General features: G+C 38.0%; 3 protein-coding genes and 2 long non-coding RNA genes across 10 annotated transcripts in view; 2 read left to right on the plus strand and 3 right to left on the minus strand.

Moving 5' to 3' along the window:
* Positions 1-22794: 22794 nt before the first annotated feature.
* Positions 22795-26053, minus strand: LOC148655538 (uncharacterized). Its single transcript, XR_015941070.1, has 3 exons — positions 25970-26053; positions 24172-24234; positions 22795-23064 (listed from the first exon to the last, which is right to left on the minus strand). It is a non-coding gene; the product is annotated as an uncharacterized LOC148655538 (long non-coding RNA).
* Positions 26054-40843: 14790 nt separating this feature from the next.
* Positions 40844-43310, minus strand: LOC148655539 (uncharacterized). Its single transcript, XR_015940711.1, has 4 exons — positions 43281-43310; positions 42273-42337; positions 41940-42113; positions 40844-41035 (listed from the first exon to the last, which is right to left on the minus strand). It is a non-coding gene; the product is annotated as an uncharacterized LOC148655539 (long non-coding RNA).
* On the plus strand, positions 43146-185063 carry l3mbtl4 (L3MBTL histone methyl-lysine binding protein 4). 3 transcript variants are annotated; one of them, XM_088642114.1, is made up of 20 exons: positions 43146-43412; positions 64767-64882; positions 68154-68248; positions 70207-70261; positions 70781-70869; positions 71983-72081; positions 72205-72340; positions 73252-73343; positions 74562-74713; positions 78870-78946; positions 89401-89486; positions 89771-89881; positions 92519-92633; positions 101713-101815; positions 125558-125731; positions 131921-132079; positions 133562-133635; positions 176113-176282; positions 181701-181763; positions 183131-185063. In XM_088642114.1, exons 3-20 carry the CDS (start codon positions 68174-68176, stop codon positions 183284-183286), a joined length of 1986 nt encoding a protein of 661 aa, XP_088498240.1. In that variant the 5' UTR covers positions 43146-43412; positions 64767-64882; positions 68154-68173; the 3' UTR covers positions 183287-185063. The 3 variants fall into 3 exon arrangements, with proteins under 3 accessions (XP_088498240.1, XP_088498239.1, XP_088498241.1); XM_088642113.1 differs by having other exon boundaries at positions 43147-43412; positions 71977-72081; XM_088642115.1 differs by lacking the exon at positions 176113-176282 and having other exon boundaries at positions 43147-43412; positions 71977-72081; positions 183131-183268.
* A 5836-nt stretch (positions 185064-190899) lies between these two features.
* On the plus strand, positions 190900-205736 carry tmem200ca (transmembrane protein 200C, genome duplicate a). Of its 4 annotated transcripts, none has more exons than XM_088642117.1 (3): positions 190900-191928; positions 192920-193079; positions 202591-205736. In XM_088642117.1, exon 3 carries the CDS (start codon positions 202624-202626, stop codon positions 204259-204261), a length of 1638 nt encoding a protein of 545 aa, XP_088498243.1. In that variant the 5' UTR covers positions 190900-191928; positions 192920-193079; positions 202591-202623; the 3' UTR covers positions 204262-205736. The 4 variants fall into 4 exon arrangements, with proteins under 4 accessions (XP_088498243.1, XP_088498244.1, XP_088498242.1 ...); XM_088642118.1 differs by having other exon boundaries at positions 192976-193079; XM_088642116.1 differs by lacking the exon at positions 192920-193079.
* A 13303-nt stretch (positions 205737-219039) lies between these two features.
* LOC148655542 (A-kinase anchor protein 7-like) overlaps positions 219040-220924 on the minus strand; it is a 14419-nt gene continuing 12534 nt past the window's right edge. Inside the window, exon 7 of the mRNA XM_088642120.1 lies at positions 219040-219824. Coding sequence (XP_088498246.1) covers positions 219435-219824 — 390 coding nt within the window. The 3' untranslated portion in view covers positions 219040-219434. The remainder of the gene's footprint in view (positions 219825-220924) is intronic.

The raw sequence follows: 220924 nt of genomic DNA on the forward strand, positions 1-220924 counted from the left end.
CCCAGCTTCACTCTCAGTAGCGTGGTAACTTAAGGTCTCAGGCAGTAACCGCCACTCACCCCCTCGTTCCTCATTTGCACCGCCCTAGCATTGAAGGTGAGGATGTGAGTCGCATCCTAGCTAGCTCCTTTCGAATTTATCATCCACTGCATACCAGACTGCCGTACCCTTGCTGTCACTCTCAAATCCCACAATCCAAAGTCTTTCTTAAAGTTGAACTCTCAGCGAGTTTGTATTAGCCTTCTTTATTTTCAGAGACATGCGGGGCTCTATCAGCCCTCTCAGGCATCAGGATTTGAATCGCTCCATGTACTACATAGCAAAGAAACATTGTAGATTCAGAGACAGATGCAAATGGAAGTCGTTTCATCTGTTCGTTAATTGTGGGCCCATAGTCTTCGTGGAACATTATCCCCCCCCGTTTCCACTGCTGTATCATCACCTCATCTGGATCTGAGAATCCAAATTCCACATCCCAATGTCTTCCACAGCTCCCTCCACTGTTCAAGCCTCCGAATTACTATCATCTCTTATTCTGAAAAGCATCGGATATTCAAGGTACATTCTGCCTCTCTAACCTGTTAAGTCAGCAGCATCTGCACCATCTGTGCACTTTTTTGTTCCGCTCTGACAGAATACCTTACCTATTTCCTGTTACAGCATCTTCCTGTTACAGCATACTTTACCTACCTCCTGTTACCTACTTCCTGGCCAGTGCTGATTAATCAGAAGCCAAGCACAAGAGAACAGAGAGTGCCAGAACACCTGAAGACACCCGGATGGTTTGGGCTCAAGCGCTCCGGGATGGAGGGAAGGTGGAATGAAAGGAGGTGATAATAGACTAATGAATTTCTGTCCGGCGGGGCTTAATCTGTCCAGGCCGGTCAGAAATGAAATAGAGAAAGGAATAATTCTATAATAAAGAACTGGCCGGCTGAGCAAGCATTGCTCCAGTCGGTCAGGAAAGAAAAGGACAGGTGAGGCGCAGCAGTCCAGTGAGAGTCTGGCTCACTGTATCCCTGGTGAAAAAAACGAATAAAAGGGAAAGGCTGGCATGGCACAGTACCAGCCCTGTACAAACAGCTCAACATAGTCTGTCGTTCAGAATCAGGGAGCCTCGGCTGGGGAACGGAACCGACTGGCAAGCTCCCCAAATAAAAAGAGACTGCAAGGGTCTTGGGGGTGTAGCCCACTCGAGTAGCCCGGCGTGCAGGTCGACAAGCTTGCACAGAGCAAGAACCACCAGGGATCATAGCTGTACTTCTCCCCGAAGGGTTCTCTGTACTGAGGTCAGGTAGGAAACCCCCTCTCGGTGATCCAGTCGGAGGGCCCAGGAGCCAGTGATTCAAGGCACGTACCCTAACGGGGGTCTCCTCCGAGGCCAGGCCAGGCGTGCGCTTTCAGCTCTGTCTCCCAGGTTCCTCACTCCGACAGAAGCGCCCAGGTGCGAACGGAATCGGATACACAGGCTCCATTTCGGATCAACCGGGGGAGACATCTGCTAGGAACGGCTGACTAAGAAACTCGTCCTTAGTCTCTTTTCCACACCTGAAGCCCTGAGTCAGCACGGCTGCAGGGAACACTCCCAGTCAAAGCCCAGAGCTGAAGCTGCTTCACAGGCAGAGTGTAGGGAACTTTAGAAGCACAGGCAGCTTGTCTTCATGGGTGTTGGACAAAAGAGTTGGGCCTGGAGGGGGGGTAGTGAGGCTCTCACTGCGTGAGCCAGGGGTGGCCCTAGGCCACACTATCCTTAGCCCCGCCTGCATTTTCCAACTTATTTGAGATACTCACAAATTCTCCATCTCTCTCAGTCCCTTTGGGGGCCCAGCTCCCAGTCATGAGGCAGTAACTTTTGAATCGACTCTTTCTGAATCAGGGGATTCCTTCTGCTAACCTCTGAATTCTCCCCTTTCCAGCTCCTGGCAGCACTCTGATCATTGAGTCCCCAGGTAACCTGAACCTGATGCCGGTAGGAGTATCTCACTGCCCTGGACTTTTCTTCCATTTTCAGCCCGTGAGGGAACAGCTGTTGAAGTGACTCATCAGGTCAGGAGGATTGATCTCTTCAGCCCTTAGAGGATGTCGAACAAGTGGACCCACAAGGAACACAATCACGCTATTCACACATGGGGTTCCCAGCGAAGTCCTATACCCAACAAGCCCAAGCCTCTTCCAGTGAAATATTAATGTGCATAGTTTAATATGAATCACCACTATAATTTGATTAACAAAACCTTTCTAAAAAGTTTTCTATATTTGACAATATTAACAACCTATGATAAAGTAACAAGAAGAGGGTAGATTAATACTAATAACTAGAAAGAAAAAATCCAGTGGCTGAGTAGCTTATTCCACACTCCCACAACACTTTGTGTAAAACGTTGCCTTCTATTCTTAGTTTAAATAAACTTCTCCTTACATTCCATTTCTGTCGACTGGTTCATGTTTCACTGGTGAATCTGTAGATGTCCATTGAGTTGACTATATCAGTGCCTTTGAGGACTATTTTGAATGCTTGACTCAGACTCCCATGAGGATCCCTCACAGCCTTCTCTTCTCAAAAATGCTATAGAAATATTCTGCTCTTTACATCCATGAGTGTAGGACATTCCTTAAAACCCAAGAAGATAGCTGGTCACTCCTTTTAATTCCAAAGTAGTCTTATCTTTCTTGTAACATGTTCACCAATATTGCTGCAATATTCTAACCGAGATCTGATCTAGTGTATATGCTTAACATACTGTAGCTTTCTCTGATTTAAACTTTACACTGAATTATTTTAGTTTTTTTGTGGAATTTCACTGGCACACCAGGGTTAACACCCCCGCCCTGCCTACAATCCATATTGAATGTACTCCCAAAACATAATGGTTGTACTGTATGTTTATACTGCACAAATCATTTGTAAGTCAAAGCAGATGTCAGATAAGATATACAGTAAGTATCTTTCGGAGCAGCTTAACTCTGTCAAATGAAAATAAAAACCAACATACTTCTCATTGTATGATTAAAATGTGTCTTATTGTGTCAACAAAAGAAAGAAACTTTGCTTAAACATGGTTAGAGAAACTAATTAAAACTGTCAAACCTGAAGTCCTAACAGTTTGATTTTCTTGCACTTTGAAAGGGTTAAAATAAGGGGAAATTAACTTTCTCAATCCAGTGCAAAACATACTGTACTGTATGTAAAAATGCCCAAAGGAAAATGTGAAAGTTTCTACCAAATGTTGTAATAACTGATAACGTTGTTTGAAGAACACATGTTTTTTGCCGTCTTAATAAATCAATATTAAACCATCATTTTGCAAAATGACGTGAAAAGATGTTTTTGTGGGTTTTTTTGGGGTGGAGGAGGTGATCGAGAGGGCCAAGGACAGATACAGGCAGTACTGCAGCCTGAACCTGTTTCCATCTGGTATCCATTTTTTAACAGCCTGGTTACGATTGTAATATTTCAGACTGTTCAGATTGAAATTGCTCTACAGGGCATGCTGATTAGATGGCTTTTATATTGAGGCTTTTAACAAAGGTAATCTTTGATCGGAAAAAAGATCTAACAGCTGTGTGGTTCACATTCCCTGATGGAGGTTCATGTTTTTCATGACAGAGTGAACCTAAAAAAACAACAACAACAAGAATAAGAATAAGAATAAGAATAAGAATAAGAATAAGAATAAGAATAAGAATAAGAATAAGAATAAGAATAAGAATAAGAATAAGAATAAGAATAAGAATAAGAATAAGAATAAGAATAAGAATAAGAATAAGAATAAGACCCGGGTAGTCTTTTTCAAGAGAAAGAGTATATATATTTTTATTTACTGGTGAATTCCATAAAATAGGATGTGGCTGCTGAATTAATTATTATGTCAAACAAACGTGTGTGTGAGCTCTACACAACAGTTTGTAGAATTATTAGTTAATCAAAAGGAAGTTATTCCTTATCCTGAACAATATTAAAAATAATCCTATGTGTGATTCACTGTGAAGGAAATAAAGGAACAGTTGTTTTCACTTCAGGCAAATTGCACAAATTGGTGTTAAAGTAAGGTCACACCCTGAACAACCCACCCCACAGTGTGTCAAAATCATCATCCTTTTTAATCATATACTTTAAGGGAACTGAGAACAAATTCTCACAAACAGTGGGACCTGCCGAGTGTCCATTAATCCAGCAGTCTGGGGTATACTGGTTAAATGGATACTCACCAGGTTTTAAGATTTTAAGAGCAGTGGTCCAACTGGGATTTGATCCCACAACTTTAGAGTTACAAGTCCCATGTGAGGCAGTTAATACAGTTTTGAAGCACCCCATTCTCCTTGTGAACCTTTTACGATAATCTATTGGTCACGTACTAGAGAGGAAGAGCAGGGAGTAGTGTGGCCAACATCGATAGCTTTTCATAAGCTTTTCCCTAAGAGGTAAAAAAATATCATTTTCATTCTGGGGAGGTGCGGGTATTTTTTTTTCTAGTTACCAGTTTGACCATATGAAGATACAAAACACTGTAGAGTATATACTGTACATAAATAATAATGTAAAAGAAAGGTGTTATAACATCATACAGATCTAGAAATATTGCCTTTCATATTTTGTCATGACCGATGACTGTTTTTAGTGTTTGGTCTTACAGCCTTGTCTGCCCCAGTGCTTGGAGAGCAATGCAAGATAATTTGGGCTATGAACATAAAACATTTAAGGCCGTGCTGATTGTACTCCTTTGTCCTTAAGGAAAAGCAGCACACTGAAAATGTAATGAAGCACAGCCATCTTTCCAAACACTGAGACAAGAATCACTTGTGGCAGTTTATAGATTAATTTTGCATGTGGAGTTTGTTTTTGATTTACACAACGCAGTGCATCAAAATGAATATTGTTGTATGTTGTACAAATGATCTCTCAGCTCTACCAAGATAGCCTTTACTAAGCCAGTTTGTGAAAGACAAATGCATTTTTGGTGCATTTATTGTTTGTTTTATGAGTAGAAGAACAACAAAAAAGTGTTTCATTTAAATTCAGTTTATAGCAACATTCATTAAACATTACATCAGAAAAGGATATAATTATAACAGCCTCAGTCAGGCTACAAGGCTACAAGCTACAAGAGAAATAACAGGTTACACTAAGTAGTTAATAATAGTTGGAACAGCAACAAATGCCAGGGTGTGAAAAAAGAATGTTCATTGTACAGTGTCTCAGGTAAATGAACTATTTAATAAATATTGCACTTTGACATTTAATCTAGAAAAAAATAACCGCTTGGTGAAATGATCCAAACACACAACAATACAATGCTAATATTTTAAACTGAAGTTTGTGGCATTATGTTGGGATCTCAAAGACTGACTGCCAGTATGAAAGATTAAGAAGTTTCTTCTTGCGCAGTCTATTGCTCTGGTGCAAATGGCAGATTGCATGACATAATGTAGAGCAAGTCACGTGACCCAGACACAGCTGTCCGAGCAACTGGCCATCTCGTACTCAATCCCCAAATGCTCATACCAAGTGACAGCTTGTTTCCTACTGATGTTTCATGAAGTACAGTACAAGATTAAAATAAAGTAAGCATAGCCTCTTAAATTGTTGCATGTTACTCTGAATAAAACCTTGCTTTCTTTACATTTAGAATTTAATTCTTCTGTGCCTATCTTTTTTAGGTTATGTAGTGAAATGGTGCTGTCACCAATGTAGAAATGACACTGATTGGAGGCATACAGTCTTATCAACTTTTGCCCTGTTTCACAGGAATGTAATGAAATATTGCCATTAGTTTCTCTTTGAAATGGCTGGTTAGTGATTGTCCCTGCTGGATGAGAAAGATCTACTTTCATCTAATTCAAGAAGTAGAATGTGGAGCATTAACATTATTTTGAATGCAACAAGAAGACATAAAATTGGCTGACTTTTTTTCTCAGTGTAATAAACTCTGCATCTAAGTCTGCTTTGTCTTTATATACAAATACTTCCCTTTGAAACCAGCAATTTTCCTGTAAATTCCCTTATAATTGGAAGGGATATAACTATATAACAGGAACATTTTGACAGTTGCTTTAACTACCTGTCAACAGCAGATTTCAAGAAGTCAGAATTAGAAAACATGTACTACAGAAGGCAGGCTTTAAAAGCTGGCCCACATAGCAGTCTGTTTTTTCAAAAAAATCATAAGGAAATACTTGCCTAAGCAACCACACCCTTTGAAATGTCCTATTATTTTCCAGTAGGATATGTCATCATTGCCCATCACTTTTCATGGATGAGTTTTTGCATTTGTGCTAACAGGTCAAATTGACATTGATCAGATTGCTGCTCTTTGCATAATCAATTAGCAGTGTGACTTGTTGAAGCCAGAAAGTGCAGACTGCCCATAACCTTGCAGCTGAGACAGTGAGGTCAATGTTCTTGGGGAGATTAAAAATGTGTTTCCACTACATTGATTCAGTCTTGGTTTTAGGGTCCCATTGACCCAACAGTGCGGTATGTCCCATGTCAGTAACTAGATGAGAAAGAAGCATTACTGGATCACTGTGAGTGGCAAAACATTTTTTACAGGTGCATAGTTAGACCACAAATAAGAACAGTGATTGCATGAAAAATCTCTTCAAGAAAAACCTTTTGAGTTCACTGCCATGCAACCACTTGTAACCACTGTCACAGCTCATATTCTTTCTTCTAGTCCGAGTAATATTTTTGTTTCCTTTTATGGCAGGCATTAGGTTAATTATTTATTTCCTGACCATCCTAAAGAAGTGGAACACTTAAAGTCAACTTCATAACAAGAATAGACTTCGTTGTTTAAATATGTTTGGAATTTTTCTCTGTAGATGAAAAACACGTAGAGTGTTTTATTATTATAATAACTTATTTTGCTCAGTCAGTATTTTTAATGATATGCTGTAATAACAAACAAAAATTATGCATTTTGGTCTCACAATCCTCATAAAAGCAGCAGCATTTCTTCATTTCTTATTGGCTGCACGTATTTGAGATCAGTCTCTGGAGCATTCATCACCAGTACCCAGAAGATTTTGATAAGGGCATTTTAAGACTGCTGAATCAGAAAGTAATGGCTGACATCCATGAATGCTACAATGAAGAAATGAAACTAGGTCACAGAATGTGCAAAAAATAATAATTGAATCATTATAAAAACATACTGCTGCTATGTGTTATCTGTCAGGATGAGGCGCACAGAAATGAAAAGTCACTAAAGTGAAAGAAGCAGCAATAAGCCTTTTCATAGCCACAGAGCCCACACTAGATCAGGGCAGTGCATTATAGTTCAAATTATGTTTCACTTCACACTCTTATTCTGATTTTGTTTGTTATAGACTGTCTTGTAGTTTACAAAAATGCGACATTGAAATAACTGGAAAACGAAGTTGTTTTGTTTATTTGCAGTGCAAGAGAAACACAACATATCTTCAAAACATCTCTTTTGCTACCACAAAGGAAAAAACTATATTATTACTACCTATCCAATGTGTGGCCTTTTTACCTTATTATTTACTTTCTCTAAGAGCCATAATGAAATATCATTTTCTTTAGCCTACAGCATGTGGAATGCAGACTTTGGCTCCCAAGTAAAACAATCTGAAAGATAAGATTGATCTTCTGCACTGTGTGGCCAGTGGCATTCCTTTCTCTTTTAGGGAAACCATTAGAGGAAACTCCTGTAATTTTGAAATGCACTTGATCTTAACATGTGGCCATTGATGGGGAAAGCTACTTGTGTGAGGGATTAAATTTAAAAAATAATAAGAAGTGGGCAATTTTGTAAGAGGAAATGTATTGCTATATACAATATCTATACACACTGTATAGATCACTATAACTGGCTTTTTAAAATTATTTTCACTTACAGTACATTTTGTTACAATTTACAAAAACTATTGTTTATACGGGTTATTGAAATGGATTACTTTTAAAAGTGACTTTCCCTTACACTGAGTAAAACTACCATTTTGTTTCTCATCAGGCAAAGTATTTTAATTCTACGACTCCAGTTTTTCTAATGCTTTCTTTGAAATCCTGTCTCAGCTTCACAGTGAAAAACTTATTTTCTACCAACTCATCATCTCATTGAAAGACATCTACTCCCTCAAATAAATGGAGCTCCTCCAAGTTGTATAAACAAGCAAGTTGTACACAGGGGACGTCCCTACAGACTGTACTCATAGTAGAAAGAGGTTAGCTGAAATCAAGCATTGATTGAAATTCCTTGAAGATGATGCAATTTTCAAACAATCTGTTTGTCAGCAAGCGTGACATTACCTCTTTTCACTGCTATTGGCAAAAATTTCATTGAATCAAAGGGAAAAACGATTCACCAACGTACAAAACTACTGTAGTAAAAGCGATTTCTGACCAGGGGAAAACAAAGGGGGAAATGATGTGAATCAGGAATGGATGGGAAATGGGAAATATGAAAATTAAGTGGTTGTGTCAGTGTTGAAATGGTTTTATATTTCTCAGAAAACTATTCCTTCATATGTATTTATAGTCTATAATACACAATGGAATGTTTTATACATTGCTTTTCAATATCCTACTAGTACCCAGTGAATGTCAATAAACATTACTTTGAGTGCCTATGAAACAAAGAAGTGACTGTATTACACAAGCAGATGTGAGAGGTTTCTTGAGCAAAATACTAGGTACTAACAAGGACAGGATATTATCGCATATGGCAGAAGAAAAAAAGTTTCCTGGGTTTGACTCAGGGGAGCTAAGCGAAGAAAGAACCAGCATACGGAGACAATTATACTGTCAACCAATAAAACTGATATCTATCAAAATTAAGATGACCATTTACTTTCCCCTGATTAGTTACAGAAGTGATTTTAAAAAAGAGGGACGTTCTCTGAACAAAATGTACAGTAGATAGAACTTCAGTCAGACATACATGGATGAAGACATAAACATTAGCACTGGTAAAGCTTTCTTTGTTGTGCTGTAAGTCACTCTTTATAGTCTTCCTACCATAGTTCTTCAAATTAACCATATTTTGTTACTTTGCTTTCCATGTACTGTATGCATTTTCACACCATGACACCATTACAATAAGTGTAATGGGAAAAGAGTAAGGATGTATAGAATCATTTTACAGAGTGCATTGCTTTGCTTCAATAAAAGATTGCACAAGCACAACGGTGCACACCCCATTTCCCTCTTCCAGTGTTCCTTCTTAATTATTGGCAATTAATGGAGATTGTAACAGAGTTCAGGAGGAAAGTTGGATCCTTGGATAGACTGCCGTTCTCTCAGCTAGGAAGTCACACTGTATACACATTTCATCTCTCTATCGCATTCACTACTATCTTTCCAAAATACTGAATATCCAATAATTGCTATACATCTCCGTATGTTGCTGTTTTTGACACTACAAATAATAAAATATCAGCGGAACCTATGTTTAAACCTACAATCTGTATATCTGCCCAGATGTATTTTATTTAATGAGGTGTGAAACACATTTCCTCACATTAATGTGTTAATCCCGTCGTATCCGAAAACAGAAGCACTACAGTAGGAAGCTACCGAGTCTTTTTCCTACAAAAAGGTGGTTGTTTCATAGTTTTCCTCAAGCGTTCATTTAGTCTGCTCTCAACAATAATATTGACGCATTCCCGATCTGTTTAGAGGGTGCACAGACACATACGTTTTGATTGTCTGACATCTGCTTGCCTTCAAGCCTCCTTGGAGGATTGTAAGGTTGTCCTTCTCTCTGACCCGTCCTACTGCTTTACGTTTGGGTAATTGTTGTCTGACCTTGTGGTCTCTCACTTCATCACACACAGTACTGTCTTTGTTCAACTTCTTGTCCGGTCACGGGGTCCTAGACTAAGTTCAACAATCTTCTTTATATATGTATACAGCAAAGGACCTCTGCATTTCCACTGAATTTTAAAGAAAAGGAATATCTTTTTTCCCAATTCCTGTCAGTTTTCCTTTTCTCCCTGTGAAGATATATAAGTTTCTTCATAGCTAGTCTAGTTGTAACCTTCTTCACACCCAAAGAAACCAGGCTTCACTCTGGCCCAATCAGTCTCTGTGATTTGGATAAGGAAACTTCCCACCTGTACAACATGAAATGCCACCAGTGGGTGAATACATTCCACTTTCTAACTGCTTATTTCAATTCAGGATCATGAGGGAGCAGGAGCCTATCCTGGCAGGCGACAGGCGCAAGGCAGAGTACACCCTGGGCAGGACTCCGGTCAATCGCAGGGCACACACAGACACAAACATGAGGAAAGGAGAGAGCAGAAGCTGGTGTATAGTCATGAATGGAACAGGTCAGGATCTACACAGAGAGAGGCTGCCAGTGTGCGAAGTCAGAGAGGGAAGCAAAAGGGAACTGCAGTCCTAATTTCTTCAGACCGGTTATTAAATCTCGCAAAAAAATAAGTTCATTAACGGAAACGGAAAATTTTCCAAATTTTGAATTGGGATAATCGGGAACTTTGTGAAAGTACGGTACAGTACGGTTGCCAGATGAGAAACCGCTGGTCTCACCATGAGTTGTGTATCGTGATGTAAAAGAAGCCCTTCCTGCTCACTAGTCGCTGTCTGAGTAAGTCTGAGAAACTCTGCCAAACGAAATAATGACACAAACAAAAGAGATGATTTGTCAGTGATGCGTCGTGATTGTAAAGAAACATGACTTTCTCTTTCCACCGAGTTATCAGTTTTTTCAAATAATTTTCAACTCCATCTTTATCAGATGGTTTATCAGCCCGGCTTTTGCAGCTTCGCCCTGATTTTTTTTACTGTACATGACAGGCCAGTGTGAGGTGATGTGCTGGAAGCTGCAGTATGTTCAGTATGTTCTCCAGTGGTGGAGCGGATGTCTACACTAGCCTTGGCCAGTTCACATGCATTCAGATCAGCGATGCGGCTCTTGCGGTGTGTGATGGTGCTGTCCCTTCCTGCTCACCACTGGTCTTGTATGCTTTAGGAATAAGGACCAAGGGCCATTTCTCACTCCAAAGTAAGGAACAAGGCTTAAGACCCAGCACCCACCCAGTGAACTTAGATTTAAGGTGTCCTTTGCAGCTGCCCTGTACAGTTACAGCATGTGTCAGTTTTCGTCAGCTAAGTGGCAGCAATGTAATCACCTGCAGAGCAGCACTCCACTCACCACAGGGGGCATGAAATCTTTTGTTGACATGCTTGCCAACAACCAAAACATCTCGTGCCAGAGAGTGGGTGTGGGACGACAGATATCAGGAACCACACCGATCTTAAGTTTGCACTGAATGGCCAGTCTCTCCCTAAGAGCTGATACATTTCTCACTCCGAGCTTCCCCCCATTGATCAAAGGCTCTCCTAGCACAGACACCTGGCGACTGGCACTCAGTTCAGAGGTGACATGCGGGACTGCGAGACAGTAACGGCGCCTCAGACTGAGAGGGCGGCTCTAGAACACAGTGAAAATACACAGTGCATTATTTCACCTGACCATCTACAGTACGTGCAGCCAGTCGATCAAGGAGCCCTGAGCGGTTAGCTCTACCCACAGTGAAGACATCACAAGGCCATCACCACCTCCCACCCCCAGTAATGGGTCCTGAGCTCTGGCTAGATAAAACCGTCATAGCCCCAGTCGTGGGGGGCAAAACACAGAGATTGCAGTGTTGCACCCCGGAGAGGACTTGGGCTCTGCAGAGAGCAGAAGTGGTATCTTCTAGCTTCGTCTCTTCCACCCTCTACCGAAAAACTGAACCTGGAGACAAACAGGTGGAGGCGGGGGGAAAGGACGTGTTGTTCGGGACCACCAGGACTGAGGAGGAAGCCTACGATTACTCAGTTTCTTCTCTGTTTGGAAGCAGGCAGGGCAGTTTATCATCAGTTCACTCTTTTGTGACATTTGGTCCAAGGGTTTCTTCATTTGGTCTGTGGGTGTGTGTGTCTTGTAGATAGGTGCTCCATGTGTTGGGTGGGCAGTGACAGAAACGATTGTGTTATGAGGACACATTCGTGTGTTGCTCAGTCTGTGGGTGCACTGGTGGTTTTAGGTGATGAAAAGTACCTGTGGCAGAGGGAAAGGCCCCAGCAGCCTTAGAATTCCTAGGTGGTATAATGGGCAAATGCAGTTCTTGCATTTAGGCAAGTGGTGGCAATATCTGTGGACCCAGAACGCAGGTAAGTTTAATGTTGAAGGGCTGTTGTATTCCCATGGGACTGACCCATGTAGGGCTGAATAGAATAACCAATGTGAGTCTTGAAGATTACTCTTGACAAGAAAGAAAACGTTTCATGAAGGACCTTGCTCTCGTTTGCCACGATAACTGCTTCAAGGATTTTAAAACATTTTGTGGAGTACAGGGAAAGAACAGTTACTAAATTATTTTATAAAGACTCCAGCTCTGTTTTTCATTTCTTCCCAGTGATCAGTGATTGGATTGTTATCTTTGTAACATACAGTAGTGAACAACTCGGACTGACCTGTCAGAGACCTTTTGTATCTTCAAAATAAAGGCATGTTCCTGCTTTTCCAGTATGCCTGTCAGTTTCTACAACATAGTTCACTTTTGTGTAGGTTAATAAAAAGATACCTGAATTCCTTCTATAATATGCAACACACAGCAATCAACATAGTAGTTGCATGTAATGATACTGTAAATAAACTAGAAAAATAAAAGATCTTTCCTTTTACAAACAGTTTTTATTGTAGATAAAAATACTAGATCTCAGCAGTGGAAAGAGACAACCTTTCTCTTCTTCTCTCTGAGTCAGAAAAGGAGACTTAGCTCCTTTAGATACAGACATCACAGAATTACCATTCCACTGAAAATTATTCAAGGGTTTAACTGGGTGCCTCTGCCAATTTAGAACCATAGCCAAGGCCTGTCCTATTTGACAATCTGTTGCTTTCATTCAGCCACACAAAACCCTCTAGACTGATCATCAAGCATTAAATATCGAAGATAAATGCAAATCATGAGAACAGCAAGAGACATGAGTCAGGCATCAGCACAAGAACCATTTGCTGACAGTCAGGGATACCACATGGAATAGGATAATGCATAGCAATGTTGTCATCAGCCTTGTATATCGAATGCTCATGATGACTTTGTTTTACTCAAATATTGAAACTTGTACCTATTCTATTTACTCTTGGGCTGGGCCACAGCAGACCAATGCAAAGCAATACTTGACCCTAGATATTGTAAGACATTGGAACAAGTCTTACAATATCTAGGAAGAAGGCTCCACAGCCGAAATGTTGTGTTTCTTTCCATTCAGCATGGAATAAACCTTTACTTGTTCCTTTGCAGCCTACGCATGCTGACTCAGCTGCCTACTTGAACTGTTGTAAGACATTGTAATGTTCTTGTTAAATGTCAGAAATAGCCAAGTGATTTAAAAATATTAAACACGTGGCAACAAAAGCTCTTAATCAGCCTACTGTAAATGTTTTTTCACACAGTTGGAAAATGCACCATGTGTAGCAACGAAACCTCAGTTTGGCAACAAACATGTCAGCACCTGTTGCTCTCCAAGACACAAATAAACAATGACTACAACCTCACTTAATGTGTAAACCTATAGCTGAAATATGACACCACCATTGTTTAATAACTTTTGTATGAAATTTCACTACGTGTTTTACACCCCTGAGCAAAACATTCTCTGACTAATAATGCAAATTCATTAGAGCCTGTACACAAAACTATTTTTCACCAAGCACCAATTTAGAGTTGTACTCATTTAATGCACAAATATAAAAAAAATTTTATGTAGTATTACTATTGTGCTGACTGTTGAAACACCAGAACAACATACAGTACAATGCCTTAAAAACGTATTCAGACTCTTTGCGCAGTCGTCGCTGGGTTGCTTTAAAGCTTGCAGTTTGGAGTAGCAATTAATTTTCTTAATTAAGCCTACAGCACACATTCAAAGCAAAAAATGTGAATGGACAATTAACATGAAGTTATGATTCCACAACAGCACAGAATAACACAGCACCTAAGCCATACTATACAAACATGTTTTTTTGGTCAGAAAAGAAAACAAACTTTGGTCTAAATGCACATTGTTACAAACCCACCCCCCAAAAAAAAAACACGCAGTCAACACCTTCTATACTGTCAAGCACAGTGGTGGCAGCTTTATGTTATAGTACTGCTTCTCATCATCAGGAACTGGGAAGCTTGTCAAGACCTCAAATTAGGAAAAAAATTCACCTTTCAACAGAAGAATGATCCCATGCACGACACCAGAGCTACAGTGGAGTGGTTAAAGGATACGAAAGTGACCCTGTGGAAAGAACGGAAAAGATCCCCAAGCAACTTGAGAAAGCATATGCAAATCTGCCCAAAAAGGGTAAAGATTGCAGTAAGGTGATATGGAAAGTTGGACTCAGAAGCACCTGCAATTATAATTGCTGTCAAAAATGCCTAATGTTAAGTCCACGGATCTTAATATTTATACAATCAACATATTTCAGTTTTTTTCTCTTTTCTTTTTAGTTTTTGACATTTACTTCTCATACCCTAAAAAGAGTTTTCAGTTTGAACATTCAGGTTGTGAATAAAATATTAATGTTAAAAAAATGTGTATGCATCTGTCTGTAATTTAATAAAATGGGACACGATAGGAGGGGGTTTAATATTTCTGCAGGACATTTTATACCGTTTATGTAAAAATAATGCACATTTGTTCCCCAACAGTTTGTGTAAACCCTTTCGTCTGAAACCAGTTTGTCAGTCACATTTGTTACTGTGTTTTCAATATTTTAGACAGTTAAGATAACAAATGCTTTTCCCTCTTCTAAAGGAAGCTGTGCAAACAGAAAGACAAATGTAAGAAATGTAAGAAATTAAATAAAAAAGGAAAAATTAACATTACTTCTTTGGTAAGGCTTTAAAAAGTTTTTTAAAAAACAAGTAGGGCTTTCTCAACTTTGCTTCTACTTTATCTTCACTCCTACCCTTTTAAACTGTTTCTGAAAATGCTTCCACTTCCGTAGACGATCATGTTTAGTGTACTTGTGTAGTAAATTAAGTTTCATTTAAAATTACTGTCCACCATGTCTCTCTAGCATGTAGGCTTTCTTTATTATGATTCTGTATATTTCATATCTGTTTCATTCTTAATTCTTGTTCTAATACCTTAATGGTTGATATTTTGTTTTCAGGCATTGTGCTTATCTTATGCTTGACAGTTCTATAAAAACCTACCTGCAATAGCTTCATGACTTCACAAACAATACACTGTTGTAATTTCACTCCGACCTTTTTAGTGTGGTTGAAACGTGATACTGTTTATGCTCAGGAATGTTAGAGTCAGAAGTTTCCTTTCTGTGTCAGTGTCCTCCTTTTGAGGTAGGCCTGAGCACATTCATGATACTGAATTGAAACCACAACATCCTCATTTCCACATTTCAAATCCCCAACAGTCAAAACACCGCTCGCCCGACTCCGTGTTAGGGTTAAAATGCAGATTTCCTCTTTGGCACTATTCCGGATGTTGGCTACAGGCAGGTTGCCATATTGACCTTATCATTCCACATGGAAAAATCTCATATGCAGTCCAGAACTGAAGATATTATGCCACTGGAGAGATATAGAGAGCATTTTGACAGCAAGTGTTATAAACAAACTTTGCTTGCTTGCCTCAGCCTCATCTAGATTTCCCTTTGTGCTGTGACTCCATGTCTACACACTTTTCTGTGCCCCTGACTGCAGCTCAGGTCTGTTTTCTGCCTGTTTGCTAAGCCTGCCTGCTGCTTGCCTCTTGCCTGCTCTGCCCAGCACTTGGGTTCCACATCAAGCAGCGTTATTGCAATTTTAAGATAGGAAAATGCATTCCCATGTTTTGACTAAGGCATGTAACTCAAATGTTGTGTATTCTTAATATTGTTATCGCAAGCCAGCAGCCACATCACCCTCATAACTCACAACTGGCAGCCCACTGAAGCTACCTACAGTAAATGGGCGATCTCCTAGGAAAAACTAAGGTTGCTGCTGAAAGAAATGTTAGAGGGGCCAGTAGGGTAGACCCTGTGGTCTGTGTAGGTCTTACTGCCCCAGTATAGAGATGGGGACACTATACTGTAAAATGCCATTCAAAATCATTCAAAATCCCAGGGCGTTTCTCTAAAAGAGTAGGGGTGTTACCATGGCTTCCTGGCCAAATTTCCCATTGGCCTTTAGGAGTCATGGCCTCCTAATAATCTCCATCTCTGAACTGGCTCCATCACTCTGCTCTTCTCCCCACTGAGAGCTGGTGTGTGGTGAGTGTACTGGGAATCATCCATGTGACGTGGCACACTGGTGGTGGTGGAGGGGATCCCCATGACCTGTAAAGCACTTTGAGAGAAGTGTCCAGGAATGCCCTATATAAGTGAAAGGAATTATTATTACAAGACAAACAAATCCTAAAATGAGCTGTACTGGCCTTAATCACATATTTCCTAGGTTTACATTAAGGTGTTTTTCTTTTGCAGTTTTCATGTTCATGTTTTCTGCACATAAGATTTTTATGATATTTGCATTTACCTGAAAATACTGCAGCGTATGGTGAAGATGATCACTCAGCACCATTAAGTGGAGAGCAGTATGGACCTTGCCTTCTAAAAGGTTGTGCCTAGGCATATTGTTCCACTTACAATTAAGTGTCACCAAACCTTTCTAATAATTCCTTTCTTTCTTTCCTTCTTCTTTCTTTCTTCATCAAACCAGGCCTCTCTCCTAATGACTACTTGACACCCCACTACCTTCTCAGATGCACACACTCTTAATTACGCTCCATTCCTCTTCGATACTAGAGTTTTATATCTTTCTTTCTTTTCCGTCTTTCTTTCTCTCTTTCTGTCTGTCTTTCTTTCTTTCTGTTGCCCTGACAAACCAACTAGAGTCTCTGTGTAAAAGCAGAGGAATGCAGCTGAAAGGGGCCCACTTGATAACAAACATCTTTAAGGTCTGGAACACATTATTCACTCTTCTCTTTGTAATCCCTGATTGAACAACTGATCTTCGTAGCGAAGCAGATCAAGTCACACATACATTCTGGTACTCTTGTTGGTATGTTCTGTATGTTTTGGTGTTGTGCAATAAATTGTACAGTATATTGTAAGTCTAAAATCTGTGTGTAATACTGCGTGTGATACATAAATTATTATATTTTAATTGATTCCTTAACAGTCATCAAAGCACTTTTCCAATTTGTTGTTCAAATTTGTAATCATGATAGTAAATTTAAGACCCTCACCCTCACTACAGGAGTGACCTTGTACTTCCACACCATGCCAAGAAAATTTGCCCCACAACAGATCCACCAGATCCCCCAGAATCCATTGGTGCTGGAATCAAGCATTCAAGGCTCTATACAGTAGTTCCTTAGGTTGGCACCACATGTGAGCTTGTCCATTTGCCATTGTCGAGATCATGATGAAAGGATGTTACCTGAATGCATGAATGCAACCTGACTAAGGTATTCCGCTCCGAGAAGTTTTTGATTGCACTGGCTGCCCAGGCTCCAATTTGAAATCTACAGCCAATTGTAGACTGTTTTGCCTTGCACTTCGAAGTTGTGTGTGGACATGGCAATCCTGGAGTATGCTCTTCTGCCCTCTGTTTCCCCTGGCTGATGATGTCTATTCCTCAGATTTCCTGTTGGCATCACCTTAGACACCGTTGCTTGTGAAACGTCAGCTGGATGAGCTGTCTTGGCCATTGCAGCTCCTGCAAAACACCCCCCAAAAGTCACCCCTCTTGCACAGTCACACAGGTCTCCTCTTGCATCCCTTTTAGACTTACAATATGTCCTGACAGAAACGGGCCCACATATGCGCAATCCTGGAAGAAAAACACGTGTTTGCACTTTAAAATGGGATGTGGGGAAGCCCTAATGATTCACCTGACATAAAACACACTTCTGCTGCAATGACACTGCACTTCAGTGAAAGAGAGGCAATGCACGAGGGCACTCAGAGTTCACCATTCCAACCATCTCTACCAGGCAGTGCTATCAGCTAATAGGATTCACTCATAATTGATCCAGACTCCATCAATCATGTGCAGTAGACCAACAACAGGATGTGCTGATTAAGAAGGATCACCCAAGGGTTTCATTCTAACTATCACTTAGGACTGCTAACATAATCTAGCATTTCGGAAGATCCATAAACCTTATTATAGTGGTCCCAAGCCCTGAGCTCCATCATACTAACATCATTAGTGCAACACAGTAATGTTCATCTCAGCATGTCAAGGGTCACTGCATATTTCCTGATTAAATCTGGGGGGGAAAAAAATGCTGTATTAACCGATCTTAACCTAGTCAAGCACTTGTGGGATAGATTTGGTAAGTGAGTACTCCAGCATCAGCGACCAACAAATATCGGTGCTGATCAAGCATTGCCTTCCAGGGCGAATGAAAGAAAGTCCCTGTGGTCCTTGTGAAAGGTCTCTGCTAACCTGTGCCATGTCATTTGCATGCTTGCGGTCAAGCTAACATTTGACATACAAGGTCACACTTGTCACACTTGATAAAGTAGCTTAAGCAGTAATTGGTATTTGACTTAAATACATTATGTGGCCATGATTGTTCAGTATTTGATGTGATAAACAGCTACTAAAACAAACAACTGTTTTAACCATTTTTAAAACTTTTCAGAATGACACAGAAATCACTGATATGCACTGATTCTTGCATATGGCTCTTCCAATCTGTAAACTCAGGTACTGATACATTATATTCATGACACACACCTCCAGAGTTTCTGAACAGTGAGTCTCAAGACAATAAATTAGTGGATCTACAACCCCTTCCATATTCATTAAAGAAAACTGCAGGTTGCCAGACTTAAGCGCGCAATTATGACCTTTAAAATATGGAAAGGCCCAAAAATGAACTGTGGAAAATGCTTAAGGTTCACAGTACAACCAGTACTATTAACTGTTTCAGCACTGAGGACAAATATGGTTTATACCAGATTGCTTGACAGCCAGTCAAGCCTTTCCTTTTAACGTGTTGGCTGAAAAGCTCATGGAGTTCAATCGAAATAGTATTCTGTACAAGTGTGTGACGAAGAAAGAATTCCCTAGGTGATGGGATGGCTGTGGAAGATGCACTCAGAAAATATGATTGATTGCAAATGCCTTCTGTGCTCGGTGGAGCAACAAACCCAAAAGACACCACCCAAGAGGCCAAGATGACTGATTATAATGGCATGCCTTGATGAGACATTTGACTTAGAGCCACCAACCCTGAAATATTGATCCTGAAAGTGAATATTTAGTGCCCGCCATCACATGTAGGGGAAATTATTCTTTCACTCTTACTCTTACTCTTATTAGGTGATTGAAGGAGCTGTGTCTTAAAGGAACAAGTGGAGTTTACTGCCACTATCATAGTACTTTTCAGTGTGGCCTGAATCTGAAAATTACTTTTCCGTGTGGAACCTCTATTTCTCCTTTATTTTTCTTATTCTGTTAAAGGTTGAATTTTTTTAAAAGATGGATAACATCTGGGAGCTGCTCTGATACCTTTAGCAATTCCAGGGTTCTGAGTGCATGTCTTTGATTAAAAGATGCAAACAAATGTTACTGTCTAATCATAACCAACAGGCACATTTTGAGGAGGGAACGTCAGTAATAGGACACAGACAGCAGGTTTTACAGTGAAAGATTGTCTGTTTCCCTTCATCGGCTAGAAAAACAGCTATATACAGTAGCAAGAAAACCTATCATAAACAACTGACGTAGACACAGTTCTATTGTACAGTGTTTTCAGTTTCTTGAAAAGTACTCATGAATAAAATTGTATTAATATTATCACGCTAGTAATTTTGATGTGCAATAAGGGGATATAAAGTTTTGTGATGAAAGGCTGCAGTTACCCCTGTAACCTCTAACACTGGAATATATGCCATAACTGAAAGAGGTTTAAAGCATCTTCAGTTCCTGCCTATAGTGTACAGTATGTGTAGCTACCCATTATTACGGCATTTTGAACTGCCAATCAATACCAGAATTTACTACTTAAAGGTCAATGGGTCACACTTTGTTCCCTAAAGGGGTGAAAAGAAGACTTAGCTGCTATAAATCAAAGCTTTAACAATGTCAGATCTGCTTCCCTCAAAAAACAAACCTTAGAAGAACCTTAGTCCCTGAGTGAGCTTTCCTTCTAGTATCCAGTAGGCACCTGCAGAATGAAAAGGGATTTAGAAGCAAAAATGAAAGGCATTTACTTGAGAGTGCTTGAATTAATGATACATTCATTTGTTGTGCTTCAGCTAACAATTTCTAATAGTTGTGATGGAAGGTTTTTTATTAATTTTTTCACATGCTCCAAGTATTTTGCTCAAATCATACAGACTTTAAAAAGAGAGCTGGAAGCATAGCATTATATCATAAGCATTTTTTTTGTGCAATTTTATCAGAGAATGTCTCACAAGCTAATGCAGTTTTAATAAGATTAGATTATCGTGTCTCAGATCATTTAAAACTGATAAATAGAACATCCAGCACAAAAATGTATGTGTTGTGTGATTCACCAAACAAAAAGAAACACACAGAAAGAGGATTTCTTGTCCCTGTCTTTAATTTTTTACACAATTGTATTGTTGTTGTTTTTTGTACTGGTTACCATCTGAGAGCAAGCTAAATAGCATTTTGTTTCTATTTCATATTGCGTTCATATACAGTACCATATACCTGTGTATGAGTATAATGACAATAAACTTGAACTTGTTGACGTGTTGTTGACTCTATTACAATAGAGTAATAGGCACTTTAAAGATTGAGAAACTCTGTGTGGTAAAGGTACAAAGGTATTGTACAATGCATTTGCTGTAGTTCATGTTTATTTTCTCCTTTGGAAAATGCTGTATGTGTGATGCCTCAGTGCTGTTAAGTTCTTATACACTGGAATAATGTTGTTATGTCCGATCACCCACAAAATAAGCAAAATGGATTTAGAATTGTCATCTGTTCCTTACTTCAATAAAGATTGAAAGCAGAATATTCTTTCTTGGTCAATTTTTCATGGAAATAATCTATTAAATTTACTTCCACCCCTTTCCAGAAGCTCTCAAGAGGCTCTGCAAGCTGCTTTCTATCCCTCAAAACCAATTTGGTGTTCCTGCAGGAAATTGTGTGATGGGATCCCTGCTTATTGGAAAATAGACAAATGCCGATGGAACGTAAATCAAGCAAGATGATTAGGTTCTGTTTTTATTATGATCCAAACATTAACAGAGTCACACACTGCAACAATCTTGACATAACAGAATGAGAATGGAAAACCAATTAAATTATAGCAAAAAACAGCTCTCAGCTATGCGTCAGGTCTATTTTCAGAGCTACTGTACAGGTTTAAAAGAATAATTACAATGTATAATATTAATACAGTAAAAAAGAAGCTTCCAGTTCTGTATGTCAATACTGTATGCAAAACACACTGTAGCTGTTAAATAGACAATGCATTGAGAATAAAGGTGAAAGGTTTCTAATATAGTCATTCTCTGGCCTTAAACTGTAGTGAATTATTTGCAAAAATGTCTCTTGTACAGCTGGAATCACAAGTTCTATATCATGAACGCTGAACACTGAGAATTAGTGTTATGATTTATACTTGTAGGATCAGACATTTCCAAAAAACAGATCACTGACACTCAGGGTAAGTATTCTATACCACTTCCAACAGGGCCAGGAGTACCTGCAAAGAGATAATTGCCTTTTAGGTTCATCTTTGGAATTATAATCGAGTGCATGCATGCGGTAATATACTAGGTACTGCTTTCTTAGGAGCTCACCACATAACATGCACACTACACTGTTTTAATACAGCACTATTAATAACACTGCATTGTGTAACAAAGCAGCGATATGAAATACTGTTTGCTTGGACTTCACAAGACGCAATGTGGTACATAGCTCTTAACTGAAGCTTTAATTTTATTTCTAAAGGGGAAACACAAATGCTTGAATTTGGTTCAGTCATTTCCTCTGCGCAGGAGGAGCTCAAACTACAGTATGCATCATTCAAATGACTATGATCTTCTTTCGTAACACAAATGACTAACTTGCAGCTGGAAAAACCTGATGCCAACAATACCCAGTCAAAAGCAACAAACATCATGCTGTGGCCTTTTCTCAGGAAATTTCCCATCTCAGGAAATCCCTGCTCAGCACAAAACAGAGTTTCAAGTAGGTACTACTGGTCTACCAGCTACTAGTTTCACTTCTGAGGTTTCTGTGTCTTCTCCATAACTGTAATGGACAACTATACTGTTGCATTTGTTGCTATTATTATTAGACAATATAGGGAAAAAGAACAAGAATAATAATAATATTGTTTTCCAATGTCTGAATTTGTGCTTCACAAAAAATTATATTATTATTAATTTTGCTAGCTGATATGATTAATCTTGTAAAGTGTTTTAAAAATGCTTCACCAAAACATATTGTTTTTAAGAAAACGTACTTCTACTGGAATTCTTCAAGCTGTTTTCTTTCATCCTAGCGTAGATGTGGTGTTAGAAGTCAACTTTAATCAGGAGTAAAATATATAATAACAGTCTATTGCAAATACTTGATTTCACTAATTGACCGTACACTTTATCTAAAAAAATACTACTTTGCTGAAGACACACAGTTTCATTAATCACATGAATCATGTATACCCTTGTTACCAAGGAACATACACAAAGAATGAACAGAGAAATGACTTACTATACATTTGTATTAAATGGGTGCTGTTTATTACGAAAACTGAGCTAGTCACAGATGTTCAGGTGTTTGTGGAAACATAGAGGCTCAGGCAAAGTAGTACTTTCCCTCTAAGCATCTGACAGTTAAATTAAAATAGCACTGTTTATTCTTATTGTTAGTTTAAAAAAGCATCTTCCAGGGACTCAGGCAAAAAGAGTTTTGTGTACCAAAATCTCTTAACACTTCCCAAAAATTGTAATAGGATTCTGGATTTCCACAGGTGACGGGTGTCCCATTGAAATTCTAGATTGCCGATTCCGGATTTCCACAGGTGACTGGTGAACCCCACCTTGCGCCTGTTGCTTGCCAAGATAGGTTCAGGGTCCCCCGGCGACCCTGAATTGGATGAAAGTGATTAGAAAATGGATGGATAGATATCCACAGGTGCATAGACAGGGCTATGATAGAAGTCAAGTATCACAATATTACAATATCACAATAGTTATATACTAGTTTCTATGCAAGTCAGGAAAAACGAGAACTCATTGCAGAGTGTAATGGCAGGTTTCTAATTCACGTTAAGCCTGTGACAGCTATACTGATACCATATACAGTAGCTGCGTATTGAAAACAAAAGTGAATGCTGGGTTTCAAGGCACTTTTCTGGGCTAGCAATTTCCAAGCACTTTTCAAATGTTAATGGAATACAAGTGTTGTTTTTGGCAAGCCAACACAGCAACTGGTTTTCATAGGAGAACGAAAGACAAACGTTATTTGAATCTTCAGGTTGCTGTAGAATTAAAAGATTCATCTGCCTTTAAAAGGTCAAGACAACGTGGAAGTTTTAACACTGGCTATAAAGCATAAAAAGCAGAAGATGTTGCTAGAGAGATCATCATACAGTAAGTGCATAATAATGTAGGATTTAAATCACTGACTATTAATGTGATATCCAATAATATATTAGGTTGGATATGAAGGGGTTTAAGGTGCTTATAGATATAGACTATATAGGATATAAAAGCCTTATTGATACCAGTGTTTTTCTTTTGCAAATTCCTGTCCAAGGTTTCATGGTAAAACCCAGCTAAATCAATGTACAGTATTAATCTGGTGAAGTTGATCAAGAGTTTTGGAAATACATTCACATCACAAGCATTTTTAAAACTGAAAATAAGTATTTGTAACTTAAATAATTCTGTCTCGCACCAATATAATAAAAGATCAGCATCAGGACATCATATCAGTACTGGCTTTAGATGCACATGTAGAGATTTACATATTGTTGGATAATATGCAGTTTCTTTGCCATAGTCCAAGTAGGTATTGTACTGTAGCTGTGTCAGCATGCATAGGCTGCAAAGTGTCTTTGAATGGTCAGCTTTTTCTGCCAATGTGCTACAGTACATGCCTGACTGAGAGACTTGCATGTGTTACAAAACAGATCGAGGATGGCTCTATTTCCTTGCTACAGTATATGGTTGCTGGCTCCTCTGTTCTTACCAAGAGGTTTTAATGTGCTGTTTCCTCTGGCAGTTGGCATGTGCACTTTCAGAATCTGCTAGACTGCAAAACAAATACAAAATACACAGTGATAATGTCAGTGAGCTTGTCAGTGTTCACAAGAGTAATTCAGTGCTTAAGAGCATCATGCATTAGAGCTAGAGGTAAGGACAAACATTCCTATCTGCTGTGAGAAATCAAGCATTCAACAACATGTCATTTGGATTACTAAAAAAGTAGGTGGAGTCCTAATTACCATAATACAAGGGCATTTGTTTTCTTAATCACGGCCCTGAGATTGCACTGAGAGCAGGCTGATAGTCTCACAGTTCTTGTGTCTTCAGGTTGAATTGCATCTCTAAATCGCCCACTGTGATAGATGTGTGCCCTGTGGAAGACTGGTATCCTGTCCAGGCTGAATTCTGCCTTGTGTTGGCTGTCTGCTGGGTTAGGTTTCAACTTGACTCTATTGGACTTAGCCATTATTAAAAATGGACGGATCGACATTGCACCTGTTGTTCAACATAATCTCCCTGTACAGAAATACACTTGTCCATCTCACTAAGAGTTTCCACATTTCTGTGGTAAAGAATTCCTTTAGGTTGATGTCATGGTCACAACTGTTCAGGTACCCTTGCTGCTTCATTACTACAAAAGCGCTTACCTTGTAATGTCTCTTGAAGTTACTCAAATATGAACACTAGTACCACCAGTAAGGTGGAACAAATACATTTCTGTACTTTTATGTTGAAACAGTTTTTTGTGACAGTGAAGTAAAATGTAATATAATAGCTTTGCAGGCTTTCTGTCCTTATTGATTGGACATCCTAACACATTAGCTGTTGTGCACTTGCAGTACCATAAGTTATGAGACAATATAATAGATTTCCACAATGTTATTTAAGTTTTTATTTAGAAGTCTTAGATCATGACTTAAGATTTCAGGTTGGTAAATACAGTACTACATATTAAGTTCAAGTTGTTTGCAACAGGAGGTCTTACCTGTGTAAGAGTGAGAAAGTGCAGATTGTGTATGAGCAAATATGGGAAAAAGAGCATTTACAGTACACTAGCACCAACAAGATTCTTTAAGGGTGGATAGTATTATCATCCCTGATTTAATCTTTTTTTGCACACAGTATGTGGGTAATAGCTGTTTATGATTTTAGCGTACTTGTTCAGACATGCCTTTTTTCTTATAGAAAAAATCTGGACCCTTTTAGACATCCATTTTGTGATTTCCAATAGGAAGGCCTTTGATAATGATCTCACTCTTGGGTACGAACGTGTAAAAGCAGATTAGTTAAACACAAAGGTGTTATATGTGATTTTCATCTTCCCAGCTCCCCACTCCAATATTCTCTAGGTACTCAAGAGAAAACAGCTTTAGTGATGCATATTCTTCGGAAACAATCAATGCATAAATTGAACAATTTGCACGAATCAAGATGTTCATATAAAAATCTTTTCACTATTTGTAATTAAAAAAATAGAATCGGAAGCGAGCAAATACTATTGCAAGGTATTATAGAAATCAAGCAGTTTTTCTTCTGAAATTACCCATATTTTATCAATTCTTCTTATCTTACTGAACGTACAGTAGTGATACATCTGAACCGATTCTGCCAGAGCTTATAAAAAGACCTTTTGGCCATCTGCTGTGCTTGACACCAGTCTTAGAAACGAAATTTTAAGGACGAATATCGACACATCAGCCCCAAGCCGGATTCGTGTGTTGTGAGGCGATTACCATGCAGACTGGGACGCCGTTCATTTTAACCTCATGTTTCATACTAACCTGATGACTGAGAAACATATTTTTTTTTCCAGGACATTTTCACTTCGGGAATTATCTGTAATTTCAACAAACTGTATTGAAAATAGTTTTGGAACAGTAAAGGGATTTTTGTCTTTGCAGCGCCACCTACTGGTTTAGCTTTTAAAATCTATTACCTTTTTTAAAATCTGTTAAAAGCTTTCTTGTCCTGTAACCAACTACAGTATAATGAACTAATGTTTTTTTAGTATTCTGAGGTTTGAGTTATTTTTCTGTTTTACATGGTTTGTGTGGTTTTTCATGGGTGAGTAAATCCATGACTGAGACTTCGATATTTTTATCCTGACTGTGGTTTACTTTCGCTATGCGTGACTGAAAAGGAAATGTGCTTTATGTATAGGTGCAGTACATGTTTTCTAAGTAATGGTATTGGTCACTTGCTAGTTTCAAATCAGGACACAAATGAGGCTTTTAATTAATAGCTACAATAAGGCAACATTTCAGTAATCACACTGAGTGCTGTTTCATTGTATAATTCTATAATATTGACATTAAAAGCAGATTAGGTTTAATGAGCTGTTGAAATACATGACTTAACATAATAACTTGGGATTGCACTAGAATTATTCAGTACATATGCTGTATATATTTTTTATCACTGCATTTATAATTTTACTACTGCCATCTACTGGAATTGTTTGCCAGATTTTGCTTTAATCCACAAACATCAAAATCATCAGACAAAAAGTCCTCGTTCTGCACACAGTCGTGACAGTTCACATGTATATTTACACATCCTTGTTCAAAATGTGCTGTGTAGCTATGCTTTTAATACTGGTGTGATAGGTCTTGTATTTACTTACACTTATTTATTTACTTCATTTCAGTATTACACAGTGCAATTTATATGATAACATTCAATAGTTTATAGAGCTATAATCATATATGTATACTTATATAAGTATATATGAATGGGAATAGAATATCTAAATATAAATATAAAACAGGATATACTGTACAATCCACAAAACGATAACCTATAGACTGTGAATGGCATCTGGTTATAAACGGTGTACTCCATTTGTTTTCTTATACTGTTACGCATGATATAAAGATTGGATTTTTTGTTTTTCCCAACGATATAAGCTTTGTGAAATGTATTGTCTCTGAAAATGACAGTCTGTCTAAATACAATGTTGTTTTGGATCTGTTTCAGAGAGCAACAGGATTAAAGCTCTTGGGACAGAAAGGCTCCCGGTACTAACTGGTTCACAAAATAAATGTGTATTGACAGTAATATGAGTTTCCCTGTCAGGTTAGGAAAGCAACTGACATAGTATTAACTGTTCAGCTAATGTACTGTTTTCCATTATCAGATCTTCAAAGAATCATCACTGATTCATGTGTGCTGTGCTGTTACTTACATGTTTAGATCAAACACAAATCTTCTCCAAGATAATGAAATAGGGATCTCCTGTAGCTTTGGATAAAGGTGTCAGGCACCTAAAAACACCTTTGATAAACTCCACAACCACATAGGCAGATAAACGTCAGTGCAAATCTGAGGGAAGTGGGGAAGATACAGTATAATCTCACAATGGTTTCAGCACTGTACAGTTTATACATTTTCTATATGTATTTATTTCCTCCTGATCACAAAGGGCACTGAAATGAATGCTTTAACACATACCTTGGGGATGAATAGAGGTGCGTTTTTCAGAATTGAAGGGGTCTTTATTCAGAATCTCACATCACATGTCTGCTGACTTTTGAGCTGTAATCCTTTTTAACATTTTGTGTTAATCAGAAATGCACATGCAAATGACAACAAGAAGAGGAATTACTGAATGTTTGTAAACATTGCTAAATTCTTAGCAATAGCATTACTGTCCTTTTCCTCTGCAGTAAAGCATATCCATGTGGGAGGTGTAGTTTTTTTTATCAAACAGCAGGAACAAGGCTGGGAAGATCCAAGTTAAAGTAGGAATCTCCTGCAAAATGCACAGGTTATGTTGATTTTGGCTTTAAACTGTAACATAATCTGCTACATTACTTGAATTCTGGGGTACATCTAGTGTTTAGTTTCTCTCAAGTGTTCTAAAGCTGTATACAGTATATTTTCTTTATTCTACACATTATTCACTTCATGGACTGTTTAATTTAAGAGTTAAATACAGTAGTACAAATGGTATACAGTATGTGTACTATGGACAATCAATAGCCACAAAGGTATTATTTCATTATAGTAAACTGTGAAATCAATTGCCTAAAGCCCAACTGTAAGAGTTATGTTTGCAAACAGCTGAACAGTATATTTACGTTTAACCTATTAGGTTATATGAACACTAAACATAGTTTTTAGAAAGTAATGGTATTCTACATTTAATTTCAGTTTATTTCAAATTGCACAGCATATGCTTTCCTGCACCCAATAAACCTAATGCAAAAATCCAGCACACTGTAGTGTAATATACTGTACCCATTAGGAGGTATATTATATAGAATAATGTTGTTTTATATGGCATTAGTTTTTTTTAAATCCTATTTCTTTTTAAAAGCCTAATGCAAACTAGGCTAATTGTGTCATGAAATATCATACAGTTTTACATTATCATGTGTAATAATTTTTATGATTCTTTAGAAATACAAGGATTTTTGCCCAGAGTAGGATATAGCACCTTTGTGTTTAACTAATCAGTTTTTACATGTTCATACCCAAGAGTGAGATCATTATTAAAGGCCTTCCTATTGGAAATCTAAAAGGGTCCAGATTTTTTCTATAAGGAAAAAGGCATGTCTGAACAAGTACGCTAAAATAATAAACAGCTATTACCCACATACTGTGTGCAAATGAAATTTAAACAGCAGTGATTTGAATTACTGACATATTCCATCTCTTGTCCCCAGGAAGTTATAGTTTACCCAGTGGCCTCCAATACTGTAACCATTCAATGAAGTCTCCATTTTAAGATTGTATATTTAATCTGAATTTGTTTTCTAACAGACAAATGAAATCAGTATGTCCCACACAGATAATAAACTGACCCACGTCACACCAGTGCTTGGTTGCAAGGGCAGGTGTTTGATCTGCTAATTAACTGCAGAATTCTCTTCTGCAATACTGCTAAATTGTTTTTAGCTCCTGTATGTCATGAAATGAAGTCAGTGATGAAAGGCATGTAATTATTCTATGGCAACGAAGGGTCTGAACCAGCTGCAGCAATGTGAGGCCATACAAGACAGGATGTTGCATTGCTGATGGATTTCCACAAAAAAAACATTGCTAATGGGGCACAATGACCGAATTATAGAGTATGCAGGAGAGAGAACAACATCATTCACATTTCTTCATTTTTATCCATGTAATCACTAATCACTGGCAGTGTTGAATACATGAACAAACCATGTCTACTCCTTTATAATTTACTAAACAGGCTGCTCATTATGTTCTCCTTTTATTAGGAAATCTACTATCTATATACAGTAGATATTTATTTAGTTACAGTTGCAGGCTCCATCCTAAATGAAAACTCCTTAAAAGCAAGGGGTTGAATGTTTAAATTTGTCAGTAGTGCCTGTAATGAAGTATGTGTCCTCACTGAGGTTCAGTTTAAGTGGACGTGCCGTGCATCAGAATCTTCTCTTTTCTATGAAATAATGATTTTACAGTGCATCTGCCGCCCTGTGTGTTCTGTTCAAAAATAAGAAACGTCTCAGAAGAAACGACAAGCGCACCAGAAAGGCCACAGAATCATTCTGTCCTGCTACAGATAACGTACTGTAGCAGGAATCGAAGAATGAACGCTAAATTTTCTAACAACAAAACATATCCAGACATACTAACAGGTCATTTTGGTTGGCAAAACAGTGGAGTCTCAGGACAGTGCGGCTTGCTTTATGGTACAGTACGTATAGAACAAAAGCAAAACATACAGTATATGGGAAAAATTTACCTTCTGTTACTGCAGGTCTTAGTCCTACAGGAGTTAGAAACCAAGAGACAGGTTATACTGCTGTGTGTCCCTCTCAAAAGATCTAATAAAATAAATTGTTCCTGGTACAATGTGTTGCACAGAATTCTTTCTTTCAGCTTGATGTAAAGTCATCAACCTGAGTTCAATAAAATTGTGTCCTTCAGTAAGTGGTTATTAGTCATTTATTCAAATAAGATACAACTTATTAGTACTGTTTTAGCAGTAATTTTTAAATAATGAAATCGGACAAATTTGCATCTGGCATGTCTTAAAATTTTCAGGTCTTTTATTGTCCCTTGACTGAATTTTTGTCACGATCCTCATCCCTCCTTTTAAGTGCGCTCTGACCCCTTCGTATTTTAGTTGATTAGGTGCACCTGCCCTGTGTTTGTCCGTCATTTAAGCCTGCACTCCCGCTATTCCTGGCTCAGCACTGGGAGATGGACGCCCTGAAGCCCGCCTACCAGCGGGTCCAGGAGAGACCTGACGGCACAGGCTTCCTCACGGCCTCCTGACCATCTGAGTCCAGGGCTCGGAGCGCCTGGCCTTGTTACCCTGGTTTTATTTCCTGTCCCTGTTCTGGATAAAATTCCAGATTTTGACCTTGTTTGTCTTGTCTTGTTTGATCCCCTGGTTCCTGGACTCTAGACTGCACCCCGGATTCACCCCTTGGACTGTTTGGACTTGTTTGCCTGCGCCATGCCCCCTGAGCACCGGATCACCGCCGTCATGCCCCCTTGTCTGTCCACATGTCCTGATCCTCTATGTCTCTTCCCTGTTGTCCTTCTCCACTTACTTCTGGATTATACCGTCTGCATAGGGTCCTGAACTACGCTTCCTTATTAGATTTTGTTATGAGCTGTATTCCAGAAATCTAAAATGCAGCAAGCAATAGAAAACCAGCTGTAACATAAGTTAAACCTTAAAATTTAGACAGGAGCAACCAATGAATGAGTTACAGTATATCGTACATTCATTTAAACTGATGGACACTGGCATCATGGCAAGACACTGATATCTGACACAACCTGAAAATAGGAAAATATATCACTACTCCACAAATGTCAGCATAGGACAGAACATATGAATAATTGATATCAGGGCATGTTAGAATAAAAGTGTACTATTAAAACCTTATATACAGTATTTAATATTGTGTAGAATTTTAGTCACCATGATATTGCTGATCTGTAATCGGTCCAGAGAAGAGCAAACAGATACTGCACATCCCGGAGCTTAAGGGACTGTCCTGCACTGCCTATCACAGTAGGTCTTGACCAGAGAAGACAATAAGAAAGGATACAGTTTTTCAAAATACTCACAGGTGTAGGCCAAATCAATCCAGCACATTTCTTCAAAATGAACAATGAAACCTGAACACACAGGACACAAGTGCAAATTATTTTAAAGTGCTTTTAAAAATGACAACAGGAAGCACTTCTTTACCCACAGGGATTTTCATGAAAGGGCTGGATTAGATCCTTGGACCTACTGATACCAAATGGCCTCCTCTCGTCTGTAACTGTTCTTATCTTTCTTAACAAGTCAAGTCACTGGGGTCCCATGTCTTTAGGTGTTTACACTTTGAATGTAAATAAACTGTTCCATGCTGAAAAGAAAAGAGACTCGGCGTTTCGGCTGTGGAGCTCAAATGTTATCTCTTCTCTTTTCAGCATGGAATAAACCTTTACCTGTTCCTTTGCAGCCTATGCATGCTGATGCAGTTGTCTACTTGTAAATAATAAATTCCAAATTGATCCGCATCATTTTTACCAAGCTGTTAGCACATTTTTTACTGGTAACTATGTTGATCTGCGATGGACTGGCGTCCCATCCAGGGCGTACCCTGCCTTGAGCCCATTGCTCGCTGGGAAAGGCGGTTAGAAAATAGACATTCGGATGGAACAGTATTAATGTTTGAAGAGTTAAAGAATTAAATGTGAACTATCAATGTTTACACAAGTTGTTGCTTTAAATCTTGTAGTCATGACACTTTGAGGTAGCATACATTTTGTCACGCCTTTTAGCTGGACAGTGATCCAAAGCACAATGTCAAAGCTACACTGGACACAGTGAAGAAAACAAAAGTGGATGTCCTTCAGTGACACAGGTCTGGAATTATTTTGAGAATCTGTGTAAATCAGTGCAACTCACCTGGCCTGTCTCAATCATTGTAAGACCCTCTATCGTAGCTCACACGTATTTAAGAAAAATTAACACATTCAATTTTTAAAATTTGTTAAAGCACTACATTTATGAAATTGAAGTACTGTACGCACTGGTGCACACAAACAGGCAAAGCTTTAATTGGCATCATAAAAGTGATGAACTGGTAGAAAATTTAACTTTTTATGCATTTAATTAGGGTTAAAGCCTTGCTCCCAAAAGTCAAAGGCATTAGTGAGCTGCATAACATGATTATACTTACAGTTTGCATTGAAAGAGAAATTATCTTGGGGTCTATGCTGAACTAAAATATTCATGAAACTGAAGTAAGATGACAATTAAATTGTTATCAGAAAAAAGTGCCAGTGAGTTAGCTTCCACACAAAAGAAAATCTAGATAAAGCACTCAGAGTGCTTACTCGACTGGAATAGTCTTTTTCAGAGGTTATAAAACAGTGTAATGAGCTAAGCGGGAATACATTTTGAATACGGGAAGCTCTTAAGCCATTATCATTAGCTATTTTTGTCTCTTTCTCAGTTAGATGCTGCATGTTTGTGATGAATAAAGTGATCCCCTTCCACAGTATATGTAAAGCTCTTTGGGCTCCTTTGGAAGTAAAAGCATTATATATAAATCAAAATAATTATCTCATGTGAAGAACCTTTAGAGAGGTAACATCTCATCTCAAGATCATTTCAGTACAATAAGCATATACAGCATGCTGCATGATTAATATCATTTATACAATGTACATTTTGTGAGTCTACTACATTTTTATTTAAAGTAGAAAGTAAATTGAGTTCTTTTATATAAGCAAAAACGTAAATTGGTGTGGTATTCTCAATGAAAACAATGTTTCTTAACCAAAGTGGCTTCTTGTTGGATACAGTAGTCTCCCGTATGTTCATGAAGGAGGGTATTTGAGATTATTTTGGATAATATTTCCACTGATAAAGAGCACAGGGGTAAGCAATATCGTAACTTGTTGGAATACTGGCCTCATTCACACATTGGATTCATTCATGAAGAAGGGAGGCACATTCTAAACTATTTGCCTTTTATCCATGTGTTTATAGGCTGGTCAAAACCCAATAGTCTGGCTGATGTACAAGGTGCCTCACTCACCAGTGCCTCTCTTAGATTACTCCTGGCATTTCCGCAGACAGAACTTCAATCCCAGAAGAGCTGGTAATGATCTGTAACACTGATATGCATCTCTATGTACATCTCTGTTCAGGGAAATATAAAATTACATTCAGATACTGAAAGGCACTGTTTTTAATCCAACAGTAATTATTTCGTGGACACTGGGACAACATACAGTACTCTCCTATTCAATATGATAACAATGAACAGTGTTTTTAATCAATTCCTGATGACCCCTCCCACCCAGGTTACCACCTGTTTCATCGATTCCCTCAAGACGATTACTGCGCTCTTAAAACCGGAAACACCCAGTTTTTGAACAGTTTCTTTCCTAGGGCTGTCTTTTTGTTTATCCAGAATTCCTAGTTACAATATACTGTTTGTCTTAAAGATGTCCATTAGTTTTGCTTGTGTGTGTTACAGTATATGTAGAATGCTTATGCAGCACCAAGAACACCAGTTTAAATTCCTTGTGCATGAGGAAATTTAAACTACTTGGTGAATAAAGGTGATTCTGATTCTGATATACACTTTCATCTTCACACATCAGAAAATTAAAGGGATAAAATGAAAGGAAGACAAACAGGTTTACCTCTGTTTGTTGCTGGTAGTTAACTGGTTGATTTGAGGATACCATACTGCTATTTCTTGAAGGTACAGTATCAGCTTCAAGAAACTCAGAAGGTTGTTTCAGGTCTCCAGAACTCTCTATGTAAAAAACACCTGCTGTTCTCAGTTTTAAATGTACTGTACTTCCCCAGCAGTTTCAACCTCTGTCTTCTGGTTCATTTTTATATACAGTAGGTTCTGAAGAAGTCCACGGGGGTGTCCTTGTCAATGTCTTTGTTTTTATTGTGTGAATGAGCTCCCCTCATTAGTCTCCCCTGTTCAGGACTAAAACATTCAGTTCCTTTTGTGCCCTGGAATGCGTCTGGCTATTCCTCTCAGGACTAATTTAAGAACAGCAATATCTTTTTGGTGGTAACTAAAGCTGAACACAATAACCTCAATGAGACTTTACTAATGCATTGTAAAGGTTTACCATATCATTTCTTAACTTAAATTTTACACTCCCCATCTATTTACTGTATTTTCTTTAAAAATTAGGTGTAAAACCCATGGATGTGTGGAGAGGGAGCTTGGGCTCTGGGCAGGAGTAAGCAGTTAGAGGAATCTGACACACCTGGAAAACACCTTTCTCAGCTAATTTAAGGGAAGGAGACATACCAGATTTCTTTGTTGGAACAACTAGGGAGGGAAAGCAGAGGACAGAAACTCACACAGGATGAGAGACAGAGAGAGAAAAAAAAATAATGTTCAGGAGGGAAGTAACATTTTGGAGGTGGAACTTGAAATGTTTTTTTTTTAATTGGACTGTCAGAGGAACACAATCTGATAGAAGTACAAAATTCAAAAGGACTGGACAATTGGCACAGGGATTCCCCATATGTTCGCATAAGTTGTGGTTTTCTCCTACAGTAAAAACCTGCTATGGAAGGCACAAACAAACATACCCAGGTACCCAGTTTGTTACATATGGAGGAGGTGGGTAATGCAATTTCAGGAACAATTCACCTTTGAGATGAGTACGGTGGACATCCTGGTACAACAACTTGTCAAAGCGGAGCTATAGCAATAATCAACTAATCGCCTGCTATTACAAAATTCACAGACAGCAGGAGAATCACTGCGAGGTCTGATCCAAATGGCTATCATAATGAGGCAAACCAGAGCAAGATTCAAACAAAAATGCAGAGAGTCTTAGAATGTGTGCCCAGGAACAAGTCAGGATATACAGTACAACTGTCCTGCTCAACCCAGGGATTTTTATCAGAGAGACTGCGTTCTGATATTAGTCCATAAGTTGGAAAGGACATTTTTGGCTACTTGGAGGGGACAATATGATAAGATAAGATTTTTATCATTCCCTGAGGGATTTTTTTAAGGACACACATCACTCCTGTACATTTAAATAGAATGCAAGAAAAAAAAGAAAAGAAAAACATTGCACATTATTCTGTTACAAAAAAAGAAGAAAAACATTGCACGTCACTCTATTGCACACGTACAGTATAACACATAACAACACGTAACATTTATAACACATCACAAAACATGTTGCACTCTAGTGGGTTGTAAGAGTCAAAACTGTGTAATAGATGTAATAGAGAAGATCATCATCATCACTGTCCCTGGGCACATTGCCCATGGGTGATTGCTGTGCTTGACGAGGTTTTTTTGTGTTTGTCTAGTGTCAGCTGGCCAAGGCTATGTACTGTAGATCCCTCTGACATCAGCCTTGTATATCTTCCACACTGTCTTCATGCCTCAACCCTGTCATGATTATCAACACTATTCTCTGCCCTTGTTCATTATGTGGAAGTGTCCAGACACAGTACATTCAATTCTCTTTCTGTTACAGACCTGCTGTAATGTCCTTTCCCCTCTCCTTTCTCACGGCTTCATTCCTTGCTTGGTTTTGCCATCTTATATTTCACACTCTCCTTCTAACCCTTCATTTACAAAGTTTCTTAACACCTCCACGATATCCTTCTTGTAAGCCGGAGATAGACGTTCTTATTATCTTCAAGTGGGTTAAAATGGTAATTTCCTCACTTTTCCAGATTTTGTTAAACCCAGTCATCCCTGCATTGGGTCTGTTAATCCTTGAAAGTTTGTTTATGAACATGCTCAGCTCTTTGTTATTAAATTTACTTACTGTATAATGGCTGCTGAATCCTCAAATGTGAAAGGAGAATGATGAAAAGGATAGCTCTGGCTATTTGTTTTTTCTTTCTGTTGTAAGTAAAAGAAGCACGTGATTGTGAGTGCTATCCTTGTCGTCACTTTCAGTAGTGCTTGCCCATACTTTTCATCACCTCATACAATCTACAATTGTTCCATAGGAGGAGACCTCAATATCTGAATTCCTGTAATTTATCCACTGCAGCATTGTCTACTGTGATCTGCTGTGGAATCATGTAGCTCCCAAATTCCATATTTGTTGTTGTTAAATTCAGGTTGAGTCTACATGGCTGCTTATGTTATTCAGCCTTCATACTGTAGATTAATTTGCTCTTCAGTTCTCTTGGCTCCCACTACATCTACTGTATGTTGTTACTGGTCTTTATCCGATGCATTAATATTCCATGATCATCGTCTTTAGGCTAATCCATTATCCTTTCCACGGTAGATCAAAAACGTTGTAGTTGATACAGGATCTTCTTGTCATGTGCATGATGTCTGATGAAACCATTCTCCTAGCTCCTGGTAGCTTGGGAAAAATACTAAAATGTCTATAGTTTTAGTACATGACACGTTGGTCTTCAATTGAAATCTGTGATACTCATTTGCCTCCCTATTTCACTTCCTTATCAGCATTTTACTGTGGGTATCTGCACAGAATATTTCTATTAATCATTAGCAGGTATTAAGATTAACAATAATAAATAACAATTGTAAATACTGTGACATAAAGGACTATACCACAGGTAAGAAATGATTTAATTCATTTAAATGATTTAAATGATACTGGATGCATAGTTTCTTGTGTTCTTATGCATAGCATTGTTACATTATTTCTGTTATTAAAATTATCAAAAAGATTTATAAAAAATATACTTCTATATTTAATATAAATATACAAATATAATTATGTTCCCTATCCCTCCTACCCAAAGTGGATTATTAAAAATATTTTTTGGATTTTAAAGGAAACTTTATAGGCGTTTGAAATTAAATGTTGCTGCTCTGTAGCTCTTTAAATTATCCGAGGATTAGAAATAAATTGTGCTCATGTTGTACTGCAACAAGCATTAATTACAGACTTTTTGTGTGCACAGATCATTTCAGATGCTCTCATCCGTTCTCTTACCACATAGACAGTCAAGCAGGAAAAAAAGAGCGATTGAAATCATATGTTCTAAACATAAAAAGAATTCCACACAGCAAGATTTACATTTTTTTTTATTTTTGGGACAGCGTCTTAAAATATGTATCATTTGTAAATACTTTTAAAACCGTGTCTTGAACATTTCACATTTCAGCTGTATGAAAAAGACATGCATTTTAAAAATAGTCCTAGTCTGACATGTAGAGACATAATTCTTAAATGTCATATTACTTTACAGTATGGGATATTCATTGTTTCAAGAGAGAATGTCTAAGAATCTAAGCCAAAGTCTGGAAATGGGGGGATGATTCATCACACTGCCTAATAGTTCCGAGAACACAGCTGAGTTTATGGCAACACTGGAATGATAAGGTACAGTAGCTGAGAAAGAGGCTCTTGGATGTCAACATCCAACCCCATTATAAAAGCAACGATGAATTGAACTGTTGTGCAACAATACAATATTGTTTTCTAATGGGCTTAGAATTTGGGAGCTCCTTAAAAATATCTGCACTTCTTGCAGGAATGTTTTTCTAGTACAATAACCAATAAATATGGACACATTTAATTACAGTATTTAATATCACGTTAATTTAATATCAGACTACACAAATCAAGAAATTACAAAATTAAAAATTATGATAAGGCTAAGAAACCTTTAGTATATTCAACAGAATTATTGTATTTTTATGTCCTTTTTATTGTTAGATAAAAGTTTTCTTAAATTTAATGTACAGGACATCATTTGGCAAAAAATAATTAATTAATTCAAGAGAATTTAACCTTAAGTGTTTTATGCAACATACCATACCACAGGTTCTCAAATTCTTATTTAAGAATATGTTGCTTCTACTCCCAGTTTCTTTTTGTGAACAGTGAAGTGACTAAAATTGAAAACTGCTGTAGAAATCTTAAATTGCAAGGGATAATTCCACTTTGCCTTTTAAATAATAGGATAACATTCCATTCCCTGCAGGGGACACATTAATCAGTTATATAACTGTGAAGAAAAAAAATGGAGCCTTATCTGAGAAAGGGTACATTGTCTTTTTATTATGTTCACTTAATTCAACCACAGTGCCAAGGAAAAGATCATGAATCCCCAATATAATTATAGAACTTACAATTTCCTACCATTATACCCTTGTTTAAACTGAAACCAACTGAAAAGGGTTTCTATTTACCATTTCAAAGTTTTGTGAGAAACAAGGGTGTATGAAGCAAACAAATGCTTAATTAAAAATTGGTGTACAGTATGTGAAATTATAAACTAACCCCTAATTTACGTATCACAACTGTGGGGGAAAGTAGAACTAGGTGGTTAAATAATTGGGCAACGAGTACCGTCCACATGTGTCACATATCTGAAACCTAAAATGTTATTAGATCTACAGAAAGTCCTAATAATAGATAAAGTCGATAAAGTCATCTGAATCAAATGACACAAAACACGATACTCTTTCAACATTAATTTATTCTCAAATGCTGCAACATTCAATATCCATCTGTGACAAAGGATATGAATGTTTAGGTTCCGTAACTGGTGCCAGACCCTTGACCAGTAATTCCTGCAGCTACACGTCTCTAACCATTGATCGGTCTCTCATACCGGTTTTGAGGAATTCTGGCCGATTCCTCCTCGCAGAACTCCTTCAGCTCTGTGACGTTTGAGGTCTGCCTTGCATGGACAGCTTGCTTCAGGTCCTGCCACAACATCCCGATGGCGTTTAGGTCCAGGCTTTGGCGAGACCATTGTAAAACGTGGAATTGCTTCTTCTGCAGCCATTCTTTTGTCGATCTGCTTGTAACACAGCCTTTTCTGCAAGACCCCCTTTCTATTAAGCTTGAGGTCAGGGACAGATGGCCTGACATTCTCCTCTAGAACCTCCTGACGCAATGCAGGATGGATGGTTGTGACAATGTCGACACTGTCCCTGTCTTGAGACTGTAAAGCTGCCCCAAACAATCACACTCCCAACACAATGCTTGTGAGGTGGGACGAGGGTCAGCAGTTCAAGAACAGTGTTGGGTTTTTTGCCAAGCATAACATTTCTCATCGAAGCCAAAGAGGCCTGCCTTTGACTCATCTGTCCTGAAGTCTTGTCTAGGAAGATCAACACCGTTCTCGTTCAGTAGTTTTCTGATAGTTGAGTCATGAACAGTCACATCGGCTGCAGAGGGAGAGGTCTGCAGTTCCTTGGATGTTACCCTTGGGTCTTTTGTAACTTCCTTGATGATTTTCCATTTTGTTTTTTGGAGAGATTTTGGTAGGATGGCCGCTCCTGGGCAGTGACTGTGGTCTTGAACTTTCTCCATGTGTCGAATTTCTGTCTGACAGTGGATTGACTGTTTATGGCCTGATGAGCATTAATACCTCCGTTCCTGACGTCTTTGAAAATTTCCTTCGATTGTGGCATGACTTGTTTTCAATCACCTGTCTGGGAAAGACACACTAATAATGTTTCTGATCTTTATTGGGTGAAGTATTCCAAAGTCAGCTGCCAGGCTCTACGGAATTATTTGAACATCTGATTCCAATGACGTAACTGAACCAATTAAACTAGGGGCTTGCTTACTTTTTCAGTTCCCCTGCAAAACTATGAGTATTTAGTCATTGTTTGTTAAATCCATACATCTTTGACTTTGTGAGTTGATTGTTCACCGTTCAGGTTAATGGTAACATGTCATAACACGATCCAGATTTCAGAGGACAATGTGTTTTGTGTATATTGTGTTGTCGTGTTATTTCTGCATGTTAATGTTACTTTACTATCAATAATTAAACAATAAAAAGCTCTATAAAATACAATAAAATAATAAAATATTTTGATACTTATCAGTCTTGAGATGCTTACAAAACAATTCCTAAAATCTGGTGCTCCATTCTGCATTGTCCACTCCACTCCACTGTCAGACACATACGGTAATATAGACCATAATAAATCTACCCAAGACCAGTTATCTTGCTAAGTTATCCCCAAAAACAACTCAGAAAATTATCCAAAAAGTCACAAAGAATCTCAGAGTAACATCTAAGAATCTGCAGGTCTCTCCTGTTGTAGTTAATGTAAGTGTTTAAGCCTCAATAATCAGGAAAGGATTGAATGGAGTATGGTCTTCATTGACAGAGCCATCCACTTGTCAGGTGAAGCTGATCTGAAAATGGGTCATTCAGACAGACAATGATCCTGGACATGCAAGCGGAGCTACAGCAAAATGACTAAAGAAATAGAAGATATTTTGGACTTTGGACTGGCCAAGTCAAAGTCCGGATCTCAATCATGTTATGGCAGAACAAGGAGTGGACTGCTCATGCACGGAAACCTTCATATGTCACCAACCTGAAGCAGTTATGTAAGGACAAATGGGACAAAATTCCTAAAATGTAATGTGAGTGATTGGTAAATTATTACAGGAAATGTCTAGTTTAAGTCATTGTTGTTCAAAGGGGTGCCACCAGTTACTCAATTTTTGACGTTTACTCCGATGAGTATTTATTTTTAAATTATTTTGTTAAATAAATGATCCAAATATACTGTATGTCTTAATGTTCTACATTTAATCATGTTATCATAATATTTTATTAAGACTTACATGAGGAATCCAATTACATATTTAATTCTAAAATACACAAGACTATGGAGTAAACTAGGAGGATCACAAATGTTTCCTCAGCACTGTATTGAATATGAGCTCAACTTACAGTAGATCAGAAATATACTGTAGCACTCTTGGGTGAGTATGCGCCCTCGCCACTGGGGACTCGAACCCAGGCCTCCGGCATCACTCAACAGGCACTCAGCCAGTTAAGCTAAAGGGAAATCTCCCATCAGCCCGGCGGCTGAGGTCCCTGCTATTCACAGGGAAGGGCGGTGACGTCACTGCACTGGTAAGCCAGCTCGAGCAACCTGCAATGTCGGTTGTATGCGTTACAATACATTTCTTTAAAAAAGAAAACAAGTTGGTATAATACATACAATATAAAACAAAGGTTAGTGAAACAAATATTTTACTCTGTTTTTTTTTCACTTAAATGTGGTTTACTTAATTTAACAAACTATGGGCACAACTGATTTTAAGTATTGTTGAAGCATTAAATATGTAATATAAAATATAGGGCAGTCACTTGGATAAAAGCTAAACAGATTGGATATATTAATAGAATAATATTATAAAGGTTTGTGTGGTGGTTAAGTAAAGCTTACACAGTGTAATCCAATTAACATGACATGAATACAGATATTAACATAGTAATATCTATAACTTTGTGGGTACAGTAAAGTTTGCAAGTGAAATCTTTAAATTAAACATAAGATTTGATATCAGTTCTAGTAAATTATATCATTGTTGTCATTCTACAGCTATCACAATCAATACAATAAAGATGAAGAATTTTCTTAATTACATATGGATAAGGGTATCATTGAAATGCAACTACTGTAGGTACATTTTCAGTCATGGAGTGTTCTATAAAATAGAGCTTATAAAAGTCTATTTTGAATGATATATTCTTTTGAAACACATGGTGTTAAATGTAACTATATAACTTTTACTGTATATACTGTAATCGCTCACATACAGTACTTCTCAAGTAAAAGATAATACAAAGTTTGATGAAGAAACTACTAAACAAGAACTATACATTCTTTAACAGTTGATTTGTGTTGAAGCGCTTGACATTATATAGTGTCATTGACATTTCAAAATAATTTATAAGTCGGTTAAACTAAATATTAAACCCAGATGCATTTCAGCTACAGTCATAGGGATTACAACATCAGTGGGAATAAATCATAATATAACAAACATTACCTTTCTGAAGGTACTGTAAATCATCCACTGGGAAATGATCATTTGTCATCAGAGTTCAGAACAAAAGGAAACTTCCCAACTTCCCAGTCACCTTTCATCAGTTACAAACCCAGTACTGTACACGACAGCACAGGACAAATCGGGACTGCAAATAAAAACCAGCCATCACATAGCCTATAAAACATATGAAATAAAAATGAAAGCAAACCATCTGAGCGCTGAAATAGTGTTTATTTAATATTCAAAAACTCTCTTCCCTTTGGCTTTTATTTCTGAATAAAAAGCACTTATCAGAGCAGAATAGAGGATTCATATCTTACTTCCCTTACTTACAATTATCAGGCTGAAGAAGCAATTAAGTAGTCTCATGTCCAAAACAGCAGAGAATGGATGGATGCCTACATCCAGAAAAAAATAATTAATCCGGGCAGTTTTGATAAGCTTAATTATATCCCTTTCTTTCACCTGATGAGTTATGGAAAAGTGTTGACCTGTCAGATCACATTTGGGAAAAGCTCTGCTGAAATCAAGCAAAACAGTAGATGAAAATGCCAAAATACCACTGACAAGTTGTTATAGTTAATAATTCAGAAGGCTCTGTTAAGAATGTTCTACATACAGTACAGTACTGTTCCAGCAGGACCACTGTTATCCTAATGTAGTGGATCAGTGGCATTAAACTCAATTCCTGGAAGCCCTAGTGTCTTCTTAACAAATTATTTTCTTAGCCATATTTATTTTGCTCAGGGTTTTATTACAGTTGATGAGGCAAAAACATTCAATCCATTAAAGGTACCATTACACATGATCAGCTAAGAACCTGGTTAGAAGTATTACGATTATGCAGTTAACTAAACAACTAGACCAGCTCATGGAGACAACCCAGAAGACATTAGCTCCCTCCAGGAGCTTAGTTTGAGACTTCTGCTACAGTATAAAGAAGTATGATTAGAGTAATGTGCACAAAAATTCAACACTCTTCGTGCGGGTCAATATCTTTTTAAAAAAACTACTGTAAGTCATTTTTTTTTGTCGTGAAAACAATTCGAAACGAAAAAGGAAAAGCAACGATGTCGTTTTAAAGATTTTATTTTAAAAAACCCCCATTGAAAACACCCCCATGATGGCTCCTCTTTTAAAAAAAAAAACCCTGAAGAAAGGCAAAGGTCGGATTCCAGCGAAAGACTTCATATGGAACAAGCGCAAAAACAAACAACAAAAAACAACAGACCTATTGTTTGGTGATGCCCTTGATTAAAAACGACAGGGGTACAGTATGTAAATCACGGGTACTTTGCTTAAATGTTACCGCTGCGCTGGTAAATTGCGTGCTGTTCACACCTGTTCAGCGGAGAGCTGCGCCGATCTTTGCTTCCGACAGAGGGCTGTGTAAGACTGAGCATGCGCACAATCTATTATGACACCCTGGCTTCTGCTGTCACAACGTTGAGGGGCACACTGACTGCTGTGTGGGTAAGAAATTAATAACATTACATACAACAGCAGGGATAGTGCATTATATTTGTAAGGGGGAGAAAGTAAACACTTGAACAAAGCGGCTATATTCACGGGAGGCGAATCCGACATAGCTCAGAGGAGATCTAAAAGAGTGTTTTCCTACGGCGTTGAAATCCGTTTTGAGATAATCTATGTTTCTTGTTAGCCCAACATATTATAAGGTGCTTTTTTCTCCTCCTGGTGCTTCTTCACTTATCAAAAGCCATGAATAATTTTCATTTTTTTTATAGCACTCAATGGGTTTACAGATCTTTCAACGTAAATTGTAACCAGGAGTCTAAAGTGAAACTATTATTTTTTTTTGCTCTCGGAAATGTTTCCTTTCTATTTTGTCATTCTGAAAAATTTTGATAGAGTGCAACTCTTCCTGAAAGTCTGTCATTGCTCTCCCCTGGGTGACAGCTTTTTAACACCAAAATGTGTGAAATTGTGTTTTATATTGTTGTATCTTGTATAATGACTTGACCTCGGCAGTTCATCCAGCATTTTTGGTGCTTGTTCACCCACTTGGTGGGTCAGTTTCCTCTTGCAGTTTTATTATAATTTGTTTCTTGTTTGCTTTAAATACCTCCGCCATTTTGATTGTAAATGTTGTTTTTTCATTTTCTTTTGGCGTTTAAAAACACTGCTTTCGAAATGTACCGAAAAGCAGTTTTCCGTCTCTACGCATTTGATGTGAAATTACTTATTCCTAGTGAAGTTTTTTTCCCCTTAGCCATGATCAAATTGCTACCCGCATCTTTTTTGTTGTTGTCCTGTGCAATGATGCTAAATTGCAGTCAGTTTATTTCTGCAAGTTGTAGTTTAGTGTAAATAATTGTGACGAAACTGGGATTTGCTAGGAAGTCACCATTAAATTCTTTTAAAAAAGAAATCATTGTAGTTTTTCTTGCTGACACAAAAAGCGATATAATAATTTCGAAATTTGACGGCTCGTATGCATTTTGTTGATCTTACAAGTGTGTTTGCAAAACATTCGCTTTAATAATATTGGGGGCAAAGTGTCATTATTGTCTACTTTTGTGAAACTATGGAACACAGGTAATATCAACATACTATACTCCATAATTCCCTGAAACAAATATACATTTAGAACAATTTCCATTTTACTTTTAGTTATGAGGTGAAAAATTCAACTCTGAAGTCCCCATAAAAGTACTTGTGCTCATGACGCGTGTTAGCAACAAAACAGAACTTTTCTTTTTATTTGTACTTGAGATCCCAGACTGATTAGCACTTAAAGCTGTTGTAGCCTAATTCTGTGTAAAACTGGAGACCCTTTCTTTTAGCAGTGTGTGTATTCAAAGCATAACGAAAGGTGTTCCTCTATATTAAGAGCACAGTAAAAAGAATAGACACCTTCAACATGAGGGTAAGTCAAATTGGAATGCCATAATGGTGTGCTTTTTTATTTTGTGTTTTGATCCCAGAATTAATGAGCTAAAATGATTTTACCTAAAACTATGACTCATGCTGTCATGAGTGGACATCAAAATTCCACTCTATATGTTCACAAAAGTTTTACATTCTGTTTCAAAACATCTGATTCATTTTTAGCGAGTTAGCAGTTAGATTATAAGTGATACGCAGAGGTTGCCATAGTATTTTTTGGCACTTAATAATACATTTTTTTTGCTAGACTTGTTCTAAATTTATTGCAGATTAAAGCTTACTTTTGTGGACAAGCAAAGCATGTGGCACTCGATTTTCTTTTCCATCAAAATTCAATTGCACTAGATTATAACTTTTGACAGGAAATGTCTGTTTTTGCAAACTTAGTAGGAATATGCATCTGTTAGAGCTTACCATTGAGCTTTGTGACAAGTTGCTACAGCTTCTTGTTAATCGTATAAAAGCAAGGATCATTGTAATTCTTTTTTTTTACATACAGTCTACTTTTCTTGGTCTTTATTGCAAATAAGAACCTCAAAGTAAAGTTCTTGAGAAACGTTTGCCTAAATATTTAAGTGTACCCTGGATCAGTTTACGCAGATATTGACGTTAGCCTGTTTTCATATCAGATTACACTCTCTGCAACTCTAAATGATGGGGTTCTTACCAAATCCATCCTATCAGAATCAACATCAATACATTATTCTTGGAACAAAAGTTAGATTCTGGTTTCAAGGTGTTACTTCCTCCATATTGACAGAGAATGTGGCACACACTTGTGGACTAAAGTTGACCTTAATGTAAACTTTCATATCAGTCTGCCTTCGTTACAAACTGAACTGCAGGTCATTTACGAGATACAATAGGCTGCTTTTGTTTTAATGATGCTTGGTTTGTCTGGCATTTCCTTGTATATGTACTTCAGAATGAGAGATGTACTGTATGTTAGTATTCAAGACATCAAGAAATCATCAAGAAATTTTAAGATACAGTAAATTTTTTTTAAACAGGAAATTGTCACAGATGTTTTATCATTTGCGTTGTAAAGGCTTTCAGAGAGTTTCATGTTGTGAAGGTTTTCTAATCATTGTCCTTTTTTTCCACAATTTCTTGTCGATGTGTCTAAGACAAGATAAATGAAGAGTTAAAAGAAAAAGCTTTGTTGCTTAAAAGTTTATGCTGATACGTGCTACCCTTGTACTAATTAAAAATGTCCTGGTTATTTCGGCATCAAAGTGGGAAGCTTTTGATTGTGCTGTTACTGCACAATGTCCGAATGACATAAGCTCTGTATACAGTATAGGCCTAATTCACGAATCTGGAAGTACCCTAACAGAGGACAAAAAGAACAAAAGCAGGAATACAGGGTACACTGGAGTTAGTGCATGAGTACAAGAACACTCTTTTCATTTCTCAGTTGATATAGTGGGGAGTTCCATATCACCTAGAGAAATATCACAGTAGTCCTACATCTGACTAACTTTATTTTTTTTTGATAAAATGCAAAAGGTAGTTATTTGTAAATGATATACTGTACAGTACACAGACTAAGTTTCGGATGACTGTGTGAGTGATGTTTGTGGAATTGTAAGCCTTCAAAAACTCTAAGGCTGTTCTTTAAATGTGTTTGCTGAAATGATTTTAAAAAAACTCCAATTCAGTGTTAAGGTTTGATGTCTTTGATTTTTCCCACATACTGAAGCTTGGTTTCAGGTGATTGTATAAAGTGTGCCTCAGTCAAGATCACTGTGGCCTTGTGTGTGACTCTGTCATCTAGTGTGTCAGTTTGTATAGTAAGGATGCAGTATGCTGTTCTAGTCTTAGTTTTCTGTATTCGATGTTATGTTTTTGCCTTCCTCGAACTGCATGATTTTTAAAGTAATATTATATGGTAGAGAATTGAAATACAGAGTAAAAGATTCAAAAGTGATCGAGTAACAATTTCTTTCACTTGATTTCACTTTATGTCTGGATAGAACTGTGCATGATAATTAAGATTACACACTTAGCCTGAGGAATTCCATAAGACATCCAAAGCCAACGGCTGATTATTATTATTGTTATAGTGAAGGCAGCTTTGTATTGACAAAAAAACATTCTAGCCAGCCATGTACAGTATCTGGTTTTCTCACAGCCTTCTAAGTTTATGGTTCAAAAGATTCAGTTGCGTAAGTCTATTCCAGAGCCGCAATATCTCTTTTTGCAGTTTGTCCACCAAATCTGTGAACAATATTCTCAGTGAGGTCTTACTTGTGCATTGTGTAATTTTAAAATAACATGAGATATATACAGTACTTACAGGTGCTGAATTCCTGACATTTTTTGTTTTGCTTTTTTATTTCTTCCTCACCACCTTTAGAAAATAAAGGTTTTCTTCTTCATTTACCATTTCTTACCACAGTCTTGGATTTTTCTTAATTTTTTCAGTCTTTTATTCATATTCTGCAGTGTTTATAGACCTCTTAAACAAGATCACATATTATAGCAGAATAATTTAATAAGCATACCAGAATCAAGTTAATTTCTGTAAGTTAAGAAGAGCAGTACTACACTAAACACATCCTCTCCAATCTGAGCATTCCCCCCTTATCTGTATTCTTTTTTTCTATCCATTAACCAGTTCTCAGGAGAATTAAGAAAGTCTCATTATAGCTTGTTAAATTTATATCCACTATTGCTGTTGCTTGTTCAATTCTCACATGTTAGTTAAGCATGACCTGTGCTTTCTAAATCCATGTTGATTATCCTCTATTAATTTAATATTAATAAAATTGCAATAGAGATTACATGGCAGCATAGCTTGTTCCATATTCTGAGAGCCCTTTCTGTAAAGAAGATATCTTATTCTCAGTTTGAAATCAGTGTCCACATAATTTTGGCTTGTGTTTTCTGTCTCATGTTTCATTCCTTATTCTGAAGTCTGTGGGGTTAAACTTAGCGTGTTTTAAGATGATAAATTTGTGAATCTGGTCCCCTTGAAGTCTTCTCTTCTCAAGACTTATAAGGTTTATAGCACTGACTTAGTCTACAGTAGCTTCCAATATACACTGGAAAAGAAGAATCTCTGAATAAGCAGGGAATGTTAGTTCCTTTCTGTGTTTTTCTGTCTTGATTTTCACAAGGTTTAATATTGTCTCATCACCAGTACCCATGAGCTCTCTTAATAACAAGGTGAATTAGTGTGATGCTTAAAGTCAGTCCTTCAAATTGATGCTACATACAGTGTATCTAGCAGTGATGCATGATCTGAAGTGTACTGTATGTTAAAGATGTTCAAGTAGGTAGCTGCGTCAGCATGTGTGGGCTACAAAGGAACAAGTAAAGGCTTATTCCACGCTGTAAGGAAAAGAGACACAATGTTTCGGCTCTGGAGCCTTCTTCAGGTGTGGTGTGTTTGACGCCTGAAGAAGGCTCCACAGCTGAAACATTGTGTCTCTTTTCCTTACGGCATGGAATAAACCTTTACCTTTTCCTGTGAAGTGTATCTTTATCATAATGCATTTTTAAAATATGAATTTGGAACTAAAGTTCTCATTTTGATTATATAAACAGAATTTAGTGGCCAGAAAAAAGCTGAAGCTTCTGGATCTCTTTTTTGTTTAGCGATGAATGAAAGGCACCAAGCAATCGCTATTCTTTTGTCAGTTATTTTTGAAATGTTCAGCTCTGTTCATTGGATTCAATGGATTCCTAGATTCTCAAGTTGGTGGCAGTCAGTTTCGAAGAAAGACTGGAGCAGCACATCTGTCATTCTATAACCTACACAGAACTTTTGCCCAAGGCCTAAATTCAGTCAAAACATAAACCTAGCAACTAAATAAAGCCTGTACTCGGTGACGTCTTCCAGTTTGTCAAAGGTTTCTTGCTTCTGTCTCATGGAAACCTGTTATCATGCAATGAATTGATCATTTGTGATTGGCAGACAGATCGGAGTTTTGATTTAACTGGGGTTTAAAATATTTCATAAGATATTTGCCACACAGTTTATCAACGCCAAAACAAAGCGCATTTTTTGGCAGTGTGGGCATACATGTGTGCACACCATTTAAATTGCATTGCCACAAAAATGATGTTTACCAACGTTGGAGCTAAGTGGGGAAACAGATGAAGTTTGTTTGGAAACTTACATCTAAGAGACAAATGGCAGTCAGTCAGCCATCCACTTAGATTGCCTCACTTGGGGATGAATGAAGGATTTTGAATTGAATTGAACTGAATTCAATTCTGGTATACACATGAATTCTGTTTTGCGGATTGCCATCTCTGCAGTGATATCTGCCAAATTTGAAGTTAATTGGTCCAGCAGAAGAGCAGTCAATGGTATGGGCCATACTGTATGTTGCTAAGCAGTTTGACAACTGGTTTTGGCATAAAAAGCATTGCTGAAACCTGTGAGATGTGAGTCAACAGTATTTCGAAATTTGGAAACAAAATTGCAATAAGAAAGTCATGGTTTAAGCAGGAACCGTAATTCGCCATGTGATAATTACAATGTGATGGGAATAATGATGAGGAAGCTTGAAAGAAGTTGGCTTTTCACTTTGTGTTTGTGTTATGGGATGCATGTCAACAAGAGAACAGTTTGTCAGCCATCCCAATTTATAAAATTGCATTGTCTTTAGAATCATTTCAAACAAATTTGGAGATGGCATAAAATCGTTTCATAAATTCCTTTTAAAACAGTTTTTGAAGATGAACGTACAGTATATCAGCCATTTTGATTAGACAGCAACTCCATATCACCATATGTTAACTACATTATATTATCACTGCAATTAAACCTACCAAGTTTGAAGTTAATTGGTCTAGCAGGCTTTTATCAGGAGCAGTTTGACTTGTTTTACCAAGCGTATATGACCCTTTGTGGGTTGGTAAATTATTGCAGCAGCTTGTGCGGTTCATGTCTCCATTCAGTCAGTGCAAATGTTCTCAAGATAGAGGCAGTATGGCTTGTGAGAGCAAAAAGTCCAAACTGTTTTTGAGCAGGAGAAATTAGTTTGATCAGTCACATTTTTCAAAACAGCTTATGACCCATTGTTCCTGTTGAACCTTTCGTGCTCACACTTGGAAAAAGTGAAGTTGTTGATGAAATCTGGCAAGTTTCATTTCAGTCTGTGTAGTGGCGCAAAAGAATATTTTGAATGGGGTTTTTGACAATATGGGGCAGGCTGCCATCCCAGAAATACAGGGCATCAAATTGAATAGCCTCCCAATCCTGGTATACCCTTTCAGTCTAAGGTTCCTGGTCTTCAAATGAAAATGAGAAGAAAAAATACTTTCTGTCAGCATCCTCTCCGTTCTCCTACAACTAAACTGTAGCTTAGGGGAATTTATACTTTCTGTCGGTTTTAAGTGTTTTCCACATTCCAGTTTTTCTCCAGCTCTTTAAATACTGTCTATGTTTATTAAAACATTTTAAATTGATGGGTTTTAGGTTATACTGTTGGTCAAGACAAAAGAGCAGGCAAGATGTTTTGAATGTCTTTTTCCAGTATTTTTGGTTGATGCTTTTGTGACTTTGCGTGCTGTGGACATTATGCTCATAAATGAATCAAAGCAAAAAGTGATCGAAACCTTTCCCAAGTACACATGCAGCCAGTTAGAAACAGGGGTCATCGAAGTGAACATGTGGCATCAGTCAAAACCTCTAGTTAGAGAAAAAGATGTCAGTTCCATAAATACTTTTACGTTTATGGACTTGCATTAAATACTTGTGAATTCATGTTATAAACGGTTATTTTGACTCTGAAAATTAATGTTTAATCTGTAGTTATAAAAAAAAAATCACAAAGTAAATTACATTTTTTATGTGATATTAGGTTAAACATTGTTTTGATCATCCTCAGTCATGACATTCGGGCACAGTTGTGGAAATCAAGTCCATTTGATAGAGAGGGCAGCTGTTGTGGCTTCATTTCATATGAAACCTGTATGCCCTACATTATACAAATAGACTAATGAAGTTTTAAATGAGGATGTGATGCATTCACATTTTTAGCTTCTATAATAAGCTCCTTATAACAGTGATGATCTACTATGAATATATTTGCAATACACTAATTGTGATGAAATACATTGTTTGTTTGTGGTTATCTTATGTACTTTATTTGTACATAAGTGAAGAATGAATGATATTTTTTTGCTATGTGCTGACAAATGAGTAATAGTGTTTTCAGTTACCATTTAGTTGTTAATTAGGCATATTATTAGTTGGTGTATTGTGATTAATTTAAACATTGATTTGAATGTGTGTATTTAGTGCTTTGTTGAAGATCTCTGACTGACATGCTGCCATTGGTGTCCCACAATAAAATGAGAGTTTAGCATATTTTAGTGTGCGGGAGTGTGACCCAATTAACCAATTCTTCGCTCTACAGAAGGTTGGAGTATAGATGTTTTAATTTTTGTTTAGCCACCAAAAAAGTAAAAATTTCAATGTATTAGAAAGCAAATATTTTCCCTTTGAAAAAACATTGGGAAAGAATAGTCTGCTTTATATAAATATGTAAAGGAGAAACAACTGTCACAATTGTTACTGTTCATTTTGATGACATTTTATACATGTGATCCAACATAAATTAAATGTTTATGGAATCTGCTTCATACACTACTGAAAAAATATTGCTTTAAATTTTGATACGTGTTGTTAATTGCTGTAATTGGAGATTCGTGTCTCTCTAATAGAAGTTTGATGCCCTCAAACACCCTCTCATGTACAGTACATGAATGTAAAGAGAGGAAATCATCGACACTAATGTGTTTTAAACAGTTCAGGTAATGACGTGTATAAAAAGTTAAATGTGATCTAGCCAAGTCAAGTTGGTAATCCTTGCATGTTTTAAAAGAATAAGTCTGATATTACTGTTTTTCTCATCTAGTGTTCATTACATTTTGAGTTTTAAATGACCCTTTTGTACAGAGATGACTAAATATGAAAAAAAAAACATTTTTTATTTTATAACAGGGTTTATTTACTGCTTAAATAGTTTAGGAAATAAGCTTTAAGACTGGGTGTTTTATAGTTGTGTATACAGAATGGATTTATCTTTGGAGCTGTAGCTCTGGGTTGGGTGTGTACTGTGTACATTAAGTCTAATAGTGTGATATGAGGATCCACAAAACGAAAGCAGTATTTATTTCATTTCTGTCACGTTTGTCACATTTGTAATCATTGTTTTGCTCGCATAGATTTGTAAGTGTGGAACAGCTCCTCTGTCACCACCCCCTGCACAGAAGCCCATCCCACTAAATTATAGACATGCAGAACAATAAAAGCATAAATACAAAAGTAAGGAGATAAGGCTGAACTGCTCAGAACAGGAGCTCTCGCTGACGCCTGCGCCGAGAGAAAATCCCTTGTGTATCTTGTACTTGGCGAATAAAAAGTTCTTGATTCTGATTCTTACTACCTCTCACCAGCGCTAACTCATACTGAGCACTTTGGTCTCCATTTCAGTTCAGCTTGACGTGAGTTGTTATAGTTGGGCTTTATTCTTCTGTTGGAGGGGGATTTGTCCCGTGGGCCTGGGTTTTCTCCCATGGGGGGTTTTGTCTAAGGGAGGTGCTGTCCAGTGGGGGTTTCATCCACCATTCCAGATTCGTCGTCTCGGAAAGGTCATGTGAGGAAGTGATGTCGCCGAAACTTTTCTAGGACATGCAGAAAGTCCAAGATTCCCCACTGTAGCAATAATGCCTAATTGAGAAAGGTGTTTGTTTCTTCTAATGGCACTTCTTCCTTTCATTAGCAAATGCTTGATAATGAATCCAAATATCCTACTCTGTTTTTGGACTGTGGGAGGAAACCGGAGCCACCGGTTAGAGAAAATACTACCGTGTATTCAGTATTGCAGATACTGTAGCACCCCGGGTCTCGAATTGAACCCACAACCACTGTGCCACCATGCTGCCTCTCACCCAAACAATAAAAACGAAATGACAAAAAATATTGATCTGTGCACGCACTAGTTATGTGCCATTATATGCAGTGAATGTTGCTGAATGTAAGGTATAGTACATTACACATTATTAAGACTGAAAAATCCACTTATAAACTAAAAATAGTAAAAATCACTAATAGTAAACATCGATAATTTGTTAGTGTGTAATTTTTTCCTTATTTAAAACTTTTGTTTGAAGGCATGAAGGCATACAGTAGCTCTTTGTCCATGTCTGTGAAGTAAGATATCTCTATTGTATAGCAATAGAATAAAAGGAAACATTGCTTGGCTTCCTCAGTAAGGCTGTTTGCCAGAAACAGAGGTATCAGAACAAAACTGGCTTGGAAATTGGTTTTTATTACTTTGATGCATGATATTATAATTGAAACTGAAACTGTTTTACACTATTACATTCACTCGCATGAATTGCAGGATGGTAAGAGGTTTGGGCAGCTTGTGTGTGGGGGGGTGTCATCTGGCGGTTAAGAGGAATTTTCCCGTTTAAAAAGGAATTTAGGCAGTTAGGTGTCGCCTCTCGTGATTAATCAGAAAACCGTCTGCGGACAGACTTTCTGAATTCCAGAAAGTGTATCTGGCCCATTTACTGTAAATGCACAGAGCTAGAATTCCATTCCGGTCTGCGTCAAATGAGCAGTTCAGCCTCAGACACCATCACTGTCCTTGCAGCCTCAGCTGCTAGAGCAGCAGCCCCCAGATGTGTAAGAAATGTTCAGAAATAAGCCCTGCCCTGCTCAAGCTCCTGCTGCTCACTGCCACTGAGCGTAGTAGAGTTTGTAGCCTAAACATCTCGTGGGTTTTATTGGCTCGTATCTTTTTCGAATCGATTCTTCTCCAGTAGTTGGATGATCCCGCGGTATGCCGTTGTGTTTAGATGGTGACTTGTTCCCATGCGGCAGCCTCTTAATGCATGGAGTCGGGCTGTATACTGATAGCTGTAACGACCTGCTCTCCGAATGGGGTGTTTCAGGATTTCCCGGTTAATCTGTTCATACTCCGTTTACATGCATAGTGAGTGTTACTGTCCACATGTATATGTACATGCGCCTTGCCTTGCAGAAGTGTTAGAGAATGGTGTGATAGGGGTGACATATCCTGGGTAAAGTGGTGGGTAGGGTCCAGCATGTGATATAGCTGCCCTGTAGGTTAGGAAGCTGATGCATGTGCCCCGATTGTGGATGCACATTTGTTTGGTGGTTTGCTGAAGGCAGCAGCAGACCTGTTTAATGTGTCGATCCAGACACGTGGTTACAGGTGGCTATTGGCAGATCATGTGTGGTGTTCCTGAACGTTGCATTACTACCCTCATACCGTGATCATTTTATTTTAGGTTTAGAATATTAGTTTAATGTTGCGCTTAAATCTTATTAGGATTCTAGCATCTGAGGTTTGAACACGAAGCCTGTTGAGAGTGCTGTAAGACATGCAAGGAAGGGGACGTTTACAGTACAGCAGTTCAGTCTAGCGAAAATAAAGGTTTTGACCCGTTTCTCAGCACCTGCTTAGCCAGATATAGTTTTTGTGACTTGAGTCACAAGATGATATACTAATAAAATGTAAAATGATAAACTGAGAACATGAAAAACACCATCACTTTGCACCTGGGGTATCTGAATCAACATCCAAACCATCGACTACCATACCAAAAACATCCATCCATTTTCTAACCACTGTATCGAATCCGGAGTTGCAGGGGAGCCAGAGCCTAACACAGCAAGCAGAACGCTCTCTGGATAGGACACTAGTCCGTCACAGGGACCACACACAGACACAAACGTGCACACACTCACACCGGGGTCCAACTTCCCTGAAGCCAGTTAACCTCAGAGTACTGTAGGAGGAAACTCACGCAAACAAGATGGGAGCATACAAGTTCCATGCGGATACTGTAGCACCTCAGGAATTGAACCCAGTGCCTCACCGCTCCAAGGCAGCAATGTTAACCATTGGGGCGGAGCGGTGGCTCTGTGACTGAGGATCTGCGCCTGTGGCTGGAAGGTTGCCAGTTCAAATCCTGTGGCCGGCAGAGGAATCCTCCTCCGTTGGGCCCCTGAGCAAAGCCCTTCACCCCAGCTGCTCCAGGGGCGCTGTACAATGGCTGACCCTGTGCTCTGACCCCCAGCTTCTCTCCCTGTCTGTGTGTCTCATGGAGAGCAAGCTGGGGTATGCGAAAAGACAAATTCCTAATGCAAGATATGGTATATGGCCAATAAAGTGATAAAGTAAAAGTAACCACTGTACTACCATGCCAACCACTAAATGTGGTGGCCACAGGAGGTCATTTCTACTATTGGTGCTTTTATTACCATGTGCTTTTCTGAGCTAACTTCATGCATGTCTGTTTTTACAACTTTACACTTTGGTGGTCTTTTAAATGGCTTTTTGTCACTCTTTAGTAAACCCCTGGTACATGTTATGGGAATTGTTTTGAATGTAGAAAAATTAACATAAAATATTTAAACTTTTACCTCCTGATAAGTCACTTTTAAAAGGCCAATTGTCTATTTATAGTGTACTTAAATTATAAAAGTGATGTTATTAAGACAGGGTTTCACAACTGTCTATGTCAGTATGCTCTACTCTGGGTAGCAATTTTGTAGGATAACCTGCTGAGGAGTCACAGATTATAAATATCCTATTGGTTTCTTAGCAGATGCCCTTATCCAAGGCAATTTGAAGTACATACAGTACTGTATATGCAGTATGAAAACAAGTATCTATTCGGTACATACATGGACAGTATGAATTTAGAAATATTCAAGGTATACTATTCTATGTTGTATAAAAAGTCCTTTTAGTCCTTAAATTATTTGTGTTTATACATTTTATGCATTTTATAGGAATACAACATTTCCTATGGGAAATTATAAAATAAAAAAAATGCTGTCAATTCTTTAATGTCCTGAAAAACATAAATACTGACTTTTGTGTTGGAAATTTACTGTGCATGGTGAATACAATTACAATTGCACCAACAAAGGTAGAAAACTATTTACATTAATCAATATTTTTCTAAGTTCCTTTTGTAATTTAATCAAATGTAATATGTATCATGTTTAAGTAAATTGTGAAATGAACACAGCCTCTTGAAAAATTGGATTCGGGTTCAGCCATGAAACCTAGAAAACTGAAACTATGTCCCTTGGTTGGGAGGGTGTAGTTATTTATTTATTGCTGTCTTTAATCTTCTTAATATTATACATATTTTTGTGATAAAACTACATAAAATGTTCCCATGATTGGTGATTTATTACTGCTATTGCAGCATTGAGCTTTAAATCTGATAGAAACAACACATGTATACTTGTCCGTCTTGCAGAGGAAGATTTTTAATTTTGTGGACTGTAGTCCCTGAATATTTCTTAAAACTACATCTGGCCCATGAAGTTATCATGAGCTTTGGAAAATTAATATAGAATGAAAGTGGGGGGTTTAAGAATAAAAAAACAGTTCTTTGGCGAAAGGATTGAATAATGAGAAGTAGACGCATGCTGTGTCCACAGGGAGTCTTATTTAATATACAGTGTAATAGTTTTCTGAAGTGGTGCCTTTCGGTAAAAACATTTGCTGTATGATCATGAAATGTACTGTACTTTGCTGAGTCGATAGCCCTCAGTGATGAAATGTAAGCTTGCTGGCTTTTTTTATTACAGTGGGGCGAAACCTCAAAGAATGTACCTTAAAGTTGTGTTTACATTGTTAATATCCGCATGAAACCCCTTCTGCATGTGTAACAGCTGAGATCGCTGTCTGATGTGGAAAATGAATTGCCGGGATGGAGATCCAACCCCCTTTCCTTAGCCGTTTGATTAATCTCTGGCTTTACTGTTATGCCCAAGTGGGCCGGATTCTTTCAGGGTTTGTGTGAGATCAGGTGCATTTAATTAAACTACTTGAAAAGAAGGTGATTGGTGTGAACTGCAGAGGGATGGTAGTGTTTGTTTTTTCCTGTTATGGAATTAAATTGAATGCATTTTTTTAGATAAAGTCTGTTCTTTAGGATTTTTTAACAGCTGTGTACTTTGTTGTATTATTATTAGCTGAATTTACATGTGTATGTAATTACTCACTGATGCATCAGTATCTGGTATTTGCATGCTTCTAGTGCTGTCAATTAGTGTATGCCATGAAAAACATACTGTAAATTCTGTTTATATATTATTACATACTGTAAGAATGGACATGGAATAGGTGGTTGGCACCTGTCTTTATAAATGTTGACACCCTTTGATCCTGGCAAGGACTAAAATTTTTAACAGTTAAAGCATACTGTAAGGGTAATGGAACAAGTAATAGGTTTATTCCATGCTGAAACACAGAAGAAAGAAAACACAACGTTTCGGCCGTGTAGCCTTCTTTAGGTGCATTGTGTTTTCTTTCTTTTCTTTTCAGCCTGAAATAAACCTATTACTTGTTCCTTTGCAGCCTACGCATGCTGACGCGGCTACCCACCTGAACTAATACAGTAAGCGTAGTTTTCATTGGTAGAACCTTAACATTATAAAACATTTATCATACTTTTAGAGTCTGAAAATTTTACGGTGATTCAAAACCATACATTTATACCCTCGTGTAACTGAAATGTACAGTAGGCATGACTTTTTTTCTAGATTCTCAAATTATGTTTGCATCTTTATTGTTTCTCATGCCATAAGTGTGGAACAGGCTCACTGTGAGTTTTGTCCTCACCTCATTAACTTCATGGAAAACATTTTGTGCAGTATTGCTAGCACAATGCCCTAGTTTCTCGTTGGTGTTACAGTAGGTTCGAAAACTGCCTCACCCGTCACTTTTTTTTCTTCAGGCAGTTCCTCTGGTGAGTCTTTATACAGCATCAGTGGCTGTGAAAGTCCTTTGTTTTTCAGGTTTTAGTAGTTCTTTTGAGATAATTCCCTGCAGAATAGCCCGTGTGTCATTCATCTTTAAAAGCCTGCAGGGGTAAATTGTTCTGTTACCCATAGCTTTGATGTCATCAGGCTGTTTCCATATCATTTTGGATATATGCTGAAATGTAAAATAGTCTGACACGGAGACAGGGTTGCATGCACTGTACTCATGGAAACCTTGAGTTTTCCAAGCTAGTTTGGTTAAATGCTTTTGTCAGACACTGCGTCATTTGTAGGGACAACAAAAAAAGATCTGTGTAAACAGTGTGGTAGATGTCCTTTACTTACCACTATTACAGCATATGTCTTAATCTTTCTTTTTCGTTTTTATCCTGGCACTGGTGTAGTAAAGAATGTTTTCTTTGTAAACAAAAGGAATGGGAAGAGATACACTGGACTAAAAACAAAAACACCTCTAAGTGCAGTGAAGTATGTTATTGCCTAATTACTGTGTTACATTTAAATAACAGTAGCAGAGTCTATACCTTGTCCCTGGACAAGACAGAACTTATTTTCTGAGCATAGGAAATGCATTGTTATGGTGGAGTTACTGTATATTATTGCCCTTATCTGATTTTAAGAACAGCTGTTTATACCATGAGGGATACAGAGAGGGCTGCTGTACTTACTGTACTTCCTTTATTTTTCCAGATGGGAAATTTGCATGGCAGGCAGGTACAGTACAAGACATACTGTAGCACAATATACACTACATTTAACACATGAACCTGTTTACAGAAAAGAAATCACAGGCATAAGATGAGGAAAATAAGTTAACAACTTAAGTGATGGGTCATCAGTGTGTGAGACACGTACAAGATGAAAAGAATAAGTTAAATAACACGTAAAATATACAGTACAGTCAGTTGTCCAAATGAAGCAGGTTAATAGCTGTGGGAATAAAGCATAGCTTATTTGTATTGCACTTAAAGTATATATTGATAATTCAGTTGTCGTTCAGTTCAATAGTAGTTGTCCTTAACATGAATATGCTTTTCGTTCCACATGAATGTAACCAATCGGTAATTGGTCATTTGTTTAACTTTATCAAATTAGTTTTCTCCCCCTCCTATTCATTTGTTCCGAAATTTGCCTGGGTCCTAGGTTCGAGTCCAGCCTAGGACACCTTCTGTGTGTTTTTTTTATGCTCTGCTTGTGCTCGCAGATTCGTTGAAATTTGCCCCATGTTCTCAAGGGTAGGTCCTGTGTTGGCTGGATCCTTGGGCTGGGACAGGTGGCTTTCTGATAGTGAGTGGGTGGTAATCTGTAAACATATACAGTATAAATACACAGGACTGTATAAACACACATTTGTCTCAGTATTAACTGTTAAGAGGTTCAGATCATTTTTGCATTGTGTTTCAATGTTTTTTATACGTTTAAGCGATGAAAAACTATTGACCCTGTCTTTTAAGTCACTCAGTCCAAATTGTGTCTCAGTTTCCTATTGCTAAAAGAGAAGCAAAGTTCATAATTACTGTGGAGGCGATATTCAAAAGCATATAAGCCCCAGGAATGATGCTCTTAACGAATCCGGTTTGTTAAGCAACAGATTTATTTTTGTTAAGTGCATTTGTTGTCTTAACTTGTTGGATGGATCATTATTATTTGGACTTTTTCTAAATTGTTACCAGCTGCTAGATGGGTCTTTTCAAATTTCTCCTAAATCCTTTTGTTTGCCCAATTTCCTTAATTATATGATGTAAACATGGCTGACAGCTATTTGAGACTGTTAGGGCTCAAGAGTCAGGAGTTTCGATAACTAAGATACAGAATTCTTCGTTCATAATTAGAGCGAGCCAGCATTGCTTAGATGAAAACTGCTGGATTGTCTGTGCTTGAAGGGATCTTTGCTTAAGACCAGGGTATCTAATGAATATAATGTAATGTATCTAACGGTTAGCTATAGTACGTCACTATGCGGTTTCATTATACTGTTCTTCCATTCATCCTTTTTCTAGCCGCTTCTTTCCAATTCAGAGTCACTGGGGGGACACAAGACAAGACACGAGACGGGGTACCCCCTGGACAGGCACAAACACAGACACGCAGTTTTACTGTGGCGAATAGTAGAGGCAGCAGTGTGGAGTGGTGGTTGGGGTCGTGGGTTCGAATCCCAGGTGAAGCACTGGTGTTCTACCCTCAGACAAGGTACTTGGCTCAGATTGCTTCAGCTGATGCCCTGGGGCATACAGGGATCTCTTGGCCGTCACTGTGAGTGAGTTTGTTCTCAACTGAATTATCTGGCCGACTGGAAAAGAAATGAACAGGTTCTCTGATTTTGTCCGGCTGATAATCAGATGTTTATCTTATAGAAGAGCTGATACGCTTCTATTGTATAGAACATGGATGATGGCAGCTTTCAGTTCTGAAGGTAATTTGAGGTAAATTCTGTAGTTTTATTCCTACAGGTACTGATGTTTTTTTTTTTGGAAAAAGTAAAAAAAGATTCATATACTTAAAACTTTTCTTTGTGGAACTGCTGTAGGGCTTTAAAGTGAATATATTTGGGCCTTTTTTGTCAGGTATCTTAACGAATGGGAGATAACTAAATAGTAATACAGATGTACACAGCATTATCCTAATGAATGATTTCTCACATTTATGGTGACTATCCAGATGTGCCTGTCATTCAGACACAAGATCGTCGGTTTGCCCAAGTCACACCATCGTTCTCTTGACACTGCATTATTTTGATGACATGCTCACTGGTTATGTGATAAGATGCCTTTAACAGAATGATGTGTTAATTCCAAAAGGAATCCAAACAAAAAGGCAGTGGAACTTGTTTTGACAGTCTGTCGGGAAGGACTCCTATGACACATGTCACTTTTCTGGTTTGTAAAATATCAATACATTTCCAGAAAAAAGGTTCTGTCATAATGAAAGGTGCTGGTTGCTTTCTGTACAGCATTAGCCTGTCCTTTATTCTGTTACACTTGTGGAGCCGTAGCAAAGCTCAGTAAGGGCAGTCTTACAGGCTCGCTGTCAGATTCCTCGGCGTTCGAGATGGCCGGATATGAAGTGGCAGAGGATAAGATCAGAGAGAAGGGCGACAGAGATGCTGCCGACAGGCGTTTTACTGAGCGGCTCCAGGAGCTGCTCCCCTCCGTGTTTTGGACAAATCTGAAACTGGGTGCCAGAGTAAATTATGGAGAGCGTAACAGAAGGTCCGGCAGCGTGCTACACAAAGTGGGGAAAATACGGAGGTTAGGTTTTACATTTTGACATCAGTTCTCCTTTATATTTTATATATATATATTTATTGTAGTATCTTTTCTTAGCATCCCATTCCCCGCGTCTTCCAATACAGGGTTGCGGGGGAGCCAGAGCCTACCCCAGAAAGCAACAGGTGCAAGGCAGGGTACACCTGGGACGGGACACCAGTCCATCACAGGGCACACACACAGACACACACTCGCACGAGAGCCAGCTTTCCCAGAAGCCAGTTCACCTACCAGTATGTTTTTGGGCTGTGGAAGGAAACCAGAGCACCCGGAGGAAACCCCCTGGAACACAGGGGGGACACGCAAACTCCACACAGACAGCACCCCAGGGTGAACACGGTGTCCCAGCGCTGCGAGGCAGCAGTGCTGAGCTCCGTGCCCTCTTTGATAGCAGTTGAGCATAATGTACTACGAAAGAACAAGACGTTGCAGGGTGAGAAGAGGATGACTGTCAGTGGTTGCAGACTAATCAATAACACATAGACTTATGATCATTCTTAATCACTAATAAAAATGTGTATATTCTGATCCTCACTGATGGGTAGGACCTTGAGATGCCACCACATACAGCAAGTCAGTTTGTTAATCTAATTGAGTCTAATTGAGCTTTTCATGAAAACATCATTTCAGATTTACTACATAGTGAAATTTACTATGTGTTGGGATGAGAGAATGCAAAGGCATGGTACTCATAGGAGAAATATGTTCTATATGTATCGTATAATACAAAAAATGTATTATGTAATATGTACAATTTTGCATATTTGTACATACTGTATACACAAATATGTAGGACATAATTTTGTTGTAAGTACGATGATAAAGTACTGTAGTGATGCTGGGGATAAAAAAAATTCTGAGGGGTTCTTAAAAAACAAAGGAAAAAAATAAACATATTTTTACACTCACATTAAATGAGTTTTAGAAGAAATAATAAATCAAGACGTATCACTTCAGGTTCTCCCTAGGTCTTTTTTTAATGGTTTGGATGAGTTTAAGATAATATTTTTTGTCATCTTTTAAAGAATGTAGGGAAATCTGTAGAGTTTATTTTACTTCCAAAGTGCAGTATTTACTCTATAATTGTTAAAACATTTCACATATCAACTGTTTGCTTCTATTCAAAGTAACTGATTGATTGGACTCTTTGCAAATAGGATCCCAAGCAATTGCTTTGATACAATATACTGTAATATCTTTTTTGCCATTGATTTGAATGTAGTTGTCATGGTGACACATCTCTGGTAAGAGTGTGGGTTAGGTTTGGCAGTTAGACGTTTGAACAACTTTCATTACCATTTTGTTGTGAGAGGTGTGTTTAAAATTTGCTGAATATTTCATGACATGGGCAATTTTTTACACTTGCTCGTTTCTTAACTGTTAAGGATGGAGGGCATAGGTTTGTTTTTGACTATTTCAGCCTTCGGATGAGTTTTTTTTTAGGTTTTTAAGCTTCCAGATCATGTAGTTTTTGTATCTGTGTCTCTGTGTGCCTGTATAGACATTAAGAACAACATTTAACCTCTCGACAATATCTTTTTTTCACCGGAGGATCAATTTAGACTTCACATAGTCATATGTGTGCTTAATGGTTATGCTTTAGAGAACCACCTTAGCCTTTACCATATACAGGAGTTTATTCCTTAGACTTGATCTTTTAAAAAAACAGCACAAAACAAGATAAAATATATTTGATATATTTTTAATATATTTTACAAGCTGTCTTTCATTTGCCCTGATGTGCCCTCTCATCAAGACATTAGCAGCCACCTTTGAGATGTCACATTTATCTTAAGCTGGCATGTTTAGAGGTTACGGACAATTAGAGAGACTGGGCAAGATAATTGCGGGGCATCTCTAAGTACATCGTGTTGATTCTAAAAATACATTTTAGTTATTTCCAAACAGATTTTACATCCACCCTTCTTCCACGAGCGCTTAGTGCAATACAGCGTTGTATAGGACTGTGGAACCTGACCCATCACACATGGGACACAGGACGCGATGCACTCTGGGTGTGTCTTCTTACCATGAAAACCCACATGGGCGGATTTAGAGGCACCAGCCAAGCTAGATCTAGTCTGTTAACTGAGAGGAAACCAGAATATTACTGTACTGTACATGTCATTTTTATGTCGCATTAAGTAATAGACGTACTGTAGACTGTGGTGTTTGTCAAATATCATGCAGTGCATCATATAGTATATTTACGTTTGTTGTTTTAAAAACAGTAACCCTCACTAGGAAGGATTTTTTTAAATGATATCACTGTCCAGTCACATACAGTACGGATTATTTTTTCTCACTGTGAACTGATTAAGATTCATGTAGAAATTTACACATACTATAGGTTAAAGCTGTGTAAATAGTTACTAAAACAATTGCTTTGCCTTACTGAAACAGGAAAAATAATTCAAATATCACAAGCATGATGTTGATACCTTTCACATTTAATTTTTTTTTAGATTTTTAGCATGTCATGACAATAAAGTGACTGATCGGTATTTAAATTTTAGCTTCTGATGTTTTTGATTTTGTTCAGTGTTGGATTGCAAATCCTCAACAGATTTGTACACAAACATTTAATATTGTTTAATGCATATCAGATCAAATCAAATCATTTACATTTTTATTTTTTATTTAAATCCAAGATCTTGCATCTTACAATATTTCTGTATGTTACTTTATATTAAAATGTGCATCTTTCCCCTTAAATACAAGCAGAAAAAAATGTGAATGCTTGTGTCATTTGATTTTTTTATGCTGTACGTCATTAGCAAACAGCTCCACAGTGTGAATTCTTACTGAAAAGTTCCAGGTCTGAGCTTTTTAGCTGGGAGATAGCATACTTAAATATTCAGTGAGCTGTGAAGGTCGAAGATTATGGATTTGTTTTAAGATGAAGTTTGACAGCAGTGTGGTTATTGCCTTTGGAAAGATGATTCACATCTTTCTTGGGTTTTATTAGTATGAAATTGCACATTTATTGTTTTATTATATTTTATTGTTTTATTTTATAAAGGATGGATATTTGTATGTTGTAGATGAACCAGTTTATTTTAACAGAAAAATAATTCAACATGCTATTGGCTAACTGAACCAAAGGTGTTTTACCAAATTTTTAAAACTGCAAATTACATGGTCATAGCTCCGTTTTTAGCTGATATACAGAAGGGTCATTTTTTTACTGAACAAATGGTTTTTCAAATCTGATAGAGTTCTTCTCTTTAGGTGAAAATGAAGATGTGTATAAAATCAGAATGTATGGGGAACTATCATACAAGATCTAGTTTTGCTGTCCTGATTAATTTACATGTAAAAATGTTTCAGATTTCCTTTGAGATTGTTTAAATGTCTGTGTGAATAAAATCCAGTTCTGGGTCATAGGTGGAGAGAGCAGGTTATTCTTTTTTTTTATCTGTACTGTCCTGGACTTTGGGTGTACAGTACGGTATGTGTTGAGCTCAAAAAGTCAAATTAAGAAGAACATACATTTTTTACAGTTAGGCCAATACCAGTATACAATTTGATTGAAGTGCAAATAGGATATCATGTGATATTTAGTCCTGAAATTCTTCTCCTAAGAAATTATAATAAATAACAACAGGTGCATAAAGTTAATGAGATCAGAAGAATAACTCATAAAGGCATTATGAACTAACCTGAAAATAATGTGGTTATAAAGCTGGAGTTGTACTGTATATACTTGTGTAGGATAGTAAACAGAGGACTGACGTATTCTCCTAATGCAAATGGTGCTTTTAATGACTTAATTTTCCCTCTGTTTTCCCAAGAAAAAAGTTAACAAAAGCATCGAAATTTGGACAAGACTGTGTTTTTGTTTTGTAGACAATGACTCCAGGGCCGTAGAGACTGGTCTGTCTGGAAGAGAAAAATGAGAATGCCATGGAAAACCAGCTAATGAGGTCCCACTATAACTGACTGAGGAGCTGCAGAAACCCTAGGTGAGACAGAAGGGTCCCGTCGTCCATTCTCCACTGCACTCGGGCTTTTCTCAGAGATGAATTAAAATTAGACCTGGGGAATTAGAGAAATAAACGAGTGCCGCACACTGACTCCACAATTGAAGCTAAGCAGGTGTGAGCCTGGTCAGTACCTGGATGGGAGACCTCCTGGGAAAAACTAAGGTTGCTGCTGGAAGAGGTGTTAGTGGGGCCAGCAGGGGGCGCTCACCCTGCAGTCCATGTGGGTCCTAATGCCCCAGTATAGTGACGGGGACACTATACTGTAAACAGGCGCCGTCCTTCGGATGAGACGTAAAACTGAGATCCTGACTCTCCAAATTCTGGCCAAATTTCCTGTTAGCCTTTATTAATCATGGCCTCCTTATAATCCCCATCTTTGAACTGGCTTCATTACTCTGCTCTCCTCCCCACTGAGAGCTGATGTGTGGTGAGCGTTCTGGCGCACTATGGCTACATCATCCAGGTGGGGCTGCACACTGGTGATGGTGGAGGGGATCCCCATTACCTGTAAAGCGCTTTGAGTGCAGTGTCCAGAAAAGCACTATATAACTGCATGGAATTATTATTATTATTTCTAAAACAGAAAACAACTTTTTCATTTTTCTCTCTGCGTTCTCTAAGTACTACTAATCAGCGAAGGACTTTATCCATCCATTTTCTAACGGCTACTTCAAATTCAGACTGAGCAGGAGCCAAAGTCTATCCTGGCAGGCAATGGGTATAAGGCAGGGCGAAGGACTTTATACCCTTGTCAAATCCACAAAGCTGTCCCACAGGCAGCATGAACTCCTGTGATATAAAATAGAAGCATGAACCCACATTGCAAATATAACAGAGATCACAGGATACACACTTGACACAAGCTCTCTTCTGAGTGATGCACTGGTGAATTTCATGTTTAACAACATTCTGTTTGAAATCTGATCTTTTTTTTAAAGACCCCGGTTGATATGCAATGCACAATTTATCCCGCTTTATAATACAAAACACCTCATGTCAATTTGCCATGTCAGAGAAAAACAGCAATGCTCATTTCCTTTCTTTCTTCAAAGGATTAATTGTGCTTTTGCTGCACAGACACAAGAGGAGATCAGGCAGATACAAGTTCCCTTAAGTACCTCATTGGCATGCGACTACAAATACCACACAAACCTTAAAATAAACTTGTATTTGTTTTACGTAAGTCAAGAATTAATCATAAACATACCTTTTGTATTTTTGTGTGTATTCTGCTCATTTATTCTTTTTAAGCCACTGGTATGTCTGCCTAAACATATATAAGATGTTTGAAAAGTCTGATTAAATATGTATATGAAATGCTTCAAGCAAATATATGTTTAAAAGAGATATACTGTAACTACAAAACAATACAGGTACGCTGTATTTAAAGGAAAACTGCTGCATATCTTGGAACATTTTTACTTTTCGTTAAACAATTTTTAAATTTACAGTATGTAGGATTTTTAAATATTCCGATGCACACACAAAGAAGTAAATATTTACTTACTGAGTGGCATTTCCAAAGGATGACCAGTCCTGGCACACCACCCAACAGGATGAATATCTGTAGAGTCAGAATCTGCCCAGAAATCAAATTTGTGATGCCAGCCATCGAAATGCACCTGTATGGGCAAGAGACATGTACCCCAAGTACGATTACAGACCAGTTTTCAGTTACAGTTACGAGATTTTCCTGCTACATCTGAATGGTGTCAAAGTCATAATACAATCCAAAGTCACATTGGTGTAAGCAAAGTTACTCAGCATTAAACATTAATTCTGCAGAAAGAAAAACAGATATACATTATTCTTTATTACTACAATAACATTATTAATTATTGTTATTAATTAATATTAATAACATTATTAAAAATCCCAGGGCGCTTCTCGAAAAGAGTAGGGGTGTAACCCCGGTGTCCTGGCCAAATTTCCAATTGGCCCTTACTAATCATGGCCTCCTAATAATCCCCCTCTATGAATTGGCTACATTACTCTGCTCTCCTCCCCACTGATAGCTGATGTGTGGTGAGCGTTCTGGCGCACTATGGCTGCCGTCGCATCATCCAGGTGGATGCTGCACATTGGTGGTGGTGGAGGGGAGTCCCCATTACCTGTAAAGCGCTTTGAGTGGAGTGTCCAGAAAAGCGCTATATAAGTGTAAGCAATTATTATTATTATTATTAATTCTCGTGTTCTAGTAAACATAATTAAACAGAAAAGGTATGAGGTAAAACTGACTTCTTACAAAATATCTTATATTTAGCAAGGGTTCCAAATTATCACTGGGGAAAAGGTCCCCCGTCCCCCCAAAGCGATTTAAATCCAATATACATTTTATAAGTTTTTTTTTTGATCAGAGGTCAGCAACAAATCATGTAACTACTGTGTTCCTAGCTCAAGAGACACAACAAAGAAAAGAAAGCAGTAAAAAAGACTTATTCTTCATGTTTCCTGTAGCACTTTTGTCTAAAGCCTTTGTGCATGTGGTGATTTATCTTGTTACCGAGGCGTTCAAGAAAGTGTTCTAGTAGCATCCTGTCTGTTGAACAAATAAATCACATGAAATGCTGTCACAGAATGTATCTGTCTGATACTGTGGAATTTGTGAGGCCTTCTCTAAATGTATGAAAATCCCTGTTGTCAGCGTTACAATGAGGTCTGCTTTCTAATCTAGCATGTCTAAGTATAATAGAAAACAAGAGTACTATACAAATGGCAATTAAGTTACGGGGCCTTCCTAATTTAATATTGACTGCATATACATTTTCTTTGCTTAATACAGGAGGTGAATTTATAATGTGGGGAGTGCTTTTGAAAGAGTAAAATTATCCGAATACTTGTAGCGGAGAGGGTGCAGTGCAGTCTCAGTATTCACTTAATAGAATGGATAGGCAAAAGCAATGAAAGGTTTGGGGCATGAGACGGCAGTAACAAACACAAGCAGTTATGGTGAAATTCAGTGCTACTGTATTTTATCACAGCTCTTCATTTACTTAGTATTGCAAGCAGCCCTCTCCAAAAAAAACAACAGTTTTTTTGTTCATTGTAATTCATTTCAAGTTCAAGTTCAAGTTTATTGTCATTATACTCATTATACAGGTATATGGTATAACGAAAATCTATTTAGCTAGCTCTCGAACATAAGTAGTACAAAGAAACAAAAACAAAAAACATTTCGTTTCAACATGTTGCAGAGATTTCACTATGTGTGTAGAAATGCCTCTGTATCTGCTGTGGTGGTGTTTTCTAGGTACCATTCAGCTTGTCATCATGCAGTGTGAGGAAAAGAAAAGAAGAAAAATAAGTCTGAGTTCCAGAGGGTCATCAGATGAATATTGCCTCAGAGTAAGTAGTGTATGTCATATTATAATACTGTATTGGAAACCGATTTTCTAGTTATCCAGTAGAAAAAGCTTTATAAAATTTTTCATACCAGCAAAATACAAACGTTATGATTTTTAACTTAAAAATTTAGAAAACAATTCTGTGTATTAGATGACAAGATATTTTTGGACTGCATTGTGCATAAACTGAATATAATGAAAACACGTATTGCAGTCCTACTCCAATCGCTGTGTTTTACAGCTGAATGTTACTAGTTCCTTCTTATGTATGCAGAATGTTGTACGAGAGGGTACAGTGATAGGTACTTTAAAAAACTACCAATCTACCTTAAATGCCAAGAAATGCCAGACCAATTCCAAACACAGAATTTGCAGGCCATTCCATGATAAATCAACCAAGAGGACCCTCACAGTTAGCTGAAAATCACCAAAGAAAATTCTTCAAGTCATTGACATTAGCAGTTAAAAAAAATTAAGTATATTTTGCCAAGGAGTCAAATGCAGGTTTCACTTTGTAGAAATGTAACCAACCTCTGATAAACAGTATACTGCTGAATTTGACTTGAAATGGCTGTACTATATGTGGCGAGCTGTAAGGATGACAAAACGCAACAAAAACTGGGCATAAAGCATCCCTGTCTGGTAAACAAGTACCGTGTAAGAAGGAAAAAGCAATTTAATCTGCTGCCAGTTTTCATTCCCTGACCCAGTTTTACAACGTCAGGCCTTCTGAACTTAATGACTTGTCAAGAAAAGAGCAGACAAATTCCTAGGCTCTGCTAAAAGTGGCAGCTACCAGTTATAGGGTTAGCTATAAAACTTTCTTTTTTACAGTTGAATATTCACAGTATATAAAGACATAATAAATTGCCTGCAAAAAGTGAGACTGACACTGTATTCAGAAACATTCCAAATGTAAGAGTTTTTATTAAAATGCTTATTTCTTCTACTTGAAGTGTATTTGAAGGGTCAATTTTTAGACAATTTTTTATCACTAATTGGCCTCCATTTTAAGTAACATACAGTATGTGGATATTTTAGTCAGTCAGCAGATGTGAGGAATACTAATGCTGTGTTATGATAAAGTAAGCCATTCTCAGTGGGGAGGCTTAGGAAGTCCTTTCAGGATTTGCCAACCAGAGTTAAAAGACAAACTAAAGAGCCCCAGTGGTGTGCTCCATGTCTGCTTCTGCAGCCCTGCCACTCCCTTGTGCACACTTGCAATTTTAAGAGCATGCAATTGTAAGAAAGCTACATTCATAGCTTGGTGTGTAATCGATCCGAGGATCACACCCTGCCGTTCCTCGAAAAACGCCAGCTCTGATAATACGACTCAGAGGGAACGGGGACTGTTCCCATCACCCACAACCCTTTGTGTAAAAAAGTGCCCCTGTGCACAGTCTTAAATTCATATTTCTCAGATTTCAACAAATCGTGCCAACGCCTTTTGTGGATTGAAATCTCTTGCAAACAGGTGTTTTTAGCATTATGTCAAATTATCACTTTTCCAGTGTGAAGCAATTCAGTCATTGGTATTTGACTTGTCAGCAACAACTATTAATGCTCACCTCTAGAACAAAGACATTTTTTATAAAGAGACAGCATTTTATGTATTTTTCATATTTTTCTTTGTCAGCACCACTGGTTTAACTAAAGATTGATAAGATTTATTTACTCGGGTTGAGCTCTAGTTATGACATAATATGAAGCTCTTTCAAATTAGAGCTGTTTTGCTGATTTACAGCCTTATACCGTCTACAGTCTTTACTGTCTTGCTACAGCATTGAATAATGCTAATTACAATGCTAATAATCTTTATTAGAAAACAGGCAATAATCCTTTCATCTACTAATAAACAAGTTCTTTGTTAAACTAATATACTTGTTCTTTATTGTTAAATCTTAATTAGAAAACCCTGTCACCTCCTAATCGACTAATAATAAACTTGTTGTGTTACAGGAGCGGCCGAGAGATGAGGAGACAAAAATGAAGAATAAAATGTCTTGTACACTTGGTAAGCTTTTTTAGTATTTGTACATTTTTCTCCATTTAGGCTCTAGGAGAGTGCCGAATTAGATTTCACATATTCTGCAGACTGGTGAAAATCTTCAGGGATTTTTTTTTTAAAGCCATTATTATAAGTTGTGGCTGAAGTCCATGCAGGCATCCGCCTATTTCAGGGTTTCCTAATGTGTAGTTTTTTGGTTGGGAAGAATTGATAAGGAAGACATTGCAGTGCAATACTTTTTACTTGTGTTTTTTAAAGTTTTGTCAGCAGAGAAACCCAGCTTATCATTCAGGCAGTTTTAGAAATGGCGTGATTACAGCATTTTCCTGTAACGTACGGCATGCTGATAAAAAGATAAGACCTGCTGGTGAGGGAAAAAGTGGGCACCTCTGCTTCACCTTCTGGGAGGAATATACGGTACAGTAAAACGTGGCCATTCCCACCAGACGGCAAGAACAAAACTGCTATTCTAGTTTATTTTAAATGTCTCGTTAATTCGGCCCGAATTTTCTGCATTTATTTAAGGGATGGATGGGAAAAAGAAAATGTGGAGCTGGGATCAGTATTTGGAGGAACAGAAGGCCATAGCAGCACCAGTGAAACTGTTTACAGAGGTACAGTAGGCGTCAGCCTCCCAGAATAGAACCGGCTAATTGTAGTCATATAATGTTATTAAATGCCGAACTATTCATTGCATTCCTAAAAATGATTAGACTAGAATTATCAGGCCTTGATCATTTAGATTCTTGCTTTGTTTTGTGCTGCAAAGTACGAACAGACAATATTTTGTCCATGTATATTCACTTGTGAACTAAGAGAGATTAGGGTGTTTAATCAAAACAGGAACAGAAAATAGTTCTGCAAATATTTTTTCCTGATAATACAACTTGGAAGTGTTTGTTTGTTGCGATGCAACAAAGAAATTGCTGATGGCCAGTATGCAGTATTCACTTGACAGACTGAATATGTCTGAAATCCCAGTTGATCTACTGTAGACTGGTTTACTAATAAAACAGTACAGTGTCATCATATGAAGGAGTTGATATGGGAGGATGGAGGAGTTATTGACCACTGTTATTGTAATTAATAATCTAATTGAAATGGAAAAATGCATTCATTTATTTTACCCTAGTGAGTGGTCAGTAATGCACTATTTGCAATATAACCCTCAGTATAATGAAGGATGTTTCATATTTATTTTAATAGTTTTTGTTTTTGAATGCACTCCAAAGAAAGTGTCTTACAAGAAGTATCCTCTATAAAACATACAGTAAGAAGATGGAAAACATTGTAGGTTTAAACCTACAAGAAAATACATGCTGAATGTTTTTATTTTTTATTACCAACCAAGACCTACCGAAATGTTTTATTTCAGGGTTTAGAGTTATCTGATAGACCATGCAAGGGTTTTCATATTTTCCACTTCAATTCAGACCTCATTACTGAATGATTAATGCTTGAATAAATTCTGCTTTCTATGCAGTGTGTGGATGGGCTTTTCTACGACAGGACTTAATAAGATATCAATTATTTTAGAAGCATAAACAGTGGTTTCTACAGCAACCAAGCAACAGAGGCATCACCCCAGTGTAAACAAGCACAAAAGTGGCCTTAAATTGCACAAAATTACTTTATTTATATTCTTGAATACACACTTTAAAGTTTTCTGCATAGTCTAAATAGTCCGGTCTCCTATTCAAATGTTTTGTTTTTTGTTGCAGCAACAGTCTTTTCCACAGTGCAGAAATGGCTTTAAAGTCGGAATGAGATTAGAAGGCATTGACCCACTTCACCCATCTATGTTTTGTGTCCTATCGGTCGCAGAAGTAAGTCAAAGAAAAGGTTATCAAACCTCAATGATGTGTGACAAGCTTAGTCTTCTGGTATTTTTTTTATTACATTTAATATTTTGCAGTCTGTAAGCAACATCTTCCCGATATCCTTCTCAGGTGATTGGCTATCGCTTTCGCCTGCACTTTGATGGGTTTTCCGATTGCTATGACTTCTGGGTGAATGCCGATTCTCCTGATATCCGGCCTGCAGGGTGGTGTGAAACAACAGGGCGCAGACTTCACCCCCCGAAAGGTATCCGTCTACAGGCACAGCACCAGCTCTCATTAAAGCAAACTATTTTGCTGATTTGGGGATTTTAAGGAGATTGTAAGCAACACAGGAAAAAAAAAGAGACAAATACTAAAATATGCAGTGATAGCATTTATCAAGCGCATGATTTCTTTATACTTAAGGTTTTTGCAGTTATCTGGGATTTTATGAACTACGTAGCTGCATTGCATTAAGGGAATTGCTTTCATTTTTTGTAGAATGTTTTCTCTGCACACTGTACATTTAATGTAGTGCTGTATTAAGATAAATTAATTTGCCTTTAAAAGTTGTCTTTCTTTTCCAGACCAAATTGAAACCTTTAATTGTTTTGTGGTTCTTTCTGATGAAAAACATGAGTTTGGGATTTGACTTATTTGTGGATGGCTATGTTGGCTAAATCAGTTTTATTGAACAGAATACCTTTTTACAAATCATTACAAAATCGTACCAAAACAAGCACTTAAAATCAAAATGATCTGAGATATAAGGGCTTTTGTTAACAAAAAGCCGAATGTGTTTTGAATTAAAGAAACTCAGACAAAACTCTCAGTTCAACTTGATTTCCTTTTCTTAATTTTTACAAAGATTGAATCATTTTCAAAAAGCCTATATTTCTAGGCAAGGTGATGCTAGCTATAAAAATAAGTATCTGAAAATCGTCGTAGTGCGGTACAACCAATAATCGTTCTCGGGTTTATATTATAACAGATATTGCAGTGGCAATAGTAAAGGACATAGCAAAGGAAACAGATTTTTTTGAAAGCCAAAGACCAGTTAGACAGAGACAAACAAAATCAACACCAAAATGTACCATTCTTATTCTTATTTTTGATATACTGTATGTGCATTATAGTAAAATAAATAACAGTAATTCCGTGTCTGCATCATTTCAGGTTGCAAGGAGGATGACTTTAACTGGTCAAAGTATCTAGAGGCTTGTAATGCTCAGGCTGCACCAAAGAACCTGTTTAAGAACCAAAATACTGTGAGTGTTCTGTTCTGCTTGCTAAAAGTGAAAATCATCACAGCTGTTAGTAGCCATTTGAGCATTAATTAAGTAATATGGAGCCCTGTGGTTTTGTAAATCCATCCGTTCATCCATTTTCTAAGCAGTGCAGGGTTGCATGGGAACCAGAGGCTATCAGTGCGTGCAATACGCAGTGGTATAAGAGGGGACACACCCTGGACGGGACACCAGCCCATCACAGGGCACACAGACACACACACACACTCAAACCAGGGCCAGTTTTTCCAGAAGCCAGTTATTCTACTAGCGTGTCTTTAGACTGTGGGGTGGAACTGGACCACCTGGAGAAAACCCACACAACCCCAAGGAGAACATGCAAACTCCAGTACATGCAGCGAGCACCCAGGAACTGAGCCCAGTGCTGTAGAGGAGGGATTAGAACATGCAGTCCTGGAAGCATTTGTGCTAGCCTGTGGAACTACCTTGGCAACTTTGTCAAAACCAGTGTAAAAAAAAAAAATCAGTTTGAATTATGTGCATAAAATGCAGATGTTCCAGCTTGTTGATAATGATATTCATATTGTTAGGAAAACTCATTTTCCTCATAATTTTTAAAATGTCCACACCACAGATTACAATTAAACAATACAGAAAAATGTTTAAACAAGAAAACATTATTCACTCTGAATACAGAGTGAGATTTACAGTACGCAAGATTCATAGGGCAATTTGGTATATTACAGTTTCCGTCACTGATACTACTTTGACAAATATTAGATAAACTAAATGTACTAAGGTCTCTGTAGATGTGTATACTGTATACAGTATGTTATAATTGTGTGTTTTTAATATTGTTTTTAGGTCTGAGTGATTTTTAAAATTGTGTGCATAGTTAACACGTATGCTAATGAATATGTAATACATCTACTACTTATAATACATAACGTGAAATACACATTTTGAAAAATAAAAGATCATTTGGCTGGGCTTTTTGTATAAACTAGACGCTGAATACAGTGTAGTCTAGTGTCTTATGCAGATTTAGAGAAATCATGAATTAGATTTATGATCAGACGACTCTCTACTTACCGTAAGAAATATCAAGTCACAGAAAAGAGACTGTACCGTATACAGTATATGCATCATGACACACAGAGTAGACACATACTAGACGTGTTTAAGCACCAGCCTTAACAATGCTGTCTCTTAATTCTTCTCAAATCATTTCCTCCGCAGGCTGTGACACCATCACAGTTTGAAGCTGGTATGAAGCTGGAAGCTGTCGACAGGAAGAACCCTTGCTTGGTCTGTGTCGCGACTGTAGCAGATGTGGTGGACCGTCGCTTTCTCGTTCACTTTGATAACTGGGATGATACGTATGATTACTGGTGAGACATCTCTTATTAATTATTAATCACTATTGTACCACAGATAGTGATTTTCTTTCCATGAGAACATTTCCTATGTGTGAACACTTGGGTACCCTACTCCTTGGATGCAGTAAAAGGCAAATATGGCAGTAGTAAAATTAAACATTTGATCTGTTAATGAGAATAAGTGGAACATGTAGGTAACATTTACAGCTGTCGCAAAGAATGGTCTTCAGGTTTGGATTACCGTAGAATGTAAAAGCAGAGAAACTGAAAATTTATTTATTTCCTGTTGGACATCCTACAGAAATCGTATGTTTTTTTTCTAAACCCTTCATACAGTACATTGTGTTGTATGAAACAAACAAAAAACAACTTTCACTTCAGACTAACTGTTAGTTCTTCACTGTAACTATAGAAAGTAAATATAGCATCTGCATTCAGGCTGAAACGATATATTTCAAAATTGATATTGATTGATTGATAACACATGGATTATTAAACTTTCGCAACATATTTAATATGTGTTTGCTGTTACTGAATATCTGTATTTTACAGTATGTATGCATCTCACACCGTATTGTAATATGACATAGATATATTGGAAAGGTTTTAAAGATGACTGTGGTACAGTACATGTTTCTTCTCAGGTTGCTTATTTAGTAAATTGATCCTAAAATCTAATTTATTAATTTCTTGACTGGTAATATGCACCTTATCTGTGCAAACTAAGATTCAGTATCTGACAATACCATACTTTTCATTTTTTTCTTGTGAACCATATTCTTTTAAATTAAATACTGTCTGAAGCTTTGTTACTGTATACTGTTAAATAAAATACCCTTTAGCTCTATGGATTTGTAACAGGGAACATATAATGTTAATGACAAGTTGTTCAAGACAATAAGTCAAGATTTAATTTGCTAACTGATGCATTAGCTGCTACAACATATCATATTCCCTTGGTACTTTTACATCATTTGTAGAAGTCAAATTTAATTTCCTGAGCAATGTGAAATGCAAAATTCTCAATGACAAGGTTGGTTTCTTCTAAACTAAGTTTCATTAATAAAATCTAAAATTGTAGAAAGCGGTAGTTGAGGCCTTGAAAGTAAAAAATGTATGCTTACATACAGTATGTTGTACTCTTGCTCGTGTCTAAGGTGAATAAGACTTTTTCATAGCAGTGTACTGTATGTAATATCATCTTGTTCCTATAATAACTGATAATAGATGTGCAGGGGAAGTATACTACTAATACTTTACCTGTTGCAAAGTTCAAATACTGAGCTGCAGGAACATGTAAAGGTTTATTCCGTGCTGTTGTGAAGGCTCCACAGCCGAAACATTGTGTCTCTTTTCTTTTCAGTATGGGATAAAAAAGCAAAGTTATAACATTATGCTCAACTGGCTGATTGATGGTTGTGTTCTGTTTGCGGAGCAAAGCCGAATGTTCCCCTCTTGTTTGCAGCTGTACTTGAACTGTATCTACAGTAGTAAACCTCATCAATCACAGTGACAATTTAGGTGTTTTTGTGATTGTCAACGTTATCAAATTTTAACAGCTTTTAGCTTTTTATCTGTGAAGAGCACGTTACCATACTTAATTTGCTGATTTATAACTATTGAACTTGTAGAATTTAGTTGGATTTCTCAAATACCCTGAAGATTTTTTCCTAACCCCTCATCGTTAAGATTAATAGTGAAGTGGAAGATAAATGTTGTTAACAATGAGAGGTAACCATTAAGCCCCCTGCAGTTTTAGGACTGGAAGTGAGGGATTCTGGATTGTGGGCTTCTGATGAAAATACAATAAATCAAGGACAGTTTATTCCATTATAATTCTTGTGGTGGTAGAAGGGTGTTCGCACTCCATGTATTTACTTAGCGATGGTCCTTGAGATTGTCACAGGATGAGCAATAGAACCATGCCTGAAATACACCTCAGACCAGATGAAGCAGCTGGTGCTTCTTGGAAGCTCTGTGAAAAATGCCAGTTTAAATCCAGATCTAAAATCACAGTTTGTAAGTGCTGGAGAGACAATGCAACAACAGATGCGCATAACAAGATGCTCCCTTAGCCAATTTAATAGCATACATGTACTGTACAGTAGCACCATGGCCAGTCCCAAGGAATACAAAAGGAAAAACAAATTAGTAGTGTTTATAATGTCTCATTTTGAACTTTTCAAATCCCAAGATAAAAACCTAGAGTCCGTAAAAAGTGTTTGAGCATCCCAAAATAAAATCCTATATGTTTCTGTATGAGACAAATGTATACTTCTAATTTCTGTGCATTAGTGTAGATATCCCTGCCCACAGTCACTGTAGCACAGGTACTTAATTGCTTAATTACAAAATAAAAAAGTGATATGTATAACTGGAATGTGATATTTATTTTAAAGAAATTAAACTTGTATAGAACAGAGATAATCAGTGTTGAATGTGTACATGTCATTTTTAATCTAAACTGAATAAATGCCATAGAACTGTTGCTTGTGGCCGTCAAGCACTGCTCTGGAAAAGTGGATAACTGTAAAGACAAATATACATAAGGAGACCCCCTTAAACACAAAAGCACAGTACCTGTGAATGCTGAGAAATACCTCATTTTTATTTATATGTAGGGTGTAAATGTTGCATAACTTTATATGGGAGTACTTCACACATTTTTACCAATGTTTATAAGAAATAAATTAATACTGTACATTTAAGTGCCAAGGTTGACATGCTAACATCCTGCTACTAAGGAAATGGGATTTAAAAAAATGACTTCATGCAGATCCTAATTTGAACATGTTCTTGAGCAGAACATGCCTTGGAATAGAGCAGGTGGATGTGAAAAATGAACCCCAGAGAAGAATACCTGCCCCCAGTAATAGCCTTTGAATAGAACAAACTCTTCTCTTTGGTACATGATCTAAATCCTGAAATCTTCCCCAAATCATTTAAAATTTAAAAGATGCATGTAAGACATGTTCTTGACTTAGATTTTGACAGGAACATGAGATTATGTAATCACGTATGATCCACTAAAATTGACAATTAATAAACATGATGCGTATCATGGTATAATAATTTTAGACTATGCATAGACATGATAAAAGTTGAAACATTTAAAATTATTTTTCTGCAGGCTCCTAATGAAATTACCTATCATCTGGTTTCTGAAGCCATGCTGTGATAAAATGATGTTGATCACATGGTGGTCTTGAGCAGCCCACAAGTCATAACGAATACTGACTACATTGTTTAGGATCAAACTTTAATATACTGGGCATTCTCTACCATCCAGCCTGCATTTGTTCACTAATATTCATTGAAGTGAAACCGCTTATTATTGTATAACCTATTAAGTATAACCTCTTGCTGCACAGGCAATTCATATGAGAGTTAAAGCTCTTTGGATGAAAAGTCCTTCTTGGTCGTTAAAGACCACACAGAATATTGGTGTTAGCTGTGGTGTCCTGTGGCTGAGTTGATCTCGGGCTCGCATCTTTGGTTTTAATTGGTAGTAATTCGTTACTTTTCTGTCTGAGCTGTTGCGTAGTGAGGCTGTTGGCACGTGATCTCTGCCAGGCATTGTCCAGGCGGGTACTGCTTCCCAATGGTGGACAGAACAGGCCCCCTAATATTTTAAAGTGCCTTGGGGTGATACTGTATAGACGTGAAAAGTGTAGTTATTGTTGTTGTTCTGGTTTAAAACTTAAAATTAGGCATGGAGAATGAAGCACACTGAAATGTATCGTGCATAAAAGAAATAAAGTCACCATATGCCTTAGTGTTTTAATGCCTTCCTCGATGTGTGTACAGCATTTTCCCTACATTTCCAAACTGATAAAACTCAGTAGATTTCAATATAATAATCAAGTGGCTGTATTTTCAGATGGACAGCGTTTCCAAGTTATAGTAGGTTCCTACATCAGTTTGAGAGAAACAAATATAGAGCTTAAAAGTGTAGTAAAAAAGGGTTTAATTTAATCGTTTCACAGACCACTGAAAATCAAACTGCCTCTGTTCTTTTTTCATGTTTTTTCTTGGGTTCTTTTGTTGTTGCTCCCATTCTCTCTCATTATACTTGGTGCTGTAGAATATGTTGTTCTAGGAATATGGATGCAGTAATACTTTTTTATGCGAGTTGCACATCTGGTAATGATTTGATTTTCTTTTATAGGTGCGATTCCAGTAGTCCTCACATTCATCCCGTAGGGTGGTGTCAAGACAGTGGACGACCCCTTACTGCTCCTCAGGGTAAGCGAAGCACTCCTCTTACAGCCAGATGGCCTTCTCTCATTTAGAGCCTTTTTATGCTATTATATTGCTACTCATTATCCAAACACCAGATCTGAATTTGACATTTGCCGTGACTGTTATTGAAGTGCTCAGAAATGTCATGCCATTGTTGAAAGAATTTAACAAATACAGTGTTTGCTTTGATAGGCTGTTTAATAGAGGTTGTCTGAGATTGATGGTTATTAACAATATTTTATTGGTTCAATATTTACAGTTTGTTTTCCACAATTCTGTAGTACCAAGAAAACACAAGTGATGATGTGCAACACATTTAGCAGATTTAAGTAGTAAATGGTACTGTTTCGAGCCAGCAGCTATGTCACCCTGCAGCTCTCAACTGGCAGCTCACTGGAGCTCAGCAGGGTCCGGTCAGTACCTGGAGGGAGACCCCCTGGGAGAGCTATGGTTGCTGCTGGAAGAGGTGTTAGTGGGACCAGTGGGAGGTCCCCACCTCGCGGTCTGTGTGGGTCCTGATGCCCCAGTGTAGTGGCGTTGACACTGTACTGTAGTGGGCGCCGTCTTTCGGATGAGACGTTAAACCGAGGTCCTGACTCTCAGCAGTCATTAAAGATCCCCGGGCATTTCTCAAGAAGAGTAGGGAGTTATCCTGGTGTCCGGGCCAAATTTCCCCCCTCGGCCTTTAGCTTGGCCTCCAGATTGTCCCCTGTACCCGGCCTTGTGGTCGCTGCGGCTTCACCGCGACCCTCACCAGGAAAAGCAAAAGTGAAAATGGATGGATGGTACTGTTTCTACTTTTAATTACCTGTATTAAGCAGTCATCTATCAAAACTTAAGGACAAAATGCATACAGAATTAAGTGATTTATTAATTCTGTATTTTAGTGGTCAGTATTAGTATTGTCAGCAGTCTTATTTACCTACTGTATGCTTGCTTGTATTTATTTTGTTGTAAAACAAAAATAATTTTCAAATATGCTTCATTTATTTTTAAGTTCACCTTTACTCTTTTTGCTTGGAGTTTTGCTGTCTCAATCTCTCCCCCCGTCGTACTGGTTTAAGATCTGAATACTTGGCTTGCCATTTTAATATCCCAATCTGGATCTTTTCATTCATTTGGTCTTTAAAATATAGTTTCCCAACACCCAATGTAGCTATATGACCCTGTTATAAAAGATCATCACCTCTAAATTCGGCGGCCGAGATGTGATTCCAAAAACAGCCTGATGTTTGTCACCTGAAGAAGAACGCAAATTGTGTTTCAGGTTCAGGTAAAATTGTGGCAAGTCTGTTTTGGCCTTTATTTTTGGAAGCTTTGCTGTGCTCCTGTTTTTCAGTGCATAGAGGGACAGCAGCATGGCAGCTAGAACTGTTATCCTGTAGCTCCAGGATCCTGGGTTCGAGTGTGGCCTTGGACTGCTGTCTGTGTAGAGTCTGCATTTTCTCTCTGTGCTTTCAAGGGTTTCCTTCCAGCTGCCAGTATTACACCGTTTAGGTTTTATTGAGGTTTTAAATTGGCCGTTTCTCAATGGCCCAGTGATGGAATGGTATCCCTTCCAGGGAGAGAGCGATTGGGAACTCTCATTCCTGGAAAGACGCCAGTTCGCTATGACCCTCAAAAGATTAAGAGGCTTGCTTGTAATGGATGGATCAATGGCTTATTGAAATGCTTAACCTAGAAAATAATGTCTCAATTATACAGACTTTAAAAAGGTTTTATGAAATGTACACACCATACGGCATAAATGATAAAGTTCACTAACAGTTGCTTCAACAATGAAGTATATTCCCTTAACAAAGTACTGCAAATAATCTGCAAGAGATGACACAGTGACTGAGAGGCGTGGGTCTGAAATACTGCTGTGCTTGCATTTTACTTCTTGCCTAAAAGGAATGTTCATTGTGAAGGAAGGGTGCACTTGTAATAATAAAAAAGAAATTCAAAACATTCATCAGAGTTACAATATAAGCACATTTTCAGGCAGCTGGCTAAACTGGGATCCAAATACAGTATGTTATATAAATTGTATGTGATTAGAAAGCTTATTTCAAGAATTTATAGATTGAAAAAAAGGGAAAAACATTTTTATTATGAATCTTAAAACTAGATCCTGTTTGTGTAAAATCACTTAAATACATTTATCACGTTGTGGTTTGCAATACTATTTCATGGTGTTCTTTAAAACAGACAGTTGGGTTTGGGGGGAGATCAGTTTCCTAATCCCATCACTTTCGCCCTCCTGTGTGTAAATATCCAGCCTTCTCCGCAGATACAGAGCTTACTTTTCATTCTCTACAACCTTGCCAGAGCTGGTTTGACCCCTAAGAAGAATTAAATTTCTTTTTTGTGTAATAAAACTCTGTAAAAAATATTTTATATACTTGGAAGATGAAAAGGCCTCTCAGACTTGTCCTTGAAAATTTGGGTCCCATCTTCTTACTACTTGGACCAGTGATCCCTTCTTCCCTCAATAATATGAGTTTATACTGTACATATTCATATAAACTCACACAAATCACAAATGAGGCACAGTACATGAGGTGAGGGAAGCACATGGTGTTGCTAATCGGCTTGTCCCGCAAATATTTTAATATAGCAAATGTTCTCAAAGAGTAGAGTATGTTGACAACCATGGTTTTACATATTGTAATGCTGTTCCAAATTTGAACCTGCACAGGTTAGACAAACCTTATTGCAATAGTTCGGTCTAGGCCATAAAGAAGACTTTGTAACACAAGGCGAAATATGGTGTTGCTAAATTGTGATGGTGTTTAAAAGTATACATCTCATTTAAAGTAGACATTTCCCTAATTCTAGCTAAATGCTAAATCAATACATATGACGATATCTGGTCATTAGGCAATTAGAATTGCTTCATGAATGTGGCTGGTATTCGCGTGTCTCTGATGTGTTCTTGTGTGATACGTCAGTATATTTGTAGTGTGAGATGATGCATTGTTTCAAAGCTGTTATCATGCTTTCCCCAGGAGTTGCCTGGAAAAGAGAGCCTTGGTCTAGTTTTGTTTGCAAATATTTTCAAATTGCAAATGTGATCATGAATGCTAACTCTTACTTATAGTTACATAACTAAAGGTCACTTACTTACTGTACCAATTTAAATATGTCATCCAAGCAAGTAATACAAATTAAGACTCATGACGGAGAAATTCAAACTTGCTTTGGAAGTATGTCTCTTATTTGATTCCAGATCTCAGATCTAAATAAACATTACATTAAATGAGTATTTTCTCATTGATAACACATATTATATTTAATAAGGAGAAATCATTCACTACATTCTACATTGAGACACAAGCCATTCCTTTTCTTTTAGCACCTACAGTATATATGTACTGTATATGTAATAATAATAATAATAATAACATAACTTTATTAACCTTTTACAATTTCTTGCATTAGGAATGATCTTTTCACATACCCCAGCTTGCTCTCCATGAGACACACAGACAGGGAGAGAGCCTGGGGTCAGAGCGCAGGGTCAGCCATTGTACGGCGCCCCTAGAGCAGTTGGGGTGAAGGGCCTTGCGCAGGAGCCCAGCAGAGTAGGATTCCTCTGCCAGCTGCAGGATTTGAACCGGCAACCTTCCAGCCACAGGCGCAGATCCTGAGCCACAGAGCCACCGCTCCGCCCTAATTATATCTTATATATCAATAAATAATAATGTGTATTTCATTTTGCAATGCCAGCATAAATCAATGAAACAAATTGACAAGAACAGAAAAACTAAGGTAAAAATAAGAGCTCCACAGCATTTGCTGAATGACACATTGTTGGTCTTATTTGTGAACCATTTAATTCATGCCTATTTAAAGCATTTGCTTAGAAAATTATTCATTACTGGTAGATTCCTATGGCGTTTATTCCACATGACTTAACATGGTTGTGAAAAGGAGACTGATCAGTCCAGGTGCTCTGCTGTTCAAACACACAGCATGGATCCTTATTTTATGCCATGTAACAAGGGCAAGTTTAATTATTTGTGTAGACTGCTAGGCTTGAGGCAATTTACAAAGAACAGATGACATCTAAATCCCAGAGCAGTACAGAGAACTCTTGTAGAGATCTTAAAAACCAGAATTGACCTGCCTTCTCCAGGCCCTGTTGTTTAGACACTCAATTGCCCTGTCATAATCATCACTGAATCACATCCATGGTAATCTTACAGAGGTTAACTTGAGCACACGCTGCTTGCTGTTCTACTGTAGTTGTCAGTCTATGGTAAGGACAACGAACTTTACACCATCCTAACCACACTAAGGAAAAAAGCTCCTAAAACCATAAACCAAATGATAAACATCTACACTACTGGAATACTTCTTCCAGTTGTATAATTGAGTCACTTTGCAGCTCCATCATGTCCTTTTACTGTATGGAAGCAGGATACATTTAGAAAGGTGTTGAAGGTTGTCTGTACTGTACATGGACCCTCGTTTGTATCCAATGGTGCATTCTTGCTCAGCAGTCCAGTAACCTTGGCCAGATTGTTCGATTTGGTAACTCAAAACACTACAAATTTCAGTAAATCCATGAAGCATTATTTACACTCTATCATGAAGTTCACACTACCCTCATTCAGTCTACTCAGCTGTGTGTTGGGTACTTAAGTGCTCATTCCTGTGTTCAAAAGTGCTCCTGCTATCAATTTGCTTTTCAGCATCAGTAAGCTACAAAATTTATTTTGAAGTATAATCATTAGATTTAATCGTTTGTTGCAGAAAATGTCACATTGTAATCAGTAATTTGAAATTGCTTTAATGTGGCACTGTGATATGAAATGTGTGCTGAGCATGTAATTAATGCTCTGCTGTAATAGAGACCTTGAAGGTCAGTGTAACAAAAATTAGGTGGCTCTCGAGCACAGATGAAAATCTGGTGATCTTAAAAAGAAACCTTTACAGTGGAAATACCATCTGTACGCTGAAGTGTGAAGGGAAAAAATAAACTGCTTTTTCAGGTTTGATTAAAAAAGATCAAATGCTTTTTTAACTTCTAAATGAATAGAATGTGTTAGATACAAATTGTACAGGATCTGTAAGTCTTACGGTATCTGTTTTTTCTGCAGAATTTAATAAATGATCCTAATATTTTATGGGTAATCTGATGCAAGAAGACACGGTCTTGTAAATCTTTGAAAATACTTTGTGGAACAATAAGCATGATTTTAATAAAATAACGTTTAATAAAATGAGAAATAAGGATTTGTTTAATTGGTGATGGAGGCAGTGCGTGCTCTTCACACTTGCGTTGCTGGAGTACTGTTTTGTCAGCAAACATAACGGCTGATATACTGTCTTGTTTTTACAATATGACCCTCAATGACCTTTGCTCCAGTGTGCAAGCTCATGTTTATTCATCAACTCATGTTGCAAAATTGGACCGGTTTAGTGTGTCTTTGCTTCATGCAGTTGATGTCCGATTACTGTTACATTTACCGTCTAACACAGTATTTTATTATAAATCATAAAGATGTGAACTTTCAGGCGTTGGTGCCTTTATGACATTTAAAGAATTGTGTGCATACCTCACATTGTACTTTCTTTGGATCTTCTGGGCTTTTTACACAAAAGAAATCCCCCACACGGCAGAGAATTTGCAAGTAATTTCCTCTCAGCTGCAGCTAAACTTCTGTCTAATCAGTTTGCTATTCCACTGGGGAGCCGCGAGAAGAAATTAAAGTCCTGCCTCGGGAGAACAGAAGCTGGTGGGGAATGCAGAGTGCGAAAGAGCTGCTGTCACTGGTGCTTTTAAATTGGGATATGAAATGAATTTGAATATATCAGCACATACCCCACAGTACTCTCATACTGCCGTGCATGCAGTATGTACTGTACTGTACTTTACTGCAGTGATGTTGCCTTTGTCGAAGCTCCTGTGCAGCGATCTGCTGGCTCTTGATGATAATGACACCCAGCGCCATACAGTATATAGAGAGATGTGATGATTTGGACGTGGGTTTTTGGTCTATGTTTTTTGCTTGACATTTGTCATGCTGATCATAGGGAAGATTAGTATTTTAATAGTGCCCACATTTCCGGGCTTATTTAAGGTATCAAGTCAAATTTTCCTTTCATATGTAAATGATGGGTTTCAAAAGACTTTTGAGGTCTTTTGGTTGAGGCTGAAGCTCTTAGTCAGGCTGTCTTGTACTGCAGGGATAACTTTGCCAGGCTGCTAAAAACATTTAATGACTCCATTGTAACTAATAACTAACTAATGACTGTTGTAATTAATAATGCTACATACAGTCTGGGAATCGAGTGAGCTAGGAATTAGCCAATTTTTATTTTAACATATGGTCACTTCATATTCAAGCCTCCTCCTTTCATTCCAATGGCAACAAAAGTTATTTTGTTGGTAGGAATATCTTTTTTCCTTCCAAAATATAGTGCTGGTTTAATTCCTATTGCAAGTGGGGAAAAGTCTTAGCAGAATTGTACAAATAAACCAGAATGTTTTTTTCTATTTGTGTAAAAATTATTTAGTTTGAAAACACTTAGAAATGGTTAGATTAGGGAGCAGCATCAGCAAAGGAACACTGTCCATTCTAGAAACCATTGGAAATAAATTAAAATATTTGATTTTGAAAGGAGCAAGCTGCACAGGAGCACTTTGCAGTCTAGAAACAAGTAGTAATTAAAATATTTTAATTAAATGAATGAAGTGCAAAGGAAGACTCTCCAGTCTAGAAACAAGTACTGTAGCAATTAATTAAAATAACTGAATTAAAAGGAAGAAGCTGTAAAATGACACTCTCCAGTCTAGGAACAAGAGAAATTAATTCAAATATCTTAACTGAATGAGTGAAGTTCAAAGTACCATTCTCCAGTCTGGGGACATTTACTGTATAGGCTACAGTATTTCAAATATTTTAAGATTTATTTACTTTGCCAAATATTATTCTGGTTGATTTGTCTTATGGTCTGGCTTAGGTAAGCCTTGATTATGCTATTTGTGTCTTATCTTTGTGTTTTTGTGCTGGTTTTCATCTTCATTGTTGTTCTTTGGGACTACTGTATTGTGTCTGTGCACATTCCTGCCATTTCATTATTAACCGATTTAACGTGCTGATATAAGAGCTTCAATGTTAAAATCTGTTGTGGAAGCCAGGTCAGGACAACTTGTGTGCTCTGGAGAAGAAATGAAGGAATACCTTAAAGAGACTAATGGGGACATCCAAAGAAAGGACATTTTAGGAAGGAACTCGAGGATTAATAGAGTAAAAGCACCAACAAAGGAGCTAAACGTCGGTGAACCATCCCGGTAAGAAGTCCAAGGTGAAGCAAACAAGATCAGGGTCCACCCAGACCCAAGTTAACACACGTGTCAAACTCATGGCCCGCGGGCCACATTCGGCCCCCAAGCCGTTTTAATCCAGCCCTTGCAAGACTTTTCCTGGTCTGTTGTATGAGTCCCACGATAGCAGGAACTCCAGTTCCCATGAGCCCTTGGCTCCAGTCCCATCACGCAACAACTGAGTATTAACGTCCTCCCCTTCCCTCTGTGGTATAAAACGAATCAGATTGGCTACGTTTACACAGATATCACTGTGAATCTAGTAGTAGAAATAGCTCTATTATCTTACTAGAAACACATAACTGTGGTGAAGGCAAGTTTTATCGTGGCTGAAGAAATAGCTAAATCAGGGAGACCATTCTGTCACGTCGATTTTCTAAAGCGGTGCCTGTTAAAAGTCAGTGAAGTAGTGTGTTTCAGTCTCACTAGAAATACGATTTTTTTTTTTGCTTTATTAAGAGGGCCTGCTAAAAGAACAACATGTTTATTGTTTAGAGTATAAAATTAAGACCGCAGATGTAACATAAATAATAAACAGAGTCAATGTAAAGTTGATATTTTTTTAGAAAATAAAGTTAATCCCTGAAACTTTAATAAAGATCACTTCTCTCTCTTCCATTAAACAATGAAAGATCTGTTTAAGGATCTGCATTGACCTATTCAAAAGTCACGATCGATCCAATACGCACTGCAAAATGTTCCAAATGCAAAACGGACTGCAGTAGTGCCTTTTTTCTACTCTTCAAATAAAGAAACTGTCCGTGACAAATAGAGTGAATTTATAAACTTGGAGTCCAGTTAATTATTAGGATTCACACACTATGTACTGTACTGCAATTGTGCCCATCTTTTCATCAAAACTGGGCAAAGTAATAGTGCTCAAGTCTTGACGCGTCATAGATTCTTTCAGTTCCATGTACACGTACTCAATTTATCCAATAAAACTAGATGATGTTTAAGAAGATATGTTGTGCAATCCATAAATATTCAACAAAAAAGTCACTTTTTCATGCACAATTATCTGAAGAATAGTGTAATCAAGAGTTAGTGTTCAAGCTGCAATGTGCCAGTGACATTCTGCAAAATGCTACTGATGTCAGAGCAACCTCATTACTGCACGTTTGTACATAATCGCAGGGCACGTTCAGGACATCCATGTTTAACAAAGCTGGCTCAAGAGAGATTAAATATCTTCAGAATGCCAAACCACTACTTATTATCAATATTATTCCAGTACAAAGCTTCTTTTTAGGGGAAGTTGTTTGCAGGAATTCAATTAACAGTTCCAAAATTAATTTTGCATGATTCCCATGCTTGTTTTATACATGTGATTTAAGTCTTATTTTTTATGGTCAAATCGTGGCGATCTCTCTTTTATTCTAGACTCCCTCAGCAACTGATAAAACTGTACAAGGGGGTCATCTGCTATTTTCAAATTCAAATGTTTATTACTGTTAAGCACTCATGGCTGAGCCAGTGAACAGCACCACAACTAACAATTGCCTGTGAATTTGCACACAATCAAGCCTTAATCAGAGCAAAAAATAATCTGGAACACTAGCATCTGTGTGCAATCAGTAATAAACATACTGTAGCTGTTGATGTTTATATAAGGCATTCTTTATTCAGTTCATTCATTGACTTGGCTTATGTTGTGTTATTCTTAGTGATTTGTATTTATTCACTCTGAATACAGGCTTTTGTAGAATGATTGTTATGAATCTTTGAGCGAGGTTCTTAGATTTTAGTCATTGTTTTTTTTAATTGCATTAAATGATAGGCTTTCACAAAACTGACCTTAGAGCGTGATTATATCTGTTTTCTGGTAAGTGATGCATTTCTAGTTTATTTTCAGCTTGTCTTCTCATTTAAAAAAAAACAATATTGAAAGTATTAATTATGCAAATCTTTACTGTTACAGTACCTTGTGTCAAAACAAAAATTCATTTTGAACTGCTCAGAGTTCAATTAGTATGTGCATTTTTAATTGACAAGTAATCTGTACTTTGAACTTAGATTTCCATAACGAAAAACTGAGCAATATCTCATGCATCATTGTTGTATCCCATATAAATGTCTCACATTAATGTCTCTAAGGAAACAGGATAGGATAAATGTTCATCAAAAGTGGTGGTGGTTGAGTCAGTATCGCCTCATGGCAACCCTATAGACAGTTCCACCATCACTATCCATAGAGTTCTCATGGCAGGATACGGACGTAGATTGGACTATTTAAAAGTAGCGAATGATAAAATATTAAATAGCTCTGAGTATTCATACTGTACGTTTAACCCATCCAATTAGATTTTTGGAATACTTGGACAGTTCCCTTATCAGATAAAAAAAAATTCAATGCATTCACTAGGCACCATAATAACAGTGATAGTGTACAGTATACAGTATTCGTTTAAACGATTTGCAACCGTATTCTGTGTGCACTCTTTGTAAGCAAACTTGTTATCCAGTTATTTTACTGAAATAGTTATATACTGTCTTTTGAATTTACTTAGAGATAAACTCATGTGAGTGTGGCTGCCGTTTGCATCTGGAGATCTTTTAAGTATTCTCAATGCAGCAGGATAAGTCCTTAACTTTTGTATCTGTTCTTTACGTTTGTACTGTACATCCTTGCGTGGTGGTGAAGATGACAACGCCCTATTAATATTTCAATGCCATGTGGCTATATATCTGAGTTCTTTCACTTTATATACATTTTAGTGATGATGCTTCTCTGTGCATCTTTTCTCATGGTTTATTTTCTCTCCGAAATTACCTGCACTTAAGATATTTTTCTTATAGACATCTGTGGAGTCAACATAACATTTGGTGGTCTGTCCGAACTTGTCATTGAATCATTCTTGAATATTCACTGCTCCTTGAATCAGTGTTAAATCAACTTGGAAAACATTAATAAAACTATGTCATTTAATAAACAATATTAAAGTAAAGAAAATTGGTGTATAACATTGTTTCAGATAGAAAATCTACATTAAATGACCGTTCTTAATGAAGGTATGTGTGGTTTTAAAGGGGTTTATACAGTGCTCTCAAAAATATTGGGACATAACCATTTCTTCTGTTGGGCCATAAAGTAGAATATTTTTATTACATTTCTTTATTATTGATATTATTGTTTCAGGATATCCCAATCCGGAAAAATTCAAATGGGAAGAATATTTGGAAGATACTGGCTCTTCTGCTGTTCCTAGCAAGGCTTTTAATGTGGTAAGTATTACCAGTTTGGACAACATTTCAAAGCTTCACTTCTCTCATCTTTGCACAGAATGTAGAGCTATCGTTAGCTTTTTATGGCTAAAAAAAATTGCTTTCAAATGCCAAGGAGGATGATTAAAGCACCCCTGTTTGACTTTATAGTTTTAGAAATTATACATGGTATTCTGTAGATATTATATTGTAATAATTTAAGGTTAGTAAAAATCATTGAGGTCATAAGCCACATGATGGCAGAATTCAAAAGATCCCCAAATCTTGACCTATTCTTGTTTCAGAAACCACCTCATAAGTTTAGAGTGAATATGAAGTTGGAAGCTGTGGATAAGAGAAATCCTATGTTGATAAGGGTTGCTACTATAATAGACACTGAAGACTACAAGATAAAGGTAAGTGAATTCAATAAACAAAATACAAAGACCAGTTAAGAACTTATTTTCCTTCTGAGTAAACATGTTGAATTGTATTAGACTGCAACCAATCTTGTGTCGATAGATGTTTTTTTTTATATAAACTAATGATGAGCTAATGATACTTTGATGAGCTCATTTCTGGACCAATTGTATGTTCTATGGGAACTGCAGTCAGAAAGCAAAACTTCAAATCCATTCCACTGAAAGCCTTTAATACAGTCAGCGTTTTAATCCAATAACTGAATCATCAATCAGATAAGTTAAAAGCTACAGTAGATAGGAGAAAAAACACATCCAAGCTGTAGAGGCTCCATACCTGTAGGCGAAACATGTTTTTTCCTCTTTCTTTTTGCTTTTCAAAGTGAAATTAACATCTATTTGCAAGCTGCAAAGAAACTCTCTGATGCAGGTCCCCACCCAAACATAATTAATAAAACTGGCTGTACAGAGCTCCTGTACTGCAATGGATTGGATGTCTTGTAGCCTGATCTCATTAGGTCTTATAAGCTATGCGGGGCTAGGGAGACATCCTTAGGGATCGGGAGACATTTAACAACCATTCTGCTGCTGGAAATGGTGTCAGTGGACGAGTAGATGGTGCTTTTTCATTTGATCCACAATTTCCAGCCCATGACACTTTTCTTTTGAGATCCTTCAAATGAGAGAACAAACAGAGGTCCTCACTTTCCTTCCTTAATTAAAAATTCCCCACGATCAGCTATGTAACAGAACCGCGGGCGCAAAACGGGGTTGCCTCATGTCACAAATATGTTAGAAAAAAATATTTGTATCATGAAATGTAACATAATGTTGTATTATGTTGGTAAGACTGAAACTCAGTTGTACACAAATTGGACTCCATTACCCACGCTCATCTAAAGCAACGTGTGTTTGATTTTTTACAGGCTTGTACTCCTTTATGCTTGTGTGAGTGTACAGTATTTGTACAAGCTGTGTTTTATTTCTTACCAATTATCCTGCATATCGATGCTTTTGATTATCAGAATGGAAATTGGCATATTTTAGTTCTTTACTTTACTATTCCTTTTATTACCCCGCAAGAAAGAGTGGGAGTGAGCATTGTTGTTCTTATCCGACATGGGAAATTGACATTAGGTGTTTTGGGTTGTAAAGCACAATAAAATGTACATTGCATATCAGCTGGGATCTTCTCAGAAAAAGGTCAGATTTCAAAGAGAACACTGTTTAACTTAAAATTCAAAATGCATCTCTCAGTAACGGAAGAGAACTTGTATCAGGTATGCAAACACTGATCTGTGTTATATTTGCAATGTGGGTTCATGCTCCTATTTTATATCACAGGAGTTCATGCTGCCTGCTGGGCAGCTTTGTGGATTTGACAAAAGTATAAAGTCCTTCACTAATTATTTTGATCTTGTGCGTTAGTCTTTGGGAGACTGATTTGTTTTCAGAGTGATGTCTGTAGCTTTCATCCTGCTTTTCTATTCTTTATTTAGGGTGAAACAAGTTTCCTCTGAGGATTACTTAAAGAAGGGTTAAGTGACTGGATTGATTTTATTGACTAAGCGTTACAAAGGAAACTGTCCAAAACCGATCAATCTGTGTCTTTGGAAACAGTGCAATCCAGTGTTATTAATTGATTTTGTGCTGGAGGAAATAATGACATACAGTATATCATATAGAAACAATTATCTCTGGCAATAACAGGTTTTTCTGTGTAGCCAGTTCTGGAGGCTTGGAAAGCTTTTGAATTTGAAGTGGAACTGTTCATTTATCCCAGCATCATGATGATGATGATGATGACGATGATGATGATTATTATTACCACCTAGTACTACCACCATAAACCTGATTTAAGTCTCAGAAGCTCAGCAAGAGTTAGTTGGTCAGTACTGGGATGTCGAACTTCAGGTGATAACTTTGTTGCTTTTGGAAGTGACTTTGGTGGACCAGAATTCAGTGAAATTAACTTATCTCCAACATTTTACAAAGCAGTGCCCCAGCAGCATGGTGACTTCAGACACAGTGCTGTAGTGTCCTGACTTAATTACACTTTGGTCTTGCATTATCTGCCCTACACCAGTTTCCTGCTTAATTCAGTAGTTGAAGCAATTTCTCACTTCTTCATCTTATCTGCTGTATAGGATTGCTGGTACGTTATGGCGTCTTGCCCAGAGAGATGCTGTGCTTAAATAGCTTCTCTCCTACTGTACAGTATATGTAAAGCATTTAAGGGTGAAAAGTGCTACATGATTACAATTCATTATTATTAGTTACTGCATTGCATATGGGATCTTTATGCATTGGGCATTTGATCTTACATAACAATGAAAATATACTGTGAATTCTCAATGGAAACTTTATGTCTATAAAACCTTGTTTAATTCTCCAAGCACTTCATGTTTCTTTCTTCCATAATTAATAATGTTATTGTAGTAATAAAGAATAATGTATATCTGTTTTTCTTTCTGCAGAATTAATGTTTAATGCTGAGTAACTTTGCTTACACCAATGTGACTTTGGATTGTATTATGACTTTGACACCATTCAGATGTAGCAGGAAAATCTCGTAACTGTAACTGAAAACTGGTCTGTAATCGTACTTGGGGTACATGTCTCTTGCCCATACAGGTGCATTTCGATGGCTGGCATCACAAATTTGATTTCTGGGCAGATTCTGACTCTACAGATATTCATCCTGTTGGGTGGTGTGCCAGGACTGGTCATCCTTTGGAAATGCCACTCAGTAAGTAAATATTTACTTCTTTGTGTGTGCATCGGAATATTTAAAAATCCTACATACTGTAAATTTAAAAATTGTTTAACGAAAAGTAAAAATGTTCCAAGATATTCAGCAGTTTTCCTTTAAATACAGCGTACCTGTATTGTTTTGTAGTTACAGTATATCTCTTTTAAACATATATTTGCTTGAAGCATTTCATATACATATTTAATCAGACTTTTCAAACATCTTATATATGTTTAGGCAGACATACCAGTGGCTTAAAAAGAATAAATGAGCAGAATACACACAAAAATACAAAAGGTATGTTTATGATTAATTCTTGACTTACGTAAAACAAATGCAAGTTTATTTTAAGGTTTGTGTGGTATTTGTAGTCGCATGCCAATGAGGTACTTAAGGGAACTTGTATCTGCCTGATCTCCTCTTGTGTCTGTGCAGCAAAAGCACAATTAATCCTTTGAAGAAAGAAAGGAAATGAGCATTGCTGTTTTTCTCTGACATGGCAAATTGACATGAGGTGTTTTGTATTATAAAGCGGGATAAATTGTGCATTGCATATCAACCGGGGTCTTTAAAAAAAAGATCAGATTTCAAACAGAATGTTGTTAAACATGAAATTCACCAGTGCATCACTCAGAAGAGAGCTTGTGTCAAGTGTGTATCCTGTGATCTCTGTTATATTTGCAATGTGGGTTCATGCTTCTATTTTATATCACAGGAGTTCATGCTGCCTGTGGGACAGCTTTGTGGATTTGACAAGGGTATAAAGTCCTTCGCCCTGCCTTATACCCATTGCCTGCCAGGATAGACTTTGGCTCCTGCTCAGTCTGAATTTGAAGTAGCCGTTAGAAAATGGATGGATAAAGTCCTTCGCTGATTAGTAGTACTTAGAGAACGCAGAGAGAAAAATGAAAAAGTTGTTTTCTGTTTTAGAAATAATAATAATAATTCCATGCAGTTATATAGTGCTTTTCTGGACACTGCACTCAAAGCGCTTTACAGGTAATGGGGATCCCCTCCACCACCACCAGCTCTCAGTGGGGAGGAGAGCAGAGTGATGAAGCCAGTTCAGAGATGGGGATTATAAGGAGGCCATGATTAATAAAGGCTAACAGGAAATTTGGCCAGAATTTGGAGAGTCAGGATCTCAGTTTTACGTCTCATTTGAAGGACGGCACCTTTTTACAGTATAGTGTCCCCGTCACTATCCTGTGGCGTTAGGACCCACATGGACCGCAGGGTGAGCACCCCCTTCTGGTCCCACTAGCACCGCTTCCAACAGCAACCTTAGCTTTCCCAGAAGGTCTCCCATGAAGGTATTGACCAGGCTCACACCTGCTTAGCTTGAGTTGACACAAGTTGACACTTGTGAGTTGCAGGGTGATATGGCTGCTGGCCATTGCTGGCTTACTACTATGGCATAGTTACGCTATCCTTAAAAGGAGTGCTCTCACCAGCCAGCAAGAAGGAAGATGAAAAAAACATAGTCTCCACCTGTTGTTTATGGCCAGGTTATTTATTTTTTAAGGAGAGTGAAACAGTGGTTTGTCACTGTCACTATTGTTCTTAAAAAGCCTCTGCAACAAAAAATAATGTACTGTAACTAAAAGGGAAAGATAATTGCACAAAAATTAGAAATGACCAATATTAACTGAACTCCAGTGTTTGCATACAATAACACGAGTGTCTTACTGCATCACTGCTGGTGACCAAACAAAATCCATTAATCGTATTTATACATGAAAGGAATTCTCATGGGATAATCTTTCCATTATAAAGCAGCAAGAAGCTTTGGTGACCAGCTGATTGTGTAAAATTATTTGTCTTAAGCGAAACATGCAGGCTGGATTCTCATTGATCTCACCCTACTGTATGCTGAAGTAACTAGTACTGTACTGTACATGATACTGGAAGGAACAAGCCGTTTCTTCCTAATGCTTTCCTTAAGTGTCTCCCACATGTATCCACATTGCATACTGTGCCGTTCATCACCATGGAGGGAGCTGTGGGGACTAGAACAGGGACCAGTGCAATCAACATGTTTTCATTTTTTGTTGAACACTTCCACAGCAAGTAGATGAGCTGATAGGAATTATTCTGCTGCCAGCATCCCTTCCCAAAAAAATATCATTCTTACTACAAAAACGATCATTGTTTATAGCAGACTACATTCTCATCATCTACAATAGTTCATCAACAGGTTGTGTGTACAGCCCAATCTTTCTGTTCAGGATAAGGGTAAAGGGAGGAGACAGGCACCATTACATACATAGTCTGTGAGTCAAATAAGAGGGTGCCAAGGATGGTTTGCGCTTGGACTAAAATTCCTTTGCTTTGGACCAGAGCTTTACATGGAAGAAAATATTGATCACATCAAGATGAACATGCGTTTGGAAAGCCGTTATTTCTATTCGCATCAAACAATACGCATTTAACCTGACACTGTTGAACTTCATGTATACAAAAGACAGAACACGTGCTGCAATGCAATATACTGTATTAATATACTGTAGCAGGCAACAGTGTTCACAAATTAACTATTCTGTTTAAACTGAATCATTTTCTGGTATACACAAGATACTTTTCTCGTATAAAAGAGGTAGTTTTTATTGTATAAATGAGTTTTTTTTTCCTCCTTGGCGCTTATAAGCTTCCGTACAATACGTTGTCTGAAAGAATCGATGTATTGACTAAGCCTTGATATTGTTCACCTGATGAACTACAGTATAACATTTGAAACAGAGGCGGATTGTGTATGTATTTGTTCTTGCTATTACCAAATGAGGAAGTCGAGTTCCAAGGAAGTGGTGTTGAATTATGGTTGTGTGCATCAGTTTATCATTTTGCATTGCTCATGCATCTTCCTTTCATATTATTGTAATGACTCACTTAATTATGCAGGACGTTTGCTGTGTGCATCCAATTGATTTAACTGTGTATGACATTATCTCAATATACTGTTAACACGAGTAAGAATAAGTATATTGCAAAGAGAATTTGTGTTTTCATGCTTGTGCTGCCTTTTGCTCCTTCAGATAATTTACATTTTATTTCTGCCGAGATCAAGACATTTTGAACAGATATGTAGTGAAGTAGAAGAAAAGCATAAACCTTTCATTACAGGCCATGCTGTCAGCTACTTTTTTTCTTACATAATAGTGTTACACTATTTTACATAATTATATTACTAAGTGCATTGTGGTTTTTCTTTGCTATCAATATCAATGCCTTTACCACAATTCAAAGGCTAATAATCCTGTGCCTAAATTGTGCTGGTATGGGAAATCTGTTTTTTTTTTGTAAACATTTTATTTTCCCAAACACACCAAAATAAGGATGGGAAACCTCAAAGTAAAAAGGGGTTGCTGCTGGGAGTGGTGTTGGCGGACTAGTTGGTGGGACCAGTAAGTGCCACAGACAGGGATCAGAACCCTTATGAGGGAGGCAGTGCTGTCCTTCTGGTGAGACGGCACTGGTCATTAAGACAGTCAAGGCCCTGTTCATAAGCATAAATGTGTCAAACCCAGTGTCGAAGCTAAATTCCACCCTGGACATGCACAATCAAACTTGCCTGTTGCAGAAGATTTGCATTTTCCTTTGCAGTAACAGGCTGAGAAGAAAAAGACTTGTCAATATCCTGGATATATGTTTGTTAGCTGCAGTTGCTGTACATTCGGTGGCAAAACCACATCTGGAGCCAGGTTAGAGGATGAAGACTGGGAACTAGTCACTGGACTGGTGAGGACTAAAGGAGCTGATCTGCCCATCCATTTAATATACAAGTGTCTATTCACATATAAATGATAATACTCGCATGAATAATTATTTTAAGGAAATATACACATTAGTTTGGGAGGAACAGCTGTCCTTGTTTTATTAGAATGTACTGTATGTAAAGGAGCAGCGTGCCTTTAAGAGGCCTGTGGGTATTAACAAGGGATGAGGAGATTCCAAAATAAGAAACAGACTCCTAACCCTGCTGGATCAGTTTTTCTGCAGGACTCCAGAGATGGTCCTGCATGAGTGTTGTTAAAGCCAGAGACAAACTGGTATCCCGGGACACCAGGGTAGCAGTTTCAAGTCCGTGAAGAGTCTTTGTTCTGCTTCGCCCGGAAACCCCTTTTTGGTTGTATTGATATTTTCTGCTAGTTGTTCTATTAAAAAAAAAAGCTGCAACTCATTGTATAGTGTGGCTTTTATAATGCACTGTGCTCGGGCAACTGCTCGAAACAAGGGGAGGTCTCTGACAAGCTTTTCATTTCAGTGACAACAGCTGAATTAAGATGTTGACGACTGGGCATTTTTTGCTTCATTTTTTTTCCCTCGGCAGTTTTTACCTTCGTCTCCAATTTGATTATTGGCCACAATTTTGTGAATTTTTTCAAGAAAATAATGTGTTCTTTTCAACCAGAGTGCAGTACAAATTGCACGAATCGTGTCATAGCCCTATGTTTAGTAGTTATGAAATAATAGTCATTAGATCTGTGAAAATAGTCTGTTCATTAATATATAATGATTGATCTCATAAATCGCGCGGGTGCTGACTTTGTACTCCCTGTGCAATTATTGTTTCTATTTCTCTTCCTATCTCAGTGCTAGATCATATTTATCTTTGTACTGATAGAACAATTTCCTGTTCCCTTTTCTGCACTCCATGACGTGCACCTTTCTTTTTTTCCATCTAATGCATTTAGTTTTTGAGATAAGAAATTGCTTTCTGTGGAAATAAAACCCCTTGGCAGTACGTTAATTGGGGCAGAGTTGTGCAATGTGCTGCTGTATCGGCATTTTATAAACTGTTCTGAAGCAGAACTGGATTATGCAATGGCTTTTGTTCAGTTTTATTATGCTAACATGCTTTTGTTTCGTTATGCTAACATACATTTAGAATTTTTCCATAATTTGTAAAATGTGTGAGTTTGTGATTTTATTATCTTTGAAAGAGAAGAAATGTTCCGATCATAGCAGGGCTCTAACTTTGTGTAATCCTTCAGTACTTACAAAACTTAAAACTTTATTTCTTAAACATTGCTTTTTATTGTTCGTGTCAAACAGTGGTTGATTACCCATGAAGAAAATGGTTCCAGTTTTGCATTTTGCGGCTGATTTTTCATTCCCCATGATTCTTGAGCTAAATTTCGAATTTGCCAGGTCGGAATTTTGCTCAAAATGTTTTTTTTTTGTAACAAAAATCTGTATGCGTCATTGCCTTTGTTATCACTGAAGCTTTGTGCCACCTCCAGGGACTGGATGACATTAGAATTAAAATGTTTAAACATTAGAATTAACATGTTTATACAGTTTAAGTATACTTTTATTAGAGCTGAAGTGTGACCATCCACAAATACAGAAATGAAGCACTGCAAATCGATAGGGATTCAGTTAGGAAAGAAGCAGTTAAATTAAATTTGACTTGCCTGTTTAACTTTTGCTGTAAATGTGATCGTTTCTTGGCTGTGTGTATACTAGTTGCCTTTTAAGATGCTTGATATTTCTGATGTCTTGTAGTAGTTTATAAAGCAATGGGATGATTTGGCAAACATAAGTTCACAGTATTATTACAGAAGCAGTTCCATTTATGGAGTACTTTCGTTTAGGTTATTCAAATATTATTGTAATTTATAAAGAGTGGCCGGCTTAAGATAAGCAAATTAATTTTAAAATAGATGAAGAATATTAGAACGCTTACCATAACAGAAGTCAAAAACAAGATGAGGCCGTTTGACCAGTCTCAATCATTTAGTTGCCAGGAGACAGTTAATACAGACATTCCATCTTGCCATTCTTGAAAGACGCTAGGGTATTATCTTCATCAGCAACCTTTTGTATAATAAACAGCCCTTGTTCTCAGTTTTGAATATTCTTTCTTGAGTTTTCCACTTGTGTACCTGATCTGTGTTTACTTTTGATTCCGAAGAGGTCACTTTTAGCTACTTAAATCACATTCCCATTGTAGTCTTTTTCATTTCAATTCTGTCCATTCAGTGACAGTGATTCTATCATTCTCTTTGCCTTTTTTTTGTTATGTTTCCGCACTGTATATGGGAGGAAAAATGTAAACATAAAATTTCGGTACTTTTTATTGGTCACTTCTATGAACTCATTGTTTTCCATTTTCCATTTAAAATTTGTTTCTGCTTCCTGCAAGCAACATCCCACACTTGTCTTCATGAAATGCTACTAGGTGTTCTCCCAGTCAGATTTAATCGAAATCTTTATGAATTTCTTTTGCTGGTTCTCCAGTGTTTTTTATCTTCCTGTTTCAGTGTCTCCTGTGAACTTGTCTTGTTTACGGAATATCTCACAAACTATGTCGATAATATAAATTAAGAAGAACAGTGGCTCTAATACAGGTCCAGATTGTGCTCTGCTAATTACATCTCCCCAAGCTGACCACTCACCTTCTATCTCTACTCTGTTTTCTATTCAGTATCCAGTTTTCAATCCGAACCCTTTGGATGCTTACTACTGTATCTTCAATTGTGCTGTCTGCATAGGGTCCTGAACGCTTCGTGACAGTTGTCAATTGTTCCCAGAACTATAAATTAGCTAAATTAAATTGACCTCTTCGAAAATCCATCTTGGCTATCCCCTGGAATCTCCCCTGGAAGTATTTAGCAATTCTGTTGCAAATAAGTCTTACCCCTTTGGTTAATGTTGAAGTATTGCCTTAAGTCCTTTTGATGACATTTAAATATCATCCCTCATTTCTTCTAGTAAACTTGGTAACTTCTCCATCAGTCCCTGAAGATTTGTTCATCTTAAGTGCTTCTAATACTTGTAACATACAGTACAGTATATGCCTGCTCTAATGGTATTTAATATGGAAATCATTCCTCAGTCCGGGAAATGTTGTAGATTTATTCTTAAAACACCACTCTAAAAATTTAAAATGCTACATTTCATTCTCTGCTGGTTCCTTATCTGTCATCATCTACCCTCTTCCGCAATGCAGCGCACACTTGGCCAATGTGTAACAACTGTTGTGTGTCAGCAGCCTTACTGCACAACAAATCAGATGGTGAAATGAGTAATTACTTCACCCGTTGAATTAAGGTTAATTAAAGAATTATTGAAAACCAAGAGTTGAATTTTGGCTTGGACACCAGGGTTAACAAAACTGCTTACAAAGTAGTCCAGGGGATCTTTCGTGTCTGAGTCGTCAGGACTTTGGATTGAAGTCTCATCTGAAGGATGGCACCTCCTGCAGTGCGGTGTGCTGTAACACTGGTTTGTATATTATAGTCCACAGGGAGGATTGTCACCTGCTGGTTCACCAAAACCCCTTGCACAATAACCTGATTTTCTCTAGAGGTTTCCTACCAAACTGCTGACCAGTCTTAGCCTTGCTAAGCTTCCGAGATTCAGTGCAATCATGCTAGAACATATTGCGTGCTACTGCCATTCCCATTCAGTTTCTTATAACGCCTGCCTTTTCCTTTCACAGTCGGCTTTCCTAAAATTGTAATTTTTTGCCTGGCTTTATCTGTACAAGCTTCCAAATGTATTTCAAAGCCTACCAGAACATGATCATAGTTTTCTGATTGTTCTCTCGCCTCCATTTTCATTGTTGTATCTGGGTTGTCTGAAAACACCAGTTCAGCACAGGCCTTTCCTCTAGTCCGTTCCCTTTTTTTCCCTTTCACTTTTAGCCTCTCATATGCATATTGTCTCTTATTCATGTTCCAATCTGTGTGAGGAATATTAAGATCTCACATCACAGACGCTTCTCATGCTGTGCATACATTCTTCTGTGTGCAATATGTACATTCAGTACTGAACTGTAACTGATCTGGTCTGTAAATGTGGTCATCTGAAATATACTGCACTCCTAACAGGGGGTTTTTGAATATTTTTGTTCAGTCTTGACCCATATGGAATCTGAAACCTGTGCCTGAACCCTCTTTATGATGTTGATTTATGGTTTATGATTCTAACGCAATAACTTCTATAACTTGCATTTTTTTTCCTGATTGCTAGCATTTAGGTGCAAGCTCTTAATTACCAAGTCCTTGACATTTTGTTTTTCCCTTAGGTTCTCTTAAAATCTGCTCCTTTTGAGTCTTCCATTCTGCGCTATCCCATTTGATTAGTACTTAAATCATGTTTGAAGAAATAATTCTTATGGATTCAAGTTGGGCAAGAGAAGAGAACATAATATTATTTAAGGTCCCAGAGAAGAAAGTCTTAAAAATACACTCTATGCTGATGTCCCATGTTCTCTTTAAGAAACTTACTGAAGTTTGATTTTTGGCCTTGTTTTTAGGATGATTAAAAGTTTGGACTGTGAGACTGATTTTTTTTGGCAGGCCTCCCTGTCTTGTAAACAAAAAAGAGGCTCTGTGTTTTCCCAAAATATAATCTTTACAAAATGAATAATGTATAGCCACTAAATATAACTATCTTCACATGTTTACAAAGAGGTCAGAAAAAAACTCCAGATTCCAAACTTAAGTCAATTAAATGGGTATACTGTATTTAATCAGAAGTCACTGATTTAATCACTAGACATTGTTTGCTTTTCTTAGTGCTCCAGGGAAAACCCTTTAGTTTAAGGTGGGGAATGACAGTCGTGTCAGGAGGAATGGTTTAGGGTTGGAGTTGGTAAAGAGATGGCTTTTGAAGTCACTATAGTTATAAAGATTTTAAAAGTATTAGGTTATTTTTTTGGCCCAGTGTTTTTAGTGTGGGGTTGGACTGGATTTGCATTATGATAAGCGCTGGAGGTTATGGTTTTACACTATGATAATGTTTTATCTGATTTCTCAGAAATTAGTCTAGCATCAAAGCAGCTAATGTATGTTTTACACACACAGGAAGAAAAAATATAAACATTATGTTACAGTAGATTGTATGTAGTAAACATCACATTACTAGTAAACATTAGATAACGATACATTTTAAATGTTAGGATTAAAGCTAAGAAGAGAGCTTGGAGAAGGTTGTTTTACAGTACTTCTATTATTAGTGTTGTCTTAATTATTTACCATAACTATTCTGAATCCTGAATGTCATTTACTTTTTTAATTTTTTTTTCATTCATATTTTGCTTTAGAGAAGTTGTTTTGGTTTGTTTCAGGACCAGCAGACCTCAAGATCTCAACAACACAGGGAGTTTGCCCTACACCCGGGTGTCGAGGGGTTGGCCACATCAAAGGGGCACGATACACTGGACACCATAGGTGAGTGCTTGAATGACTCCTTTAAAGGGGAACTGCAACGCTGTTTTTATATTTCAGGGTTTGAGAGAATCGGCCTTGATGAGTGCGTTTCAAACCACAATAAAAGTAAAATGTACACACTAACTTGTAAAACCTCCAATTTACATCACAAAATAGATCAGATTTTGTTGTCTGGGCAGCTCCATATTCTGTGATTTAGAATGAGGCAACAAAACGTCCGGTGATGTGTTGCGGCCCTGTGACATTGTAAAAAAGCCAGGATTGTGCATACATCTCTTTTACTTGAATAAGACGGTTTTGCCAGCAAATACTGCTTACTTGTTATTTCTGCATGCAGATCACGTTGGAACATTTCTGAGGTGAAATGTGTGCTGCACAACCTGTACTCATCCGCTCGTACATAGCATTATATGAGTCATCACAGGGACTAGTGAGCAGGAAGGGCCACTTCATGTCGTAATTCGGAGGAGCTCTCCCCTGGCGAGACCAGGGGTTTGCGACAACATGGCGACTTCCAGTACTTTCACGGAGCTCACGATGTTGTGCTAAATTTGAAAATTGTGATTTTTTTTTTCGATAACATCAATGAATTTATTTTGTTATGGAGATTTAATAACCAGTCTGAGAAATTGGTACTGCAGTTCCCCTTTAAAATGAGTCACAGTCAAGTGAGTCTTCCCCATAGGGACCTGGTGTCTCCAAAAGAAATACATGCTACTACAGCAAGTAGTTCTATTAGATGTACTAAGTGCTACTGATATTCAAATGAAAAACCCAGTCCAGACATGTTTAGGTATGCTGCTGAAGCCAAGCTTTTATAGACAGAATGCACTTGTGCCAGTGTGTGGCTCCAGTTCTGAATGTTGAAGTGATATTCTTTGACGAAAAACCAAGCACAAACAGCCAACATAAGACATGCAAGGCACTAAGGCACTGAATGTACACCACATGTACACCACTCTTCATAAAACAGGAAAATAATACAGTGGATATAAAAAGTCTACACATCCTTATTGAAATTGCAGGTTTTCGTGATGTAAAGCCAGATATCAAGATAAATCATGTCAGACATTTTTCCATCTTTAATGTGACCTTTAATGTGAACAAATAAATAATTATTAAGAAAAATAATTGAAATTAAAAAACCTAAAGCACCCTGGTGTGCACCCCTCCCCAAAAAAAGCTATACTTTGTGGAAGCACCTTTTGCATTTATTACAGCAGTAAGTCTTTGTGAATAAGTCTCTATCAACTTTGCACACCTGGACAGCTGGAAAACAGAGCTTTGTTGTTTAAAGGGAGAAGGACAAAGAACAATGCAATGAGTAATTATTGTGCAACTAAATGTGTTACTGTGTACCTCAGATTCATATTTTTTCAATAAACTACAGCAGCCTAACTACTTGCTTAATTAATTACTACACTTATTTAGCCAGCAGCAATATGACCCTGCGACTCGCAACTGGCAGCCCACTGAAGCTCAGCAGCTGTGAGCCTGGTCAGTACCTGGATGGGAGACCTCCTGGGAAAAACTAAGGTTGCTGCTGGAAGAGGCGTTAGTGGGGCCAGCAGGGGGCGCTCACTCTGTGGCCTATGTAGGTCCTAATGCCCCAGTATAGTGACGGGGACACTATACTGTAAACAGGCGCCGTCCTTCGGAGGAAATGTTAAACCGAGGTCCTGACTCTTTGTGGTCATTAAAAATCCCAGGGCATTTCTTGGAAAGAGTAGGGGTGTTACCCCGGTGTCCTGGCCAAATTTCCCAATGGCCCTTACCAATCATGGCCTCCTGATAATCCCCATCTCTGAACTGGCTTCATCCCTCTGCTCTCCTCCCCACTGAGAGCTGGTGTGTGGGGAGCGGACTGGCGCACTATGGCAGCCGTCACATCATCCAGATGGGGCTGCACATTGGTGATGGTGGAAGGGAGTCCCCATTACCAGCATATATAATTGTAAACAATTCTATATGCTGCTATCTTCCGTAACCTCTGGGCATTATCAAAATGCTCAGTGTTGTGCCAGTCTGACGTACTTTGCCAACAGTAAAGGACATTATAGTTACTATACTCTGCAGATGTTGTTAATTTTGCAGTAACAAAATTAACAACAGGGGGGGTGTATAAATTAATTTGGAAAAATAAGTGCTTGAAAAGCTGAGAAGGCAAAGGGATGCCACTTATCATGAAATATTGAGCATGATCTTGTGGCTTCTTTTTGTCTCAGTTTTATCTCAGGTTCCAAAGTAAATCACAGTTGGAAACCTAAAACGTACAGTATTTGCAAAACTAACAAACTAAGCACAAAGCACACAGATTGTTACATACAAGTAGTTACAGTACGTGTGACTGGGCCCAGCTTTTTACAGAATCAAAAACTCGACAAGAAAAATAGTCACGTATGAGACCTTCTGTGACATTTGCTAGTAGCAGCATGTTTGTTTATATGTGGGGCAAGAGGTGCAGCATAATGGTCCTCCTGAGCTTGTGATTTATCCTCTGAAGTGCTGATGTAACATTTACAGGATAAGGCAATATTGTGCAATCTTCTAACATTACCCACCTTCAGAGAATGATAGTTTAGTGCACCTGAGTTATCAACACATCTCCTGGAAGAAGAGCAGTGCTTTGATCTTTGTTCCATGGGCTTCCTTTTTACTTGCTATACTCACAGGGCGGTCTGCTAGTGCCTGAGATCTTTCAGGTTCATGACGTGTTTGGGTGCCACATGTTCTCTGCAGCAGCCTGTAAGGTGGTCAGGCCCCTTCCTTTTCTCGAACCCAGGTCACCCGACCCACACTTACTGTACCTCTTTATTCAAATCTTTTGGCATTTCACCTTTCACATTTTAATCACCATGACCCCTTTGTCTGTTTTGGGACCCTTTCCTCTGTGAGCTCCCCTCACTGCATGGAGCTCTTTCACGCCACCAGTCCATCTTTTTCTGTGCTTCTTCACTGCACTCTGTGGTTCCTCTCACCACATGAGAAACCAGGCTGCTCCCTCTCTTACCGGTGGCCTGGCCAGGCCAATGAACTGCCCTTTCATTTACTCTGTTGCACCTGGGGTCCCTTTCCTGTCTCTTCTCCCATCTTGAACCACCCCTCAGCCCATAGGTGACCCCAGGCCAGTTAGCCTCTCTCCGGCTCTCCCAGGGATTGCAGTCCCCAATCCTGGATCTCCACTTTGCACTGAGAGAGACCCTGCTTTCAACAGCAGGCCTGCGCCGTCTCCATTTTCCTATAACTGGATTTGGAAAGCAAGTCACCCTTTCCACCCCCATGTTGCCCCTTAATATGGCATCCCACACCATAGTGTGGCACGAGTGATTGAGCTCGACACTGTGATGTTGAGAGAGTACAGAAAGGGCTGTTCTCCAGCCGGACTGGTAATAGAAACTAATGAAAAGGAGCACAGTAGAGTCTTTTTAGCTGCCAGTTCTGGTACATACACACACAATGTTCTCTAAGTTTGTCTTCAGTGTCCCTTTGTCACCTTGAAAACCTCATGTTTTCCCATAAAAAATAATGGCCCTATCCTCATTGTGTCTCCCTGTCAAAGGTCGGGTCAAGATATCTTGGAGAGCACAGTCCCATGGGACTATTAGAGCAATACATGCATTGAATTCCACTGTTATGGTACTGTATCATAAGAGCCTCCTGTTTCTCTGAGATTGATTAAAATTCTGTGTGGTCCCAGTCAGGACCACTGGTGCTTCTTCAGTTGTACCGTCGCAATACTTTCTGCATCTGTACGTGATTTTTTCTGTTCTCCAATGCAAAATTAATTCCTGTCAAGGAAGTAAGATGTTATGTGGATGCAATAGATGATAAAAAGCTTTTATTTTTTGTTTCTGGTTCACAGCTCTGCCTGGAAGGAACTGTCCATTCCTGTAGCAAAAGTGTCTGCCATGAATTTAAATCAATTCAGACATGCTCAGTTACTGTATCTAGATTTTCATGACATCTGCTGTTAAGAAGTTACACGCAGAGAAAATTGTAGAAATCACATTTACCAAATATAAAAAAAATTGTTATATGAAATGTGTTTATGTCAAGGACTAATTTTCCGATTAATCAGGCTGGGAGCACCAAATCATTTTCAATGGTGAAATGAGTCTTGTTAGACTATTGAATTACACACAGCTCAGTCTGTGAACCTCTACAGTACCTCCCAGTAATATTGGAATCTGTGTGTTTTGGTTCTTCACAAGTAAAATATAGCCTAAGAACTCTTTTCTTCATTTGAGTAAAGCTTGTTATAAATTCCCTAAGGATTTATACAGTTATCCAGCATAGCATTTTAACATTATTGAAAAAACTCAATAGTTTATAGTACATTGACTATTGTCACAGTTGTTACTCTAAAACCACAAGTAACATAAATGTTTTAAGGAAGAACAGGGTTCTGATGAGTCAAATTCTGATGTCTTTACTGCAATTAAGAAAATGTAATTTAATCTAAATTTACTGCAATTAAGAAGGTTTAATTAAGGTTAACCTTGTCTCTCACTCGCTTTTTGAAACAGAACAGCGAGCTTTTAGTGTTGAAGATGAACACAATTGCCATGCAAAAACATATATTTTTATTATTAGTCAGTAATAGTTTGTTGCCTTATAAAGTGTAAAAAAGGTCAGAGAGTAAGGCAGTTAGCTCAGCAATAAACCAAGACTGCTGTTCCCTTCATGTCGATAAATCTGAGCATAGGATACATGAATTACATCTCCTTTCGAGACACCTTGGCTGGTCAGGAATGTGAAGAACAATAAAACAATTCTTAAAGACTTCGTTGTTAACTCATAACAAGGCAAAGGTTCCTTCAGCTGAAACTACTGGGATTCATCATTCAAAATTTTAATTTTAAAAATGGAATATTTACAGTAGCTCTTGAAGAAAGATATAAGATGTGAAAAAAGGGGTTAACTGATTTCTTTCTGCACAAAGACTTCTTGTGACACAAGACATTCCATGCCTAAGCACCTTTGAGTTATTGCAGGGATGGGAGTTAATTTATATGAAATTCTAAGTGCAAGATAGAGACACCCCCTAACTAAGGAAAGATAAAACCGTCCATTAAAAGTGTTCAAGGTCTTGAACCATGGTAACAATTTGCGTCAGAAGTGGCTGAAATTTGCTATATAAACTGGAAGTTTTGTACCTATATTTTGAACAATACTTTGGTCTTATTGTTCCTGGCATGCAATAAACTCAGTTGTTTAAACTTAATCTCGGGTTCCAGAACTTATTTGTCTATTACTACACTCTCTTGCATGCATTGAACTTGGAGTTTATCCTCTTATAAATCTAGGATATGTATTTATTGTTCTAAATTGGGATGAATTGCCTCTGTCATCAACAAAGTCAATAATCAAAACTGTAGTGAGTTAGTTACCTGTTTTCTTGGAAAGGATCCTCATTCCTTGTTTTGTGCTGTTGTAATTGTTATTGTTGTGTAAATTGCATGCAATGCAAGACATGCAATTTCATCCAAAAATGCATGTGTATTCTGGAAAGCATATAAAATGTTACTGGTCATTAGTTTGACATACTTGCTCTTGCTGAGACAGGGAGTATATACAGGTACCTTTAAATCTTAAATGTAATGTAATATTAAAAGAAGGTTAACATTTTCTTCCAGTGTTTCCATTCAGAGATCAGTTGCTAGAGGTGACCTTTTGTCGTCGTAACCACTGCAGATATTTGTTTCCATATTGTACTGTAGCACATTTTTCGTCTTGTGTGAAAATCAATACCACATGATCAATGGCCCTTGACAAGGAGGATGGTTCTGATACTCCCTTAACCTTTATGTCAGTGGATTGAATGAGTCTCGTCTCTCTGCAGAAGCTGGAAACAAGAAGAGGCTGTTTGGTCAGTCCATTTATTCAGGAAAGCATCTGGCTGAAATGAACCTTTGCTTTCAGTGAAATATTGTTAAGTCTTTGATTTAAAAAAAAAAACATTTATTGTGTGAAGTGAACATTCATCTAGATTTCCAGGGTACATAAAGCTCTTGCCAGTAATGCAATAGTTGGATTTTGTATTTATCCTTTATTTTTTCTCAAATTAATAACATTAATAGAAATTGCGTTCATGATATGCAAATTTTAATTTAGGTTGTGTTTTCAGCAGCTCAGTCTCTCATTGTACAAGGTAAATAATAGGGATTACGATTTAGGTATAAAATCTGCATTTGTAAATAGACTTGTTTTATTAATGCACAGTAAATGAGGATTTGGGATATTTATGTAGGCAAAGTTTATTTACATTGACAGACCATTGTAAACCAAAACAGTGAAAAATGTGAAAACTAAAATAATTTACATGGTATAAAGAATTGTTCATGCTCTATAATAACAGTAAATGAAAGTGATTCTTGCATCTTATTGAAAGTGGCTGTTCTTGCCTTCAATTTAAGTTCATGTGGTGTTTTGTCATTAGGCCTCAATATCATTGCAAAAAGGTGTGGGTTTGTCAGCAAAAGAATTAAAAAGAAAAATATTACATCAAAATAGCTTGAGTATGAGTTATCAATAACATAGAGAATTATCACATATAGGGGACGCCAAGTGAGCTCATGTACCCTCTTTAATCAATTTGGTGGTGGAGAAATAAAAATCCAATTGCACACAGTAGGAGGGGGTTCTAACACATCACCATCTTCAATCCAATCCTCTCTCCCACTCTGATGTTTGATTCCTAACTCTGAGTACCCCCACTACACTCAGAAGCGGAACAGGATACTGCTTTCATTAAGCCTAATCCTCCATTCTCATCTGATGGCAGGCTCTATCTTGCCTAAACCTAAGCAGTTCCACAAGCATTCAAATGTGGCTCATTTTCCTCCATTTAGTCTGAACCCCTCCAGTGCTCAGTACCTTTTTAGATTTTGGTTCATGGATGAGGAATTTGGTGGCGCTGAGTGACTGTATTCTGTAGCTCCCTCTCTCCTGTCTTGACAACTGCCTCAGCCACCTGCTAATGTCTCTTTGCCATGCCACCTTGCTGTCTGTTTGTCTGTCTGCTGTACACCCCTTGGTCACATTAACTGCTGGTCATTTTCTGGAATCTTCCATTCTAGCGAGTGGCCCACTCATCTGGCCTCTTCTCAAAACTGTAAACTAGATACAGGCTGTGTCCTCTAATTGTCTCCCCAGTGTCGGGTTTTTTGTTTATCTTGGTTGATTTTTTAGGGGACAGTTTAACTATTCTTCAAATATGTATCTATTATTCATTAACAGCACTTGTTTCGTTAGGGTTTCTGTCTTGTGGACTACAGGGAGTGCACATTATTCGTTGTCCTGCTTTTTCTTGTTTCTCAGGTCCAACCCTCCTTTGTTTAGGAAGAACCGTCTAGATACAGTACATCGGTCTGTTTTAAACGGGCAGGGTTTTTTTTTTTCTTTGAAAAAAGGTACAGGGTGGGGATCAACAAAAACCGTGTCTGCTCACGTTGTTTTGGTGGGGGTGATGTTACAAGACATGTTGTCGGGAAAACGGCCATAAAAACATTTAAAAGCTTTGTGTGTTTTCTGTGTATGTATACAGTATATGCATATTTAGACTTTAGGCATGTCAAGTGGTATTGTATGATGATGACTCATGCAGCTTTTTTCCAGTGATTCCTATGAGATAAAAATCCGTGATAGTTGTCACAAAGGCAGCAGAGAATCTTTCTTGTGAGATAAGAATGTGGAAGTTAAGTTGCAGATGCCCTGCTTGCCAGATCTGAACCCCATTGAATGTGCGACATCTAGAGCTCACAGACACATGGTTGTCCAGACTTTATGACCAGACTCGGTTTTAAATGTAAAACTAATTCAGGAAGATCTGTAGAATTTTGTTCTCACTTTGAAATTACAGTGCGTTTTGTGCCTTTCATTTTCCTTATGATATTATTGTTAATATGGTGCACGTATGAGAGATACAATTCTTTTGATCCTTAGGATACATATTTTTACAGATAATCTAATTCGAGCAAATGCAGAATTTTGATTTTTTTTTCCTGGGTTTTCCTTAAGTGAGAGGTCTAATCACTATTAAATTGATGTCGTTTCCTACAAAGGAAAGCAATAAATCATTCTGAAGCGTGTCCTATTATAGTACCTGTAAGTATATATGCCATATTATTCATATGATGCTGCAGTGATTTGTGAGCTCTTAAGAAATAGGACATCCTGAAATTGTCAAATAATTTACATTCTATTTGCATAATTTACATTAGATTTGCATGTTATTAGCTTTGAGCAAAAGCTTTTTTTATGTGAAAGTAAATTTTTACAACAGCCTTGAGAAAAACAGCAATGTCATTGTATGCCCTTTAAATGGTGAGTTGTTTTCACTTATAAGAAGAATCTATAGTTAATTCAGATTATCTTGTAATATAGAGCATGGGTGCTTTAATGGGCCATGTCTAATTATCTGATGGCTAAAGGGCCCTTCTGTAGATAAACCTGCCACAGATAACGATGAAGCAGAAGATATCCACTCACAGCAGTATTTAGATGTGAATTAGGCTAATTATAATTTAGGCAATTAGTATCTTCCGTTGCCATTAGTGCAATTCAAAGACGAAATACATCTACAAGTTTGTGCCCTTTGTCTGAAGCATGTGTTTATGCCCTGTTGCTGGTAATTGTAGCTTTAAGAGTTGTAATGCTTTATCATCATTTGGCCTTGTATATGATTGATACAAATTAGTGTTCAATTACAATATTACAATATACAACAGTGTTCTAATTTACAAAGTTTTCTTTTCTTGAGTTAAAGTAATATGTATTATTCTCTGTAATCATAATCAAGCATTTGATTTTATATTTACTTTGATTAATTTTACTATATTTGAAAATATAAAATCTAAAAGAATATTGCAGATGCAATAGCAGTACTAAAACCACTGAAACGGATGATCACAGGTGTCTTCAATAAATCATATGCTTATAAATATCACAAAAGCATTAATCCATGATTCACCAAACAAAGGGGAAGTCCAAATGTTTTCTTTTATTAACTTGTTTAGCCAATACTCAATTTTACTCAATACTTGCATGCATTCAATTTGACTTCTTTAAAAGCTATCCATGGATCAGTAAAACTGAACAATAAAACAAGGCATTCAGCTAATGAAATGTTATTCTCTACTGTACATAGCATGTCCTTCCAAGCCTGAAGATATGGGCATGTACATGTAGCTTGGAGATGTTTACTTCTGAAATATTTGTCTTTGATATGTGGAAGGTTGCTACTTGGTTGCTACAGAGATGCTACTTAACCGCTCCTCATTACTGACAGTAGTATGTACATTTATTAAGTAAGGAATAGGATTAATTGGAGAGCTTTCTTGTCAATCTTCCATAGTAATCTGAAGGAAACATTGTATATGGCATTACTTAACAAAAGTAATCAACTTTGCATGTGGTATTAATCATCACTTCATCTGTTTATTTCTGTTCATCTGTTATATTTTTAGAATGTACTTCTAAAATAAGTAACAGATAATATTCTTTGAATACCAGCGTCAGATCAAAACCTACAACACTCTAAAAAGTATGCAGTTTTTATATAAACCCACCTGGAGCAGCATGCTTCATCATCGTTATATTGCGTAGGTGTAAAAATGATATGTGGATTTAGGTCCCTTGAATTAATAACTGAAGTTGATTAATAACTTACCAACTCTCATTAGACAAAGACTTTATAATAAATGGGTGGTAAAAGCAAACTTAATGTGTCTACCCTATGATGGAATTTTATTGATTATGGTACAATAATATTTTACCAAAAAACATGTAAGGGAGATGCTTTTTATAATTTACAATTGCCAGTTATTATTATTACACCCAGCTGAACTGGAATAGCTTATAGTGTTTGTCACAACACTGAGCCCTACAGTCTTCTACGGGGGTGAAATTTTAAGCATAGGCAAACTCCTCAACCCTACCTATCTTCATGAGCTATGATCGGTCAGATAAAATATCGTTTGACTGACTAATGAAAAGGACAGACGATTGTAAGAGTCCATACCTCAATCATCTTGCTGGCATGGTTTAGCTATTAATGTACTAGACATATTTGTGGCAGTTGATTACTGATGCAAGGGTGCAATGCAAGCCCTGTCTAGCAGCAGAAAGTTACTTCATTCGTCATGGATGGGTTTGCAAACTACAGTGATGGGAGTCACAAAAGGTTGTTCACATTGCAGGTTCCCTACATGTTATTTAATATTATATTTCTGATGTTGCAGAGTGAGGTGTTGAATAATCATGATAGTATCGCCTTATTATGAGTTTGATAGTAGCATTTCAGCAATCAACATGCAGAATAGCTTCTCCTCATAATCTGTCATTAAGGCTGATTTAGCCTGCCTACTTTCCATTAATTTGAAAACCAGATGATGTGGTTTGCATGAATCCGAGAAACAACTAATATACCTCCGTTCTTTGTATCACACTTTAAATGGGTTGATTTAAGAATAGTGAAGAGTAGAAAAAAGCCACAGAATCATTTGTACATATATTGTGTAAAAAAAACCTACTGTATACAAATAATACTTTACACTTAATGTCCAGATGTATTGGTACCCGATACAATAACAGAATGCAGATTTTCATGTGTACTTCTACGGACGTAGGGTCCGGGTCTTGCTAGAAGGGACACTTTCCCTGTGTTCCTTTGTTTAGGTGACTGAATGAATGCCACACTACTCCTCCGGCAACCAGTTTATAGTTCACAAGAAAAGGCATCTGTAGGCTGTTCCTGCTTCCCTATTCCACTCTCGCCTCCGTGTGCTCCTCTAAGTGGAGATCACAATTCTCTGTCCAGGAACTGTTTTTGTCAGGGCTGTATATTGCACTGTATCAGGTCACCGTTGTCCAGTTAGTTCTAGCTATCATGGTGCCCTTCTCAGAAGCCAGCACATCTTGTTCAAACCATGACATAACCACGCCATCATTCACATTGGGCAATCTGTAGAGTGCCCTAGATATTGAAGCATTTTGTGGGCTGTTACCACACCCAGACACTTTCATCAGAGGTGGGAAAATGGACTTTCCCAGTCGCATTCCCAATATAGTACTCTCCATCGTTAGTGGTCTCAGGACCTCATCGTGCTCTCTTGTGGATTGTGGATGGTGATGTCCTGCCATAATAAACTTTAGAACACAAGGGTGTGCTGGGAACCACTCTCACTTAGTTTCCTGCAAATCGTCTTAAATGCTTGACAAAATATGAAAATCCATTTTCTGAATTAAACAATAGCTGTCAGAGAAAATGACTTTTTTTGTGATATGTGAAAAAATGAAATAGCAGAGTCTAGTACTTTCATAACCTTTATTTCAGTAGACAGACAGTACTGTACATGCAGCATTTCAATCTGCACGTTTCAACACGTCACTGTCAGTAGGAATTATGCAGCCACCTGGAAAGATGACTAAAATCCTCTTAACAAAGAAAACCTGTAATTACAGGCAAATCCAAATGTTTATCCATTTCAAATGAAAATATAATTCAGGACATATATTATGTCTGTGTGTATATATATATTTCAGTTCTATTTTTTAGATGTTTCATGCACTTTTGAAGGGTGTGCTAATTTCCACTGGTGGGCAACTGTATGATCAGTCAATGAGAACATCGAGAATGTTGAATTATTCACATTTCTCAGCTTTTCACCAAGTTTAATAACCCAACCCAGGCTGTCACCACATACAGTACACAGCTGGCACACAAGGCCATGCCATCATTAAAAGCGATGTGTTTAAGCTGCTGTTCATCAACGTTCTGGTTCACCTACAGTAGGTTCCACAGAGAGCCAATTTCTGGAAGAGAGCTCTTCATCATGACAATGACCCTAAGGTACCATCCAGAACAAATTTCACTACCATCCAGTGAAATTCCTTAAATCAGAAGAATTTGTGAAGCTTTTGGAATTGGAACATTTGTGTTAATCCTGTATAAAATGAAGCAATCATATACATACATATTTATTTTATCCCTGTCTCAACACTTGCGTTCAGCAAATTAGATGCATGATTAAAGGTTTACTCTCTGCATTTCACTGCTAGTATTCTTATGTTTGTATGTACAGTTGCAAGAAAAAGTTTGTGAACCCTTTGGAATGATCTGCATTTCTGCATTAATTACTCATACTGTAAAAATGTGGTCTGATCTTCAACTAAGTCACAATAATAGACAAACACAATCTGTTTAAACTAATAACACACAAATAATTGTACATTTTCTTGCCAGTACACACAAACTCTCAAACTCATCAGTACGTCTCCAGAAACCCACTGATTTCTGCCTTTCTTTATCCACTCTTTCATCTTTTATTTTTAATATATTTCCATTCAGACATTTAGCGTTTGTACATTTATAATCTGTTGTAATTTATATATTTATATTTATTTATATGAGAACCAAATCATATCGTAATATATCATATAACATATCGTAACAGCGTTACTGCTGTTTTCTAAATTGGAAATTTGGAAATTGTGAACCCCAGCAGGTGAGACACACGATGACCTTTGGATCCTGGTAAATGTCATGTGTCTTTCATTGATATCTTCTGGAACAGTTCCGTTGTTTGGCTGACCTCTACCGCAAAGTGGTCCGGATGTTTGCACAGAAGCCATCTGCAGTCATTTAGTTTCAGAGTAAACAATTCCTGTTTCACAACAAATTTTTGCTCATAGAGAAATAGACTCTCTGGGGGTGTAAGGAGAATAAATAGCCATTCAGTTCACTTTGCTGTATTGGTAATGTAGCTACTAATTACCTATTAATATTTTGGCATCATAAATTTCAACAACTATGGTTACCTTTCTGTGGATGCATATAGACATATACAGTCTAAATGTTGTTGTTTTTTTTACTGAGAAGCGATACATTTTACAGTACGAAGCGATTTTGATTAATCTTTGGACACTTCAGATCGCTATTGAAACGATGGCTTTATTAAATATCAACTGAGAAATATATCTGAAAAAATATATGTTGACAGCGTAATAAAAATTATAATTATATCTTGTATATCAAGGGATGTTTTAATATGTAAAGTATGTATAGCTGGTTGAGCATTAACATGCAGTGAAGCAGTAATGTGTCAATAATTATAATTTTGTAAGTAAAAGCCTGTCCTTTTTGAAAGAGGACAACAAGGAGGACTCATCTGAATCAGATGAATGACAATTCCCCTGCCCTTTTACAACATAAGAAAAAGAGGATGCACCTGGTCTGTTTGATGGTTTGTAACTCATCTTAGGAGCACATGCAGCCCTTTCTTGAAAAAAGCCAGAGTGTTTGGAAGCATGGCAGGTTCGTTTATTCTGTGCACTTACAGTTTTGTAGAATCCTAGGAGATAGAGATCTGATTTTTATGCTGAGAGGTACACCTTTTTGTTTTAAATACAGTACACACACCTTGCATGTATTTTGCACAATTGCTGAAATTTGGCTTCACACGTACTGTATATCTATATTACACTTGCAAGGAGGAAAGCATGGAGGCTCACAAATAATACTGTACTACAGTATATGTAAGCAATCCAAACAGCTCTGAGAACTGAGCTGTATGAGGGACTTTGAAAAGAATGCTGCCACAATAATGCAAAACTCTAGTAACGCAAAACACTCCACTCCAAAACACATCCAGGTTTTCAGAAATAAAAGAAGTGTTGCAGTGAATTACTGTATATACAGTATAGTGATAAGGAAATTGGTCCAAACTTGTTCACAGATATCCATGTGAAAGATGATGTTGCAGGTGTGCTTAATGTCCCAGATAATACACAACCAGAATTAAAGAACTTTGAAGCAGGAGAACTGAAACGTACTGTACAGTATAGGCCCTTTCATATTGTATGCCTAGAATTGTTTAGAAAGTGTTTTACAGGGTTCTCTGTGAACGCTTCAATCTCAAACTCGTAGCTGTGATGTAGATGGTGTACAGTACATGGTGATCTACAAACTGTAGATGATTCAAAAACTGTCTTCTATGACAGAATTTGAACTCGCATTGAAGGAATCTAATCTTTTATGCATCAGAAAAGGATAACTTAAAAGAAGGTTTTCAAAATTCTTAAAGGGACTTGACCCCAGCAGTTAATTCATATAACATTTACTGAATACAATATAAGGATTATAGTGAAAACCTTTTGAAAGCTAATTTGGCACCACTGCTAGAAAACAGGGTTAAGCCTTATTTGAATAGGACTAAAAAACACTGCCTTAACTCCTTTGTTAGCTCAACACAGTAAAACAACACGCTTAAAAACCACATAGCTAAATAAAATTTCATATAAACACAGCTGGACCATTTGTTACTGAACTGCATCTGCAGAAAGTCCTTGTCAGCTCTCAAGTCTTCCATCATTTCCTCCTGGTTTCTCTGTACCTGGAGTCCTGCTGTTTCTTGCCTGAAATCTGGAAGGGCTGATCTGTATGCATAGAACTATTTGTCTTTGTTGTAACAACCCCCCCCCACACACACACACACGCACACCTTAGACATGTTTTGCACTATTGCTGCAATGTGGCTTCATAAATCCAGAAGATATGTCTCATTATGAACCATTAGGTATAATTGCTTGCCTGTAATGTTATTTTCTCAAAAGGATTATGCACGTTGTGTGGTGTTTGTTAGCCCCATTTAATTAAAACATTGAAAACACTTTTTTACACAGAGAAGCTCCAATGCTTAGAACAGTGGAAAGTACCAAGTGTAGAAGATGATAGGTCTTGTTGTTTCACAAATGGGGACCTTAGCACATAAAACTGCCTTGTGGGCACTCAACAACCTCAATCAGGGTCACAATCTTTTTTTCTGGCCCATTTTCGTGAAACCCCTACCCTGCCACGCTGTTTCTTTCTTTTCTTTATCTGGCGTTTAGGGTGCACCTTTGTCTCTGTGTTGCATTGTGGGATTCTGCCTCTTTAAACCAAGAGCCTCCTTTTAGTTTGCGACACAGGTGTTGCAGTAAGTTTCTCCCTTCCTGTTTCTTTTCTTATGTGGTCCAGGTTGTTGTCTGGACTTTTCTCTGCGAAGCACAAAACCAAGCACTGCTATCCATGTGAGCCTTTCCATAGCCACCTGTGCAAAATATAAGACATCCACGTGCATCATGAATTCTCCTTTGGCAGTCAGTAATGAGTTCTTACAGAGCCTGACAAGGACTCCAGCATCTCCAGTGCATTGCCTGAGCTCCCAATGGCACTTTTCCATATTATTTTCAGTGCTTTACACATGAATGTATACAATAAGAATTACTTTAAAAAATGCAGGAACGATTATACTTTAATAAAAGTGACAAGTGCCACTTGGCGCTTAAAAAAATTATTTCATGCATAAATTTAAAATTTCCTTTATTTATTGTATTTTATAGTCTATGTTCAGCACTGGATATCATGAATCCTGACAGTCACGCAGACAGTATCAATTATTTTTGTGTGGTAATCTTTAACACTTACTTCAGATGTGGATATGTTGAGAAAAGCTTTTATCTTGAATGTACAGTAGAGTTACTGTAGAAACACCCACAACAAAGAGCGATTACAGTAGCAGAGTAATTTATTGGCCTGTATTTCATGGTATAATGAAAATAGCTATGAGCACTCCAAGGCACCAGAAACTACACAAAGGAAAATACCAGAGTATATTAATCCCAGCATATACAGTACTGTATGTAAACTACAATAACAAGTAAACGAGCCTTAGGTACTGTATGTATTTGTTCTTCATTTGTCATGTATCATCCTCACTCGACTCTTGCTGAAAGGATGGCCATTACAAGATTAGTGCATTCACAGCTCGTTCTTTTCACAGTGTGACATGCTTCCAAATCGCATTTCACCAGTCTTTTTTAGAATGTATGTCCGAAGGTGCTTTAAATATTTATGAATCTATGCTGCGAGTATTATACTAAACCAACGAATCCCTCAGGAATTACCAATTAGTATCATGGACCACAGTATTTGTTGAGGTTGCCACAGTTTATGTCTAAGAGGGCTTGAAATTGCAAGGTTAATTAGTTCAGTAATTGGAGAAAAAAGATTTTAAGGCTTGTCTGTTCGGATTCCTAGAAGACTGTAATTGATATTTGACATTTTCTGATTGTAGCTTCAAGTAGCTTCCTTTATAGTCAAGCTCTGTGACCTGCCCTTCACCCTCCCACGTACAGTATCTGTCAGCCATAATCATTGTGTATTGTTTTTGCATAATGTGAAGCACAGACATTTTTTTTTTTACTTGTCATGTGTTATTCAGGTCTGTGTCATCCAGATTCACACTCCTTTAAGGAAGGGCAGCTCTTTATCCCTGATAGCCCACATGAAAAAATAATGTTTCATACTTTACAAGATCTAATAGGTAATGTACTGTACAGTGTTCCGAGCCATAACTTACAGATTTTCACAGACAAAAAAATATTCTACATCACTGTGGCACAAAATCTTGTATCTCACGCCAAAAAAAAACAACTTTGTGTGCAACTGTGTAAATGCACAATTTTTGTGAGATGCTATACTCTTATTCGTGAGACCCAAACTGTTATTTCTTGTAGCTCCTCCTCCAGGGTTGGATTTAAAAATGAACCTTGCATTCTTTTATTAATTGTGAATTTAAAATATTTTTTTCCAATGGAGAAATCGATAAACATTCCCATATATCTCTCTGTGAAACGTTTCTTTTTTAAATATACTGTACCTAAAATACTGTGCACTACCACTTTATATACTACTTTGGTCATGTTCACGTTCATGTTTGGTGATATGTTCAGTCTACATATCAATTCATATACATTTATAATAGTATATAAATAAAGATCTGCGTTTGACTGGCATCCCATCCAGGTTGTTACCTGCCTGGCACCCAGTGCCTGCTGGAATAGACTCTGGCTCTCCAGTGACACTGAATCAGATGAAGTGGTTAGAAAATGGATGGCTGGATAAATAACATAAATGTACATTATTTTAACAATACATTTCATTTTACATCATTAATTAGACTGTCACAGAGCATATAAGCACTTTTCATTCGCAGAATTACTGGAATAACTGTGCAGTTTGTATCCTGAAAACTTCAGAGTTCACCCCTGACCCTTTAAATAAGGCAAAATGTTCAAAATGTTGCTGTGAGAAGCCACCTGCGCATAGTCATTTTGTGACTATAGGTTTTGCTCTTATACAATCGAAGGTGCAGTGGGCATGTAAGATACAATATGTTATGGATAAACAAGCCCCCAAATTGCTTTAGTTGTAGTTGTTCACAGGAAAATAAATATTTAAATAAATTAGAGTATATGGTTTCATTGTTCCTTTGAAATTTCAGATCTGTTTCCTTGCTTCAGCTCTAATATTTATTTTGTGTGCATGAAATAGAAATTGAAGTCTTGTCAGCATTTTATCATTTTCGAAACCATATAGGACAGATTACATTTTTATCGTATTCATGCGATCTTTAAATCTCTATACAGGAATATGTTCTTTGCCAAATATAATTCAATTCATATTAATATAATATAACAGAATATAAGTAATTAATTAGGTTAAATCCCTTTGCAATTTGCCTTGGATCCCTTCTACTTCCAACATTAATTTCTGGTCTAAGTGATGTGTCGCGCAGAAACAAGCTGATAAAATTATCCTACAGTATGTGTAATTGTTGTAACCTGTTCAAGTGTTGTGAATTTAAATGAGACACAGTGTCAAGCCCATCCTTGCGTGAACGCTTCAGCATAGGTTAATTCTCCTGCAGTTGCCGGCCACCTGTCAATCAGGCCGGTTGCCATAGGAACAGAATCAGCCAGGAAGCTTGCTGTACCTGTGGATTTCACCAGCCACGCCTCCCCACCTGTCAATCAGGCTGGTTGCCATAGACGCAGAATCAGACAGGAACCTTGCTGTACCTGAGGATGTCACCAGCCACGCCTCTCCCACCTGTCAATCAGGCCGGTTGCCATAGACACAGAATCGGACAGGAAGCTTGCTGTACCTGAGGATTTCACCACCACCCCTGTCTTTCCAAGAGTGCCCTGTAAAACCAAATAGGACTCTGCGCTTTTACTTTCCGAGGCTCCTTGTTTCCCCAGTTCCCACCTTGCTCTGTGTTTGGTTTCTCACCCCTGCTTTGCTTTTGACTCTTTTCTCTTTCCTTCAATTTCTTGCACTGTGTGGGCCCTGGCTAGCTCTGTTGGTAGAGCATGAGACTCATAGTCTCGGGGTAGCGGGTTTGTGTCCCACGTTGGGCTTCAGGTCCTCGATGTTGGAGGTTGGGCACAAGGCTAACAACCCTGTCCCATAAAAAAAAAACTAATGTTACGGAAGGCATAACGGGCAAACATCCACTTGCACTGTGTATCACCTGTGCTACGGACTTTTCTGCTTTGTCCCGACCTCGGCTTGTTGATTTGCCATCTGCTCTTTCAGCTTTGGACCGCTGCCTGTTTTGGGCACGATCCTGGACTGTGTGGGCCTGCCTGTGTCCGCGTTCACCTCGCTGCCTGCTGTTTTCCTGTGTTGCCTGTCTGGTCTCACACCGGGGTTCATTTACAAGCCTGGGACTGCGGTTTGGTTTTGCACCACCTTAAACAGCAGTACCTTGCTGATAGACTGCACAGGAATCTGTACGCCAGTATGTTGGTGGTATAGTGGTGAGCATAGCTGCTTTCCAAGTAGTTGAACCGAGTTTGATTCCCGGGCAACGCATCATTAACACTTGCCAGCAGGCATGTCACCCTGCAGCTCACCGCTGGCTGCCCAGTGAAGCTCAGCAGGTATGAGCCTGGTCAGTACCTAGATGGGAGACTCCTGAGAAAAACTAAGGCTGCTGCTGGAAGGTGTTAGAGGGGCCGTTAGGGGGTGCTCACCTTGCGGTCCATGTGGGTCCTAATGCCCCAGTATAGTGACGGGGACAGCCGCTGTCCTTCAGATGAGACGTAAAACCGAGGTCCTGACTCTCTGTGGTCATTAAAAATCCCAGGGCGTTTCTCGAAAAGAGTAGGGGTGTTACTCCCAAATTTTCCATTTCCAATCATGTCCTCCTAATAATCCCCCTCTGTGAACTGGCTTCATGACTCTGTTCTCCTCCCCACTGAGAGCTGGTGTGTGGTGAGCGTTCTGGCGCACTATGGCTGCCGTCGCATCATCCAGGTGGGGCTGCACACTGGTGGGGGTGGAGGGGATCCCCATTACCTATAAAGTGCTTTGAGTGGAGTGTCCAGAAAAGAGCTATATAAGTGTAAGCAATTATTACTATTAATTGACGTTTGGATTTGAATACTGTATGTTGCTACACTTATATACCCACATACATCAGCTGGAAAACAGCTGAGTGAAAATGACGTTTTGGAAGCACGCTGTACAAAATAATCTCGATCTCTGATTTTGATCTCCAAAAACATTTGAAGGCTCTAACATAAATAACTTTTTGAGCTTCTGAAGTCAGGGGAAAATGCAAAGGGCACATGGCCTTGTACTGTAAGTGCCTCATGTCCCCCTTTGAAGTGGGTCAACACTGTGGGAGTCCTGTACATGCCGCGCGTTACAGGAGACACGTGGTGCTGGGATCTCCGGCCACTGTCACGTGCAGTGCCTCCAGTGCCTGAGCACTCTGTGCGTATGTTTGCGCTGCTGTGTCAGCAAATAATGTTAAGAACATCAAAATAATGTTAAGACCTGTCTAAAAATACACCTTTAGGAAACTTCTAGCTGTTTGTGGATATCTGGATAGAATAGATGGTTAAATGTACTTAACACGGGACGGCGTGATGGTCAGCATGGCTGCCTTGTAGCAGCTCGGGGGTCCTGGGTTCAGTTCCTGGGGTGCTGTCTGCGTGGAGTTCGTATGTTCTCCCTGCGTTCACTCCCGGTACTCCGGTTTCCCCCTGTAAAACTCAGCCCTGGTCTGAGTGTGTGTGTCTTTGTGCTTGTGTGTGTGTGCACCCTGCGATTGACTGGGGTCCTGCCCGGGGTGTACCCCGCCTTGCACCCTTTGCTTGCCAAGGTAAGGCTCTGGCTCCACCCACAACTCTGTACTGGTTAAACTGGAATAGGAAATGGGTGGATGGATATATTATCCTTCATGGTGCACTATACTTCATGGTGTACTTTCTGAAAAAAACAGGCTATGAAAAGAGTGTTTTTTGCTGTGACATAACGTATACCCTAATTATAAATAACAGATTTCAAAATACTGAGACACCTGATGACCTTTTTCAGTAAAGAAAACTCCCAGTATCCAATAGGAAAGTGACGGAGCTGCAAGCACTAGAAGATTAAACTAAATCTTCAGTGTTTATAAATTTATGTATTTTCTTTCATGAGCTTGAAAAATCCAGATTGTCAAAACTAAACTTTTACATTTTCCCAAAGCAGACAGATTCACAGGACTTGCTGTTATGATTAACCCAATGTTTGGCAGACAGCATCCATGAAATTGGACATTGCATTTCACAAACCTCCCTGTGAATCCCTATAAAATATTTTAAAGCAGTGGAATAAAGCACTGGAAGCAGTGGTATTTTAAAAATGTGCTTCTACATTTTAATCATTGTTACACGATGTGATTAATATGCTCCCACAATACTCAGGATCATTGTTGGTATGTTCTCTGTGAAAACCACTAATAGTAGGAATGTTGAAGGATCACATAGTCATGGTTGTGCAGAGATATAACAGATTTATTTTTTTCACAAAATTTGTAGCAATGTAAAAAAAAAAAAATGTAATGAAAACACACAAAATGACCTCAGTAGTAATGAAATGTCTGCTATGTGTGCATATATTTATAAAAATTTTAAAACACATTTCAGAAAAACCCTTTTACATCAATATTTTAAAGTGACCATAAAATATTAATGTGAACTGTGATTCTTAAATTATTACTTGTATGTGTACCAGAGAAAGTTTAATATATATATACTGTAGATTTTGGTAGCTGTGATTTAGAAAAAAAAATAACTATATACTGTAGCATAATTACTGAAAGACAAGTTAATTTTCTTTTTAAATGAATAATGTTGGACTTAATTTATCTGTCGCTATTTTTCCCTCAGCAGACAATAAGAATATGTCATGATTAATTACCATTTGGTGTGTTTCTTTGAGATTTTATTTTCACATTTAAATTGAAAAAGCAGAAGTCAGTGTCAGTATGTTATTTCAGGGACAACTTTAATTAAACATTACATATTTGAATTGTATAATGCTTTGGTTGGACTAAGCATGGAATTTTATCAGAAGCAGTTCTTCATACTGTACATTTATTTCAGACTAACCCCATCATAAGAGGTTTTAAAAGTGAAAAAGCAAAAGCAGTTTTAAGTAGTAATTGTAGTATTTTAGATTATTCAGTAGAGAGATGAGGGCCAAATAGCACAGGTGAATTCTAAAGACGAGTCTTCCTTCACCACAAACTCGACAAATGGAGTACACATGTGTCACCAGCCTAAAGAACTCTACAATCCTGAGTGCTTGCTTCCAACATTGAGGGGTTCTGGTGCCTCTGTAATGTGGTCGGGCAAATTTTCCTGGCATGGTTTGGGTGCACTTGGAAGTCGAGGTCACTGCCAGTCGCGAGTGAATCATCTTCACCCCATGTTGCAGGCTTTCTTTCCTGCTGGGAAGGCTGTCTTCCAGAATGACAGGGCCCCTATCCACAGAGTACACGTGGTCACCCCAGGGTTTGACAGTGATGTCTTCCACATGTCATGGCCTTCTCAGTCACCAGATACCCAGTTAAGCATTTAGAGGATATTTCTGGAATGATGTTGGAAACAGTGTTTTCCATTGACTTTCTCATGGAAGAATAATACAGCATCCTGTGTAATTCGAGACTCTGGTAGGCTCTACCTCAGTGCATACAGGCCATGCTGGCCCAACATGGTGGCCCAATGCCCTATTAAGTGACTTTACATTGGTCTTTCCATTTTGTGTCCACAACATGTAGATATACAATACTGTAGCACTGTATAGAACTTGCTGTTTACCAAAACCCTCAGGGCAATATTTACCTACTGCTTTGTGTTATCAATACTGTATTTTTAGGTTTATGTCATCAAGAACTGTCTGTAGTGTCTGTGGTTTGACATCTCCTTGTACGATTGTTCTATAAAGAGGTATAAATAAATGTCATTTTTATTGACCCCTAGAAATGAAGAGAATTGTTTGGATTGCTGCGTGGGTTATGTGGTATATCATCTTCATTCCTTCACTGTGTAAAAAAACAATCTTCCTTACTCCTTCTGCCTTTCACTTGTGAAACAGCTAAGGATTATTTGAAATCCTGAAAAGTGATGTAATGGAATCCGGGCTGTTGCTAACATTTGTAATCCGCTGTTGCCTTTTTTAATACACATTGAACACATTTTTTCCTTAAAAAAGAAGGTCTGTCTTGATAGAAGTAAGAACGTTGATGACCTAGCAGTGGAATCTGAGAAAGGAAATACCGTATATTATATTGAGCCTTTCCAAGTTGTCCTTACCTCCCCTAATTCCATTAAGTTCTTAATGCTTCCATAAAAATGAAATCTTTATCACAAGATCACAAATCAGCTGTTGTGAAAATGTTTGATAGTAAGCAAAAAACATTTTAGTATTTTCTGTAAGTGCTTCATCTGCTTTATAAGATAAGATCACTTTATTTTGAATTTGTCTTTTCACATACTGTACCCCAGCTTGCTCTCAATGAGACACATAGACAGGGAGAGAAGCTTGGGGTCAGAGCGCAGGGTCCGCCCCTGGAGCAGCTGGGGTTAGGGGCCTTTCTCAGGGGCCCAATGGAGTAGGAATACCAACCAGCAACCTTCCAGCCACAGGCGCAGATCCTTAGCCCCAGAGCCACTACACTGAAAAAAATAACTGAAGTCCTCCGTTGATTAACTATTTGCTAATTACATGCCCTCCAATGTTCTTTTCCACAAAAATTTTGCAGTGTGTACCATATAGAGCATGAACATAGAGGACAGAGGAGAAAGAAATTGAAAAGCTGTGATGAGGCAGGAATAATCTCTGATCCCATCCGATCTGTGCCAGGCTGGGTTCACTTATAAATGTGTGAATATTATATAGCTTTTTGTTCTTCTGTAAAATGTACCACATTTCCTTTTGAAACTGTTAAAATCATTCCCCAGTACCATTACAGACACAGATTTTAGCAAAGATTGAGCATGTAGGTAACTAGTACTGTTAAGAATGAGCTCTGTGTAGAGCTCATTACGTAGAAAGCTATCTTCCCTGTATTCAGAGTCCTGTTGTGATTGTCCACATTTTTCACACTTAGGTTGACAGCATCTCTTTCCTCTGTTTAAGGGAAGTGAGAGGCTGAATAACCAGCCCAGGTTTGAATATCTTATTGAAAGTGTTTATCAAATCAGAGGGCTGAGAAAGATAAAAATGAGCTCAAACTATACATTAATTGTAGGATCAAAAGTGGTTTATTTTGCCACAAAATATGTTTTATGTAAAGAGGAGAAATTATTTAAAGTAAACACATTGTCTGGAAGTGTTAGGATTCTATTTTAAAATAAAATAGAGTGTTTATATTAAAATTTAAATTAGCTATGAACAGAGTACATCCAATGTTTTATTTGTGTGCTTTAGGTCATATATTCGGCTTTCTGAACTTTAGACTCTGATGTGCATACAGTACACTTCTCTTTCTTTTGTACAAATCCAAGTTCCATCTTCAAGACATGTTCAAGACGCTCTGCTGCTTACTACATAATGATTTCTCTCGTCTTGTTACACAGTGCCTTCGGCTGTCCTTACTCGGAGATCAACATGAAAAAGGAGGTGACACTTCAGGACCGTCTCGGGGGAGAGAAACAAATCACCTTTGTCCCTGTACGTTTCGTTGCAAAAGCGAAGAGTCTGTACACTGCGGATGAACACGAACAGACAGATGAATGTAGTATGGAATCTAGGTAAGAATGGGAGCTCAATCAGTATTTAAACAGGGTACTGTGTCATTCAAGTCAGCATTTTTTCCAATAGATATACACATTCTGTATATGAACTCTGTTCTTCCAGGTCTTGGAAAACAAGTAATAACAAAGAGCTTATACAGTATGTGAAATGAGTTTATTCATGCTGATTAAGAGCATTGCACTTTATTCTAGGAGAATTAGAAATGTCTAATTAATATTTAAAGGTTCCACAGTTTCAAAACAGCATTTACGATAAAACCTTCAGAAACTACTGCATGCTTTCTAAAAGTCCTTTTGATCTATCTTCAATACAGATAAAACTCTGGATTGCAGATCTAAGATTTCAACAGTATGTTACAGATATTACAAGCAAGCCCCTTTAAGGATGTTTTTTAATTGTATATGTGTTGCAATTTAAAATGTTTCCGGTATCTCTTTATTTTTTTTGGTGTCGTCATCATTTAGAACATGAGCTGTTTTGCTCTCTCAGATTTTATGATGTTTTATGCATTTATAAACTAAATCACAGTCTGGGCCCCATAAGCTTAAAATAAGACAGACAGTTTGAAACTTTTAACTTTGGCTATCATGTGTCTGAGGGCCCCCTGCTAACTCAAGAAAGCACAGGTAAGGAATCATACAGACAAAAGTGCTCGACTTATACAGATTAAAGGTCTGAACGAAAATGTGAAGGAGTGGATCATTATTATGAACTCTAATCATTGATCATACTGTTTTGTTCATACTGTGGGATTGTAATTATAACTCTAATAATCATTTCTCATGAAAAAAAATCTTTACTGATAGGTTCTAAGTATTTTTTTTTATTAAGTCAATCTCGATTCTACTTTCTTGTGTCAGTTACCCAATAGAGCCTCTTAGTTCTAAAGGAGCAAGATTATTAGGACGGTTGACTGCAAGGTATCTCTAGTCAATTCTGTGTTTATTGTTAGGTACTGAAGTTAGGCTCTCTTAAAATAGTAGTGAAACCTGTCAATGTGTGCCACTTCAACTACTGTATTTGGAGTGTATCTTAAAATTCAAAATGAAAAGCAATGTATTTCGTGCTCAAGAAACACAGACACCTTTAAAGCTGAAAGAAAAAATGAAACAGACGCATACCAAAAATCAACATCTGCAAAATTCTTAAGAAGAAAGAAACCACAGGTATACCCCAAGAATAGACAAGAACTCATGGTGGCTACAGCAGAGTCTTGCTAAAGCAGCTCAGTTGATTATAAAAAGAGTTTGATAAGCTCTGTGGGTTGCAGACTTCATGTTGTTGCTGTTTCAAAGGAATATACACCAAATGCCGACTTTTACACCCTGAAATGTATTTAAAGTGAATGTGTCCCAATACACACAGTCATTTGAAAACACTGGGTTGAACAAAAAATATTCTTAAGTCATCACTAATAAGTATTTTACTCCAAAAATGAGTAAATGCGTGTATGGCAAAGAATAAAACATTACTGTAAAGCGAAAATTCTGATTTGTTATCTCAAGACTTTTTGTGGGCACTGTACATAGGCATCTCTAAACAAATCATACTTTATACCAAAATGGAGCAATGATTAGAATTTTTTTACAGCAGCTGAATAGCAACAGGTCAGGGTGTTCTCATATTTCTCTCATAAATTTACAGAACTGGCATAACAAAATCTTAAGTTCCATAAAACCTTTTGTTTACCAGTATACAAAAAAATAACTATAAAATATGATACCTCTTGTTAGTACTACTTTTTTCTATCAGTCAAGGGTATATCACTGGTGTACATTGACATGGAAAATTATATAGTGCAATCATTTTTGTAGGGGGTGTAACACATGTTTTCTTTGTGTGGTTAAACATCACCACAAAGTGCTCTATAGTAAAATAAAACAAGAAATTCACAAATGAACACAACAGAATTAAAAGACGGGGTATTGACATGAGTATTTGACAGAACTTGAAAGTACGGATATGGGCTGGGAGATTATTCCATAGCCTTGCAGCAGAAACACGGAAATCGTGGCCTCCTGGTGTTCGTAGCCTCCTTTTAGGAACTGAACTAAATAGTCCAAAGAGCATAAATGACGTGTACAGTAGGTGTATAGAGAATTAATAGTTCACTGTTACAGTCAAGAGCCAGATTGTTCAAGCTCTTAAAGTTAAGTACAGTAGCAGTATTTTGAATTCTATTCTGAAAACCACCCACAGCCAGTACAAGGGAACTAAGGAGGAGATAAGTGATCATGCATTCTACTTTTAGTTAAGATCTGGATAATGAGTTCAAAATATATTGCAGCATGTGAAGCACATTTGGATAGTGCACTACAGTAATGATGCCTAGAAAAGACAAAAGCATACTGATCATTCTAACAGTAATCACAATTAGTAACTGAAGACACAACTGAAGACTTGTGTCCTCCTGTCTCATTTTCTCTTACTTTTGGATTACATTGATTCTTTTGAATTCTTTTAAACACTGTACAGTATGTTGTACCTAACATCCTCCATGGAATATTTACATCCTCCTGGTCCCCATTATCCGCTAATGCCATAATTGTTTTATGGGAAATAGGTCCATGCTTCACATTCCTTTTATATGGTCCCATTAAGGACCTTAAATGGGGACACCCTGTAATAGGAAAAGAAGTGGACCGAGAACAGAGCCCAGCTGGATGCCAGGTGTGTCCATTTTTGTTGTCGAGGTACAATATCCAGTTTAAACAAGTGACTTTCTGTCAGGTTGGTTTAAACCACTATGGCACAGTTGCAATAATATCAATAACCTGCACCTCTCTCTAATGTAGTCAGCAAAATGGTATGAACAGTAGCGTGAAAGGCGGCGGTGAAGTCCAGCGGGATAGAAATGGATAAAAAACAAAATCAAGAGTCGCCAGATCGTTATAAAGCCTAAAAAGAACAATTTCAGTGCCTCAGTGGGAACGCAGGCGGAAATGACTCAGACGGCTTCTGTGCAGAATGATGAGCTTGTATATGAACAGCAGCAGCCCATCCTAGACGTTTTTAAGATACTGGCTGGTGATTATTCGGCAGGCTGGAGCCTGCGTTCTGCCTTTTTAACCAGGGGATAATAACTGAAGGTTCAAGGGTGAAGGGAACAGTTCCAGCCCTTAATGATTCGTTGGTGATATGCGTGACAATGGGACAGAGAATTATGAAATTTGAACACAGTGGGAATAGGTCACAAGGAACATATGGTGGGTTTTAATTTTAGTCATCATTTCAGATAGCTACTGAGGAGAGACAGCACGAAGCTGTGCAAGGTGACTGTACGTCAGTTATTTCCCAGAAGTGAAATCAAAAGATCTGACTTTGGATTTTTTTTTTTAATTTTGGATTGAAAAAAGCTGATAAAAAGATGGCATTGGACTATAACCTCTTCAGGAGTGGACTTCTCTTACCTGAATTTAAGAAGTGTTGAATTGTGAAAAAAAAAAACAAGGTTTGAGGATCTTTCTTTGGTCAAATTGCCTTCCAAGAAAAGCTAACCTTGAAACAGTACAGTATGACATGCATTACTGTAGGGTTGTGGTGTTGCTTGGAGGCAAGTAAATGAGCAAATGTGGTTGTTGTACCAAGGGTAGTGGAGTGTAAATGAGACTTCTTTATTTGTTTCCAAGCTAAACAATAGAAAATTCCAACCAAAAGTGGAATAGAAAAGCATTATGGAGTCCTCAAGTCTAGCTGGCTGAGGGTCACTGGCAAGACGAAATAAAATGGAAAAGGGAAAACAAATCTGATTTAGCAAACCTTATTAGTATACTTGGGTTTGTTTAGAATAACTGCAATTCTAAATCAAAACAAATGGCTAGATCCAAAATGCCCAGTTTAAAATGCAGGTCACTAACAGGCAGACCACACGTTTCTGTCAAATGTATAAAGACTAGAACTTTCCTGGTAGGAAATGAATTCAAAAGTGATATTTTGTTGGTCAGGGATCAAGTACAAATAACTCTAATTCAGCATTATTTAAAGTTAGAGTTACTACAGTATATAGCGCAATGTTAGGAATGTTGCACTACAGTAACAGATTGACTCAGCAACCTGCTTGCTTTGTGTAAAGTTGTAATGTATGTTATTTAACTTGTTGTTGTTGCTGCCGCTGTTCTGTGTTCATCTTTTGGTGATTCCTTAATGTCTTGGTATCGGAGCAAAAATGTAAATAAGAATTTCATTGCACTTGTGCATATGACAGATAAGATTAACTGAACAGGAGGGCATCTAAGTAAACAAGAATGTCCAGCTATCTAAAGGGAATTGATGTTGTATGAATTGTGTGTAATATTTAAACCTGTGACCAGAACCCCTTTGCAAACATCTGGGCCTCTACAGCAAGTCCACTCTGACATCCAGGTAGTACAGCCTCACAATGACTCCAGTGACTGAGTACAAGTACCCCATACAAGTGGGTAGAGAGGGCAGAGCAGGTCCAGACTTTTAGTGCTCTTTGATAGTGGTTTCTGACTCAGGCATTGACAGAAATCCCTCAGTGCGTGTACTAGCAAAAGACTAGTCTTGGCAAAAAATATCAATAGCAGGGAAGCTGATAGCGAATTCACCAAGCTGGGGTTCGTCGCTCTGGCTCAGAGGCTGGTAGCGTCCAGCTGTAAGGATGAGATTGGCAGCGATCTCAGCCAGGCAGGGCCTTTAACCACAGGGTGCAATCCTGCAGCAGGAACACAAGCAGGCCAGAGCAGCTCTCACAAGAAGGCAGAGAGACCATCCCCAGCTGCTTAGAAACTTGCAGCAGGTACAGGTAGGTAGGCTAGGCCATTTCCAGGGCCATAAAGGCCCATGGGGGAATGGGGGGGAAGAGCATCACGCTCCAGCCGGCCTGTTACCCCCAGAAGGATTGACCCCCAGTACTCGTTTGGAAAGCAGGCTGAGTGGATCTGGGAGCTGTCTCGCAGGAATTAGAGCTCCATCGCTTGAACCTACTGGGATTGAACCCGGGACCTCCCGGTCCGGAGCTAGACGCCCTTGCCATCTGAGCTACCACGGCTCCAGGTGGAGGTAGCAATATGAAAAAAGGAAACTGATCATTCAGCTGGGAGTGCTAAAAACATATTAAAGAGTGTATATCCAAATAAACACAGAAATTGTTTACAAGTAAGCACAAGCATGATAAGAGACAGGTGTGCCCATTTCCTCTCCCATCAACAATTACTGTGCTGCCTTGGAGCGTGGTTGGCAGAACACTAGTATTGCAGTGTAAGAGATGATCGACAGCTAGGACTATAAGATACTTCCGAGAGGCTTCATAGCATTCCAGCAGTTCATAACATGCTTGTTTCCATACCGGATAGTGTATTACAGCATGTGCAGTTCAAGTTGTTGACTGTAATACTATAGGTTTTCTTGTTGTAGGTGCACAGTTTCAATTAGGGTGAAGAATGGGCGAACATATTGATGTTTCAGAACATACTGTACTCTTTATTGGCTTAACATAGTTGTTCTTTTTCTGTGTACAGTATACAGTACTTCGATGCCTATACAGTGTGAGATTCATTTTGCTTGTTTCATAAAACTATTCCCAATAAAATTATTCCCACACTATACAGTACATCTTGTCCATCTGTTCATGTAGATATACTGTAATCTTTAAGAAATGCCGTATTTATCTTTGGTTCTGCCTCCAAATCCTCTTATTTTGTACACAAAGCGATGTTTATAATTGTATTTGCTTCCCCTGCTCACTTGAAGAATTGCTGTGCTTCTGGAATCCAGATGCTTGAACTTATGAGTGCACGTTATTAGTAGTGTGATAGATGTTCTTAATATACAATATTTGGGAGCCTTCAGGCAGAAGGGTGACCTGAGAAGAGCTGGTATTGCATTTCCCTTTTTAAAGACATTTTCTTTCTATGTGGCATGTGCAGAACCAGTGTAACCTGAAACAATTCCTTTAATTTTTGTAATACACAATGAACATTTTGACCAAGTTATTATACTGTACATCATTACAAATTAAAGGAAAATATGTCTTACACTGTATACAGTACCTATATATATGCAATGTTTTTGTTCAGTATATGTTTTTCAGTATTCTTATTTCAAACCATCATATCAGTACTCACCCACTTATCATCGATACACACATTTTACTACACATTTCCTGATGTATGATATCTTGGCTAAGTGAATATTGAATCGTTTGCTCTTAATTTCACAAACAGGTGTTCACCATCAGGGTGTGAAGGCTCAGGTCGTTTAAGAGGGAGGTACAGCTCACATTCAGGATCTCCGCTGGTCAAGAGAGAGCACAGCAATGATCCACCTGCTCAGGGAAATAAGCCTCTAACTCCGGCTGTTAAAAAGGCCAAGCTTCAAAGCCGGTAGGTACTGTAACAACCGAACTCTTAAACTTACAGAACCACACTGCTAGACTTCACCTTTAGAGGAAGCATCTCTCAAAACTAAATGTTGGATTTTGTCAAGAAATGTGGGAGAATTTTAGGGTTTAACTTAAGAATGGGCCATAACTGATTACCCTACAGTGAGCAAAAAATACAAATTGTCTTTGACATATAATATATGTTACATTTATTTTTGGGTGAGCTGAAAAGGAGCACACTGAAACACATAAATATTGTCTCATTTTTTTTATAAAAGGGGACTTAAGTATTGCTTGAAACATTTTTAACATGGGACTTACTGTGCTAACTTGGTTTGACCATTATCTAACTAGTTTTAATAGTATACTTCAGTGATCATTTTAAAATACATTGAGCCCATTAAGAAGCAACCCTCATACCCTACTTCAGGGAAATTTTCTCTCTGTATGCTACATTTACAAATTTGATTTGAGGCGTTCTGGACAGCAAAATGTTACACAACCAAGCTTTTAGAACTCCCTGGAGATTTTCTTCTTTCATTTCACTGTAAAATTGATCTAGTTAGGCTTACGAATGCCATTATAAACGGGGCAATGCAGAGAAAAATGTGTTAGAAGTGACTGGGATCTTGAACATTTGCCTTTTGTTCTGCATGCGATTAATCATAAATCATAAAATGTTATTGTTTTCGTACTGAACAATAATGGTGATACGGGCTGGATGCTGTAATATTTGTTTCACATTTGTTGAAAGCGACTTTGATGTGAGCCAGATTGAATATGATTGGAAACTCAATTTCTGAGAATTTTACAAGCACGCGTTATCTAAATGTTTCAGAAAGGAAATCTCGACTTTCACGTTGGAAATAATTTGCAAATGATATTCTACAGTGTGTAAAGTTCATGCTAAAATATCTTTGAATTGAGTGCTGGTACAGAGCTAAAACGCTTTCTAGAATAAAGATTGAAGCCTAAAATAAAAGATCACAGCCTCATGTAATCCTGGTTAGCTGATATTTGGCCATTTGGCCGCAAAAATTTCAAGAAAAGAAATAAAAGTTTCTGGTGGTGATCTAGGGCTCTATTTCCTAACAAGTTACTCAAAACAAGTAACTAGAACAAGGTCCATTAAAAGCTGTATCTAATCTTCTTTATATTATTTGAAGTTTTAAGGTGTGCCATCGTAGGTAATTGTTTTTATCTCAGTATAAAATGTTTGTTTTAAAGAGGATATTGTGTATATCCTACTGGTGCAACTAATGTAATGCCTGCGTTGCGTGAAATGCAATTAAAATTGTCCGTGGTTCCACTTTGAATTTAGATTATATATCATCATTTTACATGCATGGAGATATTAAATCCAATTTGTTTTCTGCCTGAGTGTTGTTTATTCTGTGCTGTTCAGTCACATTATGGCTGCTATAGTGATTTAGTTCCAGTTCACAGGATAATCAGGCGGTATATTTTTCTCCTCTTTGCCCAGGCTTGCTCAGTCAACGAAATATCTGAAAATCAAAGAAGAGGAGGAAGATATTGACTTGCACAGTTTGCTCACAGGTAATGAGGTCTATGGTAGTATGTTGTCATTGTTATTACTGTTGCAATGGGATAACATTTAAGATTTAAATTTAAAATGATTAAATGAATTGCACATTAAAGAAAGCAGCATCGTTAAATAATTTTACACATTGATTTTTTTTTTACATTCAAGCAGAAATGTTTCACTGTGTCTCCCCTCTCTAGAGAATGTGGACTGTTATCATAATTGAACAGCAGTGAGACATGCAAATTTCCTTAAATTGGTTTGCAGTGTCTTGAGACTTTTAATATTTATTGCCCAAGACATTTCGAGAAAGAACTCCGAGATCATTCGATTGAGGCTTCATAATCTGGTGTGATATTGTTCAAAGAATCTATCATTTTCAGTTAGTGACGCTCATCATGAGTCCATGGGATTTCATTTTCTTGTAATGCGTGTGACTCCTGTTCATCAAGTCTTTATGGATTAGGCATAACATGTTATATACAATAATCACTCATTTTAATTAACAGTTAGGAATGTTTAGCTTTTATATTCAGCCAGGAAACAGAGCTAGATGGAATAAAGATACATGAATACTGTATTGGAGTATTCTTGTTGTAGGTATATATACATATATATAACTTAATACGAGCCAGCAAACAGGAAAGTACATTTTGCATTTTCTGCCTTTCATGCTGCAAAATGCTAACATCTCTAAGAATTTCTACACATACCTAGGCTTCAGACAGCAAAACTCGCCGTGTCCCATTATTTTGTAGCAGAAAAAAGCATACTTCATACTGGTAGACCAGCCAAATGTCCCTAACATTTTATATGCTCTGATCCCAGGAATATCTCTGTGTAATACTTCCCTTGGGGCTGTGACACCAAGAGTGATGCAAGCCTCCTGTTTTGGCGAGAGTAGTTATAGCAATTCACAGCAAGCCAGGGTCACATCTTTTCCTCCAGATGAATCTCTCCAGCAACATTGACTAATAGTCCCCAGAATGCAAAAGCTCCAAACCCCAGAGACCCTGAGTCCTCACCATGGTACATAACTCTCACAAAATTCATTTATTCACATTCAGCATGGAAGAGTAACAGGAAAGACCATAGGCAGGACATTTCACTCATATTTTATTAAAAACATTTAAAAAAAAAACTTTCAAAAACCGTAATTATTGTAGGTTGTTCCCAAATGTATTTTTAAAACACAGAGATTTGCTATTTCATTTTAAATGCCTAAAATATGTCTAAAGGGGAAACTGAATAAAGATTTGTTCAAATCTAAATATCAGACTCTGGAGATGCTAGAGATCCTGACAAATCTGGTTAAATTGTCTGCTCCCTTTTAAGAGGGACTGGGCCATCTTAAGAATGAAGAAAATGTCTATCACAAACATTAGAAAAGAAATGTCAATATAGTAATAATAAATGTCAGTATAGTCAATATAGTTAAAGCCATCCTGCTTTCATTATTAATGAGGTTCTGTTAATAGTTTGGAGCTAAAGTATTTTCAGTCCCTCTGAGATTTAAAAATTATGAGTAACTTCTTTTATTTACATAATGGACTCGTCCTCTCAATGTGATTGTAAAGGAGCTGTTTCAGCATTAAAGTACTGTATGTCAAGGAAGACTGGTATGCCTTGTATATAAGGTATTGTATACATTTTGATGTGGTTTTCTTTGCTTACATCATTTTATTTTTTGATAAAATATAGAAGTTTTTTTTTTGATTGGGGGAACAAAGTAAGTGCTTGGAAATCACTGCACCTTTAGATAGTTGCCTTAGCAGTGAACCATAAAAAGTGAACTCCCAGAGTTCACCCAGATTCCTCTATTTCTGCATCACAGTTCTACAGGCAAGAATCACAATGAATATTGTCTCATCTGTGTATCTTTTATATTACATAAAACCCAGCATAAGAATTGTAATATAGCACTGTTTTATTTTGTTTCATTTGTTATTAGCTTTCCAGCATTTAAAACACCAAATGTAGGAATATGAAATACTTAGATTGTCAATTAAAAAACAGTGATTGCATATATAACAAGTCAACAAGAAAATAATTAGACGTACAGTACAGGTACTGTATACTGTATAACGTTAAAAGAAAAATCCTATAAACCTTATTTTTAGGTTGCATTAAATTAAGAGGCATAGAGGATTAACAACTTATAAATGAAAACATCCTGTGACTATGCCTTTCTGCCTCTGGTAAAGACGCTTCGAAACAAAAAATTATCTTAGCTTCACAGCACTTTATAAAAAGCAGGATTGTACCTGGAAATGTGCACTCTCGGGTTTGAAACCTCTGAATAGCTCCCCTTGTGTGCGAGAAGGCAAAAAGAAGCACATTTGCTCTCATATTTTGTTGTACTTTGCTTCCATGTTGTATCTTACAAGAAATATGCAAACATAATGCAATCCGTCCTTCGGATGAGACGTAAAACCGAGGTCCTGACTCTCTGTGGTCATTAAAAATCCCAGGGTGTTTCTCGAAAAGAGTAGGGGTGTATCCCGGCGTCCTGGCCAATTTTCCCATTGGCCCTTACCAGTCATGGCCTCCTAACAATCCCCCTCTTTAAAATTGGCTTCATTACTCTGCTCTCCTCCCCACTGATATCTGATGTGTGGTGAGCGTTCTGGCGCACTATGGCTGCCGTCGCCTCATCCAGGTGGGGCTGCACACTGGTGGTGCTGGAGGGGATCCCCATTACCTGTAAAGCGCTTTGAGTGGAGTGTCCAGAAAAGTGCTATATAAGTGTAAGCAATTATTATTATTATTATTATTATTATTATTATTATTATTATTATTATTATTATTATTATTATTACTGTATAAGCCAAAATAACCAGATACAGACAACTGTTTTACTGCTGTTAGGACTCATCGATCCAACATAGATGACTTTGATCAGTGAAACTAATAGTAATATATATATATTGCAAGGAGCAGCTTTCATGACTGGGGGCCTTGTAAGAGCAGGCAAATTACTATCAATTATGGGAAAGTGAAAGTTAATGAACTCATAGCACTAGAGCCCAGTATCGTTGGAAATGGGCTAGAGAAGAGCAGGACTGTTTCTGCACATAATTCCCAATAAGACCATTCTGCAGCTGAAAAATGTTTTCTGGGGAAAAAAGGGAATACTTCTAAAGCAGCGGTCAGGCATAAAGATGTGCATGTTTTCTTTTTTCATTGTCATCATTAGCATGACAATTACAGTATGATGATGATCATTTTTGCCCATTTTGATGATGATTAGGATTACTGCCAATGTTTTATTGAGTTCAAACTCTGTATCTCCCCCTAAATATTCTACCTGAAGTGTGATGTCATCTGTGGTACATACTGTATGCTTTTGTTTTCATATCAGTTATTTGAGCAACACATTATTATTAATATAGAGTGAAATTCCCCCTTAAGGTGTTTACTGTATGCCCTATATATAACATATTTAAGCCCTTGGGTTTACTATATTATCAAAACTCACTGTATATTGCAAACTTTGCTGTAGTATTCTCCCGGGATAGTATGTAGTGCTGCAGACTATAAGCCAAACGTGTTTATTACTAGTAGAAATTAAGCCCCTCTCTATTCTATATAAAATCGTCCTTAAAAGTTCTGACTCAACAGCTCCATGCTGACATGTCAACACTAGTCAATACAAGACAAAAGCTACAGCAGCTGAATCTGAACTGCAGTCAGTAGTGTTTCTGCTTTGTAGGACTTGTAGGTATGATGAAATTAGATACTTCTTCTACTCTCTGCTCTGGAATTAAAATAAATACAGTTCTCCCTATAAGGAATTATTGTGTTAACTGAATTTGACGTGCTGTAAGCTCACTGAAGAGAACACTGATGCAAGTGTAGAAACTGAAAAGCAAGGAAACTGAGGAATGTAAGTTACTGTATACGAGCTGAAGTGTTTTAGTGCATACAGTACTCTAAATAAACTTTCTCTGTGGTTGGGTACTTATTTTTAGGAATTTGTAATGCAACTTGTGTGAAAGGAGTGTCTTATCAAACAGTGCTTTAAGAGACATCTAGTCATGCAAGCAGGGCAGCTTCTTGTATTCCTGCCTGGTCTGTCTTCATGACTCTTGCAAATCTTGTTTTTCAGTCTCCCACAAAGAAGCATTATTATCAATAAAAACTGTTGAATCTCGCTAATTGCTGTGCTGTGGATGGACAACCACAAACCTAAGTCTATGACAATAAAGACTGCAGTCAACAAGAACACTGCCAGATGTGCTGAGCAGTATAGCACTAGTATTTTGTTTTTTCTTAATTTGCTACTGAAGTGATCAATTTTTATGAACTTTACATTGAATATGATTGCTTCTTTATTAATAAAGCACTACTTTAACATGCATCCATGTTTGAATATCAATCCTGTACATTGCATCACAATATTTTGTGATTCAATACATTTTATTTTGGTCTCTTTTAAGTTTGCCTTAACCGAATAATTCATGAGCCAAGACTTCCTGTTTTTGAGGTGAACATTTTGACAAAAACATGTTTTTAAAACCTTGGTAGTTGCATATGGTGTGGTTATGTTCCCAGAGTATGTATTCCTCCGACCTTGTAGAGTTCTACATTTACCACAATATGATTATAAAAATATCAGTTGTCATGCCTGATTAATTTCACATTTCACTTGTCAGTGCCTTTGAGTATTTGGAAGTCTTGAATAAGTTCTGCTTCTTCTAGTCCTGTCTTTTTAGACCTAAAAACTCTTAGTTCTTTTAGCCTGTCTGTTAAGCCTGAGGGTGTATCTGATTGCTCTTTGACTGATTCCAGAGTAACAATGGTACACAGTGTTTTGAATTTGGTCTTATTAGTGCATTGTGCAATTAGCATCCCTTGATTTAGTCTTATTTGATCTTAGTCTTATTAGTTTGTTTTATTGCTTCCCCACGTTGTTTAGAGGATGTAAATAATGTGTCAACATAATATATACCCTGTATGTTCCCTTATGTACAGTAGTTGCTTGTTCAAACAAGTGTACTAAGTTAGTTACGCCGGACCAACTCTTCTTAAAAAACATGTTGAATGGAATTATATTTCCATATAGCTGATTATTTCATTTGTTTCTCTAATTTTGCATACAGTGGTTAGATTTGCTGGTCTATTGTTGTTGTTATTATTAGTATTAATTATTTTTTATTGATTGGACATTACAGAACAAATTTTCTTGTCTTTGGGTGCTACCCTTGTCTTGTTGAAAAACCCTAGAGATATGTTCATCTTTGTTGCTTGTAGTACACAAAACAAGTGGTAATACTGATACTATTTCATGTGGAACTCCTGCTGACTGAAACGTGTTGCCAGTTTCCTCCTGGTAAACATCTGAGTAAAATACTCCTTTAGGACATTATTCATTTCCAGTTTATTGTATAGATGTTTCCTGTAATTATCCTGGATCCATTTCACTACATCCTTTACTGTTCTTGGCTGTTCTAATGTTGAAAAAAAAAACAACTGGTAAAGGCACGTTACGAAGCTTGCTTTATTCATTTGGACTACATGCAGTTGAATAGTGATAGTGAGATAGTGCTATATACTGTACCTAAAGGCTACAAAATGGAAAACAAAATCCAGTAAAATCTGGTCTCTTCTTGGAGGAATAAGTCTGTATAGCCTTGTCAGGGAAAGCAGAGTCACAGGTATGCAGATGTCAGTACCTTTGCAAAACTCCACAGCACAATATCATATTTGAGATACAGCTGTTGTATATTTTGAGTTGTGTTACAGTATGGAATGCTGAATTCAGATCAATGTGTTCCTGCCCCGTGACCTTTGCAAAACAAGATTGATGTTGGAGTGATATTGAACATTTTTCCAACAAGTTTGGGTGATCTATAAAGCTTGCTAGAGTGAATAATTGATAAGCTTTGTGAAGACCTAATAGATATGGAAAGGTCATTGTAAATGAAGATTAGTATTAGGATTTTTTAATTGTTGATTAAATAATTTATTAGTCATTATTTTTTCATTTCCTATGAAAAGCTATAATTGCAGAAAAAAACACAGTGATGTGCATTGTGATAGATTTAACAAAGCAAAGCAGGTTCAATTCCTGACATAACATCTCGAAATGGAAAAAATCCAGACGTGTTTTTTCATTTCACAACTACGGAGGGTTAAGACTCTTATTTTATTAAATCAACATCCTAGAATTATAAAACTTTTTTGGGTATGAATTAATTCATATTTTAGTTATAGAAGATTTTCAGTGATAGAGATTATTATTTAAGATAATGAAAGTACCAGATTCAGACTATTACTGTAAAAGTAAAACAAATATTGCCTTTGATTATATTATCATATAGAAATTATATGTATCAGTACTGTAGGTAGAGTATATTATATATTTACATTCGTTGTATTGTGTGTGGGAGTAGAATTAAATTGTATTAGTAAAACTAGTTTTTGCCGATGTTTGTTATAGAACGGACATGCCCCAAAGTGTTGGTAACTGTATTCTCAATGGTGGTTATGAGGGAAGCAGTTTTTAAGAAGTGGCTCATAACCAACCTGAATCCACAGCAATATTGACAACATTGTATCTGTTGCTTATACAGTATATACAGTATAGCTGTATGACCTACTGTGTATCGAATCATCAAGAATGTGGAGAATTCTTGTGTTCTTCCAAGTGCACTGACAAATGGATGGACAGAATCACAAATCGACTATTAAAAATTAAATCCATGCATTTCTTTTACTTCAGAGAGCATGAAATCACCTAGCCCGGATTGTCCACATGTACATTGATACAGTACGTGTAGGACGATGATTTTTATTCAGATTTCAGGGTTTAATGCACAGTAGAATTTGGCTTCTAAGGCATTTAACATCTTTATTACACATAACTCATTATTATACATATTAACATTATCATCACTTTTCGGTCACTTAATTCCTTATTAATTAAACCATTTATGAAAGATTTATAAATGGCACGTGTAGTTTCTAATCTAAATTTAGCTAATATCTCTAGTATTCATCAAGAACATTCATTCAGTTCAGTGAGTGTGTACAGTACGTGTTTTCTTATTATGCTTAAAATAGCCAAGATAGTAATTATGCATTGTCAGTTAAAATAATAGCAACTGAACAGTCATTTGGCTTTCATATTCTGTGACAGCAACAGCCTTTCTGTGTATAATCTGTCTGTTACCATAGCAGCCAAATAGAGCTTTTCTGCTACTATACCGGCAGCAAGACTGCCAGTAACTAGGGCAAAACAACACGGCTCACCTTTCTATAGAGACCTGGGAGGTCTTCATCTGTTGCTATGGAAACCTAGTCATGTATGTTCCGCGTGATTAGAAATATCTGCTTCTTATTTTGTCATGTATGTTTTGCATTAATAGATTATACTGTATATGCATTTGTGTTAGCTCGTGGAATAAATCTGAAGAATCCATATCAAAGGGAATCTGTGCTGGACAGTTCCATCCCTCTGCTTACTGTATATTCAGAATCCCGGTGCCTCTTTTGTGTGTTGGGTTGCATTGATCCGGTGCTCCAGCTTCGTAAAAAAGTCCGTCACCTTTAAATGAATAAAGTCTTTTGTTTCTTGAGTTTGAGAAATTTAGTGAGCAATAGAATTGTGGAGGTCAACTTCAGTGAACATTAGAAGGACCAGAAATACAGTGTGACTGTTCCCTGTATTTAAAGAAGATAATCCTTACATGGTGGAGATTTGTATAAACCTTTCCAGGTATTATAACACACATGCTGAATGATCCCCAAATACTACCTTTTGTTCCCTCTCAGCACAGAAATGTAGGCCCAGTTAGGGGGCTGGTGTTTTATTGCTCTGTGTGCAGTGAGCATGGCCCAGTGTGTTTGTGCTCCACCGAGTGCTGTGTGGATGTTTCTAGTGCAGTGGGCTTCTGCAGCTCACATTATTGCAGTCTCCTCTCCCACACTTTCCAATCTGTGGTGTCTCGGAGAGCAGTTCTCTTTACCTCTGGGAGACCCTTGTGCAAAGGAAATTTGAGTTATTGCGTTGGGCATCTGTTCTCAAGCACTGTGTCACATTGTCATCAGCTTTTAATCCTCCTTCTCCTAGCCATGCACTGCCGCTTGATTCGTATGCGGTTTTATAAACTGTTTTTGTTTTCTTTTTTGAGAGACACATGACATTTTGTGCTGCAGTGTACTGATGATTTTTTGCGGGGAAAGATTCCAGCTACACTCGGGCACGTGTCACTGCTTTGGCAGTCTCTGTTTTTTTTACACCATGTATCAGAAATTTAGGCTCTCACAAGCGTCTCTGAGCACAAATTCTTTGACCAAGAAGTCACACAGTCACCTCCAAAAGTATTGGCACCCTTGATAAAGCCAAGCAAAAAAACGGCTGAATAATGTACACAACACAGGGAATTAGCTTTTAAAAATTGTAATTTTGTTATTTTATAAAATATAGTTTACTTGATTAATTTAATATAACCACCGAATCAGGTAAAAATACTGTATTAACTTGTGGGGTATACTTACTATAGAGCTACTATTATTCAGTGATCATGCACATTGCACTATAGATATTATATATTCTAAGGTACCCAAATATATGCTGTTACAGGCTGGATACAGGAACAGATGCACAACTGCAGCTGTAACAAAAAAAACAGCACAGCTGCACTCTTTTGTTTATAACAACACAGACGACATCGTATTCTCTGTGGCTCGTTCTCCTCTGAGCGTCCGTCGGCTTTTCTCTCTCTCCGCGTGTCACTCGCTCTCCTGGCCTGATGTCTGCCCAAGAGCCCCTGACTCCTGCCCCGGCTGCCGCGCACCCCTGCTAAGAGGGATGGTTCAGTGAAGAAGAGCACTGCTGTCAGCTGTCAGGATCGTAAGGATACTGGATATTCATTCTGCTGGTACTCGAGTCATATACTGTATGCATCCTGTTGTAGGATTGTGGCTAAGGATTGTGGTAGTACTGTATGACACAAACTACCCCGCCATGTGTTTGAAGCGGATATTGGCTTCCTTCAGCCAATGGCGGGATGAGATTCTTGGCTCAATTAGCTGATAACTATCAAACAGACCAGTGGAGCCAAATGGTTCCTCCTGGTGGTGTTCTCGCAGAGTCTGGGGAAATAGCTGCCAGGAGCCTGAGCAAAGAACATTACTGCTGGATTGGCTGCGCTTCTCAAAACAGTTTCTCTCCAAACAAAAAACCGGCCAAGTTCCAATTCGGTCAGTGCAGAATTTCAGAAGATTTGAAAAGGGTTTTTGAATACTCCTGTCAGGTGGTCCTCTGGGTTGATGCAGAGCCTGAGTGCTGTCGAATGCGTTAATCTGCCCCGCTGTACTGTACTTGTGTCGTGTCAAATTGCTCGCTTGACTGGTCTTCGAAATACAAGCAGTTCCAACATTGAGAAGAATGAAAAAATAACTACTCAGAAACCTAAAAATCCTTCTTGCCACTGTAGGGCTTCTAATACTAAGGATCCTAAACAGGGTTCCAGCAGCTTTGTTGTTTGTTCCCCTTAACAAATGCTGATCTGCAGTTTTATTGTGCTGGTCTTTGTACACAATGATTCTACGCCCCAAGCTAAACCACTGCAAGTATGATGGTGTGTTTAGAAAATGTATTTAATAGTTAATGTTAGTAACATGAATTAAATAAGAATGAATCATAATTAAAATACTTTTGCCTATAACAACAATCTGCAGTAGAAAAGTTTGCAGGCACTCTTTAGCACATAATGAAAAAGCTATTTAAAAACTCATTTATGATAATGTACTTCTGAGAATATTTATTATTTCTTTTGGGAGAAGTACATTAATTAAAAAGTACAGGCATGCAGATTTCTTAGTTGAGCAGTTGTCAGAGTTTTTGTCTTGTGGACATTCTTCGAGAGCTCACTCTTTGGTAAGAACCCTGAATCATTCTAAAGATCATTCGAAACAAAGCTGCTCATTATAAGATGTTTAAAGAGAAATTGACATCAGCATAAGGACATACGGTAAGAAATGGGACAAATGAAAAATGACTATTCTAGTTCATTTGGTAGATAACAGTTAATTGATCCATGTATTTTATCCAGACATATCCTTGAAAGAATATATTGGCTCCTTCAATATGGCTGGGTGACGTGTTCCAAGCTCCCACAACCCTTTGGGTAAATCTCCTGTTGTCATTTTTAAAACCAAATCCACATCTACTTTTGTCCTCTGCTTCATGAATAACTGTTCGTTCTGAGGAAATCCACTGTGCTGACTTTGTCAGCCCTTTCAGGATTTTGAATACTTGTATCAGGTCCCCTCTTATTTTTATCTGTTCAAGACTAAAACGTTTCAGTTCCTTCAGCTGGTCAGTGTAGGGCATCCCCTTAAAGCCCTGGGATGTTTGGTTTCTCTTTTCTGGACTGATTCCAGAGTGGCGATACAGTATCTCTTCTGTAACATGGTGGCCAAAATGTTAGAGGACTTTCTGAGTGAGGCCTTTCTAGTGCGTTATACAATTTTAATATAAAGTACCTTGATCTAGAGTCTATGCTTTTAACTACTGTGTATACTGTACTGTATCAACATTCCCACCTAAGTCGGTTCCATAAGTAACCTCTCCTATTTTTATGTTGTTCATTCTGTGTTTATAGTTTACTGTATATTTTTACTATATGCATGCAAAACCCTGCACTTGTCTACATGGAAAATAATGTTTGGTTTGCTCAGTCTGGAATTTTGTCAGAATGTTTTTTTTTTAAATTTCACTACTGCTTCAGTGTTTTAGATAATCCCCTTAATTTAGTAACATCAGCAAACTTGACCAGTTTACTAACTATATATATATATCACCCCAATATGAGTCTTCACCCCTTATCTGTACCCTCTGTTTTCTATTCATTAATCAGTTCTCAGTCCAAACACTTGCATTTTCTTGCATGCCAAATGCTGGCAATTTGAGAATATGTTAATATCAAAAACATTCTGAAAATCTATAACATATCATGTTCCCTATGTGCCTCCATTACTGGTGTTGCTTAAAAAAAGGTATCTAAGAAGTTGGATGTTTTTTTTTTAATCCATGCTGTTTCCTAGGATATTATTTCTGTGTGTCTGATCCTCTAGTTCTAATAATTGTTTCCAAACCTTCCATGTAATAGCCAGTCAGTTATCATTCATGTTGGTCTATAATTACTTCAGCCAGTTTTCTCACTCCTGGGAATGGGCACCACTTCAGCAATATTCGACTCCCCGGTTACAACCCCTGTCCTGAGCGACTGTTCGAAGAGTTGCATCAATGGCTTCTGAGTAAAGCCTTTTGTTTCCTTGAGTAAAACTGGCAAGTTCTCAGCAGGCCCAGGTGATTTATTCATCTTGAGGGCTTCTAGTACCCGAAACACTTCTTGAAAACGTGGAATAATAATTTACAGTAGTACATCAGCTGTGTTGTTACCCATTGTTGTCCTGGATAAATTGCACTTCATCCTTGACATTTCTGTGCTTTTATAGTAGAGACAGAACTTTTTTTACTGTTTTTTTTAGACTCTGTTGCAACATTCTACCTACCTAACATAACCAGTTTGGGGGTGTCAGAGTAGTTCCATTTTCAAGCATGTTGATTTTGCTCACTATCTAGCTTAGAAGTGAAACTATTGCTTTGCTTTTGGACCCAATGGGCTGTCTTTTAGGACCCTGTTTGAGAAGCATTGACTTAATCTGTTCTTTGGGATTAATTTGCAGTTACCTTCATGCCACGTCCTGTTCCCTTCTGCCTCCATAAAGAGGCTGAGGATAAGGTATATGTCTTATAAACAATACTGCAGTTTTATTTAAAAATGCTGAGTATCTGTGGAATAGAATTTTCTTTCATGGCTTGTACAGTATAAATACTCAGGTATTCAAGTTAATGTCAAGAAATAAACTCTTATTACAGCACATTTATTTTTCCATTAGCTAATGTGGCAGCACAGACTTTAAATTGATAAAAATTGCACACTGTTGTAATGCATAAAACATGCAGCCTGGCCTCTGCATATTAAAGTATGCCGAGACAAAGGACCACGATGCTTGTGTAGGTCAATGCATGTGCAGAGAATGTTAGCAGCTGAGGATAATCATCTGCAGGCCCTCCCTACTTTGGAAAGGCTTTGTACTTGAAGAGAGGTCACTAGCAGTTGCCAGGAGCCAGCGTCTCTTGAAGTACGTCCCAATAGGTCGGGTTCCTCACTTCCAGGAAGGCCACATACTGTAGCTTCCACCTTCCTGGTTTTGTCCATCTAGGACCTCATCTAGGACTTCCTGGAAGTTTCACAGAGCAGTGCTTGCAGAAGATGTGTAGAATAAAAAATGCTCACAGAGCCTAGATTCAGAATTCACGCAAGTGACTTCACAAGGTCAATAAAAACATTTCAGAAACACAAATTAGCGATACTGCCTTCTGTCATACCAAGGCACAGACATGACTAGAAGCAGCCAATACTGAAAACTGCTTTTATACACGACAATCATTTGACAGGCCATAAATCTTGGAATTCATCACCAGAACTCAACATTTGTTTAAAATGAGCAAAATGTCTGCAAACAAGAGGAATCTCTGCTGGGGTTGATAAGGATGGTATCAAAGTTGGATTAATAGTCTGATGGTAGTGAAAATGATTTTTCTTTACTGTGCAATCAGTAGATAAAGAAACTCACATTTTTTACATGGAAATGCAGGAGTGAAGTAATGTACAGAAAGCTTCTTTTCACTACAGAGTCACTTCAGACGAAGATGAGCTGCAGTGCGCAAAATAAACTGCTGATCCAGAATTTTTGTACGTTTTCTATACAAGGTTTAAATGTTTTAAAAATCATTTGTGACAGGCCATATAGTACTGTAGGCCTTTCACCGTGTGGCTTTTCTTTGGACAAGATCTTTGTCCGAAACATTCTGGAACAAATGACTTAACAGTCATTTAAAGTTTTGTGCTACATAAAATTCCTTTAAGAAGAATTCATGATTCACTGTATTCATACAGTGCTTTTGATCCCAGTGTATTTCCCATGTGCTTTAAATATAGGAGGGGACCCTTTTTCTCCTCAGCTGAAGTGCAGTGCCCTCCTGGTAGCGTTTCGCCGCCACACCATACCAGCAGTGCCACTACACAACAGCTCCAGTGGAGAAGTGGGAAACTGATTCACAAAGACGGGTTAGACTGTCTCAAGACCCCTGCTGTAATGAACAGCTACAAAAGGATCGATCACGGCCAGATTAGTCAGGACCTTGATTTAACGTGTCTCTTTAAAATCGATACCTCCTATAGCTGAGAGGCCCCAGTCAGCATATTTGAGTACTGGTTTGGAAATTCTGGCCCGGCAGAAAGAGTGCCACCTATTGGTCCACCAGAACCACTTACTCCAGCAGTCTAGATTTCCCTGGAGGTCTCCCATCCCAGTACTGACCACACCCAGCGTGACCATGACTTAGCTGACACCTGAGATCAGCCAGAAGGTGGTGCCTTTTCTTTGTCAGTCTTCCTGTCTGTCAGTTCTGATATGCATTTTAGAAATAAATAACATAAAGTGCAGTGTGTCATTTATATACAGATAGAGAAATGCATATTCCATTCAACTAAAACAATCTCGGACAAATCTTTCTACGTTTTTTGCTGTTTCAATATGACTAGAGTTCTGTAATTGAAAAATCCCTGGGTCAGACTAAAATCTATTATATTGTCGCTGTTTCTTTTTTAATGTAATGTCTTTTTTGCACCTTTATTTAAATATTGAGTGTCCATGTTTTATAAGACAGTGTTGTATTTTCCATGCATATCGGCTCTTTCTATGATATTTCCTTTTCTGTGGCTTGTGGTAATCTGCTCTTCGAGTTTGTTTTTTTCTCCCTGCTGTCTTTCTGTTCACACTGAATCTACAGCTCGTCCCTTCTCCAGATTTCTGACAGGGCCCTGAGCAGATTGGGCCAGATATTTCCACCTCACTTCTTAACATAGCACTCAGTGTACATTGTGCATCTTACTGCCACAGACCATGTTTAAAAAAAAACAGCACAGCAATTCTCCTATTAAGCTTATTTTAATCCATGGCTACTGTTTCTCCAGCATGGAAAAAAAAGGATTACCTCAGCTTTGTTAAGAGTCAATTACTGCCAGGGTTAAAAAGTTAAATTTTAAAATAAGTGTCGTCTTCAAAATAATGGTCTTTCAAAACGCTCCTCTCATTGAGTCGTAGTTGCTATAACAACACTGAAATGCCAACTCCGCAGCTGGTCTGCAGACACTGTCCATCTGCAACAATGGTATGGAGTTAGATCTCGATAAAACAGATGGCAAAAGAGGATGAGCACGATCTCTTTTCTCAAGAGTCAAGAAAACAGCTACCATCTCACAAATGGCTCATTAATTCAAGCCTTTTCTATGACAATATTTGTGTTTAACTTATGAGCAATTGTTAAATATATGTTATTATACCATAGATGTCCCAATTAATAAAGGCGGCAATTGGCCAGAAGGACAGTTGTGCTCTTTCATTAATTTTTTGCACCTTACGGGTCCTCATAAACAATTCTGTGAAGCATTCCAGTTAATCTGTTTATTGCACATCTAATTAGTCCTTCTGTGTCAAGATTGATTTTTGCAGTTACAGTAACATTTACCTTGCAATTTACTTTCTTTGCACGGATAATCAAAGCTTCGTCTTGATATATTCAGATGCATGTCAGGGATTTAGAATATACAAACCTAATACTGACTGCTTCACATAATGGTTTTTTTATGTACTGTGGAAGCATAAAATAATTATTCCCTGTGTTGCCTGGTTTCCTAATTGCCATGTTGGCATGGACGTTATGTATATTAAAAAGAGATTGGCCTAATTTATTAACGCATTTACCCCTCATTACATCTAACTATACTGCAGACCCACATACAGGGAGTTGGCTTTAAGATCTTCTTTTACAGTCTGCATTACCAGGTTTCTGGATATTGGTCACTGTATTAGGCACATACAGTACCAATAGCTCGATTTGCTGTCTGAATGTCAAAAGATAGAACTACTGTATATACAGTGGAACAACAATGTTAAAAACAGCAACAAAACTAAAGCTGATAGCTATGGTAGTGAAGCTTTCAAATAGTAATAAAGAGAATTTAGTACAAAACATACCTTGATTCATTAGTTACCCTTCTGATACTATCTACATTGTAATAAAAGTACACCATTACATACTTATCTGTGGTTTTTAATGTTTTAGTATGTTCAATTTATAACTTTTACTATTAGCTCTACAGCATAGTCTGCACTGATTGCCCATTCACATCAACACAATGCATATTTCATTAATGAATTAATCTGCCATATTCAAAAGCTGCTTTCTGTCTCATTGATATACAGTATGCGGGAATCTGACACCCATGAGAGATCAAAGTGGAAATTATACTGTAGAGTACGATTCCATAATTTCAAATGTGTTGTTATATCGTAGCCTTCATTACTGTATGTAATGGATTTATGTGGGATCCCAATATCTGTGGCATACGGAGGAGCTGTTGTGCACCCCTAGTTAGTCTGCGTATATGTGAATATACGTACAGGGCTAAAAGGTATGCCAAGTCCTTGGGTTGGCCCATTTTCTTTTCATTTTAGGCTTAAAACCATATTAGATCTTTGTAAAAGTCTAAATAAAAGAAGATAACCTGATTAAACGTAAAATACATAAGACATAAGATATACTCAGATTGTTTAATTAACAAGATGTAACAACAGTAAATATCCACTTGTACTGCAAGTATGTGAATGCTTCGGTTCAGTAGATGGTGCCGCCCCCCTTGAGCAGCAATAACTTCAAATACTGTAGATGTTTCCTTTAGCTGTTTATCCACCACGTGCGTCTGCTCTTAGGAATTTTGTCCAGTTCTTCCTGTAAGATCTGCTTTAAGTGACATTTGGGAGCTTCCTTGCAAGACAAGCTTACTTCACATCCTACTGCAACATTTCAGTGGGATTAGTTCCTACTGCTGTAGACCTGCTTGTATGTTTCAGACCATTGTCTTGCTGTATGCAGCTCCTTCTGCTTAGCTGAAGGCCTAAGAGACTCCTCCAAATGTTGCTGATGCAACGCCAGGCTTATGGTTCCACCAGTGATGGTAAGCCATCCAGGCCCCAAGGCAGCCAATCAGCCTCAGCCCATGATATTCCCACCACCATGCTTGACAGCCGGAATGAGGTCTTTCTGTTGTAGAGGAGTGTTTGTTTCCACCACACAAAACCTTTTCATTGTGGCCAAAATAAAATCTGCTTTTGACTCATCTGTCCAGCGAACATTTTCCCAGTAGCCTTGTGGATTGTCCAGGTGCTCTTTGGTGAACCTGAGATCGGTGACAGTGTTCCTTTCATAGAGTGATGGTTTCTTCCTGGCTACCCTCCGATAAAAGCCATTCCCGTTCAGTCTTTTCCTTATGGTTCAGGCACTGACACTCACATTAGCGCCAGCAAAATAGGTCAGTGGATTTTACGCTGGCCTTCTTTCTGAATTTCTGGATGATTTTTGGAGTTGCTTTTGGGGAGATCTTGGATTGGTGTAGCCCAGATGTTAGAAATGGTTTTGTAATTCTCCCCAGCCTGCTGCTTTTCTGAACTCTGAAATGTCTTTTGAGCATGGTATGATGTGTTGTGAGGAGCAAGCTCACAAAGTTTCTAACTATTGTATAGTACACGACTGCCCAAACTCCTTGTTTACTCGTAACACAATTATTTAACTACCTGATTCTAATTTACCTCCTTAACTGTGCTAAGTAAACTTGTGGTTCACTTTTTTCACGTGCTGTAGAGTTTTCCATATTTATTCATTTTTTCCTACTTCATTCACCATTGCACCTCAAGAAAACATTGAATTGGTAAATATAAACCTTGTTGGTTAATTATGAAATCATTGTTTCTAATTAAATAATATTATTATGATAAAGGAAATTGCAATTCCCATAATTATTTTTGTCCATACTGTATTCTCACATTATCTCATTTATTCTCACATTACACACTAAGACACCATTCTTTCCCACAGATAACATTTTTTGTAATGTTTCTACAAATATCAGCCTAACAAAGAAAAATGTTCTCACTGTTAATGTCTCACTGCAGCAAGCTCTGTATGTTTTAATAGCAACAAATTAAGAATTAGACTGTGGCTTGCAGCTGTTCTTGGATCTTCAAAATATATTCAGCTTTTTTTTCTCAAAATTACACCATATGTTCGTTCACTAGATTCAGAGAAGAGTCCATGTTTTTTTGACACTCTTGTGCACTTTTGCCCACTGTGGACTGTACCTGCGACATTATAGGAAAGCAATATGTTTAAATAAAGTGAATGCATTATACTAACCTTTTCAATATGATAGTGACAAATAACCTGAAAACACTGTTTCCTGGATACCGACGGATGTTGTCCAGAAAAAAAAGAACAAATTGTCAGGAGCTAATTCTGCTATTATTTTGATGAATCAAAGTACAGCTCAGTGCCGATCAGTATATTAAATGTGTTGTGTCTTTGGCAAAGAAAAGACTGTTTCCTCTACTGACAGTGTAAAAGAGAACAGCACAACAGTGACAGACATGTTACTGTACAACAATCTGTTGGTCTTACTCATAAAAACCTGCTGTGTGAAACTACTCAGAAATTGTGTTAGTTCTCCATGCAACTGAGCTGCTTGGGTTTAATTGTTTTCTCCCTTCGATATTTATTTGGACTGTCAGTAAGTTGCATTATTCTGTGAGTAATCCTTCAATTACTAGTTTTGTACAAATCTATGGAATTAACACTATGGAGAACTGTTACTGTAGGGCAGTGGATTTCAATTACTTTTAGGGAAACATCATTGTTAGATCATACATTTACAGTGGATATAAAAAGTCTACACACCCTTATTGAAATTGCAGGCTTTTGTGATTTAAAGCCCAAAATCAAGATAAATCATATCAGACATTTTTCCATCTTTAATGTGACCATGCAACCAACAAAATTAAAGAGAAAAACAAATAGAAAATTATTAGGGAATATAATTAAAATTAAAAAACCTACAACTCCATGGTTGCATAAGTGTGCATGTTTGTGATCCAACTGTGTCCTCTGTTTAAATTGTATTGCATGATAGTAATATAAAATTCAAGAATAAATGAAGTGAGTCAGGTTCAGAAATGATTTTGATTTCTTCAGACAGCCTTAGTTCAGAGTTTTATTTGTCTTGAGGCTCATATTTGCTTTTTATATCTTTTTACATCTATTATTACAAAACATGCCACAATATGACAGATGTTTAGCTTGAGCGAACTGTTAACCTTCTGTATTTAATACAACACAGTACTGTATCTCTGTGCTAATGCAAAATGCTGCTAGATTAAATTTCACATGAAACCATTTCATGCCATCTCATGTGGCCATTCCATAGCTGTAAGTCAGTTCCTGTAATATCCTAAACTGTTTTGTTTTTTGTTCTGTACTTGTACAAGGTTTCATATTGTTTACAATATAGAAGATTAAGGGTGTAGGTCACTCTTTAATGGCTTATGTTCAAATACTGTACGTATGCCCATTATAATTTGATTATAATTATAATTTACTTGTTTTTATGAATTTAAGACCAATAGCTAAAGTAATCTAAAATTAAAAAATAATAATTTGATCACTTGCATTATTATATGCAACTCCATCTCTTAGAATTAATTTCTGTAAATTTACAGTACCTATTACATTGCAGTACCTCCAAGAAAAAGGTAGTTTTAAAACAGATATTGACAGATATCACACCCTGCCTTATTTGGGGATCTTATGTGGTGTCATACTAAACACAAACAGTGTTGTTAGAAATGAATTTGAGCCTTTGGATCACTTTCTGACTCTAGTTAAATAATTTGCTTTTCATGTCGCATACAGTACAGTGGATAAACCGCTGTAGCTAATGATGCATTGTCCACAGGTTTTGGAGCACTTTTTTACTAATAAGCTGTGGGGAGAGAAACAGTGTAATTCTGTGTGACACAGAAAATATATTATACAGTATATATACTGTATACTGTAAGTATGCACCAATCCGAGTAACACTAGAGTTTTGATGCTGTGCAGTGATCATCAGGTATAACCTCCGCATTACTTTATGTTTCTTTAGATACTGAATGTTTTGCGGGCTTCTACTGTTGTTAGCAAGATAAGGGATCCAGGACAAAGCAGTCGATCTATCTGGGTCTGTCAGTCCTGGACAGGCGCTGGTTTTTGCAAGGGGTAATCTCACTAATAGCCGGGCTTGGCGAACACAGATGTTGATGACTGAAGTGTTCTGTAGTTTTAAATAAAACAAAATGAACAGGACATTTGTTGTTACCATCACAACTCTGGTTAAAACTGTTTCATTATTGTGAAATCTTCACAATGAGCCTTGGTCTAACACTAATATTCGTATAATTAAAAAGCCTGATCTGTAAGATACTGTAGTTTACTAAATGGCTTAAATATTTATTTAAAATAGATTTGTATTATTTATTGCTGAAAATTGCCATATAGATTACTATTCAGCAGGCCTATTGAATACAATACTTTATACAATTTTGTAAAAGTATTTACAATTATTTATACAATTTTATGCAATACTAGACAAATTGAAATACTGTATTTGTGGGGAGAAGATAACCACACTATTTAAGGTAAACCATCAAGAAATCCACAAAATGAATCAGTTATTACTGTAGGTGTCAGTGTGTACATGGTTCAAGTATGTTTTACTGTCTTGAAAAAGAACACAAGTGTCTACAGACCTTTTTAGAGATACCAATTCTAGAAATTCATAGCATCTGTATTCCCGGTTTATTTTTCTGATGTAACATGTTTTAACCTAGCTGCTTGTTGGTTTTGTTTTATGTCTGGAGAAAGAAAACAAATATGCTGTAGAAAAGACGGTAGAATGCAGACAGAGTTGAGTTAGAGTACCTTCGGGATAGGCTCTGGCTCCCCCGCAATCCTGATGGGATAAAGAGGTTACAAAATGGATGGATGGTGATAATACTAAGATATTCTCATCGGTTTCATGTTTAGGATAGCACAAACATTCCTTGTCCAGCTATTGAAGGATGAAGGGAGACTCATAAAGACCGTATTGTTCTTTCGCAATATAAACAGGACTGTATACTCCCCTATAAAAAAAAAATCGGAATATGGTCTGTGTCGAAGGAATTGTTCTCGTAACGGGAATGGTGTGGTACGACCCGTAAATCATGAGGGGTGTAAAGAAGTAGCACACCAGGCCTTTTCCTCTGTGCCCCTATCTAGTCTGGATCCTTGGTGCTCGTGCGTCTGGTATATGCCTGAAGGCAACAGCTAACTTGGCTAATATATCGATTAAGGCAGCCTCTGGGATTTATAGGCAGTGCCTAGGAGATATAAAGTGCAAATCATGTCTCAAGAAACTACCGAACCGTTACTCACCTCTCATGCAGGAGTGCGTCAGCTGCCGTTGGTTGAAAAGTCTCGTATTTCCACAGAGTGAGATGAGAACATCTAGTGGAATTGATAACACTGCCATAGGTGAACTGACCTGCTATTAGGGGAATGTTCACTTTTGCTAGGACAATAAACGGTTGAAACGCTATAGTGGAAAAAAAAAATGGACTTCTCCAGTCCGGTGTAATAAAATTGAAAAGATTGAAATTTAAAAAGGAGCCTGTCATCCACTTTTTTGTTAGTCATTTAATTATTCATGGGAAATTTTGTGCTTGAGCAGCAATGCACTTACTGTACCTACTGTAGCTTACTAGCATGAAATATTTTTATAAAGATTATTTAGTTTAATCCAGCAAGTTCCTGAGTCTGATGCTCTATTAAGTTTTTGAATCATTGTAAAAATAATAAGAACGATATTATTATCGACATATGATATTACGACATATGTGTTCTAGCTAAAACCTGACTCTTTGAATGTATATACTGAATATACTTTTTATTACTGACCCTTAAATTAAGGACTCTTTCACAATTATGTTGCATTGTTTGTGTGTAATACTGCTGACAATTTGGGCTCCATTTTTAGATTTTTGAATTAATGGTATCAAATGCTTTCCAGATGCAATTGTTTTGCTATTTTTTGTATTGACAAACCACAGTATTTGTTCTCATGTTAGTGACTCTTTGGCCTTGACTTTGGTGGTTACGTAACTATTCCCTGAGCTATCTTTAACCTTCAGTGCCTCACATTTTAGAAATCCTTGGAAAATATCAATTTAAAATACCTTCACAGACTGATAACCACGCGCGATCCATCTAAAGCTTTAGTTTGACAGTTTTGTCTTTGTGAGTGCCAGGAGTAAAGATAAATGAGTTTAGAAGTGGAAGCTTGATTAGATGGTATAATAAGGTTTGATATAAATCTATATATGGATGATAGATTTGAGTAGCTTATCGTCCCCTGAAGTGGAGTCAGAAAGAGAAGGGAGAAGGGAATTTTCCTCATCCATTATACCAATTAATACCAAATTGTCTTAGAACAGAGCGGCAATAATTCACTGTTACTCTCGACTCTTTGGGAAAGACGGAATGTGGTTTAGTTAGAAAAAGCCAGCTAAAATAACTGTTACATGTACTGCATGAGGTGTTTTTGTATACTTTCATATAGCCGTTGTCAGTTGACCACTTATGGGAGGACCTTAGACAAAGATTTTTTTTCCTGAGGATTTCAGAGAGGTTTCAGACCGTGCAGACACAGATAATCAAATGATCCAGCATAAGAAATGTGACAAATGAGAGGAGGCCGCTCAGCCCATGGAGCCCTTTTGGTATTTGGCAGTTAATTGATCTGAATTGTTCTCATGTGGCCTTTTCTTTCTTGTAAGAAACCAAGGCTTCAGCTTCAGCAACCTGGCTGACTTAACATTTGTAAGCATTTGCATACCTGGGTATTTTACTCAAACCAATGGGGTGAAGCCAGAAGTTGTTCAACTGGAGTTTTAACCCACGGCCTGCCAGTTATAAGTGCAGAACTCTGACCCCTGCTCCGCACAGCTGCTAATTTTTTTGTATTTTTTTTATGTGATATTTAACTGATTCTCATCCCCGCTTGTACAGTACAGTGTGACGTGTTTGAACACGAACAGAAACACGACTAAGATTTTATCATGCAGGGGGAGCTGTTCACCTCAGATTTTCAATTTGACCTTTTCTGTCCATATCCAATTTAAAAGCAATGTAAAAAGAACAGGGCAGCATGCCTCTGTGAAGTATACAGTACCTGTGCCATCCTGGTTTCATTTTTCATCATCAAAATGCCTGTTACTGCTTGCTGTGGGCTCTGAATCTCAATATCTGACCTTTCCATTCTTGTTCATTTATTGTGTGGATTTATTTATTAGTTTGTGAGCTTGGTTCATTGTAATTTAGATGAATTAATTATTATGCCTTCAACAAGTTAACAAAAGAATGAAGACAATTCTCGTCAGTTAATCTTCTTCAGACTAACCATGGAAAGAAGAGGGGAGAATCCCAAGAGAATTTGCAAAGGAAATGCTCAGACAGTGGAATCAAAGAGGCAGCCCTTGGGAAAAGCACAATATCAGAGGAGAAGGTAATTAAGGATATACAGTAGACCTAAAATGCCCGGAGTGTTAGAAACAAGTTGCAAGAGTCAGGAATTACTTCAGTAGCATGTGTTTGTGATGTACAGTAAGTAGAATTACAAAAAGAGTTTGGACTGAGAACAATCGAGTAGAATGGATATGCTTCTCTGTGGAGAAACAGGTGACATGGAGGTGCAGCAGCCTGCATCAGAAAGAATATTTAGAGAGTGCAGAGCCATGTCCCAAATGTCACCCTGTGCCCTTAACCCTTCCTTCAAGTCCACACTTCTGCGACATCACACAAGTGTGGACTTCCAAGTGCAAATATTCGAGGTGCATCGTTATAAAACGAGTCATAGTACACCCTCGCGTGACAGCACTCGCCGGGTACACAGCTCGCAGTCTAAATGCTTTGTGTTGTTGAGCTTCTTTTGCACGCCAGCAGAGAGCGTTTTTAAAGAATTTTTCATTCTCGGCTCTTTGATAAAAAAAATTAAACATCATTTCGTCTGTCCCTGTACAGAAATACTGACATTTAACTAAGTCAACCAAAGAAAACTTGGCACTAGCGCTCTTTGTTTATTCAGAGCTTCGTACTATTAAATACATTCAACTCATCTGTCCCAGTACAAAAATGACAGTACCAAGAACATAATGCGTTCATTCACGTTGAACATAATTGATTCAAAGTGGTCAAAGTAAATGAAATACCTCAAAGCTTTGTACTAATACTTTGTCTTTCCGTGTACAAAATAGACTGTAGCTAAAAGAATATTCTTCAGTTGAAATGGGGTGACAAAATAAAAGCCTTATGTTTACACTTCGTACTTAGAATACATACAGTATGAATCTGAGGCAGCCTCGTGAAAATTCAGTTTTACATAAAATATTATGAAAACTTTTGAAAAAGTTCAATTTTAGTAATAGGTGAATATATTATTCTCCGTGGCACTTCTCTCTCCGCTGTGATGGGTTCCAGAGTGGAACGTCACCGTTCCGCGGGGAATTGGGGGAGATTCCCTTCAGGGGAGTCTGCATCGGAGCGGACTTCAGAGAAGGGCTCATTGGGGGCACATGTGAGCACCCTTTTGAGTCGCAGATTTACACACGGGACACCCTGAGCACTGGCAGACCTGAGAGGATACGCACATACGACGGGCATTAAGAAGTGCAAATGTTCATATTGGGACACAGCTGAGCTAAACCCTTGATGAATCAAGGATCCCAAAAGTTTTCATGGGTCAGACATCAGCCAGACGCATAGTATGAGGAATATCGTGCAGACCACCAGTTCTTATATCAGTTATAATGCAGTCTTAAATTACGACATCAACAACATACGTGTAAGTAAAGAAGCAGTTATTAGAAGAGGGTTTTTAATTTCCTCACATAGGGCAGTAATCATAATCTAGAGTAAGTGGCTGAATTAATCTAGTCTTTTCAAGCGGTCCAGATAGGGAAGGAAAACAAAGGTGAGAGAAGCACTGTGAACTGTGATCATTATATGGTATGCTTTCAGATGTATTGTGAAATTGTGCAGGAGCAGTCTTCAACAAAGATCTATAGTTTCAAGAAAGCATTCTTCACTAGTCTTTACAACCGAAGAAAGCACAACCACCAAAATATTGTGCCTATTTGTTTCTTTCTAGTTTTCTGCATGGAATTAACCTTTGCTTTTTCCTTTGAAGCCAACACATGCTGAGGCAGCTCCTTACCATGACCTCAGCAGATTTTAAGAGAAGTAGAAAAATAGGATATAGATTCTGTTGAGAATGGGTGGCAACTGTTTAAAGATATTCTGCCTGAAGCACATAATGAATTCAACTCACAATTATGTAAAACAAAGTCTTCACGGCATTGGCACATGGTTTAGAATATGTAAAGAGAGCACTTTAAGAAATAATTTTAAAAAGAGCATCCAGTGTTACCAGGCCATCCTCTTCTCTTTGGACAGAGGGAGACAAGGCCCTCTTTTAAACAGAGAGAGCACCTTGGTCTTCCTTTAGTCAGATCTCAGAGGTGCTCTTTCAAAGCAGGAGGGCTTCTTTGTACTTTGGGATTTGTCTTTCCTACAGAGTGCTTCCTACCCTCTTCTCTTTCACCCAGTAGTATTTACTATACTCGTCTGAGGTGCGGTCTCTCCTTCTCAGCCACTCTCATGAGCCCTGAAGGCCTCAGACTAATCCCCTGTGAGTTTATTGCTTGTCTTCCATTGCACCCACTGTGGAGTGCAGAGCTCTTTTCCCCCGAGTGTGGACTCTGATCATCTATGAGCAACTATTCTGTTCCTCTTGTCCTTGATCTCAAGCTACAGTGTGTCAGGCATAAGGAGGAACGCTGCTGGCTTGATTCACAGAATAAGGAGGCTCCCAGGTATTTTGGCTAGAGGGATGAAAGCCACTCACTTGGTTCACTAGAGCTTTCACATTGAAGGCTCATGGATTGCACCCTAGCTAAAAGCCTCTCTTTTGCTTAGTGGGATTTAGGCCTCTGTGGTGTAATCTCTCTCTGGCTGAGGCTTGGAATAGAAAGACAGTCCCTCCTTCTCTCTCAGCTAGTCTGATATGCCCAGAAAGATGCAAATAACTCATCAGCCCATCCATTTTAATTTAGATTTTCCATGCAACGTTCTTTTAATATATACACACACGGAATCCCAATAATTGAATTAGGACTGATTGCTGCAGCTGTGTGACTAAGAGGGCCTTGTACCTTTCCCTTCAAACTGACTAGTCACAAATGTTAAAAAAAATACGAATTGCAAGCAGAAATAAAAAGTATTGCCAGGCCAAGAGAGCGATGAAAGGGAACTTTTCAGCAGGGGCTAAAATAAATATTAAAAATCTTTTCAGTATGAAACAATAAAAGGCGAAGAAATGTGTCTTGGAGATAATTATGAAAACCTTTGAGATGATGAAAGGGAAATGGCTGAGGTATTAAACTAATATTTTACTCAGGTGTTTACCAAGGAAGAAACTGACAACATGCCTCAGGCTGTGATACGGCAAAGTTCTGTATGAAAGCATTAACACAGAAGAGGCATTACAGGTGCTAGAAGCACTAAAGATCAACAACTCTCCAGGGCCTGCTGGTATTCCAGCGGGTATGTGTTTGGAAATAAGAGATGTGATCCAGACACCCCAAAAGAATGGGGATCACCCCTCAAACATCCAGATGACCTCGTATCCTCTCAGCCTCACTTTTGGCTACATCCTTGTTTTACCCTAGATGGTGGCAGTGCTGCATCTCTTACATCACTGTCAATCTGTTACCAGTGTGGACTGTTTCCTTTGCCTGCTGCAGTCATTATTAGCCATTGCGTCAGTGTATGCCTCTGTTACAGAAAACATTCAAGTGTTGGAATTGTATGAGTTTTGACAAAAATTAACAAATATGTTGGAAAAAAACTAAACGTTAAACTCTTTCCAGCAGAGATGTATTTACCCTTTATATAAATAAATGTTTGAGCCTGTGCTTGCCAGGATAGGTTCGGGCTCCCCTGCAACCTTGAATTGGATGAAATTGGAAGATGGATGGATGAGCTGTTGTAGCCTTTATAGGTTCTCCTGGAATTCCCAGTGAAGGTGTCGAAACCCCTTAGGATCGTCTTTAGTAGTGGCATTTGAGGTTAAGTGGTTTCCCGGTATCCAGACCTTTGAAATCATGCCAAGTACCACTTATGACACAAGAAAGCCAAGAGCATTAACACCTTTAAAGACTTGTTAACTGTAAGATCGATTTCCCTGGCTTTTCTGTTTTCAGTGTACGCTGAAATCTTCAGTTCGGATTGGAAGAATTATGAGGTGTGCCGTTGTTGTTTCCGCCTTGTAAATCTGATTGTTACTGTAGCTCTTAGCGGTTTGCATTTGTAATGTGCCACATTACGAATTTTATCTGCCAAACGCGCAACTCAGTTCTGTTAAGTTCTGTTCTGTCAAGGGGGCAATTAAGTAAAGAGCTCGAGTAGAACGGATGTTCTGTATACAGTAAGTGGGTTCCCCAGTTCAGGATTGGGAATCAAAGCAACTGTCACAACATCGGCAAAAGTCAAGTTCTGTGATTCAGATGAGAAGATGCATGAAGATTCCTGTTGTAAATCATTGACATTGAAACAACATGACCAAAAGGGCAGAGGATGTCCTCTTTCAGTGAAGAGATTTTAAACATGTTCTTCATCGTCTTAATCTGTCGTCTTCAGATTTGACCTTGAGTGGCACTTGTGTTGAGGAGCAGCTGGAAACTCCAAACAGGATCACAACACTTCTCTATTTTTTTTTCTTTTTATTATAACAAAATCATCAGTAGATTTTGTTTGCACATTTTAAACTTCAACTCTTGACGGGAACGGTACCCCCCATGTTTACTCGCCACGGTTGTTTTAAGCCTGTTTTGAATGGGATCACAGCTGAGTAACTCAAGAGGAGTTTTTGTTTGAAATGTTCGTCATTAAGTCCACATTTCCCAGCAAGGCCTCCGCTTGCTGCTTATTTTGAGGTATAGAAGAAATCCATTAGACATTCACATCTGGTTTGTTCTCTGTTGCCTGGAAGTCCTATTCCTTCCCACTCCCACTGGCTCCCAGGAGACTTTATTGGATTGCTGTCAAACTGTCTGCAGAGAACACATATTTCAGGCTTCCTACTCTAAACGTATCTGCACAGGGAAACAATCCCGAACTCAGCTTTGGCTATCACATTTCCTTACAGGAGACATTTGACTTAAATGCTTCAAAGCAGTTTCATCAAATGAAATTAGAGTAAATGTTTTTATATGGTGTGAGGTCCATGTATTAACCCTTTCATAGCTGCACTCCCACTTTCTAGATGGATGTAATTTCAATTGACAGTGCCTTGCAAAAGTATCCGCCACCCATTCACAATGCCCCATGTTTTTGCATTATGAATAAAGTATACACATTTTTACAGTGCATGTTTTTAAAACCCGAATCCTCAAAATTAATAAGTTCTCAAAAAGTTCAATATCAGCAATACTCTTGGTTTTGAGACTCTTGGTTTTTTAGGAAGATCTGGAAATAGGAATAATTCCAATGCCTGCAGCATAACCTACAAAATCATTTACATAGCTGTTATTCATGTTACAGAATATGTTTTTTCTACCATAGTTTGTACAGTATTTCTCACAACTTTATTTCTTACTAAGCTGAACTTAAAACATCATGTTTTGCAAACAACCTGATGTATCATCTTCAAATTATATTTCTATATTCAAGACAACCTGTAACATGCTGTCTTTTACACTATGTACCCTGAGGTGTTTTATACATTATGGTACATTTCGTTCAAAGAGAATTGCTGTCACAAACTCAAGAACATAGGTCTTCCAGTTCCAAGGCTTATCACAAAACCATTTTTATTGAAAGCTTATTTCTTAAAATTAAGCAAATCATGCTCTGTTAACAGTATGATGTAGTGAAATGTTTGGTATGCAAAAGTGGGGTTGGAAATGTCTGCTTTTCTTATTTGGCTGAGATGGGAAGCTGTATGGCATTATTCATTTTTGTCAGCCCAGGTTTGGAGTTCTAGGGAATGTACTAGCAGCATCTCGAAATAATGAACATTTTACTTTCACCTGCATCATCACCAGCTTTTTTTGCTCTTTGTCAAAACTTGACATTGCTCGACACTGTGATTGCACATACAAAAGAAAACTGAGAATCTTGTCCATGTGCAGAGGCATTTTCATTGAACAGGCAAGAAAACCAAGCAAAGCTATATTTAATGTAGTGCAAACGAGGCATCCTTTTTTAAAAAAAAGGAAAAATCCTTAGAGTGTATTGGATTCTATAGATGTGACAGAAGAAGCTTCTTCTTCTGCAAAGCAGAAAGGAAAAAAATTATAATACACATTAATACCCTTTTATGTAGCAAAGTCTGTCTGTGTACCCTGTAGGTGTCCTAGTAATTTAATTTGACTGCTGAAGTTATTGCCTACCTTCATGGTGTAGCTCTACTGCCTGATCTGATTTGTAGCTTGTTGTCAGCATTTGGCATCACCCTTTTCTGTGCTTAGTGGACAGGAGGCCCTGTTGCACACAAGCCCAGTGCCCAGGAGATTTACAGTATTAGGAGTGACAGAGTTCCCTCCTGTGGGGCCTGCTGTCAGGCTGAGTTCACTGTAGCAACTGGCGTGTTGTCACCAAATTATATCTCCATCTGACTTGCCCCGTGGATATTTTCAGCAAACTCTGCTCTGAGTAACATCTGTGCCAGATGTATATTCTAGATCATTAGAAAAATGGTCAACCCATTAGAAAGGTTAATTTGCACTTTTAATTTTAAAGCAGTCAATGTTGAACTCGCATCTTAACTGTGCATTCTTATCTGACATCAATGTTGTGTAATAGATCACCCATTATCTAAAGCGTGCACTTATTTTTGTTACTTGCGGATGTAATATTGCTGTGGAATAAAACTAAAGTGCCTTTGATTTTTTTAAAAAATATTTTTAACTTTTCAGAAATGTAAAAAATGCAACTTAAAAACAAACTGAGGAACTTTACAAAAGCAGCTCCTGATTGAACAGAAATCAAGTTTGAGGGAATAAAGTTAGATGGGTTCTCTCAGTTAAGGCCGTGACATTATTTGATCACTTTTAACCATGTTTTAAAACACCTGATACGGGTCACACACGATATCCGTTCTGTTTAGCTGCCCCTACGAGTTGTTGTGGAAGTGGTCGGGGCAGGAATGCTGTACATGGACCATAGGGATGTTGCTCCATACAGCTGCCAGTTCATCATATTGTGTCATGGTCCTTGACACTGAAGTAGTTGGTCCACTTATCTCTCAGGAGTTCTTATGGGTGAAGATCAAGCAGTACAGCAGCCCAGTTCATGAGGCTGATGTGAGAAGAAGAGAGAAAGCATTCAGTGACTCCATATTGAGACAAGTGTAATAGTGTTACAAGAATAAGGAATTATCCAGATGTGGTGTTGCTGTAATAGCAGGCGGAGAACAGGTATCAAAATGTGGTTCCCACATTAAACTGTAGTGAGACTGTCATTGACAAAATAATTCTGGCCTGGTGACCTACCATCAAATCCATGTCATTCCCTTACAGAGAACGTAGCTAAACACTTGCATTTTCTCCGGTGCAAAGACATATTGTTCCATTGCCAAATGAGATGAAGAAGTCTGCTTCATGAGAAATATCACCCTCTCCCCATGTACATGGTACTGTCATTTTTGTTCCTTTGCAGACTGCAGTGATGTAGCCTGGTGATGTGGAGCTAAGTCATCGCTGTTTTGGGGGAGCTTCATTATGTAATAATAATCTTTATTGTGTTTTATTTTTTTTATTAGAATCGGAACTTCTTGTTGTGAACCCACAGAATTGGGGATAGCCAGTTCTTTGTTTATCACATCTCAGCACCTAACTACTGTATAAACACTGCAGCCACACACAGGGGAGACTGAAAGTTGAAGAAAAGTAAAGAAACAAAAACACTGCACAGTGTATGAACAAAATAAATTTACTAGTTGCTGTTTGAATGTAACTTTATGAGAATGTAAAATTATTTTCTGTAAACATACCTTGTATGTTGAATTTAATTTATGCATTTAATTTTATTACAATCAAGGAATGTGTTAGTAGTGAATCAGTTAATGATTTCATTGGGAAAGGGGCAAAAACTAACTTCTAAATCTGACCTACCTTTCATTTTGTAACAACCAACCTTTATATTCCTTCTTTATTTCTACACAGTAACCATAGTGAGATAAAGTGACAGATGCGAGAAAAACAGTTCAATCCTGAATACATCTTGTTACAGTTGCAGGACATAGTTGTATGCACTGTTGTTATGTAGTAAAATATGAGATGGATTCCCACTTGATCTTCAATGCACTGCAAGTACCTAGGCCAGCTGTGCTTGGTGAAAAAACTTGCAAATGGGCAAGGACTAATTTCTCTAATGCCTATTGCCTATGTGTCACAGTTTTATTATTACCCTGGAGGCAGTGAGCAAGAAATGGGGCCTGAGCTCAAATGTTTTACATCACAGTATGTTCTAATAAATCAGAAAGCACTGTGTAATTTAACAAGTGACAAGATACAATGTTTCAATATTTTTGTAGGCCGAAGCACTATCGGAAACTCCTATAACAATTTCAAATATGTAAATTACTTTGTTTCTGAATTGTGTGACATTATTAATCATATAGTATCCAGGAAAAAGGTCTTTGTTTTCCTATTTCATATTCCATGCACATAGTTAAATAAGAAGAAGCGGATGGGTAGGGGTTGTGAAGAAAGGTCATTTTGTCTCTTGAGACTGATTCTTAGCAGCATGACTCAGTGGAGAAAAAAAACATCTCTTACAGTCCAGAATGTGCCTTGTAATGTTTGTACTTTTCCAGTCTTTGTTCTGCATTTCACTTCCAGTAGCAACATGCTGTCTTATAAAGCTTTTTAGTGTTATAGGTCCACCAACAAAATCAAAGAGTCATAATACAACTTTACATTTACAGTATGACAGAGTGGGAGCGAACTGTTAAACATACAGTATAGAATCAAGAACATATCTGTTGCCTTGACTAGGGTTCAGTTTAGATGAGACTCAGATCCTAGACCAGGGAGATAATGTATACGACACTGGTTTTAGACAAGCCCACAGCAAGAGACAGCCTTGGTTTCAGTTTTAAATGACCTTCTGTTAAACTCTGATTCTGGCTCTACCTCCCTATTAGGCCTTTTAGATTCAACACTATGGACCATGAGCTCTTAGCAGATCACCTTGAATCCTGTACGTATGTGACTGGAACAACAGCCAAATGCTTTTGAGGCTTATTTGTCAGCCTGGGGATAATTTGTTGCCATTAATTCCAAAATTGCAATTTAAATTCCAAAGTTGCAATTTTAAGTCCACAATTGTCCCACACTCCTCAGGTGTTCTCCAAGGCTCAATTTTAGGACCAATACTCTTTTTAATGTTTTTATTTCCCTTAGGAAATCTTTTTGTCACATAGGTTTTCTGTTTTGAAGAATGTTTAATGTTAATAGACAAACCACCTACATCGTAAGATTTTGTGGGGAATTTTTACATCCGATTGCTCAATTCATCCACGATGACAGGGACCATAATTTAAAAAGTAGTAAAGTAACATCTAAAATAAGGTTGGTCTCTCTTATGTATCTTGGGATCATCTGTTGTCTCTAAACACTTCCATTATCTTATCAAAAAGCATTTCCTCTCAAGTCACTTTAACAAAATAGGTAGTAATCCATTGTCTCCTTTTTACTGACTTCGTTAATTGCTTGATCAATATTTTTCGCTTTCAAAGATGACTGTTTAGGTTCAGACAGCCTTAAGTACATTAATATTCTTTTGAAAAATGTTATACTTCTAAGCCTAGATTTTCATTTTAGTCCTTCAGTGCATATTTTATGTAGATGTATGTGCACACTTTTTATTCAGTGACAAACATCTGGCTTTGTTTTCACTGACAATCTGAGTGACATGGATGAGCCACTGTGTGTATGTGAGAGAACTGTTTGACTATTTGGAATTTAATTTTGCTTGAAAGACAAGAAGATATTCATGTTTTTCACAGAGTTCTCCACACAAAGTGAAATAACAAGAAACAATAGAATTTGAGTTTGGGTGTGTAACCCAGAGGTGGGTTTAGTAAAAATGGGTCACATTTTACAATGTGCAACTCAGTCAACTTTCATTATAATGCTGTTGGTGATCATCGTGTGCTTTGTGAACACAGTGTCTGCAGAAATCAGGAAAATCGCCAGTGACTTTAAAGAGTTATTTCTTAGACATCCTGTCAGAATTCATCATGAATATGCAGTCATTGTTTTTTTAAAATGAAACCTAAACTGAGATTTTTCTGTATAGAAAACCTAACATGTTGATTAAAAATGCCACTATTTTAGGGATGCATCGATTTATCTTTTGCAATTGCATCATATCCTAAATTTTAAATGAACCAGATGCAAAAGTTAAGGTACTATACATCCACACTGTTCTTTATTGAACTGTTCTGGTCTCTGTCTGCTCTGGTGAGCTTTGTGAAACAATGAGAAGTGCAGCAGAGAGTGATACAGAGACACAGTGTGAAAGTGATGGGCTAAAACAGGTAGAGAAATTGTGAGACACATGAGAACAGATATGTTGAGAGTATACGTACAGGTGCTGCAAAAAAGGAAAGAGGGTGTGGAATGGCAGCTATTTAAATGTATGGATTTACACTTTACATCCCAGATCCAGGTCCGCCAGGTTATGTCAGTTTAGCTTTCTGTTGGCTTTTCATGCATTGAAAAGTCACAGTGTTTTGTATTGATTTACAATTATATCACTTCCCTGTGTAGTAAGAAAAATAAATGGACAGTGATTCACATTAACTGACATTAAATAACAAGTAAGCAGTGACCAGATACTTTTCAGTTAATAATAATAATAATAATAATAATAATAATTGATTACACTTATATAGCACTTTTTTCTGGACACTCCACACAAAGTGCTTTAAGATAATGGGGACTCCCCTCCACCAACACCAGTTTGCAGGCCCTCAATTATAATGGTGCTGTGTTACATGAAGATCTGCAATGTTAATTTTGCATAAAATATATTATGTAAAATAAAACAGCATAGAACCTGTATTATATCCTTCTGTTTTTCTGCATCTTCATTCCTTCCTCTACATTGTGTCTCTGCATAAAAAGTTAAAAGAATAATCTGATGTAAAATGAGAAGAATATCTTTCATTTCAATGGAGTTCCCCGATAAACACAAACGAATTTAAAAAGTAAGCGTTACATTTCTTTTTCAATTTTCAGAGCCCTAAGAGATATAACAGAGCTTTTAAATAGAGATTAAAAATAAGTCAATCTCATTAAATCTCGTTTTGTAATTTATACAAGGGGATTTTGCTTCTATCGTGGATTATGACAATTGAAAATGGCAAGATTGTCATGCTGGTATTGAGAGTCAGAGGGAGAAGAGACAGTGTGTGGAGCTCAGTACTTGTACAGTTACTATGGACAGATACCCAGGTACCAGCAAAGAGTGACACAAAATGTAGCACAATGGAAAAAGGAAAGAAGAAAAGAGTCCTCTTAAAAACTCCTTTGGGGATGAAATGAAAATGCCAGTGCAGTTTGGTTACTCGAAGTGCCGTGGGAATTGGATAAATGAGCACATCCCCATTTTTTGTGCAGAGCAGTGGTTTGTTCTACAGCGGATGTTCTCACAACCATGCAGAAGAAAACACACCCTGAGAGAAGTGTTTGTCATTTGGAGGGATAAGGTTCTTTTCACCCTTCCAGACATCACAGGGTCTGTCCTCAACGCCCGATCTCGGAAAGCCACAGAATTCCTCTTTGCTTCGTTTCAGTGACGTCTGTGATGGGCTCTGTGGTAGAACTGTAAGGCTGGAGCTGCTCTGATTCCTGCTGCAAGGTTGACTGGCAGCTCCTCGGTTCTTGGATTCTGCGCTGGAAATCCCTGTGTTAATGAGATGTTTGGGTTTCCTAATGTGTAACGCTTCCACCAATTCAGTTTTTATATGCATTTAATTTCTGCGTGCTAAGGCAATAGTGTTCGTGCTTAACGCTGTGTTTGATCCCAATCCATTTCTCCTGAAATGTAATGAAATGTAAAAGAAGCTACAGTACATATTATATAAGTACAGCTAATTATGGGAAACTGTACAGATAATTAGATTGTATATCTTACTATAACATTCAAAATTTTCCATTAAGTAAAAATTAATCGCTTTGTCTTCTGAAAATATTCTAATCCAAAATCAAAGTGTCAGTATGCTGTTATGTTTAGTGAAAGTACTTGTAAAAGGAATAATTAACTTCTCCTATCGGAAACAAGAATATAATTTCAATTTTAATATGTCAGGCATCATCCAGTTCACTGGTTTATATGGAAAGTGATTCAAAGACTTAAAATCATACAGGTGCAAAAAATATCAGTAGGCATAATCACACTGGAAGTTAAGCTTCAGGCAAAGACAGCTGTTGGCAGCAAATTCCAATTCACCCTAACATCCAGGGCACAGTTTCTCTGCTAGCAGACGAAACCTCGACTGATTAGGTTTGTATTTCCATCACGGTGTGTGCCATACTGCTACTGTATATAATCAGGGGTTCTTTATCAGATTGCAGGAAATTCAAGTTTCACAAATGCATTTCTCATAGAAGTAAACTTTTCCTGAATGCCCTTTTCCTGTGTTCAGTCCGGCTGAGCTCAACACTGGACAACCTACTGTACTGTATCTCCCTTTGCCCGCAGTCCGCTGGCATGCCCTGTGTCTGACGGCCACCACTCAGTTCTCTTGCAGTGACAATTGCTGGCCAGTAAACATTGAGCAGATTCGTACTGTAGTTATTTCTGAAATGCAGGTTTTGTTGCCATTGATGTTCTTTCAGAATCCTTATTTTTCTAGAATGTGCTCTGACAGAAATTAGGTTATTTCGTTTGAGGAAGCATTACGGCACGGAGGTTTCCTTTTTTACTATTATACCTAGTAAAAATATTCCACGACCCCGGCACTAAGCTTTATCAAGCATGATGAAAGTATTGCCATGGTAACTTGTCAAAGAGAATGTTATGCATCTGATACAGCAAAATACAAAATGACAGTTTCATTACTCAGTCCTTCTGAATGAAATGCATTTTCTCCCTTGAGTCATATTCTAGCTATACGATTACATAACTGTTTAAAAAAGGTATTTTCTTTGTTTCCTCAACAGATAAAAATAGCTCAGATTAAAATCTGCAATACATCGTTTTAATGATTAATGAACATATATATAAATATTACTAATGAATTTGTGAATGAAGAAAATTACCAATTTTCTCCTTCTCTTTATTTTTTTGTATTAGAATTTTCCAAATCATAGGCTCTGAGCCCCTACTTTAAATGCCCGACCTAAAAGATCAAAGATGTCTGATCAAAGCTGGTCTGCCTCTGTTCAGATTAATATGAAAGCTTCACTGTTTTTTTTTTTAATTCTGCATTGCAGGATGTTAATAGTCTCTCTTTTTAATTCACCATCACCAAAGGCATTAACAGCTACTGGTAACAATGTGTTTGCAGATAAAACAGGAAGCTGCGCTGTTAGGTGCTTTTGAGCCAGTGTACTATATGTCAGGGATGGATGAAGTCTAGGTATTGAATTAAAATGGGGTGTTGTTTTTTTTCGAAGGAACCTCAGAAAGGAGAGTTATAGTGAGCCTTAATTGGCAGATGACAGAGAATTGGATTGGGGACTAAACGAAGTAAAATCATCAAAATTTTAAAAAGCAAAAATTAATCAAAATTCCTGTTCTTGGATGATTGAGAGTTTAGGCTCGTTACTCACTGTCCTGAACAGATTTAATACAAGAGCTAAAAGGGTCCATGAATTATCTGTGTCTTCTGTGTTGTCTTCCCTAGGTAGTTCAGTGGAATAATTGATCAGAGGAGCCTCCTGCTTCACATTTGGAGAATTCAGTGCAGTGGGCGTGAGAGGCTTCAGAGTGGCTTGTCCAGATTTAGACTCAGATTACAACAGAATCACAGGCTAGCTCCACCTGCTAGGTCTCACGTTTTAGCTTTTTATTGACAGCTTTTGCTCAAAATGCGCCTGGCAGCCATCCGGCGAAGAGCTGCCATCAAGCTTTGGAGTCTGAGTCCGTCTTTGGTTAGTTGTTCAAACGTTTGAGTAAGCCTAGGCTGAGTTATTTTTAATATTTGTTGAAAACGTAATAGATTTAATAGAGAAATATCAGCAAACCAGTTTTACTCTGAGCTTCATTAGACAGAAGTTTAACTGGTAGCATGCAGTTTCCTGCCTTATAGTGATGATGTCTGGGAGCATTTATATTTTTGTTTTGTTTTTTTCTGTTAAAGTGTTTTGTTTCTATAGAGGTGCACTATTTATATACAGTATATTAATTTACCCAATGGGTTAAACATTACAGGTATCTCACTTTATGGGTCTTTCTGTAAGAAAAAAATAAATATACCAAGCAGATTCTCAACAGATGGCTTATATGTATTTAATCAATAAAAGTGTTCTTGGTTGAAAATGATTATTGCTCTGGAGAATCTGAGGCTGAGAACATGTGTTTTAATTACTGCAGCAGTTGTTTGACTTTTCATGAACTTGCAATCAGGTAGACCTGAGTTTATGTACTGTATATTCTTCAGGAAGCAACAAAGTCTAATATATAGGCAAGATAAGTCCAATGTGCTGAATGTGGCGGCAAACCACGTGCAGTTTTCAGTGTAACTATTATTATCAGACACAATGGCAATGATATTATTAATGTTCAAATTTAATATTTCACAAACTCTGGTTTTCTGAATTGCTGAAGGCATTTTCTATAACGCCAAAGAAAATGTTATTTAAAAAATACTGTGTTCAAAGGCTTATTTGTTTTCTCTGCCTCTGCTGTTGATTGGTTTTTAATGACGTTCAGTAGAACAATAATTCAGTCTCCCATTTTCTGTTTCTGTAAATTTCACTTACTTTATTATTGCTTAGTTTTTAAATGGTTCTGCAGTAGAACAGTTGTACTTTTCCCACTTTATGTGGGGTACTTTATAACTTATCAGTACTTTCTCCGTTAATCATTTAATTAGTATAATTGGTTTATTTTCAGCTACGACTTCCACGGTTATATTGATGATACTCAGACCTACCTGCATGCACAAAGCCTCAACTTGCACATTAAACAATAATCGAATATCTTAAAGACATACAGTTGTGAGTGCCTCACAACTCAGTAAAACTAAACTCAGTTCATTCAATTCAACAAGAAAAAGACCTAGATTATTTTAGTTGCCTCTTCCCATCAAGTCTCAAAATTAGACTGTCTGAAACTCACTTTTGTGATATACAGAAACTGTTCCCTTAAATTCTGTTAAAAACACAGAGGTGATCTTTTAAATCACATATTCTGAAATTCTGCAGAACATCCTTTTTCCATTTGCATAACATATTAGAACCAGTTCTTTCTCTCACTGATGCAGAGAAATTAGTTAATATTTTTATCTTCTCAAGGATGGACACCTTAGTGCTTTGCTATTTGGATCATTCAAGAAATGGCTAGTATGCCCACAAGTGTGTTGCTTGAGTGCTGACCAAGTCAACAAAAAATAATAAGAGTTCCTTACACTTATATAGCACTTTTCTGAACACTCCACTCAAAGCTCTTTACAGGTAATGGGGATCCCCTCCACCACCACCAGTGTGCAGCCCCACCTGGATTATGCAACGGCAGCCATAGTGCACCAGAATGCTCACCACACATCAGCTTTCAGTTGGGTGGTGAACAGAGTGATGAAGGCATTTCATAGATGGGATTATTAGGAGGCCATGATTGGTAAAGGCAAATGAGAAATTTGGCCAGGACACCGGGGTGACACCCCTACTCCTTTCGAGAAAAGCCCTGGGATTTTTAATGACCACAGAGAGACAAGATCTTGGTTTTACATCTCATCCAAGGACGGCCCCTGTTTACAGTATAGTGACCTCGTCACTATACTGAGTCATTAGGACCCACATAGACTGCAGGGTGAGCGCCCCCTACTGGCCGCACTGACACCTCTTCCAGCAGCAACCTTAGCTTTCCCAGGAGGTCTCCCATCCAAGTACTGACCAGGCTCACACCTGCTGAGCTTCAGTGGGTTGCCAGATGTGAGTTGTAGGGTGACATGACAAATGTGTTTCTCCTGATGCTGAAAAACCTGCACTGGTCAACGTTCTGATACAGGACAGACTTTAGTATTCTGTTGTTGACCTGCCAGGCACTGTGTGGTCTGTCTCCAGTGTGCCTTTAAGAGTTCCTATCCCCACATGTTCCAGCTTACTCACTTAATACAACTGGCTCTTGGCTCCTCAGGGTGCCGGGAACATCACATCGGAAGTTAGGGGGTCAAACCTTTTGAGCAGTAGCCCCACATCCTTGAAAGTCTCTTCCTGACCATAGTCTCGCCTCAAAACTCACTTTTTTCAGTGGTTTTCAAGTCTTAACCTATTTCTCTCTTTTAATTTTACATTTTTAGTTTTTTGTGATATTGTTATTATTATTTTTCTGTTTAAAATGATTTTTACACAGAATGTTTACACAGGCCTCCATATGTATAATGTTGGTAAAGCACCTTGAGAATGCTCTGGATTGAAGGGCTCTGTATAAAAATAAAAATTGGTTGGTTGATAATCAACCAATTAATGTTAGAAGGCACTTTCTGCTTTTAAATTATAGTGGATAATTATAATTATAATAGTGGATAAAAGGGCCTTTATGTCTTTTATGATTAGAGATGCATATATTTCTTTGTCACACTCGTTTTCCTTTATAGTTTTTGACATTAAAATGTACTGTATACCACTTTTCCACAGTTCTCTCAGTGTAACTGCCAAAACTTTCCAAGTTTTTGAGCTGAGCTACATTACGTCTCAGTATATTTCATTTAGTACAGGATTGTATAGTGTATGGTGCGATCTCATTGATTTAGATGGATCAAACTATAACATTCTTGTTTGTGATGGTAATTCTGATCATTGGCATTACTGTATGAAATAAAAAATAACAAGAACACGCAAAGATCCTTTGATATTTCTGCATACTTGAATACAAATTTAATTTTATTCATGGCAGTGTCTTGTTATTTCTGTGAATTATTCAGTTTTGCAACATTAGCTGAACTTTCCCTGCTTTTTTGTGAGCTGTTTGGTAGCACTTTTGAATTACATGTTGTTGGTTGAACCCATGATCTTCTGAGCCTTTTAGTTCAAACCAAATTAAAAGATGTCAAATGTCTATCCAGTTTCGGGCAAAGCTTTTAAATTCCGTACATTGGCAGCAGATAGCTGTGTACAGCATATATCAAAATAACTATCATTTGAAAAAGCAAGAGCACTTAAATGAAACATACCGCATATAAATGTTCTTGATAAACTAGAGCTCAACAGCTGTATTCTGTAACAATTGAGGCTTCAAAGGAATCAGGTAATACTTGAAAGCCCTTAGATAAATAACTCTACTGTGTGTGCTCCAGTTCAGGCCTGTATTATTTGTCTCAGGTGGTGCCCCTTGCAAAAAAAAAATCTCCTACTGTTTTACTGATTAGTGGCAATAGAGATGCTTAATGTTTACCATTGAAACAAATCTCTTAGTTATGATTGTGCTCTATGTGTGTGATGTACAATCATGTCCGCTTTCTTTTATGCGTGTCATTATGAAGCGTGCTGGACCACAGAAGCATAGAGACTCACAGCAGGCATGTAGGATGACCTGTTGTGATGAACCGTCATTTCTCTAATCTGCAGCACATGATCTATCTAATAAGTATGTACTGTATGCACCTGGAGCCACTTTAGAAAAGGAGCCCATCAGATATACTTTCATGCAGGAGCAATATAGCGTATGCAGATGCAAGGACGCATAAATGCTTTTTATTTAATGTGAAATAGACATTGTAATTCAACTCGTCAGTGTACAGTAGCTGGGCTGCTGCTGTATCACCCAAGTGTATTTCGGACCATGTATTTTCGATTGAATTGAGATGGCTGATCAAGAACTGATCTTGATTCTGAAGATCTTTTTTTATGTTGTTAATGGTTGTCTAATTAGATGTATTAGATCTGAAGAAGGCTCCACGGCCTGAAAAGGTTTGTGTTTTCTTTCTTCTCTTTCCAGCAGGGAATAAACCTATTACTTGTTCCTTTGCAGCCTACGCATGCTGACGCAGCTACCCACCTGAACTAATTAGATGTATGCTTTGGGTCATTGTCATACTCGATTGTCCATTTTTGGCTAAGCTTAAGATTCTTGTAGAAGAAGCCAGGTGCCTGGCTAAAATGTCCTAGTACTGTACATGTTGAAGTCCTTAAAAAGTGCTTCAAGACCCATAGATACGAAACAGCCCTAAAACATAATAGATCCCTGCCATATTTTACTAGAATATGGACTTAAAAATTCGAGTATAACATTTTTAGAATTTATTGAACGAGACACATTATCCAATCCTTGACTCATTCTGTTATACAGTATGATGTAATGTTCCTGTTTCACAGAGGTATGAATAAAGATGTTAGGCACTAGTGTATGCAGCTTTTGGAAAGCTTAGCTCTTAGGAAGTGAAGCCGCCCTTATCATATTTTAAGTGCTTTGGAATCTTTTGGGATTAAATGTGCTATAACATGAGGTCTTTTCTTCCTCAGCATTGTGAGAAATATTTAGTATGCATTATTCAGCAGTACACTGAGGTTTTTCCAAGCTGGCAATGAAAGTGAAAGCATGTTTGTCTTCCCTGTAGGATTTTTTAGTATTTGCAGTACCAGGAACACTGCTTCCTGAATACTGCTTAGGATTCATAAATGTACTTAAAATAAAAAAAATACCTTAAACACTGTATATAAAAACAAAGGTATATACTTAAACACTTGAGGACAATTAAGATATTTTTCTAGTATTTAACTTAGGTCAATTATTTAACTTAGGTAAATGTGTTCATGTTTTAAGTGATAAGTGTGAAACGTTAAGGTTGCTCTAATATGTAGTTGTTGTTTTTTTACAGTTAAAGATGTTTTGTGCCTTATAATTGTTTATTTTGTATCAGAAAAGGTCATAAAAGTAATTTATGACTCTACAATAGCTTTCAAGGGATGAATATATATGGAATGTCCCCTTATTAAAGTATTTTATCCTCTCACTGTGGAACAAAGAACAGAGAGTAAAAAGCTCTGACTACACTGAAAGAGCCCTTTGGAGCAGCAGCTTGTTACAGTACAGCCTAATAACGGAGCTGTAGCAGCTAACCTTGACTCTATCGGTTCACTTCCTGTGGCATCATACAGTGTGAGAGGCTGAAGATTCCTTCAATGACTTAATGGTAATTGACATGGAAGCAGGGGGAGCTCAGCCAGTAGGCTCCTAAAGGGTCCTGTCTGTAATAGTATCTGAAAGGTGCAAGGAGGTGAGGGGAAAGCTTATTGAACATTTAAGCACTGAGAAACCTAGGTGTACATTTGAAATACATTAAATACTTGGTTAATCTACAGTTACATTTATATTGTTTCCATTATATTTTCTATTCTTTTTTTGCCCCTGGTCTTTTTTTGCCCCTGGCCTGGCAGATTCTGGGTTCAAGACTCAGCTGCTGACTCTGCTGTCGTACCCCTGAGTGAGGTTCTTCACCCCAGTTTCTCCAGCCCTCCCAGCTGTATAAGTGGGAGGTAATGTTACCCCTGGGATGGACTAGTGTCCCACCCAGAGGGGAGGGCACATGCTCTCTCTGTTCACTTAACATTACAGAAACCAGGAAGAGCTCTGGGCCAACGAGCCACTGAGGTTCTGGTGTGGAAAATGGTTTTGGTACGGGACAACAACATCCAAACTTGTTTGATTAAATTGCAAGTAGGCTCAAAAGCATTAAAAAGCAGGAACATTTAGCAAAAATACAGAAGGTACTAACTTTCCTAAATTACTGTTTTTATACAGTTTATTAAATAACTATCCTGATAGTGAAGTAGAAGGACTATTAAATGTCTAACTGTCTAAATGAATGAAATTTCAATGAAAGAACAAGATAAATTAATTTCACATTGATAAATGTGAACAGAGACAAGACTTTTTGGCTGTAACTGTACATCTTCTTCATTTCTGTACTTGTTCCTTTCCTCCACTCAAACCTATATCATATTTATTTCATTGTAAAACTCAGCGTCGAATCTAAAATAAAGGTGTTTTAAGCTCAAGGAAAATCTTTCAGTACACTTTTGGTCGTCTTGAAATAGTATGAATTTATTCACCTGGGATGCTGGAAATGTCATCTGTGAGCTCAGCTGGTAACAGGCACTTGTTTTCAAAACCTGATTTGCACAGGTGACGCTTGCACTCTGCCGATGACAGGTCCGTGGGGGGTGTGCGCAGGAGTAACCGGGCGCTGTCCTGTTCTGTTCTCTTGCAGACTGCGGCTCTGACAGCATGCAGCAGGCCCTGCACCAGTCTGTCTTCCTGTCAGCCATGTCTGCCCACCCCAGCCGCGACCTGCCGCTGTGCTGGGAGCAGCACTGCAAGCTCCTGCCCGGGGTGGCCGGTGTGCAGGCCAGCCAGGTGCTCCACTGGACTGCAGATGAGGTAACACTGCTGCACAGCAGATGCTGCCGGCGCCCTGGCCAAGCAGAGCCTGCCTTTAGCATGCTTTCATGTGGGATCAGCTTGACTCTGTTCATTTGTTTCACGCCAAGGCAGCGACACGCACAGTAACTGGCTTCAGTCAAAGTGAACAGAAATACCCACCTTGCCGTCTGCGTCACGTGTGTGGTTTCTTCTTGGTGTTGTTCCTTCACTTCTGCTTTTGGAATCAGCGCTGCCGTGCACCTAGTCCGTCAAACAGATGGTGCTGTTCGTGCAGATGGTGACTTTGCAAGGAAGGATAGTTATGCTAATATATGCCATATATCCCAGATATAAGATTTCCTTCTGGTGAAGTGTGCAAGCTTTGTTTAATCAAATGACATCTGAGTGAATATTTTCTTCTGATATAGTGCCTAGAAGAAGGCTGTGAATCCCTGATATAATTATGGCAATTACAATTTCTTACCATGGTACCTTAGTTTAAGAAAAAGAGTCTGTACCTAAGTAACATAAAGGGTATAAATTTACCACTGCAATGCTGTCTGAGATGCAGTGTTGTCAGAAGTAAAAAAAAGAATTAAGAATTAGTGTATGTGAAGCAATAAAGCACACCTGGTTTACATACAGTTACACAATTAAGGTGGTTTAATAATTGAGTGAGAAGAAAATCATTGATTGACTATCTGGCCGTTCATTCATCAGCTGAAGCTGAACCCAGAGTGGGTCAGGTGGCAAGACAATGATCCTGGTTCACAACAGAATGACTTAGGAAGAAGAAATTTCACATGAAAATACATCTTATAGCTTTCTGATTTAGGTTTACTCATGTCATTTTCATATTTTAATAAGACTTTCATGAGGATCCAGTTGTGTTTTAGGTCTACAATATATGAGAATATAGAACAGTCTTCCACAGAGTTACTGTATGCAAACATTTTCACAGTACAATAGACCTACGAAGTCTTTACATTTTCAGGGCTCTGATCTTATTCCAGTTCCCAAAAAAATATACTGCCTCAATAGTAGATTTTAACTGTTTAATGTAATAAAATGTGTCTTAATGTTACTGGTGTTTTGTTAAGTCTTATTGCATGTTGAATCATGAAGATTATTCTAAATAGATCTCATTACAAACTGTTGATCTGAATTTTGATATAAATGGGTGTACTGATTTTTCTGTTAATATGTTTCTTAAATGTGAAGGGAGATAGCTTTCACCATTTTTAAAAAGAATATTTAAAATGTTGATAGTTTTGCTCTATTATACCCAGCATTTAAGAGTTACCAGAATTTGGCCATATTTGCACTGGAGAGAACAAGAAGCTCAGTTTGGCTGTGGGTAAAGACCTAGTTATTTTTATAATCATCAGAAAATAACTGCATTTTGCAAATGCAATCTAAAATTTAAACTTCTTTTCATTCTTGTGCATTAAAACTGAGGTTCGGCATTTTGATTTTATTTTTAAATGGTCATGGATTACAGCTGGAGAGAACTTTGCTGCAGGAATTTGCTTCTGTTTAGAGGTGTTTTCAATTAAGCAAGTAACCTGATGCGTGTAAGAAAGAAAAGAGAATTGTTTGATGTTGGATTTGCATTTCAGTCCCTTGAAATTGTAACCTTTTCATACAAAGAGTGATTTCTTGTTTAATCTAAAGAATCTTCTCTCAGCAGGTATTTTTATTTTCCAGGGTGAAGCATATGTATCGTTTTAATCCAAATGCAGATGGTCCCCCCCAATTTTTGATTTCTGTTTCCTTTGAAGAGATAATTATTGCAAATATACAAATGTCCTGAAGTTAGATCTATTTGCTAGTCATTTGGCACATAAATGAAGTATTTGTGTTAGGTTTTAGTACCTAAGTAAGGCTGGGCTTGGCCAGTGCTTTGATGGGAAATCTCTAAGCAGATGGTCCATGTCTTTGAAAAATTGGTAGTATGTTATTTTCTAAAATGTGGCACAACAGCAACAAACAGCATACACATTGATAATTATTCTTAGTTTTAGGAACATTAAGATGCAGATTTTAGTAACAGCAAACTAAAGGAGTAGACAAGCTGTTAAAGGATGTTATAGTTAAAAGGATCAAGCCAAACTCCCACTGCCAGAATTTACACATACAACTGCTTATTCAGAGCTTGCCTTGAAAGAAGAAAAACAACAGTGCAGTGTTGTTATCTGTAGCTTTTTATTTTTTCATCCTACATTGATTTACAGTACTATTTCTAATCCATTTTAATGCTTAAATGTAAGGACTACAACCACTTTCCCAACAGTTTAGTATTTATCATAGTTTTAAATTATTTAAATTAAATCTATGTAAACATTAGTTAATGCAAGAGGACTGTTGTATTTGTGTTTGTAGTTGTATTTGCTCGTTGCTGTACCTTATCCTTTACAGTATCCGTGCTTGCAGTTTGTCCCTAGGCGAATGGTCTGTCAAAATGTGATCCAAAACTGAGACAGAGTGATAGTGATAGTGATAGTGATAGTGATAGTGATAGTCGGCTTTCAATTGCTTTTTCACTTGGAATTTCTCCTGTTATCAGTTGTCTCCTATTACCTGCTATCTTTGTCAGTAAATGCCTGTTCTAATAATCAAAATTATTACTTTTTAAATGAAATTCTTGTTTAATTTGAATAGTTTTCATTTTAAAAGTGCTCAACAATTCAAATAAGGCAACATTTATTTAAGCATATGGGAAATGTGAGGTCTGAAAGGCCACATAGGCCTTCCTTGTGATGGTGAGAAGTCATTAATCTTGTTTGGAAGAAGCACATTTTGCTCACAGTTGAAAGTACGTTTATAATGTTAATAAAATAAGACCGATTACAAACAACAGGAGGTTATTCTGCCCACTTTTCATGGCTAATTGATCTTAGGATCTCATCCAGACATGAAAGAACTCAGTGTATTGGCTTCAACAACATGGCTGGTTAGCTAGTTCTATAGACTTGCAATCTGGTTGCATGAAGAAGTTTCCTCCTGTTCTTGGTTTGAATTGCACTTCCATGTAGTTTCCATTTCAGTCCTCTGGTTCATGTTTCACTGAATCCCCTTGATTGACCTTGTCAGTGCCTTTGGGGATTTTTTAATATTTTAATCAGATTCCCTTGTAATTCCATTTGGTCAAGGTTCAGTTATTTTAGCGTGTCAGTGTAGGACTTGCCTTTATGCCCATATATCTCTGGTTGACCTTATCTGGACTGATTCCAGAGCTGCAATATCTTTTCTGTCATGTGGTGACCAAACGTGTGCACAGTATTCTAAATCTTCTAAGGGCTTGTTGTAGATGGTGGTGCATTACAAAGTTAAATGCATTTACTATGCGTTGGTCAGGTGTGTAGTGTGTTTTGGTCCTATTAAAATTAAATAAAATGCCAGTGGAAAATGTACTTACTAAACAGGCCTTTAACTACTATAGTTCTTTAATTCAAGGTGGTGGTTGTACAGTAAATGAGTAAAATGTGACTAAAAGTGACTACAAAGTTGATTAGTGACCACTAATAAGTGTGACCTGTTGATGCCTTAGCAGGGAGGCCTTGGTAAGGGCAGATTCTGCAAATTCCAAATTCCATTATTGTTAAGTCTTCTTTACATCTCTTGTAAAAACTGTGTTAAAAACCTTAGAAATATAATTAAGGTTTTTAATGAATTAATATAGCCGACTGCCTTACTTGTAGCATGATTTCCTTGTGAGAGTTCAGATCTTCTGTTGTTTAATTCCTGTAGGACCTTAATGTCAATGAATCACAAAAATAACCACTACTTTGGCTTGTCCTTATGTCAGATTTTATAGAGTGGGCTTTTTAACCAGGCATTTAAGGGAAAGATGGTAACACATGCTTTTTGTTTGGTCTGTGTATTAGTACATGTGATGTTATTCAATTTGCTACAGTATTTAATTCAGGGAAACAGTGCTGTCTTACTGCTTAAATAAGTATTGGAATAAATGTCTGGATATATCCTCTTATTCTCCTGCAATAGTTCTCCCCACTCCTTTTACAAATACAAGATGTGGAATATACAAATATAACATTATATAAAAAACTACCACCACTGCTACCAGTCTTCATGATCATACTGTCTTGTAACAGTCCTGTGCTGACAGTGTAATATTCCAGACCAACTGGCATCCCTGTATTTGCCCTGTTCTCATTTCTTTATAGTCACTATTGACAAACTGTGACCTTTTCAGATTAACAAATCAAATATTTAAAAAACTTTCCCAGTGACCTTACATTCTCACAAAAGCATTTAGAATATGTGCATTTGCAGTAGCACTTTCATAAGGTTTTCCAAACCTTAATACTGTTGCATAACTAAATTCAATTATTTTGGATACTAAAATATTTTTGTAATATTGAGTCATTTAAATTGTGGTGTGATCTCATTTGTACAGTAATAGAATGGGTTTAAAACATGCTCACAAACATACTGGAAATGCCAGCATTAAGAGTTTAATGCAGATGTACAACAAAAATGCAAACTGGCATTCAGCTTCCAGGCTGTGTTCACTGTACAGAAAAAAAACACTACAGAATAAATCAGCGACAGACTCACATCACGGGCAGTGTGTTGATGCTTTTTTGAACATTTGAATCCATGATCCTCTGGTTAGAAATGCAGAGTTCTAACAGTTAGGCTACAGTGCTGCACTTGTATTTTAGCTGCCCCTATCTGGCCTGGGGGGGCAGAGTCCTAAAAAACAGATAGCCCCAATCAAAACACTGAAAAAAACAGACATGGAGAGCCAGTTTAAACGTCAGAAAACGAGGAAGACCCAGAAACTGTTGGGAAGCTGTTCAGGATATTTAACGCCTCCAGAAGAAGTCACCCGCCTCAGGTATTCAGGGTGTGGAAGGCACCCCAGTGTTTCACTTTCGACTGTTTAGCACAAGTGACACAAGGAAGCTGCTGAGGAGTACAGAAAGGACTGAAGACAAAGGAACTTGTTAAAGGGAAAAACCAGACTGGATGAAGCACGTGACAACAGAGACGGATAATTTCCCGTAATCTTTCAGGCTTCATGGAAGCAGTTGTTTGTGAAAGCAGCCTTTAGAAGGATGACAAGAAGGCACACCCAGTCCCAGTGTGTTACAAATTATTCATGGTTTTGCAGCTTTGGGCGCTGTAATTTACTTTAGCAGTGCTGCTGCTTTAATGTACAGTAAATTACTAGATCAAAAGTAAGGCCGGGTGTGGTGAGGATATTCAACAATTCACAGAAGCATTGTGTAGTACTTTTGTTTACTTTGTTTTAAAGTCATCTTGTACCTGGTGTGTGGGTGTGTGTCCTTTGTAAGACAGAGCAATAAAAACTGAGAAGTTTCTAATTACAGCTAATTCTGGAAGTGTAGCATTTAAAGTACTTTTTAAAAAACTTTTATTATAATGAGATGTTCTCATTCTGTCTAGGTGGCAAGCTTTGTGCATTCTCTCCCTGGTTGTGAGGAGCCAGCCAAGCAATTTAAAGATGAGGTAAGCAGAGATACATTTGCTAGAAGACTCCCTGGTGTTTTACATTCTGCATTTAAAGTAATGAATATTAATTCCCTTTTATAATATCCGGTTAATTATGTGGAACAGGTGCAATGTAGCTTTTACTACAGATTACAGGATACATTTGCAAGTGTCAAACTTTCTGACATCGGGGACTTGACAATTATTGGCAAAGTGGATTTGAGGAATGTCTACAGAAACATTCCAATAAAGAAAAAAACTGCTTTGTTTCATGTATATTAAAATAGAATATGTGAGAGAATATGAAGTGAACTGTTAGTGGAGAAAAATCACAAACCTCATAAATAACTTGAACACTGTAAATCATATCTGATGTATCATATCTAAAATTGGGCTCACAACTGTAATATGCTAATACTTTTAGACAAAATATATATTGCTGAAATACAAAAGTTGTGTTCAGTTTACAGAACAGAGTACAGTGTTATGAAGGGTAGATATTCCATTTACTATTCTTTCAGTGTAGTCCCACATCTGCTCGTGCGTTACAACAGTCAGTCTCTGTCTGTACCTTTTCATAACTGATGTCATCAATAAAGAACGTCTTTTTGTAAACGAGTTAACGAGTAGACCCAGATGCAAAATCTGGGTCTTTCACTAGCACAAACGTTTTCTTCACTTGTCGGAAATAAGAACGCCGCCTTCATTCTTGCAGCTCTAGTGCGAGCAGTTCTGCACAGCATGTTCCTGAAGAGCTGCTGTATAGCGCCGCGCGAGTATTTCTCCACAGGTGCGTGGAGATTCTCCACAGCCCAGAACTGCTTGGCAAAGGAGCTGCAGCAGACTGGCTCACTCCATCTATAAACCAATAGGGTCAGATGGAGGCCAAGAGTGGCCCTTCATCGGATTTTTACCATTATTATTAGCTTTATCCACCTACTGTATATATATACACACACATTTATTTATTGCCCATGGCAAAAACTAAGTATGAAAGTAAAAAATGATTTCATTGTTATGTCTTTCTCTGCAACACTGGATAAAGGTTTTTCTCTAGAAACTGCATATGCTATTAGCCAACGACTGCCTCAGGCTGGGGCGACAGGCTTACTCGCTCCCACCTCTCACTCAACCAGTTGCTGTACCTGCATTTACTTTCTCATTATTATTAATGACTTTTTTTTAAATTAATCTGCATTTCAGAGTGAACATAGAAAACATTGCACAATGGAAAAAGAGACTGAAGCAATTAAGTATAAAGAAAATAAGCCATAAAAATAAATTAAAAGAATCCATACCTGTTTACCATATATTAAATGGTATTAAAATCTTTATATTTGAATTAGACAATAATCAGACATTGTGACTTGTGTGTTCTCTTACAGCAGATCGATGGAGAGGCCTTCTTGCTGATGACTCAGACCGACATAGTAAAGATCATGAACATCAAACTGGGTCCAGCTTTGAAGATCTACAACTCCATCCTGATGTTTCAGTATGCAGAAGAAAAAACATCAGGAAACAACGAGCTGAATACCTGAAGCAAAAGACAGCTCTCGATCTCCTAAGCAGCCAGCACACAAATGTGGCATAACAACTTTGGTGTATAAAATATGCTAAAGAGATAAGAATGAATAGATTTTTGCTATTACTAAATGACTGTCATTGACCATGGACTTTGGGTCCGGTGGCTCTATTTCCCTAGTGCATTGTACAGAGTCACTGGACACAGCCTCCACTTATTGTCTGCCTTTAATGCCATTAAAATACAGTGGCTTATTTAATTGCACAAAGGTGCAGTCCGCATTTTTATGTGCTTGTTTGCTTTTTAACTGAAGGACTACAGAGCTGACAATCACCAAACACACTTTTTTTTTGTGGTGGTTTAGCGTTTCTAACCTGAGCCATCGAGGTGCTATTTGTTCCTAGAATACAACAGAGAAAGTGAAACCTGCAGCCTTTTACTTCACTTGCACAGTGAGATCTTGTCTTGTGGATGAGAACTAAGAGATAACTAAAGCTGTGTTGTCTTATTTAATTTTGTTCTTCTCTGTACAACTGCTGTATAATTTGACCACACGTAAGGATTCACTTATTTATTGTGGACTAGTTAAGTATTTAGAAGCAATTGCTGGATTGAAGGAAATTAATATATATATAAGACTCTTGAATACCAAAAGGATTTGTTTTAATTGTGAAAAAATGAATATTTTATACTTTCAAAAGTATTTTAGAAATATTAATAATTTGGATAAATGCAAAATGTTCTTGCTAATATAAAGAAATATTAATTGTAAAGAAATATAATTCTTTTCAACATGAGAGTTCTCCATATTTTACAGTAAAGTACATTCTATTGTATAATATTGTAATTGGTTTTGTAGCTGGTGCTAGGCATGACATTTCAACAGTTTTAATGTTTCTTTTAAATTTGAGAAAAATATGTCATTGCAAACTACAAACTAAGTGATTGTATTACGGCTTATCAAACTTGGTTTTCAGAACTTTCAATGTCTTCATTATCAGTGTGTGGAATGCAGTAGGCTACTAAACCCACAATCTGGAGACAAAGACATTTGTGTGTTTGAAAACTAACTTTACTGCTTCAATAGGATTGCTTATTGTATAGAAAAATGGCCAACTGTGATGGGCTGTATGACCTGTTCTCATCATTAAGTTTTCTTATTTCTTATGTTCTTCTATAAATAACAAGTGCTATGTATTCTGTATAGAAAGATGACTCATATTTTGGCCATTTAAGAAAGCCTTTACAACTTTGTGTGGATTTCCAGAACTGAATTACTTTACTGTGTTATTATTTGTTTTATACTTAGCAAAAAATTGTAATACAGTATAAAAAAAGAATGGTATATATTTATTATTGAAATTTTTGATCAATTTGTTATTGTTCCTGTTGTAAACTTTGTTTAAAAAAATAAAAAGGTGGGAGCAGCTTAAATATTATTACCTGAACATCTGTACTGAACACTATGTATAGGAATGTATTAGTTTTAAATAACTGTTTCCTTTTATGGGGTTTGCTGTAACCCAGTATTCAAAGATACACAAATAATTTAAATTGCTTGATTCTGTCTCGTTCTGTTGTATAATCCTGTTTTTTTTTCCTAAACAATGTAATTTCTCTGTAGAGCATGGTACATGCCACAGCACAATTAGAGTTTCCCCCAAAATACAAAAATCTTTTGAACTGAAAAGTGTGCATACTTGTAAACTGTAAAATAGTTTCTAACTGGTGGCTTTACACTTTCTATAATACAGGCATTTGGATCACCAAAATAAATCACATACACATCAAAAGCAGGGTTTTGTCATTTATTCTCTTTCTACTGTACATTCCCCTTCGTTTAATATTCTGTGTGTAAACATACTGTAGAATGTGCATGCATGTTTTCATGCATACACTTTCCTGGATTACTGATTCCACTTTCCTTGGAAACACCTATATGTACGGTATAATGCATTCAAATACAATGAAAAACAACATATAATTACAGATAATGGTAATTATATAACATCTGGTGTTAAAAAGTTAAGAAGTTTATGAGGAGGTCAAATAAATACTCCCTGGCTCTGTGCACATCTTTTCTGGCACTTATCCCTCCACTCCAACTTCACTTGTTGTAGCTGCCTCCCTGGTTCATTACTCATACAGTTAGTGAGAGGGGATGCAACAGTGCAGTCATTTCCTTAGCTAGGCTTGTTAATGCCAAAGTACTGTATTAGTACTATTCCTTTATACTCGTTAGCATGTTCTCTCATTACAATAATTTAACTGACACGACTTCAAATAACCAATGAAGAGCTGAATGAATTACTTTGTTTTTAAATACCTCTATGAAGGTTGGAATAAAAAAGAGCATTAATAAATTATTATACATCTGAGATAACTGGGATAGCCATTGGTAAGCGCAGAGTGAGATATAGTAAATTACTGTACAGAGAAGGGTCATGTAAAAAGAACTCCCTGAAACATTTCACTGTGCTTTCTGTAAAAAACGTACAGTGTGAAAGCACGCATTAAACCCTGCATAATATGTAAGGGCAAACTACCCTACACTGCTGTGTTTGTGTCACATCTACCTTGAGCTTACATGTATGGTATTTCTTCTGTTGAGATTGATCTTGTCTTGGTTTTCTGTGGGGTGGTTTAAGGACCAGTACAACTTGAATGTGGAACTATGATTGTGACTGAGCAATGGGTTTACTGATGGCTATCTATGCCTTACAGCAGGACTGAATTAATTCCTTGTTCAAATATGTGTTATTTGAGATCTTGTTTGCATGTTTATAATATAGTTCTGCGTTATGAGAGCATCCTATCCGAGTGAATATTTGAGATGGTCTGGTTAGCCATGGATTGAGACATCGAAATGCACCTCGACAATTAAGAATGTGAATGAGAACTCCCTGTGACAGAGGTAATGATTCTAATTTTTATAGTTTCTTATTTTCCTCCACTGAATAAAGCCTTCTTCTGTTCTTCAGAGTGTAGACCTGCTTTCTCATAGAGCATGTTTTTGGTGTGCCTTAATTAGTTACTGTTCAGCAAGAAAAATCACCAATTCCCAGTCCCTTCATGTCCATGTACATGTGGGAAATTTAAAATTGTCTCGTTCTTTGTAAAGTGCTGCGGCCATGGTACAGTATATTTTTAAAAAGTTAATTTACACTCCAGATAATTTGCTGTAGTATCACTTGTTCAAAAACCGATGATTAAAATACTTTCAAAAGAAAACCATGTTCTCTAACACTGATTCATGTACTCACCTAATGGCTTTATGAGTTTTTAACTTCAGCCTCAGTTCGATATGAAGCACAGTTCTTAAAAAATCATGAATCATTCATAAAAGAAAAAAAAGTTTCATTTTTTGTAAAAAAAAAGAGCTTACCCTGTGCCTAAACATTGATCACTCATGATGGGACAATTTACAACATCATAACATTGCCTTAATATTTATTGTTATGCTTATTAATTTGATAGCATTGCTAATGTGTTGAACAGCCACCCACTATATCTAAGAGAGGTTTAAAAATTACTGTCCTAAAAATGGGAAAGAAAATTTATCTTTTATGTATTTTATGTATAGGAAAGTGAACCATATACCAATTATTCACACCGAAAAGTTGTAAGGTACGCTGTGCTGGGATCCTTGAGAGCCCAACTGAGATATATAACCCTAAGAGAGTTAGTGAAAGTGGGGCAAGTCAGCTCACAAGAGAGGGCTCCACGATGTATGTCTTCATCTAGGTAATATTTCAAAGTAAATTTGTTCGTTGTTAATATCTACATGCAAAACATCGCCATTAATTTTCCCCAGAAGCTAATTCTTGTTTAAAGATCTCATACAAATTCTCTACTATTACCCTGCCCCTATTTTACCCTTCATTAATTAAAGCAACCTACAGAGATTACAATTAGAACTTCTCCACATGCAAATATAGGCTAGAGAAATCTGGGTTCTTATTCCTTGCTTAAGGATACATCACCAGGGCTCCCAGTGAGGTTTTGAAACCTGCTGTCAAGAGTACAAAGCCCTAAAACTGTTCCACTTTGCCACAGTACCTATACTTTGGAGTCCAGAATCAATTCTGACTTTATTTTTCTCTTGACCACCAGCATACTGGTTACAGAACCTTTGACCACCAAAGTAATGCTGTGTATGATCTGTTCTAGTGGGTTTCATCATTGAATGCTGCTGTATGCTATTTTAAACTGAACTCTCAAATAATCTCAAATCTCAAATAATATCAATGTTTTTTTTTAACAACACACCACCCATTTGGGGCAAATTTCGGAAGAAACAACCCAGCTCTGCTACCTCTGTTGTATTTATCTGTGGATGTCTTCCAGTTTACCACATGTGAGTGCTCACCTCCAGTAAACGGTGATACACAATGAGCAAACTGATCATCCTCAGGCTAGCAAACAAGTTTTTTTCCTCATTGTGAATGGCTTCAGTTTCAGGAATATGATGTAGCAGAGGTATATTAAAAAATGGTTATCTATATTAAACCTACTTGTAAATGCACGACTACATTATATTCGCACCAAGAAAGGTAATAGCCATTGGTACTAATATTGGTACTGTATTCTGGCCACATGGTGAATATATGTCTGAATCTTGTTTGTCATTTTGATATTTCATTAAAAAATAATAATTATTCCAATGAAAGCTGACCTAAAATGGGATGATTTCCCCATCTGACCAATAGTGGTAAAAATATTTTTGTACTTCAAAGAATCTACAATTCGTTTTAACAAGTAAAAGATCTCATAATGTACACAACTGCACATAAACTTCATCTCTTCAAGCCAGTGTGATAGCTGAAAGTGGGAGAATACAGTAAAATTGGAGGCAGAACTGACATATCTACAGTAGATTCCAAGATGTGCAGAGAACAGCAGAGCATTCGTCTCCTCACAGGGTACTTAAGTCATTACTGGCGAAGATAAGGACCATACTGTATGTTGTAAAATGCTGCACCATATCAAAATTGTGGCAGGAATATATAAGAAAATATTATAGTTACTCATATACAACAGGTATTGTTGATATTAACACATTTCAACAAGTTCATATCTTTCTGTCAAAATCAAATGATTGAATTTCCAAAACATCTTTAATAGCATTCCTTAGGGAAGGCAGCACCCACACTCCAAGATGTCCTGCTCAGAGGATACCAGGTAGGAAAAGCTTGTCAGCCATTTATACTTTATGTCAGAAAGTAAGGCTTCAGAGATAATGCTGTCTACAGTAGAGCAACAGTATTCACTGTATCTCTGGCAGGATATTGATCTAAAGCTGACTTAAAAAGTTTTCTTTAGGTAGAGTATGTGGAGTTCAGGGTATACATAATCATATACCTCCTCAGATTCAAAAGAGCAAGTTCAAGGGTTCCACTGTTCCCCCTGCCTCAGTTGGTGTCCAGCTGGCGAGGCGCTGACCTTCCACTCTTCCCCCTTCCAAAACTTCCAGCCAAATGCGTACAGTAGCTGATATTCCTTCTTCTTTGGGGGTTTTGCTTGGAAAACGTTCTCATCCATCAAGCAAATCTCAGCATGTTGTCTTCCTACTTCCTGACACTAAGCTACTCCTCTGGGCCACTTCTGCTGCCCACTACAGAGTTCCAGTCTCAAGCCAGCAAGTCCTGCTACTGTAGCACCGCTAGCTGCAAAGGAAGCCACCTGGCTGCTGACTCATTCTGTCACCTGGTCAGAAGTGCTTCTCATTCACTTCATTCACCGTCAGTCTTCCTCCAAAACACTGCGTATCCGAATCTAGTCAAACAATTTCAACCCTGCATCTCGTTCACTGCACATCCTCATTTTCTTGATCAAACAAGCTTCGGCCGGCATCTCAGTCGCTGCATGTCCGAATTGTCTTGATCAAACAGGCATAAGCATATCACATCGCATTCACTGCAGATCTGTATCTACTTGTTCAAACAAGCTCAAGTGTGCATCATGCGCACTTGTCACTCATTTCATGTTAAAGGCACATCCTGCTCACTCCCTGCAAGCCTGCAGCCGAACCGACTTGTCTCAGCTCAGTGTTCAAAATCTGTGTGGGTGTTTCTTGGGATCCTTAGGGGGATGTGACAGCACTTTTCTACAGACATCGCTGTCGTTTCCTAAGCCAGGCTAGTTAAAGACAAAGTATTAAATACGCTATCCTTTTATATTCATCAGCTCATTTCCTCATTAGAATTAGACCGAACTACAGAAATGTTTTTTTGAAGAGAAGCTCAGGAGGAGGTTAAATTCTAATCTCACATTTCCGTTTCTCCACATACTGTACATAAGATCCCTGGCTGTACGCAGCACGACAATCTTGATTTAGCACCTCTCCCTCCACCCCAACATCGATGTTGCAGCATTTTCTCCCTGGCTCATCCTTCATGAGTGAGGAGGACGTGACAGTACTGATCTCTGACCAGCACTGTCACTTCCTCTGCCAACATATCAAGTACGCTATCCCCTTATATTCATCAGCTTCTTTCATCAGTAGAATCTGACCGCACTTCTGAAAATGTCCCTGAACATGAAGTATAACTGAAAACTAGTTGGTTTTCCAATGGTCATTCAGTCTTGGAGTCATCTGCAATTTCTTGCCTGCTGCAGTATGCAGAAATGCCATCATGTTACTGTAGAATAATGTAGAATAATGAAGGACATTCATTTTCTTCACTGGTCATCACAATGATTTGATGACCGTATGCTGCTCTTATGATGAAAATGTTCACCAAATAATGGCCCTGAAAGAGCTATATAATATTATATACAATGGCAACGACAATGGGCAAGAATTACCATATACAGGTTTGAGCAAATGCATATAAAAGCGCATTCCAGACTAGTCTCTGACTTGCAAATCTTTGCGAACACGCCTTCAGTTTCACCAAGAACATGTATTTAAATAAATTGAATAAGTGTTTAACATTGTTTCAACTGAAGATCACAATGACTTTAATTCACAGTACTTCTTAGGTTTACTAGTTGCAAATTCCAGGTTATGTTTTTTTATTAGTATTGTAACAAATACGCCCCTGCGCCTAACAGGGATGTTGCCGCCCGGGCTGAAGAAGCTCTTCTTTAGCTCAGCCGGCAAGACCCCTGTTGAGCGACGCTGGAGGCCCGGGTTCGAGCCCATGCGGTGAGGGACGAACTGGAGCGGGAGCGGCGAGGGCACAAGCCCAAGAACCCGAATCCGTTACAGCATTTCTAACCATTGCAGCTTCTAAAAGAAAAATAACGTGTTTTGTCTAGCTACTGTACCTTCCATCAGCATAAAGCTCATATAATTTCTGAACTATATTTACTGTTTTAATGGTATTGTTTATATACTATATTTAAAAGAATCGTACGTCGAATTTACAATGCTATCCAAAAAAGTAAATATTTTTTTACCAGACAAAAGGTTTTGCAAATATAAAACACATATAGCAGTTCCATGACAGGGATGTATTTATGTTGATAGTTGATAGTAATCGTTTGGTAATTGCTCGTAAATAACGGATCTAGTTTCACGCTAAAAGTCTCTAAAAAATGCTCTTGAAACGGATGTGAACATTGCCCCCTCCCCTCCACCCCCCAGTGGAATATTGTCAAATCCCACGCAGCTGGCATGTTTATTTTCAGCTCCAGCTCTCAGATCCTGTGGAAATAATTGCGGTGATGTAGATTATGGCTTGGAAAAAAACATGCTCTGGGAACAGTTTCGTTTAAGGCGCACTGCCTTAACGTTCTGGACGAATATCTTGCACTATGTGAACCCTGCGAAAGCAGACGGGGTGAACGCAATTTATTTCATTCTGCGATGCCTTTTTGTTTTTTTTCCAGCGAAGATGTTCATCTAACAATTTAACCAGTTGCCGACAGGTCAGAGCTGATCGCCTTGCCGTGACGTCGGTACGCACACAGGCAATGTGGCTTTTGTGCTTTTTGACATCACGGCGAGGAGGTCACGCTTGTGAAGGAACCCAGGTGATATCTTGCACAGGCTGCTGATGTGGCCGTGCAGAGTGCAGCTGCCATGCACGTCGCCGAGCGCACTTGTGTGTTTCCCACACCTGCGCTCTCCGTTTTGAACCTCGGTTTTCTCGCAGGCGGGGGAGCTGCTCGTCTAGATGCGGACAGAGGAAGGGGCTGGTTACTATACTAAAAGGATAGTTAAGAAGGCAATTATTCACATCCTGCAGCCGTTTCAGCCCGTCACTGCTGTGGTATCATAGCAACAGCGGGGATTCAGGGTAATATCGGCAATATCACCATCACCCCTGTCTGCCAGCTGAAAACTCACCATTACAAACTGCACAGACCTCTGGCTGCAACTCCGAGGAAACCGTGAAGGCGCGCGTTGAGCCCACAGACATCCACGGAAGACTCGGGAATCCGGACAATGCGCGTCCACCAATGGAAACTACAACTTTCCATTATTCACTAGAGGTTGGATGACTTCTGCAATTTAGTCCAGCTTTACGCTTTGGCCACATTTTTTTTTTATGGCTTGGATTATGGGGGGTCAAACACAGCGCAGAGTTTCCTTTACACGTCTGAGGTGTCCACACTGGAAGGCAGAAACTTTTTGCTGATTGCGAAAGCCCCGGGAATATCTGTTCCCCCCCTCTCCCTGGCGTCGTTACATTTCGTGCGTCTTCCCTGGTAAGTTTGGTCGTTTGCTGTCCATGTAAATGCTGCCATTTTAAAGATTAATGGAGACTGGCGGATCTCGGGGGTCTTCGGCTTTAGGACTAGTTTCAACGACTGGCAGCTGATGAAGCCTAAGAAAACAAATTACCGCTGTATCCCTTTATTTTTGTATTACATTCTTCATCAAAACGGGGGCTGTTTTGAAAGAGTAAATGGATTGGCAACACCTATATCTACAAAGTCAGTTGAACACATGACGGTATGCGATTCGCGCAACTGAGTAGCTTATTTCTTTAATTAGTGCTTTAAGAAGAAAGCTCGGTGATACAGTAGGTGTGTACAAAGGGCTTTGTATAAATGCTTGGTCCAGGTGTGTAGCTTATGCGTATGATTAAGATGAAACGTTTTTCATTAAGGTATGACGAATTCATAAAAAAATATATACTTTGATAGAAACAGAGATGTAGTGGGATCAATATGTTTAAATCTTATAAACCCCCCGCACACACCTTGTCATATTTTATTAATTACTCCTAATTACTTTTTTACACCCCGCTACTTATTCTGTTTATTCTGTGCTTTTTTGGTGAATGGTGTTCGTGAGAAACGGGTGAGAAGTAGGGGTTTAAGTGTCACCTACTGTAAATGAATGCAGAGCATTTTGTGTTGTGTGAGGGGAAAAACATACAGTACATATCTTTAATCACTGCACGGTAGAAAAAAACCGCCAAGAGTAGGGCACATTTAATCTTCATTATCAATTTAGGGTCCGGCGGCAGCCTTTCTGCCTGTATTAACTGTATCATCCCTAGCGCCCAGTCATTTGTTTTGAAGTAATCCCTATTTTGATATTTGTGCTCTTCACTGTTTAACCCTGTGCTATGAGGCTATATTCCTGTTCCACTTTGATCACCTCCAGGAGTATTTAAGATCTGATTGTGGAGTTTGAAAATATCTCTGGAGCAGCATTCGTTGTTTTTTTTCTCCCACAATGGTTAACCAGCAAACCTCCCGCGGTGTGCGCCGAGAGTTACTGTGTAGTTCAGCGCTGTACCGCAGGTTACAGAAGTGACTTGCAGTTGAAGAGGTAACAGGACCGGGACCTGTTCCAGCTGCCGACTTGAGCACAGATCACTCACGGTTTCCGAAGAAAATTCAGACAAGTATGAAGCCATTTTCACAGATGTCTATCCTTTATCATTGCTACCTTTGTCTATGGGTTAAGACAATTTAGTAATAATTGTGTAAGAGTTGCCTCAATACAGATAAAATTCTACTGAAATGTACGTTGCTTTGCAGGAATATTCTATGAATTGTGCTGTGGTTACTTATCGATACAGGCAATTATTTACATACCGCAGAAAACCGAAAGAAGTATGTATTCTATTACGCTGGGAATTCTTCAATGGTTTTTTTTTTTGCTTTAACATATACTGTTGCTCGTAAACGTTAAATATGTTTCAGAATGTCGTGAACAGGAGTTTATAACATACAGAGCTACAGTAAGCGTTAGTTGCTTCTGAATAGAAGCTTTTCCCAATGTCTTTGATGTACTGTAAAATGCCGTTTTTCTCTTAAAGAGCAATTGCCGTTTAGTTTTGCACTGTAATTAAATGTCCGTTATGAATGAGCACTCTAGTTTGGAAGAAAGGAAATACATTTATTCAGAGGTTGATTTCCAGAATTTCATGTTACAGCGGCTCGTAGAGTGTGGAAATTGCTGCGGTGTTTCAGGAGCAAACCAACCAGGGCTAGAGCTTTTTTTTTTCTATCCTTTAGTCAAGAGATTTGACATAAAGACCCCCCCGAAATTGAACAGGCCATTCCTCTAGAGACTGAGTCCCTAACGAGATGTGTACAATTAGGAATTAGGTTTCTCCAGGGCACTGACTGGATGTTCCAAGGTTGACTCCACAAAGGGAGTTTGTGCAGTCAAGCAGTACAAAACCACCGTTCAGGTGCATCCTGAATTATCCATTTTATATTGCAAATCAGCATTTCTGATCTTATCCACTCTGTTAGCGTGTTCCTGACCTGCTGATTAGCCCTGTCCGTGAATTGTTACCGCTGTGTGTGGTTCTAGAATTAACGCAGTCTGCCACGCTGGAGTATGTTTATTGTGACGTGTCTAATGTTCTGCATCCGCAATTTTAAATATAGCCTTGCATTTAATTATTAGTAAATTGTATCCGTTTGGATATATTCAAATTGAATGTTAGTCCTTCGAAAATAAATGAACACTGAAAACGACGTTTTTTTTTAATTCTCCTTCCTCTGCTTCCTGTTCTGCAACATTTCTACCTTACAAATACCAGGCAAATAATGAAATAAGGAGGCTGACATCTACTTCTCAATTGTCTTTAATAGGAGACTGCACATTCTGAGGGTTTGATGAACCTCCCCCGTACCCTTAGAACATAAATCTGGAGATCATCAAAATATATGCCCTGCCCTTCACCCTTCATAGAAAACAGCTGTCGAATGTTCTTGAGCGGAGTCAGGCTGCTCAGTGAAGTGGTGTGAGCCACAGCCAGGTTTATTCTGCAACCTAAAAAGATCTGGTTGTCCATCCTGTGGAATCTTACTTGTAACTGACAGGTGCTGTTTGGTTGAAGATGAAAACCGGATTCTCTTTCCTCTTGGCTCTTGCAAAACCTAAATATTAGAAACAGACCTATGTACTTGACACATTATTTGGTCATACAGCCTGTGACATTTGACCCCTTCCGCTGAGGGGAGGTACTGTTCTTTTTTGGTCAGTTGTAATAGCAATGCAGTGCATTTAGTATGAAAATATCAGTATGTTTGTACGGTATTTTCTACAGAAGACTGGAGTGTTGTCCACCAAGAGTTCAGCACTGTGGATAGAGAGAAGCTGCTAAGAGGCCCATTCTGATGAATGCTACCATTTGTCAACCAATCTGTAACTCAGGACTAGTACAGGTCAAGAGCTTCAACACAAGATATTTTCTGCAGCAGTGATTATACAAATGGTCTTTCAAAGTTTTCTCCATGATAAACTCGCAATGCTTTTCCATCACGGTGTACAGAAGCAACTGGTTCAGACCCCGGTCATCTAAAAGTTAACAGTGTGTCGTCATACTGTAAGTAAAACAAGTCCTGATTCCCTGTGATTTACTGCCTGAATACCAATGTTATTGTCCAGCCAGAAGCCCAGTGAATGAAATAGAGAGAATCAATTGTAGTTGCCCACACATTTATTTTCCATTGTCATCTTTTCAGCATCTTTACAGCATATACTGTACCACAAAGGATAGTGAGTAGACTACAATGACTGCTACTGCTTTTAATTATTGGTATTATTGTTAAAGTGTTCTTAGTTGCAGGGGTAGATTAATTAAGAATTAGACTGGGCTAGTGCTGTCCACTGTGGAAAATGGTACTTAGTGATATCATTGCTTTCACTGGTACTGCATTTGTAGTTTGATCACACTTCGAATGACTTGGTTTTTGACAGATACATAAGACAGTGACCTCATTTTGCAGCCATTCTGGGACAAGTGTTGTGTTTTGTCATGTTAGTAGCTTCACCACCATAAATCTAATCTTTTAAGATCAGTATCTTCCCACTCACCTCATTCTTCATACAGCCTTGGTCTTGCTACTCCATTTAATTACAGAACATCTGAGAAGCCTGCGAGTCAGTCCTTGATGCTAATGCCCTGAATCTCTTTATCATCAGTAGTGGTGCAAAATATAAATGCTGAATCATGCTCCTGAGAGAATAATGTGTGTAATATTGGCAATGTTTCTGTTTGCTACAGGCAGGACTTAATGATTTGTCCTGCAATGCCATTTAAAATGTGTTTATAACAAGGCAAAAAGAGCGATTTTGAAAGAGGTATTCTAATTCATTTTGCACTTAATATTCTATGAGTCTGCAATAAAATCTTTCACTTTACATTTGTACTTTATTATGCACATATTTTGCTTCTTATAATAGCATTGTAGTGAAGGCATGGTTTATTAATGGGATTTACTATGAACATTGTTTAATACCTAACAGGTATGAAATGAGTGTGGTCCTAAATCTTGTATTTGATTTTGTGTGGGGGGGGGGTGAGGCTGGGGATGAACACAGTGAAGTGAAGTATGGAAATCTAATTTTGCTCATTATTAAAACTCAGGGAGGGAAGGATTCACTCAGGCCAAGCATAGTGAAGTGCAGATAAAGCAGAACATGAAGACTGAGCACAGCGCCAAGGGCTACATTCTTATCATTCAGGGAGATAAGATTATGTTTTGTGCTAATCAGCTCACCATAAAACTCGTTGACTGTTTTTGACATTATGGTCCCTGCCTATCATTTGTAGTTAAATAACTTTACAGACCCCAGATTTCATGAGCCTTGCTGTTCACGTGTAGTTTTGAAAATACGACTTGCAGTCCCTTAAATCTTCGCTAGACAAATGAAGAATAACATCTTAAACGTACTGTAAGATCATCATGTGTTTTGTAATCCTTGGTGAATTAACAGAAAATGTTATGATTATTTTTATCGTTTTTTCATGAGCACCATCTTGTGAAGAAACCTTAGTGTCCTGGAGCTGCTGTATGCAATTTGCATCACTGGGTCAATGTCATTTTCCTCACTATAGCACTATAGCACTATAGCATGTAAGTTATTTTTATTGATGTAGGAATTCAGTGATCTTTAGCTTGAAATGACCAACACAAATACACATACATCCTAGGAAACGGGCATGGTTTAAGTAGTTGAGATTATGAAGTATTTATCAGCTGCAGGACTATAGAGTACATGTGAAAGCAAATTTTAATTCTTTTAAGATTTCATGCAAATGTAAGAGAAGAGGAGACTTGTATTCCAAGGCTTGTATTACAACATGAACTATTAGCCTAAAAAACAATACAGCTGAGAGCTACAGGATAACTTGCTCGGCACCTTTTACAGAAATGCTACATGCTGCTATTTGTCCTTGCCATGTGCATTTATAATAGGAGAAAACGTGTCGTCTCAAATTAAGAAAAGTGGTGGCAGAATCACACCGGTCCTGCAGCAGGGAGCTGCTGACCTTTTCAGTACCTGTGATGGCTTCAGAATACAAATGTCTTTTTCTCTTACTTCTGACTAGTCACGGAGAAGTGGGCAAGATTATTTTTTAATACGCTACAGATTGATGCTCTGTCGATGAGCCTGCAATAACGTTCTAAACACATTTTTTTGTGTATGGTTTTGAGTAGATAAAAGTGAGCAATGGTAAAAAGCTCATTGTGTTTCACAGCAACCAGGTCTGCCTTTTATTAGTTTGTGCTGCACCAAACCAGGACCTTTTGCAATATTCTGTTTCCTAAGGTGACTTTGATGAATGTTCAAAAGGCATGAAGCACCAAGCATGCTAATGGCCTTTAGCCTCATTTGTTATAAGGTAGTATAAAAGTCAAATAAAGACTCTTCAAACAGTTTGTTGGAATATGTTTAATTCTGCTTTGTATCATGCTCGTGATCTTCATGAGAACTCAGACCTGCATGTTCTGTGCTTTCATGTCTGTTACAGCAGCGGGATCTCAGGCTCTTATCCCTGGGCTGTATGCTGACCTTAGACTAGCCTACTCTTAATCCAAATCCAGAGCACTCTCTTTGCTTTCATCCCATCAAACCCCTGGATGCTCTGAGTAGTTTCCTGAGGTCAAAGCAGCTCTTGACAAGATACCCAAGGTTTTTTTTGTTGTTGTTTTTAATGGGAAGGGTCCTGTTAAAGTTTTCGTGGGTTTGTTAAAACGGCGCATTCCTGTAAACTTTACGGAAAACCTTTGTCAGGATCAGAATGAAGAGCACTTGGCCTGGATTGTTCCTCTGATGTTGGGCTAGCGGGGCTCCTGGCATTTCCTCCATCACAATTTCATGCACAGCAGACTACTCTGTGTTACTCATCTGCAGTCTCCATATCGGCTGTAGCCAAGTTCGAATAAAGGTGGCAGTAAAACCACTGTGAATATTTACGGATCCAAACATTCAGCCAAGACCGTGGGATGGCTGGAAATTGTCTTTCCTTTCAGACTGCAATTGTAATCACGTGCAGAGTTACAGTAATTGGTGATCGTTGGAAAAGCCACACATTCCCTGATGTCTCCATTTATTGTTGCACGCGAGATATCTTTACAAGTAAAGGTTTATTCCATGCTGAAAAGAGAAGAAAGAAAACGCAGCATTTCGGCTATGGAGTCTTCTTTGGGTGTAAGAAAGATGGGACAGTCAGCAAAGATAATGTAGCCTGGGAAAACAAAAGCCAGGAGAGAGGGACAGCCAAAACATTGTTCCACAGCCGAAATGTTGTGTTTTCTTTCTTCTTTTTTCCGCATGCAGTAGACCTATTTACTTGTTCCTTTGCAGCCTACGCATGCTGACGCAGCTGCCCACCTGAGCTACCTCAAATATTTGTACATGCAAATTATGTGATATGGATAATTTGAAGTGAGATGTTTTGATCAGAAAGACTAGATTGATTTTTTAGCCGACTGACACATAACGCAAATGGCCCCCACACCGTAGTGTTTTTTTTTTTGCAATTTTGAAAATACTGACTTTCATACCTACCGAAGTATTATTGTCTATTTTTTTTACCTGTACTTGTGTTCTTACAACTGGACATACTGCAGCCTCTTTTTTTTTTGCTTGAAACAGCTACGGCACTACGGTATCTGGGATGATACAGCCAAGTAAATGAACATACAGTAAATAATCTCTCACTGTGGTGAATCTATTTAAATGGATTGTTCACCTGCTTTGACCTCAGTATACTTTAAGGAAACTGGAAAGAACTACAGCCGTGTTGCCATCTTGAAATGCCTTTTTCTTTCAGTATATAATTGCTGTTTTAGCCGAGTATAATTGTTCAATTTTTGTGATCTCTGTGTTTTGTCAGAGCTGCTTTAGAAATGTGTGATTTGTAAATTCAGGTCCATTAACATACATCAGCACTTGTCTTTTATTGACTCTGTACAATATTTAATTGATTTTGCTCAGTGGTAGGTTATTTAATTGTAAATGGAATTAATACACCTCACTGTAATACAATTCATTTTATCCCAGGCATTTTGCATGCAGGCTGTAAAGACACTATACCATATTTATGTGATCTACAAACTGCTTACTGAAATGCATTTTCATTATTAAAAAATGTACAATTTGGGTTTGTTTCTCAAACTAATCAAAATGCAAATTAATTAGGAAAAATATCTGTTGGAAGTGCTGTTTGTAGGCTTTACACATGAACACATTATGGTTTTTATCATCGGTAAAAGGTTGCTTTTGTAATTAATGCCAATGTTTTTGTCACTGTATATGTGCGAACAAACAAAAAGCAGCAAAGGCTGATAAATAATTCTCTTCAGGCATTCTCTACCAAATATTCAAATTTAATTGTACCGAGAGAATGTCATACAGACTAGGAAATAATTCAGCCTCTGTTGATGCAGCATGGGCTGTTAATTCTGATGACAACATTCCTTCAAGTCTAGCCTTGCTGTGTCATAAAACTCCTGATTGGTCTTTTTAATCTTTTATTTTATTTATCAGTTTTGTTGGTCAATTTACATACTGTAGATGACTTGAAGATCTATTTATCCAGTAGAACATTTAGAACAGTACAGCAGTTACAATAGTAGTGTCCTGTCTGTGATCTGAACTCACAATCCTGTGTGATAATCATGTTAAAATTGCTTACTAAGCTCTTTGTACTGTAGCTATTGTTAACTTAAATTTTAGATTAAGCATAAATGGCTTTAGTAGCATGATGGTGTATCATAATTAAGATTAATTAAGAATATTTTTTATCTTAATTTAAAAGAGGTGGTCAAGTATACTTTTTTACATTCATATATTCAGTCACCTTTTAAAACATACAAACACCTTCTTATATATTTTTGGGCTGTATCAAAGCAGTCATGCCACCTGTTATAAGAGATATTCAGTGATAAACTTCTGCTGTGTTATAAGAATGATTGTTACATTTCAGTTTTAAATGGATATTCCTAACATTGTTTTACCTTAAGTGATTTTTATGGTGTTGCTTTTGTCTATTGTTAAAAAGAAAATAAGAAATTAGTTAGAGAAAATGCAAGCCTGAGTGTTAAGCCAGTAGCTCTGAGGATATCATTCAGTCATTTTTGAAAGCATCACAGGTAATTGGCATCAGCAAATTGGTACCTACAGGTTTCTGTCTAAAGATGTAGTCCTTCTAATCTCAGTACTGAATGGACTTCTTCATAGTGTTCATGGGTGCCATCAGCTGCTTGTGTCAGTGTTGAGCGTTGAGTTTGATCATAATCCTCCTCTGCTCTAGACTAAAGTGCTGTGCAGAAGTATTCAGACCCTTGCTATGGGAGTACTTTTGGGAAATTACAAAAGGATGCATTAACATTTTTTACTTGGCCACTCGGAGACATTCAGTATCTTACTCTAAAGCCACTCCACTATAGCCGTGGCCTTGTGCTGTAGGTCTTTGTCCTGCAGCAGGGCAAACGTTTGTCACAGCTTTAGGTCTGAAGTAGATTTTCATCTATGATTTTCCAGTACGTTGCTCCATCTATGCTCCCATCTGTCCGGCCAAGTTTCCTAACCCCTGCAGAACACGGCTACCATCATGCTTGACAGCAGAGATTTTGTTGCCTGACTGATGTAGTGTGTTGGGCTTGCATCAGTTGTAAAGCTTTGCATCTAGACCCAAGCGTGCCAGTTTTGTCTTGTGTTCACACAAACCCTTTTGCCACTTGTTTGCTGCATCGCTCCAAGCTTTGTTGCAAACTCCGTGCAGGATCTGAGATGGGTTTTCCCCTCTGCCATGTGGAGAGATGGGGACTTTTAACTCATGGACATTTCCTCCTGTTTCAGCCCTTGAACTCTACCGCTCTTTAAAAGTCACTGTTGGCCTCATGGTGGCGCCTCTAAACACTTCCTCCTTGTCTGGCTGGTAAGGTAAGATGGGCAGCCTGATCTATGCTGTGTCTGGGTGCCTGCTGCTTCTTATTCAACTTCACCAGGCTCAAAGAGACATTAGCCATGCTTACATTGTTTTTATACCCTTCCCTTTACCCTTTATACTACAGTACTTTATCCCTGAGTTGTTATGAAAGCTCCTTGGTCCTCATAGTTGAGTCTTTGCTTGCAGTTCACTGCCTGACTGAGGGACCTCATAAACATACTGTAGGCGTATTTATTCTGAAATCACATGAACCACTGTTATTGCACGCATTGCAGACAGAGGCCACTTATCTATTTGTGTGGCTTGTTAAGGTCATTTTGTGTACCAAAAATTAGGTTAGTCACAGTAAAGGTACTGAATACTTACACAAGCATGACTTTTTTTTTGTTTTTTTCATTAACTTTTTCATTAACATTAATCATCTATTTACTCTGTGTATGGCATTCCTTTCACATTTCAAATAGATCTGGCTGCTTTTCCTTAAACTCTTTCTCTAGGCAAAAGTGTTCTTCTTATACTGTATCTTAATGACACACCATTCTAAATGACCTCTGCAGCATTTGTATAACCTTAATCAACCTTACCTTCCCGAGATTTAAATTCGAAACACCTTCATCCCTGTGAGTCTTAGTGAACTGAATTAAACAACCATTCTTAAAGGACTAACTGATGTTATCTTAGTTTTTCTGTCATTTCACCTCACTTTTTGTTCCATACCTTATTAAGTGTTTTCTGTGCAGTTACGATACAATAATACTTTCTTTTCTGATTTCTCAGTAGTTTATTTTGCAACCAAGCAACTATGTTTTACACATACAGAGACTTGCAAAAGTATGCAAACAGTACAAATAAACATTACATTAAAATGAAATATAATATTACATAAAAGACATCACCCCTTGCATCGTCATTGCAACACCACTGTGTTATGTCTGCACTGAAGGACTCTAAATGTGAAAGCATCACTTGGTATTCCTCATGCAGAACATGAAGGCATCAGAGGGGATACTAACACACAGTCTCCACACACTCTTATAATGTCAACAGTTTGAAAGTTCTGCTCAAGTGACTGCCCCACTAACCTAGAACACATCCTTAAGAGTCTGGACATCTTAGCCTTTTCTCTGTAACTTCTTTTTACTGCAACTTTATTTCTGTGCAGGCTTCTCATTGAAAAGCCCAAAGGGAAGTATGTTAGACAGGTGCCATTAAAAAATGTTAACGTCCTCTTCTTTCCTTCTGCCTGTTAACTTTCATGGACATGATTATCTCCAAAAGTGTGTGTATATCATTGGAACATGCAGTATGTCCACAATAAAAAAATGTCAAGAAGTTATAATTCGATTGGGATACAATCTCTTGCAATCGTCTTCCAATGCTGCCCCCTTTATTGAATTGCAAGTGATGTGTGAATATTTGTTTAAAGTCAGTTTTTTTAATCAAAATATGAATGAATACTTTTGCAAGGCACTGTATGTAAACCTTTAATGTAAACTGAGGGAAATGTACAGTAATTATACAACAAGGAAACAATAGAACTTGTGTTATGTAAGACAGATATACCTATAAAATCCGATATTTACACGCTCTTATAAGGACTTTGTGTTGTTGAATTCATTTAAAATGATGCTAAAGCACAACTGTTATGAAGAGGATATTGCAGAAACCTGGAATATAACTGAGCTCTTCTGTCCCCCTGTTTTATTCCTAGGATGAGTGACTGTTCAGCCATCAAACCGTGATCATGATAGCAACTGGAGGTCTGCTTCGGATTTCAGCCAGAAGACAGGATTCTCTCCGATCCAAAAATCGCGCGCAGAACAAGAGGAAAAGGAAACCAAAGAAGAAAAGAAAGAATGATGTTGTTGTGGTCAAGGGCAAATTGAAGCTGTGTTCTGTCTCTGGGCTGATTGCCGCCATTGGAATATTAGTGTTGCTTGTAGGAATAGCCATGGCTATAATGGGTTACTGGCCCAGGAACAGTCCAGTTTATCAAGATGTCCGACAGTCGAAAAACTCACCAAATAACAGAAAGACAGTATTGGAGTCAAATAATCAGACAAGCAATAGACATATTTACCAAACGGACAGAGATTCGCTGAAAAACAATCATTCTAACAGCACCTCTGTGGACACTTCTTCATCTTTAGGCTTTTTTGCTGAATTTCTGGAGAGGTATTTGTATTCGGACAAGTTGAAGGTCTTTGGCCCGCTGATCATGGGCATTGGCATTTTCCTTTTCATTTGTGCCAATGCTGTCCTTCATGAGAACAGAGACAAAAAGACGAAAATTATCAACCTGAGGGACATTTACTCAACAGTCATAGATATTCACAGTTTACGGACTAAAGACTGCACACCACTTAATGGCTTTGTCAACTACGTGCAGTCAAGGAGTGTGGACGTGAAGTCTGGTGGATCTTATAGCGCTGCCATGCTAGCCAAGAGCTCATGGCCTTCTACAGTTTCTGCGGCAGTCAAGCAACAAGATCAGGGTGAAAGCATTCAAGCAGTGAGGCGGCACTCGGTAGCCAGACAACAGACTGTTTCTAGAGAGGGGCAGAGCTTTACAGACACGGTCTACAGTATATACAGGGAACAAACCAGGACAACTGAAAGGGCACCCGTGGCAAAAAAGTGGGAGACAAGATCGATTGTTACTTCTTCCATCAATGCTTTTACCCTCCCAGTGATCAAGCTTAACAACTGTGTGTTAGAGGAAAACAGCGCTAAGCCACCAGAGAGCACAGACTCAAAAGACCTGAAAAGCAAAGCAGTCGTTTGTGACTTGGAAGAGACTGATGTGAGCAGTGCCAACAGTGGTAACACTGAAACCAAGGTGGAGACCTCAAAGACCAACGTGTTTTCCCCGGAAGAATCGGCAGCCATTCACAAGAGCACAAGTAGCTTGCAAGGGGCTCAGCGGACCTCTCCACAGGGCTCACAGGTCCAGTTGCTCCCTCCGTCTCCCAGCCGGAGGGGAATGGGATCCCACCTTTCCCTCAGCGCCCTTTCCGATTACTCGAAGTCTGTAGACCTCGGTGATTGTCCGTCGAGAGCTGATGACCAGAAGGGGGAAAGATGTAGGCGCCTAAGCTGCCCCCGTCTGGAACGGTCGAACAGTAAGGGTTACATAAAACTTGGAGAAGCTGGAGGAGAGTCCTTTGAATCTTCTGATCCTGTTGCCTCCCGCAGTGGAGTCTCTAAGGAAGCAGACAGACAGGAGGGGAGCGATACAGATCCAGATCTCCAAGAGAGTTCTGATGAACCCCCAAAAGGGATAACCAGGCAATATACAAACAAGGAGAAACTTCTAATGATCTCCAAGTCAGGCGCTTCCCTGAGCTTGGACAATGAAGATCTTGAAAGCACGGGTGTTTGAGAAGATTCATGACGATTATTAGCACCGTCTTTTTTTTTAAAAAAACAATCTTATACTCCTATAGGTGGTGAATGAATACTCCTGTTGGCGGTTAAGTCATAACCCAAAGAATCTCAGAATGTTGCATTTATTTACATTTACAATTTACTGTAGAAGACTCAAAGCAAAAAAAAACTGAAAAAAGACAAAAACGTTATGGTTATGTTGAGTTGTGACTGTATGTCTCAAAAATAATGAGTATATATTAACAGTAACAACTACAAAATGAAAATCTAGTTTATAAAGTAAGGCAATCCAGTTAGGGATTGCAGTCTCTAAAATAATTTCCAAACTTTCTTTTCAGTGTTACAACAGGCAGTTTTTCCTTCTGTCTGAGCAACACTGGTCTCAAGTAAGCAATATTATTCGTAACACATTCTAACTGCCTGTGAAAAATATGTATTTTTGTCAACACAAGTATAACAGTTATTTCATACTTCAAATTGTATACGTACTTGTCAGTTTCATTTTATTTTAAACATGCCTGAATTGCTTGTCTAGAAATGTATCTATATAATGAGACACTGTTACGAAATTGTAATTTTTGGAAATTTAAGGTTTGTAGTGCTATATTGAATTACCAGTCTTGAAAAGTCTGTGTTCTGTACTAGTCCCCTTAGAAGCAAAAGATCAGGGACGTTCTGCACTCCGTATTGACATAATTAATATAACTACAGAATAATATATCATTGCTAACATCAAATATACAAAGTATTGTTTCAGTCTGTTAAGTCACTATAGTACTGATACAATCATAAAACTAATGACCTGTTAATTCAGTATTAAAGCTTCCAACATTAATCTTCATTGGAATTTGAAAATTAATTTTAAGATTTTACCTTTTACACAAACGATAACAGCATTTTCAAAGGCTCTGACAAAAATGAAACAGATTTACAGCAGATTTCATCCAGTACAAATGTTTATGCATAATGTTCTGAGAATATGAATGTGATGAATTTTTGAACAGTTGTAAATGTGTGACTAAATACATCTGTTCTTTCATAGTACTTGCAAGAGACTATCACAGAAGCTGTCGATAATAGATTGGGAAACATGTACCAACATCACGTTCTGAATTACAGTATATACAGTACATGGAAAAATAATGCAAATTAAAAAGCATCCTAGAATTTGCAGAAATAACATTTAAGGGGATTTGTTTGGCTCTGTCTGTACTGTTGGATGTTGCATTCTTCTGAATTACAGTGGGATGTTTGCCTGGGTACAGTATGTGATACAATCATTGTTGCACTATAAAATAAGAGGTAGCAAACATTCAGTAAAAGCAACATGCCTAGAGATATTTGCAAGGTTGAGTCACGCCTTCACTTCTGAGAGGACTCCAGTGCAGTGCAGCCTAAACCCAACTATTTCTACAAACTGGTTGGTGAACTGTAGGCAGTCTGATACAAATTAAAATGACATTAGTGACACTGTGATTGTGATTTACTTGATATGTACAGAAGTTGCAAGGTCCCAAGTTTTAGGTCTGAGAGATTTGTAACTACGGTATCAGTGTGCATTTATCACTGACATCCTTCTACAGGCATCCATCTGAACTGCTGTGATCAAAAGCAATCTTGGACACCTATGTTAGCTCTTGCAGTAGATACCTTTCCTTGCACAAGCCATGCACCATCTATCCCTTGCTATAGGGCAGGGACTAAGGCCTAGTGTACTATCATGAGATCTCTCTCTGTCCTGCGTAATTGTTTTATTCCCAAGATCGTGCTGCGGAAAGAAGGTGACCTGGTGATGTCTTGGAGGATGTACACATGAAGCATTCTTCTCTTCTAGGCCAATGCAAGGCTTTGTTCTGGTTAGGTTCGATAATAATAAGATATGATTATTGTAAGGTATTGGTAAAGGTATTATTAAGGTATATTACATATCACAAATTGGAGAACTGATAGCTTGTAAGCTAAATAAGCTTGGTAGCATCTAAATCAGAAAACAAAAATGCATACGAACGGTTGACCAGACCTTTTGCTTTTGTGTTGGAATATCTGATCCCCTTTCACTGATGCTAAGCAAATGAACGAACAGCATGCTACTTAGAAATATAAGTAAATGTCTTTAAATCAAAATTTTAATTTAATAATTATAATGATTTAGTTTCCAACATGATGAAATCAGCACTGTATTCACTTGTTTTGACTGTGGAAGGCATGCGCGGAAGGTTGCCAGAGGAGTCGAGAGGGATCCTGTGCGGAGTAGGGTGCCGTATCAAAAGCCAGTCCGAGATTTCAAAAGCCAAAGGGAGAACACAAGAATGCCGTTCTGAAACACTATCCCGAGTCGAAAGCCAAGGTTCAGTAAATCCAAGAGTCCAAAAGCCAGTAAATGTGAGACCAAAACAGCAAGCCGGAAACGTAATCCAGAAAACGAGGTCAAAGAGATCTCTGTGCCGAAAACTAGGAGAAACGAGACAAACGATGAATAGCCCAGTACCAGGAGAGAGCTTTCAAAATACTGAGCCAAGAGTGAATGACTAGAGCGTCCTAAACTAGAGAAGAGCTGAGGGTGTTGTTGATTAAACGGGACAAGTGAGTGGTCAGTGGAAAGAGTGGAAAGGACTATGCCTTCTTAAAGGGGCCGTACGAGAAACCAGAAGAAACAATTAGCTCCTACAGTTATGATGGAGGCTTTATAAAGTGATGTGAAAAAGTAAGTACACTTAAAGATTACTTAAGATTCTATGGTTTTACATATTAAGATATATCTGACCTTCACGTAGGCCTCACGGTAGATAAATATAATCTCGTGATAAATAACACACAAATTTTAATTTGTCATTATTTATTGAACAAAAAAATCAGCCGACATTCAGAAGCCTTGTGTGAAAAAGTAAGTGCATCCTTACTGCTTCTATATCCCCTAAGAAGGTAATTAAAATCAGGTGCTGCTAGACAAGTGCACATGAATAGTTGATCACCAGGAAGTGCTTCCACCTGTATCTAAAATCAGATACTTTGTCAGGTTGGTCTGGAGCATTCAGGCTTGTGGTAACACATCATGCCTGCGTCAAATGATATCTGTGATGGTCTCGGAAAAAGAATCGTTGCTGCTCATCAGTCTGGAAAGGGTTATAAAACCATTTCAAAACCATCTGGAGGCCATCATTCCACAGTAAGAAAGATCATTTACAAATGGACAAAGTTCAAGATGCTACCCAGGAGTGGGCATCCCAGCAAATTCACCCCTAGATCAGTCTATGAGGCTTCTAGAGACCGCAAAGAACCCCAAAGCTACATCCAGGGATCTACAGACCACTGGCAACATGGTAAACATTAGAGATCATGATTCTACCACGAGGAAACAACTGAACAAGAACGGTTTTCCTGGAAGGGCAGCCAGGAGGAAACCCCTTCTCTCCAAAAAGAACATTGCTTAGGTTTGCAAAACAGCAGCTGCATGAACCACAGGACTTCTGGAACAATGTGCAGACCGAAGTGCAGGTGTTTAGCTGTAATGCATAACAAAATGTTTGCCAAAAACCAAACACCGCGTATCACCACAAGAACCCCGTACCAGCCATCAAACACGGAGGTGGAGGGGTGGCCATTTGAACTTGCTTTTCAGCCGCAGGCCCTGAGCACCTCACAGTCATTGAGCTCACCATGAGTCCCTGTCTATACCAGCACATTCTAGAGGAAAATGTGAGACCATCTGTCCAACAGCCATAGCTTAGCTAAAAGTGAATCATGCAACAGGACAAAATACAACATGCCACTAACTCTACGACTGAATGTCTGAAAAAGAAAAGAATCGGGATTTTGGAATGGCCGAGTCAACCCCATTGAGATGCCGTGGCAGGACCTAAAGAGCTCCTCGTGGAGCTGAAGGACTTCTGTAAGGAGCAGTGGGCCAGAATTCCTCCAGGCAATGTGAGATACTGATGTACTCTTACAGGAAACTTTCACTTCACCCTGTTGCTGTTGGGTTCCACCACACATTACTGAATCACAGGGTGCACTTACTTTTTCACATAAGGCTAAAGAATGCTGTCACACGAGGTTAGATTGATCTACTGTTGGGACTAGATGAAAGTCTGATATATCTTGATACAGTATGTAAATCCACTGAATCATAAGGGGGTGGACTTTTTCACAACACTATAAAGCATAGAAGTGAAATTGATCACTGATTAAATATTAATTTAGAATGTAACATTAAAGAAAGAGCTATAAAAGTGAAATATTTAAATGTTTTCCAGCACTTTGTGTGCCTTCCCAAACAGTACGTGCTTGAAGCTCTCAGTGTGGTGCCAACAGGAAGAATGAATATCTCATCATCTTGAAATAGATATCAAGCCACAAAACCTCTTTTAAATAAAATAAAGCCTTTAACACCTCTAAAAAACAACACTGATGACTGCCTTTTTTACTATTTTGTAACAGCTTGTGGCTCAATTGTAGCAAATCAGTTTCAGTTTTTTTTTTAAACTTAACATATTTCCAGATTTAAGGGAGCTAAAAACAGAAGTTTGCTCATGAAGTAAATTAGAACAGATGGAACATTTGCCGAGCATCAGAAGAATTACTCTATGCATGCAAATTTTTAGAAAGATACGAGTATACGTCCAACTGTTCTCTCCACAGCTTTATCCAATACAGGGTTGTGCAGAGAAGCAGGAGACTAACCTGGCAAGTAACAGGCACAAGGTGGGAGCCACACTGGACAGGACGCCAGTTCATCGTAGGGCATAGACAGACACAAATGCACATTCACACTCATAACAGAGCCAATGTTTTACAGATGCCAAACAACTTACCAACTTGTCTTTGGCCTGTAGGACGAAACCCCCAGGAACACAGGGAGAACATAATGTACATGCAGACAGCACCCCAGGAAATGTGGCTGTGAGGCAGTAATGCTAACTGCTGCACCACCCTGATGCCCATGAAGTATGTAGATGTTGGATATTGATGAGATGTTTTAGTCGTTATTTTAATTTATTGATCCATCTTGACTACTGTGATACCCTGGAATAATTTTTCGGTGTCAACGAGAGTGTTGATTGGATATCAAGCCCGTAGAAAATCAAGAAAGAAAACAGGAAACTATTCCTTTCATCCACAGGAGAACCATGTTTTGTTGCCATTAGTGTTTTGGAGTAACACCCCAGGTGGACTCACTAGCAGTGGAGTTAAGTTCTCTCGAACAGTGAATCGGGGTACTGTGTTGATCAATCTAAATAGGTCGGTGTTGGTGATGCAGTGATGCAGACTGTGTACAGACCAGTTAAAGGGCAATTCCAATCTGCAGACCGTATTCCGTCCAACAATAAATCATCACACACCACTAGCCTGTGACTCACAGTAAAGCCACAGCTTATCAACCCTGTCTCAGACAGATATTAATTGGCATTTTGCATGTCATGTCTGCTCAGTTAAATAACAGTGGTCCTGCTACAAAAAAGAAAGTCATGTTTCTGATATAAATAACTTGCTTTACATGTTGCAGTTACACGTGATACACTTCTTATGATGCTCAGTATATACTGTATACTGTACAAACTTTTATTTACTTTGTTAAAGTATAATTTAATGCTTTAGTTATTCTCTCTTATTGTCAGCATTAAGTCTACTAATTGTCTCAATGTGTAATAATGTAACATAGGAAAACCATTTGTCACTTGTCATTAACGGTTGTCATTGATCCTTGAAGCTGATGAAGTGTAAATTTGCCTTTAAGGTGACAAATGTCGTGTCAATTCCTACTTAAATTTAAATATAAGTTACATTCATGCGCTTAATGCATACAATCTATATCAAATTACAGAGTGAGGCATACACAATTTTTAAAACTTTGAATAACCTAAATGCTCAGACTGAAGAACGGTAGGGTAAGCCCCAGTAAATGTCAGCAAAAACTAAAGATTAACTGGAATCTGGATTCACAGTATTCATCAGTTTCAGATCAAATACCAAAATGAATATACAACTAGCAGATTACAGAGGTACCTGGAGTATGGATTGTAAATCTGCTTTGAAGTCCACATTTCATTTTATGTTAACTTTATGAGTTTTTTAGGTAAGCAAATGTATATATTGATGGAAAAAAGAAATGCAACACCTCCTCCTCCACACTCTGGCCCTCCCATCTGGGTGGAACAGGCTGAAGAGGGACTCATCCGTGAGGAGGACCTGATGCCACTGCTGACGAGTCCATCGCAGCCTCTGTCTGGCCCAAGCCAGTTGGGTGTGAGGTCTAGGAGCTGTGAGCAGAGGGCCTCTGACAGGTCGCCTTGCTCTAAGGCCAGCAGCACGGAGCCTCACTGTCCGGTCACTGATGCGGGCATTGTGTCTGCTGGCAGGTTCAGCCGCAGTACGGGTGGCAGATCTGAAATGATCTCTCAGATGGACCAGTCTGATGTGTCGGTCCTGCTCTGGTGTGGTCATTCGAGGGCAACCGGATCTTGGACGGTCATCTGTCCTGCCGGTCTGCTGAAGCCTTCTCTGCAGTCTCCAATACAGGCTGGGTCTTCTTCTGGATTTTGCTACAGGCAAGAGCCTAATCAATGGCTCATTCATTCATTTTAGTTTTCTACATTTGTTTTCAGCTCTTAAAATGTCAAACGGATTTTGTACCAACTCTGTTCCCATCTCTGAGTTTCTGGACTGTCCACATTCTGCATCTGAACCTCTGCATAAGGAAAGTATGGATGTAAGAATAATAATGCTCATGACGGAAGGTTGTACCGCTGATCACCTAGTAAGAGCTGTTTCATCAAAAATAATTGCAAACGAGTTGAGGTGGATAAAGTTCTGTGTGCAGTACACTCGAAGCAGGGTATTTTTAACACTTGGGACTGAGAAGAAGAGCCAAGTTCAATAAAAATCTAAACAAGCAAACAGATCAATAAGTCATCAATTAGCACTGGAGATGTGGAGCTCAGATGGAATAGAAACACTGCAGAGAGTGTTCTTCCAAGTCCAGGGCCAGGCATCACTGCATTAGAGGCATCTACAGTTTAGAATGCATTAGTGACAAGCAGTCTCAAATGGCTTTCTGTTTGCCGGATGCATTAGTGAGAAACTCATACAGATATCATGCCCTGTGGTGTTACTGTCATCACAGGAAGCTAGCTAAATCGAGGAGGCGGTGATGTGTGTAAGAGTAAAGATATGTCATTCAGTAGAGTCCCGATTTTCCGACCTAAGCGGGACCGATAGTACTGTATGTCAGATAATTGAAAATGTTGGATGTCGGACAATACAGAAACAGAGTAGACAAATCATAGATTAATGGAATAATAAGTATAAGTACAAAATCTGGTTTATTAATCTACTATAATACTAAAATAAGTACAATACAGTTTCCTGTATTGTAACTATTGTTAGTAATTATTTTTAAAAATGGGTTATTGGAATCTGTTTCCCAGATGTGTTTCTCTTCCTTGGGGCAAGATCTGGCCAGCTTCTCAGTAACATGCCATCGGTAGCAGTTGCCTCCTCTTGTTGTTCAACGTGCCGCTTCGAAAATACAGGAGGAAAATTAATCATCACGAGCGCGAAGTCAGCAAGCGAAGCTCCGTCAATGGTAGTCATGCGTCATACGGCAGTATGTGACACACGGAGAGACAGAGCAGCATCGGACTGGGCAAAATATTGTAACGAAACGGCGACATACTGTACATGGCGTCTCTCTACACCATCATTCCCCACAGTGACGGTCTTACAGCCCTCAAGCACATGCCAGACAAACGCACAGTGCTTGATTCACCCACCCACACTCTAGTGCATCTTGTGGAACTGGTTCACACTCTCAATGCCTTCTCATTTAATGACCTTTTTTATCAGCAGGTTAGTGGAGTCACCATGGGGACCAGGATGGGACCCAGGTAAGCCAATCGGCGGGGTAGAAGAATGTTTCTTTGCTACCTATACTGGCTTTGTCCCTGACCTCTACAAGCGATACATCGATGACTGCGGTGCTGCTACATGCTCTCATGACCAGCTAGAGCACTTCCTGCATCAATTTACTAACTCACCCGTCCCTCAAATATACAGTTGACATAACTTCCACCACTCTTCCATTTCTAGACATAAATGTATTTGTTAACCATCCACTACTCTCATCCTCGGTCTATGACAAACCGACAGATTCACACAACTATCTCCTGCACAGCTCTTTTCATCCCACTCACACCAAAAACTCTCTCCCTTTTTCACAGTTCCTCAGGCTACATCGACTCCGCAGTGATGATGTGGATTTCCAGAACCAAGCGCTCAAAATGTATTCTTTTTTCATCGACAGAGGATACCCCACCCATGTTATCGAAAGGGCCCTCACCCGGACCAAAAACAGCCCTCGGATCATCAACTTGACCAGGAACTCGCAACCTCATTCCTTTGGTGCTTCCCTTCCACTCCAACACACTTTCTATCCCCTGGACCATTATTAACAGCTACTCCATTTTACAGGGCGATCCTCCATCGGTACCCTTTTTTCTAACCACCCAACCATCTCATAACGCCAACCACCCAATCTACGTAAACTTCTGGTTCACAGCTCCCTTGAGCTTCCCCTGCAACAGAACTCTCTGTGTCACCTGCAAATACATATCTAACAATACGCTCATTCAGGGCCCCTCAGGTCAATGCTGGATCACCCAGACAACATCCTGTTCCTCCAGCAACCTTATTTACTGTATCTCCTGCAAACATGCCCAGCTATCTAGATTGGGGAAACCGGAAGACTAGGAGACCGCTTCAGAAATCTGTTATGGCGGTTAAGATTAAAGATTTTTCCAAGCCCATAGTTTCTCATTTCATCTCAGACGGCCATGATCACACTGATCTCTCTGTCTCTGTTCTTAAAGGAGGGTTTCTCAACTCCCACAGCAGAAAGACAACAGAAACTAAACTCATCCTGAAACTAGGTCCACACCTTCCCCCTTCTCTCAATTACAGTTCAATTCAAGGTGCTTTATTAGCATGACCGATGGGTATAATCAGTGTTTCCAAATCAAATACAACTAATAAAATTAACATGGAACAAAACAAAAAAATAAAAGTAAAATAAAATGACCAACTCAATGACCAACTGTAATCTTCTCTATTCTCATGCAGGTTTTGACTTCACACCTTTCTTCACCCTTCTGCACTTTGCATTTCCTGAGTGGCCTCTCCTCCCCTCTCCCAATTTTTGTTCTTCTGTGCTGTTTAATCTTTGCTGTCTGCCCTGTCTTTCTCACACCTGAAGAAGGCTTCACAGCCGAAACGTTGTGTTTTCTCTCTTCTCTTTTCAGCAGGGAATAAACCTGTTACTTGTTCCTTTGCAGACTGCGCATGCTGACGCAGCTCCCCACCTGACATACAGGTTGCATGAGCCTATTGCAGCGCAGTGACGGCACCACCTTCCCCTGCGCATAACAGGGATGTTGACCGCCCGGGCTGAAGCCCACCGGCAAGCCCAATGCGATGAGGGACGAACTGGGGCTGGAGCAGCGAGGGCACAAGCCCAAGAACCCGAATTCATTACAATATTATGCACCCATTGTGTACAGTATATACTGTACGCTATGGTGATTGGCCATGTCAGATAAAATGGAAAGTCAGATAAGGGAAGGTCCGATAATTGTGGCTCTACTGTATTATCTTCAGACTTGACTTCATAACTGCAAATAGAAAATTAAACTTTAAGGAAAGCACAAAAAATAAACAAATTGAACTAAAGGATTAAAGTGAACAAGGAAGCAACATGTTGTCAGTTCAGTATATTTACAATACTTAATTTACATTTATATGTTTTTAGACCAACGTGTTTCAGTTCTCTAGTTGCATGCATAAAGAATAATTACTTTATGCATAAATGTCTCTACATCTTGGTACAATAAGATGCACATAATAATTACTCTTTATTCATTTCTTTGCAGAAAAAGATCAACAGCTCCTGAGAAAAAACATATAAATTGAGAGTTAATGCCACTATTACAAACCAATTTGATGGCTTAATGAATCCTGACAGATTCTTGCCTCTCTAAATCCTGACTGCTGACAGGGAAAAGTAAAGCAAACTTGATACAAACGCTGTAATGTTCTCTGCTATAAAGTCAGAATGTCAAGATCAAGCTCCGTTATTTTCAACAGACAAGGGAATAAAAAAACTTTCAATCTGTGATATGTTCTACTCTCACTTCTGAACATTTATCTATTTGCTATCAAACAGAATGTGTCAAGGATTCAGTGAATTAAAAGTCTGATTGGTCTCTTAACATTTATTCACCTTGTCTACAAAGCATAAGAATACAAGGTTATTCAGTATTGTTTTGTTCACATATGCTGTCTTTTTTCAAGAAATTCAAGAATTACTAACTCCCAAACAGGCTGAATGGCTTCCTTATTTGTTACCTTTCGAATGTACTAAATTTAGATGAGGCCATGAAAATCGTAAGACCATTCAGTGGAAATTTTCTTATTGGGTTGCACGTTGAAGATTTTCCATGCTAGATCCTGAATGCATTCCTGGCGGAACCGTGTTTGAAAAATACTTGCTTGCCTCCCAGGGGTCACTGTTCAATATTCACCTGCAGAGCGCTGAATATACAGAAAATTTCCATTTTCCGTGAAAATTCTTATTAACTTAAATTCTTTCTAACTTACTTTATGGTATAGTCAGTAGGATTCAGTTACTGAGCAGTAAACATGGATGCAGGAATACCAAACAGGAGGGAAGAAAATACACATATCTGTTATGAGCTCTAATATCACATTTATGAAAAATGAGACGTTGGTACTACTGCTGTTAAAACAATATAAAAAAATATATGAGGAAAAGAAATGCGATAGCTGATGATGATGTTGTACTTTAATGAAGAGGCTCTTTTGCATCCGATAGCCACTGAACATTGCTGCATTTCTTTCTATTTGGGTACAAATGGGTACACTTTAAAAGCATTTGGAAAAGGTATCATATAAAATATAATATCTAAAGAATGAAACCGGGTGAAGGTGTTGAACGGTCCAGGAGAGGTAAAGTTGTAATCTCACCTGCTGCGCACAACTCAATTTTCTAGCCCCCCCTACTCCATCTTCACCCTTGCAGCAGCTCCCTGGCTCATTCCTCACAAGTGACGTTCACTTGGCCGGCTCAGGAAATGAGAGTCCTGGCTGTAAGGTCAGGATTGCCAGACCCCCCCATGAACATAATTATGGCTGGGGCTGTCATTTCCTCTGCCAGGAGAGATAATTCCAATACTGAGTACTCTATGCCTTTATATTCGTCATCTCGTTTCATTGTAATTTGACAGAAATACCGAAATATCTCCTTGCATTTAATAACATTTTAAGTGTACACCCACTCCCCGGGTTACGTAAGAGTTGGGTTTTTATGTAACCTGAATCTTACATACAGCATAGGCAACCCTTTTTTAGCTGTTACACGAACACATATAGAGAATTACCACTCATGATACTGCACCAGTCCTGTCTGTGTCAGTGAGAAGACCTGCAGGCTCACCACGGTTTACTGTCCTTTAATACAGTAGTTTACAGGTGTGTGTTGATCTCTGAGGAGAGGTGGGAGCAAGAGAGAGAGCAGAAGCAGAGGAACTCCCCCCTTTATACAGGAGAAGAGAAATGACATAACGATGAAGGAAAACATTTTAAAACCCTATAATTAGAATAATTAAACACTAAACATTGAATATGCTTAATACGCACGTGCTTCAATAATTAAACCCAGAAAATACACAGTAAATAATTAAAAAGCATCACTTGAATGTTTCCCTGGCGTGTGGAGGAGTATAAGAGAATATGCGAACGATGATATGGCACAACACCTTAGACTTCCTCCACAAAAACAAGAACGCAATGACTGAACTCAGTGGACATAGAGTCACCTCGTTTTCACGTACGCCTCTTTTGTTTTGAAGCACATGTACTACCAGCAAATATGAAAGGGAAATGAGGGGGAAAGCACACTGGGAATAGGAACTAGCATGGCGAGGGATTGGGATTATTTGTGTAACATTATGAACAAATGTTACAACCATCCTGCTTCCAGAAGAAACTTCAACTCATTCAACTGTAACACGAGGGCTGGGTCCTCCTCTTTTTCAGAACACAGTTGCCAGTGATACACATGTTTCAAGACTTCGCCTTTTCCACTGCTCCTTCGCTCTCTGCATGAAAACACACCTTCTTTCAAATCCTCCTGTGCAGAAATGGAATTGTTTCAATATCCTGCTGTATTTGATTAAAAACATTTTCTCAGTTTCTCAACATCCCAGCTTTACACTCATCACAAAGATGGAGATTTTGTTTTCTATTCAATCGCCCAGGTCCTGCATTGCATTCAAATCCTAAACTGCTACCATTCTGCCTAGGGACACAGCAGACGCAATGGTCTATTTTCATTACAACCTTCAGGTCTGATTTCTGGAGGCAAGCTACAGTACTGTACTACTACACAGCTACACAACTACATACAGTCGTTGCAAGTAAGCATTCTCCTTTGGCTTTCACCCTTCAATACTGTACCTGTGCTTGTTGTTCACAATACAATAACACGTAACGCTTCACTTGACTGCAATAATTAATATGCATCAAAATACAGTCATCGTGACATACGTCCGGTTAGGGAGGCTGCATCAATAGGTTATGTGCATTCGGAAAAGTAAAAGAGGAAAATATTTCATGGTGGAGCTTTCTTACAGTTCTGTGGGAGATAGAGGGAGAGAGCAACATAGAGAGTAGAATATGAAGCTTTGTGAGTACAGGGAACAGACAGACCAAGAATGGAATAAAGAAGATGATGATGGGAGTTCAAGCTAGCAAACTGTGGAATGTTAAATTATTTAGTCATTAAAATTAAAATACAACTTGCAAATAAACGGATTAAAGATCTACCGTGATTTTTTCAACAATCACAGTGAAACCCTGCAGAAATTGTTAACCTGCCCTTGATGTTTTCAGCCAGCACTTACTGCAGTTGAGAGTCTTTCTCAGCCCTGCAATCTCAGGAGAAGGGTAACACTGTCTCTAGAAGATTATGCTGCTACATTTTCTTAACACATTGAAGCAACGACATACAATATTTGATTTATTAGGAGTTTGATGCAAATCCCCGTTTTCATATAACATTGTTAATAAATAAGAATTTGACAAAGTGTAATTTTAATATTAAAATGAATATAATAAATATTAAGAAATTATGTAATACATAACCATATTATCCACAACAGAGTACTAAGGACAAGGTTTTAGTGCAAAGATTTGATGCAACTCTAGCAATAAAGTTTTCACAAAAGCAATGTGCCTGTAAGACTCTCTGCAATTACTGCTAACGGTAGCACAATGAGATAGGAAAGATTAAATGGAAAAGGAAATATACCATTTTTACATTCTTATGCAGCCTTACTATTTAGAGTATGAATATTTTACAATATTATGCTTGAATACATTAAAAGTATCCCACAATAAATACAAGGGTTTTACAAATTCAGTCCTATACACTCATCTTCTTTCAAGTTTACAAAGCGAAGCCTCCACATTATTTTACAGCCCGTTTAAAGCTGTAATTGTGTCATTGTAAATTATTAACAAGGGCGGAAGAAAGGCATTCACTCGAAAGCCCTTGGTAGCCTTTCCTCCCACTTATATAATAACTGAATCTGTTTATATAACTACATCCATACAATTGCTTCTTCCACCTTTTCAGATAATCACCAATGACAGCCGAATTCCCAGTGTGCCTGTTACAAAACAGTCGGTTTTCTAGAAAGTCATACATAACCCGCACCCTGCAGGAAAAGAGCAGGCACACTGAATAACAAATAGGAATTAACGGGTGTTTTCAAGGTGTTGGTTTTCATGGTTACAATTGCATTATTTCTTCCAGTACACAAAACTAACAATACACGTTTTCCCCCCCCAATAAATGCTATATACATTGCAGTAATTCAGTTGATAAATCTCGCAATTACCCCTGGATTCTCTTTGTCTTGCGGTTAATGGCAACTTTCTATAAATAGCACAGCAACCGCTTTTCTTACAGTGCCACCTACTGGAAAAAATATGGCATTGCATGAAGGCGGTGGGAATACCGAATCAAAATCGACCTCTGCATTTAATGTAAGAAATGCGATTTCCAGCGAAAGCGAAAGTAAATGAGTAGTTGCTCTTTGGAGCCTGATTTTGTAAAAAAAAAAAATGAAAGCAGCACGCCGGCAAGAGTCACCAAACACTAGACTAGTCTGTCTTTAGGACAGCGACTCTACATAATACACGTCCAACATTGTTGACGTTCACTTCGCCCGACATGGAGCTCCTTTCACAACCAGATGAATTCTCCCACCCCCGTTGTCGTTGGAAAATCTCTGTTCAAATTATTGGAAAATGCCCATTTATAGAAGTGAACAAATCAGAAAATTTGAGACTGTGCATCCTGTCATGATCTACAGGTATACGGTATGTTCCCATCTAGCAGTTATCGTTTTAATTAGCTCAGAAATGAAGTGCAAAGAGTCTCACAGCACCAGGTCTTAAGACATGTGTTAAGTAGTTTAATCTCTCAATTTGGTTTTAAAGTCAGAAAGTCTCCATTAATAAGTGGAAAATGAATTGCGTACTTAGAAAGTCATGAAAAAAAAAGTAGTCAAATGAACTAATTTACTTTAAAAGATATAGGAATTTATTTTCCCATTAAAAAAATAACTAAACCTTTTAAATCAATCAATGACCACCTTTCCATAAATATCAGAATCTGTGAAAGAATAACCAAACTGCATTGGTCTTGGGCAAAATTCATTTATTTTCTACAACCCTTGTAGGAAAACAAAGATTTATAATAAACTGTCATCTTCTCTAAAATATATATTTTGATCAATATGATGCAACCACATCTGCTACACTTCGTGGCACATACAAAAAAAAAGATACTATCTTCACTGAAATGTCAAAATGATTCCCTCACATTTTGTCAAACGAAGAGCAACAATGTACATACAGAAGTAACTTAAAAAGCATATAGAACCTATATATTTTCTGGATTTTCTTCCTCCACAAAAAGAAAATGGTCATTTTACTGAATATTCTCTTTATCACAAATTAAACTCACTTCGTGCATCTTATTATCACTAGATCCAACTAATTGAATTTCTTAAGGCGTTTCGTCGTTTTGATTTAGTCTGGAACAGCTTCAACAGAAGCTGCATCCGTCTTCTCTGAGCCCAGGTTCTCGCCTTCACGCGTTTTTTCGACAGCGGAGGAATCTTGGTTTTCCGCGGTCGGCGTCAGGGGCGAGTCGTGGGCAGATTCCCGTTCTGCACACGGACTTCGAGCGAGAACATCGGGCGTGGAGTCCGCCTCTTCAGCCACGCAGGGAGGCGTCACGGAGGCCGGAAGACCCGATTCCCCAACACCTCCACCACAGGAATCCCAGAGAATCGAGCTCTCACAGTGGTAATGACCAGAGGCCTGTTTCTTCCTCATTGAGCAGAGGTCAATACGAGTCAACGTCTGTGCGCCAAACATGACGTCTTCATATTCTTCATACAGAATTGTCCTTATCCTCTACGAGAATGCAAATAAAAATGGTTTTAATGCACTCCAATCTCAAAATCATTTGAGTGTTATAAAAAAAAACAAAACATTGGAAATCCTACACACAGGGAATGGGTCAATGGTTTAGGATATATTTTTTTACACATTTCCAAAATAAAAGCCAATTTCAAGTCAACGTGTCCACATACAATTGCTCCTTAAGGTTTTGCTTAAAAATAACACCGACTCTAGTTCTTCATTAGCAATTGAGGTCTACAGATGTGATGCCCAAAAGATTGATGTGTGTGAAAGCAAACTCTCATTCTTAAGATTTAGGTATTTAAAATGAAATACTTTGTACATCTGATTTTCAAAGGCAAATCATAAAAAGTAAAAAAACAACAACAACAACAAAGGAGCCGATTTCAGGATTACATGAGACCCTCCAGCAACAAGATTAAAGTAGGCTTTAGACAAATGAGTAGTCTCATAATGCTGCATAAAAAAAGAATTACAGATGAAACATTACCTTTTGCATGCCAATGAATAATTCATTAATGACTGTTATAATATGCACTTACTTTATAAACAAAGACCGAGGAATGACTAAGATCACCAGGCATCAAAAAAGCTTAATAATAATAATAATAAACTTTATTTTATATAGCGCCTTTAAAGGTGGCTTCTCAAAGCGCTTTACAGGATGACAATAACAATAAATAAGAAGACTACAACAATAAATAAGAAAATTTCACAAGACAGGACACAATTATAATTACAACAATAACAATAGAGGAGACCGTGGAAGATGGTATTAAGAAGAGCAGAGGGGTGAAGAATGGAACCAGTTAAGTAAAGGCTTTTCTGAAAAGGAGGGTTTTGAGTCTGGATTTGAAGGAGTTTAGAGAAGGTGACTCTCTAATATCCTTGGGCAAGGAGTTCCAGAGCTTGGGGGCATAGCAGGAGAAGGCCCTGTTGCCCATACAATGTAGACGGGCTTGGGGGACAGTAAGGAGGGCAGAATTTGAAGAGCGGAGGTTGCGAGGTGGGGAGTAGGGCGATAAAAGTTCAGACAGGTATTGAGGTGCCAAGCCATGTAAAGCCTTGTAGGTGAGCATGAGGATTTTAAA

The sequence above is a fragment of the Lepisosteus platostomus genome, chromosome 8 (assembly GCF_059453375.1).
Source record: "Lepisosteus platostomus isolate fLepPlt1 chromosome 8, fLepPlt1.hap1, whole genome shotgun sequence".
NCBI lineage: Eukaryota > Metazoa > Chordata > Actinopteri > Semionotiformes > Lepisosteidae > Lepisosteus > Lepisosteus platostomus.

Bases quoted from the DNA above. Each gene is read 5' to 3' on its own strand.
- l3mbtl4 (XM_088642113.1), top strand. From the start codon at position 68,174: ATGCAGTGTGAGGAAAAGAAAAGAAGAAAAATAAGTCTGAGTTCCAGA. The intron at 72,082-72,204 runs GTAAGTCAAAGA...TATCCTTCTCAG, and splicing joins GTGTCCTATCGGTCGCAGAA to GTGATTGGCTATCGCTTTCG. The intron at 125,732-131,920 runs GTAAGAATGGGA...TTTCACAAACAG, and splicing joins GAATGTAGTATGGAATCTAG to GTGTTCACCATCAGGGTGTG.
- tmem200ca (XM_088642117.1), top strand. From the start codon at position 202,624: ATGATAGCAACTGGAGGTCTGCTTCGGATTTCAGCCAGAAGACAGGAT.